Genomic DNA, 275,157 nt, shown 5'->3' with positions numbered 1-275,157 from the left:
AGCAGTTCACACATTGTCAACTATCTTTCTGACTAAACGAAGATAAAAAGTGAAAAACTGTCTGATTCCTGCATCATGAATGTAAATCTTTTTGGTTTTTATGACAGTAAACTGAATATATTTGGGTTTGACATTTTATAAATCAAAAAACGAAATGAATTACTGGAGAAAACAATCAACAGATTAATGGACAAAGAAAATGTGTTTTCCAACATATATGGCTGAATTACTCCAACATTACAAGATACATACAATTTAAATTAAATTTTATTTATAGAACGCCAATTACAGGTCAAATTGTCACAAGACGCTTTATTATATTTTTTGTCATTTAAAATATAACAAAATAAGAAATTTAAACCTCTTGACTAATCCAGTTTATTATTTGGTTTTTAAGAGACTAATCGACAACAGGGGCGATTCTAGGATCAGAGGTTTAGGGGTGCTGAGCACCCAGAGGTGCCCAGCCAGGTAAGATAAATTTCTTCATTGTTTTGTATGTTTTAATGCAGTTTCACTCCCACATTTGTGAAAGAAAAGCATAACACTTTTTGAAAAGGTCTGTGACTAAACCATCCAATCTGATAAAGTTGATTTAAATGCGGAATCACCGCAAAGGAGGAATGCACTGGAATCTTAAAAGAAACATATCGTAGTCCTAATTTCTGGGAAAAGACGACTCACTTAGATACAGCAGCTCCTCAACATACACATAAACAGCATGTATGTTTCTGGAGTAAACCAGCCCCCTGGACCGAGGACTTATTTTTTGACTTTTATTTGAAATGTGATGCACAGCATTTCTTTCCCTGGTCTGCACGCTCTCATCTCCCAGAGTCTCTCCTTGTTTTTCTTTGTCATCTTAACAGTTACTGTTTTGCCTGCCACTATTCTCTGTTTGTTTTCTTACATGGTTCTTCCTGACTTTGCACTCTCTCCTCTCCTTCCCCTTTTTCATCTCTTCCTCTTTGGACTGACAGTCATACACAAATAGATTGTATTCAGCTGTAGGAAAAATTATATAAATATGAAAAAGTACCAATAAGAATACAAATAAATAACGTCCTCTCTCTCTCTTTGTAATGTCAATCTAAAGGCAAATAACCAAATGTAACCGGCGCCAGAGCTAGGGGTCTCGGGGCCAGTCCATAAGATACACCAAAGTCTGAGCCTGGTGGATCTGTGAATCAATGAGAGCAGACGAAGAATATACGTTCTTCATGAGGACAGCGCCATTTTATTTTTTGACCACATTAACATCTTTTTCTCAGTTAATCCATCAATTCAATTAATCTCCACAATAACAAAAATATATCTGGCTCTGTATAAAATATCATGAAAAATAAATTCCAACATTCCATCACATAAACTCAGAGATGTAAAAGTTGTACATGAACTGTAACTGTGGTGAATAGAAAACAATCTAAATTGCAGTGCATTATGTACACACTAAACTGTGTTTGATAGGCACAGACCACAAAAAAATAAATGTTTCATGACATCAGTAGCGTCAGTCACGGTCACGTAATACGATACACTACACCCTAAAATCACGTTCTGCCATGGACCGGACTATCAACTGGAACCATTCACGGCTATACACATCTTTATCACAAAACCTGGACAACAACACTACACTATATTAACCATGTCAGCATTTATGGATACATGTGAGTGTTTAACCGAGTTTTTAATCATACCTGTGAATCAATGAGAGCAGACGAAGAATATACGTTCTTCATGAGGACAGCGCCATTTTATTTTGACGCTACGGGCCTCAGGAAGTTGCTCTGGGTTGACCCACAGAAGCGCTCAAGCGCCATCTACTGGATTGGCAGCGGTCATTACACCAAATAAACTGTCATCCTTTCTCACTAATTCAGTTCTTTCTACTGGAAAGGAAAATGAAAAATATTTTAAAAATAGGGGGGGGGGGGGGGGGGGGTGACTGTTTCATGTTAAAACACAGGAAACCATAACACTTTCTGTTTTATATTAAAACTTAATAAATCTGTAACTTGCATTTGTTTTGTATCAAAACATTTTTATTTTGTTTATTTGACTATATTTTCAGTCCCTTACACTCTCCCCTGCTTCAAGAGATGTCTCCGGACATCTAGAACTAAACTAGTGACAAAGAAAAATAAATAAATAAAAGATATGTCAACAGTCTCGCATGTCAAAGTCTCAAAGTCGGTCAGTCAATCATGTCTCACGTCCATTGTCTAACATGTCCAAACTGGTTGGGGGGGATAGTAACATGTCCCTGGCATAACTGAGTATGGGGGAAACAGGGTAAGACACACATGCAAACATCCCATTCGCACCAGGTAGCCATGGTCGGTAAGTAGGCTGGCCCAACTGTTCATATGTAAATACATCACGAGGTCTGGTGGCACGAGCAGACCATCTTAAGGGCAGCTCTTCCACACCTGCTGACTCTGTGCTCAGTTCGGTTGCCTGAACCTCCTCCGTACCCCCATCAGCCCCAGCATCATCTTGCTGTACTGGTTCCACCACCAAGGGCACCTCAGCTGCCGGTGGTGCATGCATCAAGTTTGGCACCTCAGCCTGGTCATTTTGTTGCTGGGTGAGGTTCAGACTCATGGGCTGATATTCGGGTGCTACAGCTCTCAACTGATTGCGTGTCTCCAGTTGACGTGGTTGGAGTTCGACTGGTCGTCTGCCATACACAGGCAAGCGTCGAAGGCTGTATGAAAATTCCTCCTCCTCATCGTCATCTGAATCACTGATCCCCTGTTCAGCTGACTCTGTGTGAGTTTGATGGTTTCTCTGTCTGGTTGGCTTCTTTTGTGTGTGACAGTCTCTGTTTTCATGTTCCAATGGTAGGTCATTCACAGGTAAAAGAAGGTTACGATGCAATACCCGGAGTGTTCGGTCACCTGTCTCTGCTTGAACCCTGTACACAGGCCCATCTCCCAATCTCTCAACAACACGGTGGATTTTGTTTTCCCAGTATGCTCGAAGTTTTCCTGGGCCACCACGCTCAGATAGGTTTCTGATAAGAACGTGGTCACCTGGCTGCAGCACGATCCCTTTGACACCTCGGTCATATTGTTTTTTCCCTTCAGGGAACTATTTTTGCTGTTGTCTGAGGCAATCCGGTATGCCTCCTGCATCCGCGATGCCCATTTCCTCACATACTCCTGCCGGATCTGTGCATGCTGCTCAGGTTCAAGGTCAAACACCAAATCAATTGGCAAACGTGGTGCTCTGCCGAAGAGGAGGTAGAAGGGTGAATAGCCCGTTGCCTCATGTCTGGTGACATTATCGGCATGGACTATGTGCAGAAGGTGTTCTTTCCAGTCAGCCTTCTTCTCCTCATGGAGGGTGCGGAGCATCTGGAGAAGTGTCCTGTTCAGACGCTCAACAGGGTTACCCTGCGGGTGATAGGGAGTTGTTCGAGAATGGCTGATCCCAGCCAGCTCTTGAAGGCGTTGGAATAAGCTGTTCTCAAATTCCCTGCCCTGATCATGGTGGAGTTTTTGAGGGTACCCAAAGCGTGGAATAAAGTCAGAGAAAATTTTCTCAGCTGCTGTTTTACCGGACTTGTTCTTAGTTGGATAGGCTTGTGCAAAACGAGTAAAGTGGTCGACCAGAACTAAAATATATTCGTACCCTCCTCTACTCGGTTCGAGATGTAAGTAATCAACAGCGATGAGTTCAAAAGGATTACTAGTCGTAATCGAGCCCATTGGTGCTTTCTCTGGGATGACAGGTCGTTTCTGTTTAATGCACGAACACCGGCGAATGACATAGTCTTCAATTTCACGTAGCATAAATGGCCAATAAAACCTCTGCCGTGCCAGGTGAATGACTTTGTCTGCCCCAACATGACCCATGTCATCGTGCAGCTGTTTGAGGACAGTTGCCTTGAGTGTACTTGGGAGAACAAGTTGTTTATATTGCCCAGTCTGCCTGTATAAAATGTCCCTGTCCAAAGTGAGTCTGCCCCACTCATGGACCAGTCTCCGTGTTTCTGTTCCCATTTTTCTTTTGTCCCTATCATTAGGTTTCCACCCTTTTTGTTTTAGTGTTATCACCTCACAGATGGACTTATCAGCTCCCTGGGCTGATCTGATGTCCTCTGGAGTGAACATGGGTGTACATAAGGAAGGTGAGTTGTCACCTGTACTTAGCTGCAATGCTGCTACCCAAGGCCCGTCTCTCTCTCTCCTTGCCTTGTCCCCCTGCCAAATGGCAGACACAACATCTGGGGACATGACCTCGGTGTACTCCTGCATGTGATCATGGAGCTTCACAGGGTACCGTGACAAGGTGTCAGCATCGACATTCGCTTTCCCTGGCCTATACTTCACACTGAAATGAAAATCAGCTAACTCACCGACCCAACGATGCCCCACTGCGTTCAATTTGGCTGTGCTTAAAACATAAGTCAGGGGGTTATTGTCTGTGTAAACAGTGAATGTTCTCGCGTAGTAAAGGTAATCCCTGAACTTATCGCAGATTGCCCATTTCAATGCAAGGAACTCAAGCTTGCTGGAATGTAGGTGGTAATTTTTCTCGGCTGGCGTGAGTGTCCTTGACCCATAAGCAATAACACGCAACTGTAGCGGTACTACGTTATGATTTATTGCTCTCGTTATTAATAATTGGGGCACCACCCTAGATTTCTAGGGAAAAATTTAATATTAATAAAAAAATTAATATTCATAAAAATTTTGATCAATCTCATATCAAAAAGTCTTGAATCCTCGTTTAAATTGACCACATTCTACACAAAGAAACACAAGACTGTAATTTGGTCTAAAATGAGGTATTTATTAACTATTCTATGAAAATAATTACAAGTGAACTATATACAATGTAGATATGGTGTGTGTGTGTGTGCTCTTGTCTGTAACTCTGTGTCACAGTGTCATCAGGAGCTGCGATTGGCAGGGGCTGGCGGACCTGTGCATAGATTACAGAGCATTTAAAGTCAATTATGGGTTCAAAGCGGTTGAGAAGGTCCTTCCCCATAAGGAAAGGAGTGTTGTCCAGAGATGACACATACACCGGATGGATCAGTGTCATATGTCCTATCTGAAGCATCAATTCAGCCCTAGTGGACAACGTGACCGTCGTCTGTGCATATGGCTGGATGTTTAAGTCACAGAACTGACAATCAGACTTTCTACCTGTCCTGTGCAGTCTGTGCTGTAGTTCCTGGAAAAGAGGGAGGGACATTATTGTGATGTCGGCTCCAGTGTCCAGAAGTGCGTCCTGATCCAGGACACCTTCAATGTTTATCGGTAGGAGAAATTGTCGGCCTGTTCCTCCTTTTTCAGTGAGGTGGCTCAGGAATGTCATCGGACCAGTGAATGCATTGGTCTCAAAAATTTCATCATCAGAGTCTGGTTGGACTTCTGAGAGCGCACTGAGGGGTTCTCGGTCATCACCCCCCTGTTGGGAATCTAGCGTGTCAGTCTCAGGGTCTGAGTCAAAGTCAGGTTCATCAGCTTCCCAGTTTGACATATGTTCTGTGTCATCTGGTTGGCTGGCAGGGTTGTCATATTCATGGTTGGAGTATTCAGTCATGCATTGTTGTAGGTCTGAGTGCATTGCATTTTCATGAGGTCCCAAGTAGAATTCTTCTCCAGCCGTGGTTGAGGGACTGAAGGAATCCGTGGAGGAAGACACAGACGTTACAGAGTCACGCTCTGACTTCTCTCGTGTTTTCTGGACCTCTTGGAGCAGCTGTTTAAGGTTCTTTACGTCTTCTTGGGAAATGTGAGGGATGTCAGACTCACTTGTGCCACTGACGTGGTTCTGTCTGGGTCTGCTTTTCTCATCATTCCTATGCGAGTAGTTGTCATGGAAGGCACCACGACTGTGATGTCTGTCCCAACGGTTCGACCGTCCCCTTCGTGGGTGACCTGGGGGCCGAGTTTGGTTAGGAACAGGTTTCATGTGGTCCTGGCGTCCGCCAGTCCAAGGTGGTTTGACAGGTTTGTGGGCCTGCCTAGGTCCTTGAGGTGAGGACTGTTTCGGTGTTGAGTCAGGCCGCTTAGCTTGTGGTGGATGAGTAATCCGACCATGTGAATTGTGGCCTGAAGTTCTTTCAAGCTCCATCAGTGAGGGAGGGCTGTCAAGACGCAGAACAGTGTTATGTTTTGCTGATCTGGACTGACTCTGTCTCTGTTTAAAGAAGCCTTTTGCAGCCAGCTCACGTAGCTGTCGGCTGTCTAAGGAGCGTGGGCAAGCCGACACTCCAAGGTGGTAGCTAGTAGTAGGATGCAGGTGTTCGACAAAGAGAGATTTGAATTGCAAATCTTCCTCCATTCCTGGTTTATTTTGGGATCCAAAGTAGGCTAGACGTAGCCTGTGGTAATATTGATGGGGATTCTCTGATCGTCCCTGTTTGACACGAAGGGCAGGTATCAGGCCAGTGTCTGGCATGAGGTCGCGGTATTCCTCTTTCAGGGCCTGACACAGCTTTTCAAAATCAGTTCTGACATTGAGAGGTTGGCGGTCGATAAAGCTGCTGACATCACGACTGGATGTCATCTTTACCAGACAAATCTTGTCATCTACTGAGGCGAGTGGACGCCTCTTCAAAAAGAAGTTGACGTCAGACACGTAGGTGAGGATGTCATAGTTGGAGTCATTAAAATTTGGTTCAAAACGCTTTATGTGTCTAGCTATGCTGTCTAAATCACGGACTGTGGAACCCTGGGGTAACGGTTTCCTCTGAGCTGCTGGAGGAGATGGGGTGTATCTCCCCGGTTCTGTGAGTTCAGCTTCAAGTTCAGCTAGCTCTTTTGGTTCGATCTTTTGAATTTCTAGTGGTTCTGCAGCTCTGACTTCAGCGTCCTGCAACTGTCGTTCGAGGTTTGCCACATAGCTGCTGTTGTCTTTGATTTGAGATTTTAAGTCATTGTTTTCAAACACAGCTTTCTTTAGAAGGTGTTTGGTTTCTGTATAGTCCTTCTTGGACTGTTCCAGCTCTGTCTCTACAGTTTGAAGCTGGGTTTTTTGGTTGGAAATTGCTTCTTGCAATCGGTCATTTTCTTTCTTTAATTGATGTATTTCTTGGTTTGATTCAGCATTTTTGTTTTGAAGTTGAGTGATTTGGGCTTCCGATTCAGCAACACGTGTCTGGGCTTCTACCCTAGCTTGGTGTTCTTGCTCTATCTGGGTTTTAGTAGTTTGGTTCTGCTTTTTTAATAGTTCATTTTCCTGATTGCGGGCTTTTAGAGTTTTTGTTGTTCTCTCTAAGAGTTGAAAAGTGTTTTGAAGTTGTGCTGACATCACAGCAGCCATTTTCCCTAAGATTCTTGACAAAAAATTTTTTTGTTTGTGTGTTTTTGAGATCGCTTCCGTCAGGAGCTCTGTCATTTTGGATTCAAGGGTAGAAGGACCAACATTTTGGATTTTTCTTACATATCCAGGTAACATCTCTTCAGACAAGCCACTTAAAGCGTCATCTAAGCTCATCAGGGGGTCACTGAGGTCAGACGCATCTGGGGCCATGTCTTTTAATGAGAGCAAATGGACAAATGTTACAAACAAATTTACAACGAAACAATTTTAGCACAAGTTGGGCAGGAAAAGTTCTGTTTTTGGAATCGGAACAACCATAACAACAAGTGAGATTATTCAAATGCAGTTAGATGTTCTCAAAAAGAAGAGTTTAAATAATTTGGTCAACAGCCTGGATTTATTTACATTTGTTTTTGTAAGATTAATTGTTTCAGTGTTCAAGTTTAGAAGCTCAATTACCTTAGGTAAAGAAGAACTAATTCAGCATTGGTTAGTTAAAGGCATTCAGTTGTGGAAAACCATTTAACTATGAAAAAGTTTCAAAATAAACATTAAATTGCAAGCTTGATTATGCCCATTAAATGTTTACTTAAAATGTGCTCAACTGATTAGTTGATGCAAAAACAACTCACTTAACTTGTGTTTAAGTGATGAGTCAGAATCTGTGAAAATTGCTTAGGTTCAGAATCTGAACTGAAAATCAAAAAGTGGATTAAAATTCAATAGTGGGTTAAAATCAATTGAATAAGTGCATGAAATGTTTAATAATAGCTCTTAACTACAATAGTTCAGTTTTACATTCAAAAATAAGTCATGCTTTTCGATTAAAATGCGTTTCAATGGCTTACATGTATTAGAAATTGCAGAGTTTCTGCTTTAAGAGTAATACTTCAAAACAGCCACAAGATGGTGCCACTGGGCTTGTTCTTAATTTGGTGGTTGAGGACCGGAACGGCTAATGCTAGTTAGCTTTAGCTGCTAATGCTAGATAGCTCGGCGGCTAATTGTGCCTTATTTAATAAAATTAGGTCGCTGTGGATCTTAGCAAACAGCAAACGAAGGTTATATTTAACCAAGCAATGAATGTGTGTTGGGCACGAGACAAATGCTAAATTACCTCAAGCTGCCGAAGCAGAGTTAGCAAGTTCGGTTAGCTACTCCGAACGCTAACTGGGAGGCTTTTGAACAAACTATGCGTTCCGGACGTTTCATCGGTAAGGCATAGCACTGTTCATGAATTTCAGGCCTTATTTTTAATTGTTTTAGTCGACAAATAAACGGTATCCAGATGGATAAAAACTTTTCAAACAACTCAAAGAGCTCAGGCTAGTTTAGTTAGCAACACAGGGACTGACTGCAGCTTCAGCTGACGTCATGGATCAACAGCGCTCACGGCAAAACAGACTAATAAAACACAAGTGCGTCCACTAATGTTATCAATCCGACGTGATATAAAAACAAAACAGCGTTTCAAGCAGTAAATTACTTACACAATTTGATTAAAGGAAGACATATGCTCACACAGCAGATAAAGAACCAGTGTATGTGAATGAATGGCAGAGGGAGGCTTCAGCTCCCGGTGATTGAATAATAGTGTTTCTTTGTGCAAAAAAGGTTTTTAATCGGCCTCGGACGGGGAACCAATATATGTAGCAGTACTACGTTATGATTTATTGCTCTCGTTATCAATAATTGGGGCACCACCCTAGATTTCTAGGGAAAAATTTAATATTAATAAAAAATTAATATTCATAAAAATTTTGATCAATCTCATATCAAAAAGTCTTGAATCCTCGTTTAAATTGACCACATTCTACACAAAGAAACACAAGACTGTAACTTGGTCTAAAATGAGGTATTTATTAACTATTCTATGAAAATAATGACAAGTGAACTATGTACAATGTAGATGTGTGTGTGTGTGCGTGCAGGACTACATGTGTGCGTGGAATGTGGGAGTGTGTGTGTGGTGTGAGAGAGAAGGAAATATGGTGAGGATTAGCTAGAGCTAACCTGACGAGGTAATCGGTAATTTGGATTAAGAATTCTAATGATTTGTAAGAGAATAAATTGATTAAATTAATTAATTGACCAAGCGGTTAGTACATCACCCATAGAATGGAATCAGAGCAAACTCAGCTGGAGTTATTGAAGTGAACCGTCATGGGGCAGGACATCCAGGCGGCCCAAACGACGACGCACCGTTCCGAACCCGCAGGTCCAGACCGTGTGCTGCGAATCTGAAGGCCTCGCAAGTCCCAGCCCCATGACGGTTCACTTCAATAACTCCAGCTGAGTTTGCTCTGATTCCATTCTATGGGTGATGTACTAACCGCTTGGTCAATTAATTAATTTAATCAATTTATTCTCTTACAAATCATTAGAATTCATAATCCAAATTACCGATTACCTCGTCAGGTTAGCTCTGGCTAATCCTCACCATATTCAGTTGTGTGAAAGTGAAATGTGTAGATTAATACATATGTTCATATGATGTGAATCATTTCATTCATAACTATATGTTTATGTTTATGACATTAAAAATATGTATCACAGTGAAAATATAACAACAAGTCAGAGATTTGGTAACAGGTAAATACAATGGTCATCATTCAACCTAAATGGAGAGGAAATTCAGAGATTAATAAGGGAATTCATTCCAAAATCATAGTATCCTGGGGAAGAAATGATTAACATCACAAATTAATAAATCGACTTCTATCAGACATGCAAATATGATCTTCAAATATGTCATAGATGAAACACTGTGAGTAACTGTGGTAAATCTGGAAAAACCAAATGCATATAGAAATATTAATTTGGCAAGTGTTTTTGTTTAAGTTCAGTTCCAGTCTCTTTGTTTCAGTCAAAGAGAGGGAGAGGGTGACTCCAGCCTTCTGCCATAAAGTTTTACGACTTGTTATCTGATCTGTGGAATGCAGAGACGTCTCTGGCTGAGGGTCTCCTGAAGCTGAAAAGGGATTTTAGCATGAAAGTTCATTAAACAAACATCCATAGCATATAATTGAAAGTCATTGTCTTTTAAAAAGAAGAAGTTATTCCAGGGGTTTAAATGTTCACAGGAGCTCCATCCTTCTGTGAATGAAAACCTACAGAAATACAAATGTCTCAATCCTCCTATAGAGATGGGTGTTGGTCAGTGCTGAAGAGAGAGACAGCTTATCTGAGTTTTGATCAGCTCAGGAATTCCAGGGCCTTTGCAGTCTTGCTACACAACTTACTCCCCTGCTCCTGATAAAGCACAGCCCCCCAGCCCGATCTCACGAGGATTCGTGAAACTGTCACGTAAGTTTTAGTTTCGGTTTCGTGCGCACCAACACGATTTCGTCATGTTTTTCGTGCCGCTCACCACGAAATGCGCACCAATGTATTTTAAACGGCGGACTTTTCGTGCCACTCAGAACGTATTTCAAAAGAATGTGTATATTATATTTTTAATGTAAAACCGTGGCGAATCCAACGCTATATTTTGCATGACATCGTCCCTAAACATAACCCTAACCATAACCCTAACCATAACCTAACCATAACCTAACCATAAGCCGGTGGTACACTTACCAATTTGCATAGGAATTTCAAGAATGTCCGGCGGCCGGCGGCCGCAAACGCAATCACACAAGCAGTATACGCCGATGGACAGCTTAGATCGTCATGAATCCGCCGGTATAAACCACTTTCAGATGTGATTACCACAGCGAAAAACATTTCGTGGTGAGCGGCACGAAAAACATGACGAAATCGTGTTGGTGCGCACGAAACCGAAACTAAAACTTACGTGACAGTTTCATGAATCCCCGTGAGACCGGGTTGAGCCCCCAGGCCGTCTTTTGAGGCGTCAGTGTGTAATACAAATGGCAAATTAGGATAGAAGTTGAGCAGGATCAAACCATTTTGAGGCAAGATGGGGGGAGGGGGTGCTGTATTTTTGTTGTTAAAACATTACGTATCAACCAAGTACTGTATGTTTGTTTTTTGTTTTTTACACTTTTCTGGTTTGTTAAAAGAAGGACATGCGATACCAAAAATAAAGATAAAAATCTTTTAAATTTTAGGGGTGCTGGGATTCAATTTGGGGGTGCTTCAGCACCCCCACAAATGGGCTAGAAACGCCTATGATCGACAATTAAAATAACTTTCTCCACTAAAACTAATAAACATGAGGTCAAATAGAAGGAACAGTTTTAAATACTGTAGTCCTAGTACGACGACAAGAATAAAATTTCTCAACAAAAACTAAATCTGCTGGTGGATTTCATTAAAGTCCTAATAAATGATAATAAAGTGTGGTAGTAAAGGTTTGTGGTGCTAAAAATCTCAAAGTAAAGATATCAAGTTGAACATCTGGATGGAGGTTGATAAAAGTTGACCTCCCTTCATTTCTCTGGAGCCGACTCCATGGATTTTAGAGATGCTGGTTAAAGACCTGCTCTTCTAGTCGTCTTCCTTCAAGTTGCTGTAAAAAGTCACTCCATCCTTGCTGAGTTCAACACCTCTTCATGATGACTTGTTCTGCCTCCGACCTCGTGGAAACTCCAGAAACTCTGGAAAACCCGTCGAGACTCAAAGAACTCGTGGAGACTCGAAGAACTCATCGGGTGGGGGAAGGTGAGGTGGGCGGTGGGAAAGTAGAGGGGGGAGGCTGTCACCCACCTCCCTGCCTACTCTCCGCCCTGACTCCACCCAGACTCCACCTTGGTTCTGCCCATGTGGTCACTTGGAAAGTATGATGACAAAGGGACGACGAAATTATGTTGTTTCACTGGATCTGTGGCGGTACTTGGAGGCCGCTCGTCCGCACACGGGGGCCAATCGCGTCGCCCAAATCATCTTTTCCCGACCACTCCCGTCACCCGGCCTTTCTTTTGAAAACCACTCGCGTCGCCTGTTCAGTCTTTTCCGGACAAATCAGAGCCCCCCGATCATCTTTCACCACCCGCGCTAATCTGATGCCCGGAATCATATTTTGCCCCCCTCTGATAGAACGATCGCATCGACCAATCGCGCGCTGGCATTCAAATCCCCTCTCCCCGCCGCAAGTTCTGTGTTTACGTTCGAGTAAACAGACGGAGAAATACAAGGCGGCTGAAGGCGGAAAAAAACCCCAAAGCAACAGTCCTACAGAAGCCTACAGTTTCTTATGAAACTGTAGGCTGCAGAGGTAATACATTAGCCTCATTTGACCATTGCTGCATATCACACATTTTTGATTGCTTGATATTTTGCCTTGTAGCACTGTGCCTCCTGTCCAGCCTGCACCAACACTGCCTCCTGTCCAGCCTGCACCGAGTGTGTCTCACGTCCAGCCTGCACCAACACTGCCTCCTGTCCAGCCTGCACCGAGTGTGTCTCACGTCCAGCCTGCACCAACACTGCCTCTTGTCCAGCCTCCATCTGATTTGTCCACTCTCCAGGCTGCACCTTCAGTGTCTTTCCAACCTCCATCTCCTGTGCCTGCAGTCCCGTCAACACCAGCATCCTCTTTGCAGCAAGTTGTAAGTGACTATTCACTCATATCTCATTTTAGAACAGTGGATCTATCTATGAATAGCACAGACACAAATGAAATACACTGCAAGTGCGTTTATGTGTTGTAATTAAACCTTAAACAGACACAAGGAGACTGTGTTTCTGCAGTGAATCTTAAACATTTTTATTTTTCCAGGCTGTTGATCAACACAACATCCCAGGAATGGACCGTGTGGATGAATTGGCAGAGTACCTGGTAGAGCTGCGGATGCAGACTGGCCTCACTCTCAACAACCAGCAGGCCAGCACCATTGTGGGTCTTTGGCAAAGTCTGGAACAGTTTGACAAGGACAGAATTGTGTATGCTGCTCGACATCAGGACAGATTGCTGACAGGCCGCTTTAGGTCACCCAAAAAGAAGGGAGTTTTCACTCCTGGTGTTGAGAGCACAAAAAGGTGTGTTCTGGGCTCAAGTGGCTCGCCTGCTCAGTGGCTTAACTGCTGTCGTCTCAGTGAGACTATATTTGTGAGACTGTGTAACATACGCCCAAGTCCCAAAAAAATGGGACAGCAGAGCATATCTCGGTGGTCTCTTATTCTACGGGATTACAAAAAAATCAGGCAGCTGATCTTGGCTAATGGAATTGTAATGCAGGACACCACTCTTCAACTGGTTGAGGTAAACCAGACCACCCTCATCCAGTGGCACAATCAACGGCTGAAGGGGCAGGAGGTCTCTGTTCTATTGCAAGGATTGCAGCTGCCTGAAGCTCGGCCTGTGGCAGGTGAACCACTGCTACCTGCAAAGAAACAATCTGCATTTCCTTTGCAACATCACCACCACCTTCATACATATAACATGCCACCCAACACAGCTGGACAGGCAAAAACTCGGTTTCGACAAATTGAGCCATCTACACCCCCCGCTCACTCTCAACTCTTGACACACGTGTCACATTCGTCAGTGCAGCTTCCAGGTACATCTGGTCTGTTAGGTACAAGATCAAGCCTCAGACCTATTTGCCCACAACCAGCAGCGCCACAGCTGTTTTGTTCTCCCAGTTACGTGCATTTTGTGACACAGCCCAGTCCTCTCCCTGGTCCAAGTACCTCAAGCACTACTGTTGCCCAACCTGCCAGTGACACAGGTGCAAAACGTAAATATAATGGAACGGTCACATCCAATACTTGTGGGAAGTGCAGACAGTTTCGCACACAAGAGACTGGCCATAGTCAGTATAAGGGCAAAATATATTGCCCAAATACTGAGACTGTAAGCAAGGAACAGTGGTTGAACATGATGAGGCAGAAAATAAAGCCACTGAACCTCTAAACATTCTGTTGTTGTTGTTTGCCTCTGAGGATTGTTGCTGTGAAGGAAAGGAAGAATACTTCAGGATTTGTAAAGGTATAGTTAATTAAACCTTCACAAATCCTTAAGTTTTCTTCCTTTTTTTCCTTTAATAATGTGCATATGTTAATGCTTCTTTTGAGTGTTAGCAGTTTTATTTATCAGAATGTATCATTATTGTAAGTTTTTGTAACATTTTTTGTTGTTGTTTTATTTATTGTAAAATAGTTGTAAAATATGTCCAGTTATGTGAAATTTCAGTGACATCTAGTTTCAAATACATCTAGTTGCTTACACTGGTGTCATCTCTCTTCTTTGTTGAAACTTTAATGGCATTAAATGTCATAATGTCAACAACAAATGTAAATCTGACTGCATAATACAGATAGCATTTGGATGACTTTAGGTACATCACAACAATTAAATCACTTACATTTTTTATTATAGTTCTACATTGTTAGTTGTAGTTGTAAGAATAAGCAAGTTATGAGTGTTTAAGTCATTGAGAGAACTTGGAATTCAACACCTAAACACAAATTGCAATTATTATCCATATGGTTCTGAGCGGGATTCGAACTCATGCCAGGGTTTTTTTTCCCCCTTTTTTTCTTCCCCCTTCTTCCCCCTTCTTCCCCATCTTATACGGACAATAGTTCCCCAGCTTTAGCTCAGTGAGTTAAGGGTGTGCCTGTAAAGCTGCAGGTTGCCAGTTCAAGACCAGATCTTTCTTAGATTTTTTGAAAATCCTGCCAAAGAAAAAGGCCAGTGGTAGGTCTTGAACCTGCTACTTTGCACTTGGTAGTTTCTCTTCTTACCCTCTGAGCTACTTGCTCAGATACTAGTTGTTTGTCTTTTTGCACATTTATCAGCTATTTTTTGTCTTCTTTTTTTTTAGCTCAAGTCTCGTCTCGACCGTTTTTCTCAGGAGGTTGGACTTCAGCCTTTGTGCTGGAGGGTTGAACCCTCAGTTCCAAGACTTTCCAAAGCCTCGAGACCTCCTGAGTCCTCAGGACCTGAGCTTTCACACAGTCTGAGGGCTGAAATTTTCCAAGTCCCACAGTAGTTCTCTGTTAGATTTAACTTTCAGACAGTCCAAGGACTGATATCTTCTTCTCTGTTAGTTTGAACTTTCTGGTTAACAGAAGCCTTAAAACTTGTGACGATGAGTCTTGATTTCACATTTAGACCATTGATCTGAGTTCTTTTCAGACCTTCACCTGTGGGTTTTTTAGAAATCCTGAACAAACTTCGATTCTCTTCACTGAACAGTAAAGTTTGTGGAGAGCAGAAGGTAACATTAGTTTGATCGATGCCTTCAACTACTAGTAGACTTTATCTGGAAAGCAGTTTTCTGATATGAGCTCTTAGTAAATCTGTCCACAATTAAACCGAGAACATAGAAAGAGGAAAAGTTTGAAGAAACAACTTGATGTTTTCATTTCAGACTAGAAACCTCTTTGAGACCTTTATCTGTTTTTGATCATTGTATTGTCTCTTCTGTTTGATTTGATCTTCTAAAATCTGACTGGTGTCTTTTAAAGTGTTTTGTCTTCAGTTTGAGTCTTCTTAAATGTTAAGTTTTGCTCTTTTTTCACATTTTATTCTTTTCTAATGTCTGATTTTGAAATGTTTTGTCTTTTTATTGTTTAATTGTTTTTTCAAATGTATCAGCTTGTTTGAAAAATTCCTTTTCTTTCCTAATGTTTAATTTTTTGATTGTCTAAGGTTTTTTTTTAATGTTTCACCACCTTTTAATGTTTAATTTTCTTTTTAAATGCTTCATTGTATTTTCTGTTTAATTCCTATTTAAACTTTTGTCTTTAAGATTTAATTTTCTAATTAAACATTTATTTCTTTTAAATAAATGCTTTGTCTTTTTAAAGGTTTAATGATCCAATTAAATATTTAGTCTGTTTAATAGAATTCAATTGTATTTATTGTTTAATTTCTTTTTAAGTCTTATTGCTTTAAATGTTTTTTTTCCTTTGATTTAATTGCTTTTTTTTACGTAGTTCATTTCTTTAATCTTTTTTCTGTCAAGATTTTAACCCCAACCTTAAAAATGAAACAAACCCTTAAATCACAATAAAAATACTTCTGTTGTCACAATCATGAGTTAGTCAGTTATTCAGTTTATCAATTCAACTTTATTTGTTCAGCACCTTTCACACAGATGACAAAACTAAACAAGCAAAGAGAAAAAACTATGCTTTAACTAAGATTAAAACTCAACATTAAAAAAAATTTAACATGGTAATAAAATTTGTTGTGATCAGATTGAAGTTTGTGAAGATGGCTTTAAGCAGTACGATGTCGTCACTGCTCTGGACATGGACGCCATGATGAGTACGACCAACGCGTGGCTGGAGAACCCGGTGAAGTTTGAGAAGTCTCATGGCGTTAATAACACCCTGGACACAGAGATGGTCCCGTAGTCCGACCACAGGGAGGAGGAGGAGATTCACATCCTCATTGTGGAGGGCTTCCTCTCTACACCTACAGGCCTTTGATGGGCATGCTAAACCAACGTTACTTTAATTCTATCCCATATGAAGAATGCAAAAAGAAACATATAGCTATACAGACATATTGCTATGGCACTAATTCAGGTTTGACATTATGATGTTCCAGACATTTGCATTAATACATTTTCTCAGACTGGACCACTTTGAATTTTATTGAACACCCCTGCTCTACTGGATTGCAACTGTTTTTTTTCCAACTTGTCAACAAGTTTGTATCGGTCTCTGGGGATGTTTTTAGAATTTCGTTCTGAAAATCCGACCTCTCTGTCAGTTTTTTGTCATTAAAAAATTAGTGCTTTTTTCAGTTAACCAATAATGTTGTGGGCCAGTCTGGGTCAAAAATGCCGGAGCTGATTTTTTGCCCCAGTCCACCCCTGCGTGTAGCATGTTTAACACCCCTGATTTATGACATAATAACTGTGTCAAAAACATGTAAATAATCTCTCTACTTCTAGTTATGCTTGTTCTGTTTCCATAAAAGTGCAGGACTTTATATTTCTGCGAAAAATGAGCCGACAGTGAGTAAAACCATGACAGCAGAAGGGGTTAATAATGGCTGCACTGCATCCACACTTTTGGATCGTTGTTTACTAGTGCGGCTCCACATACAGATGCGCTTTATAGAGGGAAGTATAAAATAAATCTGAGGTTTTTTATCGCTGCTGTAATGAACGGCTGCTGTAAGCTTTAAATAAAACGGACCGAGGATTATGTCCTTCGTCGTGGAGCAGTGGGGGCTGGATTGTTCGAGGTGATCTCAGCAACTTCACAGTTTTAGACACTTTAATGCAAATGTGGGAGAACAACGACGACATACATTCAGAGGATCTAGCGGCTGCAGCGGTCCACGATCTGAATGCATTTCAGAACCCCTCACAGTGACAGATCTAGTGGGACGTAAAGAAAAAAACAGCTGGGTAAATAATGCTTTCAGGCCATTTGCATAGGCCTCATTTTACCTTAAGACAGGGATGTCAAACATGAGGCCCGCAAGCCAAAACCGGGCTCCAAAAGATCCAATCCGGCCTACGGGATGACTTTGTAAAATGTAAAAATTACAGAGAAGACATTAACTACAAATTGTCAATCTGTAAAACTATAAATTTCAAATAATTTCTAGATCACGGGAAGTTGTTTTGACCATATAGTAAAATATCAGATTGCGAATTCTGTCATTTTGTATCTCGTTTTTGTCGTTTTGTGTTTCTTTTTGTCTCGCTCGTGTTTTTTCTCTCATTTTTGCCATTTTGTGTTTTGCTTTATTCATTGTTTTTGTTGCGTTGTTTCACATTTTTCTCATTTTTTGTCTCATTTGACCTTTTATTGGCACTTTGTAAGATTTTTGTCTAATTTTTTTGTCTCTTTTTTTATTTCATGACATTTGTCTTGTTTTTTATCATTTTGTTTCTCATTTTTGTCATTTTGTGTTTCCTTTTTGTCTCGCTTGTGATTTTTGTCTCACTTTTGTCATTTTTGGTCTGTGTCATTTGTGTAATTCTTTGGTCTTGTTTTTGTCGCTTTGTAACTTTTGCCTAATTTTTTGTCTCTGTATATTGTTTTGTGTCGTTTATCTAAGTTTTTGTCATTTTGCGTCTCATTTTTGTAATATTTTTTCTAGTTTTTTGTCTGACTTTTGTCATTTTGATCATAAAGTAACATACTCTATCATTCAGTTCCAGATAGCTGTGACTAAATACTTTGTGTCTTTGTAGACAATCTGTGATCTGTAAGTTGTAATGTGTAAATGATAAACTGAGGCATAATGTTGCTGAAATTAAATTTATTTTTCTTAATAAATTTGAGTTTATTCATAATGTTTTGTAAAAAGATAATTCCTTTAATGTGAGTATTTTCAGAATTGCATAAAAACAGGAAAATTTGGAGTTATGGTTATTTATAGGTCATTATGCTGTGATTTTACTGGTCTGATCCAGTTGACATCAAATTGGGCGAAACGTGGCCACTGAACTGAAGTGAGTTTGATACTCCTGCTTGAAAAATTGCTGCTCAAGAAACCCAGAATTGCCTACACTGGGCACATTTTTCAATTTATTTTCACCAAATCTGTCACTATAAATTCCCTGATTACCTTAAAATTTGGAAAACTATCACCACAGGCATGACTAGCTATTAATAAAAGCTGTTTCCCTCCCTGTTTGTCCAACTTTCACTTTAAAAATCAGCTCCAGAGTTCGAGCATGAGGTCAACTCTGCTGCTGTCGCCGCCATTAGTGACCAGGAGGAGATAAGTGCTGCTTTTTCGGCGCTCTCGGCTCGCTGTGTTTTTTTCTCCTCCAGATAAAAGACTGCAGTATTTAGCATTAAGTGGACCGCTGGCATCCCTCTGCTCAGCTCAATACCTGCTTGTCAGAGGCAGCAGGAAGCGCCGCACTTTCCCTTTTATCCTGATCTAAGGTCTTTTTAAACCAGTGGTGAGGATGAAAGGGGGCCGGTGTGTTTTCAGAAGGAGTCGATGTAAGCAGCTCAATACGCGACAAAAAGACTGATATGAACACACAAAGAAAAGGTGAAAAAATGAATAATTTAATGAACCTGCAAGTAAATGATTGAAGGTAGATTGTGAGAAATTACTGTTCAATTTGAATTGTCTTTTTGTTTTCGTTGTTTTGCTAAATTCCAGAACAAATCTGGTAAAATCAGGCAAGAAAAGGCATTAAAAGTAAGTTAAAAGTATTCATTTACAAACAATCTGTATTTTTACAAATGGTAATTTGTTCTGTTACACATTTTCCAACAAAACTACACTTTATTAAAAATTAATTAAAAACATCCAATTAATTTAAGGACAACTGTTGTTATTTAAAAGAAAAAATATGTGCATTAAGTACAGAAAACAGGTAAATAGTTTTTTTTAAAATCGGCATTTTAAACAAATTCCATGCCTTATTTTATATATATATATATATATATATATATATATATATATACACACACACACACATACATACATACACACGTGGACAAAATTGTTGGTACCCCTCAGTTAAAGAAGGAAAAACCCACAATTCTCACTGAAATCACTTGAAACTCACAAAAGTAACAATAAATAAAAATTTATTGAAAATTAAATAATCAAAAACAGCCATCACTTTTGAATTGTTGATTAACATAATTATTTAAAAAAACAAACTAATGAAACAGGCCTGGACAAAAATGATGGTACCTCTATAAAAGATTGAAAACTATTTGACCAGAGTGACATGATTAACTCAGGTGTGTCATTTAATTGACATCACAGGTGTTTCCAAACTCATAATCAGTCAGTCTGCCTATTTAAAGGGAGACAAGTAGTCACCCTGCTGTTTGGTGAAAAGGTGTGTACCACACTGAACATGGACAACAGAAAGCGAAGGAGAGAATTGTCCCAGGACATCCGAAAAAAAATTATAGACAAACATCTTAAAGGTAAAGGCTATAAGACCATCTCTAAACAGCTTGAAGTTCCTGTGACAACAGTGGCTCATATTATTCAGAAGTTCAAGACCCACGGGACAGTAGCCAACCTCCCTGGACGTGGCCGCAAGAGGAAAATTGATGACAAATTGAAGAGACGGATCGTTGGAATTGTATCCAAAGAGCCCAGAGCAACCTCCAAAGAAATTAAAGGTGAACTCCAAGGCCAAGGTACATCAGTGTCAGATCGCACCATTCGTCGTTGTTTGAGCCAAAGTGGACTTCATGGGAGACGACCAAGGAGGACACCACTGCTGAAAAAAACTCATAAAAAAGAGAGACTGGAATTTGCAAAAATGCATGTTGACAAGCCACAAAGCTTCTGGGAGAATGTCCTTTGGACAGATGAGACCAAACTGGAGCTTTTTGGTAAGGCACATCAACTCTATGTTCATAGACTCAAAAACCAAGCATACGAAGAAAAGAACACTGTCCCTACGGTGAAACATGGAGGAGGCTCAGTAATGTTTTGGGGCTGCTTTGCTGCATCTGGCACAGGGTGTCTTGAAAGTGTGCAAGGTACGATGAAATCTGAAGACTATCAAGGCATTCTGGAGAGAAATGTGCTGCCTAGTGTCAGAAAGCTTGGTCTCAGTCGCAGGTCATGGGTCTTCCAACAGGACAACGATCCAAAACACACAGCCAAAAACACCCAAGAATGGCTGAGAGAAAAGCGTTGGACTATTCTAAAGTGGCCTTCTATGAGCCCAGATCTGAATCCCATTGAACATATGTGGAAGGAGCTGAAACATGCCATTTGGAGAAGACACCCATCAAACCTGAGACAACTGGAGCTGTTTGCTCATGAGGAGTGGGCCAAAATACCTGTTGACAGCTGCAGAACGCTCATTGACAAATACAGAAATCGTTTAATTGCAGTGATTGCCTCAAAAGGTTGTGCAACAAAATATTAAGTTATGGGTACCATCATTTTTGTCCAGCCCTATTTCATTAGTTTGTTTTTTTAAATAATTATGTTAATCAACAATTCAAAAGTGATGGCTGATTTTGATTATTTAATTTTCAATAAATTTTTATTTATTGTTACTTTTGTGAGTTTCAAGTGATTTCAGTGAGAATTGTGGGTTTTTCCTTCTTTAACTGAGGGGTACCAACAATTTTGTCCACGTGTGTACAGCACCCTCCATAATTATTGGCACCCCTGGTTAAGATGTGTTCTTTAGTTTCTAATAAATTCAGTTTTTTCTAAATAATATAGGACCACAATGAAAAAAGAGGAAAATCCAACCTTTAATTCGAATGCATTTTTTCAGTGGAGGAAAAAATCACACATTAAAATATAATTCTTTTACATCAAATCATGTGTGCTGCAATTATGAGCACCCCTGATGTTAATACTTTGTACAACCCCCTTTGCCAACAAAACAGCACCTAATCTTCTACTATAATACAGTACATTTTTGTAGAATTTTCAGTGTGAGAGTATGCTTCTGTAATAAAAATAAATTTATTTTAAGGCTTTCAACACATCTTAACCAGGAGTGCCAATAATTATGGAGGACACTGTGTACGTGTGTGTGTGTGTGTGTGTGTGTGTGTGTGTGTGTGTGTGTGTGTGTGTGTGTGTGTGTGTGTGTGTGTGTGTGTGTGTGTGTGTGTGTGTGTGTGTGTGTGTGTGTAAATGTAAATTGATTTGTTCACAATGTTAAATTCAAATGAGCCAAAATATAATTATTTTACTTTTACTTCTGTAAATATATTTACAATATAGGATCATTTTTAGTCATGGTTCCATCATTTTAGGACATTTTTTGACTTATGTTCATATTTCTGGGACAATTTTCCACTTATGTTCGTATTTTTAGGACATTTTTCTAATTCTGTTCATATGTTCAGGACTTTTTAAATCCATATTAATACTTTATAGGACATTTTTCTACTTATATCAATATTTTTAGGACACTTCTTTATTTATGTTACTATTTTTAGCACATTTGTTCTACTTATATTCTACTTATATTCTACTTATGTTCTTATCTTTACGACATATTTCTACTTGAGTTCTTATTTTTCAGACTTTTTCTACTTATGTTCACATTTTTGGGACACTTTCACCTTTTGGTTTTATTCTCTCTCTGTATCTGTGTCGCTGGGGAAACATATTTCTGGGATTTGTAATCTAATAAACACTTTGACTTCAGCATCAAGGATTTTCAGGACACATGAATAATATGGAGAATAAACCAGGAGCAGACTTGTCATTAGAATCGACCGCGGTGCTGCTTCCTCCTGATATGATGCTTTTTATCGCTCATCGATACCAAACCTCTATTCATTAATGGTCGGTTTATAAGAGGAGGTCATAAAGCTTCACAGACGCTCTCCCGACACCACCATGAATTAACATCTATTAATGCATCACTGGAGAATCGCTGTGCGACGCTCTGAACTCCTGTGTGGCCAATTCATGTCACCGTGACAAATGAAGTCTGAATACTAATAGACGTGTTTGTCGTAATCATCTGTGCTTCTTTATAATCATAGTTTAATTAGGCTCGTTGTTTACAACTCCAATCACTGAACCATTGTTTCTTCTTTAACCATTCTCAGACTAACACACAATAATGGATTCTTCAACTTTTTAATGCCCACGTTACAATAAAAATAGCAAAATTACTAGAATTACTGATTATTTGTGTGCTTAACAAAAAGACCACTTTTATTCTTTATTTTCAGCAAATCCTTAAAAAAATTCCTCTTCTAAGTATTTTTGGTGCTATCTGGTTGTTATAAATTGATATGTACTGCATCAACATTTAAAAACAATAAAATCTAGCTCAGTCTAAAAAAAGAAATAAATTATTGACCGACGTCCCGTCCACAGCTTTATCTTTTAGTCACACCTACTGATCGACAGCCTATTAATAACAAGGATAAATGTTGTGAAGTTGTTTTTTTAAATTATTATTATTAAGCCTATAGATCATAACTAAACAAAGACATTTTAACAAAGTCTTGGGTTGGAGTTTCTGTTATTACTCCACCAAGGAACATTGCAGAGTTATGTAATGATCAGCGTCTGTCTGTCTGTCTGTCTGTCTGTCTGTCTGTCTGTCTGTCTGTCTGTTGGCAGCATTACTCAAAAACAGACAAACAGATTTGGATGAAATTTTCAGGGAAGGTCAGAAATGACACAAGGACCAACTGATTAGATTTTGGCAGTGATGCAGCTCATAGTCTGGATCAATGGATTTGTTAAAGATTTCTGTATCATTGCGAGATAGCAGCACGACATCACTGTAACTATGACAACAAGTGAACACTACATCAGCTGCCTGTTGATGATCACATGATTTCAATCCTATTACAAATTCAACATGAATTTATCAGGACCGTCAGAAATGATGAAAGGAACTACTGATTAAATTGTGGGGGTGTTTCTGAGTCCCATGAATTCCCACCGCCTGCTAGATATTTAGGTCACGTGATTCATTATCTGTACACAACTTAAACATGCATAACATGTCTGTGCTCAGCACAAAGTCATTTAGTTTGTGGGTACATCTATATTAAATGGCCACATTATATGTTGCCATGATTTCTGATCATCAATAACTAATAAACAATGCTGCATTTCTGAGAATGAACAACTTTGGTGCACTCCTGTGCTCTCTGATAGCTTTTCTAGTTTTGACACCAAGATTTTCATTTTCACTGATCACGCTGTCAGTCATCCGGAGTCGTTTGAAATTATATTTTCAGATGACAAATAGTGGACTTGTAGACACAAAAAAAATGAAAATCTGGTAGCAAGGATGCCAAAAAAATACATCAAACTAATGGATAAATACTGTAACATTCAGAAAATGTAAAAAAAAAAAAAAGCTTAAAAAATTACCGAAATTTCTGAAAATGAATGATTTTTCTAAACAGATTCAAATACAGTAAAACTGTTTTTTTTACATACAGTAAAATAGAAAATAAATAACCATTTGTAGAAATATAGACTTTTTATGTGGACATTTGAAGTCATGTTTCTACTTACATTTTAAATTTTAGAACATTTTTCTACTTACGTTGATAATTTTAGGATATTTTCAGGACATTTTTCTACTTATGTTTATTTTTTTAGGACACTTTTTTCTATTATTCATGATGAAAAGGAAATTATTTCTGTAATTTTACTAGTTACTAAAATCTGCAAAATATCTGTAAATTGTGTATGAAGTTACAGTTAAAAACTATTGAAAAGAACTTGTAGAATTTTACATATTGAAGGTAATTTGGCTGTTTTTGCACTTGAATATTCTTCATTAAACATTAAAAAGACAAAAGAAATTACAAACAAAAGACATGCCAAATTAAAGCTAGAAAATGAATTTAAAACAGAAAATAACTTTACAGCTTTGACTTACAGCATCCAGCAGCCACATCTGACTAATAACTGTGTGATTCAAGTGAGCAGCTCCAGCTTCTTTTTTCACTAAAAGAAAACCTTTTAGAAATGTTGGTGAGTAATCAGTGTGTTCACCTTTTTAAAACCTGAGTCAGTGAAGCAGAGCGACAGAGAATAAATACAAGACAAAAAGTTTCCTCGGCAGGAAACCGAAGACCTCGACCCTCCTGTGGTTTCTGATCAGCTGATGCAGCGTCGCTCCTTCACTCTTTACCCTGAGAGGAAGAACTAACAACAGAGGCTCTGTGTGACCGGTTTGGTTTTAATGTGGGAGGAGGAGGACAGCAGCCTGCTCTGTAAGCCTGCATCACTCGACCTCACACTGAATTACTCGCTGCCATCAGGCAGTAATGACATAAAGATGGAGGTCTGACGGAGCATCAATCAGCTGACCCTGAGTCCACAACCAGAGAAAGAAGCCGGACGGATGAGTTCAGACCATCAGAACAATCAGTTTTATCAGCCAACAAGCCCTGAAAATGACACTGGGACGAACATAAAACTGCACCTGTGTGTTTTTGGAGAAAGAAGTGATTGATTTTACTAATTTCATTTTGAGCTCTTTCCAAAATAAATGCCGCACTTGTGTCTCAAATGTAGGTCTTGAACTTGCCAGATTATACATTTCATTTGCTCTCCTTTGAGCTGGACAGAGTCTCTGTGAACAAAATGAAAGGTTCAAAGAAAAGATTTGGAATGAAGTGGATCTGAACCCTCAAAGGGCGCTTTAAAGGCAGATTTTAAGGACATTTTTCTACTTCAGTTCATATTTTTAGAACACTTTTCTACTCACATTCATATTTTAGGACATTTTTCTACTTATGTTAATAGTTTCTGACTTTTGTTTTTACCTATGTTTATATTTTAGGATATTTTTCTACTCATGCTAATATTTTTAGGACAGTTTTCTACTTAGGTTTATATTTTTGGACTATTTTCTACTTTAGACTTTAAATGGAAACGGCTGTAAGTAAAGCAATATCCCATCTGGGATCAATAAAGTTTTTCTGGTTCTTATTCTTGTACTACATGTGTAGAAAGGTTCGTATTTTAGAACATTTTTAAATGCAGAAAAGGAAGTGATGTGGATCTGAATCTTCAAAGTGAGTTTTAAAGACAGATTATCGGTTTAAAAATCACCAAAATTGCACTATTTCTCACAGCCAGAAACTCTGAATGTTCACACTATCAACTTTTCAACTGGTCTTGTGACATTCAGTTGTTATAAAAAATAAACAAATATATGCTGGCAAATTTCATGAAAATCACTTGACTCTGCGTGTGTTATTTGGAATTTGTACAAAGTATGTTCAGCTGTGAATGAATGAAACGAGGAGATTTCATTCGTGTGACTTTTTCATTTTTAAAAATGCCCAAAACAAACCAGTTATTGTAACCAGATTCTGTAACAAAATGTTTTTTGTCATAGTTGAGAAGTTACAGCCCGATCTCACGAGGATTCGTGAAACTGTCACGTAAGTTTTAGTTTCGGTTTCGTGTGCACCAACACGATTTCGTCATGTTTTTCGTGCCGCTCACCACGAAATGCACACCAATGTATTTTAAACGGCGGACTTTTCGTGCCACTCAGAACGTATTTCAAAAGAATGTGTATATTATATTTTTAATGTAAAACCGCGGCGAATCCAACGCTATATTTTGCATGACATCGTCCCTAAACATAACCCTAATCATAATCCTAACCATAACCTAACCATAACCTAACCATAAGCCGGTGGTACACTTACCAATTTGCATAGGAATTTCAAGAATGTCCGGCGGCCGGCGGCCGCAAACGCGATCACACAAGCAGTATACGCCGATGGACAGCTTAGATCGTCATGAATCCGCCGGTATAAACCACTTTCAGATGTGATTACCACAGCGAAAAACATTTCGTGGTGAGCGGCACGAAAAGCATGACGAAATCGTGTTGGTGCGCACGAAACCGAAACTAAAACTTACGTGACAGTTTCACGAATCCCCGTGAGACCGGGTTGGAAGTTACTAGTGACTCAGCTGTGACCAACAGTCAAGTGAGAAAAAGCGCAAGGACTTAGGAAAGAACTGGGCTGAACTGCAGGCAGTGTTTAAATAGGTATAGTATGGGGGGGGGGGGGGGGGGGAGTAATAGAAAATATATACAAGGTATATCCATTTATTTTTCTAATACACCTAAGGCCTTTGGGCACTTCAGAAAATACTGCCCAGGTTTTTTCATTTCTTTAAAATGATAGTTAAATTCCACCACATTTTTCTCTCTTAATAGGGGTTATGACATTATAACCTTTGTGTACTTCTCTGTTATTCTAGTCATGGTTGTGCTGTTTCTACAAATGTTCTGGACTTTATTTTATAGCAGAAAAACCTGACCACAGTGAATAAAAATATGAGAAGTTTAGTTATCAAGCGAGGTGAAGTGACTGAGCTCATCCCATTCTGCCTTGTGGGCGAAACAAATTAGTGTAGCACTGGATTACAACCGTCAGCTGAGCAGCTAGCCCCAATGTTTTCTAAATCTCTGTCCACTTATTTGCAGGTTATCATGGTAATATTAGCCTGACAGGTAACTCACGGCTCACTAATTTGTCTGTGAATCTTACACGACATCTTGCATTGTCTGTGAATGCTCCACAGAATATAACATGCTACCTTCACGTATAAACAGGATGAAATGGACACGATTCACTGAGTTTGTGTGTTTCCACACATGTGATGATGGGGGAGCAGTGTCGGAAACATATGAGGCTGTTTGTCTCAATTTATTTGCAGAGTATAATGACTAATAAACAGATGCTGAGGGTTCACTCAAACATTACCACGTGAAGCAGTGCACTGTTAAAAAATCCAAAAAATCTTGCAACAATCTTACAGCAAGGGAGTAAACTGTAAAAACAGTAAAATAAACTGCAAATAAGTGCAATATATTGAATGATATCTTATTTAAATTCAACAAAACAGGCATTACAGACATGCATTGTAAAAAACATAAATTATATTCAGTATATTTACGACAGATTGTTTTGACCTTATGTAGACATTATTTATACCTTTAGTCTTTCTTCTATTTTTTACAATCATGTAACTTTTTTTTGCTAGATTTTATCCATAGTTTAACAAAACAGGGAAAACCTGTAAAATAATAGTTCAAGAAGTCTTTTTTTTTAACCCTCATAGACCTTTTTTTGATCAGCATATTTTACAGTACAGGATTTGAACCATAGAAGGAAATCCCATAAAACATTTCATGAAGTTTTTTTTTATTATTATTTTTTGCCCTCATAGACCCTTTTTTTTTTTATCAGTAAACTTAACTATATTTTTGGACATTTTTCTATTAATGTTCATATTTTTCAGGACATTTCAAACTATCCTAAAATTATGACCATGGCTAAACAAATCTCCTAAAAATATAAACGTGAGTTAAAAAAAAATCCTAAAGTATGAAGAAAACTGTCCTAAAAATAAGATCATGAAAAGAAAAATGTCCAAAAATATGAACATAATTTCCTAAAAATGATCAGCTCCTGTTTTATTCTGCATATTATTCATGTGTCCTAAAAATCCTTGATGCTGAATTCAAGGTGTTTATTAGATTACAAATCCCTGAAATATGTTTCCCCTGCGACACACAGATACAGGGAGAGAATAAAACTACACTGAAGGTGAAAGTGAAACGAATCGGGATTTGTGCCTCGTGGGACACAGATTGTGACCAGAAAATGTTCGTTTAGCAGCTGCTGGTTGGTTCTGACTTTCACGTCCAGGTGACATTTCCTGCAAGTCAACTTAGGACTATTTTTCACTGTCACAAGCTGCAGTGTCAGGTCACACAACATGTTAGGAATGTCGCTTCAAACGTATAAAAAAGAACGCTGAAAAGGGCAAAATATGAACACGCGAAGACTACAAGAACTTATTTTATGATAGCACAACGACCAGAATAATCAACATTATCAGGAGTTCATCTGATAGAATCCTGGAGCTGAGTAATTCTCTGTATTAGATAATATAAAACTATATTTATTTGAAATTTTGACTGAAGAAAGGACTTTAAAACGTATTGCTAATAAACTGTACATCGAAAAACTGACATATTGCAGCATCAACAGATTAAAACCTACATTTAAAAATGTTCTGTAATATTATTTACTGCATAAACAAGAATCAGAATCAGAAATACTTTTTTGATCCCAGCTGGGAAATTCCTTTCTTTACAGCTGTTTCCATTTAAAGTCATTGAAATTTAAGCAGAAGAAAAAACATAAATGTAAGTAGAAAAATGTCCTAAAATATAAACATGAGTAGAAAAACGTCCTAAAAATATAAACATAAGTAGAAAAATGTCCTAAAAATATAAACATAAGTAGAAAAATGTCCTAAAAATATAAACATAAGGAGAAAAATGTCCTAAAATATGAACATCAGCAGAAAAGTGTCCTAAGAATATAAACTTAAGCCAAAAAATTGCTAAAAATGTGAATTCATATAGAAAAACATCTTAAATATATGAACATCCTTCTTGTCTCTATACACCATTTTATCCTCATTTATTCATCCTCATCAGTTAACCTCAGCATATTTTTGGACTGTGGGAGGAAGCCGGAGCGCCCGGAGAAAACCCACGTATGCACAGGGAGAACATGCAAACTCCATGCAGAAAGATCCCAGGCCGGGATTTGAACCGGGGATCTTCTCACTGCAAGGCAAAAGTGCTAACCACTACCCCACTGTGCAGAACATCAGTAGAAAAATATCCTATAATATTAACATAAGTAGAAAATTGTCCTAAAAATATGAAAATAAGAAGAGCGTTTTTTTAAAATGTGGAATTGTTCAGGTGTAAAGTTGTAAATTTCACTCCTAATTATGTCTTCTAGCATATTAAAAAAAAAGGCAAAAAACACTTTATCTTCACTCATGAAGGTGTTAACAGTTTGAAAAATAGAGATAAAATGAAAGACATCTTCACAGTGTGATCAAATATGATTTCCCATTTCCCTCCAGGGAGACATTTATAGTTTTGAGCTTTTTGGAAAATGTAAAAAAAAAAAAAAAGAAAAAAAAAAAGGTTCTCTTCCTGACTGAGGAGTCAATTACCGGCTACAATGACAGAAGCTCTTTGTGATGTGATATGAAGCAGCTGCTGTCAATCCTTTATACCTGCAGCCAGGGGATGCTCAGCCTTCATGACACGGACCGTCGCTGCTCCACCATCACAAAAAAAGAACTTTAATGACTCTTAATAGGCCGATCGCTGCATGAGAGACGCTGCTGCTCTCAAAAATCCAATTCCCCTCATTGAGCGGACGGATTATTTGATAGCTGTCTTCTCGGCTCTGTTCTGAAGCCGCGGGGGTTTAATTCCACGGCTCTGTAATGCATTTCTGTGACACTATTAGTTTTATTCTACAGCAGGAGGCCACTGAGCATGTGCAGCTCGAATCTGCTGCAAAAGAGACACACATTTATGGACAAAGAAATCACACAGGTGGTTTTTTATTGTCTCTTTTTATTGCTACAGACTAAAACAGATTAAAAATATTCACTGACTTTGAGATAAAAACACAAAATTATCAGCAAATCTTGGCTCCTGAGAAGCCGAAGCTTTAAAGGTTTGGCATTTTCAGTGAATCAATACCTGAAATTATTATTCCATTATGAAAAATGTTTATTTAATTATTGATTAAGTTCCCAGTAGAGACAGAGCCTTCATCACACAACTCTGTCACCATAAAACGATGTTCCTTTGCAACTTAAATGCATTTTCAGCTACATTTTGAGGGAAACATTTCATTTCTTCAAGGTATAATTAAGAATTCAGTTTAGCTGCAAAGGATGATAAATTTGAGGAATCTGGGCTGCACCACAGCAACGCAAAATATTTCCATTTGTTTAGCTCTGCAACTTAAATTATGTCATAAAATATGAGCATAACTAGAAAAGAGTTTCCTAAAAATATGATCATAAGAAGCAAAGTGTCCTAAAACTATGAGCGCAAGTTGAAAAATGTCCTAAAAATAAGAACATAAGTCAAAAAATGTTCAAAAATATGAATGGAAATAGAAAAATATGTCCTAAATGTAAGTAAGTAAATAGAATCATGTCCAAAAAATATGAACGTAAGCAGACAAATGTCCTAAAAGCATGAATATAAGCAGACAAATGTCCAAAAATATGAATGGAAATAGAAGAATATGTGCTAAAATTAAGAACATAAGTAGAAAAACTGTCCAAAAATGTAAACATAAGCAGAAAAATTTTCAAAAAATAGGAGCATAAATAGAAAAATGTCCAAAAATATGAACGAAAGTAGAAAAATATGTCCTAAAAAGAAGTAAGTCAGGAGAAAAATGTCCAGAAAATTAGAACATCAGCAGTAAAGTGTCCTAAGAATATAAACGTAAGACTGTGTGCATCTTAAATTAATAGATTTTACAATTTTACTTAAAAAACAAGAAAGGTGAAGTTGATTTGTAATAGGATCGCAGTCATGTGATCGTCAGCAGACAGCTGACATAGTGTTCACTTGTTGTCATGGTTACAGTGATGCCATGCTGCTATCTCGCAATGATACAGAAATCCTAAACAAATCTGTAGATTCAGACTATAAGTCACATCACTGCCAAAATCTAATCACTTGGTCCTTGTGTCAATTCTGACCTTCCTCTTGCCCCCTACCATGAGTCTGCTTTTGAGTAATGTTGCTAACAGACAGACAGACAGACGGACAAAGAGACGCCAATGGTCACATAATTCTGCTGTTTGTTGGTGAAGTAATAAAAACACTCTTTGTGAGCAGTGACTCAGTCATCTTTTCTTTCTTCTGCAACAACTCTGGTGGCATTTATGTCCATTTTCTAACTTCACACATTCTTGAACAAGCGCTGCCACCACTTCCTGTCTGTTCCGTATTAGCGCTGGATGGAGTTCGGCTAATGGACGAGCTGAGCGACGACGAGAAAGCACATCCAAATGTCAGACTCATTTTCTGACATTTGATGATGATGCGCGCATCAGACAATTTTCCCATCAGCCCGCTTCTGTCTCACATTAATGTTTTATTCATAGTCTGCAGATGTCCTCGGTGTCAGCCGTTATCAAAGCACTTCAAACCACACGTTGGGACACAAACCGCCGCCCTTCTTTAGCCTCTTTAACACACTTTTCTGTAACTCTTGGAAATCTTACATGAAGGTGGTTTTAATGAACTTTTTCCCCAGCGCTAAGGTGTTTTATACGATTTCTTTACAGCAGATGTGAAGAGGGACAAACAGAAATGAAGCTCCAGGTCAGAAACAGCCGCTGAGCTTCTGTTTAGAGGATAAAACAGCAGCATCGGAGGGTTTCTTGGTAAGTTAAAGGGGGATTTCTGCAGTTCATCTCTTGATGGAGCTCAATAACTTCCAAAAAATATATACTACAAATATATGTTCGATAAAGAACAGCAGAGCTCTAATTTGAATAATTCCTTATATTACTTCATGTAAAATATAGAACTGTTTTCATCTGTATTTCACCACGAGAATTAACTAGAAAGGGGCTGTGAGGATTTACAGTCTTGGAAATTTAAGCAGAAGAAGAAACATAAATGTAAGAAAAAAAATGTCCTGAAATATAAACACAAGTCCAAATATGTCCTAAAATGTGAATGTGAGCAAAAAAATGTCCAAATATATGAATGTAAGTGGAAAAATGTCCTAAAAATATTAGCGCACATAGAAAAATGTTCTAAAATATGAACATATGTATAGAAACGTCCTAAAAATATCAATGTGAGTAAAAAAAATCCAAATATATGAATATAAGCAGAAAAATGTCCTAAAACTGTGAACATAAGCAGAAAAATGTCCTAAAATATGAACGTACGCAGAAAAATGTCCTAAAAATATGACAATGAGTAGAAAAATGTCCTAAAATAATAATGTAAGCAGAAAACAAAGAATATAAGCAGAAAAATGTCCTGAAAGGAAGAATGGAAGTTGAAAAATGTCCAAAACATAAAAATGAAGAAGACAAGAGAAAAATGCCATTTTAGCCGAAACTCCAGACTTATTTGTTATTTTTAAAAATATTTTCAAATATTATTTTCTCCTAGTTTTTATTTTATTTTATTTATTTATTTATTTAGATTTGGTCTTATCACAAGTACATTTACACAACAGTTGCATGTTTTAGTTTTTTCATGGATTATTTGAAATTTTTTGGGTGGGACGTAAAATGCCCCAAAATGACGCATTTTTCCATTTTGGTGAGAATCCCAAAAGGTTTCTCGAGGTTCTCCAGCTTCTAAGAGTGTAAAAACTGGAACTGGACTGTTCCTGCACCTTACAGGTTATTTACACTCATTTAAATGTTCATTATTAAGTTTATTTAATAATAATTAAGGTGATTGATCCTTTAATCATTCCAGGACAAGAGATACAGACACTAGAAAGGAGAAGTTCCCTGATATGTAAATGAGGATAAGAATAATTAGCTGCTTGAGAAAAAAGAAAAGAAAAGAAAAACTCCACATCCAATTTTGTCTTCCTTAAAAAAAAACTCTCTTATATCCACACACTTCCAGTCTACCAGCAGATTCCATCGATGAGAACTTCTATAAGCGGTGCGCGATGACGCACAGAGACCATCTAAAATGCACATCTGCTAAGTAGAATAGCAGCTTGAATAACACACAAAACCTCCGATATTTGTGTTATTCATGGGCAACCTGTAGGCACCTCGAAATCTGATGGCAGATTCAAGCTTCAGATTCACTTTAAAGACCAGAAACACAAAGTTTCTGCGCATCCAAAACTCACCCGTCCAAGTGTCTCCAAAGTCCAGCTTCAGTTTAATCCAACAAATCCGCCTGCTGTTCTCTCCCAAAGCAGTACGGAATATTTCATTTAATTATGAGGAAAAACTGTCAAAAAGAGCAGGAACCAGCAGAAGAAGTCACCACAGAAAGATCCACCATGACTGGCTCCGTCCAGCATGCGCCTGTCTGCGGCCTCAGGTGGGCTTGATCTGGGTCACTGAGCCTCCTGGTGGGGTGGAGACTGCTGAGCTCCACAACTGCGAGTTCAAAGACAGCAAAACAAATTAATTAAATGTTGATTTATGGCCACATATGTTGGTCCATCCATCCATTCTCTATATACCTTTATCCTCACTAGGGTCGCGGGGGGTGCCGGAGCCTATCCCAGCTGACTCGGGCGAAGGCAGGGGACAATGTGTTCAAAGTGTTAAAATCTGAAATTATTGTATATATATTTGAATTTTTAAAAAAATCAGTTGGCCGTAAATGATAAAAATAGTTGAATAAATAATGTTTCACTGACACTATTTCAACATTTAATGGCATGTAGACAAACTTATCAGATGATCGTTGAAAAAGTATTGAATCAGTGTACATTATGGTTGAAAATTCTAAATTTTTTCAAATTCAGTCAGTGTCGGCCAGCAATGTAGATTCTACATTTCAGTTCTGATTTGATTTTCTCTATTTTTTTGGATGTTTTTTTTTGGACAAATGGTAAATAGTTTGGACTTAGTTTTCCTAAATTAACATTTAATACTATTTTGACTACTTACTATTGTGTCTCACAGATAGATTCTTCTAATATGAAAAAAACAAATCAAGGCCTCAGTGTATAGCAACACACACAAGAAAAATTACAACAAATATTTATGGTAATAAAAGGAGTGAAAAATAAAATTATGAATTGAAAATATAATAAAGGAATATTAGTCTGACTTGAAAGTACAAATAATTAATAAATTACTGTGCAGATTTTGTCTTTTCTTGTTGTGATTTTGCAGTATTTGTCCATTGTAACTCCTCCAAATAAAGATAAAAAGCTGAGTGTATCGTTATCTTTTCTTCTGGTTGGGTGACTTTAGGTCACCAGCTTTAACTCAGGTCTTATCAGGTTCACTCCAGATGACTTTAAACTCTTCTGTAATCCTTCATGTCACCAAACAACATGAAAACAGTCTGGGTGATTCAACAGTTTTAAATTTTAATTTTTGTACGACAGATTAGAGTCAAAACAAATCCTCAGTTTTGTCTTAAAATTTGAAAAATACAAAAAAAAAGTAAGATGCTAAAGTTAGCATGCCTTCCTCACTGTATACAGTTGTAATCCAGCAGCAAATGGCTGCAAAATGCCCTTAATTTAGTGGTTGTAAGTTCACGGCTATACACAGCATCAGAACCTGAAATCTTGATTATGCTTCATTGCAGATGTCGTGTAGACATGCTTAAGGTAGCATACCTTCCTTGTCGTATACAGTTGTAATCCAGCACTTAATTTGAAAAGTCTTCCTATGACATTGACGTTGTGTAGAAACGCACATCTGTGAGGCGCTGTGGCTTAGTTGGTCAAAGTGCCTGTCTAGTAAACAGGAGGTCCTGGATTCAAATCCCAGCAGTGCCTTCGGGTTACCATTTAACGTCTGTCAGATTAATAGAGTAATTGTAATATGACCATCATTTGTTGGTGTGGTTTTGAGTCCGTTGAAAGCAATCCAATCTATGCTAAAGTTAGCATGCCTTCCTTTTGTACACAGTTGTAATCCAGCACTTAATTTGCCAAATGGCCTTAATTTGGGGGTTGTAAGCACAACAATGTTTAAAAACGCTATCAGAGCCTGAAGCCTTGATTATACTATGTTGTAGACGTCGTGGAGACATGAACCACTATAAGGAGCTGTGGCTTAGCTGGTAAAAGCTCGGTAATTTAACAGTTTTTAATTATAACTTTTGTACCATAGATTATTCGAAATTTATCCAAAAAATTGGTTTTGTCTTATATTGAAAAACACAAAGAAAATACAAGATGCAAAAGTTAGCATAATTTCCTTGTTGTATACAGTTATAATCCAGCACTTAATTAGCTAAATGAAGCCTTGATTATATGATGTTGTAGACATTGTGTAAAACAAGACCCTGATGAGGCGCTGTGGCTTAGCTGGTCAAAGTTCCTGTCTAGTAAACAGGAGATCCTGGGTTCAAATCCCAGCAGTGCCTTGGTGTTACTCTCCACTTGGCTAAGCAACTTCCCCTCTGAAATCAGCAGAGTAATTCTGATGTTAATGCCATATGTTAGTGTACTTTTGCGTCTATTGCATGCAACCCAATCCATGCTTAAGTTCGCGTACCTTCCTTATTGTATACAGTTGCAATCCAACACTTACTTTGCAAAATCTTCCTGTGACATTGACATTGTGTAGAGATGTACAGCTGTGAGGTGCTGTGGCTTAGCTGGTAAAAGCTGGGTATGCAGTTGTAATCCAGCACTTGATTGGCTATAGTGTCTTAATTTGGGGGTTGCAAGTTCACGTCGATACACGTTATCAGTGCCTGAAGTCTTGATTAAAAGGTGTTGTAGGCATTGTGTAGAGAGGGACCCCAATGAGGCGCTGTGGCTTAGCTGGTCAAAGCGCCTGTCTTGTAAACAGGAGATCCTGGGTTCAAATCCCAGTAGTGCCTTTGTGTTACCATTCACTTGTCTAAAGCAGCCTCCATTCTTAGATCAAGGGACACCATATGTTGGTGTTCATTTGGTTCCATTGCAAGCATTCCAGTCCCTGCTAAAGTTAGCATTCCTTCCTTACCGTATAGAGTTGTAATCCAGGAGTGAATTTGCAAAATCTCCTCAGTTTGGGGTTGCAAGTTTATGTCTACACATGTTATCAGAGAATGAAGCCTTGATTACACTACGCTGTAGACGTCGGGTCTGTTTCACGAAGCAGGTTCAAGAAACTCTGAGTTTGATCCTCAACTCTGAGTTGATCTAATCTGAAATAGAAAACTCTGAGTTTTCAGTTTCACAACGGCTGATTTGAGTTGGTTTAATCAACTCGGAGTAGCATGTACCATAACTCTGAAAAGACAGCATCAATGGAACCCCGATTCAACGAGTCACCATGGCAATGGGAAAGCGAAAAGCTGCGTTTTTGAACTGGAAATTTTTAACGCGCTCATATGGCGAGTTTGAACACGTTTTTAGAAAGAAGTGCAACACCGCTGCAGCAAAAAAGAGAGGGAGACGGCATTGAGAACATTGCTGCCCGGGTCAATGCGTAAGTTTAAATGTAGTCCTTTGCAATCGTAATAATAATACATGGAAAACTGTCTGAATTAAGTTATTTCATTTAGGAGAAATCCCGTGGGGGAGAAGCGCACGTGGCAGCAGCTTAAGATGAAATATAAAAACATTGTTCAAACAGGTAAGACCTCGGCATTATCTCATGGAGGTACTTCATGTTGATCATGTTTTACATTGTAAAGTAGCCTAAATATTAAGTGGCTGTTTGACTGTGCAGTTGTTTTATCCACATAGCCTAAATGTCAGCATCCATATCATGTTCTGTTAAATAATTAAGCCTATTTAAACTAACATAGACTTCTGTTCAGCCAACAGAAAGAAAGCAGATGCCTGTAAAACAGGTGGTATAACATGAGGCGCTGTGGCTTAGCTGGTCAAAGCACCTGTCTAGTAAACAGGAGATCCTGGGTTCAAATCCCAGCAGTGCCTTTGTGTTACCATCCACTTGTCTAAAGCAACTCCCACTCTTAGATCAAGGGACACCATATGTTGGTGTTTGTTTGGTTCCATTGCAAGCATTCCAATCTAAGCTAAAGTTAGCATTCCTTCCTTACCGTATACACTTGTAATCCAGCACTCAATTCACAAAATCTCTGGCTTCCTCCCACAGTCCATGAATATGCTAAGGTTAATTGATTACTCTAAATTGCCCGTGATTGTCTGTCTGTATATGTAGCCCTGTGACAGACTGGTGACCTGTCCAGGGTGTCCCCTGCCTTCGCCCGAGTCAGCTGAGATAGGCTCCAGCACCCCCTGTGACCCTAGTGAGAATAAAGCGGTGTATAGAGAATGAATGAATGGATGGAAATTCACATCTACGCACATTATCAGCAGCTGACGTGTTGATAAAAAGACGTTGTAGACATTGTGAAGAAAGAGACCCCAACGAGGCACTGTGGCTTAGCTGGTCAAAGTGCCTGTCTAGTAAACAGGAGATCCTGGGTTCAAATCCCAGCAGTGCCTTGGTGTTACCCTCCACTTGGCTAAGCAACTTCCCCTCTGAGATCAGCAGAGTAATTCTGATGTTAATGCCATATGTTAGTGTACTTTTGAGTCTATTGCATGCAACCCAATCCATGCTTAAGTTATCATACCTTCCTTATCGTACACAGTTGCAATCCAACACTTAATTTGGAAAGTCTTCCTGTGACATTGACGTTGTGTAGAGATGCACAGCTGTGAGGCACTGTGGCTTAGTTGGTCAAAGTGCCTGTTCAGTAAACAGGAGATCCTGGGTTCAAATCCCAGCAGTTCCTTATGGTTACCATTTAACTTCTGTCAGATCAATATGACCATGATTTGTTGCTGTGTTTTTGAGTCCATTGCAAGCAATCCAATCTACGCTAAAGTTAGCATGCCTTCCTTATTGTATACAGTTGTAGTCCATCACTTAATTTGCAAAATGGCCTTAATTTGGGGGTTGTTAGCTCAACAACGTCTAAACACACTATCAGAGCCTGAAGCCTTGATTATACTGCATTGTAGATGTCGTGTAGACATGAACCACTATGAGGCGCTGTGGCTTAGCTAGTAAAAGCTGGGTATGCAGTTGTAATCCAGCACTTGATTAGCTATAGTGCCTTAATTTGGGGGTTGCAAGTTCACGTCTATACACGTTATCAGTGCCTGAAATCTTGATTAAAAGATGTTGTAGACATTGTGTAGAAAGAGACCCCTATGAGGCGCTGTGGCTTAGCTGGTCAAAGCATCTGTCTCGTAAACAGGAGATCCTGGGTTCAAATCCCAGCGGCGCCTTGGTATTTCCATCCACTTGGCTAAGCAACTTCCCTTCTGAGATCAGCAGAGTAATTCTGACATTAATGTCATATGTTTGTGTACTTCTGAGTCTATTGCATGCAACCCAATCCATGCTTAAGTTATCATACCTTCCTTATCATATACAGTTGTGATCCAACACTTCATTTGCAAAATCTCCATGTGACATTGCTGTTGTGTAGAGATGTACAGTTGTGAACGCCTGTCTTGTAAATAAGAGGTTCTGGGTTCAAATCCCAGCAGTGCCTTAGGGCTACCATTTAACTTTTGTCAGAGCAATAGAGTAATTGTAATATGACCATTATTTGTTGGTGTGATTTTGAGTCCACTGAAAGCAATCCAATCTATGCCAAAGTTGGCATGCCTTTCTTTTTGTATACAGTATTAATCGAGCACTTAATTTGCAAAATGGCCTTAATTTGGGGGTTGTTAGCTCAACAACGTCTGAACACGCTGTCAGAGCCTGAAGCCTTGATTATGCTACGTTGTAGATGTCGTGTAGACATGAACCATACCTCAGTGGGTAGAGTGGCCATCTCACAACCGGTTGCGGTTCGATCCCCCGGCCAGTCTTGCTCATGTCGAGGTGTTCCTGAGCAAGACACCTAACCCCTAATTGCTCCTGATGGGTCGTGGTTAGCAACCCATGCGTGGCAGCTCCTGCCATCTGTGTGTGAATGGGTGAATGTGATGTATCATGTAAAGCGCTTTGGATAAAAGCGCTATATAAATACAACCATTTACGATGAAGCGCTGTGGCTTAGCTAGTAAAAGCTGGGTATGCAGTTGTTATCCAGCACTTGATTAGCTATAGTACCTTAATTTGGGGGTTGCAAGTTCACGTCTATACACATTATCAGTGCCTGAAGTCTTGATAATGTGTATAGGCTTTGTAGACATGGGGTAGAAAGAGAGGCTCTATGGCTTAACTGGTCAAAGTGCCTGTTAAGTAAGCAATAGATCGTGGGTTCAAATCCCAGCAGCGCCTTAGGATTTCCATCAACTTGTCTAAAGCAACTTCCACTCTTAGATCGAGGGACACAGTATGTTGGTGTTAGCACTCCTTCCTTACTCTATACAGTTGTAATCTAACACTTAACTAGAAAGATCTCCTCAGTTTGGGGTTGCAAGTTTACGTCTACACATGTTATCAGAGAATGATATGCTGTAGACATGAGCCACTATGAGGAGGTGTGGCTTAGCTGGTAAAACCTGGGTGACTTAACAGCTTTTAATTACAACTTTTGTACCATAGATTATTCAAAATTTATCCCAAAAATTGGGAGGTTGGCGTCAGTTTTGTCTTAGAATTTGGAAAACAAAGAAAATACAAGATTCTAAAGTTAGCATATCTTCCTTGTTGTATACATTAGTAATCCAGCACTTAATTAGCTAAATAAAGCCTTGATTATATGACGTCATAGACATTGTGTAGAAAGAGACCCCGATGAGGCGCTGTGGCTTAGCTGGTCAAAGTGCCTGTCTAGTAAACACAAGATCCTGATATGATATGACCATCATTTGTTGTACTTTTGAGTCCATTGCAAGCAATCCAATCTATGCTAAAGTTAGCATGACTTCTTTATTTTATACAGTTGTAATCCAGCACTTAATTTGCAAAATAGCCTAAATTTGGGGGTTATTAAGTCATGTCTAAAAACACGATATTATTATTATTATATACTATATATATATACATACATATATATATATATATATATATATATATATATATATATATATATATATATATTTATATTTATATTATTTGTAGATGCTGTGTAGATTTTGTGTAGACATTGGCCACTATGAGGCGCTGTGGCTTAGATGGTAAAAGTGCCTGTCTTGTAAACAGGAGATCCTGGGCTCAAATCCCAGCAGTGCCTTAGCGTTACCGTCCACTTCCATCCATCCATTTTCCTCCGCTTATCCGGGGCCGGGTCGCGGAGGCAGCAGGTGAAGCAGGTCGTTCCAGACGTCCCTCCCCCCAGCAATGCTTTCCAGCTCTTCCTGGGGGATCCCGAGGCGTTCCCAGGCCAGACGAGATATGTAATCCCTCCAGCGAATTCTGGGTCTACCCCGGGGTCTCCTCCCAGACGGACGTGCTCGGAAAACCTCCAAAGGAAGTCTCCCTGGAGGCATCCATATCAGATGGCCAAACCACCTCAACTGGCTCCTTTCGATGCGAAGGAGCAGCGGCTCTACTCCGAGCTCCCTCCGGATGTCTGAGCTCCTCACCCTATCTCTAAGGCTGAGCCCAGCCACCCTACGGAGGAAGCTCATTTCGGCCGCTTGTATCCGCGATCTTGTTCTTTTGGTCACTACCCAAAGCTCATGACCATAGGTGAGGGTTGGAACGTAGATGGACTGGTAAATCGAGAGCTTCGCTTTACGGCTCAGCTCCCTCTTCATCACGACGATTCGGTACAATGCCTGCATTACTGCTGACGCTGCACCAATCCGCCTGTCCATCTCCCGCTCCATTTTCCCATCACTCGTGAACAAGATCCCGAGATACTTAAACTCCTTCGCTTGGGGAAGCAACTCCCCCCCAACCCGGAGGGAGCAATCCACCGGTTTCCGGCAGAGAACCATGGCCTCGGACTTGGAGGTGCTGATCCACATCCCTGCCACTTCACACTTGGCTGCAAACCGCTCCAGTGCGTGCCGGAGGTCATGGTCTGAGGACGCCAACAAAACCACATCATCCGAAAAAAAAAACAAAAAACAAAAAAAAAAAAAAACCCACATCATCCGCAAAAAGCAGAGATGGGATCCCGAGGCCCCCAAACCGAAAACCCTCCCCACCATGACTGCGCCTTGAAATCCTGTCCATGAAAACCACAAACAGGACTGGAGACAAGGGGCAGCCCTGGCGGAATCCAACACCCACCGGAAACGTGTCTGACTTAGTGCCGAGTATGCGGACACAGCTCTCACTTTGGTCATACAGGGACCAAATGGCTCGTAGCAACGAGCCCGCGACCCCATACTCCCGCAGTGCACCCCACAAAGAGCCTCAGGGGACACGGTCATAGGCCTTCTCCAGATCCACAAAACACATGTAGACTGGCAGGTCATACTCCCATGACCCCCTCAGCAGCTCCGCAAGGGTAAAGAGCTGGTCCGCTGTTCCACGACCGGGACGGAATCCGCATTGCTCCTCCTGAATCTGAGGTTCGACTATCGGTCGGATCCTCCCTTCCAGCACCCGAGAGTAAACTTTCCCGGGGAGGCTGAGAAGTGTGATACCACGGTAGTTGTCACACACTCTCCGGTCCCCCTTTATGAAAATAGGGACCACCACCCCGGTCTGCCACTCCACAGGTACTGTACCCGATGCCCACGCGACATTGTATAGACGTGTCAACCAAGACAGTCCAACAATGTCCAGAGCCTTCAGCATCTCAGGGCGAATCTCGTCCACACCTGGCGCCTTGCCACCGAGGAGCTTCTTAACTACCTCGGCGACCTCTGCCACGGATATGGACGAAGATCCCCCCGAGTCTTCAGGCTCTGCCTCCTCCATGGAGGACGTGTTTACCGGGTTCACTTGTTCGAACCAAATGACGCCACAAACAGTCCAGGTGATTTAATAGTTTTTAATTATAACTTTTGTACAATAGATTTTACATTTTCACAAGCTAAGAAGTTAATGATGCCAGATAGCCAAGGAAGTCTGCATCTTCAGAAACAGCAGATGAGATGGTGAAGGACAGAAAAACGTTTTTTTAACTTTTCAAAATTGAATTCCTGTTCTGAACTTTGCAAAGAACCACCTCGATAAACTTTGCTCTCGTAATTTAGGGACCTGTGAAGATATGAACGCTGGGATTCAAAAATAAAACGATCAAACTAACTTTTAAGACACAATTCCGAGAAATGTTGTCAGCAACTCGTAACATTCGTTACGTAGCAGTCGTAACTCATAACATTTCTCTTTAAATTTCCATCCAAACTGCTCACATTCAATCTGTGGCAAGTTTACCCACGTCTGGTCAAACAAAAACAAAAAAAAGCCTCTAAAGGCGTGGCACAGAATATATTCCTCTCTAAATGTTGATTCACTTTCTTTTTCATGCAATGCATTTTCTTTCTTGCTCAACTTCTACCCATCATCGCCATAACTATTTCAGCAGGAAAAAAAATAATTACACATCAAATGCTCTTAGAAAAATCTGTTTCAGGTCTGTCTCATTCACTTCAACTCATCAAAACAGCAAAACTTAATAAAAGATAGAAAAATAAGTGTAAATCTTAGCCAAAAAAAATCAATACTATATTTAAGCGTTAATGAGTCTATGGTACAAAACAATATGGAAATACAGTCGTTTTTTTAAACCACAATAGGAGAGTTACATTGATATCCTCTGACTCAGATGCAATAATATTCCATAATCATGTACATACTCGGAGAAATATACATTTAAGTTGTTATAAAAAACAATATTCTGCCTTATTCAATGTACTCTATGTTGTATCTGAATGTCAAAATAGCTCACAATGCTCTGAAATAGAATATCATCAGACATTTATTTGTCCAATTCATAGTTTCAGCCAAGTACATACAGTGCATATACCATGTTTATGCTTGGTAAATAACATTTAAGTTCTACTATACATTACTTGTGTTTTGAGAAGCTACATAAACCCAAGCAGCGAGTCGTAAAATGCTCCCATCAGCGTCCACAATGGCTAAAAAGGAATTTGCTGAACATGCCACGGTGATGTATGTAAACGTCCTGATCGAGCTGCAGGGAAAAGTCTGTCAAAATTAAAAGCTTGGGTTGGCCATGGGGGAGGATTCGTGTGAAACCATATGCCTCTGTGTGAAAAGCTGATGGAAACAGATGCTCTCCTACTTCTGAGAGTGTGATTGCGATGCCGTGGTTCTGTTTATTTTTTATTTATTTTCCCAGCAGTCCTCGAGAGCAGACATACAAAATGCTTTAATGGTTTACACATAAATGAAATGAAATAAAAAGAAAGATGAAAGCTGACCGTTTGCTAAACTTACGCCCCGAGCAGCTAATTTGAGCTTTAAGCACAGCGGGTCTGTCAAGCTTTGGAGTGCGTTCAGCATGTTGGAGAGGCGAGGCTGTGTCAACATGAATCCAAAAAGTTGGAAGGGTGGCGCTAGTTTTGTCTTATAATTTGAAGATTACAAGATGCTAAGGTTAGCATGCCTTCCTTACTGTATACAGTTGTAATCTAGCAGTTAGCAAAATCGCCTTCGTTTTAGGGTTGCAAGTTCACATCTGTACATGCTATCACAACCAGAAGCCTTGATTATGCTCCGTTGTAGACGTCGTATAGACACATACAGCGATGAGGCGCTGTGGCCTAGCTGGTCAAAGTGCCTGTCTCGTAAACAGGAGATCTTGGGTCCAAGGCCCAGCAGTCCCTTTGCGTTACCATCCACTTGTCTAAAGCAATTTCAGATCAATAGAATGATTGTGATATGGCCACCATATGTTTGTGTACTTCTGAGTCCACTGCGAGCAATCCAATATATGGTAAAGTTAGCATACCTTCCTTATTGAATACAGCTGTAATCCAGCACTTAATTAGCAAAATGGCCTTAATTTGGGAGTCACAAGGTCACATCAGAGCTTGAAGCCTTGATTATACTACGTTGTAGATGTTGTGTAGACATAGGCCACTGCAAGGCGCTGTGGCTTAGACAGTAAAATTGGCTGTCTTGTAAACCAATGATCCTGGGTTCAAATTCCAGCAGTGCCTGAATGCCATCATCTACTTCTTTAAAAGCAACTTCTCATTTGGACACTGTATGTTGGTGTACTTTTGAGTCCATTGCAAGCAATCCAATCTGACCTATAAATGCAAACTAGGTTGTATCCAAATATTCTGCCTATGTGCTACTGCAAAACATGCACATTGTTGCCCTAGTGATGTAGTAGCTTATCCAGTTTTAGGCAAATATCCTGTGGTGGCATCTGCACGGACCAAAGCAGTCTAGAAGAACTAACGAAATTTGTGTCACATGGACCCTGGAGGTCTTTTGTGGATCTTTGTGGACAGTGAAAGAAAAACACTAGACTTACACTACTTTCTAGTCTGCTTGGATTTGGTAGGCCATGCATCCAGGCTACTGCTGAGCATTTACACTTGTCCTTATGGTGTAGTTTCTGTGTGGATCGTCCACTCAGACGCAAATTTTGGGGTGCACAAAATTTAGAAAGTCTCACGGAACCTCATGTACTCAAAAGTAAAAACTCTGGCCTTACCCTAACTACTTTCTTCTTTGTTTAGAGTCAGCTAAGAGCTTCTATACTCCAGACATCCACATATACACACTGTTGCAGACTATATACACTAATGTCGTTGTAGCGTAGCTTGTTGCTGTGCAGGATGTCTGGTTGGACACAAATTTTGGACTGCGTACGGACTTTCATGAACTTCAAGAACTGACAAAATCTACATCAGAAGGTCCTTATGGTTAGCAAAGTTTTAGCAGATCTGTCATGCTCTTGATTAGTTTGAGGTTTTAAACCCAAAATATGTTGACAAAACTGATTATTTAGTGTTATTTGTTCCATGTCAGGGAGTAAGCAAGGATTCATATGGGACCATGTGAAATACATTTTGTCTTCTACTCAAGTATACAAGAGTCTGAAATTTGTGTCAGCACTATTACAATACAAAAGCACAGCAGTTTGCATGCACAGATTATGTAGATCTACAGAGCATGAATGGAGCAAATGAAGCAGTGGACAGAAACTCAAACCAACTGAAACTCAAAATTAGTATAATATAGATTGCAGTATCTCCAGCTGTTCATATACGGATCTGCAGGGAAGTATTATCAAGGTTGTAGTCCTTAACCTTCAAAATCCTTCCTCTTCCTCCTCACATTTGCCTTGCACATAGTGGCATCACAACAAAATAACATCCTTTCTGTCCTTGGCTTGTACATGGATGCTGACTGCTTTCCTACCAACCACAGAACAGGCTTCAGCAGAGCTTTTATTGTGAGGTGTTACAAAGTTTTTGCATTATTTAAAGTTTGTTTATTAGTGTATTCCTTTTGTTTAGCTAGTTAGCTAAAATGTACAAGGGACAGCTAATATTATAGCTGACAAAACTGACCACCACCAGCTAAAATTGCTTTAAATTCTATTATTCTTCAAGGTAAACTGTGCATGCTGTGCTAGAATACAAAACTCAACATCTGCAGCGAGGCGGTTTAGCAAGCGGTTGGTTCAAATTTTCCTTCTTCCTCCCCACCAAAGCTTCAAGAGTTTCACAATTGAGGGAATAAGTCGTGACACAGAACCGACAGAAGAGGATGCTTTGGATCAATGGAGGCTGAGTCAAAGCCGAATGCACTTGACAACAATAAGCCCGTGATTTTCCTCAGCTCTTGTTTTTGTGGGCTCAATGCAGCGAAGTACATAAACCAAACAAAAAAAGAAAAACAAGATCATTCAGGTGAAACTTCAGCAGCTTCTCTGTTACCTCATCCAAAAAAATAAACACTAAAACATGGCTGGGACAATTACACGTATGTACAATCACTAATGAGCGGAGTGGATTCAGCCATCTGCAGCAGCGAACTGTCCTGTGATCTGTGAGCAGCACTCCGTTAGCTGAACCGAGGTGGGAGGAAAAGCGAGCAGAAACCCTGCTGCTGTGTGTGTTTCACTGTGTTTTTTTGTCTGAATGTGTATAAATGTGCAGTATGTGTTTGTGGGACTTTGCTTGTGTGCTTTTGCCAGCGGCAATGTGTGTTCAGTACGAGCTACAGGAAAGACAGTTTGGGCGCAGATGTTCTGACTACTCAGATGTTTTTGGTGTTCGTCCTGAAAGAAAGGGAAAAAAAAAGGTAGGGTGGACCTTTCATTCAGCTCATATGAATGTAAAATACCAGATCACGTCATTATCAAGCCACACACACCACAGAGGAGACTGAATAACACCTAAAAGGCTGCCCAAGTGATAGGATGTAGCAGTTACTGAACAGACTGTGACTTTTAAGCGAAAGATCCCACCTATAGCCTCAACACACAAACAGACGTGGGTGGAAACTGATTTGACAACTCTGAAAACTGATGCTAATTTACATTGCGGTTCCAAGAGCCACCAGCTGTGGTTTACTGGAATGTAGTCCTAGAGTATTTTCTCATTTCTGCCCAAGTGAGCAGAATAAATAGACGCTGCAAATCCCTTTATTTGTATTTTTTTTCAACTAGCCCAACGTGAACACACAGCCAAAAACTGAGTTAACATGTATAGTAGATCACCGTTTTAGCACACAGCTGCAATGCTAAAAAAACAAAAAAGACAATAAAACAACAAAGCTTCTCAGAAAATCCATAAAAAAATCGAAGTAGGAATCAAAAGAGAGAATGAATCCAGGGAGAAAATAAAAGTACAACAGGTATTACTGAAAAGAAAGGATATAATTTCTTGTTTTGCTTTTTCTTTTGTACAAATGTGTGTTTGTCAGTCCGTTTGTAGTTTGTTGCTGCGAGGCGGCTACAAGTCCCCTGGCAGGCTGCAGTACCACAGCCAGAGCAGCGGGGGCAGCAGCGAGGCCAGGCCTGCAGGCCGTCTGGAGGCAGCCCAGTTTCTCAGGATGGCATTGGACGTACTTGGACCGTCTATCTGAGGGTCCTAAAAGGCAGATAAAACAGAGACAGCTTTATGTAGCTACAAAAAACACTCCAAAACAGTAACTTAACTTCAGGACAACAGACTCCTGGACATCCCACACACTCAAACGTTGGTGTATTAGTATTTTACACCGCAAGTAGTTGTCTGACAACAAGAAGTTATAAGTTAACTCAGAGGAAACTCATCTGAGCTGCTACTAATGCAAATAGTTAACTGAACAGTCTGTTTTTCAGACCAGTTCTTTCAGTATTGCATACATGCTAACACATGCTAATATGGTAACGTACTAATACTACTGGCGGAATAAAAATGATCTCTAGATGGTGATGCTTACTTTTTACCTAAAAATAGCTTTATTCTTTTTTGCATCATTACATTGTTGAATATGCTAGCATGTTTGCAAGATGTAATTTATGCAGGAAGAACATGGGAAAAAAGTTTTCTTTGCTGATTTCTTATTTCAAACAAGTCCAAGGACACATAAACAAGCGATTCTTCAACCTGATCATTAACGCAACACTATGTAAAGTCACCATGTAACAGTGATAAATTCCATGCATTTTTTCATTCTTGCTCTTTAGGGTAATGGGTTGTTATTGTTCGAGCACATAGCTTCTTTACAACAGAATAAACACCGTGAAACAAAACAAGTATTTTGGAAAGAACAATGAGAAGATGGAGAGCAGGGTCATAGACAAGAAATCACAAGTTAGTGAGTGTCCACAAGTTGCATCATGTAGAGCTGCACATCTGCAACGGATGGTTAATGAGGTTTACGATGTTTATGAACTATTGGCCCACTTTTCCTGAAGGGCTCGGTGAAGCTGGTGGACATTTTAGGGGACTGCATCTATGCTGGGCCTGTCGGATGGCTATTAGATCATCTTGTGTCACTATGTCATTTGAATAAGGTTTTTTAAGGTGGCCTTTTGTAGTGTGGTCAAAGTAGTGTCTGTAAACAGGTCAGATTATCTGATCATCATTGTCTTTGACCTGAGTAGGGTGTGGAATAACTCAGCGGCCAAGAACCAGTAGCATTTTTGGTCCAAACTGAAACAACAGAACCATTTTAAACTTTTTCTCTTCGTAAGAAAAGAAGGGACCATTCACATGCTGCACAGTTCCATCCATCCAATATCTATACACCGCTTAATCCTCATTACGGTTGTGGGGTGCTGGAGTCTATCTCAGCTGACAAGGGGAGAAGTCAGAGGAAACCCTCGCCAGTCTATCACAGGGCTGCATATAGAGACAAGCAATCACACTAATATTCATATCTACAGGCAATTTAGAATAATCCATTAACCTCAGCATATTTTTGGACCGGGAGGAAGCCGGAGAACCCGGAGAAAACCCCTGCATGCACAGGGAGAACATGGGATCTTCTAGCTGCAAGGTGAAAGTGCTAACGACCAAGCCACTGATGCTACACAGTTATACTTATTAATATCTAGCAGTCATTTGAAACAGAAGAGTCAAACATCTTCTATCTAAAGATTAAGGATAGTTTCCCTGAAATCAAAGTCACATTGTTGCAGAAATGATGACAAGTTTTAACATGAATGGGACTTTCTCACCACTCACATAAACACTAGAAAACCAGTGTAAGGTTCTGGTCTAAGTACTTTCCAGCATGTGGACAGGAGGAGCGATCAAGCTGGCGATTAGTGGAAAACTCAGTCTGCCACCTGAGCCACAGTCTGCTTCTAACCGAGTCACTAGTAAGTTCAACATATTCCAAACTGGTGTACAGGGAAAAATCTGAAAACCTGAGTGTAAAGCATTACGTTCAAGATCAGCTTCACTGAAAACTGTGTGTGTTCAGAAACACCTGTTCTGCATCTCCAGATTGTGACATTAGCCACTTTGATAAATCAGCTGTGGCAGCTTCCTCTGGATCCGATCCACAGCGCAGTCTGGGATCTTTATTCAGGACAGCTTGATAAATGATGATCAACGTAAACAACAATAACGTAAAATGCTGCCAAGCTCTTCAAGCGAAGTATCGGTGTCACTTTTCCTCAGGTGTTTAGGGGTATTTATGTATGCACTACACTGCAGAAAGCTGTTTTATTTTGCCAAACCACAGTGATTTGCACTTTATTCCTCCGTGTGACACCTGAAGTTAGGCTGTTTAATTTCACCCATAAAAAACATTCAATATATTCATCTGGTATGACACAGAAAAACATCAAAAGGTTGTTTTATAGCTAAAATGCCACAGTGGGAAGATGAAAAGTACATTTGTGTGTGTGTTAGAATTTGCATGTGCCACCATGTGTAAATGTGTGTATATAGAGCTCTACTGCCGTTCGTTGGTTTGCTAATAAAGCTCCAAGCTAACGGCTGGGTCATCTCCCCCAGACCTGGCCCTGCCTCTATTAAATGTCAGTCCAGTGCATAACAGTGCCTTATTATTGTACAATGACATTTACAGTGAACTTTAAAAGCCACCAGATAAGCAACGATCCCATTTCAGGCTCAAAGGAACTACAAAGAACAGGAGTTTACAAAGAAGGCAGGAGGGATCGCCGTGGCAATCGCTGGCAGAAGGAGGTCACAGACTTCCAACAGCGAGGTCGGATTAGACTTTGTGATGACTTGATAACTCCAGCGATTGCCTCGTGGTCTTAAATCAAATTGTTTTTAGAGATAAAACGGTGAAACGGTTTGAGATTTCATCTCCCAGCACAAGTTGTGTGAAAGTTTTTACAGGCTGCGATATATTTTTTCAAATTAAAGACAAATCTTTGATGGCACTTTTGACCTATAAAACCAATATATCATTTCATACTTCAATAATCAGCTTCTAAAGACTGACGATAAACAAGTTGCTGCTCTGGTTATTATTGCACCTTTATTTTCTGCAAAACCACGCTTGAAGACTGAGTTAGCATCAAGATTTGCCTGCCTTACAGATGACATTTTTAGTGCAAAACGAGTGCAACAAATAGCTAAAAAGATGTGAAAGTTTCACTCTGAATACCTCTTAAAAGAAAGTTTTGTAGGGAACCATAAAAAGAAAATGAAAATAATGGTTTACAAGGCAGTAAAATGGTGGATTACATTCCTTGGCACGTGTGTTCTGCCTAACTTTAAACCACTTGTTCTAATTAAATAGACCCCTCTGTCTCACTCATTGTCATGTAGTTATAGAATAGACTAGAATACAACAGAATAAGAAATACTTTACTGATCCCCAAGAGAAAATGTGTTGCAAACGTAAATGCAGTTGCTCCAAAATTGGCAGGAAGTTCAGTTAGAAGTAGAGTTCTGTTTTGCAGTTTAACATGAGCAACAACATCTGGAGCTCAAAACCAACCGACCGACCGATCAAACAAACAAGCAAACAATAAACATCAAAGTGCATCAAACTGTTCCAAAATGGAGTTAACTCCAATAGATCCCCATTTCAAAGTTAAAATGTCCAACTTTCCAACAGTTATTACCATTCTGGTACAAAAAAAGCACTATTTTTATACAACTTACCTGTTTAAATTGCATAAAGGCTCAAAATTATGCATAATTAAGGGTATGGCAGCTTTAAACGACAACTTGGTACCGTCTTATGATAGTCACAACCCGGTCTCCATAGAATTCCCAAAATTCAACTCCTGTTACCTTAACTTTTGTTTTCAGTCAGTCTTTGGTTGGGTTTAGGTGGCAAAATTACTTGGTTCGGTTGATGAAAATGGGTTAAAAAAACAACTTTTTCACTCATTTTTTCACACCCAAATCTTGAAAAAATAACTGACAATGAACTTACCACGCAAAGGACACCATCAACGCTCGAGTTTGACTTCAACTTCTGAGCCTGCAAGAGAAAGACAAAAAGAAAAAAAAGATTCATATTTGTAGTCCTACTTTTGTGAATGCAAACAGATTGCACTGAAAATTAATAAAGATTTACCACGTTGTGCCTCAACACACTGAAACTAAAGCGGACAGGGAGAATCAGCAGTAATTAATTTGCTGTGATCAACAATCGATGGAACATTCTGCACAATAATTAGATGGAAAATGATCGATATGTTTACACGACATCAGTGTTCAAACATTGTGACTAAAACCTCCAATAACTATCACATCCAGTCTGCGCCTTCATGACAGCCTGGTGCTGATCTTTAGAGCAGATTGGAAACTAAAGCTGAATTGGAAAAACATACAATAACCTTGGAGAGTTTACCCTGAGAGCCTGTTAAACTTTTAAAGCCTCCGATATTTACACTCAGAAGAAGGAGGCTGAGCACAGGGGGACAGTCAAACCCAGACTCTGATTTCATCTCAGATTTATCATTCAGAAGCTGTCACACCCTCAAACACACTGTCTTTGATTCCCTCTCACACACTTACAAACACACTTTCAACGTGGGTAAATGAAGGTTAGAGGCTGTAACTGTGACTGCTTCTCTGGGTTTTTAATAGAGGAATATTGAAATCATAGCCGACAAAACAAGCTTTTCGTCAATGTCTTTCAGAATGATCCCTACAACAGTTAAAGAAAACCGTGTACATGAATGTTTAGCTGCAACACAGAAGACAGGAAACTAACTCAGGAGATGAGACTTGGGTGAAACTAATCATAGAGTGCATTATGATGAGGTAAAATGAACTCAGAACTCTGTAAGGATGCAGAAATAACCAACCCAATCTATCCGTTTATTATCAGAAGACAACTGTGTGCGTACTCTGGTTTAAAGCATTATATAATGGAAAATAAGACTTTCTCAGTGCAGCACATTAACAGTCCTTACCGTGTCCTCTGTGTCTGGTTCTTCAGGTAAATTTCTAAACAGATCGGAAGTGATTATCACTTTTGCTGATTGCAAACCCACCGTGAGTTGATTTGCTGCTTCTCAGTGCAGACCTTGCAATCAGCATGTGAGCATCTCATATTTTTGTTGTGTATTTGCTGAATTAATCATCTGATTATGGGTTTGGAGCTTTGTGAAGCAGCTTTTTTGGCCACAGATAGGACAGTTTAATCCCCTTTGCTTCTAATGACCTGCACGCTAAATCTGTGTGTTCAGGATGCATGCTGTACGTAAATGTAAGCCCAGTTTTGGGTTCTGGGTGTAAAAGTGTGTGTGTGTCGGTGTGTGTGTAGAGGCTGTAGGTTTGACAGAATAATAAATGGCTCCAGTGTACAGTATAGTGAATTCAGAGCAAAAATAGGGATGTAAAAAGTGTAGCGAGCATGGTAGTACAGAAAGAGAGAACCTGTATTCTGTTATTACACCTTTGCTTCAGTGCTACAGTGAAAAAAAGTGAAAAAAAGCCAAAGCTTGGGTGGAATGATGTCTATAAATCATGATGTATTTGCTGGCCTCTGCATAAAGACCCGAACACGAACAAGCCAAAGCATCCCAAGCGTGGTCGAGGAAAAATGTAAGTACAGAAACACAATGGGTAAACACAACCTGCAGTCTGGTTGTTTCATGATGAGGCCCCATCTGTGTTTAGACGCATTAAGAGTTTTAACCGTTTTCACATGTCATCACTATAAACTTTTACAGCTCGACGCTCGAGTCTGAAATCCCGAAGGCACCGAGTTATAAGGCGAAACATTTGGAAATTAGAATTATATGAATGTGAATCTCAGATGGAAAGAGGCGCCCATCTGCCACTGCATTGCTATAATTGTTGCAATTTGACTTGAAACAAACATAAAAATCCCCAACTTAAGTCTGCAATAATTACTGTAAATATCAGTTATTGTTTTTCTAAAGATTTCTTTATACAGTCAGGATTTAACTCAGGAAATAGGTAAGAGCATTCCATTGGATAATTACTGCAGTGATGAATATGTTTCAGCTGCAACAACTTCTTTAACCCTAGCTGATGCAGTGAGGAGCTTCTCATTTCTGAAACAACCATGTTGAAAGACATATCCTGTGGTCGTGGAAAGGATGTTAATCTGTTTCACAAGAATCAAGTTATTGGCCTCCATCAAGTAAAGAAAACAACGAAGGAGATTTCTGAAACTGCTAAAATCAGGTTAAAAACCGTCCAACCCATTATTAAAACCTGAAGGATAGTGGTAAACCCTCATCTTCGAAGAACAAACGTGGTCGGAAAACACTCAGATGATCAGATGTAGGAAATCAACAGTAGAACTCACGGCTATGTTTAATCATGAAAGTAAGAGCATCTCCACACACACAATGCGAAGAGAACTCAAGTGATTGGGACTAAACAGCTGTAGCTCTAAGAAAACCACTGATCAGTGAAGCTAATCAGAAAAAAAGCTTCAATTTGTGAGGTAGCATAAAGATTGGACTCTGGAGCAATGGAAGAAGGTCATGTGGTCTGATGAATCCAGATTTACCCTGTTCCACAGTGATGGGAGCATCAGAGTAAGAAGAGAGTCAGATGAAGTGATGAACTCATCATATCTAGTGTCGATCAGCCTGTGGGGGTTAGGGTTATGATCTGGGATTGATCAGGTTCAGCAACGTTATGTTCACAAAGAATGAGGTCAGCTGACTACCTGAATATACTGAATGAGCAGGTCTTTACATCAGTGGAGTTTTTCTTCCCTGATGGCATTCTGCATGTTCCAAGACGACGATGCCAGGATTGATGGGGCTCGCATTGAGAATGAGTGGATCAGGAGCATGAGATGTCATTTTCACACATGCAATGAGAATCTTTGGGATGTTCTGGAGAAGACTTTGTGCAGCAGTCCGAGTCTCCCATCATCAAGATCTTGGCAGAAAATTAATGCAATTCTGGACAGAAATAATTGCCATAATATAGGAGAAGCTTATTGAAATGATGCCACGGTCAATCGTTCTCAGAGCTGAAGGCGGTCCAATGAAATATTAGAGTGTGCCACATCTTTTTGGACGGGTAGTGCATATTACATTAAACATTTTCATTTAAACCTAAAAACTGCAGCTACTTAACCACATTTTCTTACTTTCTTCTTCTCTTTTTACAAATAAATCTGTGATTTCTACTTCTGTCCCAACACAACAAAGGTTAACAGAATTATATTGATAAAATTCATCCATTTTCATTGGGACGACAGTGGACAGCAGCTCACATCAAAATTGTTGACGGTGTGCTTTTGAGGATTATTGTGATTATTTTTGGAATAACACAAAGCTGCTGAATTTTTAATGTCTTTGCATACATACTGTATACATATATAAATTTGTCAACTGACCTCCACTGTAATGACGGACACAATATCATATATATATATATATATATATATATATATATATATATATATATATATATATATATAATTAATGGCAAATCAAACCAAAAAATATCTGCAATAATTTGTGTTAACTGACCCTTTAAATTACATCCTGCACTTGAGATTGCATTTCCATGAAAACTATATAAACCTCTTACACACACTGTAATCCTGCGATATTAAACAACCGCGATGCTCATTGAAATTCAGAAAGATTTGGATGTCAACGAATTCAAATACATATTCCTGCCTTGTGTCCATGTGTTTTGGATTTGCCTAATACCTGCCTGTTTTGAAAAGTCACATTAGCATGTGGTGCATTTCCATATTTGTCCAGGGCACTTTCTGCCTGCTTTGGAGTCAACTATATTCATAAGAAGAGGCTGATGGAGCCTTGGGGTTTGGAAACCGTGAGTGGATGTATATGCATGTGTGTGTGATTTATCTGCGGTGGTTTTGCTGTGAGACTTTCTGTGTGATTAAAGAGGAACACAGTAATTCTAGTGTTTGAATTTCCTAAAGAGAAAGAGGAGCTTCTTCACTCCCACATATTCTCATCACATACAGACCCACAGTGAAGAAAAACTATAGAAATGAAACCAGTATAGAAAGGTTAGATATTCCATCTCCAATCAACAACGGTTTGACCATTTGATTTGCTTGAAATGTTATCATAGACTTTTATTGTTATATTACATGATTTTTATGATAAAAATGGTATCTGTGAAATTTTATATTTATCTATCAAATATCTGAGATATTTTTCATTAAAAAGCTCCAAATTCCTGAAAAGCTGAATCTCACTACAGCAGCTGAGGAGCTTCTCCTGGCTACTCCCTCCGAGTTTTGTCTCTGCTCTTTGATTCTTTTCTTTCCAGCTGAGGTAAACGCACCTCGGCGAATCGTGCTGGACTGTGATTGGCTGGAAGTGTGGAGGTTCTGAGCCACTGGTTAATGGTTATTATTCTGCATGTGTGTGTGAAGGAGAGAGAGATCAATGAGTGGAGTGGAGTGAGTCTTCTGACAGGCCTGTCCCCCGAGTGTGTCATTACAACACCACAGTGTTGTGTGATGCTCACACACACACACACAGTTACGTGCACACTCTTATATGCACACCCCAGTATACCAAGGAACACACAGACACACACCAGAAAAGTGGTTAAACACAACAACTCTCTCATTAACTTGTATTTGACGTGCTATCAGAGCAGTGCCAACAGCACACACGCATCAGTACACCACCAAAGCTCATTATCAGTGCAGACTCTGTGTGTGTGTGAGTGTGTGCATGTATGAGTGCGCATGCATTTGTGTGTATTTGAGTGTGCAGGCTTGAGTGTGTAATTGCATCTATCTCCGGTATCTGTCTGTGGGAACTAAACTTGCAGGACTGAATCACTGCATATACGCAGGTTTGTCTACAAATACAGAACTACTCCAGTAGTGATGCTGCACTTCCATCCATCCATGCGTCCATTATCTGTACACCGCTTAATCCTCATTAGGGTCGAGGTGGGGGTTGGAATCCATCCCAGCTGACTTAGGGTGGCAGGTGACATCCTAGACAGGTCATCAGTCTATTGCAGGGCTACATATACAGACAAGCAATTCACACCTACGGACAATTTAGAGTTACCAGTTAACCTGAGCATGTTTTTCGACTGTGAGAGGAAGCTGAAGAACCCAGAGAGAACATGTAAATTCCATGCAGAAAGATCCCAGGAAGGCTGGGATGCGAACCAAGGATCTTCTAGCTGCAAGGCGAAAGTGCTAACCACCAAGCTAGTGTGCAGCCGAGGCTGTACTACTGAGCCTTTTTACTCACTGTTGGCTCATTTTTCACTGCAATATCAAGTCCTGCATCTCTATTGAAACAGTGCAACCAATACTAGATACAGATAAAACTTAAAGATGTTCTATGTAAGCTTTAATGCCATAAATCATGAATTTCTTCAATTATTACTCCACCAAGGAAAGCAGCTGAGTTATGTAACGATTGGCGTACGTTTGTCTATTCACAAAATTATTGAAAAATGGTCTAATGGATTTAGAGGAAACTTTCAGGGAAGGTCAGAAATTACACAAGGACCAAGAGATTAGATTTTGGCAGTGATGCGGCTTACAGTCTGGATCAACGGATCTGTTAAAGATTTCTGTGCCATTGTGAGATAGCCGCACGGCGTCACTGTAACTATGACAACAAGTGAACACTACATCTGCTGACTGCTGACGATCACATGATTGCGATCCTACTACAAATCCACCGCTGCGGACTTATCTGTCAGAAATGATACAAGGAACACTTGATTAAATTGTGGGGGTGTTTCCGAGTCCCATCAATGCATGCCACGTAATTTAGTATCAGTAAAGAACAAGCATTACTCATGCCTGTGCTCAGAGCATGGTCATTTTTTAATTAAAGATTTCATCTGCCAGGAATGATACAATGACTGAGCAGCCTTGGTGAACACTCTCTAAGTGTTTGTTCGTCTTGTAGTAATTAAAAAATACCTGTATTGAACATCTACTACTGGTGAGTCATAAAAGGCTTTATGGTGGCATCAGTGAGTGCAGGATTTGGTGCAAATGGTTTATTTTTGGCAAATTGTACAACAAAACACGTAGAATGAAGTGAATTTGATGAAAAAACATGTTTTTCAGGTTGGGTTTGGTTAAGATTCTTGATAGAACAGCATGTCACAGATCATTCTCTCTGTTTTTCCAGTCTCTAGCTCTGATAAATGGTGTAATTTTAGAGACAGCTTTCAAACCTGCCAGCGAGTTTACTCACCGTGGACTCATTTTTCACTGAAATATAAACTCCTGCACCTCTATGGAAACAGCACAACCATAACTAGAAGTAGAGGGAACTCAGAAATGTCTGCTGTGCAGTATAAGGCAGTTATGATGCCACAAATCATAAAATAGGACAACAAAAGTTGAATTTCTCTGACAAAAACACAAAACCTACTGGAATAAATGGTGGCTGTACATACAATAGATACTGTTTCTTTCTGTGCTTATTTCCACCTGCCTTTTGTCAACACTGCCTGCAGTTCAGCCAAATAATCTCTGAATATTTGTCACATGACTGTTGGCCGTAGCTCACTCATCAATGGCAGTGAGAAATGCAGAATTTTAGTCTTTCCACAGAATCTGGTTAATGACTTTATGTATGGCAAATTTTTAAATGAGACGTGTTATTTGCATGAAATATGATGTTTTTAAGCTTAGGTTTAGTGCCGCTTTTCAACATGAAACGCCAGTCACAGATGAATAGTTCAAGGACTGTGGGAAAATTGAATACAAAACTTTTTTTTCTGTTGTGAAAGTTACTAGCTTTGAGAGTTGGTGTAATTTTGGTAATTCTTTCAAAGACAACATGCTTCACAGTAATAGCGGCAGGTTTTGGTGTTCAAAGGGCTGAATTCTAAAGTAAATAACATAATCTATGTCCAAAATGTAACCAAAAGCATGTGTGAATCATTGAAATGCCAACATTTGCAGCCTGGTATCATTTCCAAATTGACATGGGTTAACAAGAACAAACTGATGTCAGTGATCTGTTTTATTCAAAAGAATGCAGCTGTGAAAAGCTAAAAACTACCAGAGATACATTGATTTATGTGTAAAGAAGAAATAAAAGTGGTTGGATGAATAACAGCAGCTATTAAATTGGTAGAAAATGCTAAACACATCATTCTCTTGATGCCATTGGTGTTTTTCTGGTCTCAGTCAGGTGCTCACTTTATTATGATTACTGTGACTCCAACTTTAAATCCGCATTAATGAGTTTTTTTTTTTAGACTGACACAGAAACAACTTTTAATGAGAATGGAGTCACTGAAAATGACACACTCAGAGAATTATGAGATTTCCTTCAGCTCTACTGATCATATAACAGTCTTTCAGTTCATTGTTTCAGTTTTACAACTCACAATTTCACTGCTGCGATTCACTGTTGCTGCACTAATTAACCCACATTTTAGTAAAAGCAGCAGTAAAAGCTGTGATAAAACAGAAAATAGCAGAAGGACAGTTAGAGAGTGGCTGCTAAACAGATAAAATGCCAAATATTTTCTTCAGAAAATGATAAAAAGCAGAAAGAGTCAATATTGGAGTTAGATTTATCAGGTGACCAGAAACAAGATTGTTATTCCACCAAGGAATGCGGTGGAGTTATGTGACGACTGGCGTTGGTTTGTCTTGTCTGTCCGTCTGTCTGTTAGCAGCATTACTCAAAAACAGACAAACGGATTCGGATGAAATTTTCAGGGAAGGTCAGAAATGGCACAAGAACCAACTGATTAGATTTTGGCAGTGATGCAGTGTATAGTGTGGATCCATGGATCTGTTAAATATTTCTGTATCATTGCGACATAGCAGCACGGCATCACTGTAACTATGACAACAAGTGAACATTACATCAGCTGCCTGATGATGATGACATGATTGCGATCCTACTATAAATCGACTGCTGTGGACTTATCGGGATTTATCCATCGGAAATGATACAAGGAACAACTGATTAAATTGTGGGGGTGTTTCTGAGTCCCATCAATTCCTGCCACCCGCTACATATTTAGGTCACATGATTCGGTGTCCGTACATAACGTACACATGCATAACACACGCCTGTGCTCAGCACAAGGTCATTCTGTTTGCTGAATTTGAGAAATAAAATACTGCATTTCTGACAATGACAAATAGGAGAATGAACAGCCTGAGCGGTGTACCGCGCTCTCTGAGGGCTTTTCTTGTTTGTTGCTTTCTATTTGCTAGATGTGAATTGGAAACATTTTTTCCAATAAGTGAATGTCTGACACACATTTCCATCAAAGTTGACCTCTTCTCCTGCTGAAACCAACCACCAGTCAATAACATTTCTGAGCAGTTTGCATTAAAAAAAACACCTTTTAGATGTTTACAAGTTTAAATATTTGCAGACTGGTTGAAGCTGCAGCAAAGACAAAACACTGTGTTAAGCTCTTAAGAGAAGAAAAAACAGTCAGAAACTCTACATCACAATGTGCTGCAACAATATGGAGCATCATAAACACACAGCACATAAACATAAAAAGTGATGTTTATAGTTCACATTTGTGTTTGCAAAGAGACATGGTGAAGGAGGATCCCTGTTTGAGTCTGTGGGAGGATTTTCCGTAAGCATCCGTAAACAATAACTTTGGTGGTTTTTACAACGCTGCATCGGTTGCTGCAGTATTATTACATGTGAAATGGCTCTGGGAGCCCCTGTCATCGCTCTGCCAGTAATGACAGTATTATCCTCACTTCCTCCCTGACCCAGGAGGAGCCCATCACCGGTGTTCAGGATTGCTGCGAGTGATCCCCCTGTTTCATCAGCCACGTAACTGTTGTTCCTGTAGAGCAGGAGTGGCTGCTCCAACCGAGAAACACACTTCCACAGCCTTATTGTGCACAGTGGGGCATGCAGTGTTCAGGTACATGGTTTTATACATGAGTGTGTCGGTGGCTGGAATGATGCACTGGGCAATCCAGAGCAGGACGAATACAGAAAAATAACAGGTGGAGAATAAATGATCGTATTAACTAATGATTTGATGCTGTAACGCTGCAAAAGATGAGATTAAATGAGCATTTTCATGTACCAATATGACAAAGAGAAGAGAAGAGCAATATCTGGAACTACACTACCGTTCAAAAAATTTGGGGTAAGAATTTTTTTTTTAATGAAGATAATATCAGATTAATCAGAAATCCAGTCTAGACATTGTTAATGTGGTAAATGAGAATTCTAGCTGGAAACAGCTGATTTTTAATGGAATATCTCCATAGAAGTACAGAGGAACATTTCCAGCAACCATCACTCCTGTGTTCTAATGCTACATCGTGTTAGCTAATGCTGTTGAAAGGCTCATTGATGATTAGAAAACTCTTGTGCAGTTATGTCAGCAAGTGAATTAAAGTTTGAGTTTTCATGGAAAACATGAAATAGTTTGAGTGACCCCAAACTTTTTAACGGTAGTGAATGAAAAAGACACTACAACTTCTTAATTACGAGCAGTAATATAATTTTATTTACTTCGTTAATCCTCTGAATTCCAAGCATTTTTTCCTCCTGACACATTTTTCCTTCCTGTGGGCTCATTTTTTACTGTGATAAAAGTCATACTCGTCTATGGCAGCAGCTCAAGATGAAACGCGAACTGAAACTAAAATGGCATTATAGTAAATCAAAATCATAAATCAATAATAAAGAGAAGAATAAACAGTTGAATTCCTTTGAATTTTTACAAAAAAGTAGAAAACCTTGATTTATGTGTACAAAATCTTTTCAAATGATGTGAACACTAAAAGCCAAAAATGGTGACTCACAATACTATAGAAAATTAACTACTTACATTTTTAATTTGTTGTGTTACTTGTCTCCTGCAGTTCAGAGTAGTTCATCATTAGAGTCCCTGAAAAGTTTTGTAATGTGACTGAATGTCATAGCTAAGTTCCTGCTGTGGAGTGCAATTTTTTTTTTGCTTGTTTTCCAGAATCTTATCAGAGTAAACAGTTTATTTTAAGTGATTTTTTTTTTAACATGAGGCATGTGGAATGAAGACATTTTAATGAAGCTTAGATCTGGTTATATTTTCTGATGGAATTGCATGTCCCAGGTGAGTAATGAAAAGACCATCTGGTAGTTAAAAACCTGATGACTTCTGCTGTTTTTACAGTTTCTGGCTCTAGAAAATGGGGACAGTTTGCCGATTTTTCAAAAGGCAACATAGCTTTCCAACCAAACGAAGGTACAAATCACGCTCACACACCACAGATATCCTTTAGTCCACATACACTAGCATTGTTATCATCCCACTGGAGTTGTGTTTCTGTCTACCTGATAAATCTAAGCCCAACATTTACAATCCTTTCTCCTCTGCATTCTCTCTCTCTTTTCATCGATCCAATTAGTTGAAGTTAGATCGTGATAGATGATAATAGATGGTTCATACAACCACCTGCCAAGTATGTTTTGGAAAGTGCATGCCCTTCTTCAAAACATTTTTCAAAAGGCAACTTGTCAGATGGTTTTGTGTAGCAAACACAGACTGCATATAGGATGACACCACCTATCGGCTTCTAGACACTTTAAGGCTCCAGTTTGGAATTTGTCACTCATCGTCCCTGAAACAAGGCCTGATAAGCCAGGGGTGGATCTGATTGAGGATAGACCACACAGAGGCAACTATACTATGTAATATACCTCATTTTATCATTTATTTTTCTCTAAATACAACTGGAATTTACTAAATGAACTCCACGTTATATTGAAGAAGACTCAAAACCAGCAGTTGAGTCCATAAACTCATTAGGAAAATGTTTACTGAGGTAACAAAACAAGTGAGAAATAGGGCAATTTCTCTTAGACTTCTCTAGAATCTGATTTCATTTTGCAAACTTGAGTCGCCCCCTGCTGGATGTAAGAGAAAATGTGAATTTTAGTCACTTTTAACCATATTAGCTACTCCGAAATGGTAGTTTGCTGTAAATGTTGTCCAAGCCTTTATGCTTTAATGCAGCTACAGGGTCCATGTACAGCTGAAGGACCAAAACGGGCTGAAATAAGGCTTTAAGCTGCAGAGGTCTGTCTTAATTCTGTGCATTTTTGTATTTAATTCACTGCTTTAACTTGATATATTTGGTACTGTGACAGTTCTAGATAAATAAATGAAGCCTGTCTGAGAATTAAAAGAGATACGAAGCGAACCAGACGATGACGAGGAAATATAGCATTCACTAAACTCACAAACAGACCGGGAGTAAGATAGCAGCAGCAGACGAACAGACACTGCGGATATTTGTTTAGTGGGACTGACAGAAAAGGGATGGAAAAATCCGAAGTTCAGATAAAAAACTAGAGGTAACTTTGCACCATCTCTAGAAACTTTCTGTTAACTAAAAGAGATTGGATTCACAACCGTCTTGAAGCACTCACCTGTAGGCTGCCACAGAAGTGGTAGATGCCAGGATCTGTGTTGATGTGGTTGTCGATAGTGTTGGAGTTGCGTTCGCGGTTTCTTTGGTAGGGCGTGGTGGTGGAGGTGGTGGTCTGGACGGGCGACAACGGCTGCCAAACCCCCACGTCCGTCCCGTTCCCGAAGGCCTGGATGGCATTACCTGTGGAGGGAAAACCTACGCGTTATTATCGCGGAATGACTTTCAGAATAATTAAGCTAATCCTCTCACGAAGCTTATTTACTTAAGAGTGCTTTTCTGATCTTAATGGCTCCACGCGCTTCTCTTGATGAGTCAGAGTTTGAGGAGAGCTGGTGAAGCATTAGTTTCTCCCACCAGGGTCAGTTTTATCATCGAGTCGAGTCTCCTCATGAATCACATGCTTGTTAGTCCCCAAGTTAAAATAAAATCTGTATATTGCACCAGCCTCAACCACAATTAAAGGAGAGTTAGACGGTACTTAGGTTTTGTTATCACGTCCCTCCATTATAAATTCACTACACCGTCAAAAACCTGAGTGCTGATGTGGCTATTTACCATTAGAGTCCATTAGCGGCCCTATTAATAGCCTTCTATAGCTTTGATGTAAAACACACACACTCATACACACACACACACACATCAGAGGAAAGCTGAGCTTTACAGAGCTGCTGTTTGAACGTAATGATATTCTTTCCTCCAACCAACACTGAATTATGACCCTGATGCTGAGCTAAAGCAGCGGAGAGCTGATTTGCATAACATCTCTTTAACCCCCCTGAAATATTCATACATACATGTGCAAAGACACATGGTAAGTCCTACATACAAGATGTGCGCCACATACGGGATTCACAGTGTCAGATGAGGTCACTGGTTTTTACTGCATTCTTTGAGAAAGTCTATGTAAAATACATGTAAAAAAAATACAGCTGTACACTGAAATAGCAGGAGATAGTTAAAAAGCAAAGTGCTATTTGACATATACGGTAAAAGCAATCGAACAAAATGTGCAAACACAAGCGGTAACTTTATGTGTCTTTCATGCAGTTTATCATTTTTCATTCGCACAGTAACCCATCGATCTGTTCTCTCCTTTCTCCTCTGTGCAGACTCACTTTAGACACCTCATACTATTAAGTTATAAGGATTCTTTTAGCTTTTATGTGTAATTTGAACCCAGCCTGAATAGCTATTCTGTCTCTGAATGATGTTGGCACCGGCCAGATTGGTTCTGCTTTGTGCTTCTGGAGGTTAAATAAAATCTTTTAAGAAATATTGAATCACTGAATACTTGCTACATTAACCGTCTGAACTCCAAAAACCCATTGGTGGGTGTGAAAGGCACGTTATCTTTAAAAAAAAAAATCGCCTCAATTACACATTTATCAGAACCAGAAATTGTAAAAAGTAAAAGAATTGTTGGTTTTTGAACTTTCTGACAGTCCTCAAATGATCCATCCGTCATGTGCAATTACATCACGAACATAACGTAAATTGTGGGTTTCGTTAAAGTCACTTCATTCTACACAATTCAATCAATAATGGACCCAAAATAAAGCATTTGCTTGAACCAAAAGCGAAAAGACAAAAATTCTGCAGTGCCTGGCACAACCAAAGAGCCTTTAGTTGCTTATCTGCGATCAAAAGTCACATGTGAGAGAATCAGGGACTTTTTGGCTGAACTGTAGGCAGTGTTTACGTAGAACAGACATGAAAAGAGTGTGGAAACTAATTAAATGTGATTACTAAAGTATTTATAATGTGTGGAGCTGCATTAGTAACACCTGCATACAACTGGAAAAATGTTGTACATGTTGATTCAAGGTTTTTGCATTTTTCGTATCATAAATAATCAAAGACATTCAATTTCATTTTTTTCTAACTGTGTCATACAGCATGGGAGACTTTGTAATGCAGTGAAAAATGATCTCAATCTGAGTAAAAATGTGGCAGGAGCAAATAATGCCCAGAAACGACTTGTGGTTCAGAAGGTTAAATAATCATCACAGCAGGTTTTAGGACAGGGGTCGCCAAGTAGATGTGGCTTCGGGCCAAAATGTTTGTAAACAATCGAACAGCGGGCCAACCTGCGGGGGGGGGGCGATACCGCTTCTACAGCTGATCGCTGCTGCTTGGGACACACGTCTCAATTCTGATCACAGATGTATTAAAAATGACTCCCGACACACACACGTTTTGCACACACTGTTGCTCAGTGAAATCTGGCTACAACCGTGTCCGACCAGTAGCGCGAACGCGGAAATGCCCGACAGCAGCCGACCACGCGTGTTTCTGTTGCGGTGACGGACTGGCTTGGCTCCGTGCCAAATCAAATTTTCAAAATCATCTGGTGGGCCAGATATTATTGCTGACGGGCCAGTTTTGGCCCGCGGGCCGCCAGTTGCCGACCACTGTTTTAGGATGTTTTTAAGCTTCCAGGTTTGCTGGGCAGGTGTTAAGTTTGGAGCAGATGGTGGTAGACACAGCTGTTGTTAGCATTTTGGTGACGGTTGAGAGGCAGGACGTGAAGGATGAAGAGAAGATGTCACGGCATTTATAGCTGTTTGTGGACATGAAATATCAGACCATCCTTAACCAGATGGAGCTGGTTTTGGTTTGATGATAGAGTGGTTGCTCATCTCTTCCATGTGCCTGGATTTTGTCATCCTGAAGCAAACAAATTTGCTGACTCACACCCAAACCTCTGCAGTGTGGCATCTTTAATCCCTAAATTGCAGAGCCAAAGGAGAGGCTGCAGGACCTCCAGATGTTCAAAACGGTGAAGGATGATTGATAGAAGGTATTTCTCCTGCTCCTGATGGTGTTTCCTGAAAACAGCATGGCAGAGTCCTATAATTTCTGCAGAGTTCCTCAACAACTTAACTTCTGGATGCATCTGATTGTCTCTGAGAATGTTGATTTTGAGTACTGGAAGTTCTTCTACAACAGATCTAGAATCCTATCAAGGACAAGACACCTGGGTATTAGCGGGCAAGGAAAGTGATTAAATTGTCGAACTGAATTGAATTATATTTGACTTCAGAGCTCCTGAACACAGGCATTTATTATCCTTCCTCCTGACTTCTGATTAAACCCACCATGACCTCGAAAGAACCTTTGAGTTAGTTCCACTCGGCACATTTAATAAACGTGACTATTAATCATGAATTAAGAAAAGCCGGAAACTCTTTTGCTTCATCTCCTCTGCCGAATTGACCTCAGGACATCAGACAAACAGACGTATCATAATAGCTTCCATTTATGTAGATTATGTAGAGCTGTAAAGGTCAGAACTGTGGCACGAGTACCTTGATTAGAAGATGAAAATCTCTCCAGTAACTGGATTTTATGATGACTAAAAACAGAGGGATATGTTTCAATTTTATTTATTACAAGTCAGGTAGATAAATTCATGTACTAATGCTTAAATAGGTAAACTTTCCGTTTTGACAATAACAATGCTTAATTTCATGGCATCGACTTGTTTAACATTTTACAAGCGCAGGGAAAACAGTACAGACAGCTGTGGAAATGTGCTGTCAAAATATTGCATTCATTTCTGAGATGCATTATTCAGCAGAAAATTTTTGTCAATATACTGCAGCCCTGATGCGTGCGACTTTGCTCATAAGCGAGCGTGTGCATATTTAATTTTTGGCTTGTGTATGTGTGTGTGTGTCTGTGTGTGTGTGTGTGTGTGTGTGTGTGTGTGTGTGTGTGTGTGGCTCGCAGCTTTGTGTCGAGACAGCAGAAGGCTGATGAGCGTATTGTAAGTGTTGATGGGCTCTTTTCTATCTCTTCTGTCTCCTCACCTAAGGCCTAATCACATCAAACTCACGACACAATGACAGTGCAGGAAAAAAAAAAGTTTCTATCTAGACTGAGCCACGGGATGCCAGAAGTGCATGTGTGCTGAACTGATTCTGAGCTGTAATATATTGGAAATGTTTTTGCCTGGTGCTTGTCTGACACTTCTTTTCCGAGTTTGTTTGGAGATTAAAATCATACCATAACTACATTGTCTTGTGTCTTCTCTAAAGCTTGTACACTTATAAATCCAATTAAAAGGTTGTTACGAGGTATAGTCCCTGTGGATCAAGTTTTTCAGAGATGCTCTGTTGGATTGGTATTTGGGAGGTTTGGAGGCCAAGTTACCACCTCAGGCTCTTGGTTGTGTTCCTTGAGCCTTTCCTGAGCAGTTCTTGCAAAGTAAGATGTTGCATTATCTGGCTAGGAGAGGTCTGCTTGGTCTGCAGTAATCTAACATCCACATAAATGCAAGAAAACGAGGTTTCCAAACAGAATATTGCACTGTAATGTCATTAAAACGTAATTGGGTTTAATGTTTTGGTTGATCGGTAGATATTCATACACTATGGGGCCAAAAGTCAGTGGACACCTATTTTGACTGACATTCTTGTTCTTTTACATACATCTTAAAAAATCAACTTAAAAATTACGGGTTTAGAAGCAGAGTGGTTTAACCCACAAATGTTGTGTTTTCAAGAATGGTCTAGCATTCAAAGCAACACTGTAACACTATATTTGAGTTGTGAGTTAGACCACTAACATCTACTTCAACTTCAACTTTATTATTATCCCGTGGGAAATTTGTTTTTCAGCAGCAGGCAATACAAGATAAACCATAAACCATAAGACATAAAACATAAGACATACAGAAATTAAGAAAATGGGGAAAATCCTGAGCACAAGTGAAAAAGGACAACACTCAAGCCACAAAATGCCAAACTCTGATCAGGCAAAACCCATAAAGTGCATTCAGTCGAAGTGCTGTGCAATAGATAAATAAACAGTAATGATGAACATACAGGGTAAAGCAAATATAAAGAGATGCAATAAATAATAAAAGATTACAGTCTTAAAATCAACAATCAGTTCTATCCACAAGTGCAAAAAGCAGACACAAGAAAGAAACTGGTCAGGCCAATGAATTGAGGTTTTCAATGGCAACTGGGATAAAAGAAGTTCTGGCTCTCCTCGTTTTGGTTCTAGGCATTCTGTAACGTTGGCCAGAAGGAAGAAGATCAAATTCAGCAAACAGGGGGTGATCAGGGCAGTTCAGAATTTGTTGGGCCCTGCTGACGATACGTCTGCTGTAGATATCCTGCAGCTGAGATTGCTGCACTCCGATCACCTTGCTCGCTATTTTGACCAGATTCACAAGTCTGTTTTTACTAGACAAAGCAAGACAACCGAACCAAGCAACCATGCAGTACGTAAGAACACTTTCTATAAAACACTGATAAAAAAGAGACATGAGAACCTTACACACCTTGAATGTGTTCATCTTTCTCAAGAAATAAAGTCTCTGCTGGACCTTCTTACAAACAGCATCAGTGTTAGGCTCAAATCGAAGTAGATTATCAATAATTGTTCCCAGATATTTATATTGAGAAACAATCTCAACATCCTTGTCATTAACGACAGTATAACTGACACTGGGCTGTGACTTTCTAAAGTCAATAATCATGTCTTTAGTTTTGGACACATTGATCTGCAGGTGAAACTCTTTGCACCAAGTAATGAAATCATCAATTACAGGACCATGTTCAGACTCATCCTTATCCAAGAGACTCACGATCACTGTATCATCAGCAAATTTAAGAAAATGCCTATTCATGTGCATGCTCCTGCAGTCATTAGTGTACAAGATAAAAAGCAACGGTGAGAGAACACAGCCTTGTGGGGAGCCTGTAGAGGAGTACAGTTTAGGGGATAAAACGCCATTCACCCTGACACACTGAGACCTGTCAGTCAAGAAGTCTAATATCCAGCCAACAAGGTTAAAATTCAGGTTAAAAAGAGAAAGAAGTTTCTCTGCCAGTAAGTGTGGCTGGATAGTATTAAAAGCTGAGGAAAGTCAATGAACAAGAGCCTCGCATGAGTCTTAGAGGCCTCCAGATGCTGAACTATAAGATTCAACAATGTCAGTGTTGCATCTTCAGCTCCTCTGCCTGTCCTATAGGCGAACTGAAGAGGGTCCAGCTGACCTTCCACCTGCCTCAGGATCTCAGTTTTAACAAGCTTTTCAAAAGTTTTCATCACCAGTGAGGTGAGAGCCACTGGTCGAAAATCATTTAATATCTTTGGATTCGTGCATTTTGCAACAGGAACAACAGTAGCATGTTTCCATATTTTCAGGACTCTCTGCACTAGAAGGGACTGGGTGAAGATGAAGTGAAAGATTTCACTCAGCTGCGAGGCACATGACTTCAGCACCCGGCCACTAATGATATCAGGACCACAGCTTTTGCCAACCTTAGTCTGACTAAAAAGCTTTTCAATCAGATGAACATCAACATCAATATTCAGATCAGAGGTACACTGGACAGTTTTAGAAATATTACTGGTTTCTCCTGAGTCATCACAGTTAAATCTCAAGTAAAAGCTATTTAGTTCCTTTGCAAGCTCGACATCAGAAGAGAAGCCAGCCAATGTTACAGTGTTTATCTTTTTACATTGACCTGTCATTAATTTCATACCATCCCAGGCAGATTTTAGGTCAGCCTGGTGGAATCTTTCCTCAATTTTATCTTTATAATTTGTTTTAGCCTGGGAGATTTTTGAGCGAATATCACTCCTAATTTTAACATATGCAGTTTCATCTCCACTTCTGAAAATACGCTTTTTCTCCTTCAGCAGATTCTTCAATTCCTTGGTGATCCATGGCTTGTTATTGGGATATGAGATTATTGTTCTTTTTGGGATCACATTGTCAACACAGAAAGAAATATAACAGCACACTACATCAGTCAGTTCATCCACGTCCCTTGATGTTTCCTGGAAAACTGACCAATCTGTGCAGTAAAAGCATCCCTGAAGAGCCAGAGTGCTATCCTCACTCCACACCTGGACTTCACGTGCCTGCACCCTGTCCCTTTGCAGCAAGGTCCTGTAAGAGGGTAGCAGATGCACCACGTTGTGATCAGAGGATCCAAGGGGGGGGACCAGCGACAGACTTATAGCCCCCCTTAATAGAGCCATAACACCGGTCCAATATCCTGTCACCACGAGTGGGACAAGTGACGTACTGGCTGAAGTTGCTGAGTGACTTTTTACAGTTAACATGATTAAAGTCACCCAGAAAGAAGCACGGGCATCAGGTGATATTGACTGTAGTCATTGAGCCACTGAAAAAATGACATCATTTGCTGCTTTAGCATCGGCTCTGGGATGAATATAAACCACTGTAAAGAAAATCTGAGGAAATTCACGTGGCAAATAGAACGGCCTGAAAGATAGAGACAGGAGCTCAATGTCCGGTAGACAGATTTGTTCACGCACAGTGACATTTTTACACCATCTCGGGTTCATATACACACAGACACCCCCACCATGGTGTTTCCCCGTCGTCAGTGGGTCACGGTCCAGGCGGATCGGGACCCCAAATCCATCAATATTCAAGACAGAGTCCGAATCAGAGTCCGATAACCATGTTTCAGTAAAAGCCAAAACACACACATCCCTGAATTCGCGCATAGAGGAGACGCAGGCTTGCAGTTCATCAGTCTTATTTTTAAGGGACTGGACATTTGCCAAGACAATGGACGGCAAGGGAAGACGTTTATTCTTAGTTAATTTCCTTATCCGCTGGCGTACGCCTCCCTTTCTTCCCCTTTCTTGCGTGTCCTCGCTTCAGGTTTGCAAGTTCGGTTAAAAGCCCCATTAGGAATAAAAACATCATACTCGCCCATCTCCGAAAGTAGACCGGTTTGTTGATCCAGTAGTAAGTTGTGTGACTGGAATCCAAGAAGAAAGTCCCGGGTGTATTGAATCCTGTTTGTTTGCTGGTTAACAAACAATTCCATGGCGAGGTTCAGCGTGGCTGACAGGAGCAGTAGAAAAAATACCTGCATTCTCACTTGAGCTCGAGACACATTACCGATAAAAACAGTTCAAGACAAAGACACGCTCAGAAAGGCAATGTTAGTAAAAGAAAAAAAAAAAAAAGTTAAAGGTTAAAAGCAAAGTTTGAACACTAATGCTGCTGCTGAAAGGTCGCCACACGAGCAGCGCCCTCTACCACCAAAACCCTAACCACCTCAAATGATAGAGATGGTAGCTTTAAAATGGAACTGCAACTTATCTTTCCGGCACTAATGCCAAAAAATGATTTATTATGAGCTTTTATCAACAGTGTCTGTCTCTTTGTCTTGTTAAATTGAGTCAAATATGTCAACTTGCTGCTTCTCTTTGCCCTAAAAGATGATAAAATGAACAACTTTAGACTGTTGATTAACTCAGCTTCAGAAAACTGATGAAAAGGTCTGAAACAAGGAATGAGGAGGCACATTCATCAATCATCACAGCTGTGATAATGAACTGTCAACATACTTCCATCCACATGTCACATCCATCTGTATGCTGATGACACCATCATCTAGTTCCTCTGTCCACACTGCCCTGTCCTGCACTACAGATTAGCTTCAATAACATTCAGTACTTTTCCAGTCTTCTTCTGACACTAAACATAAGCAAAATAAAATGTATGGTCTTCAACAGAAACCTCCCATAAACTAAATATCCAGTCAAAGTTCTCTCATAGATTGGCTCTGAGATTCAATTTGTGTCCTGCTACAAGTATCTGGGAAAGTGGCTTGATGGTTCACTCTCATTTGAAACACATATCACCACTCTCCTCTCCAAAGTTAAATCCAGAATCAGCTTTCCCTATCGTGACAAATCTTCACTCAAGCACTTCAAATTCCTTCTTCTTAAAATGACACTGGTGTTTGCTTGCCTACTTTGCACAACGGCAAATTGTCTCATAATGTTAAGTGGAGCTCTAACCTTAAACAAAATAGTGAAGATATTTCATAGTGACTGTAAATATTATCAACAGACCAACTTAGATGAACACTAGTGCAAACCCTGACTTCAACATCCAGCAGTTTCATAAGGAAGCGTCTTCATTCAAAGTAATATTTATTCCATTTTTTATGGTTTCACCTCTCTCTCTCCCCACAGATTAAACTTGAAGAAGCACTACTTTAAGGGCAGAGAACTAATCCAGAGCTTATTTGCATAATAAACCCAAAGACACAGAGCCTCTGGCTTTCCTCAACAGGTTCAGTGCAGAGTAAATAGCACCTCTGCTACTGTTTACTCAGGATACATAAAACAATCCACAGCCTTTGCAGACTGAACAAACAAGATATACTATTCAGTGGGTTGTATTCCCAAACCACACAGACATATACTTATTTACTCACACTTGTACTTCTGTATATGCGAGATCTGTTAAGATTCTAACCTGAACCCCACGATGAACTCCTTCAGTTTATCGTAACCTCAACCTGACTCACCGAACTGCTGAGTTATAAGCTGTCATTTTCTTATGCAGCATTCTCTTTTCTTTCCACTATCTGAGAGTAACCATTTTTAAAGTCCCCTTCACTACAGGAAACAACAGCCTCCAAGCAGAAACCCACATTCTGAAAAAGGCGAGTGTTGTCATCATCATGCAGTGAGACGGCCTCTTCAGTTCTTTGGAGAGCACTTTCCTCGATGAATGCAAATACTAATAAAACAATCCCTGAGTTAACATTTTGAAGGGGCACTGTTGCTGCATCCTGGGCTCAGCGTTGTCCAAGATATGTTAGGTTGATTTAAAGAAATACAACCAGCCAGGTGCAGTCAGACTGTGGACTTGGAGACTAAACCAAACAAGGCATTTCAACTTGCCACTTATTGTTACCAAACCTCCAAAGCATCTTTACACAAACTGCTGGGGCTTGAACACCCGTTGTAATGGCGTCTTGCTAGCTAAAGCCCGGAATTCACAATAACTGAGAAAACAGAATGGGCTTGGAAATTTTACCTCTCCGAATTCCAAGCACTTTCTTGACATTTTTACTCACTGCAAGTGCATTTTCCACTGCAATACGAAGTCCTGCACCTCTATGGAAAAACAGCCTAACACCTGAAACATGACTTTTTTGCACTAGAGCAAAATTATAATGTCATAAATCTTTAAAAAAAAATGACAAAAAAGAAAAAAAGGAGGGAAATAAAGAATCTATACATACAATCTTTTCCCACATGTGCTACCAATACTGGATAACAAAAAGGCCACACTAAATACTATAGATATTTTATGACTTACATTTTTGTGCAAACATAGTCTGCAGTTCACCTGAAAATACACATTTTATTTTGTCACGACTATTGGTTGAAGCTAACAGCTTTACAGCTGAACTGAAGAGTGTAGAATTTTATGTTATCTACAGAATTTGGTGCAAACTATTCATTTGTTGGCCAATTTTTAAATGAGAGATGTCGAATAACGGGATTTTGATGAGATATCACGAATTTATATTTTTTCCCTACAAAATGGCATGGGGCAGATTAGTGGTTCAAGGACAGCCGAAAAGTTGGAAATGTGATGAACCTTACTGGTTTTACTGTTTCTTGTTTTAATAAATGGTGTAACTTGGGGTATTTTTAAAAAGGAAAACAGCATGTTTTTTTAAAATTCTGCCAGCACGTTTGGGCAGTTTTGAGAAATTTTAACTCATGGCTACAAATGACAATCACACTCACATGTACAGACAATTTAGAGTTACCAATTAACCTCAGCTTGTTTGTTGACTGTGGGAGGAAGCCAGAGTACCTGGAGAAAACCCACGCATGCACAGGGAGAACATACAAACTCCATGCAAAAAGATCCCTTGAAGGTGGGGATGCGAACTGGGGATCTTTAAGCTGCAAGGTGAAAGTGCTAACCAAGTATCCACTGTGCAGCCCATCACAAATCAGTGTTGATAAAAATTGTCAATGTTAATGAGAAAATCTGTAATTCCTTGTGGATCAAGTGATCGGACGTCCAGATTTCGGGTCAGCACCTGCCTTGTTGACATCAGTGACAATCTAATAACCAACAACCACAATCCAAAAATGTTATCTCTAAAATAACACAAAGTCCTCCCTACCTGCAAACAGAGGGAAAAATCCTCAGTTTCAAGGTGAGAACACAGACATTTTTTAAAGCCCTAAACCAAACATTCACTTAACCTTCACCAATGCAAACTCTCGAACAAACATGATATCATCTTCCCGCTGCAGCACATTGGTGTCGGCAGAGCGAGCGCGCCTCTCACAGATGTCTACATTACCACTTTATCTCACTTTACATGTACCAGGTTTGTTGTAATACTAGAATTATGTTGGATGGTGTGACCTTTGCATATGCAGGAAATGGGGAAGCATCACACTGGAAAAGCTTTGAATACATTAAAGCTCCGGTGTCTTCCGGAGAATATTAAAGCGCCGCATCCAAACCCGGGGCTGGGTCACGGCATAACTCTGAAAAATTACAGGACGGGAATGAAAAAAGATAACATACTAGATATTCTCAAGGCTTCTGCCAAGTTTAAAGATAGAATGCACGCAGTGAAACAACCACTGTTTGTTTTTAAGAAGCCACAAAGGTTGGAAACTCCTGGATTAAGTGCAGATAAATTCAAATATGTGTCTGCTTCACATGTAAATTCTCTCTCCACTGTAAAGAACAAAAGATCTAAAGTACAGCATAAGAACACAAAGTCCTGTCTCTTTTTCCATATTCTCCCTTTCTGTTGGTTCTCTCTTTCTGGTAGTTTCTCTCTAGTTATGACCCTGTGTCAGGATCTCCAGAGTTGTCAGTTCCAGTTACTGCTGAGCAAGCTTAATGAGAGCAGAAAGGGGGAGGGCATGAAAGGAGGGAGACGGGACGAGCAGAAAGAAGCGAGATGAAGCGCGATCGGCCAGCGAAGGAGCGAGAGGGAAAGGGTTGTAATGGGACGGAGAGAAAATAAAGAATTGAGACTAATAATGGGAAGTCAGAGGAGACACATGTTCGTCCATTTTGCACTTCACTCGACTCCCCAACGACGGTGAATAAAAAGCAAATAACAGACGTATAGAGAGGGCTTGGTTTAACCCACATTAGCCTCCTTTGATCTTGCAAATCTCACACCGACACTTGAACAAACAAAAAAAAGTCATGCAAACGCGAACTTGTCCGCAGTGAAGATGGGTATGTTGAGGCGCCGAGTGCAGCAGCCCTTATTATCTACAGCAGACCAACCTCGTTAACCCTGACTGGTAAAAAGACAACAGAGCGGAGAAAACACGGGGAGGGAGGGGAAAAAAGATAATAGAAGAGGAGAAGACAAATGAGAGAGTGAAAGATAGAAGAGTCGGGAAAATGAGGCTGCATCTTGTTGCTGTTTTCTCATCTGCTAACTGTCATTCTGACAGAGGAAAATCAAACAGCCCACTTTGCTCCTGCAGAGCCGAACCACCAGCAGCAACTCATTCGCCCGATTGTGACTAAAGCTCATTATCCTCAGCGTGCACGGTCTTCTACACACACACACACACACACACACACACACACACACACACACACACACACACACACACACACACACACACACACACACACCTGTTCACACACACACACACACACACACACACTGACCAATCGACTGCTTGACACAGGTGTCGTGCGGTTCATTGGTTCATCAATCGAATACCGAACAGATTCATTAACAAAGCAACTGTACACATTGACGACTGAAACTAGAGAGAGGTCAGTGTGTCACTCTCACCAACTTTCACTTAAATGTAACTTTAATCGGCTAAAGCTCATATTTTACAGTGTTTTAAATGACAATTTGAACTAAATTTGAAAGGGTTTGCTGATTGTGATGAACCTACAGAATATAATCATCAAAATACGTGGCTTTTCTCAGGTTGATGGAGCTTTACAGTGAGTTTTAAGCTCATTTTGCTCTGTGAATTTACTGTTTTGGTTCACTGTCGCTTCTCATGTGACATATTTTTTGGCAGGAAGAAAAATGCTTGACAAACCCACTAAACACTACCTGCTCAGGAACAAACAGCAAACAGACCGAGTTAGCAACTAGCTAGTGAGCACAGTGTAGCACTGCAAAGCATTTAGCAGCTAAAGAGCCACAAATTTCCCTCAAGTGATGGAGGAGACCGAAAGCAGAGCTAAAACTGGTGTTCAGAGACATGACTCCAAGTGAATGATAATGTTACCTTGAGTGTTTGCTACTAAGTTTGTCATATCAACTTACTAGGTATGTCAATATTGTGTTCACAGCATTTTTCTGCTGCCTGAAAATGTGCAGGTTTAACTGTCTGAACCCCAAAACCATCAGCAGGGTTAAAAGACTTTTAAAAAAAGTTGGATTTGAAGTTTTCCAGTGGCACTTGAACTACTCATCTGTGACTTGCAGCTCTGACAGAAAACGGAACGAAATCGGAGCTTAGAATCATATTTAATCAAAATGATTTTGTTTTAGTTTTTTAAAAAAAATGCCAAAATGACCACATTTGCTTTATTAAACTTGAGAAAAACAACAAAAAATCTGAACTCTTTTGTTCTTTTCTATCAGCTTTTGTCTACGTAACATGACTCACGAGTTTCTTTCATTGTTTTGTTTTGGTAAACCCACTTTAATACTTTATGAATTTTAGGCATGAAATCTAAATGGTAAGGTTTAAGAAAGAAAAAAAATGGTTTGAGTAAAAATACTAACAGTAAAATTCATTTTTACTATTTTTTTGTCCCTGCTAGCATTGGTTTATGCTATAAAAATACTTGATAAGCTTAGGAATCAAAGCTACTTAGTTAGGTCTCAAAAACGATCAATGCTTGGAGAAAAATATACCGGTGAAAACGCTAAAACCAAAGCTCTGGTTTTCAATGTTGCTACGAAAAGAAGCCCGTTCGTCCATCTCACAAATTTGCAGCCATTTTTGTCAGTCAAGCATTTTGTGCTGTCGATCCTTGTAGCGATTACACATTTTTTGAAGAGATTATGCTACGGGTCTTTCTTACAAATCAAATTTAAGGAAGTCAAAAGTGGCTAAAACCTCTGCAGAACTATTCTTGCACCAGACACAGCTCAAAAAGACTCACCACCCTGTTCTTATTAAGCTGCAAAAACAGAAAGATGGAATGGAAAGCGGTGTTTTTACAGCTTCTTTTCCTCACAGATGACCTTTAACGTATATGTAGCAGAGACCACATTAACTAGACAGCAGGAGAGTTTCATTTTGGCCTTTCAAAAAGTTATTATTCGAATTTACACAATTAAAAATGAGCTGATATCCTGCTGGGTGATTTCATTTTAACCAACGAACCAAAGAGCAAGGAGAGATTCAAAGAGAAGTTTGTTCTGGGCAATTTATCAACCTCTAACCCATAGTTTTACTCACAACACTCACATACTTTGCAATTTGGTTTGAGAAAACAGAAACAAGTGTGTAAAAAAAGATAATTCTTTGGTAGCCACACAGATTCTGTGAGAATTTCAGTGTAAGAAGTACCAGTAAATCTCAGGTTTGTTAACCTACTAACCAGAATTCACGATTACATATTTTCATTCAGCTCCGGCGTCCTTGAACAAAATACTCTCCGTTTGACCCTCTTGTCTGACCTCCACACGAGAATCAATGAAGAATCGCATTACATTTAAACTGTGTTGGGGAGGAAAGCAGCACCTGACTGACATCGACTGTACTATCAAAACAGAAGGACAAGAATCAGCTCCAATTACACAGAAACACGTGATCAATCCGACTCTTCTCTCTGCGGCTCGGTTGGAATTCCTGCAATTTATTCATCTCGGCTGTAAATTGGTGTGTTTATATGGAGCAGAGCGAGAGGAAGAGTGTGTTTGAGGGGGTTTTGTTAATTAAAGTCATTGTGTAAAGAGGGTTGGAGGAAAAAAAAGCTGCTTTCTGTCAAAGATCTGGAGCTCTGCTTCGGCTTTTACACACAGAAACACACACACATTCAGACACTGTGGCGCAATATGACCGGCTTCTCTACAATGCAGCGGGGTAACAATGCGAAGACAGCAATGGGATATATTTGGTAGGAAGGAGAGACTGAGAGAAGAGGAAAGAGGGGATAGAAGAGCAAAACGGGGAAAAAAGAGCAGCAGTAAAAATAGACAGTAAGAGTACAGAGGAGAGGAGAAGAGTCAAAAAGAATAGAAGTTGGAATATAAAAAAACAACCGGTCAGAGCGAACACTTACGGAGGCAGGTGTTCTCTGTGAAAAACTCGGTGAACTTGTCACACTCGTCCTTGTTGTTGCCGCTGTTGCTGCAGTCGCAATAAGGAGAAACGCTGATTTTGGGGGAACGCAGGTAGTTGGGCGTCATCACCGTACCTGCAGCAGGTGGACAGAAGTTTTGTTTCATTAGTTAGCAAGAAATATGATGCATAAACAAGGCTCCTTCGTCAGACGTGGAAATATCAAATAAAGGAACTCTTTAAGAGTAGTCCTCCTGTGTTGAATGATAAATGTGTAATAATACATGAATCATTCCAGACATTTTACGTCCCAAACATCCAATTTCAAATAATCCACGTACAAAATACTAAAACATGCAGTTGTTGTGTAAATTTACTTGTACTGAGACCAAATCTAAAAAAAAAACTATGAGAAAAGAATGTTTGAAAATGTTTTTAAAAATACCAAATAAGTCTGACGTTCCCCCTAAAATATCATTTTTCAAATTGCACCTCAAATAAAACACTTAAAATGGCATTTAAATCTCCATTTTTTGATATTATTTTTTCATTGATGTCTCTTGTAATTACGGGATCATTTTTTAATCAACATAATATAATAGAAGAAGAAGAATTCACTGGAATTAACATCATTAAACCGTTTTCTTTTTTAAAGAAATGGTTAGAACAAAGGGATGCCATTGCTTCTATTTTTTCATATTTTCATAACATTGTCAGCATTGGTTGAATGTCTCACTCTACCTCATATTATCAGGATAAGACAAATTATTTTTTCTTGACTGTTTTCCATCAGTCAGTTTGTCCTCTTGGTCAGCAGTAACAGCTAGCTAAATATCTAGCTTCTACTGCTGAGAAAACGCTAACATTAGCATGTATTAGGATCCCTGATACTGTGATTAGAGTAGGGTTAGCAAACAACAAATAAAACATGGAATAAAAATGGTACCATTGGTGGGTAAGTTGAGCCAGTCAAGCCTTTGATAGTTTATTCCCTATCATTGATGAATATGGAGTAGAAAGGTGTGAAGGAGAAGGTTTATTTTCAAAAATTTTGCAGCCCAAATGTCCTCCAATTCTGGAATGACCCACATTTAAATCATTATTGCATTTATTTCAAGCCATCTTATTTCTGTGCAGAGGAGGGACACGGTGAGGGGGATTTTCTGCAGGAAGCAGAATGCAGAGAAGCCGGAGTGAAGAATAGGCTTTCTCTCTGTAAGGGAAAGTAAATAGCTTCAGTCAGTGATTTCTCACTCCCCCAATGGATTGTTCCCTGGCGCTGGCTGCGATCCAAAGCAGGCCTTTTTGTTTTGCAGTAGGCAGAATGAATTGGCGCTGTGTGGACGGTGTGTGCATGTGTGGTCTGGTTTGGTGACTTGCAAAGGTAAAACTCGTGACAGTTCACAGATCTGGAGAGAACATTGAGATCTAAGAGGACACTTGCTGGGGTTAGAACAGGACATAGAGTACAATAAATATAACTTTCTCTTCATGTCAAACTGTTGTTCATGTTTTCTTTTGGGTTCGTCCGACAGTTTAACCCTCCGAACCCTAAAATGCATCGGCAGGTTTTAAAGGCATGCTATCTCTGAGAAATTGCCAAAATTGCACCATTGACCAGAACACACAGAAAACACACAGAATCGTTGAATTCTGAACACTCTGGCGGTCCTGTCCATCTGTGATGTGTCATTCAGCTGGAAAACAATTCAGTCCAACCTAAAAAATCATGACACTTCATCGAAATCACTTTATTTCACGTCATTTAAAAAATTTACCAAAAATTAAGTCTTCGCACTAACCAGTTTCTGTCAAAAAACAAGAATTCAGCGCTCTTCGGCACAGTCATGATGCAATTAGTGACTTTGCTGCAATTAACAGTCAAAAATTTAAGGATTTATCAGCTGAACTGCAGACAGTGTTACATAGAGCAGATGGGAAACAAGTATGGAAACAAATTAAACATGTAAATCGTTAAATATTTATAGTATGTAAGACCGCCATTTATTTCCAGTATTGGTAACACATGTGGGAACCTAAACAAATGTTGCACACATTGCGTCCACATTCTTCCATCTTGGCAAAATCAATAATCTAAGAAATTTCAATGACTTATGACATTATAACTTGGCCATACTGCAAAAAAAGAAAAAAAAAATTCTGAGTTCTCTTTCTGTCTAGTCATGGTTGCACTCATTCAACAGAGGTTCAAAATGAGCCCACAGTGAGTAAAGATATGACAGGAGCAAGGAACAAACAGAAACTCCATGAGGTTCAGAGGTTTAGAGCAGGGATGTCAAACTTATTTTAGTTCAGAAGCCACATTCAGTCCAATTTCATCTCAAGTGTTCCAGACCAGTAAAATTACAGCATAATAACCTACAAATAACCACAACTCCAATTTTTCCTTTGTGTTAGTGCAAAACAGTACATTTTGAAAATGTTCACATTTATGGAATCATCTTTTTTTACAAAACATCATGAACAATCTGAAATTTCTTCAGAAAAGTAAATGTAATTTCAACAACATTATGTTTCAGTTTATCATTTAAACATTACAACTTAGAGATCACAGCGTTTCAACAAAGGCACAAAATATTTAGTCACAGGTATCTGGAATTGAATGATACAGTATTTTACTTCATGATCAAAACTACAGACAAAAGACAAAAATAGACAAAAAACAAGACAAAACATTACGAAAATGAGATGCACAATGACAAAAAGTTAGACAAACGACACAAAATAAAAGAAAAAAACAAAAAATGCAACAAAAAATTAGAAAAATGAGAAACAAAATGACAAAAAATAGACTAACAACACAAATGAGACAAAAAAACACAGAACCACAAAATCGATACACAAAACAGTGAATAAAGCAAAACAAAAAATGACAAAAACAAGACAAAAAACACAAGCGAGAGAAAAAGGAAACATGGAAGGATAAAAATGAGAAACAAAACAACAAAAGCATAAGACAGATGACAAAAGTCAGACAAAAGACAAAACAAAAAAAGGGACAAAATATTACAAAGATGAGACAAAATGACAAAAGACTAATGAGCAATATAGTATTTTACTGTACGATCAAAACAACTTATGGTCTAGAAAATGTATAGTTTTACAAATTTACAATTTGCAGTTAATGTCTTCTCTGTAATTTTTAGACTTTACAGAGCCATCGTCTGGAGTGGACCCTCTGGTGGGCCGGTTTTGGCCCGCGGGCTGAATGTTTGATACCCCTGATCTAGACGCATGAGCAGTCAGAAGCACATATCTCCAGTTTACTCAATCTTAATTGGAAAAATAAACGAAGTCAAATGCTCAAATTATGGTGTGTTTTGCAGCTGACATCCTTCTTATGCTTCCAAATTTCAGCACTTGCTTAGTGCTAATTTATCATAAGAACTGAAGCAAATCAGCAAGAATAAGTTTAAAGATTTCATCAGGAATGATCCACAGAGACCTGAAGTGAAGCTGAACAACAATCAAGTGAACACGTGAACTCACCGATCAGACCCGAGTAGGAGAGCAGACAGTCGGCGTAGTTTTCCTTCAGACAGCCTGACAGCGAACGAGGCTCCGGCTGGCAGTTGACAAAGAAGTCAGCGAGTCGTGACCTAAAACACACACAGATCCAAAACTATTTCAGTGATTATGGCTCCAGTACATATTAGAGGAGAAATTCAGATGGCCAATGTGACTGTAATTGTGCGTGGTCCAGATTAGTGTACGGAGGGAAGTCATTTCTCTCAATTCAATTAGCTTTTCTTAATGTCTGCCTTCAGTGGAAGAAGATGGCCAGCAGACGTAGCAGCGGCTGCTTTATATCCTGGAATGGACGAGGCTAAAGGCAATTCCGCTCTGATTCATCTTCTGCGTTTGCCGATGTTTGTTTACACTTTTGTCTCAGGTGCAGTGGCATGTGAAATTGAAATGGAGTATTGGATTCCCAAGAAATTCACCATTTGAAGTGAGATTAAGTGTGATATACCGACTCTCTGACACGAAGCAAAACAGTTCAATGTCACATGTAGGCTTTTAAGGTTCTTGATGCTACAATTTCAGTTGTTATTCCTTTTATTCGGAGTGTTAAGACATTTTACAAGGTGGGAACACAAAAAGCCAACAAGATCATGGATGTAAACAAAATTTGTGGAAGTCATGATATGTCTTGTATTTGGTAGAGAAACCAAAATTGAGAGGATGTCAGTTACGACTCCTTGTTCCAAAATACAGCAACAGTGAAGGCAAACTGCCAAGACTAGTTACTTTGATAAAAATCAACAAAATTACACCATTTGTCAGAGCCAGAAACCGTAAAAACAGAAAACAATTATGTATGATGTGTAGTTCTGCTGTAAAATTCACCAAATCTAAATATAAAATTGTCACATTTTAGCAAAGTCACTTTATTATACATGGATTCTTTTAAGAAATAGCAAAAAAATAGAAAGGTTAGAAGCCATCTGGGACTGACATTGCAATCAACAATGCTTTGGTTGAACTGGTCTGAACTGAAGGCAGTGTTTACATAAAGTAGATAGAAGAGAAGTATGGAAGTGGTCAAATATAGTGTGTAGAACCACCAGTCTGATTCCCAGTCTTGGCTACACCTTTGTTCACTTGTAAAAATATTCTAAGAAATAATCTAAATAATCTAAGAAATTCTGCTTTTACCCCCTTTCTTCGGATTTATGGCATTGAGACTTTGTTATGCTAAACAAAAGACATTTCTGAGTTCTCTCTACTTCTATGGTTACGCCGTTTCCATAGAGGTGGAGGACTTTACATTGCCGTAAAAAAAAAAGAGCTCAAAGTGAGGAAAATGTGACTGGAAAAAAAAAGAAAGAAAAGCCCACGATTTTGGTAAAGATTAGAGCAAATCTGTGGTCAATAAAAACTTTTAAACCCTTCATTAAAGTCCAATATGGCAGTTGCATCAATAAGCTTGACGTAAAAAGTTGTCTCAGCTTAGGACTTCCCATAGTGCTATCAGATACAAAAATTATTTGTTTCAAGATAATGGTTTAGCAGCTACTAGGCATCACCCTCAAGCGATCAAATGTCCTATGTTTTGTGTCTCCTTAAACTGAAGTCTTGAGTCTATGTACCAAGTTTGCGTTTGATAAATTCAAGTGTTGCTGAGTAATGACCTTTGCTGTTTGGAAACATTGATTTTGATGGACTATGACAGATTTCAAACATCTATCTGATAATTTTTTTGAGGCTCAGTCTGCTGATCATCTCTGGAAATTGTTATCATTACTTTGAACTCGCATCGATGTGACTCCAACGGCACCTCATTTTTGAAAGCAGGCATATAGTTCAAATGCACAAACGCACCTCCGACTTTGACCAACTTCCTGGCACTAAAGAGTTTGAGGCGCCAACATGAAACTTGGCGATAAGGATCAGGGAGCTGTCGCCAATCAGCGTGACAAATTTCAAAAGTTTTTATCATGAAGTTCTGGAGGAAGGAGATGAAGAAGATAGAAACATTTTATGCGCCGATGAGACTCACAGCTTGGCCTCCAGATTCGGATTCGTATTTACACTGAATATTTCTTCTCAAAACAAAAGCACGTGTTTGTATTGAGGCTTACCAAACCAGTCAAATGTATTTCTTTAATTAAAAAAACATGAAAATCCTGCTTTGTTTACACCTGCCTTTCTTTGGAATAAATACTTTCACATGCACACTCACACACATGCACTCCCAGTGTGATCTATCTAATCACACCAATCTGGTGCATAGCAGAGAGTTACGTAGTGAGAGTTGTCAACAGCAGCCAGTATGCTACACCTGACATATGGTGAGGGAGCTGCTGGAAATGCATGGCTTTAATCTATCTGTGCTAACTGACAAATGGACTGGGAGGAAGCGGCGCTGCACTGAGGCCTGTTGTTCAGCCCCCGAGCGTATGTCTGACGGATAGAGAGCAAAAAGAAGGAAAAAAGTGGAAGCGGAGGACGGTAACTTGTAGTATGAATTTACAGCAGTGTCATGCCGCTCGCTGTTAAGTAGAGACGGAGGTTGAGGCGAGAGGGAGGGAGACCCGAGACCACGAGCCAAATGGAGCTCATTTATGATGCCTAATGCTTCCCATTTAATCCCAGAGACCCGCAGGACTGCTGGCTGCAGCCTCTGGAGACTCACACATGCTCACTGTGCAGAGAGGCTGGTGTCAGATGTCCGTCACTGAGCCACTCTTTTCCTGCTCTTAATGCAGGAACCCGACAGCGTCACTGCACTGAATGTGTGGGTGTGATTCAGAGGTTTGAGGTGTGAAGGTAGATCATTTGTTTCTGCTGATGCTGGTGACTACACAGACAACTACACAATGTAAAGACTTGTCTGTGAGGCGCATGAGTGTGCCAGAACTTGTGACATTTTGGAACTAAAAAGCCTGTCCACACAATGAAAAGGGCTATATTTCAGGGTACTTATGCTTAAATTTAAAGCTAAGTGCCTTTTAGACATTAGACCTTCTCGTAAATCTGACAGCATCTAAATGTAGCAGCTTTACGTTTAAATGAACACTCTGGTTGCTTTTCTGCAAAGGTTCAATAATCAAAAAATCTAAAGGTTTTCTCTTTTTTTAAAAATGATTTAAGGCATCATAACTGTGTCATACTGAACAGAAGACATTTCTGAGTTGTCTCCACTACTAGTCATGGTTGTTCTGTTTCCATAGAGCAACTTTATACTGCAGTGATAAGGAGCCAATGCAATGAAATATGCGAGAGCAGGAAGAAACACCAAGAAACTGCAGGCCTCTCGTGTTTTAAGATCTAAATTTTCTGCAAAATTTGTCTTTCAGCATGTGGTTCGGTGGTGGAAGTTTGTTGTTTTCTGCAGTGAAAGATATTCTGCCAAAAGTAACATGAAGAAGCAAAAATAATGCAGGAAATTTAAATTGCACTCTTGTTTAGCAGCTATTCACATCACAGTGAGGAGACTTCGATCACATTTAGAGATATAAAGCTTGTCCACACAATGTAAGTAATTAGATTTAATTTCCAGTGAAGCTCCTTTCAGACATACACCGCTTTACATTAATCTGAAGGCATCTGAACACATCAGCTTTATGACTGAATGAGTACTTTGGTCACATTACATGATCAAAACTGTAGTCTTTTTTTCTATTTTATCAAGATTTATGGCATTTTACCTGTGCCATACAGCACAGAAGTAATTTCTGAGTTCTCAGCACTTCTAGTTATGGTTGTTCTGTTTCCACAGAGGTGCAGGACTTTCTATTGCAGTGGAAAATTAACCCACAGTGAATAAAAAATGTGAAAGGAGCAAAAAAATTCTTGAAACTGCTTGAAGTTCAGAGGATTAAAATGGATAATTTATTTAAAAAGAACCAAGCTGACCTGTCTTCACCACGTTTTGATTCTAATTTTTTGCAAAATTTGTTGTTTTCAATGTGCAGGTTGCTGCTTTGTTGATTGATATTGTTTCCTGTAGTGAAGGGCGCTCTAAAAACAGCAGATAGCAGAAAAAAGTGGCGATTCACAGTGTTTTTTGTGAATAATTTCCTTGCTAGTAGCTTGTATGAAATTCTTTGAAGAAACATAGTCAATGCTTACGTCTTGCTACTGAGTTTCCTTCGCATTGTTTGATTAAAACAGCTCCAGTAATAAGTGTGAAGCAGCGACACCAGGAGACTGACAGCTGCCATTTTGAGTTTTCCAATGAATGCTGACAAGCTGTAATCGTGAGAAGTGCTGGTCTGGGAAACAAATGTGATACAGCAGAACAGATGAGCATCCGATCATGATGATGTGTTTTGACGTGCATCTCAGTCATAAATCCCATCATCTCTGGTTGCAATTCAACCAGGAACCTTTGTTAGACGTCATTCTGAGCTGCCTAAGTTTAAGATGAACTTGGAATATAATGTACATGTGGATTCCAGATTTTTTTTTAAAAATTATTAAGAAATAATCTAAGAATTTCCACTTTGTTCCCCTTTCTTAGGACTTATGGCATTACAACTTTGTTATGCTGACCAAGACATTTCTGAGTTCTCTCTATTTCTATGGTTAGGCCATTTCCATAGAGGTGCAAGATTTTATATTGCAGTAAAAAATGAGCTGACAGTGAGGAAAAATGTGACTGGATCAAAAATTTTAAAAAAGCCCAGAAACTGCTTAGTTAGGCACTTGTTGTTTGGTTGCTTCAGCACCAGTTATGATTGGCTGTAATGTACAAATGGTTTCAATAATCTAAAACCCTTCAGTTAAATTTTAGGAGGCTTCCTCTGAAGATCATCTGTGCCGATTTTGGTCAAGATTAGAGCAAATTTGCAGTCAATAAAAACTTTTAAACCCTTCACTGAAATCCAATATGACCGTCACATCAATAAGTTTGACATAAGCAGTTGATGTGTCTCAGTCTTAGGACTTTCCACAGCATTACCAGATACAAAAATTATTTGTTTCAAGGTAATGTATTAGCAGTTACTAGGCATCACCGTGGTGGTCAAATGTCCTATGTTTTATGTCTCCTCAAACTGAGGTCTTGAGTCTATGTACCAAGTTTGGGTTTGATAAATTCAAATGTTGCTGAATAATGACCTTTGCTGTTTGGAAGCTTCACTGCTGATTTTCATGAACTATGACGGATAACGCTAACATTTTTGAGGCTTGTCCTTCTGATCATTTCCTGCCACCTCCTCAGTTTTGACTGTCTAATAAAGCTTGAAGAAAACAAACCTGCAGATGTAGTTGGTCTTGCAGGAGGCCTGCAGTTCCAGACAGTTGGGTTTTTGCTTTTCTTCATACGAGCAGACGGGAACGATGGTCTGACGCCGGCGTTCGGAGCACGCCGTCTGGTCACTGAGCGGACACGAGCAGAATAACATGCCGTAGCTGTGCTTTGGAGGAACCTGTGATTCAAAAGAAACAACAACACAACATTAACTGTACATGGAGTCAGCCTCATTTTTAATCTTAATTTGGTTTTTGTTTTTGAGCCACATGTTGCACTTTCTGGCCTTTTAGACACATGCTAGGAAGGTTTTTGTTGATGAGATCTGAGCTAACTATTTGCTAATTTACCAGAGTGGCTATTGCTGCTAATGCTAACTACTGTGTCTCCTGTGTTGCTTCTAACAAAACAATCTTGTTGCAGCTTATTTAATGTGAGCTGGAGAGCTGAAAAAGTAAATTCAAAGTTCTACTAACTCATTGATTTTGCATTGTCACTCGGGAAAAACAAATCACAGAAAATGGCCAAAAATTTACCACAAATTTGAAGATTTTCATGAGAGAATTAAAAGGAAATCATGCTAAAGAGCATAAAATGTTTCTTTTGGGTTTTTCATCTTGCTTGAATACAACAATAGCATCAATAAAATCAGATTTTAAAGCTGAATTACATTGCAGAGCTGTAACAAACGCCAGTCAGGCGACAAAAGAAGAACGTAATCATAGTTTTATCTCAAACACAAAGAAAACTCAAAATTTAAGGCTGTTGGCAGTGAGAATTCTCTGTTATGAAAAAAAAGAAAATTATAAGTCACAGTTGGATTAACAATGACAAGCATTCTTTGTAGTTTTCTATTTATTCGTATTGTTGCTCAGCTGAAGCCGTGCAAGTAAAGTTATTCCGAAGAGGCATCATGGGAGTTGGGTTGTAATTACAATGCTTCACATCATTTTTTACAATATGGAACAGACAGCAGAAAACATCTTTTGTGTTTGATGACTGAATCAATGTCAAAGCTTGGCGCTGGGAAAGCACACCCCGAACAAAAAGGCCCGCATGATTATTTATTGTGATTTTTGACAACCCCTCTAACTTATTCACTTCAAAATCATTCTCCCTTTAGAAGCAGGTCCTTTGTGGTGGACATTCAGCTTTTATCAGATATCAGTCGTGTGGAAAACCTCCAGCGTGTGAGCGTCGCAGCGTTGCTTTCTCTCCTTTTTTCTTTTTTTTGTCAGAAGTGCCTTGCCTTGTCAAAGAACTGCCGCAGGGCCTTGTGGCATTTCCTCTTGTTGCAGACTTCAGCGGTGGAGACTCGGCTGGTGCAGGGGCTGATGTAGGCCGAGCGGTACTTCTTACACGTGTCGTTCAGGTTGCAGGCCTTGGCGGCGTTGAGGCAGTTGTTCTCTCTGGCGACTGCAGGCTCACCTGAAAAGGGAGAACAGGAGGGAAGGGGGAATAAAGAGAAGAAAAGGTGACAATCATGCAGATGTAATCAAGACTGTGACGCTGGTGATTTGGTGCTTTATCAAAAAGAGAATGAGAGCGAGCAAGAGACCCTGAGATAAACTCACAAAGAGAGCATATCTCTGCACAATTTGGATTTTATAACAAAGCAAATAAGAATGTTCTGCAGCAAAAAAACACCATTACAGTCCAAAATCACACAAAATTTACAAAAAAAGGCCTTGTGTGATAGCATCGTTTTTAAGGTAGTGATTCTTTTTGAAGGTACAACCATCATTTTATTAGACCTCTGAGACATAACAACAGAATCAAAAATGTGAAAGTTTGTTCTCAACACAGAATTATCGTCACAAGGTCAACTTGCAAGTTTGTTCTTAAAAATTTCAGCCACATCTTCTGGCCTTCCTCAGCAGATGGAGTTTGCTTGGTTTCCATAGAGATGAATACTAAGAGGCAATCCTGTCTCCCAAAGAATTACTTTACAACTAAACTGTATTGTCAGTTTCATTTTCAAAGGAAGGTATTTTCTGCACGATTGTGTTTCACATCAACATAGCATAGTCATTTATGTTCTTGCTTCATTGTCGCTTCTTTTCCAAACAATCATACAGTACCTGTCAAAAGTTTGGAAACACCTAGTTTTTTATGATTTTTGAGAGACATATGCATGATTCCATTGTTTATCTGCAACAAACTAGGTTATTTAACAGTATTAAGACTTATTTTGATCAAATAAATATATAAATTTACAGATATTGGTACAAAATCTTAAGAAACAGTTAAACTTTATTTTCATTGAAAAATCCTCCCTTAACAGCTATAACAGCTTTGCACACTCTTGACATCCGAACAGTTAGTTTTTCCAAATATTCAGCTGAAATACTTTGCCATGCCTCTAGTAAAACCTGCCAAAGGTGTTCTTGGGAAGTTGGACATTTCTTTCTGACCTTACGGTCCAGTTCGTCCCAGAGCAGTTCAATCGGATTTAGGTCTGGTGACTGGGCAGGCCATTCCATGATAGATAACACTCCAGCTGACTGTTTGCTCTCTAAATAACGCCTACAGAGCTTGGATGTGTGCTTGGGGTCATTGTCTTGTTGCATGGTGAAGTTGGTTCCAATTAGCCGCAGTCCAGATGGAATTGCATGGCGTTGAAGTATGGAATGGTAGCCATGTTGGTTCAATATTCCTTTCACCCGGAATAAGTCTCCAACCATCCCTGCTCCAAAACAGCCCCAAACCATTACGTTTCCACCTCCATGTTTGACTGTAGGTGTGAGGCAGTCTGGTAACATTTTCTCTCCTGTTCTGCGTCTCACATACGTTCTTCTCTTAGAACCAAAAATCTCAAATTTGGACTCGTCTGTCCACAGAACTTTCTTCCAGTCATTCACTGTCCAATTCTTGTGTGCTTTCGCCCACTTTAGTCGCTTTGCTTTATTAGCAGCCTTAAGGAGTGGTTTCTTGCAGGAAATTCTGCCCATCAGCCCTGCATCTCTGAGCCTCCTCGCAACAGTTGACGTTGACACTGGTACATCACGTGTATCATTGAGCTCTGCTGTAAGCTGAGGACTAGTTAAGTGTCTGTTACGAAGGCTGGACACCCTGAGATACTTGTCCTCTTGTGGAGTGGTACATTTTGGCCTTCCACTCCTTTTTCTGTCTTTGTTGGACCCAGTACTGTTTTTTCTCTGCAGGCAGTAGTAAACGCCTTTTAATGAAATCTTCAATTTCTTGGCTATAGCTCGCAAGGAATAGCCTTCATTTCTCAAAACAACTACAGACTGGCGTTTTTCAATAGAGATTTGCTTCTTTCCTGCCATTTTTGAAACTACTAACACTAAACAAGATGTGTCACTGCCTTTTATACTACCCTGTTTCAATGCTCAAAGACCAAACAGTTTTCCATGCATCAATGCACTAAATAATGGTCGATAAGGCATTTAACCTACATGCATATAATGAGTTAGTATGTGCTCAAAACCTGTTGTACACAGAAACATATGAAGTGGATCAAAATACAACTGCATGTATTTCATCCAAAACCTATTGTTAATGACTGAGGTGACAGTTTGATGAAAATTGACCTTTTTGTACCAATATCTGTACATTTATATATTTATTTGATCAAAATAAATCTTAATACTGTTAAATAACTTAGTTTGTTGCAGATAAACAATAGAATCATGCATATGTCTCTCAAAAATCATAAAAAACTAGGTGTTTCCAAACTTTTGACAGGTACTGTATATTAGATGATTCATTACCCTGTAAACCTTTAGCATGTAATGAAAGAGTTGTATTTTAACTCAAATCATGACATTTCCCTTAACTAAACCACACTAGACTAGTTTCCAGGGTGAAAATCGTACCCCTCCATCCTCGCCTGCTACTTGCATATGTGGACCTTGTAGCCTTTTCCTACCAGATTGCAGGTTTGTTTCAAAATTAAACAATTCCTTTCAATGCAGATTAGATGGAACATGATTTTAAGGAGACGTGGTTGCAAGAGATGCGGCTAAAAGCTTCAGAAAAATCAATGAAGAAGACCTTGTGAGCACATTTTTTTTGTCCAAATGAATGCAAGTTCCTTGAGCTCAGTCACCAAATATTAATGGAAACTATTTATTCGTGAACTTTTTTTTACAGTCCAAAGGCAACTCTTCACAGGAATCTGCAAAGAGTTGCTTTCGGACTGTAAAAAACACGATAACCCAAATTTGTGGCCAACTCTTCTCAAAGAAACGTGTTTACTTTCATGTGTTTATACAAAAATGCGTGATCTTTTTAACGGTGAAATATCTGCATTATTTTAAAAACTCCAATATTACTGGGGCTCTACACAGCACCTACCAATTATATTGTTGCAAAATAAAAGCAATAGAGCAGTGTAATCATGTTATTCTAAAACTAGCAACACATCTCCATCTGTATGTGTGTCAGCTGATATGAATTCTTGTTTTTGTGTCATTTCTGCATCTGTGCAACTGTACACGTGTGCGTATGTTTATGCAAACTCAACACAAGACCGCACTAATTCTTAGCTTGTACCAAACAGCGCCTCTCATAGCTAACCTGCCATATATTTCTATGTTCATACAGTATCAGTGCAGACTTCCTGTAGCTGACCACTTTGCTTATTTGTCAGTCTGCACTAATTGCCAGCGTTGCCCTCGATCCCCCATTAATTAACATTTTCCTCGACTTTTCCCCCCATTCTTGATTTTTTTTCGGTAAAAATGGAGCGAAAAACTGCATTTTTTTCTACCTAATGAGCATCAATTAAAACGGGTGAAGCTCCACGTGACAAACATACAGAAACAGTGCAGGCAGCAGGGAGTGTGCGAGTCGACAAACCGGTCGGCTGGAGCGCCACGTTGCGAAGATGCAAACTGTGTTAATGAGATTCAACACATCAAGGCGACGGGAGGAGAGGGAAGAGGGAGGCAGATTAAAAGGGACGTGGAGACAAGAAGGGGGGTTCGAGTTGATGGTCCGGTGATAAATTAATTGGCGACAGGGTGGATGCTGTTTGCTCTACGAGAGAGGAGGAGATCTTTAAGATGAATGCCTTCCTACACTTCCAGCAGCCTCTGAGGAAAGCCGGCGCTGACTCATGCAATGAAATTCGTCCCACTGCTTCACTGTTTACCTTCCACATGCCCCTCTTCCCTTTACTTGCCCCCTCTATCGTCTCTGTTTGTCCTGCCTCCTTTGGTCCACACCTCCATTTATCAGCCTCATTTGGCGCTAAAACTTCTGCGTTCATTCAAAACTGCTAAAAACAATCTTACGTAACTATTCTGCTACATGGTATTCACATATTTGTCTTATTTAATGGTTTTAAATGGTTGAAATCTAAACCAAGTGGACATATTTCCTGTTACATTACATATATTATTTTATTTATTACATAAAATAGACACATTTTGAGTAGGAAAACTATTTAAGTGTACAAAACATCAGAAGTGGAGAAAAAACATGCACATTTTTGATATACTCTGCCTGAATCTTGATTTCTGTGTATATTATTATATTTACCCAGCTGGCCCACTGATTTTAAGGCATGCAGTAACAGAAAAAAACAAACAAACTGCAGCTTATATGGTGTGTTTTTCAATGGTTTAAGACACCAAAGCATTGTTCTTCTTGAAAGTTTAGCTGGAAGATTAGAGACTGGATGTCTAATTAAGCCTTTTGTTGAAGCTCCTGCATGTTAATTTACTGATTTTGCACTGAAATAAAAGTGGCCATTGGAGCAGGAAACTTCTGAAGCTGAGAAGTTAAGCCACTTATATTGCTGTAATAACTGCATCTGAGCATTAAACATATTTATGTATTTTGAAATGACGGGTTCATGGCAGCATTAAAGAGGTTTAGAGTAGGCATGTTTGTTTTAGAGCAGGTATAGAAGCACTCAGACATGCACTAGCAACACAATTTCAGGTATTAGTATGTGAAAATGGAGTATTTTTGACAAGAAAAATGAAATGTTTCTATTTCCCTCTACCAGCCAACAGCTGAGCATCCTAAACTACTATTACTAGTAGTAATAAAACTACTAGTGTTTGTGACTCCTTTAGTACTATTTACCTTGTTTGAAAGAACTTCATTAAAAAGCCAGTTAGAAACTGGCAGATTTTATTTTTGTGCAAAATTTTACAAAATAAGTAAAAAAAAAAGTATTTGTTCTCTCTTGAAATCCATAACTAGTTTTTGCAAGTGTTCTGGTGAAAATGACAAACATTAAAGCGTTGAAATTGACTGTTTTCATGTGTCAGTTATCTCAGTTTTGCTTTGATAACATACTCTCTCATCCAGGCTAACATCAGTTCAACACACACAGCGACAAGAAGCCTTTACAATAAATGATTGACAGTCTCAGATCTGAGCTCTTCTGCTCCCCGACTGCCATCGGTCTTCTGATTATCAAACTGTAAAAATATGGCACCTGTTCTGACAGCATCAAAATATTCCCCCAAACCAGATTTTTTTTTGAACATCTGAGGCAAGAAATAGGTCATGTAATCGCTAAATGAGGCTTTGTTTCATATCTATTAAACCGTGTTTAATTGTGTGTTGATGGGGTTTCAAGTTACAGAGAGATATGTCATCATCTAAACACACTTAACAACACATGAACTCACCTGATGTAGTCTAGTTTAGTGAGGCTTATTTCATCTGCCACATAAAGAAAGTGATCCATGTTTGGTGCATTGGGGTGTTTGATCGCCTCTAAATATCAGCGGCTATCAATAAAACCTATACAAATGCATCTGATTTAAGTCTGACTGCTATTCTCTTTGACATAGTCTTCTTGTACAGTGATGCTCTGCTCCTAGCACTCCTGCAATGCTTGAAAAGTTCCCTAGAAGCTTCATTTGACCATTTGCAGAAGCACCTTTGGTGATTTCGCCATGGACCTAAAACTTGCAGAGACAGAAGGCATCAAATTCTGTCAAATTGACCCAATCTCAATATTATGAAAAAGACACCAAATATCAGTCTTAGGTGGAAGAATTGTCAGTCTCCAAGATTCAAGACTGCACAGCAGGTCAGCAGCACAACACAGAGCAAGCTTGTTGTTTTCTTCAACATTTTTGGAGTTTGAGCGCCATGAATTTTACCCCCTTGACCAGACTCTTCATGCCTACTTCTACAGTAACATTCTGAGGCTTTTGATAGGGAACATTTGGGGTATAAATTGAAACTGTTGGAAAAATGTGAGATTTTTGGCCACACCAACACTGTCATCACCTCCCACCTGCACAACTGGCCAAATTTGGTTCTCTGTGACATCTTCCCTTTAACCAAAAATAAAATTCAAGTCGAGGGATCACTGTTTTGACACGGTGGAGGAGGTCCTTGACATGTTTCTAAATGTGACAGGAGCACTGGGAGCAGTGCCTCGATGCACATGGAGACCACCTCAGAAGGAATAGTGGGCAAATTTAAATCAGTTTTTGGTTTTAATAGGTGCGGTCTCACAACATATTGATCGCACCTTGCACGTTCTGCAGCATGAGAACAGCCCCAAACGTACAGCCAGAGTCTTATAGTTAATAAAGGTATCTTCAGTCGAAGCATTCAACAGACGGTGTTGCCAACACAGAACCTTGACCTAAACATCCTAAAGCAAGAAAGGGCAAGCTGTGAAATATACATCAGTTTTTGCTTTTTAAAGGTACAGTCTCGCAACTTATTGATCACACTCAGCAGCATAACAACAACCCTAAACATACAGCCAGAGCTATGAAGAACAACCCTTGCCCACATAGAACCTTGAACTAAACTCATCCTTGAGCTAGTCTGGGATTCATTTGAGGAGACAGAAGACCTGTTAGCATCTCTTAAATGAGAATCTTGGTGAAAAAGTCAGCAATGGTGCTCTGAGGACACTTCAGTATCACTACAGAGTGGGAGTGTGTGAAATGTGGGAGTCGGGTTGCGATGCTTTTAGGGCATTTCTGAACAAATCTGCACAGATATCTGCGGGTGTTGCATTAGCGCCACATACACTCAAACATGCGTGCAGTATATCGTCTATACCCTACTGTGCCCCCAGTGTCAGCAAATTCATCTGCTGAACTCCCCCTGCACTCCTGGCAGATGGCATTGTGTCTCCAAAACACAGCAGTACACAGACATGCATTAGCAGCCTCCCTGCGAGCTCCAACAGGGCCCACACAGGGTTGGGGCCGGGGCCATCTGGAGGCCTGGTAGGGGGAACCAGGCCCCCCCCAGCGGCTCATGTTTCCGATTCAGCCTCAAATTGATTATCGTGTCGCCTGTTTCCTCCCGTCCCCACTGCCACCCAATGCACCACCCCCGCCTAATTTCAATTACCATGGGACACCGCGGGGTCGGATCCTGACCTCGCCCACCTCTGTGCCCCCCTACGCCACCGCTACTCAAGTTCCCATCTTCTTTCCTTTCTTTCCCCTCTCAGTCTGGATCTCCCTCTCCTCTTTCATGCCTTTTATCCAAGCGGTTCTGGATGAATTCCAATCATTACCCTTCCCTTCCTCTTTCTCCATCATCATCATCCATCTCTAAACTTCTCTCTAGCGGCTCCCATCTCTCTTGTTTTTCCAGTGCCTCTCCGCCCCTCTGCCATCTGTCCTTTATTTTCCTTTCAAGCAAAGTCATTTAATGGCCTTCAGTGGCCTTTTGATGCCTCTTTCAAATTCCCATCATCTGTAAATAGTATGATGATAGAACGTGGCAGATCTGACAACCTTCCCTTACTACCATAGCTTCTTTTTTCAACATCATTCTGAGGGTTTTATACCTTTGCAAAGCAGAAGTTGTCTTGAACGTCCGAGTTGGAGTTGTCACTTTCACTATGTCCGATGTGAGCATGCTAACATCCTTGCCATTGTTGCTGTCCTTGTTAAAGCTGTTTTAAATATAACATCACCCTTTTTTCCCAGCAGTGTTTGTCATTGTCGTTGTTACACCACTCTGACAGAACATATTACTGTGCTTCATGCGGCCGTCCGGGGGTCACTGAGGGGAAACAGTTGACAGGTGTGTTTGTTTCCACTGCTCGTAGCTCTGCAGCAGTGGAAACAGTGGCTCCATGCTATGCCACCAGGCGACTGGCTATAATTCACAACCTCTTTGTTTGCTAAATACAGTAAATGTGGCAGGGATTTGACCTGGTGGCGTGGGATTACAGAACAAACATGCTGACACGCAGGGCCGACCAGAATTCACATACAGTCTGAGAAACACGGCATTAACCCAAATGAACATTTAGCAGTCAGCTGTGGTTAACTCTTACACTTCCAGTCGCTACTGTCAAAACTGCAAAATAGGTCCAAGAAATCACAGAATACTGGAACATTCGGAAACTATAAAAACTGGAGGATGAAAAGAGGAATTTAATATTCTATTGAGATCTTCAGGAGCAGTGAAATAGTAAAACCCTTTAATTTTATGGTCACACATTGTACAATAAGAAATTCAATTGAATTTGATGCAGATACTGTGTAAGGCTTTGTTCTGTTCATTGATTTACAGTCAACATGTACATTAACACTATATTTCTGTACTTATACTAAATATCATATCTAATCTAACAAAACTGGGGAAAATCTGCAAAAATAACAGTTCAATTCTTGATATACAGTTTTCCTACAAATAATAATTATTAATAGTTTTGTCATTTTTATGATTAACTAGTATATTGAACTTTTATTACTTCTTTTTACTACTTATTATTAACTCATGTCTGTTTTATTAACAGGAAAATCGGTAAAACAACAATAAATTGTTCAAGAATTAAAGTTGAAACCATCACAAACTTTCCTTTTTTTACAGTGCAGAAAATTTACAAAATGAGTCAATCAAAGAACTCTTTTTTTTTTTTTTTTTTTTAACATTTTTACTGATTAATCATTTATGTTCATGATTATGGAAAAGCGTTCCAGTTTTATCTTCTCATTGTATGAGTTAATTTCATACCACCGTTTTAGATTTCTGAGAAATCTTCTTGAATTCTGGGAAATTTTCATTCTAATTTTACACATGAATATCTAATAAAAACGCAACCAGTAGTCTACAAAGACAACAGGAAGGAAGAAAAATGGGTTTACCAAATATGTGTGCAATATCAAAGTTCTGATCCAATGTTGTGCCGAGTACGAGTACTTTCAATAAGCATTATCTAATTTTTCGGTAAAATTTAGCAGCAAAAGAGACATTTGTTCGACAGATTTCTTTGCTCCTGTTACAAATATATGCTTTTTATTCTTTTTAGGGGTATAATATGAATTAATCTGCCAACAGAGAACTAATCATTCATTTGATTCATATTTAATCTCCAGTTTAAGTCAGTCTCGAGCATTGGAATTTATCATCTTCGTGCCTTCGTACGTTTTGATTACTCATTGAATTATTTTCCTCGCACCTCGTTGCCACTTTGAGAAATTCCAACACCGTCAGATTCGATAGAAAAATCTAACATAATAAACGAGGCCTGAGGTCTTTTCTCTGTGAATCTGCTCTCTGCCTGCTCTCTGTTGATTATCAGTGCTGAGTTACGCTGCCATCTGCTTTAATGGGCTCCACGCTTCAAAGTGCAACACAAGCAGAAAAGGAGACAGTGGAGTGGTGAAGAAAGAGCCTCAAGGTTTACTCATCTTTCTTGGCCTCTGCCTATTTTTCTTTTCTTTCCAAACTATGTACCTCATTCTTCCTTCCAATGCTTTTCTGATTCTCTGCCGGCTTTCTCCTCTTTGCCTTCCTCTCTCTTTCTGTGTGGTTAATAATCTCCCTCCTCTTCCAAACACTGTCCCAGTGCAATAAAGCCACATGGCACTTGGTGCAGCAAATACCATAACTCACAGTTCCTAGTAATTGATCCCCATAGTGCAACAGTCTCTTTCTCTTTTTCCCATTCCTTCCCACACTTCCATCTATATCTCCTCCGTCTCCATCACCTCCCGTCATCGCTACCAACACTTTCCCTCCAATTCCATTGAATTTATTGAGCTTTATTGGCACACAGTCCAATAAAATCTGCCAAAGACAATTATTTGTGTCTCCCATTAGCTGCTTTCTGTTCTCAGTCTCCCGACATCACATCCCATTGCAGTGTTATACTTCTCCCCGCGCCAACAAATCCCCTCACCTCATTTCATCCATCCTGCTTTCGCTAACATTACAAGCCAGGTCTCGACAGGAGCGCTCACCTGAATACATAACGTGCTTTCGGTACCTCATCAGCTCTTCCAATTTCATACATGGAACTTATTTTCTTGCCTGAAATTTCAGCTTTGGTCCAAATTGCTCAACCTCAAACCTGGGATTATGAGTGCTGGAACTGATGGGGGAGTAGAAATACAACCCTTCGGCAAAAGCTGTGTGCCGGCAAAAAAGTTTCCCTCCTCTCAGCTTTATGTTGGCCCTGTATCCCATCCAAACTTATTCCCTTTTGAGCCCCTCCGGTCTACTTTGTAATATCAACAAGCTATTAGAGGCATGCCTCTCATCGGTGAGTGCTTGCCTTCAACACCTCTGGAGGTAGATGTTCCCTCGCATGGCTTGAATCCCAGCTGAGTTTCTCTCCTTTGATTCTCAGACTCTGAATCTGTCCCGGCTATAAAACCAAATGCTATGAGGTGAATGCTAAAATGTTCAGTTAGACGGTATTTTTAAACATGCTACCCTCCCATAACTCATGAACAGTTTTGTATCACTTGCATGACTGTGTGGCTCCTGAAATTGTCTACAGAAATAGACTTCTATATTATAAATACGTTAGCACGAGCATGATAAGCTGCTCAAGAGTGAGTTAGCATGCTAACTTACTAGCAAACAAGTTTTAAGTCAATGCAACAATCATGATCATACACATAATGTTTATTATATTCAAGGCTCAAAAAACATTCGTTCTTTCTGAGCGCTTAGTAACTCCTGACACATTTTTCTTCACTGTGAGCTCATTTTCACTGCAATATAAAGTCCTGCACCACTAAGCAAACAGCAGAACTATGAGTAGAAGTAGAGATATGTCAAGAAAGTTTTCTGGACAGTATGACAACAACAATAGGCAAAAGTTGGGTTTCTTACCAATATTAGGGGGAAAATGGCAAAATGGTGAATATATATACTATGGATATTTTATGATTTACATTTTAATTTATTTCCATACTTGTCTCCTATCTTATTTTTGAAAACACAGCCTGCAGTTCAGTCAAGTTCAGGGGAAAAGTTGCTGAGCTTTTGTCATGTACACCACCATTCAGAAGTTTGAGGTCACTTAAAAATGTATATATATTTTTAAAGAAAAACAGTAATAAACAGTAATAAAATATACATTACCATTCAAAAGTTTGGGATCACTTTGAAATGTGCTTATTTTTGAAAGAAAAGTGTTCTTTTTTTCAAAGAAGATAACATTAAATTAATCAGAAATGCAGGATAGACATTGTTAATGTGACTATTCTAGCTGGAAATGGCTGATTTTTAATGGAATCTCTAGACAGGAGTACAGAGGAACATTTCCAGCAACCATCACTCCTGTGTTCTAATCCTACATTGTGTTAGCTAACGGTGTTGAAAGGCTCATTGATGATTAGAAAATCCTTGTGCAGTTATGTTAGCATGTGAATAACAAAGTCTGAGTTTCCATGGAAAACATGAAATTTTCTGGGTGATCCCAAACTTTTGAACAGTAGTGTAAGTGTTGGTTTCAATAGATTCATGTTTTTATAGAATCTAGTTGGAGCAAACAGTTTATTTTGCACATTTTTTTGTCATGTATGATAATTTTAAGCTTAGATGTTCTTCTGTTTCTCGACTGAATGACAGGTGACAGATGGGCCAGTTCAAGGACCATTAGAAAGTTTAATATTTAACAGTTCTCTCAGTTTTAAATTTTAAGTTTTTTGTAATACTTGCTGTAATTTTGAAACTTTCAAAGATGCATTTTAAACAAAATTTCTTCTAGCAATGTTGTTACAAAATTACAGATTTTTTGTCACATGATTGTTGGTTGTAGATCAGTCACTAATAGTGTCACTGTTGCAAAGAAGAATGCAGTTTTTTTTAAAACTGAATTTAGTTTCAAACACTTCAGTTTGACAAATGTTTGAGATGTGTAGCATAAGGAGATTTTGACAAAATATCATTATTTTCGGCTTAGATCTGGCAATGTTTCCCAACTGAACATCAGAGATGGGCAGTTCACAGACCATCGGAAAGTTAAAAGTTGGAAGATTCCTTCAGTTTTACAGTTTCTGGTTCGGATACATGGTGTAGTTCCTGCAGTTTTCAAAGATAGCATGCATTTTAAACCCGACTTGTCACAAAGTTACTGAATTTTTGACACAACTGAGTTACTAATAGCTTCACAGTTGTAGTTTTTGTGAATGCTCTACTTTTGACATATTTCAGTGGAACATGGAAAATAAAGATATTTTGATGAGTATTATGATTTTAACCTTAGATTTGGTTAGGTTTTCTGTGCGATCATGTGATTAGGGCAAAAACAATGAAAAATATGATGATTTTTTCTGTATTTTCACTGTCTGACTCTGATAAATGATGTAATACTGGTGCGTTTTTAAAAAGACAACATGCCTCTCAACCTGCCAGCAGGTTTTGGGTTTCAGAGGGTTAATTATCTCACTGGCTAGTGGGGATTCTGTGGGGATTCGTAGGAAACATTGCAATGTCAACTGGCATTCGTTTTTTTCAGTCCTGCTGTGATGCAGCAGCAGAAACTTGACAGCGAAGAGCCAATAAGACAGTCATGTTGTTGGGACAGAAGCCTGACAAGCTCAGAGTTCATGTGTGCTGCGTTTGAGCAAGACGGACTGTAGCGCATTCAGCAGACCAAAACTGAGAGAGAGTACAACTTGAGAAAGCTAGAGGAGAGTGGGAGGGAAGCGTCTTGGCTCTCCACAGTGATGAATCTCCAGCGAGGCCCGTTTCATAACCCGTCTGCCAGCGTGGAGATCAGCCGGTAAGAGCAGGCCCTGTGGGGCTGCAGCAGAAATGTACAGTATGGCTCTTTAATAATCTTCACAAACACATTCCAGTACTGTATCGTACAGCGCACCACCCCCACACTGCTTCTTGGCCGTCCAAGCCTCGGCCCCTGCACTCCATCTGCACTCCCACATCCTCCGACTCAGAGTCTGGGACCTCAAGTAACCTGAAGCAACATTTGTTGCGCTGCATTAATTAAGGAAGTAATCTAGAGTAGTACGTACAAGGGATAGGAAAAGGAAATCTATTTTTGAGTTACAACCTTCTTTATTTGACACTATATGAACTGCCAAAAGCAGTCAATATCAATTAACATATTGCATCTGTATTCTTTTTAGTATGCTGAAAGTGCTGCACGGAAACATCCACATCTTTTCTTTGTGAGTTTAGATCTGGACTAACATATTAAAGGCTGTTCTCATGGACTATGTACACTGCCATTCAAAAGTTTGGGGTCACCCAGACAATTTCATGTTTTCCATGGAAACTTACAATTTATGCTTGTGCTCACATCATTGCACAAGGGTTTTCTGATCATCAATTATCCTTTCAACGCGATTAGCTAACACAATGTAGCATTAGAACACAGGAGTGATGGTTGCTGGAAATGTTCCTCTGTACCCCTATGGAGATATTCCATTAAAATCAGCTGTTTCCAACTAGAATAGTCATTTACTACAATAACAATGTCTAGACTGTATTTCTGATTAATTTAATGTTATCTTCACTGAAAAAAAATGCTTTTCTTTCAAAAATAAGGATATTTTTAAGTGACCTCAAACTTTTGAATGGTAGTGTATATTTGTTGTCATTTTGAATTAACACCAGATATTCCATTGCAGCATTAAAAGATTACAGTACTGAAAGAATAACGATCCAAACCTGAACTATCTACATCAGTACCATTATAGATTTCACTATTTACTACTTTCTACAGCAGGAACTTGGAGCTGCCCTGAGGAATGATCTCTGATTGGCCTTTTCCACCAACCCGCAACAGCGTCAACTCAGAATTCTCCAGAACTAATACGTAGTTCCTGGATGTAACTAAACTTGTATGAATATGTAGAAAATCAACAATGTAAGGTTTTTTGTTCGTCTGTATGATGAATTTCACATTGAAGAAGAAGATGTTAGAGAGGTGAAGGCTGCTACTCAATGAGGACATCGAGAAGGCAGAAAATTGGCGATTGTTGTGCTATTCGAGTTTGACCAATCAACATCTTTCTTCTCTGAGTTTAACAAACATTTTTCAGGGCCGATTAGAAGTTCCTACCCTGGAGAGGACACCTTCTTTTCACCCTTTTCCTGTAAATAAACGAGTATCTGTAGGTAGTTGCCCTGTTTCCAGCTCAATATTACTACGTAGATTCAGCCTTCAAATGCATGTCACTGGCAGTAGCTTCTTCTTCCTTTTTTTTTTTTTTTTTTACATTTTCATTAAAGTACTATCATTTCATTGATTATTGAGGCTGAATTAACCAAAATGCACTTATCAAGCATGTGAAGCTTCCTTTCTTCTGGATTCAAAACAGAGGAAATAGTTGAGTTTTTTCAGTGAATCAGCATCAGGATTCAAGAGTTGTTGTTTACCACATGTTCATACAGTATGTGCAGTGAAGTTACTGTTCCTCAAGGCTAAGGGCATTCTTAAAAAACAAAAAAAACAACGTCAGAATGTCATAAATAATGAGGATGCTGAGAATTTGATGCACACTTGGTGTTGGAAGGCTTTACAATCCAATGAAAGCTGGACGTTTTGGACAGACATTCAGTGTTTTGGACCATCCGACGATGTGGTTGATGTGGTTTTAGGCTGACCAATGGATCAGTTGTTGGTTGCTGCTGAGTCACTAATAGCATTACAGTTACAAAGAGGGCTGCAGAATTTGGAGTTTTCCTGAACTCCGTTGTTGTGAACACTGAGATGTGTAGGACAAAGAGATTTTGATGGAATGTCACGACTTTAGGTAAAAGTTTCATAATGGAGGGTCAAGGATGGGCAGTTCAAGGACCACTGGAAAGTTCAAAATTGGATGAGTAAGTGTTACAGTTTCTGATTCTGACACATGGAGTAATATTTGAATTTTTTTTGCATTTTTTTTGAGTGACAGTCAATTTTTTGGAGCCTCCAACGATGTGGCTTTGGGCTGACCAATGGCACAGTTGATTGGTCGCTGCTGAGTTACTAAAATCGTCATGTTGCAAAGAGGATTGTAGAATTTTTAGTTGTTTTTTATTTACAGAATTTTCGTTATTGCAAACACTTCATTTTTGACAAATACTTAACTGAGATGTAGAATGAAGAGTTTTCAGAATAGAATAGAATAGAATAGTATATTAGATAAACTTTATTGTCCCACTAGGGAAATTTGTCTTGGGCAAAAGCGCTGCAGTCACATCAACAACAACAAAAAAAGACAACATACAACACAGAAGCAGGAAGTACAGCATTTAGAAGAACACTGGCTTGCGGGATACCCATTCCCATTGAACAACACAAATAAAACGCAGTGCAGGTACATCAGTCCTGCAGTAGCCGGTAGCAGGTACCGAACGTCATGATTTTAGGTAAAAGTTTCACGATGAGGGTCAAAGATAGGCAGTTCAAGGACCATGAGAAAATTAAAAATTGAACGTGTCTTCCAGTTTTACAGTTTCTGATTCTGATACATGAAGTAACGTTTGCACATCTTTTTTTGTCAAAATTTTTTTTGGAGTGACAGTCAGTGTGTTGGATCCTCTAATGATGTGGTTTTGGGCTGGCCAGTGCCTCAGTTGTTTGTTTTTTTTTTGGGTTCAGTGCTCAATTTGGTTCAGTCAGTCCACATTTTGCAGTTTGCACACATCTGCTTTTAATTGGAACGAAAGTGAAACCCTTACATTGTCAAATCCTTCCTCTCTTACGCCCCTGCTATACAGCCTCTAAACAACCTGTGAGTGAGATCACCGCTGCTACTGGCCACAACTTTACACCTCCATCACAAACACAACTTCTAACCATTTTATTCTCAACGCTCCAGATCCAAACCGCTATCTTGATGTCAGGCTTTGTGGCTTTTAGCTCTCAGTACCTCAGAGCACATGAATCATCTTGCTGGCTTACCCCAGCTGCCACACTCATATCTAGACAAAACCCTGAGTGGCCATTTCCTGCTGTTTAATATATCCAGCCATTCTGTTGGCACCAACCTCCTGCACCGGTCCCCAACTCAAATCGCCCGTCCCTGCTCCCCAGCCTCCAATATCTCCCAGCCCTTCTGCCGGTACCGTCCCCGGGATGCGCTCCCTGTCTGAACATCAAACAGTTCGCTGTGGAGATGGATGCGGACATCTAACAACTGGAGGACCTGTTTACTCCCACGCGAGCACGAGTTGCGACACAAGTGCATGAATGTATGCAGCACCTCACCTCCGACTCTGTCAGACTGATTTACAATAGTGGCAGCGATGTGCCAATGAGTTTGTTTCACAGCCGGGAGTGGAGTGGAGCTGAGGGGGGAGTTATTGTTGTTCATAATTAGTCCTGCCGGTGCCCTCTCAGGTGTACATGTGAGTGAGGAGAGATGGAAAGAGATAGCAATGGGAAGAAGCAGCTAATTGGAGAAACAGAGAGCAGATAAAGTTACTGCTGGGACTGTGCTGAAAGTCCAAAAAAACTATTATTTTAAACATCAACCCAGATCCTCAACAGCCCAGATTTGCTTCAAACTTCTCTTATTTTTCACCACTCAACTTTTCGATGGTCTTTGAACTACTCATCTGTGACAAGCTGCTCCAACACCTAGCTAAATTTATGCTTAAAATTGATTTATTTAAAAAAAATCAATCACAAAAGAGAGGAGACAGTTAACTGCTGAGACAAAAAAAACTGAGAAAAGACAAAGAAAGAGGACAATTTCTGTGTCTAAAAACTAATTCATTAAAACATCACTTTACACACCATCAATCCGCATAGACAACAGCACAGATTTGCTCCAAACTTCCTTATTTTTGACCACTCAACTTTTCAATGGTCTTTAAACTACTCATCTGTGACAAGCTGCTCCAACACCTAACTAAATTTAAGCTTAAAATTGATTTATTAAGAAAAAACAAAAGACAATCTGCATTAACCACAATTTGCAAAAACAAGGAAATTCTGCATTGTCCAGAGTAAATGTAGAGTTTTTAGTGACTCAGATGTGACCAACAGTCACATGTAAAAAATTCCAAGATTTCCCAGCTGAACTGCAGAATGTGTACAAAACAAATTGAAAATGTAAATAGCAAAACATCAATAGCAAGTAGAGTATTGACACAACCGGGCAAAAAATGTTAATTCCAGTTGTTTAAAATTTTTGTAAAATAAATAATCAAAGAACTGATAGAAAGAGAAAGCAGAGGGAAGAAGCAGCAGATAGACAAAAAAGAGGCAATAGTTAACTGCTGAAATAAAAAAGAATTGAGAAAAGAGAGAAAGAGGATGATTTTTCTGTCTACAAAACGAATTCATTAAAACACCACTTTACTCCCCATCAATCCACATCAACACCACCACGGCTTTGCTTCCAACCTTCCTTCATTTCGACCACTAAAAGTCTGTGCAGCTTTCCCTTTATGACAGAGGAAGGTGATGGCTGCTGAAAGCAATCTGACGGTCCAGGACTTTCCGATCGATATTGAGGGACGGCGGCGCACTCAGCCAGCGCAGCACTCCGAGAGAAAAGCGAGAGAGACTGTCACTGTCCAGACTGGATGAATACATCAGCGGGGTTACCAGCAGCACATCTGACTACTAACCGCACACTTGTTTTAATCTTCCAGCCCGACAGAAGTAACTCAACCTGAATGAGGACTGCAGGGTGTCCCTAAAGTCTGGACACATAGGAAATCTCATTAACTATATTTTTTTGCCTCCACAGAATAAATGTGGCTTTGTCAAAAGAAGAAAGAGTTGAAGTGGTACTTCTCAGTCGACGTGTTGGATGGACAAAGATAGCAGATGAATTTAATCCACGTCATCCAAGGAGGATTCCACTTGGCTTTTCCACGGTGGCGAAAGTGGGTAAAAAGTTTAAAAAAACAGGCAGTGTCATGGCCAAACCCCGATCTGAACGACCAAATGTATCAGTCGAAACTAAAGAATTGGTCATGACTAACCCTTGGGTTAGTTACCCCTAATCCTAACCCTATCGAAAGACAGGGTTAGGATTAAAAATAGGAAGTGATTTTTTGGGGCTAGCATGAATTTTTCACTGGGAAGTCCACTCAGAAGTACCAGTTCAACTCTTCCTTCTTTTGACAAAGCCATATTTAATCTGTGTAGGTAAAAAAAAATAGTTAATGAGATTTCCTATGTGTCCAGATGTTTGGGACACCTTTTAGGTAATATTTTTTTGTGTCCAGGGAGATATTTAAGACCCAAACAGATGATGTACTTTAAATAAATGTACCTAACTGGGAGGACAGCTACTTAAATACATTAAGTAAGCAAATGGGTCTTTTAAATATTCATCCTGACTTCGTGCCCTGGAACTCTGCAGGTATGTAATTAAAAACGTATTTTAGTATGCGATTAATCACGGATCACTCATGTGTCAAGGATTATGTTTAACAAAGAATGATCCAGTGTTCTGATCCTTCTTGAGCAAACCTCAAACTGATGTTGCCCTGAGGAGACTTTCCAGGGTTTCTTGACAAGTTGCATGTAGTTGTTGCATTATTTTTTAATCTGTCCAACTGTCAGTCATCTTTTCTAGCTTTTGTCATGCCTCTTCTGCAGATAGAATCTGATTGTGGTTTGCAAAGATGCTGCAATTTTGAACACTTTGGGATAATCGATGTAGTGTGCAATTTTGTCTCTTCTGAACATTAACTGAACCCCAAAACCTGCCGCCCAGTTTGGAAGCCATTGTGTCTAAAAGAATAAAACAACCACAACAAAACAACTGAAATGACATCAATTTTTCAAGTCAGAAATTGTCAAATCACAAGAATCATCTCATTTTTAACTTTTCAATGATCTTTGAACTACTCGTTATGACACGCTGTTCAAAGATTCACCCAAACCTAAGCTTAAAATTGATGATTTTTAAAAAAAACAAACAAACATCAAAATACACCATTTGCATTAACCAGATTCTGCAAAAAACTAAAAATTATGTGTTTCTTGGTGTCAATGCAGAACTATTGAAGGTGTAGCTGTGACAAAAAGTCATATTATAACAATTCATAGATTTTTCAGCTGAACTGGGTTGAACTGCAGGTTGTGTTTAACAGAGCAGATACGAGAAAAGCATGAATACATATTAGCAAGGCTCCAGACTGTGACTAAAGCCCCGTCCACACGAAGACGAAACGAGGTCTAAACACGTAAGTTTCTTGCTGAATCTGCGTATCATACACATGAAGACGGCATTTTGGGGGTCTGTAAACGATAATTTTTGAAACCAGGTTCCAGAGTGGAAAGATTTTGAAACGGCGTCTACGCAGCTCCGTGCGTACGGGCGATCCGCTGCTTTTCAGAAACGCTTGCGTCATAGTTTCGTATCTTCATTGACACGCATGCGCCACACGCGGCCACGACAACAACAATGGCGACGTACAGTGTAGCAAATGTGCTGATGAAGCTCTCTGTTTACAACTTTTGCCACAAGTGCGCATGCCCACAGTTTTTTTCTTCTGTTTGCGCGTGTTTCCGTCGTATCGTTACAGCGCCCCTAGAGGTCTGACATGTGTTTTACAGCGTTTCCATGCGTATCGAGTGCATTCATATAGACGCATAGATTTTCTGAGATGCCTTCGTCTTTACGGCGATCGTTTTTGAAACTGTTCAGCGTTTCGTCTTCGTGTGGACGGGGCCTAAATGGTCGCATTTTGCGACCAAAATTTGAGCGAGTGCGAGTAAATTTTTCATCTACTCGCGCACGTCCGACCAGTAAATTTGCCGATTTCTTTTTAAATTATTATTGAATATTTTTTTGTTACTGACAAACATCTGCTCCACGCTTCCGCCCAGTAAACAGTAATGCGCAAATGAGCTATTTGCCAACCAACATTAACTCCAAAAGAAGAAGACAGGAGTAGAACACCAAAGAAGAAGAAGGTGGCATGGGGGCCAATGTGTGTGAGAGCGAGGGGTGAATGACGGTGAAGCTCCTGATTTTTCACAAAGCATTTATTTACGTTCAGCCTTATTTTGAACACAAATCCACCTTCCTTTCCTTCCCTCCTTTCCTGTCCTCATTCCAGCTGCTTTTAAGTTTAAACACATCCTTTGCTAGACAGCAACAGCATTGAACCGTTTTCTTTCAACTTGACATGAATTTTTGGACTTTTCAGCAGCGTCTTTGTCATGTCAAGAAACCTCGTCTTAGAGAAACACTTCCTGTGCTGCTGGAATGGTTACAAATACATAGCATTAAAAATATGCCTTCAAAATAAAAGCCTGGAGAGAAAGGTTATTTTAACACTAGCAAAACAAAGGCTTGCAAAAAGTGATGAATTGATCAGCAGACCTTTATAAGAGTAATTTACACATGATTTGGTATAAATACATAACGTGCACATGCATAACACATGCCTGTGCTCAGAACAAAGTCATTTTTATTAAAGTTTTCATCTGTCGGAAATTATACATCAACTGAGCAGCCTTGGTGGAGTACTGTGCTCTCTGAGTGATATTCTTGTTATATTGTGTCAACTGTTGCACAGTGAAATGTGAATTGAAAACATAGTTTCTGCATTTACTGTGCAAGTATTTATCAGTAATACAGTGCAAATGAGAGGAAATGTGAATATTTACTTTGCAAGTCGATTTTGGTGTGCGCCCATAAATTTTCTGTTTGTGCTACTAAAATTTTAAGCTAGGGGCCACTGTGCTCCTCGGAAAAAAAAAGTTAGTCTGGAGCCCTGATTAGTAATGTCAATAGTTAAATATCTATTGTGTGCAGAGTCACCATGTTTTTTTCCACTATTAAGCAACACTTGTAGGAACTTGGAAAAAATGTTGTACATGTTGTTTCCAGTTTTTTAAAAATTTTTTGTAAGATAAAAATTAACTTTTGTCATTTCTTTTTGATGATTTATGACATTTTAACTGTGTCATACTGCACAGAAGACATTTTTGAGTTTTCTCCACTTCCAGATATGGTTGTTCTGTTTTCATAGAGGTATAGAACTTTATATTAGAATAAAAAATGAGCTCACAGTCAGCATAAATGTCACAAGAGCAAACAAAAAAAGAACATAGAAAATGTTTGAAGTTCAGAAGGTTAAGGTTGAATTGATTTTTACTCTTCAAAAGCCAAAATATACAACAAGGTAAACTGATGAACAACGATATGAGAATCAAGAACTGAGAAACACAAATGGAATATGTGGAGGCAATAAAATACTGCAAAAAAGTGGGTATGTGAGTACTTTTAACCTTCAAACTTTTACAGGTTTTGATGCCTGCCGCCACTGTGACTAAAAAAGATCCTTCCTGTGAAGTGAACCCAGTTTAATGGAGGCAGGATAACAAATGAGGAGAAAGGACTTGCATTAACTGCACCAAATCACCTGTTACATGATGTTCTCCAAACTCTGCTTCACCTTTCTCCTCTCTGTCTCTTTGTGCTGCCCTTAGATCCAGTTTACCTCTAAATCTCGTACATTTTACATCAAGGTAGGAGCAGGTGGATAAAATCATTTACTGTGGATGCAAATAAATATGATGATAGATGACAGTATTTTAGCGAAACATACAGAGATAGAAGATGTTAGGTGCTTCCTCACAAAGATTACAGAAAACGGCAATATTGCCATAAAGTAGAAGAAGCTTTGCTCATCCACCAGCGGACCAATACAGAAGTTCCCATTTGGAAGCTGGAACCCTGCAAACTTAATCCAAAAGTTATGTAGATAGTTGTATATAATCAGGGTTGAACAAGACAAGATTTGGGGAATTTGCAGATTTGCAGTAGTGAATGGGATACGTGCAAAAAACAGTGGGTAGCTTAGTCAAATTTAAAGTCAAATAAATTGGACATGATTGATTTGCATGTAGGTATTGCACATGTTCTTGTATGTGTAGAAAAAATGTAGACACTACCGTTTAAATGTTTGTGGTCACCCAGACAATTTCATGTTTTCCATGAAAACTCATACTTCTATGCATATGTTAACATAACTGAACAAGGTTTTTCTAGTCATCAATGAGCCTTTCAACAGCATTAGCTAACACAATGTAGCATTAGAACACAGGAGTGATGGTTGCTGGAAATGTTCCTCTGTACCCCTATGGAGATATTCCATTAAAAATCAGCCGTTTCCAGCTAGAATAGTCATTTACCACATTAACAATGTCTAGACTGCATTTATGATTCATTTAATGTTATCTTCATTGGAAAAAAGAATACTTTTCTTTCAAAAATAAGGACATTTCTAAGTGATCCCAAACTTTTGAATGGTAATGTATATTTTATTTAATTGAAGAGAATATTCACAATGCACAGATTTGAATACCTTATAAATATCTTAGAACAATCTTTGAATAGTTTCACATAGAGATGGTCGAATAGAGTTCTTGAAAATCTTGGAGTGCCACTTTGCACCCAAAAGCTATAAAGTGAATTTTCTGGATTTCATAAGGCTACTGTATAATCTGGTCATCACTGGTTAGACAGAATCATATTAAATCAACACAATATCAGAATAATCTACTTAAAGTTAAGCATATAAATACCGGTTTAATAGTATTTTGTAATATAAAGTCCTTTATTCTTCTAAATTGATGCCTTTTAATGGCTTATCTCAAATCTTCCCTCCACTTGACACAGTGTTTCTCATTATGCATCTTTAAGGTAAGATGTGAGAAACCACTGGCCAGATAAATGTTTACCATACTGGCAGAAAAGGCATAAAGATCAGCCTCTGCTCTCACTCTTATTTCCCAACAATACATTAAGATTTGGCAAGAAAGTTTTTTTGGAATATCACTATGATCACCAGGACAGAGAGATAAAAAGTCCATCAGATCAATGAGCTGGTTAATGAAGTGACTTTGTTGTTGTTGTTGAGGAGCTGTTCCCAGGATTTACTACCTACATAGACACCGAGTCTATCTATCACGTGTGTTTTGATGTATGGATTAATAAACAAGAGGAAAAATGAAAATGCTGTCTGGGAGCATCGCTACTTCTAACGTGGTTTGTCTCCAGGGATGAAGACACGGACACATCCTGTCACTGTCCAACACATCAATCCTCTGATATGCCTTATATGTTTATTTCTCTTTGTTTTTTCTCACATATGCAGGAGCATCCCCGGCTGTCGCCCACCCTCTTGTAATTGGCTATGGAGTTGGCCGGTGGAAACCGCTCTCAGATACAGGAAGGGCTTTTTGATGGATGATCTTCATTTTCTAAGCTGTGTCTCGGACACTTTAGGTGCATATGACCCACTTCTTTTGGGCTATATGTTTTTAATTTAACATCCAGACGCGTCAAAGTCGGCCTCGAAGATGGATGAGAACTTCTCTACCTCTGCTGGCAGGTTGGAAGCGGAAAAAAAACGAGGTGGGAGGGGGTGGGGGGTCGAGAGAAAGATGGAGAGCGTATGAAAGCAGCCTTATAAGGTAAAAAAAAGGGGAAAAGGGAAGCGAGTGCCGCAGACGGCGTCCAGACTGCTGACAAAGGAGGACGAGATGAGAGGGAAGGAGGGAGAAAGAAAAGGCCAAGAGGGAGAGTTGGGAAGAAGGGAAACAGAGAGACAAAAGGAAAAAAGTGGCGTTTGGGGAAGAAAAGCGTAGTGGGAGAACAATGTGATGGTAAAAGTAGAAACAAAGACGGAAAGACAAGGGAGAGGAAGAACACCTGGACTTCTCTCAGAGTGAATCTTAGCTTTAACAAAAGGTTTTTTAATAAAAGAGGAGGGTGACTGTCAAATTTATTTTCAAACACAAGTAAGAAATTAAAGCTGCAAGCAGCATTGGGCGGGACCTCGCCCCGCCCCCCCGCGCGGTCAGCAAGCAAGTGCCGTCCGTGACCGAAGATGGAAACCAGAGGAGTTCCTCTGCCGGAATATTGTTCGGTTTCGGAGGAGATAATGTTTAAAGGGTTTTCGTATTTCAGGTTATAGCGCCCCCTAGATTGAAGATAGCTCAAAACCATCGACAGGTTTTCTTAGAGCTCGAGCAGATGAACGCGTGAGTGGTGGTTGCATGTCTCTACGACATTCCTGTGCGAAGAGCTGAGGCCATTTGTGATTTTTGCAGTATTTGTGTCCCTAGGTGGCGCCATAGAGTTTTTCCAGAATTTGTTTTCAGAATATTGAAATTTTCAACAGACCGGACCTGTGTACCAAATTTCAGCAAAATACACACACGTTTAGGGGGCGAATTTGAAGTGAAACATGGTTTCAGGTGAAGACAAACTTTGACAGCTTATAAAAAAACTGGACAAGTTACTGTGTTTCTTTTGATAACTTTTGCTTGGATGGATATTCACTATAATCTGTGCAAATATGAAGCCAAAATATTGTATGGTTTCGGAGGAGATAATGTTTAAAGGGTTTTCATATTATCAAAAATTGTGGAATCTTGGCTATTTCTTAAAGACAGCATGCTTTTCAAACAGGCTGACAGTCATTTTTTCTTGTACTTCAGACAGAGTTAATAGAAACTTCCAAAGACTAGTGTACATTCATCTAAAAACATCGTCGAAGCCAGGATATGGAGTGCGTATACATCATGTTTGTCAATTACTCTGCAGGAAAGCCAGTGCAGACTTTTATTTCATCTATGATTTCAAGCACAATCTTAAAACAGAAACTAACTTTGAAAAATAAATGCAGTAATGGCAGTAAACACAACACTAACATGATGTGATATACGAATGAAATAGAGGTAATTGAATATCAGTTTGCATGAACAACAATAAAATGCACCATATCTATCGGACTGAAGCTTGAGCGCCGTCATGTGACCACCTGGTGGCCTACTAGTGCACACACCCACCAAGGGCGATATTCAGATGCGATGCGCTTCCATGCACGAAAGCATGGCCGTAGCCGGTAGATGTGTCGGACCAATATTTACTGGCTTTTAATACAAAAACAGTTCAGTGAAAAGTATTTCTGAAAGCATTTCAGACGAGAAATATGCTGCTGAATCTGTCCTCGTTTTAGTTCAACAATGGCCAGTTTAGACGTTTAACGCAAGTTTGCGATGTGCTGGACCTTTGTTCGCCACACCAAATTTCAAAAATTAGAAGTTAAGTCTACAATCTGTGAATGTAGTAAAGAGATGAAAAATGCACAGATACATATAAATGAAACATAAACATTTCTAAGTTTACACGTATGTCTAATCATCGATTCAGTCGTCAACCAAAATTTATTTGAATTGTAAAACTTTCCGTATTGTGTCAAATATTGCTATTTGACAAAAAATGTGATTAATCACGATTAACTAATAATAAAGCCTTTAATTAATTTGATTATTTTTTTAATCGTGTCCCAAAACTAATGCTAATACTAACTGAATGTTCGAGCACAGACATTAGTTTCTCAAATGTTAAGTGTGCTGCAGTTTTAATTTATGTTGTTCAACTTCCAGTGTTGATATAATTGGAATTATTTGCTTTTTTCTTCCTTTTTTTAACTTGTTGAATGAATTCAGACTGAATTAAAAAGCTAATTTAAAGACATTTTCATGCTCAAGGAATTAATTTTGTGACAGATCTTTGCTTAATCATTCAAGCAAAACTTTGAGCACTATTTTCTAGATAATACTGTCTGCTGTCACCATTTCCAACTGAAATAAAATTCTCTTCAAGCATCAAAAATTGAGACATGTGATGCTTTCTGTGACTGAATTACGAATCCCAACATTTTGGCTGTTCTACAAAGCTGCACGTGGATTTGTGACTCATGCGCTGGCGGCCAGCGCTAACATTTCCTCCACAGTGATCATCGGTGCCTCGTAATGCCGGTAACAGCACTGGTTCTGCTGGGTGCACTGGGGATGGGGGGATAGAGGAGGGTGTGTGATGAGGTCATGATTAAATGAGATTAGTTAATGATTACTTTATGACTTGACAGGCGACCCCAGGCTCGTTTACTGACCAATGACTTCCCCTGCACGCTCATTATTTGCCAACATGAGAACAACGGGTCAGTGTGCTCAGACTCGGTCTAATTACGTTGAATGTGGATGCTGTCTCGTTTCAAACAGAGAGTTACCAGGAAAAAAAAATCTTACATCAGAGCCAGTTCTGTCAATATCAGGTCTGAAAAAGCTGCATTCCTGTGCTTCGTCTCTCTGTTTGCCGACCTATATGTTTGACTTGTTGTCTCCCTGCATCTATCACTGTCCGTGTTCTGTTCAATAACTCCATCCTGCACCTTTCAATAAAATAAAACCAAATAGAAAGCACTCAGAGGAAATAAACAGTGGCCTCCAGTGTCTTGGCGATCCATTTGGCCTCGCTGTGGCAGCTAAAACACAGCGCCTCCGGTTATTTTATAAGGCTGCCCGCTGAGTGAGTCAGGATCTGTGAGCTTTTTCTATCCATCACAACAAGGTGAGCGTGAAATTGACAGATAGTGAAGAAGAAAAGCCTCTGCGAAGATGTGTTGAGTGTGCATTACTCCGCACTCAGGCCATGCTGATACACTTATTTGGCCTTTTCTCGAAATTGCCGCAGGACGTCTAGACATCTACAATTATGATTTTTACTTGTCTTTAAAAACATTTTGTTGTCTTCTGGTTTCTGGAGCGTGGGAGTTTGCTGCTTATCTGCCTTGACCTCCTGAAGTAAAGTTTTAAGACAGACAAACAAACTTTTGTTGGTTTATTCCTCAATTATTGCTGAACTGCAGTGAAAAAGTGAAATATTTTCCAATCAAGTCAAGTCAAAATTGAACAGAGTCAGCTGGATTGAAGCACATTGTCCGACGTTTCCCATGATTCTCCTGTGTCACTTAAACCGTTCTCATCTTTCATGTCATGTTTATGTAATATCAGTTACTGTAGTGACAACATTTTACCCATACAAGGTATAATTACAACCAGGAAGGTAACACACACTGGACTTGACATGGATGGTTCACCTCGGTCAAAGGTTAAATTAAATAAATATTTTAATGACTATAACAGTATTCCAACCCTCACATAACCAACTCTGCAGTACAACTGGCAGCTAGATATTATATATGTACGTTTCAAATTATAGCCCTAATAAGAAGGCAATAACATGAAAACATTAAATTCTCTGAACAAATGTAGCCAATGCTTGTGTCTTCTGTTCAGTTTTGTGTTTATGAATTAAAACATGTTGGCTGGATTTTCCAGTCGATTTAACCCCCAAATCTGCTTAAAACAACAAAATGACACCATTTATCAGAGCCAGAAACTGTAAAAACACAACAAATCATTGGATTTTTAACTTTGCAACAGTCTTTGAACTATTCATTCTCCAGTGATTTGGAAAATTGACCAAATTTGACTTTAAAATTTGTGAAAGTTTATCAATATCACTTTATTTTTATCTTTAAAAATTCACCAAAAACAATCTGTTTTTGCAAAACAGATTTGCTGCTGCTTTTTCCTGCTGAAAAAAAAACCAAGAAAATAGAAAATTTGAGATTTTGATTGAACTGCAGGCTGTGTACAAAGAGCAGTCCTTCAATATATTAAATTTAAAAAAAAAGAAAGCCTAATCTTTATTCCACATGTCATAGTCTGGAATTTATCAAAAATAAAGCATTTGCACCAAACAGACTCTGTAAAAAATTAAAAATTCTGCCCTTTGTGGTGCAACAGTATAACTATTAATGAACCAGCTACAACCAACAGTCATATGACATAAATTCAGGGATTTTCAGTGAACTGCAGACAATGTATAAAGAGCAGTCCTTGAATAAATAATGCTTGTCATTCAAATTCTGTCAGATAAACAGGTCAGATTGAAGCTTAAAATCCTGATATTTAATCTAAATCACTTTATTCTACATGTCCTATTTAAAAATTAATCAAAAATAAAGCATTTGGACAAACCAGATTCTGTAAAAACTAAAAATTTCTGTGCTTTTTGGTGCAGCTGTGAAGCTGTTAGTGACTCAGCTGCAACCAACAATGACATGAGCAGAATTCTGTGACTTTTTGGCTGACCTGCAGGCAGTGTTTATACAGAGAGTTGTACATGTTGTTTCCAGGATTCCATACAATCCCTTTTTCCAAACTAGTGTTCACATTGTGCTTTTATCCCCTGAAATATAAGCCAGTTGTTAAAATATTTACCTGTCGTATTTCCTGACTCAAAGACATTTATATTTTGTCCAGATTCTAACACCTCGGGATGGTTCAGCTTCCTCAGAAATCTGTTTTGACTGACAGCTAGATTTAGCTGCTGCAGTCCACATTAGCAAAGGTTTGTTGATCCTCTTTGCTAAATCCCGTTCGTTATCTAAATCCACTGTGTGTTTTCTTTATGAATGAAAAGGAATGGAGATGTGTGTGTTTACAGCGGAATGTAAATTTGCAAAATGCGTGTGTATACAGCATCTGTGTTCAGTAAATGGCATGTTTTCCCACCTGTGTGTAGCTGCAGCCACTTAAATATGCACATTTACCTGTGTGTGTGTGTGTGTGTGTGTGTGTGTGTGTGTGTGTGTGTGTGTGTGTGTGTGTGTGTGTGTGTGTGTGTGCGCACAGTTCTGTCTAGATGGCTGCCTGTGGTTTATGGATATTCATTACAGAACCATTACAGCAGAGGTTACACGGGACAGGGGGATGTTTTATCTGCTAATGCATAAAACACAATTACACACACACAAATACACAATCACACAAACACACACACACACACACACATGTCCATATCTCTTGACATCTCAGAAATGAAAGCATCTATCATCCCGCGTGGCGGATCGACCCGAGCGCCTGCGACGCCGCGCAGTGAGATGATGAGAAACAAATCACCCAAACACATTCCTATCTGCTACTTCCCGGACAATTGAATCACTGGAAATTTACGGCAGCAAATCACCGCCTCACAGACGCCGCCGTCCGTACAGACAACTCACTTGTAATTGAGCTTTATTAAAACAGGAGCGTGTCGATGGCAGAGAGGTGCCTGTCGCCGAGTTTCGCAAACTTTCGCTGCCATTTCACTCGGTTTCACCCCCCGCACTCCTCCCCCGATCAATGGCATCGATCGGCATGGCTGATTCCATCATGTGACAGTAACTGCAGGCAGATGCTCTGCCTGAGGCGCTGTCAGCTGCAGCAATGGGTGTTTGTATTTACCACTTAAACGTGTTGAAAATACAGCATAGTAAAAGCCTGGTGTGATGGAAATCATCTGGAAACTGGACAGTCGTTATTGGAATATCAATATGATCAGATATTGAGTTTAAATCAGATCATAAGTGGAAATTCATTTAAAAAAAGGAAAGATACATTTTAAGGGGAGCACAAAAATGTGTCAGGGGATAAATAATGTAAAAATGTGAGTCTTAAATGCTCATCCAAAGGTCCAAACTTTGCCACAGATGGCAAAAAACAGCCTTGACATGGATGTTAGTTAGAGCCCAAACAAGCAGAGCACATTAATTATGGGTACACAGACACAGTTTTCTTGAAAAGTAGGTCTTTCAAATAAAAAATAATCCCATTCCTGCTGAACTGCGGGTGTTATTTCGTACACCGCTTCTCTCTTTGTTTGGGGAAACTTCTTACAAATGAGGCTGAGAGTTGTTTGAGGGATGCTGGAGAACAGGAAGAGCTCCCTGTGAGCTTGTGGTCATGTTCAGGAGATAAACACAGGACATTAGCTTCAGGCTGGATGAGCCTCAGGGGCAACATGAACTAATCTGCTCTAATAGACGGCACACATTCACTCATTACAGCGCTGGTCACTTTATGCAAAGACGCCGGCCTCGAGTTAAAAGAAAGGATTAGAAGAAGGGAAGAAAGAAACGAAGGACGGTTAATGTTAACCCTTGGCAAGGCCACTGGATTAAAACCACTACTAATGACTCTGTGAATAATTATCTTTACAAAACTTTCAGAAAACTCAACCTTGACAGCAACTTACCACTGACATCTTAAATGTGAATCTCCCGTCAGGTAAAAATCACAGTGAGTGCAACCCCATTGCAGGCCCTTATTTTCAGTTTTTATGTATTTTAAGACATTGGAAGCCAGAAAAATGTAAATTAATCATTGCGGCTTTTGAATATAAATAAAGGGGAGATGTGATTTGCCTATTTGGGGACATAAAATCAGTTCAATGTGGTGTTCTTCCTCGTTGAAAATTGGAGAAAACAAAACAAAACGAAGAGATGAAAACAGATAATTTCTGCTGTGATGGCTAAGAAAGAAATATGGTTTGAATAAGTGATGTGGTAGAAAGAAAAAAAGAAAGAAAGAAAGAAAAAAGAAAGAAAGAAAGAAAGAAAGAAAGAAAGAAGAAAGAAAGAATTACACCAACCATCAAAAAACAGAAAAGAAAGACAGAAGGAAAGAAAGAATAAACAAATGAACAATCAAACCAATAAAGAAAGAAAGAAAGAAAGAAAGCAAGAAAGAAAGAATTATACCAATGAAAGACAGAAAGACAGAAAAATTTAAAGAAAGAAAAAAGAAATGAATAATTAAATCATCAAAAGAAAGAAAAGAAAGAAAGAAGGAAGGAAAGAATAAACAAATGAACAATCAAACAAATGAATAAAGAACAAACAAATGAACAAACCAACAATCGAACAAGTGAAATAAAGAAAAAATAAAAAATGAATAAACAATCTAACCAACAAACAAAAGAAACCAAAGAATAAATGACAAACAAGCAAATGAAAGGAAGACAGAATAACTGAATGAACAATCAAAAAAGTGAAAGAAAGAAAGAAAGAAAGAAAGAAAGAAAGAAAGAAAGAAAGAAAGAAAGAAAGAAAGAAAGAAAGACTTAGCATTCAGAGACCTGAACTTGCAAAGAATCACAAAAGAGTACCATAGAAAACAAGAAATGCATCATTTTAAGAGGCCAAAAAGCCTGGAACTTCCTTACATCTGTCTTTGTTTTATTTTGAAAGTGAACTCACTTCAGCAGACAGCTGCTCAGGCTGAGACATCGTCCTCCTCCTCAAAATGAACTCAGTGACAACATGAATGAGACAGACTGACTCAGAGAAAGATGGGGAGACAGTGACGGACAGAAACAGATGGAATCAGAAGAGGAAATAAAACAGCAGAGGTCTTCAGGGTTTCTCCTGCAGGACAAACACTTCTGATTTGTACTTCTAGAGCTGAGAGGCTGCTGGAGCAACTGAAGTATATTTAAATAGTATTCTGCTTTCCAACAGCTCTGTTCAACAAACCCATCAGCACCTGAGATCTGCTTCACCGGTCAAACCATGTCTGTGGCTTGTAGTGTTTAGTAAAAATGAAAGGAATTTTCAATAGCCTTTAAATTAATCATGTATCACAAGCAGTTCCCTCAGAAATAAATAATCAAATCAAAGCATAATATTGTGATATTTCAAATAAATCACATTAGTGTGTACTGGAAACTTAATTCTGTACAAAACAAAAAATTCTACATTTCTTTGTGCAACTGTGAAGTTATTACTGTCTCAGCCGTGACCAACAGTTGTGCGACAAAACTTCAGAAACTTTCCAGCTAAACTGAGGTGAACTTCAGGCAGTGTTTACCCAAAGCATGTAGGAGCTGCATTCCAGGTATCATTTTTTAGTTTTGTAAAATAAACAATCAAACAAATTAAACTTGTTTTACTTATGACATTAGAACTTTGTCGTACTACAGAGAAAACATTCTGAAGTTTAATCAGAATTCCACTGGCAAGTTTGAAATCATGTGATGTTTCGTTAAAAACTGTCAAAATTAAATAATTTTTCAGATCCAGAAACAGCAAAAACAGAAAGAAATGCTGGATTTTCAACAGACTCTGCATTAATTTGAAAAATATGCAGGAAATGCTAGCTTAAAGTCACACTATATTATCAAAATCACTTTATTCTACAAGTCTCTTTAAAAAATGCCAAAAATAAAGTGCTAGCTCAAATCAGACCCAGTAAAAACACAAAAAATCTACAATTCTACAATTCTACAATTTCATTTAGCAGACGCTTTTGTCCAAAGCGACGTACAACACAAGCAAGAATTCAGACATAAGGAAAAACCTGTAGTAAGTGCAAAAAGTGCGATTGGTCAAAGGTGTTGCCATCAAGTTGCAGAAAAAAAAAAAAAAATCTGCCTTCCTTGGTGCAACCTAGAAGCCACTAGTGACAGTTGCAGGACAAAAATTCAGGAACTTTCCAGCTCAACTGGGCTGAACTGTTATGTTTTGTAAAAATTGCCAAAATTACACCATTTTTCTAGCCTAGCCGCGCTAGACAACCCACGGCAACGAATTTGATTCTCTGCCAGGGTGGGTCTAGTTACCCTCCATAAGGCTCGAGGCTGGATTCTCCTAAAACTGGCCGGACCAATCACCATGAAGTGTAGAGTCAGAAGGCGGGCGTAACGAAGTGACGACAGAGGCGCGACGATTCTGACAGAAACAACCGGCGCACAATAAACACTTATCTTTCGACTCGGCTTTGGCCACAGCCAAAGAAAGATTTGAAGCTAAAATTCAACTTGAAAGATAAACAAAGGACGGCACTTAAGTGTTTCACTGAGAAGAAAGACGTATTTGGACTTATGCCGACGGGATATGGCAAATCCTTAATATACCAGTTGGCTCCGCTGGTTGGGAAGCTAATGAGACTTAGCCACAATCCGCCGGCGCTCTAGGAACTACATCAGCCTATTCGTTGCGCTGATTGGTTGTATACCTACCCAATTGCTGCAGAGTGATTTGAAAGACAACCTTTTAGCCCGCCTCCCTCCCTGTCAAGCGGCCCTAGACCCTTGTTCCTTCAGAATTCAGAACATGGGTCTAGCGCGGCTAGGCTACCATTTTTCAGAACCAGAAACCGTAAGAAACAGAAGGAAATGTTGGATTTTCAACACTCTTTCCATTAATCTGAAAAATATGTCGCAAATATTTGCTTAAAGTCAGGCTGTTTCATCAAAATCACTTTATTCTACGTGTTGCATATAGAAATGTGTTCAAACTAAAAACAAATCTGCCTTCCTTGATGCAACCATGAAAACATTCGTGACCAACAGTTGCATGACAAAATTCAGGAACTTTCTAGCTCAACTGGGCTGAACTGCAAGCAGTGTTTAAGCATGCAGGAGCTGCACATAATAATTTCAGGTTTCATTTTTTAGACCCAGAAACATCGAAAACAGAAAGAAATGTTGGATTTCAACAGTTGTGGAATCAATCTGACAAATATGCAGCAAATGATAGCTTAAAGTCATGCTATATTATCACAAACACTTCATTCTAAATGTCATATAAAAATGGCAAAAATTAAGTGATGGCTTGAATAAAATTTGGTAAAAAAAAAAAAAAAGTAAGTATTTTGCTAATCTAGTACTCCTTGATGCCATTGTACCGCCATCAGCTGAACTGGGTTGAACTGCAGGCAGTGTTTAACAGAGAAGATAGAAGAAAAGCAAGACAACAAATTTAAAATATCAATAGTTAAATATCTACAGCGTGACCCAAAAATTTGGAAACAAATGAGAAGTCTATAATCCAAATAATATAATGTTATTTCAATAAATCAGTACCACAGATATATTCAGAAGAGTAATAGATTAGTGTAAAACAAACATTTCGACATGTCCATGTTTGTTTCTTATACAAAGTTGTGAGCGTTTCCACCAACTGGTTACACTGGTATCTTCTGGAACGTATCTTCATTCATGCTTATGAAGGTTCCTCAAACTGGCCAGTAAATGTTGCCTCATAGTACTTTTGGATGTTTAAAAAAATTTAAACTGTCAACCATCTAGAGTTTTGAAATCTGACACCGATGGCCTGCATTTTGAAGTTATGCTCCAGCACACCTGGACCTTATGGTTCTATTCATTTTCTTCAGAGTTATTGCACTCTGCAAATACTATGCTTTTATGTTATTTTATTATGCCATAACAAAAATGAGTAAAATAAGAGTGAATTCATGCACCCCCAACTCAAATAGACACTGCAGTTAAACTTTGTTTCCAAACTTTTGGGTCACCCTGTATTGTGTGCAGAGTTGCTGTGCTTTTTTCCCCACTATTAAGCAACAGTAGGCACTACAAAAAAAAGTTGTACATGTTGAATCCAGGGGCTGCACAGTGACGTAGTGGTTAGCACTTTCGCCTTGCAGCAAGAAGATCCCTGGTTCAAATGGAGTTTGCATGTTCTCCCTGTGCATGTGTGGGTTTTCTCCGGGTACTCCGGCTTCCTTCTACAGTCCAAAAACATGCTGAGGTTAATTGGTTACTCTAAATTCGTAGGTGTGGATGTGAGTGTGATTGTTTGTCTGTATATGTAGCCCTGCGACACACTGGTGACCTGTCCAGGATGTCCCCTGCCTTCACCCGAGTCTGCTGAGATAGACTCCAGCACCCCCTACGACCCTAATGAGGATAAAGCGGTGTATAGGGAATGGATGGATGTTGTATCCAGTTTTTTTCATTTTTTGTAAGATAAACAAAAATTAACTTTTTCCTTTTCTTTTGATGATTTATGGCATTTTTACTGTGTCATACTGTCCAGAAGACATTTTTGAGTTTTCTCCACTTCCAGACATGGTTGTTCTGTTTTCATAGAGGTACAGGACTTTATATTAGAATAAAAAATGAGCTCACAGTCAGCATGAATGTCACAAGAGCAAACAAAATAAACCATATAGAAAATGTGTGAATTCTTGTGCTTTTTGACACTATTAGTAAGCGTTGTAGGAACTTGAAAAAAAAGTTGTACACGTTTCCATTTTTTTCAATTTTTGTGAAATAAATAATCAACAAAATGTAACTTTTGTCTTTCCATTTTGATGATTCATGGAATTTTAACTGTGTCATACTGTCCAGAAGACATTTCTGAGTTCTCTCTCCTTCTTCATGGTTGTTCTGCTTCCACAGAGGTGCAGGACTTTATGTTGCAGAGAAAAATGAGCCCACGGTGAGTAAAAATGTGTCAGGATGAGCAAACGCTCTGGTTTACAAGGTTAAAAGCAGTTTTACATTTCCGAGGGTGACTGTGCTGCAGCACATGTGTATTCTAAGTGGAAGGTCCGGTGCTCTGGCACTGATTGACCGCGTTTCCCCTGGAAGGAAACAGCGTCTGAGCATCTCCAGTCGGCTGATAAACCTGCAGCGGCCTGATTACCTGCCCACTAGATTCACTCGCTCAACAAATCCCGCTGAGGCCGAGGCCACGCTGCAGATTTGTATTCATCAACGCACACTTTGCCCGGACTCAATCTCGGCGGTGCGCGCTAATCAGGACCTTCAGAACAGCACGGGAGACTATTAAGCAGGACTCAACACAGCCGAGCCCACTCCATTTCCGAAAGCACGCCTGGAGAGGTACCGATGGAGCCATCACCTCTGCCGGTTGTTAATTCACTCTTTTTCACGCTGTCGCTCCTTGTCTCCCTGTAAGTCTCTCTTTCTGTTTGTCTTCCTGTCTCTCTCTCTCCCTCTAGCTAACGGATTCTCGACGGTTCGCTGCTGCCAGCCTCGACTCTCACCAACCTTCCCTCCAATATTTTCTCCACTTCCTCCCTCTCCTGCCTGTATGCTGATGAGAGCAACTGTACCGAGCGCTGTGGCTGTATTAATCAGGGACACATGGAGCCAATCCAGAGGCTCCAGGCCCATTACTGAAACAATTAATAATTGATCAAGTTATTCAGACTCACACACACTCACACACACACACACACACACACACTAGAGATAAACTGCCAAACTTTGTCAGCACTGCAGCAGTCATTAAGTCAGCAGCTGGCAGGTGTAGAGCTGATGTAAGTGACAAGAAAACTGACAAAAAGTTCACTAAAATGACTCGACATGACCAAGTATTCACTGTACGAACAGTCAAAGCTGTACAAACAAAGAAAAAAAAGGCCAGATAAGATTTCCTGCTCTTATACAATGGGAAAAATATTAAGTAAAATCCATTGAACGAAGCAAAAACCATTCATGCTACCTCCATCATCCAAATGTACTTTAAATACACAGAATAATATACCCTTTGATAGCATACAAGTCTGCACAAAATCTATGAAATCTGGCAGAACTGTACAAAAAGAATCAGTTCAAAAACTGTGGAATATCATAACAATAAAAACAGTAAAATCGGTAAAAAATAAAAACTACAAAAACAACGAAAAGAATAAGAATTGTAGTTGATTTAAATACAAGGAACAGTATAATTTTATGGTCACACACTATAAGAGGAAAATAATATTCTAAAAAAATACAAATAAATTCAGATTTCGATGATGATACGGGCATTATCTGTTTTTTTAACATATTTTAATAACATGGAGAAAATTGTAAAATAAGAGTTGAAAAACAATTTATCATTTTTAGCACATAACAAATGTAATTTCTTTCAACTAATGGTTAAAAATCTGTAAAATAATTATATTTTATCTTACTTAGTTACAGTAAATGGTGTCTTTTTATGCTCATATATTGCAAAAGAATGAATTGCTACAAAAAAATCTGCATAGATTTTTGAAGTGAACATTATTTACAGTTTTGGCCTTTTCAAGTCAACACGTACATTTTCTCTGATTCAAAGACATATGATCAATAATTTAACAAAACTGGGAAAAACTGTAAAATATTATTTAAAATAAAAATAATTTACCATTTATCAGTACTGAACAAACATAATTTTTCTTTTAAATAATGATTAAAAAAAACCTGTACAATAATAAAATTTTATCTGATTTAAACACAGTAAACTGTGTAATTTTATAGTCACAAATTGTAAAAGAACAAATTTCTATAAAATACTAAATATATATATATAGATTTATGATGTGAATATTATGTACAGTTTGGGCTTTTTAAAAGTTAACATCTTTTGTGATTATAAGATATTATAAATTTTTAAAAAATGCAAAAATCTGTAAAAAAAATAGTTTAAAAACACATTTACTATTTCTCAATATGTAATACACATAATTTTTTCTTTCAAATGTCCAGAGGTAAGGTAAATATCTGCAAACAATTATGAGATTTCCAGCTGATTCAAATGCAAAACTGTGTAATTTAATGGTGACATATTGTAAATGAATGAATTATTTTTTGTAAAAAAAAAAAAAAAATTCACCTATTTTTCACTCGGGTCAATGTGTAAATGAATATTTTTCCCCTCACTGATTCTGCTATTATCTTACATCATCTGCAATTTAACAGAACTGGAAAGATCTGTTCATTTTTAGTAAATCGATAATATTAAAACCTGTTTAAAAAAGAGGCCTGACAGGCTGTTTTACACGTCAGATTACAGAATTAGTCATGTGAAAAACTAGTAAGCCTGAAAAAGAGTCCAGTTCTTCTTCTTCTGGAGAAGCTTTGAAAATAAGCCGACCGACAGCACTTGAATAACTTGGGCTGGAGGACAAGTTTTTAATAGAAATCCTGAGTTTCATACTGCTTGAATGAAACACTGGAAATTGTTCTTAAAGCTTCACTGATAACAGGAAACAGTAAAGTCTTGGCTGCTTCATTTTGACCAGTCTCTCTCTAACCAAATGGATATTTAATATTAAGGCACTGACTTTTATTATCAATAAATCACAATCACTTCATGCTAATACACACGTGGACAAAATTGTTGGTACCCCTCAGTTAAAGAAGGAAAAACCCACAATTCTCACTGAAATCACTTGAAACTCACAAAAGTAACAATAAATAAAAATTTATTGAAAATTAAATAATCAAAAACAGCCATTACTTTTGAATTGTTGATTAACATAATTATTTAAAAAAACAAACTAATGAAACAGGCCTGGACAAAAATGATGGTACCTCTATAAAAGATTGAAAACTATTTGACCAGAGTGACATGATTAACTCAGGTGTGTCATTTAATTGACATCACAGGTGTTTCCAAACTCATAATCAGTCAGTCTGCCTATTTAAAGGGAGACAAGTAGTCACCCTGCTGTTTGGTGAAAAGGTGTGTACCACACTGAACATGGACAACAGAAAGCGAAGGAGAGAATTGTCCCAGGACATCCGAAAAAAAATTATAGACAAACATCTTAAAGGTAAAGGCTATAAGACCATCTCTAAACAGCTTGAAGTTCCTGTGACAACAGTGGCTCATATTATTCAGAAGTTCAAGACCCACGGGACAGTAGCCAACCTCCCTGGACGTGGCCGCAAGAGGAAAATTGATGACAAATTGAAGAGACGGATCGTTGGAATTGTATCCAAAGAGCCCAGAGCAACCTCCAAAGAATTTAAAGGTGAACTCCAAGGCCAAGGTACATCAGTGTCAGATCGCACCATTCGTCGTTGTTTGAGCCAAAGTGGACTTCATGGGAGACGACCAAGGAGGACACCACTGCTGAAAAAAACTCATAAAAAAGCCAGACTGGAATTTGCAAAAATGCATGTTGACAAGCTACAAAGCTTCTGGGAGAATGTCCTTTGGACAGATGAGACCAAACTGGAGCTTTTTGGTAAGGCACATCAACTCTATGTTCATAGACTCAAAAACCAAGCATACGAAGAAAAGAACACTGTCCCTACGGTGAAACATGGAGGAGGCTCAGTAATGTTTTGGGGCTGCTTTGCTGCATCTGGCACAGGGTGTCTTGAAAGTGTGCAAGGTACGATGAAATCTGAAGACTATCAAGGCATTCTGCAGAGAAATGTGCTGCCTAGTGTCAGAAAGCTTGGTCTCAGTCGCAGGTCATGGGTCTTCCAACAGGACAACGATCCAAAACACACAGCCAAAAACACCCAAGAATGGCTGAGAGAAAAGCGTTGGACTATTCTAAAGTGGCCTTCTATGAGCCCAGATCTGAATCCCATTGAACATATGTGGAAGGAGCTGAAACATGCCATTTGGAGAAGACACCCATCAAACCTGAGACAACTGGAGCTGTTTGCTCATGAGGAGTGGGCCAAAATACCTGTTGACAGCTGCAGAATGCTCATTGACAAATACAGAAATCGTTTAATTGCAGTGATTGCCTCAAAAGGTTGTGCAACAAAATATTAAGTTATGGGTACCATCATTTTTGTCCAGCCCTATTTCATTAGTTTGTTTTTTTGAATAATTATGTTAATCAACAATTCAAAAGTGATGGCTGATTTTGATTATTTAATTTTCAATAAATTTTTATTTATTGTTACTTTTGTGAGTTTCAAGTGATTTCAGTGAGAATTGTGGGTTTTTCCTTCTTTAACTGAGGGGTACCAACAATTTTGTCCATGTGTGTATGAACGTTACGTAAAAGTTTATGCAACAAAAACACTGGTTGATGTCAGGCAGGTAACTTTTAAAACTGAGTGAAAAATAAATCCTGAAACAATTAAAACTTTGCTCACAGCAGATTTTATTTTGTTTTTCTGCATGACTTAGCAGAGAAAGCAGATGTACAGTCGACGCTCGCCCACCAGCGCTGACACAACATCCTCCCTGCATTATCTCACCGAGGAGTTACAGCCTTTTGTGGTTCCGTCTTCTGCATTCACGGAGAGTTTTTCTCACTTTTCTTGCCCATTTTTCATTTGCATTTTAAAAAAACCTCCAGGAGGCCAGACTGAATGGAGACGATGAGAAGAGGCTGGTCAGGTTCAGATGTGAGGAGCTTCATAAACCCTCAGTGGGAGGAGATAAAAAGTTTCATATTCAACTGACCAGCTTCAAATGTTTACATGTTAACAGACTTAAATCTCCACATGTGACTTCTAAAGTCATAATTCAAGACAACCGCATGAGGGAGAAGCTCAGTACAGATAGAATCCTGCAGCAGAAAGTCAGGGAGCTCAGCTGTTCCTCTGCAATCGTGTATGTTTAATTACTTAATATCTGATGGCAAGTTTTGATTACACGTAAAGAAAAGAAGCAGTTCCAGGTAAAATGTTATTGTTTTTCAAAATGATTTTAGTTTTTTTAATATGCAAATTTAAAAACTGAAGTTACTCCAGTGTTCAGTTGGTAGTGCAGGCAACTCGAAAAGTTATCAAGTGAATTTCATAAAGACACCACGACCTGAATTTAGGTTAAATTTGAGATTTACAGTTAAATAAAAATGAGGCTTTCTTTAAATACATGAAAATGCCTTATGTAAAGTAACAACAAAAATTTGTAACCGTAAATCAAATTTCCATTTTATTTTCACAAATATTTTCTTTTCATTTCAGAGATTATACTGCTAATATATTTCTAAAATTAGACACAGTTCAAAAAGCATTGCATCTGTAATTTTTACTCCGCCAAGGATGACAACTGGCGTACATTTGTCCGTCTGTGAATCTGTCTGTTAAACAGACTATTGGATTTGGACGTAATTTTCAGGGAAGGTCGGAAATGACACAAGGACCAAGTAATGCAGCTTATAGTCAGGATCCATGGATTTACTGAAGATTTCTGTATCATTGGGAGATAGCAGCACTGTGTCACTAACTATGACAACAAGTGAACACTATATGAGTTGCCTGCTGACGATCACATGATTGTGATCCTACTACAAATCCATCACTGTGGATTTATCAGGACTTGTCAGTCGAATATGATAAAAGGAAAAACTGACTAAATTGTGAGAGTGATTCTGAGTCCGATCAATTCCCGCCGCCCGCTACATGTTTAGGTCACCCAATTCGGTATCCGTACATAATGTACACATGCATAACACACGCCTGTGCTCAGTGCAAGGTCATTTTGTTTGTGGGTACATCTATATTAAATTATCCCATTCTATGTTGCTGTGATTTCTGATCATCAGTAAACTAATGAAAAACTGTTGGGGTGGCCGTCTTGTTCAATCCTGGGCCTGGAGAGCTCATGTCAAGGTGTCCCTGACAAAACCCGAACCCCTGACTGCTCCTGGTTAGCATGGTTAGTGCCTTGCGTGGAAGCTTCCCCCATCAGTATGTGATCGCAATTTTGTTGTACATTGTATAATGACAATAAAGACATTATTATTCTTCGTCTTCAAAAAAAATTGCTGCATTTCTGACAATGCCATATGGAGGAATGAACATCCTTGGTGGAGGACTGCAAGCTCTGAGTGCTTTTCTAGTTAGTTTAAAGTTATCTTGGGAGTTATTACATAGAATTGTTTGTTAAATGAGAGACATCTTGTAAAATTACAGATTTTTTCACAACAAAAATGCATCAGTGGAGAATACTTCTAAGTTTTGGTAATCTGTCAAAATACAGTTTTTATCATTATATATACATGACTTATCATCTATCATTAAATAAACATTATTTTTACATGTCAATATCCTTAATTTAACATAAAAAGAATGCATGATCAAAGTGTAATTAAGGTTAGAATATTAATATTAATTATGGATAAATAATTATATGAGGTAGTCATTTTCCAGTAGTGCTTTGTTGCCCCATCTGCCAAAATACTACATTCTTGCTTCATTTGTTTTGTTTTACTTAGATGTTTTAGTGTTAAAGTGATGGTAAGTTTGACTAAAGAACTTTAAGTAATCCATACAGTAAAAAAACAGTAAGACATGCCGCTCTCCACTTTGATGCCTTTTCGTGGTTCAACAGGTAGAAAGTGGTTCAGACTCGGTCAGGATTAGACTCTTCACAGCTGAAAGCTTTCACATTTACACTAGTTTCTCCCAAAACACTTTAAATCTGAGTGTTTCTGACTTCATACAGCCTCTGAGGGTCTAAAACTCTTCTGAAGCTTGACACCTTCGCTGCAGCCTGTTCTCAGCTCCGACATAAATTGCACGACAAAAACGTAAAGAGACTTTTTGTGAATGCGTGAGTGGATGTTTATTGAGTGTGATGAGAGGAGCAGCTTTGATCAGTGAGTCCATTCAGAGGCTGAGAGCTCTTAAAGGTTGAAGGCACAAAACCTGAAACTGCTTTGTTTTCTGTAGAAGTGGATCTAATAAACTGCACCTTTTTCTATTAACTATTAGCCCTAATTTGAAATAGAAATGTTGCATAACTGGGAGACAAACTAATCTATTTGTCCTTGTTTTTTTTTTTGTTTTTTTTAATTAAATTATAATTTGAAGCAGTGTTATTAATTTGAGTATCATTTAGTCAAGCATAAAGACATTTTGCCTATGAAGTGGTCAGAAATAACAGAAAAATACACAGATTTTTGTCAAATATAGCAAACGGAAACTGGAATAAAGTCTGACAAGCAAAATACAAGTAAGTTTAACCTAATTATAGAGAAATAAACCCCCCAAAATTGTACATTTCTCTGGTGAGGGATGAATAAAGTTTTTCTCGTCTTATCTTAAAAGGTTAAAATGAGTAAAAAAACAGTGTAAAATTAACTAACCCTCCATGGATATGCCTCCCCACACCATCACTGACTCGCCACCAAACCGGTCATGCTGAACAATGTTACAGACAGCATAACGTTCTCCACGGCTTCTCCAGACCCTTTCATGTCTGTCACATGTGCTCAGGGTGAACCTGCTCTCATCTGTGAAAAGCACAGGGCTCCAGCGGTGGACCTGCCAATTCCTGTGTTCTATGGCAAATGCTAATCAAGCTCCGTGGTGTCAGGCAGTGAGCACAGGACCCACTAGAGGACATTGGACCCTCAGACCTTCCTCATGAAGTCTGTTTCTGATTGTTTGGTCAGAGACATTCACACCAGTGGCCTGCTAGAGGCCATTTTGTAGAGCTATTGCAGTGCTCATCCTGTTCCTCCTTGCACAAAGGAGCAGATAGCTGTCCTGCTGATCGGTTGAGGACCTTCTGCAGCCCTCTCCAGCTCTCCTCGAGTAACTGCCTGTCTCCTGGAACCTCCTCCATGCTCTTGAGACTGTGCTGAGCAACACAGCAAACCTTCTGGTTATGGCACGTATTGATGTTTCATCCTGCAGGAGTTGGACTGTCTGTGGAACCTCTGTAGGGTCCAGGTATCGCCTCATGCTACCAGAAATGACAGTGACCCTAGCCAAATGCAAAACTAGTGAAAAACAGTCAGAAAACACAAGAAGGGAATAAAATGTCAGTGGCCTTCATGAGTAAAACCAATCCTGTTTTGAGGGGTGTCTCATTGTTACCCCTCTAGTGCATCTGTTGTTAATTTCATGAACACCAAAGCAGCTGAAGCTGACTAACCCCCCCCCCCCCCCCCTTTTATTTACTTGACCAGATCAGTATCCCACATGTCTCACTGATTTGATGCAATACTTAGATTAAAAAGTGTTCCTTTAATTTTTTTGATCACTGTATATATGCTTGATTTTTTTTTCCGGAATCCTGCTGACAGACTAACAAACAGCAGGGAAAACGTATCTATGTGTGAATAACCCAGGGTTGTGTCTGGTTGTCTTAATGCTTCATATTTGTTTACAAGACCAGCTCTTTTCTAGACTACAGAGTTATTACCAACAGTTTTAATGGTCAAACATACTTTAAACCTCTGAACCCCAAAACCTGCTGCGGTGTCTTAAATTCATCTTATCTTCAAACAAATGACCAATATCATGACATTTATTTCAGCTTGAAAGTGTAAAACCAGAGAGAATTGTTGGATTTTTTAAAACTTTGACCTACACATCCAAGACGTGCTGTGCTGTTGGAAAACTTAACCAAAACTTAGCTTAGAATCAGGATATTTCATCAACATCATTTTATTCTACACGTCTAATGTAAAAGTTAGCCAAAAGTAAATCATTTGCATTAACTAGATTCTGTAAAAAACTAAAAAATTCTTCTGTTTTTGGCACAGCTGGCAAAGCAGATATTGAATAAATATGGGAACAAGTACACAAAACTAAAATATCTACAGTATGTAGAGTCACATATTGATTCGCAAAATTGGTATGTCCTACACTACTCCACTTCCCATCGCACCATACTGCTTGTTTCTTAGTGTCTTTGTCTTTTTTTGTGTTTCTACTAAGCCTTGCATGTTTGCACCGGAGTCAAAACAAACTTCACTTCACCATTTCAATCCCGCCTATGTCCTGTACATGTGGCAGAACTTACAATAAAGTTGACTTTGACTTGTGTGCACTTGGAAAAAATGCTTTACATGTTGATTCCATTTTTTTCCATTTCTTGTACAATTCAATCAAAGAAATGTAACTTTCTTTTGTTTCTTTTTTTTTAAGATTTCTGATATTCTAACTGTGTCATTCTGCACAAAACACATTTGAGTTCTCTCTCTTTCTAGTCATAGTTATGCTGTTTCAAAAGAAGCACAAGACTTGATATTGGAGTGAAAAATGAGCACAAAATAAAGAAAATGTGACAGGGCCAAAAAGACAAAGATAAACCAAATGGGGTTCAAAGGGTTAATTAAGCCCAGGTTGGAGTACAGAGGAGGGGGAAAGTATCAAAAGAACAGAAGAAAATAAAAGAAGAAAAATGATTAAGCACCGTCACCTGTATAACTTATAAACTCTGCTCATTGGTTCCTTGTTAGAGTAAAAAAATCCCTCCTGTCTATTAAGCAGACTAGTGTTATGATGTAGGAGGACAAAGAGCAGCTGTGACACTCTGCAGGTCTGACTGACTGCGACCGGCCGGACAGCGTCAAGCCGTTTGTCCTTATCTGTTTGAAAGAACATGATGCAGTGAGCGCAGACGCACACGCTGGAAGCCCGACTTGTAAATCTTTGCTATCTCATTCATCAGCGGTGGAGGCAGAACCTGATCTTCTGACAGTGTTTGTATAACAACGGCTCACCGATCCCGAGCAGCTCCGCGAAGATGGAGGAGAGATCGCACCACCGTGACCTCTGACCTCCCACAAACACTCCAGATTACACCGATTTCCACCACCATAAGCATCTTTTTCTATCAACTGCAAGAATCCATTCTCCATGCGCCAAGGTAAATACATCTTTGGACTTGTACCTTTTGTTGATCGGAGCAGTTTGACCGCTTTTGCTGCTATTCTTCAGCTTCAGAAAAAGCATACAAGTCACCAAAATACAAAAACCACCAGAGGAGAGCCAGTTCTGACCAGCTTCTCTCTCTAAGGAAAGACGCATTCATGCTGGATTTTCTTTTAAATCTCAATTTAAAAAGACACATTTGACTTTAAACCTCTGAGCAACAAACATTTTGCGTACTTTTTCTGCTCCTGTCACATTTTTCCTCACCGTGGGCTCATTTTTAATTGAACAGAAAAATCATGTCTAGAACTAGAGAGAACCACGACACGGTAAATATGCCATAAATCATAAAAAAGCACTATGGATATTTCACTCATTTGCTTCTAAACTTAAATATCTCCTAATTTCTCTCTGCAGTTCAGTCAAATTCAACCAAAAAGTCCCAGATTTTTTTAGAATTTCACTGTTGGTTGCAGCTTAGTCATCCATAATTTCTCAATTGTACCAAGAAATGCAGAATTGTTCTTCATTTTTACATCTGATTCAAGTAAATGGCTTATTTTTGGCCAATTTTTAATCAGGAATGCAGAAAAACATTATTTTGATGAAATATCACAATTTAATGCTAAAATCTGGTTCAATTTCCCAACTGTACGCCACAGATGATTAATTTAAGACCCACTGAAAAGGTGGAAATCTAACAATTCTTTTTGTTTTAACAGGTTGTAGCTGATAAAAGCTACGGTTTTGGCAATTCTGTTGTCCACGAGTGGGTTTTGGAGTGCAGAGGGTCAGAAAGTCACTAAAAAAGATAAATCTCCCACTTGTTTTTATTCAACTGATCATAGATGGGAACTATTTATTGCTTTGTTTTGTCTTTATTATTTTCTCGTTTTATGTGATTGAGTAATTCTCTGTTTGTTCCTGGTGAACAAAGTGACTTGGGGAAATTAAAGATGACTAGTGTGCCTTAATGGAAGTGATTTAAACCAAAGCTACTTCACTGGAGTCCTCACATATGGGGACAGTGACAAATATTTGAGAATCAGAGTAGTCAGAACTAAATGGATTATAAGTGCATTACAAACATCCACCCTGTTTAGTTCTTAATAGGCCTTGGAGAAGCAAGACAACTTCCCTAATCCCTCCTCATTCCTAGACACTGCTAACTCACTGCATGTTTACTTTTCCTTGTAATCTGAATTATCAGTGGATCATCTGCAGACGTTTACACCCAAACCCTCCATCTTCTGGACACAGTCCAGACGTCAGATTCTCTTCACCTCGGTGAAAAAAGCACGGATGTTCCCGGGTTGTAAAGATGATGGAGAAGATAAACAACATGGGGGGAACCAGAGAGCCGGCAGCAGAGAGCACAGTCCCCTGTTGTTTTGCTTGAGCAGCCATTCATCAGGTGGTGGAGTTGTTGGGCAATCTATTTCTCTATCCTTTCAGACACGTTGCTGAGATATGGCCTAGCAGACCTGTGGGCAAAGGAAATGGGCTGTCTTTCTTTTTTCCCCCTCGGGGGAACTGGATTTATTTCCTTTAGAGGGAGTCTCACAGAGGATCCTACCAAACTTTTGCTAGAACAGAACTGGATAAACCGAACCACCGCTGCTTGAACCCACTGTTTTATTTCTACTCAGCAAAGGGAAGAAAGTCAGTGAGTACAGAAACAACAAGGCCTGGACATAAAAAAAGACCATCATCACCTGAAAAACCACTAAATCAGGCATTGGTCAGATGCCTAAAACTACTAATGCATGACCATGAGAGTTCCTGAGGATGACCTTTAGCAGCCATGTGTGTAATTATTGTTGTCTTTAAGTACCAAAGACAGATGTAGTGTGAGGTCATACAACCATAAAGGGTCTTAGGGACACCACTTGTTTAACAGTGAAGGCCATAATTTGTATTCTATCTCCTGCATGCACTTAATCATTCTTTAACCATGCTGAAACCAAAGAGCTAGCTTAACCAGCGTCTTCATGTAGAGGTAGCAGCTGAGGGAAATCGCGTATGAATAAGTTTTAGAGGATTTTTGCAATGGCCACCATGCAAAAGATCCATAGGAATGGTCCAAAAATTCAACTGTTTTAAATCCAATCAAATTCAACCAAATATCTTAGCTAGCATGCTAAGAGCTCTATGAGGGATTGTTGCATAAATAACGGTGACAACCAGTTACTGTCCTTTTGGCATTTTGGAGCTGAACCTTCAGTCTGAACCTCGACAGGCTTTCTGAAACAAAATAAATCATTTCAGAAGGAAAAGAAAAGCACAATTTGTGCACCTAAACACACTATTTTACAAAGACAGAACACACATGAAGCTGAAAATGTTCAACTGCTAAAAGTCATCTACTCACAGGAGATGTTGGATGTAATAACAGCACCTTGTGCAAATCTACGTGTTAAACAATGACTTTAGCTGATTTAACGTTTCTGTCTCCAAAAATTACATTCCTACACAACTAAACTGCACTCTCATTTATGTTTTTAATGAACTGAATATTCTTACAATGAATTGAAACTTTGACATAACAGGAAAGAAACAGATTCACGTCCCATGTGGTGCCACTATTCATACATCTTGGTTCCATTTTTCATTCGCTGTTCACTTCAATTTAGGCATCAAAATTGATGCATGCATAACCATGCATCAAAAACTGCATGGTTATGTTAAGGACAATAGCATGGTTTTAGTTAAAATATGACCTTTTGACAACACGTTTGAACCTTCTTACTCTATTTTCTGGGTTACCAGGTTTGGGAGTCCCACCTAATTTAATACATGACTGATTGGTGGACAATAAAGTAATAAAATTATTAGCAAACAAATGTGACGCACTACAAACAAGAAAAGCACTCAGAGAACACAGTACTCCACCATGGCTGCTCAGTCATCGTATTATTTCAGACGGATGAAATCTTGAAAAGAATTGTGCAAAAAATCACAACACTATAGTATGTGGACATTAAATATAGATGTACCCACAAACAAAATGACCTTTCGCTGAGCACAGGTGTGTGTTATACACGTGTACGTTATGTATGGATATCGAATTGCATCACCTAAATATGTAGCGGGCGGCAGGAACCAATGGGAATTGGAAACACCACCACAATTTAATCAATAGTTCCTTGTATCATTTCTGACAGATAAGTCCCAATAAGTCCTCAGCGGTGGATTTCTAGTAGGATCGCAATCATGTGATTGTCAACAGGCAGCTGATTCAGTGTTCACTTGTTATAGTTGTAGTGATGCTGTGCTGGGCTGCACAGTGGTGTAGTGGTTAGGGGTCAATTGATGACTCTAAATTGCCCGTAGGTTTGAATGTGAGTGTGATTGTTCGTCTGTATATGTAGCACTGTGACAGACTGGCGACCTGTCCAGGGTGTCCCCTGACTTCGCCCGAGTCAGCTGGAATAGGCTCCAGCACCCCCCGCGACCCTAGTGAGGATAAAGCGGTATAGGATGGATGGATGACGCTGTACTGCTATCTCGGAATGATACAGAAATCTTTAGCAAATCCGTGGATCCAAGACTATAAGCCACGTCACTGCCAAAATCTAATCACTTGGTCCTTGAGTCATTTCTGACCTTCCCTGAAAATTTCATCCAAATTCATTTTTGAATAATGTTGCTAACAGTCAGACAAACATACACGGATTGACAACATGTGGAAAATACGTTTCCCACAAAACCTGATTCTGAATGCAGTTTAGCTGTATAAATTTCTTAACATTATAAATCAAAGACAAACTTGTGCAGATAGAGAAGCATGTTCTAGACTTTGTTGTCTTTGATCAACAACTGCAACTGAGATGAGAAAAAGAGCTACAGACTGGACTGAAAACATCAAGACTCGATGTTGATGCGTGAAGGGGAAGGTTTCATCAGAACCAACGGTTTAGACGAAATGTGACAAGGAGTGCCGCTCTCGAACGTTGCTAAAACACCTGACTTATCGCCGCACTCCTGCAACGCTGGGCAACACTTAAATAATACGTCTCCCCAGACCATTTGTAAAGCCAGAGCCGCTCTTGTTCCTCATACATAACACTCCCTGACGTGGTCTCCGGCTGTGAAATATGATTTCAATCTGTCCAAATGGTTGAACTGTACCTGCTCTCCCTCCTTTCTCCTCATTTCTATACTTTGCTTCGGAGACAAACGGCGGTGTCGAGGGGGTTTGGTGGCGGAAGCGGAAGAAAAAGGGGCAGCGGCTGATGGTTTCACGATCACCTGCTGGGTTTTTGATGTGTCTGAGTGGCCATGTGAACACGACGGCTGCGGGGAACAATGGAGGCGCTCTCCTGTGAACTCTGGTGCAGAAGGAAGCCGACTGGAGGTGGCTATTAAAGAACAGGTGAGGGTTTTCTTTTTTCGTCCACAAGTGGCCCACAGTGAAAAACTGAGCAAAGCACTGGAAGAGCAGGCACAAATAGGAGAATACAGACAGAAATACACAACAATAAAAAGCTATTCCGCTTCCTTGTGGTCAGAATAAAACGCAAAGCGGATTCATTGTGGCTCTGGATGAGAAAATAGCATCTATCATAGCCTCTTCTCTTCAAGCTGTTTATGCAAGAATGCTAATCAAACTTACCTTTTATTATCGAGGTTGTCTCTAATAATCACTCTTAGAGGGGGGAAAAATGTTTGAGAAAGAAACAGCTTTATTTATTCAATTAAAAGAGACAATGTCGGAGCAGAGAATTAATTCTCTTTTAACCGCTGCCAGCACAATATGGCTCAACCGACATCCATATTAAAGACCCCAGTGCATTAATTAAAATGTGAAGCAACCGGTGCACTCGGCTGCAATTTGAGCACACAAAAGAATTCATTCATTTGGCCTAAAATAATCATTAAAACGCTGCATATCCTGCGCCCTAACTCAGCGCTGAGTTTTCTTGTTATTTATTCATTGAATGTCTATTAACCTGAAGGCATTCCACAGAGAGAGTAATTTATTATTCAATAAGGTTGATATTGAGGTGCCGACACTCAGAAACAATATTTATTCGAGACAAATGTGAAATAAATCTGCGGTTAAAGGGCTGAGAGACGGCGGCGGAGACAGAGAAGGAGAGAGAAGTTTGCGAACATTTGGAAATAAAAGTTGGATTTATGGTGTCGTACAGTAAATCTGTTGTTGTCTGTCCAGCACGGCAGCAAACATTACTAACAATAATGTGATTTTCAGCCTTCGGGCTAAAACTGACAAGCGCAGTTTCACAAGTTATTGACCGTCTAGTTTGGACTTAGTTTGACCTTGAAAGACACAAAAAGATGTAGGTCGAACAGATGCCCATGTTCACACACATGCACATGCACTACTGTAGTAAACACCCATCCCCCTCTCTGAAGATCAGCTTTCATTTGGTGGACCTCATTTAGTGCAAGCTTTTCCGCCTTCAGCAGTCTAAGCGACTACTTTACTGTGTTTTTTCACCTAATCGCAATATATTATCCACTTGTGCACATGTCACAAACATATTTTAGGAAGACAAATCCACATATTTTGAAAAAAACTTACTCTAACTTCCCTCGCTGCAACCTCAGTCCTCTGATGAAGTATGACGTACAGCAGGGAAACAGCAACGTTCTTTCTACAAATTACTATAACCTTGATCTAATCTAACAATGACAACATTGCATTATGTTTGCAGGAGAGCTTTTTCCTCTCTAAAATGTGTTTTTGTTCACTCAGAAGCACTTAACATGCCCAGAAAATATCCAGTAATTGTGGAGAAATCCCGAGCAAAATAAATAAATGATGACTGTCTGTCAAAAGACACTAAAGTCACAGCAACAGGTCTTGCACTCGGAAGCTTTGTGTCAACAGAAGCACTGACTATAAACAGAAAAGAGTTACTGTGCTATGAGTTTCACATCATGCCTTATAATTAATGTTATATTACACTCTTCACCTTTGTGAAATAAAACAACCTTATCCACACCTCCATCGTTCCTGCTGCACTAAGTTTGCCTTCATTTCATTATAACTGTAATTTATATTTTGTTTGTCCTCGATCAAAGTAAGACAGAGAGAACACCAGAAAATACTGAGCTGTAATTATTGTTCCGTTAACTTTTCCATGTGACCATATAGTATACACGTCAGCTCCTTTAATAACCTGCTAATGCTAAAATGTTGAGAAAAAAATGAACTTCTACTTTTTCATCATATATACTTGACATGAAAACTACAGTGAAAGGTGTTGGTCACACGATAACCAAAAAAAAAAAAAAAGCTGTAAAAACAAGATTTTAGCAGCTGAATGCCACAAAAAAGCGTAAAATAAAGGAAAACTATCAACTCATAATTTATTTTTTCCCATTTAAAAACAATATGCGTGTATTTTGTATTCTGAAGTACAATAAAGGTTTTTTTTTACATTAAACAAAATGACAAAATTAACTAAATTTTTGATAATATATAAATATTTATTTTTTAAAAATCAACATTTTCTTTCTTGAAAACTTGTAATTCAAAATATACATTATTATTATTATTTCATAAACAAATCTATGTAAAAATACAGAATCTGTATTTATTTTTCTGGTAATTGTCATTAGTTGTAACTTCAGAAAATAATTTCAAGAATTAAACTTAACTATTTGAAATCTTTCAAAAATATTTGTGAAGTTATGCTAAATTTGTAAACTGTCTATTTTAAAAAACAGGTTTCCGTTTGTTTTTTCCCTCACAATTTTACGCTAGACATGTAAATCCATTTTGGTACTTTCATTGGTATTTTCACATATTTAAAAAATAAATTCAGTAATACAATAATAAAAACAACGGGTAAAATTTGATAAAATTGTAGATTTTTTTTATTACAGTCAATGCAATAATGCTGGTATGATGTTAATATGAATATCAATAAACTTTTTCAGTCTGATTTTGGCCATCCATTTATGCCTGTGTTATAGTCATAAATCAGTTTTCTCAAACACTAAAGCCTCACATTTTCAGAAATACGAATATTAACCATTGTGTAAAGAAACTCCCTATCCTGCATCTAATTTTTTGTTTTTAAAAGCTCATTCATATATCATAACAGGAAATGTGTATCTTCTAAGCTACAGCAGAGTCTGAAGGGTCATGTCTGGTACGTTTATACCAGCTGAAAGGGCTTAAATGAAAGTTTTTCTCTGGGGTAAAGGACCACTCTAAGCACAGAGTAAAACGTGGACCTCAGCACCGACTATAAGTAAAGTGCAATCCTTATCATTTTTGATAGTTTCCTGCAGACAAATGCAAGTCATCCCACCCAAGTGCACTCCAAGTGGCCTGTTGTAAAAGAAAAAAAAAGAAAGAAGAAGAGCCTCTCAGTCTCCATTATTTCCTTGGCCGCCCTCCAGTGTGTGGATATGTTTCGGCATTTAGCGAGGGAAGATAAAACAAGCACACACCAAACTGTTTCCGTCAAATTTCCATCATGCTGTATGATAGCTGCAGGTGTAGAACACAGCCAGTATGTTTCTCTCTGGAAATCTTTCTGTTTAATTTCCCAGGCCGCCTGCCGCCCGCCTGCCATCCTGAGAGGATATGTTAAATGTGCTTGGCCTGGGGATGTTTGATTTCTCTCTGCTGTGCTCCCTTCCATCTGACAGATTGGAATAATAAGGAGAGCTAATTGGAGAGGCTGCTCGTATGCAGATTAGATGTGATTTTTTAAGAAGCATCCACCTCTTTCCTTCTCTCTCTCTCTCTCTCCCTATGTATATATATATTCCTCTCCGTCTCAGTTGTGATTACACGCATGCCGTTTCCTGAGTTTGAGGAAGTGCATGTATCTACGACAGCAGATATACTGCAGCAAAGTGTGTGTACGTCTGGCTGTGTGTGTGTGCGCTCTTATATATGTCCGGGGCACTGCCCTGACTCTCTCCAGCCAGCTGATAACAGCATATTGGGACACATTTCCAATTCCTACTGCTTAGCATTACGATGCCTCTTAATCCAGGGAAAATCAATGCCTAATAACCTATGAAAAGATACAATTGCTGTTTTACCATTGCCAGAGGCCTCGCTTGCGTCCCCTGAGCATTACACTATAAATATGCCTGCATTAGCACTTAGAAAAGAAACACAACAGAAATTTCAGCTGATACTGAAGACTCAAGCTAAGTGCTAAGCTAAGCTAAAGGTGTACGAAAGCTTTTTGTAAACTGCTGGTAGCTAATCAGCTGCAGGAGTGTATCTGTTAATGCTATACTGTAAAAAGAAAAGAAAAAAAGACAGTTTTTAAGCTATTTTAAACTGCAAGTGGAAAATGTATTAATTTCTTTGGGAACTCCAAAAAATAAATAAAAATAAATAAATAAATATCTGCATTTTTCTAAATGCTAATTTGTTCTTTTACAGCCGTAAAACTATTTTTCTGTTGTATTTAAATCAGCAAAATTATTATTATTTTATGGATATGTGCCATTAGCTGTGGATATTTGAAAGAAAAAATATGTATTAAAACATTTTATTATTAATATTTATGGAGTTATTTTACAGATTTTCCGAATTTAGGGAAATCACAAAAAATATCTAATAAAATGTCTGAAAAAAAATATTTAAAAAAATTGTCAACACTGACCAAAATGTCCATCAAAAATATGTATTTTTGTAAATGGTAAATCATTTTTTCACAGGCTTAAAATTATAGTTTTTTGTACTGTATTTAAGCAAAGTTATTGTTATTTTACACATATTGACATTGACTTTAACTTTACAGTATTTATAAAATGTATTTAAATCTGTAAAATATTGGAATAATACATACATTTGCTGTTGTTTTAAAGAAAAATATGTTTATTAAGGATTAATAAATTCTGAAACTCTTGTTTTGTGAACTTTATCTAGTAAAATCAAAGAAAAAAAATAATGTTCACACTGACAGTAAAATAACAGGCCAAAACTGAGCACAATGGCCAGGTCAAAAATCTGTTTTTAAAAAATGGTAATGGGTCCTTTTATAACATTTGATAGTAAAATTACACTATTTTTTAAAGTATTTTTCACTCCACATTTTTTTAAAAAAAGATATATGCTCTTAATTTCACCATTTAACCAGCTTTTGAAAGTAACATTATTTCACCTTTTATATGGTTTATTTTATTAATTTTAATAGTTTTTCACTGAATCTTTCTGCAAGATTTTCACTATTTTCTCCAGTGTACTCCTTAAAGACTGAGTCTGCGTTTCATTCTTTGAAATACATCCTAACATCTGCTCTGCTTAAATATTAGTGCACTTCAAAAATTATTCAACTCGACTGCTACAGAAGTACCACACCAGTAGTCTTCATTCAAGCAGGACCAAAGACTGTACAGTTATTTCAAACGGTGCCTTTTCCTCTCTCATTTCTTTTTAGATGAATCTTCAAACCCCTGTGTGAGCTCTTGATGTTTGCTGCAGTTTTAGATTTTTTTCTTTTTTTCTGTACAGGCTGTGAAACAATGTCACAGCCAGTAGAAGACGAACCAAAGCAGATTACGTTGTTTTAGCACACTTTTCACTGCAGCTTTAACTTCTGCTGTGTCTCTAACTGGTGTTAAGAAAAACGTAGCTGCTCGTGAAGATTTGTCCTCTGAATGTCGCCTCGTACGTTTCCTCCTGCTCCGATGAAAGTGTGTTTGGTTTTAGGAACACAGCGAGCTCGCTGACAGTTAAACCTACTGAATTCATTATTTAGCTCGTCTGCTTTGCCTTTAAGGGGAGATAACGTCCTATATTTTACCTTCAAAGTGCACTTTTGCTTTTGTTGTACCATGCTATTACTTTAAAGTAGCGGATGAATAAATATGGGGTACTTTGGAGTTCTGGGAAGAAATTTATACAAGACTCAAGTTTTAGTCTTTGCTAAAGAGCTCAGCTAAGAATGAGCATTTACATATGAGACTTTTTGGTGTTTTGTTGCTGAAAAGGGACACAGAAACGACCCAAAATAAGTTGAAATAATAACTGAGACACCTCCATATGCAGTAGTAAATATTTTTTGGAGTAAAACTGGAAGACAAATACTTACCATTTACCATTTTGTAATTTTCTTTTTAAAAGACCCAACATAAATGGGATTCCGTTATACAATCTGCATTTTGTTTTCTCATTTCATTAAACTTATAATTTGTTTTTCTTGTGGTTGTCCACTAAATTGCATCTATATTACATTTTCAGAAGGCGTTATGAGGGCATTAAAGTGTCTATATTCATTCACAGCACTAAAGAAAATCCCAAAAAAGCAAATATTCAGATTTAATAAAATGGAAATTGGGGATTTTTTGTTATTTTTTCTGGTTTTAAATCAAATAAAATGTCATCAGAATTGTTGCAGGTCCATTTTTCTATTAAGAAAATAACAACGTAAGCTTGTTTTAAGGGGAAAAACTGAGCCAGTCCTTGTCTAAACATTGACATGCTACTTTCTGTAACTGTGCAAATAAATCTGAGTAGCAAAGATACATACAGGGTTATGTTTTACCCCTAAAAAGGCACAAAACGTCTGACTTTGACACAGTAGATAGCTATTTGTTTGCCATTTCGTATCAAATAATGATCATTTTTGGCTTCTTTTCACCATGATTTTAACCTAACAGCAACAAATTCATATTTGTGCCTAAAACTAGCTGTGCTTCAACCATTTGGATAATTAGAAAACAGCTGGTTTTGTCATTTAGGCTGCAGAAAACTGCTATTTTCTTTGACTTCTTGCCAGATATAAAACCTGACTCTTGCATTAACCTGCAGTTCCGTGTTCACAATCTTATAATTTCCTTCCTTCCTCATCATGGCTTAAGTGCAGCACCTGTCAGACAGCGCCTCTCTGTATATTTGTGTTGCGTTCCTGCTGCAGTTTATCTGGTCTTTTGGAGAGATAGCGGTGAGATTGTCGCCGGTGATGCTGAGCAGGAACGTCCCGTCCTCGCCGCATGTAAACAGCTTCAGATGAATGCGGCGGCTTAGCAGGCAGAGCGGCTGGAAGGATGAATGACTGCGGAGCTTAGCTATGGCCTCCATCAACATACCTACATACACACACACATCACATAGAGCGCCGTACATCACACGCATCACAAATAACCGCCACCATTCCTGTGACCGGAGCGCTTCATCTCCAGGGATTTTGCTCAGTTCTGCCCTCATCAATGCGTACAGACGCCCGGAGCTCGTCGCTAGCAACCTTGCTATGAAATCCATCAGCTCTGCCTCTGCCTCCAGAGGAAGATGTGGGGGTATTTCCCCATTTCATACCCCCATACACAGGGTGACAAGACCCAACAGGCCCACATGAACATAAGCAGAGTGAACTAACACACAACCTTCAAAAGATTTGTCAATCAATTACTCGTTCTGCAAAATCAATAAGAATTTGCAGGGCTCTTTCTGGCAATTTATGTTTTCCTACTTCTTATAGAGTATTAATTCAGAAGGAAAATAATGATTAGCTGCAGCAAGTCGGAACTATGAGTGAATCGCATGCATATGTAGTGTTCTGCGGAGCAGCGTCCATCCTAGCCTCCTTCCTAAAGCATCTTCTTAATCACGTTCATAACTTGTGCCTGGCAAGTGCACTTCTGCCTGGCCTTGACAACTTCAATAGCTCTTTGGAAAAATCAATGCTCAGATAGGACTGAATCAGAGCCTCAGGGTGAAAGAGAGGGATATGGGCTAAGTAGTAGTTTTGAAAGAAAAGCTGGTGAGGAGAGGAGAGCAGGGGAGGAGACGAATTAAGATGTTAGGAGAGTGAAAGAGGAAAAGAGAAAAACAGAAAATAGAACAGCAGAAAACAGAAGTACTGGAGAGATACAGGCTTTATAATGCCAGATTTGTAGTCTTTCACTATAAATGCATCTATTTGATTTATATTTTAAAGTAAAACTAAGAGTGACTGTTAAATCACAGCACATCAGAACTGTTATAAAGAGTTTAGTGATCTGCATCACACTTTTGTGTACACAAAGGTAAAGGAAATTAGCATGATAAGAGCTAAAGGCTACATATTTATCCAGAAATTCCACCCGTCACAAATTTAAATGTCTGTCTAGGAAGTTTGAGGGGCATTAAAGATCATGCATGGCTTCACTTTGTTTCAGTACAGAATGGTATTCATCGACTTTGCATGTTGATGGATAGTTGTGTTAATCAGCTCACCCTAGTTATGTTGACATTAAGACAGAATATATTAATTCAGTCATTCGTACTTTTCCCTGCAGGTTGTCTGATATCGCTTCTAAACTGGGCAAAGGCTAAACTCTTCACGCTGTAACATCTGCTTTTTAAAATACAGTACAGATGTTCCTTGAAAGCCTCACATGCAGGCTACGCTACATGCTAGCTGTGCACGGAGAAGCCTCTAGTCTCCACTGATTTACTGCAGCATAGCAGCTCAGACAAGCATGTGACCAAAAACCACTGTGAAAAGAGTAAAGTAAGATGTTCAAATGTTGGTTGTACCCAAATTAAAACCAATAATTTGGATTATTGTTTTATTTTTTGCAGTACTGCGTTAGCCACTGTGGTTGTATGTAGTACTTCTCCAAGTCAGGATCTCTCCTTATACACCAGCCTCCTCCTCTCTTCCTTTAGTTCTTGATTTGATTTAATATGGATTTATTCTGAAATCAAGCATTTGTAAGAGATCCAGAACTGCTTCAGTCATGCACTTTTCAAAGAAGAGTCCCACCAATGCAAGGTGGAAGAAATACCACAGAACATACAAAAACTGACTATTTGTGTCCTGTGATTCAGAAGATAGGTGGCTCAATCTATGGAAAATAATCAGTATCATCCACCTGACCCCCTTAGAATCAGCTCATATTTATGTACAGCATTATTAGTATTTTTAATGAAGCAATGCAAGATTTGACTTTATGCTATGCAAATTTTCCAAGGCCACTGAAGTAAATATACTTTCATTTTGGTCAGTTTTTTAATTTAATTTAATTTTTTTTTTTTTAGCATACTTGAGCTCTCAAGTACAGGAGATAGACAAGTGGCATTTTCAGGGCTGAAAAATACATTTAAACTTTGCTAAAAACTGCAACTAAATCAATTTTACATTCACTCCAGGTGTCACGATCTCGAACCAAAATCTCGCACAGTGCCATGCAGAGTCTTGAAAATTTTTGATCAAGGGTTGTATTTAGTTTCTGAAGTGGTCGTGGCTCCTTTACTGGTTCAGTTTGCATTAGATTTGGTAAAAAGGAAGGCAGCTCGTCTTAGATTGTGGCATATTCTGTGAAAAACGTGGAGTTAAAGGATCTTGCACTGAAAGACCCATATTCGTTGTGGGTAGAGCTCAGTTGCATAGTTTTAAAGTTCCTCCATGTGGATAAACCCTAACACTACCCAGCCTCTACAACACAGGGAGATTACCAGAAAGGGACTTCTGACCAGAATTTGGAGAAGGATTTCTGTCCTTCCCATTTTTACCAACAGAAATATTAGTTCAGAGTACTCCTCATGTCCGACGTGTTCTGACAACAAAAGTGACAAAAGCTCTGCTCTGACCCCGAATGATCTTGTACGACAGGCGAGCGCAAAGACGAGGAAATAGGAGCTGAGGGGAGAGGTGGAGGGGATTTATTTCTACTTAACGATAAGAGCCATGTGCAGCAAGTTCAGGAGGAGATATGGGAAGATGGGGATGTAATTCAGGAGAGAGCCAAAGGACGTGAAGTATTTCTTGAGGAGATGACAGTTCAGATACAAGCAGGAGATAGCGGGAGGCTTGGTTGTCCAGATCAAACTGGGAGAGTTGTTTTGGTACTGGGTAGGGATGATAATCGAGAACCGGTTCCTCGATGCCATCGATAAGAAATGGATCGATTTCCCGGAATCGAATGCCGTTTTCAGAACCGGTTCCCGTTATCGATGCCTTGACGTCACTTTCACTACCCTTACTGCTTTCACTTCATCCTGCCGTCGCAATTTCTGTCGGCGAGTTTCCCAAGTAACAACCTCCAAACCACAACTCTAAAAATGACTTACACTCTGCCACACTTCACATACATACCTGTGCTACATCTGCGATTCCCCTTTTTCTCTGCTGGAGACCACAGTCAGCTGAACGCCATCCTCATTTCCATTTCAGAGCTAGCATGATATGGCTAGCTTCCACGCACGACCGTTAACACACGTTACTAATACATTAAAACGTTGGACCCAGAGAGCTGGTGGGCAAATACAGACCTATGGACATTTACTGCTGCCCGTATGTCATTCTTTTAAAAAAATAATGAATAAAAAACGTTCTGTCTCTCCAAACTGAACTCTGTCACTAGCCTCGTTGCGAGAATGGGGCGGTAATGCACCAAAGTGATGGATGCCAATCATCATTGTGACAGATCACCTGTCCGTGGGTCCACTCAGTGCAATAACCACGGCAGTTTGTCAATGCAACACGGATTTTATTTAACACAAACCACCAGCATACATGCACAGTTCTCCTTGCCCGGCGCTTCACCGGACCTCGTCTGGTAAACAGTCTCAACGTCCACCCGACTCTCCGCCGGTTCTCATCTGGTAAATACTCTCAGTGTGAGCCCGCCTCTCCACAGGATCTCGTCCGGTAAGCTGCCTGCTCCACCGGACCTCGTCCTGTCCGCTGTCCTCCGCCCGTGCGTTCCCCCGTCCTCTCTGTCCGCGTGCCTTTTATCCTCTGCTCCAGCCTGCTGCTGCAGAGAGAATCAGGTCAGTCTGATCGCTAACACCTGCGTCAATTAACCTGACGCTGCTCCCACGCACTCTCCTCCACACCTCTCTCCCCTGCAGCTGAGCTCTCCCATGCCCATCGCCACAGTCATAACACCAATGAAGAAGAAGCGTCGCGAGACCTGCCGTATTCAGTTGCGTGGGTGCAGCTGTCGCGAGATTAGAGCCCACAGCGGGAACAATCCATGGAGCGGAAGAAGCGATCGCGGGCATGGCTTCACTTTTTCAAGAGAAACGAGGAAAAGGCTGAATGTAATCACTGTGACGCTGCATTGATAAGAGAATCGATAAGGAATCGAATCGATAAGTGGCATCAATAATGGCATTGACATCGATAATTTCTTATCAATTATCACCCCTGTACTGGGGTACCATACTGGAGAAGAAAAAGAAGAAAGTATGACAGGCAGCAGAAGTCCAAACACTTTCTTTAAACGATCAGCGTTTAAATGGCAAATTAAGTGAATATTTGGGCCTGGAGACTAAAGACAGTGTCAACTAAACAGGTAAGATTAAGGCTGAAAGTATAATTCTCACACCGGAAACATCTTACTGCCAGAATGTGCTGACGCGATAATGTCAGCATTTTCAGATATGAATGACATTAGTCTTCAGGATATGTGAGTGGGATGAAGCTGTGCTCTACAGGAAGAAGGACAAATGCTACTCTTGGCAGGATTTCACCACAGCATCAAAGAGTGATTAATGACATGGAATTCACTATCGGTGGGAAAGAGAGAAACACCATTTTCATGTAGGAATTTTTCTCGTAGAACCTAATGATTAGTTATTAATCAATGTCATTGCCTATCAGCAATAAAAAAAAAAAGTACTGGCAAGCTGAATCCTGCGATAGAGCAGCTGTCACTTACTAGGTGGTCACACACACTGTCCACGACAAGAATTGCACTACTTTATAACGTGAGATGACACCTCAGTAAGCTAGAAAATGTAACTAGAAAACCCACAAGACTTTTCAAAGGATTGCAGATTGAAATATGATGAAGCACAAATTAAATCAAGGTAGTATCTGGTGTAAAAAAAAAAAAAAAAAAAAAAAACTCGCGACAGCAAAATTTAAATGACTACATTTCAATGTAAAGGGTAAGTATTTAAATACACAATAAATTAAATAATTTGTTCTTTATATTTGATTGTGGATGTAAAATGTCATCACGGCATCATTTTATCCTATCAGACATTTGTGTGAAATGTTTTCAGAATTAGCATATGGATTAGGGATGTTAATGATCAACCTTTAATCAATTAATGAACGTTGATAAGACACTAGACATGCATGATAGAACATGTAATATTGATTAGATATAGAAGATCATCTTATCTAGTACTGTAGCTCCGTGTTGCCAAGCAGGGAGCATTGTGGGAATTTAACTAGCAATGGGCACCATGAGAAAGCCTCATGTGATGCTTAATGCCGGCTGGCCAGATTTGGCGATACTGGGCAAGCTGAAGTGCGACTGGGACGATTTATGTCATGTGATCTCATTTATAACAACTACATCAGTGACAAGGAATGATGTCTACCGAGTTCAAATTTCTGTTTTACTGATTAATTGACTGTTGATTGCAAAGGCTGCCAATTATCAGTCAGGAAAACGGTTCAAAATTTGCATCTCTTGTATGAGAGGGAAGGTAACGTAGTAGTTACTGAAGCCGTGCTAGGAGGATGGGTGTATTGTACAATGTAGAGCTGGTCAGTTATGTACTATGGTGCAAAGATGACGGCAATGAGTTGGGCGAGTTCTTCTCTTTGTCCTCTCTGGTCCAGACGCTGCCGTTCTTGAGTTATGGCCAGAAACATGTTTTGTGAAGATGCAGTGGCCTTTACCTTTGACAAACAAATTTGAATCAGTTTATCTGCAAGTTCAAGCAAACGTCTTGTGCCAAATTAGAAAAAAATTCAGGCATTCAAGAGATATCACACTCACAAGAATGGAAAGAACGGTTGCAGAACCCAACAACATAATGCCTTCAGCCTCAGCATGGTGGTACAAAACAAATTACTGAATTGCTGCTGTAGGATTCATAATAATATAATTTATGCGGTTTGATTAAAGCCCATTAACAAGCAAGCTAAATGTAACATGAATTATCAGCTTTTTCCAAGTCTTACAATGAACTGTTCAGTTCAACTTGAAGCTTGACATGGTACAGTCTATGCAAAATGAGCTTCAATTTGCTGTGAAGACCATGCAATATGGTTTAAAGCGCTGCAACAAGCACGTTAAGTGGACTTTAAGTGGATATTGCTTTATGAGCAAAGTCAAGAATGAAATGTTAAACTCAGTGAGTAAAGTAGCTGAGAGGTCAAAACTATTCAACCAAAATTCACCAAGCTAACTTAAAAGTCTTCTGACATCACCAAAGTGTTGCTTGTTTGGCATTTAGCTTTGCAGGCAACCAGCACATAGAGTACTTGTGAAACTTTCACACTAAAAATATCAAAGTGCCTCTGCGTATTTTGAGGCTAATGTTAAAAAACTATGAGTCACCTGAACAAGACAGAAGGACGGCAGCATGTCTCAGACAACTTCAATCCTCAGAGGAGTAGGAGAAAGCCAAAAAGAACATATTACCAAAGCATGTGCAGGGCCAAGAATCACTAAAAGGCAATCAAATCAGCTTTGAACTAATGCCTGCCTCTTCCATGCCAAACTGACGGTTTCATAATCGAGAGACTTGAGGGGCGACTCTTTTTGTCTGAGACTTTCACAGTCGTAAGGTCTCAATTTGCACAGCTAGACTGCTGCTATAATCTGGTGCAGATTTCCAGCTGCTAATAACAAAGAGATGTTAATCACACTTTGGATAAAACTAGTCAGTGGTTATATTCTAATCTACACCATTGTATTTTCCTCGACTTATCGTGTATGCTTATGCCTCTAGATATAAAAATGTTGATCTGGTGTGATTTCTTCAGATAAGGTAGCTTTTATCTTTCCTTAAACACAATGCTGGTTCTTAGAAAAGCCATTAAACTGTAATTCTCTGTGACTCACGGTGACTCAAGCACTGAGTCAAATAATTGCAGCAGATGAAATTATGTAACTATCAGCAGTGTACCTTCATATCACAGAGGCTGCTATGTTTATTGTCTGGCAGATCCATGAGCAAGCTTCCTGCGTCACAGTCAAATCATTCCTACAGTCCAGAACACTTAGTTCCAACTTGTTTTAGAGCGCCACATCCTTCTGTTCCACCGAAATGCGTATGCTAATGAAATCTGGAGCTTAGACATGTTACCATGGCAAACACATCCCAGATGTGATCCTTCTCTATCCTTAAAAGAAGACAGAGACACCCACATGGAAATGGCTGTGAAGTACATAACCTGACAGGAGAAGACAAATAGCACTAAACAAACACTGCATTAGAGCGTCTCTTTACCTGTGAGCAGCAGATATTACATGTACAGATGATTCCTGCCACAGAGCCTGTGGGGACAACACAGTAATTTCAACCGAAATTGACATTTAACTTGAGGAGTGTGCATGACGGCGAGCGTGAGGGCCCGTGTGCACATTCACGTCTATGAATCCATGTTAGCGTGTTCCGAGTGTTCAAATCTATCTCTTACATTGCATGTAAATGTGCCGCGCTCCGTCCGTCAGTCAGGCGGCTGATTAGATCGAAGTGTCAGCGCCTAAACAGATTACACCGGCAAGAGGCAAGCAAGCAAAGCAATAACACACTTCCAGTCGCAATCTGTTGCTTTTAACTTCATTTCACAGACAGACTCCTCTCACTTTCAATATCTGCACCAGCATCACAATTCGGCTAAAAAGCAACAAGAGCTTTTATTGGATCAATCGTGCTACCACGGCTCACTCCCTCTGTCTCTCGCTGGGATACATTCTGAAAAATCTTTAACAAAAGACAGAATCTGTATGTTTTTCCTTTAAAGAAAAAAAATGCATCCTGTTGAATTTTAAATTCCATTTATCAGCGCTGTAGTAAATCTTGTCTTTCTCTGGACTATTATCATCTGACTGACATGTTGCAGACAGGTCAGGTAGCTCAAATCAGTCAGCTTGAAAGGCAATCAACAAGAACACAAGGAAAGGTCCGTAGAGGTCATTCAAATAATCAAATGCAGTTTGCAGTCTGCCCAGAGAGAGTCTGGGCTGTCCAGTGGCTTGGTGGTTAGCACTTCACATCCCGGCCTTCCTGGGATCTTTCTGCATGGAGTTTGCATGTTCTCCCTGTGCATGCGTGGGTTTTCTCCGGGTACTCCGGCTTCCTCCCACAGTCCAAAAACATGCTTAGGTTAATTGGGGACTCCAAACTGTCCATAGGTGTGAATGTGAGTGTGATTGTTTGTCTGTATATGTAGCCCTGCAATAGACTGGTGACCTGTCCAGGTGTCCCCTGCCTTCGCCCCAAGTCAGCTGGGATAGACCCCAGTCTCCCCGCGACCCTAATAAGGAGTATAGATAAGCAGTGTATAGATAATGGATAATGGAGTTTTAACCTTGTTGGAACTGGAAAATAAAAAACAAACCAAGAATTGCAAAAACAACTTTTTAACCATGCTGGTGGGTTTTGGCATTCAGAGAATTAACTTAAGGCATCCAGAGTACTTAAAGGCATGTATCCCAAGGATTTAAAGAGCATGAATTGGCCCTTGGACCTAAACGGTTGTGAACATTCAATTGTGTTTCAATGGCAGCCAACAGCTCATTTTCTCAGGTCTTTCTCTTGTCATTTGTGGCATCATATCATTTTAAGGTGGTCTTTTACACTGGTCAAAGGAGCGTCTTGCTATCGTATCATTATAGTGTAAAGCTACTTCTGACCATGCTCTGGATTAACTCAGGGATCCAGAATTTTCCACCATTTGAACAGCATACAACCTTTCTCTCTTTTTTTTTTTTTTGCACAGCTGGCTAAATTTAACTCTTTTTCATCCAGAAAAATAGACTTTTAAGTGTTTCTCTAAGTCCACTTGCATGCTTTGTTTGTGCTTTTGGTCAGTGTAGTTTGAAAAGGCCACATAAGGATGTGAGCCAATGAGCTAGCTTTATATATTTAGATTTATTTTCCCTCCTTTCCACATATTTTTCTTTACAGACACCAAACAAAAAAAGAAAAACGAGAGAGCAGAACTTTACATATCTGTCTGATAAGCTAGATGTCATGAGAATGTTTGATTATGTCGTTATCAATTCAAAAACTTCTTATCACATCTCCTCATCAGTGCGCCAACTTTGCAATCAGCTGCATTTATGCAACGCTGACATTTTATATCTTCGCCGTTTCGGGGTTTTCTTTTGTGCACGTTGAGAAATGTGCACAAAGCATGCATGACTCACTTTGTGGTGTCAAAGCCTCCCTGCAGAGAGCTTCTCTAATTGGCTTTCCTCTCTGCAAGACCAATCAAAATGGCTGGTAATTGGAGCAGCGGGTGGGGGGAGTGGGAGGTCACGCTGGACACCGCCTCACTCCATCCCGTTGCTCTCTGACTCGCTCACTCTTTTCTTCTCTCTCTGGCTCTCAGTGTGCATTTACAACCTTCATTTGGCTACGGCCACATCAGAGTAATGTCCACACGGCGTCTGCCAAGTCTCTGCTTCCTCCACAACAATGAGCTCGGTCGGCTTCTAGTTTCGCTCCGGTGTGATGCTGCAGAGGAGTTCCTGTTTTAACATGCACACCCATCTGTAGGCTCTGACAGGTTTGGATTGTGTTTTCATGACAGCAATGTCAATAAAATCTAAAAAAAAAAAAAAAAATTCCAAACAGCATGACCTCTGCAGACCACTTTTCCTTGATGACTGTCGTGTTTGCTTTTCTCCTTACAGGTTTGTGACCCATGAAACAAATGTTGACAGCTGAACACATAAACAGAAGCACACCTAAGAGTCGCATTATGATCCGAATCTGTGCATAAAAAAAGAACATGATCGCATTTGAATCGTTCAAAAACTATCAAAAAAACTCATAACGGCGAATTAAATCAACTTTTTGATAACAGAACATGAATCTGGCTTTGAGCTGAAGCCACATCGCTGCCACACTGGTGCAGTTACATTTAGCTCTGGCAACAAAATTCAGAGCCATAATTTATTTCAACACCTCCCATTCCACATAACATACAACGTAAAAGTCAATCCCTATAACTTGCAGCTGTTGCTTGTTTTTGGTGGATATCACTTTTCATTAATCATAAAATGGTGTCCAGTTTGCACTTTTTAACAGGATAGCAACAGTTGGGGGTTTGTTAGATGACTTTTGCAACTTCAATTGTATGTTATCCTTCAAACAGAAGATAAGGTCTTTACGTACAGATCCCATCATGCTCTCCTTCACGTGTCCTTGAGGATACATGCGTGTGTTCGTATGAATCAGTCGTACAATTTGAAAGGCAGGAAGAATTAATTGCTCTTCTGAGACTTCACGCTGGCTATTTGCAATTACTTTCACCTACGTCTGGACGCTACATAAACTGATATATGATCTTTGCTGTAGACAATAAGATTAGCTGCAGTCTCAACGAGGCCCGGCTCGGTCTGGCCGAGTCACATCTGTTCTCCACGTCCTGATTTATGGTTTAGAAATTAAGGATTTCCATGCTAAGCCCGGAAAGACACACCAGGGAGAGTTTCAGCCTCTTGTTGCCTCAATAGAACGGATTCAGCTTCATCAACGGGTCTCTTATTACAGATGACTCAGGAAAGCTGAGCAGAAACAAGCAGTTAGTAAACTGACATATACATCTAACTGGATGGAAAATGAAAACATTTTCCCCTTAAATCAACTTAAACAAGATATTTAGGCTTCATATATGTGGCTTCCTGGAAAACATACATCTTCTCTACCCGGTTTGCATATTATGAATCAACATGGGCCCCGCTAACACCTATTTGACAACCAAATCCCCATATTCATTACCCTCCGGGAGCCTAATGGTAATAAGAAATAGTTTCAGACCTCCCTTAGACTTATTCAATTCTTTGTGTAAATACACCGTAGGCCAGGGAGCGGAGCGCCGGCAAGCCTAGCATAACTGGCAGTTTGAGCACATAATCCCAACTACAACATGGCACAAAGCAGAGAGGAGGAGAGAGGGGGATTGAGGGGAAAAGAGAGAGAGAAAAAAAGGGATAAAATAAGGAAGGCGTGACTGCAGAGGTGAGAAGAAAGGAGCAAGAAAGAATAAGGAGATAATTTAGAGCTGAAGAGAAGCAAAACACAAAATGGAAAAGGTGTGTAACTGATCTGCAAAGACAAACAGAAAGACAAATTTGCTCAAGCTTTAAAATAGAAGCACATCTAAGGTTTTAAGTTTGTCAACATGTCTCCACTGTGATGAGTCTGTGATGCTTGCCTGCATGTTTGGCCGCTCTACATTCATGAAACAGATGAAATACAATCAACACAGAGACACTATACAACTATATGAACCTGCAGTATCTCCACAGTCTATACCTTTTTTGTTTTTATGAATTACTTACTGATAACATGAACAGGGAGGCTGATAAAACATTCTATAAGTGTGCTGTATATTACCTCCCAAAGGCTTTGAATGCAGCGTATTCTAAATAGAAAAACGCCAAAACCATAATGACTTCTGAACATGCAGAACATTCATCATCTTTACAGCATAAGTCACGGCTGCAGGGCAAATGGTGAAGAAGAAATACGCTGAATTTCCTTAGAATAAAAGATCTCAAATACTACTGATGATCCAAATATTATCAATGACCCCTTTAAGCAGCTCATCCTTCTTCCTGTAATTTTCAAAATTAAAGCCGGCAGCCTGAATTTGTCATAAACTGAGTTGTAAAACTACTTAGTGCAATACTGGAAAAAGCCATCTAGTTTAAAATTCACTTGTTTTTCACCTTTAAAGACAATACTTTGAAGCACATGCTGCTTCCAAGAGCAGCAACACTAAAATACTGTGTAATAAACCCGCATTGCAAATATGTTGTATGTTTTTATGTTTTTAACCGCATCACAGCTCTCCATAACCTCCAGTTTTTTTTTAATTACTCACTCATGCACACACAAGTGCTCTACATACTGGTTATGGTTACATGGAGTTTTTTTTTATCCGGAATTAACTCATGCGGAATTAAAGTTTTGTGCTTCGAGTTTACATAGAATTATTAGTTCCGAATTAAGGTTTACATGGACCGCACGTTTTTTCCCCCTTCCTTAATTCCGCTGTAACGTTTGGGCGTTGGAAAGGATTCTGATTGGACAGGGAGTGGACGTGACGTATCCTTGTTTACTGGAAGAAAACAAACTCCATTTGCCGCGGCATTTCTGTTCCCCAACAACACGGAGGAACAACTAATAGGCACGCTTTTCGCTTTGCTTTTTATTGTCGTTTTGAACGGCAACTCGACAAAGGTCGCAGAAAGTGTAGGTCGCTATGTCATTGCTGAATGACTGGAATTAACTAAAGTGGAATTAACTGTATACATGAATCGAACGTACACAGGAATTAGTTTATTCAGAATTAACATCGGAATTAACCACATAGTTTATTTGGAATTAAGTTAATTCGTAATTGACTTTTTAATTCGGAATTAAGTGTTTACAAGGAGATTTTAAAGTGGAATTAACTTGTATTCCGAATTAAAGAGGAATAAAAGATCCCATGTAAATGTACTGACTATTTACTGAACCCTTTAAATGCAAGATATCCATCCATCCATTCTCTATACACCGCTTTATCCTCACTAGGGTCGTGTGGGGTGCTGGAGTCTATCCCAGCTGATTCGGGCGAAGGCAGGGGACACCCTGGACAGGTCACCAGTCTGTCACAGGGCTACATATACAGACAGACAATCACTCTCACATTCACACCTACGGGTAATTTAGAGTAATCAATTAACCTCAGCAAATGCAAGATATGCCAAATAGGAAAAAAAAAAAAAACATGTCTCAGATTTTGGGACAAAGTCTTAAATTTAGAAGAACTGAACCTCCTCAGCATGCAGAAGACAAACATTCATCACCTTTACTATATCAGACATGGCTGCAGTCCGGCAGTGAAAATGATGAAGAATATGTATAGGTGAATTTCCTTAGAATAAAAGATGTGGAGCGTAACTGACAATCACACCATTATCAATGGCTCATCTAATTGTATTATATTATATATAACATTGCGACATCTCGTCTTTAATTTACAAGATTAAAGCCAGCAGCTTTAATTTGTCTGAAGCTGAGTTATTAAACAGTGTAATGTAAAAAATTGCCTGAAGAGCATGGAAAGTGTATATACCCCCTTTTTTAGATTTCAAATCCACTTGTTCTACCTCTTTAAAGACATTACTTTCATGCACATATGCTGCTTTCAGGAGCTGCAACACTAAAACATTATAATAAAACTGCAATGCAAATATGTTTGTGAGAACATATTCAAACTTTGGACAGTATCACAGCTTTCTATACCTCTTACTCATTCGTAGCATGGACAAGAAGGTTGACACAGCATGGCCTGAGTGCACTATAGATTATCTGCACTTTAAAATACAACATAAAACCTCATAAAGAAATAGAAAAACATCATCTCGGAGGTCTTAAACAGAAATGTCTGAACATTCAGAAGACAAACGCTCAACACCTTCACAGTACATGGCTGCAGACCAGCAGTGCAAATGAAAAGGTGAAAAGGAAATGTAGGTGTATTATCCTCAGAATAAAAGATTAGTGATGATAAAAATCATACCATAATCAATGACCAACCTAAAAATCTCAATTTAATGTCTTTATTCCCCTAATTTGCAAGATTAAGCAGCTGGCAGATTTAATTTGTCTCAAACTGAGTTATTAAAGTACTTAGCACAATAAAAGAACGCCTGAGCGTGGACAATGCATCTACTCCATTTTCTTCTTTTAAGGTTGAAATCCACTTCTATCCCCTAAAGATACCACTTTCATGCGCATTTTGCTGTAATCTGGGAAGTTTAAGAGCCTTGAAAGTTATAAAATTAAAGAGTTCTGTTCCCTCGTGAATGTGAAGCAAAATTGCAAAAATGACCTCAGGCTCCATTGGGATCAAATTTGCTCTTGACCAACAAATGAACTGGTGCATTAATGCATACTTCCACATTCATTGAGTCGCTGCACGAGCGGTTACAACTCCCACTCCTCTGATTTCCATAACTGCGCCACAAGCCTAAGGAAAGGTGCACTTCACATGCCATAAAGCTTAGATGCAAGCCAAACCAAACGGCTTTACCTCAATGGTAATATTAGCGGGGAAAAAAAAGAAAGCTGCTTGACCAGCCGAATGAGCACTTCACTGTTTAATTCATTGGTAATATGCACACGGGCAGCTAATTCTGTCTGAAAGTATATCAGGCAAACAGCTGCAGATGAATTAACTTATCGTATCAGCGCTTGGTTATTCCGGAGCATAAATCTCTAGTCAGGAAAACAAGTTCAACATCTTAAGATGGAGTGTGGTTGAGTGTAGGAATACATTACTTTGAGTTCCCCACTTGTAAATGAAATTGGTTTCCTTGCCAGTCGTAAGCGCATTTGCACTGAGTACATTTCAACCTTCACTTCCCCAAGTTAAGATGCAGGAGCACCAGCGCTTTGCATGTAAATCTCTCAAGTTTAAGCACACAGCCTACGCTCGCTGGCTTGCTCTGTCTGTCCCTTTTCTTTAACACACACACACACACACACACATCGCACAAAGCTGCACAGCAAATCCTACTCTGACTTTAACTCTCTAAAACTCTACAACTTGAATTTCCCATGAAATACACTGTAGGGCAATTCCAAAACGAGTCACTGGCAAAGATGCCAATTTGCACACAAGTGAACACACACACACACACACACACACACACACACATACATACGTATATATACACTCATTAGCTCAACTGCATCAAGTTTCTGGCAAGTAGACACACACACACCTACACGCACAAATCAGCATTCACCCGTCATCTAAAGTAAATGCAGCACCAAATTGAACTTTAATGTTTTCTTCCATCCTGTCTATCACGCAAAATCAGGTAAAAAAAAAAAGCAGCCAGGTGCTTTTCTAGATAAGATATTTATATTACAGTTATTAGAGAACTTAGGTAAAAGACCCAAAAGGCAACACTTGCACTGTCGGTTGTTGATGAAATCCAAAAATGACAGAAAATCTTCCAATTGTCTTCAATTCTATAGTAAAAGCAACATAAGCCTAAAATAGACATAAACCCTAAAGATATCTTGTTAAAATTACGCTAAACAAATACTGTTTGAAATTCTGCGTCCTTACTTGGTCGTTTCCCATAATAATTTCTGACCACTGAATAAAACGTACTCTTTAACATGCTGTTTGTTAACGTAATGTGGTTCTTTCAAAACCTCACCATTGCATAAAAGCCATAATTTACAAACTTGGCCTGTGACTACGTCCGGTGTAAATCGACTACTGCCTTGAAAATGCTTCGCATATGAACCGAATCAGGTCTGGCGGCAGAAAAACCTGCGTTTGATTTGCGTTACAAGACCACACGCAGCCCAGCACAGCCAAGGAAAGCACATTGTGTTATGACATTCGCATGTCAACGTACAGCCAGGTCTTGAGATCCAAACCAAACCAGAAAATTACTGCAAACAGCACAAGCAGCACAACTGAAGTGTTGTGCAGCTGAACAACCACACAGTGGGTCCAAATGTCCAATATTTACATCATTATCTCCGCCAATTTTCCCCCACTCACAAAGCTCAATCTGCCCTTCGGCGATCTGGCACAAGAGTTCTGCTGCCGTCATGTGTTTCTCGATAAGTAAAAACACTTGATTTGTGATTTTATGTTTTTTTTTTTTTTGCAGCTTTTGAAACTCGTAAGAGCTCTTAAGTCTCGCAGCTTTGTGTTGTTTTCAGGAGGGCTGAAACTAAGCTCAACTCAGAGTGTGTTTGTTAGCTGATAGACACAATTCACTGGTGTTTTGACTGACATTAAGGAGAACCATCAGTAACCAAATGTGAATTCAATGACTGCTCCCAGAAACATTTAGCACATGTTCTTTCCCTTTTCTAAGTCAGTACCAGAGCACTGGGATTGGATTTTAGTCTGATTAAAGTCACAAAAATACAGCAGGATGCTACTTTAGGCTGCCAGAAAACTAATACTAGCCAATCTAAGCCATTTAATTTCATATTAAGCACTCAGATGAAAAAAAAAAGTCTTTACTAGCTTTTGAATATTAAAACTTGGGATTAGACACAACTGAACTTGTCTCAAATGACCTTAGTCTTGTCCTAATCCTAGACAACACAATTTAAATCAGATCCGAGTCTATTGTGGCGAAAGTGGCAAAAAAAAAACCCTAACAAAACACAACAAAAAAAACAAAACACAAAGCATCGTTGAAGCTGCCAGTATAAACACTAAATTAGCTTGTTTCCTTGATGTTACACGTTATTATATCACAGAGTGATGCACATAATAATGAAGTAATAAAATAACAATAACACAATAACATGATTAAATTCAGGTTAAACCGAATACCCTCCTGGTCCTTCAAAATGGGTAATAATTATTGATATCCACTGACATTAAATAGAAAAAAATAATAAAAAATACGCTGTGGTAAACCTATTACAGATCATAGTGTAATATTAAAAATGCACCTTTACTGATGTAACAAATAAATGAACAAATAAATTAAAAAAATATATAAAAGTATGTTGATTTGTGGTCCGAACCTCAAACGAAAACATTGCCTCATTAAAATTAATTACACAGGAGAACCTTCTGTGAAGCAGAACAAAAAATAAATAAATAAAAACAATTTAAAAATGGTATAAACTCAATTATGCTCCAGCACAATAACTGGTCGAAAAGTGGTAGTAGTAATGGTGTTTGTGAAACGCAACCTTTTTTGCGATTAACGTGAGATCGAAGACGTTGACAATGACCACTTTGTGTTTCATTGCTCATTATATACATTACCATTCAAAAGTTTGAGGTCACTTACAAATGTCCATATTTTTGAAAAGAAAAACAGAAGTGTTTTTTCAGTGAACATAACATTAAATTAATGAGAAATACAGTCTAGACATTAATGTGGTAAATGACTATTCTAGTTGGAAACGGCTGATTTTAATGGAATATCTCCATAGGGGTACAGAGGAACATTTCCAGCAACCATCACTCCTGTGTTCTAATGCTACATTGTGTTAGCTAATGCTGTTGAAAGACTCATTGATGATTAGAAAACTCTTGTGCAATTATGGTAGTACTTGAATAAAAGTGTGAGTTTCCATGTAAAACATGAAATTGTCTGGGTGACCCCAAACTGTTGAACGGTAGTGTATATATAATGATTTCAGAGCAACTTGTTTTAACAAACCAGCATGGTTGTATGTAATGAGTCCTACTCTTCTCTGACACAGTACATTTGGTGTCTCATACTCTTAAAACACCAACACTGGTGTGTTTAGCTCTGCTCAGTAGCTACAACAGCATCACTTCTCGCCAAAAAGTTACCACTTCTTTGCCAAGTCCTCCAGCTTGCCCTCAACAGTCACGACAGCTCTGCAGCATCACGTCAAACCGGCCGCCAGCGTCGCAGCTACCGCCGGTTTTACCACTGAGTCGCTGTATACTGGTACCAGTGGGAAGGAAATGCTCCTGCTCGTTTTTCAGTCCGACAAATGGAGCGGGAGATGGGGTTCTGGAGGGAACGTACGCATGTGAGTGTGTCTACATCAGTGATTTAAACGGATCTACTCCACGGGCACCAGGGCAGAGTATTGTGAATCACCCATCAGGACACCTGGCTCTGCACAAACACAAACACACAACCATGATGCGCATTAGCACGTTTGGCTGTGCAGCACCTCTCGCTGGTCCAATTGCACGCCACGTCCCTTTCACCTCTCCCTCCCTCTGGTCGGACGGCGATAAGTACCCCGCACTCAGCCAATGCGAAGCTGTGAATAATGGATGAAGTACAAGTTGTGAGCGACCACAGCAGAGCGCTCGCATGATGGACGCGACAAGAGGCACGGCGGGCGACAGCAGGCATCTTCTTCTGCCTTTCTTCTCCGCATCTTCTCCTCTCTGCTATCTCTGTCGGCCACTTTCTTCATCTCCATTTCTATCATAACATATCAGCGGGTTCATACTCCACTTTTTTATCTTAAAATAACATGATTCAGACTTCTGAAAAACTCAGCGAGTCGTCCTGTCTGACAGCCTCGAGTGATTTGACCCCGGGTCGGCTGGCTTCACTGTTTACTGTCTCGTCTGACCTTAAAACCACTCACACCACGTCTCAATCCATGAATAATAGCAGCATCAACACACACACACACACACATCACTCTCCGTTCCCTTTAGGTGGTACGGTCATGCCGGCTCTAATTCTCATAATGTTACATGTTATTTCCAGCTCTCCTGGAATGCTGTTTGCCATTATGGTTGCTTTTCGCGGACATGTGCTCGAAGTACACGTGTTTGTGTCAGCGTAGCTTCGAATTCGAGTGTGAACGGAGAGCGGCGGCCGGTCGGTGTGACATTTCACGAGGAGTTTGTGGCTCGGCGCCAGTAACCCTGTGGGGGCAGCGGCGGGTATCTCGCCGCCGCCTGGTTAGTCGAATTTCCTTCAGGGCTCAAAACGCGCTCAGTGACCTGTACCGCTCTGCTGGAACAAATAACATAGGAGGAGGTGAGCTAGAAAGCGGAGGAAATGGCGTTCAGTAAATACAGATTTATAATGTCAAAAAACTGACCTGGCCCTCTTTTGTGCATTTGTCTGATGAAGTTTTGGGGTTTGTTGGTTTTTTTAAGCCTCGTTAAATATTTAAATTCTTATTTATATTCTTGTAGCTCAGGAATCTGCCTAATTCATTGTTTTTGCTGGTCTTACAACAGTTTAACCTTGCAGAAACAGAATTAAATGTCATTTTCACTGCATTATTCAAGTGTAGGAATCGACCGATACGGATTTTTTAGGGCTGATACTGATATTTGAAAGTGATTTAAATTAAATTTAGTGTTTTAACATCATGTGATAGCAGAGAACTTGCCATTCATAACTGGACTTCTTCATTAATAAGGGGGACTGTCACTGAGTATGTAAAATAGAAATAGGAGTGATTAAATGATCTCTTCCGTAAATGTGGGATCCACTGAGATTGATTTGTGTCCTGCTGTTCTTCTCTATTTTCTTAATATTTCACTCTTCTATCACTTTTATTGTCCACCAAAGTTCAGATCTTAAAGCATTATGAATCATCATTTTCCAAACTTTGTTTCAGGTTAGTCTGTGGCTGCCTTCTGACTTAGCCGCTAGCTGTTAGCGTGGCTTTAGCTACTGTGAGAGAAGCTAAATTCCTGGTCTGTGTTTCTTGTTCTGTTTTTTTGCAGTATCTGCTTTGAGACATTTCGGACTACTTTTATGAGTAATAAACTTAAAAACTTGTGGGTACACTACCAACTAGAAAAGCACTCAGAGAGTGCAGACCTCTGCCAAGGATAGAGAGGAAAACAGAAAACCCATGCAGTAAAGGATCATGAGCTAGAATTGAAGGTCTGAGCCTTGATTTAACAGCTTCTCTCTCACATGAGGTGAGTTAGTGGCAAATACGATCCTATCATGCACCATCTCGTCACTATTAGCATAGCCGCATTGCTTCACAAGTAGCTTTAGCTCAGTAACGAAATGCTCAAAAGACTACCCTTCGCCTTGCAGTCTATTATTGAACTTGAACCTTGCAAAAATCGTGTTAGTTTTAGGCATGAGGTACTCTTCAAAGCATCCGTAATAAGTGTCTAGCTTATTAGCTTCATCTGCGGTCAATGTCCAAGTCTTAAAAATATCGCGGCGTCTTTTTCCAACCCACAAAAGCAAGTAGCTGCATTGGGTCGCTTCCTCCTTTCCCTTTAGCGGTCCAGAAAACATGAGCTTTACGTCCTGCACAAATCTCCGCCATGCGTCGGGAAGGTTTGCCGAATCCCAATCTATCTGCGGTTTAGGCACTCCCGATGGATCCATCAGTAACTCCTTTCTTTAGAAGTGTACAGTCCAATGAGTCTCTGACACCATGTAATGTTGTGGTTTGCATGAAATAAGACGACTTATTGAAGATTCTATCTGAGCTTTATTTGCTGCTCTGCCGCTCACATTGACCTTCATTATAACTGAGGTAAACAACACATCCCAGCATGCATTGCTACTCCCACTTGAACTCTGGTGAGTGATAAGGGACAAAATACTAGTACACATTGGGAATAGAGTGCCTGTATAACCAGAGTGGCGACAACTGGGGATTTGACGCGCAGCGCGAGGTGCACATTCACGAAAACTAGTTATTTCTGGATTGCTTACTGATTTCAAGACATATTTTGGACAAAATATTTTACTGGCTTGTTTTGTCTGGATGTCCAAGGTTGGATTATGGCCATTTTTTGTGGAATATTTTCATCTGTGACTGGTTCTGAGCCTTCAAAGGTGAGTTGTGCTGTTTATGTTATTTGCTGTTTGTTGGACAAACGTGTTTATATTACCCGCTGTGGTAATCACATCTGAAAGTGGTTTATACCGGCGGATTCATGAGAATCTAAGCTTTCCATGGGTGTATAATGTTTCTATCATCGAGTTTGCAGCTTCGGTCAATTTAGCAAAATACGTTTGTACATACGGCCGCTGAAGTTTAACGGGGTAACCCGTATTTCATGCATCTCCATGCATGAAAATGCTCAAATTCAAAATAACCACATCTGCCTAAAATCACATCAAACTTTTCTATCTGTCATTCACCCATACATCATAACATGAAAGTACATACATGGGACTAACCTGGCACAAAAACCATGATGAAGTCGGTTTCCATCCCACTCTCCGGACTTTATTTTCCCACAGTTTCCTTCTTTCAGGATCACTGGGAAACCGAAACATGTGGGATCCCTTCTCTGACTGATTTGTGCACCCAAAGGCACAACAGCCCGTTATTTTTCTGGTATTTAGAGAGCAAAAAAAGACCTAGAATTACACTCTGCGGTGTAAACAACGTTAAAAGGAAAACCCGGCGTTCATGAATTGGAAACAAAATGGCGCCTATACATCACGTGACCAAAATTTTTTGGACCTGTCATGTCGCCACTCTGGTTATACAGGCACTCTAATTGGGAATACAACACATACTAAAAAAACATAGTAAAAAAACAGAATCCAGGATCCTTTCCAGATTGCCACCAAATTTAAATCAGCTCTTCCTCTTACCATACTCTACATCCCCTCAAAATTTCATCTGAATCTGCCCAGGCGTTTTTGAGTTATCTTGCTAACAGACAGACACACAAACGCCGGGTGTCACATAACCTCCTTGGCGGAGGTAATTATCTCTCCGTCAAGGAGCGTACCAGAATTATATGATGATCAGCGTTGATTTGACTGTTTATCTGTCCGTTGGCAACATTTCTTAAAAAACAATCCTTAAAACGGATTTGGATGAAATTTTCAGGGAAGGTCAGAAATGACACAATGACTAATTGATTTGATTTTGGCAGTAATGGAGCTTATAGCCTGGATCCACTGATTTGTTAAAGAGTTCACTCGTTGGAAATGATACCACTGAGCAGCCTTGGTCGAGTACTGCGCTCTGAGTGCTTTTCTAGGTCACACTGGTAAAATGCAATGTTCTACAGGAAGATATTAGGTTTTGATTTTCATTATGAGATTAATTTGACATGTATGGTCGCAATAATGTCCCGCTACATCACAAAAGTTGATCAAGAACAACTTGAGGAATGTGACCAAGAGCCCAAAAGTGTTGTCTGAGTGTCAAAATTCCCCAGATCCCAATCCGAGTGAGCATCTGCCTGATCAACAGAAGTCCCACCTTGCAACCTATAGAACCCTAAGGATCTGTTGGCAATGCAATGGACACCAGCAAACCCCCTCAGAAGTTCTGTGCAAATAGTCCAATGGTTTATAGCTGTTTTAGGGGACCTACAAAATACTGTTGTGGTTTGAATGCAGTATCAAAAAGCCTCAACTTATGATTTTGGTTTTTTTTTCTTTATTTTTCACTGTCACGACAATCACATGACATAATTTGATTCATTAAAGATTTGTTTTGCACGTATCCAGTAGAGATATCACCAAACGGCACCTTTTGACAGAAGTAAAGTATTAATGTGCATGTCAAGACAATGCAACAGAGAAAAGCAATGTTTCACATTATTTCCCAACTACCATCATTTTTCCAACATGAAAAACAAAAGACAAATCCATATTCCAAGTGTTAAACATTACACTCTCAGTCACAATCCTGAAACCAGAACAGATTATATCACAAAGGGCTTATCTTGGTGATTTTTTTCAGAACCTAAAAGCTGTATAATAAAGTGATTTTGAGGTAATATCACAACTTTAAGCTTAGATTTTTGCTAATTTTCCAGCTTTAAGATCACACCACAGACAAGGACTGTTGGAAAGTGGGAAATCCAAAGATTATTTCTGTTTTTACAGTTCCTACATGATAAAATAGCATTATTTGAATAAAAAAAAATGAAACTTGTTAAAAAAAACTAAAATGTTACTATTTTAGGCTTAGATTTTGTTAATTTCCATGTTGTAAAGTCACATAACAAATTAGTTGTTCAAGTATTAACATAAAGAAGTGAAAAATCCAATGATGATTTCCATTTTACACTTTGTAGATAATAAAGTTGTCATTTTGAACAGTGTTTTTCACTAATACATGGAGAATAAGGTGATTTTGATGAAATATCAAAATTGTAAGCATGGGTATAGTTAATTTTCAAGGTTTTAATGTCATATCATTGATGAATAGTTCAAAGACTGTTGTAAAGTGGAAAATTCAAGGTTTTAGACGATACAATCATGTCAATAAAAAAAAGAAAACATGCCCTTCATAACCGTAGATGGCTTTTTTTGTCGTTTTATTGTAGGTCAGACGGTGCAAATATTTATTGTACTGTTTATATTTGATCCCTAAATAATATCATTGAATGAAAATAACCACTCTCTAACTCGATGTAAGCGTTTACTGTCTCCTCCGTGGGAACAGATCTGTCACTTTCATGAATTATGTATAAACTACTTGAGAATAGTTCCATTGTTTTCCTACTTTGACTCACAGCCCATGATAAATGCTGCATGCATCCACACCACGAGACTGAATATTCGACTGTCACTGTTTGAATGACGCTCGCTGACCTTTACATTACAGCAGCTGTTTGGTGAACTGAAGCATGTCGTGCATTTTTCTCTTTCATCTGCATCCTCCTCCTTATTTTATGCTGATTATTATCCCTACGAGGCGACACAGGGTTCCTCTGAAAACTGCTAACTTTGCTAACATTTAACATCGTTTCAGAGAAAAACAATATATTTACCTCAGAGCTCTGTTTCTAATTAATCATAAGTATTTTATATTAAGGCAGTGAGAATTGTGCAAAGTCTCTAAGAATGGAATGAGAGGATAAACGCTCTGGGCGTGGCCCTCCGTAAGCTCCTCTGACTAAGAATGCTGATTTAAAATAAGCTCTCTCTTTCAGACAGTCATGACTCATTTGGTTCTGGAGGAGATTTTAGGCTTTCTCATTTAATGATAATGGCTCATCCATACGACAGCGTGCCGGTGGCCAAATCTCCTGAGCTGACAATGCTACAAGATGATGACAGTGAGTGGTAGAAAGAATCAGGAGCAACTTTATTGGTTTCCCTACCATGGAAATTGTGGTCAAAGGTGCGCTAACACTGTTTTCTTTCCCATTTTGGGGACTAAATTTAAGACGATGTGTGAATATCGCTCCAGTTTGGACAGTGGAATGAATTATTCAAGTCACATAATCAAGACACAACCTATTACTGGTTAAAAAAAAGAAAAAAGTTTGCTTCATACATTTAATTTGATCTAAATTGAACTGACAGTCAAAGTAAAAAAGTTGTTTAAATTCCTTGAGAAACTGACATATCAAGTAAAGCTTATTGCCTGTCATTTAAATGCAGATAAGTAAAAAAAAAAAGTAGTATTTGCTTCTGAAATTAGTAGAAATCCCCAAAATTGAAAAAATATACTGAAGTACACTTGTTAATTAGGTATTTGTTCAAGCAGAACCCTTAAAAGCTGCAATATCATACTCTACAGTGACTTTACTGATCACTACACTCAACTTTTCTGTTTTTCTTTCTTCTTTCGATTTCATTTTGGGTGTTATCTCAAACTCAACCTCTTCTTTTGATTCCCCCTAATTGAAACTGCTTCATATTGTTTTACTGAAGACTTTTCTTGGCTTAAGAAAACACTTTGGCCTGCCAGATTTAGTTTTTTTTTTGGAAGTTTAAAAGAAATAAAACTAAGAAATAAAAAAGAAATTGCAAAAGTCGTACGACTTGGCTGTGTCCATGTTACAAATAAACATGCCATTTGATTTGTTTGGTAGAAGGTTGTGTCTGAAATGACACTTTTGAGGTCCGATGACGAGATTCATCCTGGTATCACAGCCGGTCTGACATCCTCTTTTATGATCGTCTTTGATGTTTGATGGCAGGACTGTCGGTCTCCGGTGGAAAACACGCCCAGCTGGGTTTTCTGTGGCAGTATTTATCTTTAATCTGTTTTGTTTAATGACTACACTGATGCCATTGTTTTGGAAATTATTTTTCATCCATCAATCTAGTGTTTTTGAGCCAAAAGACGCAAACATAAAGCCTCCACAAAAAGTTATGAAGCCGATGATTTGCCATTTGCTCACAGAGGGTCAGTTTACACCATCTGGCAGCTCTTTCTTTCTTTCTTTGAGGCTAGAAAACTAAAAGAACAAGGGGAAATCTGATCTCGGATGATTGTCTAGTATGTCTCTGTTTCACTGTTAACTTGCTTCTCATAAAGGTGTTTAAAAGGCAGTTCATGAAGCCCATTTGTTTTGCTCTTTTTCACATCCCCACTGCAGTGCCGTAAACAACAGTTACTACCTGAGACGATGAATCTTATTGAAATGACAATTTTGGAGAAACAGTATTTACAGTTAAGCCCTCGGGAGCATCCAAATTCCTGCCAGAGAACAGAGGGATTGAAGTTTTTAATTAATCTGAACGTCGGTGTCCCCGAGGACACACATAACCGTAGACACCCTCCCACTTGTGCACACACCCACACAATGCAGCAGGAATATTTCGGGGGTGACGGGAGGAGAGTGGAGGAGCGACATTATCAGCCTTTTGCCTAAATGTCTCTCTGAGACACTATGTCAAAATAAAAGTGTCTGAGGAATGGGACGGAGCATTTGGGCCCATTGGAAAGTACTACAGAGCTGCACTACACAGTGAAGGACCATGCATTCACAGTTCCATCATCCTAATCACCAGCTCCACTTTACTCCTCCACTACAAGTGGCTGGATAAAGACCAAGAGAGTGTTTGTACAAATGTAATGCAGCAGCTTCCTTTTCAGAATGTCTTTATGTCACTGCAACAGCGTGCATCTCTATTTTAGTAAAGGCCCGATTATTGCTGCAGAACTAGCAGTTTAGCCCTGTGTTCTTCGCAATTGTAAGGCACAACTGCTGGACTTTTACATCCCTGTTTAGATATATGCTACCGTTCAAAAGTTTGGGATCACTTAGAAATGCTCCTATTTTTGAAAGAAAAGCTGGGTTTTTTTTTCAATGAAGGTAACATTAAATTAACCAGAAATACAGTCTGGACATGGCTAATATATTAAATGACTATTCTACCTGGAAACGGCATCAGTGTACAAAGGAACATTTCCAGCAACCATCACTGCTGTGTTCTAATGCTACATTGTGTTAGCTAATGGAGTTGAAAGGCTCATTGATGATTAGAAAACCTTGTGCAATTATGTTAGACCATGAAAAAAGGTGCAAATTTTCATGGAAAACATGATATTGCCCGGGTGACCCCAAACTTTTGAATGGTAGTGTAAACTTTTAGCTTTTATTTGACCTTCTCAAGGTCAAACCCCAGTGGAAGGTCCGAAAAGCATGCCATCTTTATAAAAACAACTGCCAAAACTACAGCATATATCAGAGCCTGAAACTGTACAAAGGAAGAACTGAAGAAGTCCGGTCAGGAAATCTAATCAAATCTATGTCTAAATTTTGTGGTATTTCATCGAAATCATTTGATTCTGCATGTCAGGTAAAAAATCCCAAAAATAAACCATTTGCACCAACCAGATTGAACTAAAAATTGAATAAATTCTGCACTCTTTGACGCAACCATGACGCCAAGACTGAGTCAGCTGTGAACAACAATCACATGACAAAAATTTAGAGTGATTTCCAGCTGAACAGCAGGCTGTGTTTGCACAAAGCAGAGAGGAGACAAATTAAACAAAATAAACATGTGAGTTGATTGCTTTTATTCTCAATTTTTGCAGAACAAATACTCAAAGACATTCAACCACGCTTTCTTTCTCATATTATATTGTATGACTTTATAACTATGTCACACTGCACAGAATACATTTCTGGCCATGGTTGTTCTGTTTCCGTTCTGTTATGTACGGACAATGAATCGTGTGACCTAAATACCCGGGCAGCAGAAATTGATGGGACTTGGAAACACCCCCACAATTTAATCAATTGCTCCTTGTATCATCCCGAATGGAAAAGTCGTGATAAGTCCACAGCGTTGAATTTGTATTAGAATCACAATCATGTGATCGTCAGCATGCAGCTGACGTAGTGTTCACTTGTTGTCTGTCACAGTGACGCCGTGCCATTATCTCGCAATGATATAGAAATCTTTAGCAAATCCATGGATCCAGAGTATAAACCAAATCACTGCCAAAATATAATCACTTGGTCCTTGTGTCATTTTTGACCTTCCCTGAAAATTTCATCCAAATCTGTTGGTCTATTTTTGAGTAATGTTGCGAACAGACAGACAGACAGACAGACAGACAGACGGACGGACAAACGGATGCTAGTTGTCACATAACTCCGTCAGGTTCCTTAGTGGATTCAATATTCCTTGCATGTCTCGACATACAATACTTGGCCAATAAAGTTGTGTTTTTGTAATTCATTGTGCTCTGGGACTGAAAAAGAAATTGATTTTGGCAAGTAATTATGGCAGTAATATTATATTTATAAAAAATCTAATGAAATGTGATTATGTTCTTGTTTCAATCAATTACCAGGATGTAAATCATTCAAAATGTACACTTTCTCACATAGCAAAGGTTCAGGCTGGCGATGCTGCAGTTACGTAACAAATTCAAAAAGCATCAGGCTATCTGATGCTCTTTATTCTCTTCTTGTCCTTAGAGCACAATGGAAACATGAAAGGACAAAATACAGCAAATTATGAGGGTTTTTTTCCTCCTACAGGAGAAGCCGAAACAGATACCAAATCAGTGTTTATTAAAACACCGCCTCAGAAATCTTCTCTTAATCAAGCACGTGCATCAAAGCAGGTGGACTGAGAAGCTACCAGTGAAATCATGAGAGAAAAAACTGGGGGAGAGTAGATGAGTGTAGCCCCTCAGGTTCTCGTCAGAACACACAATTCAGCATGATTCAACCTCACAGCCCCCTTGATGCAATCCTCCCTTCAGCAAGACTCGCAGCAGAAAACCAGAGATTGTGCATTTCTGATGTGCATCCACACATACATGTGACGTACATGTGTTTGTCAGTAATAAACGCATCTGCAGTCCGGCCTGGCAATCTATTAGCCGCCACGTGTCCGTAAGTACATTTTACCCTAAAAGGCAACGACTCGCAAAATAACGACCAAATTCATTCACAAACACGAGTTAACTTTCCAGCGGGCTGGTATGCAAAATGAAATATTTCCCTCACGCCATCACAGCCCGCAATAAGCTGTTTTTGGCCATTAAACTAATGTAGCAGTCACAGACATTGACTGCCCTCTAAAATGGAAATTCGTAAGCCAAAATGGCACAGTGGGAATATCAAAATATGACATATTCTCTGCTTCCTTCAGCCCTCCCCACCGCCGAACGTCTCCTGCCACCTCCCCGCTCCGGCTGACCATCCCTTCTCCTGAGGTTTTTCAACACAGAAGCACATCTGCTGTGGAGATTCTTCTGAAGGACACGTCAACCCTTCCTGACACGGCTGACTAAGCAGACAGACGGATGGACGGACGGACGGACGGACTGACACTGCTCTCAGACGGCCCCAAAGGAACAAGAATCTAGAACTGACTTTAACAAATCCAAGGAAAATTGAACATGTGTCTTAGAAGCTTCAACTCCATTTCACCGTTATTTTAAATATTAATATAAAGGAGAAGACTGCCAACAATTTTGGTTTTGGTTCAGTTCAGATGCGGTTTGGATCATCAGTGGTCAGGATGTAACATTAACCAGCGACAGGAAACCACTTAAACATGTGGTTTTGCGGTAATAAACAGACAGATGGTATTTGATAGCTCATGTTTGGAAAGTAAAAGCATTAACAAAATAAGCCGGGGGCAAACATCAAACATCTCAAGATTAATTTCACCTATTTCTGCATGTCTGGTAAACTAATCAGAACACAGAAAGTCTGAAATTATAAGAAGCAGACACATTGTTAAAAAAGAGGAGAAAATTTATCAAACGGTGAAAAGGTTACTGTAAAAATCCATTAAAGAAACCTTTGAATACAGAGGGTCCTCGGTTTATGACGTCCTCTACCTATGGTGCTTTGCTGTTACGTCAGAACTGGTTTCAGGCGTCCTCGGTTTATGACATACGGCATTTTGTTGTTACGTTGGATCTGGTTACATGGAACTAGCGGACACATGCGTCATCATGCGGTGCTATGAGATAGCTTTGTGTACATCCGTTGGTTGTACGCCACCTTGGACTGTGCTACTTCACTTCATTATGGTTTCCAAGCATAAGCCAGATTCTTCTGTCAGTGCTTCGAAGAAAAGGAAAGCCATCTCCATGGAAGTGAAATTACAACAGTGCGAAACACAGATGAGCATCAGCTAGTTACAAAGGGACATTACCAGATCAAGTTCAAAAAACAGTGCAACGTTTTCTGTTATCTTCTTGTAAAATTACTCTTACATGCATGAAAGTCGTTGTTATTCATGACTTTTCCAAAGAACTGATCAACATCGTGCAACGGCTTGGCTTACATTTTTAATGGAGCTCTGACTTACGGCGAAAATTGACTTACGTCGCGCCGTAGGAATGGAACTCTGACGCAAGGACTCCGTGTCATGTAATTTTTTAAAAATGATGAAAATAAAGCTAAGGATCTGTAAAATAATTCTATTTTCAGCTGATCTAAAAACAATAAAACAGCAGAATTGTATTGTCCCATGTTGTAACAGAATGAATTAGTATTTATAAAAATGTAGCTTCATGTGGGCGTCATGTCCAGTTTTAGGGTTTTTTTGTTTGTTTGTTTGTTTTGGTTTTTTGTTTTCTTCTTTTTGTGGTTAACGTGAATTAATCTGAAATACATTTGAAACAAAAATCTCTAATAAAAGTTATACGTTGGCCTGTTCTTGTAGGGTTAAATGTGTGTGATCTGATTTATTTTGTTGGTAATTTTACTAGATATCATCTGTAATTTAACAACACAGTCAGTACCATGGTATTTGTACTATTTTCCTGTACTTAATATAACCATAGTTTCTTTCAAATATCTGAAAAATAATGGTATTTTGGCTGGATTTAAATATAGTTAAAACAATAAAAAGTCACCATTGAACACTGTAAAATAACAAAGTAAATTTCTCATTTGTTTTTTCTGGTCAACAGGCAAATAGTACTTTTTTGTGATTTTATTAGATGTTTTCTGGAATTTAACTAAACAAGCAGCAAGTTCATGCATTTCACATTTTTGGTCTGTTTGGTTTGTTTGTTTTATTTGTTTGTTTGTTTGTATTTTTGGGGGGTTAACATGTGCATGAACAGATTTTTTATTTACTTTTTGAAGTTTTGCTAGTCATCTGCAATTTCACAAAACACATTAAAACTGTAAAATAACAGCAAATTGTTCCATTTTTTAACATTTTTTTTCTATTTTTCTTTTTTCACAGTGTGGATAATGTTTGCAATGTCTTCTTAAATTAGCAACGTCACGAAATATAAATCATCAACTAACTCTCTGTAAGCACTGTGCAGTATTTATGCCAGCATACAAAATTACAGAATTTTTTATTCCACTGTCTGGCTTGACTTTTACCAAAGAAAATCAGCTGCAGGTGATCGGACCAGAATAAGTTCACCTACAGATACCGACAGCAATCTGACATGGATTATGTGTGTCTGTCTCAATAAAACAGTCAAGCATGCTTCATTACCCAGTATGGCCCAATTGGGATGAGCTCTCCTGTTTCTACTGGGATCCTGCAGTTCCGTGGAGGAGGGGCTGCCTCTGCCCAGAGAGGGCTCTCTGCCCTGGGATACCCTGCCCTGGGCGCCCCCCCTGACTGGAGCCGAAGTGGCAGAGCTGCTCCAAGGTTCCCCACCCTCTGCAAGAGATGCGCTTCATTCAGGACCACCAACCAAACATCCATCAGGGGTCATCGGGGGTTCACAAAGGTCACAGGGAAGTCAGAAAAAGGTAAATGCTCACAGGTCAAAGGGGAAAAAAAAGGTGAAACAAGAACCGGAAAGAGAGCATTCAGATCATTCTGCTGATGGGCAAAAGTCGCATTCTGGGTGTTTTGTAGGAAGGTGGCAGAAGGAGCACAGAGGAGCAAGGTGTCTCATGATCCTGAGGAAAAATTCGAGGACAGTTCAGTGTCAGAGTGAGGAAAGAGGAGTTGTAGCGCTACTGAGGGAGTATAGTTCTTATCTGCAGCAGACATAGTGAGGAGAAGCTCTTACATGAAGGAAATCACAACAGGTTCAGGAGATGTTTTACCTGCTCAGTGCAACTTGCAAACAAACGAGCCCAGCCACAACCGGAGAAAAATTTGGGTGGTGTTTACCTAAATTACAAACTGACAAGCTGTGGTGAAAGATCACTGTTAGCGCACTTATGTGTGAAGAGAGTGTACACACAACGGCATCGATTGGACAGTCACGCCAGCTTCGCATGAAACCAGCCGAGAATAGAAGCATCTGAGGCTGCCTGGCAAATTGGGGGCACGCAGTTATAGATTTTTAGTTAGGAGGACGGCTGTGGATGAAACAAATGCAAATTTATGTATCAATGCCCTCATTTAACATCTCTGAGAGCAGAGACTGGCACAGAACAAGAGCTCAGCTGGGTGCTGTTTGTGTGTTCGCGGGTGCCAGCGGGTGCATGCATTCTTGAACATGTGTGGGTGCGCAGTCGGGGTTGTGTGTGTCTGTTTAAGGCCATGTTTGCTTTTCAGGGATGCTGCTGTTCCATGATCAAAAGCAGAGGCACAAAGGGAGACGGCGGAGAGGAAAGGGGCAGAGCTATTATTCTCCAAAGAGAGCCGTTTGTTAGTTAGAGACGCTGCTTTAATCAGACGTGCTGTGGCTGTTGACAAACATGATCGCAGGGGACGGAGTGTAAATTCCGATTCCGATCGACCGGCAGGGAGATGCAAAATGCACCGAGCAGGAAAAGAAAATTAGTGCTGCAAGTTCTGCAAAAATCATAACAGATTCCCTGGGAAAGCCAGTCTTATAGTACAATAATAACAGATCCAGAGAAGATGAGCATGATTACCACAACCACAAGGCCACAGGGTTTTTCAAGGCTCAGAACGAGCCTTTGGGGGGCGACTATGTATGACAGAAAGCATGACTGGTCCACGTACAGTAAATGGAATGAGTCTGTGTAATCTAATTTAACAGAAAACTATGCATTTCTGACTATATGAAGAATAAAAATGCCTGTAATGCTGAAGAAATGAAACCTCATTTAATAAAACTGGTTGGAAATGTGTCATTTTTAATCTGAATTCTTATAATTCTGATGATTTTTCTTTGGGTAAAACCTCTCGGGGACCAAAACTTCTTCTATGCAAGACAAACCTCATCAGAGAGTTCATGATTCTGCAATTTAAAGGTACACAAATGCACAAAAACACTACTTCAGTTTAACAACAATCACAGATTCCACAATTCTGCAAATTAAAGGCACACAAATGCAGAAAAACACTACTTCAGCTTCATGATCACAATGTGTTCTTTGAACCAGATTATTAAATACACATCACATGCTCAACTTCTCTCTTCACAAAGACAAACAGAGAAGAAAATTGTCAGTTATTGCATGCACAGCTTACATCACTTCTGTTAACATAACAGGGTGAAAGCTGCCTGTGAAATCTGTCTGGATTTAAAGAATATCTGCAGGACAAGACTTGTACAAAAAAGGTCAAACTGGCAGAGAACGAGATGTCTCAACAATTCTTTGCAAGGGAAGAAGCCTAACTTTCCAAATCCACTTCTGTAAAGAATGAAACAGTATAGCTGAGCGCCGTTCGGTTTGCTTTGGTTTGGAGTATGAAATTCTATTAAGACACAGCGGCTGGAGCTGAGGGAAGTTAATCCTGCGAGTTGACTGTGTGCAGCTGAAGGCTTAGAGCGGCAGCTTAACACAAGGCCGCGGCTTTGACGCACCTGTCGGTGGTCAGTCATGCTTCAGCCAGCCGAGCAAAACACAGAGCCATTAAAACACGTTACTGACCGCACTGTATTAAAACTATCTTCTATTCATCCCTGATTCAAATGGAGTTAAAATGTGTTTGAGTAAAGTATGAAGGGTGTGAAAGCGGAGGCAGGCTAACTGTCTGAACACAAAAGCCTAGAGCATGTAATTAAAAAAAAACTACACAACATAAAGAGCCACAAACTGTAAACAACAAACAAAAGAATCATCAGATGTTTAACTTTCCCACAGTCCTTAAACTGATCATGTGTGATGTGGACTTTTGTCGGGACAAACAAACTCTAAGGTTAAAATCATAATATTTCATCCAAATCACTTTAATTTTCATGTCTCATTTTTAAAAAATAACCATTTTCACTAAATCCTGTGAAAAACAATCAATTCTGTGCTTTGTTTGCACAACAGAATCGCCACAAGTAACTGAGCTGCATGCTAAAGTCACATGACAAAAAAATCAAGAACTTTTCTGCTGAACAGCATGGAACAAATACAAAACAGAAGTAATAAAATGGTAAAGTAGCAAAGTAAAGTCACTGTTTTTTCCAGCGTTGGTAACACTTGTAAGCACTCATATCAATGCATGGTTCAATGCATGAATAATAATAATCTAATAATGACTAAAATATACAGTTTTGTAGTATAACAGCTTTTTACTTCCATACTTTTACTTGATTATATTTGCAATACAGGACTTTTGCAGTATGTTTTTAGTACTTTTTCTTAAGTAAAGGATCTGAGCTGTGACAAACCACCACAAGCAGAACAGTCGCTGAAAGTCTGTGTTGCGTTCACTGTCACAGAAGAAAAAGAGTTCCTGCTCATGTAATGTCACTGCAGCGTGCACCTGCATTCTGCATGTGCGATATCAAACGCTAATTAAATAGATGAATCTTAGCAGTAGACACACAGAGCTGGATAATATTTGGCACTTTACTTCAATTACTTTCAAGTTCTGTCCTGGGAAGCGTTTTATAGCGACATGTGCTAAATTAATGTGACTGTTAGGAAACAATCTGACACTTTTTGCCATTCAGATGCAAACTGAGCAGCTCAACAACAGCCGAGAAGGTTAACTAAGTAATAACAAGACATTTTATTAAGAGAAATGCATTAGGAGACACACGTTTATTTGGATTGCACAGACAGATGGCACTGAAAGTACAGTAGGCGTTCAGAGTACAGTGCTTATCGGAAACTAGCGCATGTAAATTTTGTTTATCAACATAAAAGCAGACTCAGAATTAAAATATCTTGATAAATCTTGGAATGTGGAACCAATTCCCAGTGCTCAACCCTATTCACCCTGCATAAAAGGATCTGCTATTTTCTAACCCTTGCACAGTCCTAACTGCAGTCCATTCCTTGCTTGTACCTGCTGCATGTGCACACATATTCGTGTATAAGTATCTGTGTAGGTGTCTGCAGCTGTGTATGTGAAAAGTTAATTGTCCGTATTTGCATGCAGTATAAAGCAGCGGCAGGAGGCAGACCTGGCACATGCTCCCTCCTGCTGATTTGAGCTGTCAGCCACATTTATTAACTATGATGAATCACCCCTCCACTTCACATCCAATCAAAGACCTCTCAGAGGGACTCAAATCTGGTCACCTTTAACTAAATGATTTTTCTTGGCCCATGGTGCGACAGCCAGTGATTGGACTGGCAACCTGATGATATGGCTGCTGTTAGAATTATTCTGCCAATGGCCCACAGCTGGATCACTCATTTTTGAAACAGTGTGGTGAATTAAGTGGCCAACTGACATGTAACTGCATGGGGAAGAAAGATTATAAAAGGCCTGGCTGGAGTGAGGAAATATAAAAATAAAGACAGCCAGCGAGACATGAAATACAAAAGTGTTCTCCTGACCTTGCCGTAAGGATTTGGATTAAATCAGAACTAGGTGTATAATATAGTGCACTTTACAATGCAAGCTGACAGCTACCACTGAATCAGAATAATCTTTCTTCCACAACGCGGATGGATTGTCCTTAATTCTCGCCTTTCCTCCCAAACCTCCAACAATCCATCTATATTTAACTAAACGCATACATGCCACTGCACACTTTATGCTGAAACAATCAACTGTACGGATGTGAGACAAGGTCAGTGCAAACACGAATCCCCAACAGGCCGAGTCCTTCCCTCAGTGAGGAACTGTACACCTCGAACCTCGTTGAAGGATAAAGCTTTTGATCCGGGCCTGAACGGAAGCGCTCGGGCAGCAAAGAAGGAGGGAACAGCGCAAAAAAAGAGAGCAATCAATAGATTCTTGTAGACACAGCCTCAAGTTTCCAATCTAACACAGCACCGTATTGATTAGACTTCAAGGCACAGCGACAGTAATGTCTGCAGTGGATTTGGGAGTGTTTAACAAAACAAACTACTGCGCAGGAGATCCAACAATAACACCTATGGGGACAAATTTTTCTCATGCATTGCAAATAATGACATACTGTAGATGAGTTCTCGTGTGATGACAGTGTAAGGATGTGTTCCAGAAACATAATGTGTCAATGTGCTACAGACACCACAGAAAATAAAGCTGTGGGTAAAATAAAGACAAATAGAGACACAAGTTAGCTGCATCCAGCTGCACTTTCTCAGTTTCTCAACTTAGCTGAACCCAAGCTTCAGTGTAATAAATGCACAAGCTAGAATGCTAGCAATTAGCATGCACAAGCTAATGTTTAGCAGAACAGCATCTACAACTGAATTTAACAGTTTTTTGATGAAAACATGCCTCAAAAGCTAAAAAAAAAACAAAAACACCTGCTAGCCACCAAAGAGGGAGACAGAGGAATCCCCCAAGGTCATCACAAGGTCATCACAACCAGCAGTGGATGTTTATACCAAACATTATGGAGATTCTCCACTGTGGATTAAAATGCAAATTAGATTCTTCCAGTTACTCAACTACTTTTTCTGAGGTGTTAACATGAAGCATCAGGAGATTGACTACCTTACAGACATTGTTACACTTAGCATCACAACAACCTGCTGACAGATGTTAAATGTTCTGTTAGTATTTGTTTTTATCAACCTTATAAATTTACATAGAAAAGGGTCTCTGGGAATACATGCCAAAGTCCTAACAGTGGCAGCGTTCTGGAGTAAAGATGGTGAAGGACAGAGTTAGGAATTAACAGCTATGTTATCAAGGACGTGTCCAGCTCAGAGTAAATGTGCGGAGATAAAATGATATTTGATTAGCTGTCGACTATTAAATTAATTGCAAACTATTGTGATAGTCAATTAAGCAGTTTGAGTGATTGTTCTAACAAAAGAAGGTCAAAATTATCCAATCCCAGCTTCTAAAACAGGATATTCACTGATTTGAAGTGAGTATATTTGGGTTGTGGGCAAAACAGGGCATTTCAGGATGTCAGCTTGGCTTTTGGGAAACACTGACAGACACTTTTATTTACAATGTTCTGACATCATACAGACCAACCAGCAAATCAAGACAAATCCAGTAGATCGAGAAATAGTCCGCTGATTTATTAGCAATGGAAATCATCTCTACTTGCAGCCCTAATGACTACAGATTTGAAAACTGAGGCCAAAACAGCAGGTGAAGATTGAATTACGAACTGGTTTTACTATACAGGAAGAAGGAAGCAGAAAGCCCTGTGCATCAAACTTTCAGGAAATGATAAAGAAAGTACACGGTAACTTTGGACACAGTCTTGCATAAAATTGTCTGGCTTCACTTTATTATCTTTCTACTACAGGGAGGAAAAAAAATTCTGTATTGTTTGTATTTCTTTAAACCAATCTCATTTATTTTGAGCAGCACTAAGCCCAGGATGCAGCAACGGTGCCTCAGTGCATTTGCATTCATGGATTCGAGCACTGTCACTTAAATGGGTAAATCACCAAAAGAACTGAGCATTACATCACATTTAATCAAAGCTAATATCTTTTCCCAATGCCAGCCTTGACACAAGTATGGAAGTCGTCCAACCAAGCCCTCTCCTTGACCATGAGTCCAGTATGAACAAACAATTACATTACACCACTTCTGAAGGCTGCTGACTGACATGCAAGACTTGCAGGAAAAGAAAGACACCTCTTTCAGTAGCTTGAGTAATATCAGCTCCAGGGAACTGAGTCATTTACCTCACAAGGTGAAGGAGCAGTTTTCTGGGAAATGATGCAAAGGGGGTTATAAGAATGCTGATGATGTCAGACGTGTGTGACCGTGACACCAAAACTAAACCAGGAACCTCATGACTTCATCACCCGCACTGATTATTCCTAGAAAAACACCATCACAATCAATCTGGCATCGTATGAGGCTTAATCAGTGATGCGCAGATCAGGCTATTTCCCCTGCAACATGAATCTATTCATTTTCTGTTTGTTTCACAGCTGTTTGAAATACGACTGATGTGACACATTTTACTGTTAAACTCCACTGCGAGGCCAGAAATAATAACAGTGAGCGGGAAAATAGCACTTTGTTTTTACTCAGTCCTTGAAAATGCACTTTTTTTGTGGCTGTCAACACCAAAACATCTATAAACATTAGTGGAATTTATCCAATGTGGGGGAAGTCTGTGTGGGTTTTAACAATCTATAATGTCTAACCTAATCTCTTTAATGACCGGGGAATCAGGTGCAAATCCCAAATCAGCGAGTTGGATTTGTGCATCACAAGGCTAAAAAAGCAGTAAATCTGAAACACTGTCCAGAGAACCTCCCAGCAACAAATACATTTGACTGAATAAGCATGAAGCAGAAGGAAAATAAAAGAAAAAAAAGACCAAATGTGCTCAGTCAACCAACAAATAAAAAGTAAAGTTAAGAAAACAGACGGAATATTCTCTCTCTCTCTCCAAAAGATACAGCACAATAAATTATGTTTCTACCTCTGTAACTCCTCTGCATTCCCTCCCCGACTCTATCTTGCGTTCGCACACACACAAACACACACACACACACACACACACACACACACACACACACAAGACGCAAGCGTGCACACAAAACACAAGCCAGGGAAAGAGATAGCGGCAGACACTCTTATCTCTAAACATTGGCAGCTCATAATGAGAGTGACTTCCTCTGCAGCCAGTGGTTGAGCGGTGCCGACAGCCTCTCAGCACAGGCCTGACACACACGCTGCCTTTAGCTTGACAGCCGGGCCACGCACTTACAGATGTTTTCACACCCGCAACGCTCACACACACACACACACACACACACACATATGCAGACACCGTCGCAACTACGCTTCAAGGTTGACTTCAGCAAGTAGGAGGGGAGGAGGACGAGATGTGTTTGAAGTTTTGACACATGGAAGAGACACAGTATTGAGCTTTGGTGTATTGGGGCTTATGAGTGGTGAGTGGGTGATGCACACAGAGAAGCTGCCGCAACAGCCAACTAGGAGGAGGACGGAGCTTAAGGAGAGAGTTTAAGCCAAACCGACGAGGAATAAATTCATTACAAGCCAGAGAACACAGTCTCTGATTACCGCGAAGCTGCCTGTGGAAAATTTGGAACATGCACCGGGTTGGAGATAAATAGCTCCGACACTTTGGCTGAATTTAAGGAACGCTTCCTGATGCCCTTGACATGTAAGGACGGGGTTTAGGAAACTTTTAAATTTCTGTCATCCTGTGCAGTAATTCTTAAAAAGAAAACTGCCCTGTTCACTGGAAAGTTTTGAAGCACAGACGCGGTTGAAGATAAGTGCAGGAAATGCTATATTATCACTTCAGACCTGACAAACAACTGGAGAAGGTCAGTCCGCAGGCCAGAGTGGAAACGATAGTTGTACAAAACTCATCTTTATTCATAGGTGGCACCTCCTGGAATCTGTGATGTTCTTATCACCCACTTCCACTCTGTCATTTAACCACAGCAGCTGCATCCATGTAAAGTCACTTCTGGCTGCTGGCCAGACTGTCGATTACACTCTGTGTCACTTTTTGCCCCATGCTACATTCCTCCCCACCTCTCATTGTAACTGAGCTACATGACAATTGCCTCACACAATAATAAAACAGTCTTATCTGCAAACAGTGCAATCACGCTCTGTAATCTCTGTGGCGATGGGCCAAAGTGTTATGAAAGTAGCTCAGATTTCCAATTTTCCCAGATGCAGAAACGAGGCTTTGGCACTCTTTAGCAATTAACACTGAGTGGTCAAGATGGTGACGGAGCTGGTCACTTAATACATTTACAGATACCAAAAGACTCAAAAAACAAGATGAAGCAGAAATAAGAGAAGAAGAAGCAGCAGATGACGAGCAGCGCTTTAAAAACAGACACAAAAGCTACCTGGGACAGCGAGTGCTCATGAATATCGTGATACAAAACTACGCAGGCTGTGTATTCATCCATTTCCAAGGCCCCTTTGATTTTCCGGCAGCCTGGGCCAAATGGCGTGGCAGTAATTCCGAGTCCACTTGAATCTCAGAATAATGCTCTCTGTTTCTGTGTTGCTGCCTCCTGCATGGACCACTGACTCATAAACATGGGCAACTGGTGAAGAGAAAAGGCAGCCATTTCATCTCTACTCTGCTCTCTCATTCCTCTAAGCTTACAAGAGCTCATGCAATGCAAATGTAATAGAAAATTATATTTTTTTTTCTGCTCTGTGTGGCATCTACTTTTTTGCTTGCTGATTTACAAAGAGTCTCTCAAGCAGCAAAAGAAAATCAGTGCAGATTGAGCCTTTAAACCTTATGCAAACATACCTCTGTATGTCAGCCTATGCCATGCATGTTCAGTGCAAAGAAAACCAGCAAACGTTTTAGACTAAAAAGGCAGCAGCGGTGTCGGTGGATCCACAGGCAGCAGAAGAACTCACGAGCCCTTTAATAAACTGAAACAGACATCAAAACAGGTAGAGCTGCTAAAGAGAGACACAGAGAGGAAGATAAAGGGACTTAACATGGGGATATTTCGACGGGAAAGGAAACGGAGGAGCGCAACCAGCAGGCTGAATTAAAAATGCTGTTGAACTCATACAAAAACACAGGTGCACACGCTCTGTAAAATCCTCACATAAAGTCAGTCTTGTTCACTGCCATCACAAGCGATGTGTTAAATGAGTTTTAAATATTTCAAATGTGCAGTTTCACATTCACAGGTTCCAGATTTAGAGCTTTAATCACTTTGTCACAAGATTGAAGGTTTGATGGAGCTGGCAACCTTTAAGAAGACTCAAAATATGTCTGTAAACCAACACAAAAACAGAAAAATCCAAAGTTTTCTTTAGCTGTTGGATGTTTCGTTCAATAAAGGGGGAGTGGCCGCCTATACACTACCTTTCAAAAGTTTGGGGTCACTTAGAAATGTCCTTGTTTTTGAAAGAAAAGCATTTTTTTTCACTGAAGATAACAATAAATTTATCAGAAATCCAGTCTAGACATCGTTAATGTGGTAAATGACTATTCTAGCTGGAAACGGCTGATTTTTAATGGAATATCTCCATAGGGGTACAGAGGAACATTTCCAGTAACCATCACTCCTGTGTTCTAATGCTACATTGTGTTAGCTAATGGTGTTTGAAGGCTCATTGATGATTAGAAAACCATTGGGCAGTTATGTTAGCACATGAATAAAAGTGTGAGCTTTCATGGAAAACATGAAATTGTCTGAATGACCCCAAACTTTTGAACGGTAGCGTATGAGATGTATTTCTAGCAACTTCTGAGCAGCAAAGATATGCTGATCAGGAGGTAATACGGACCAAAAAGACGCATTGCATTTTTATTGCTTTTGAAGTTTATTGAGCCAAAACAAACCCAAATCCCTTTAAGGTGCTGCAGTGTCCAGTATTCCAAGTCTAAAAGCACTACCATAATGACTGCAGCTCTATAGAAACAGCAGTTGCTCATTTATTGGAGCAGAGAAGTGAGTTGCTTTCACTACACTGTGACTCACTGGACTCCCTAGAGGTGAAGGCAGTCTGCCCCAGGTAAAGATCTGAAAATAATTAGCTAAATTAAGCCAGTGGCACTGCTGCGTGTTGTGTGCACGTCTACCAGCTTGAAATAAAAAATGTGTTTGATCATTTAAGCTTAATCTTATGTACAGTGTTTTATACATCTCATATTAAGTGGGTGTTTTATGATTTCAATCACATTTTAAAAGCTTGATAATGATGAGGAAGGGCAAAAGTGTAGAGATGAATAGAATCATGTGTGAGATATGCCTATTTTTGCCTATCTTACCTTGACTCTGCTGACGTTGCCTCCTGTTTCAATCTTAATCCCCTTTAACCCTCTGAACACAAAGTAGTTTCTGGCTTTTTTTTTTTTTTTTTTTGCATGTGACATTTTTTCTCACTGTTGTTTCATTTTTTTCAAGCTCTGAATTTATTGCTTTGTACAGAATCTGATTAGAGCAAATGCTTTATTTTTGGTTAATTTTTAAGTCAGACATGTAGAATTTCATGACGGGATCATTTAGGGCCACACATGATTACACCGAGAAGAGTCAAAAAGTTAAAACTCTTACATTTCTGTTTTTTAGTGTTTACTCTAATAAATTGTGATTTTTTATACCATTTTTTGAAAGATAACATGTCTTTTAAACCTGCCACTGGGTTTTGTGGTTCAGAGGATTCAGCACGCTTTAGTAATGTTTCTGTAAATGAGCACACTCGGTGCATATGTCCACTCTAGTTGCGTGTTTGCTGTATTTGTGTGGCCGAGGCGACACCCTGCATGTCTCCATGATGAAGTCAGCCTTAGGTCCAGGGGCGTGTCACTGGGAACAGGTGTTCAGGCGCTGCAGTGTGTGTCTGAGCGTCTGTGCATCTGTGCACTGTATGTATTGGTGTCACTAAAGATTAGTGGCTTCGTTCAGAGACAAGGGGTCGATTATGGAATTACAGGATCACGGAGGCTGCCTATTGTTCCTATATCCTGGGATCACTGAGTTGAACTGCCTAACCGTGACACACATGAAGCGTGTTCAGAGAGCCTCCTGAAACAGGGGCTCACCACAGATCACTGACTTCAATCAGAAGTGCCTGACAAACCGGTGTCATGAAACATGAGGGCTGTGTGCAAAAACAAAATGCTTTAACTGACTAATCTGAACCACCAAAGACAATATTAGCATTATCTTTTATTATCTTTTAGCATGAAAAAGAGGACGTTAGAAAGTGTGCAGATGATAGGAGAAAGAAAACAGAAAATGTACAGACATCTATGTGAGAAATGCAATCAAGCTGGGTATTGTGCTGCACTATAATATCTTCTAATATAAAGTTCTGCAGGAAACAAGACCTACATTTACATAATTTAAAACCGACAATCCCTAGAGGATACTTTTCATATTCATCGCCTCTCAAAGTATGTGTGTTTTTGTGTCGTTTTTGCACTCTGCTCAGTTCAGTGTGCTGCACAGTAGAAGTGAAATCTAACAGACTGTCTGAGTGTCCAAAAACAAGCTGCAAGCTCTCATCATTTCTGCCTCGATCTTTCTCCTGTCACCTTGCCCTTTAATTTCCACAGACAGACCAGAAGAGGCAGAGCGATCTCATGCTTTCAGTGTCTGTGTTCCCTGTCCTCTCGGCCTCACCCTGCTATTCTCTGATTAACCCTCACCCCTGGAGCCTTCCCGTATCACCCCTGCGTCCTTTAACGCCTGCTCTGTGATATTCCTCTAATGTTCACTTGCTGGATCCTTTACACATTATCCTCGTGCTCAGCCTTTTCCGTGATAATCACCAATGCACTTGCACATTTACTCCCTGTGAAAAAGTTGACCTCTCCATAAAAGCAGTTTAATGGTGAACTGATCTGATGTTAGATAAAGAGAGAGATGCAAAGCTATCCGTGAACATAGACTGGTGTGACTTTCACTGAAAGGACTAGTCTACCGGTCACAAGAGGTCCAAAGATAAATCTGAAGAACTATTGCAAGTTACACAAAATTCTGTTTATTTTTTCTTACTTTTCTCAAATATTTGACTTTGTAGTTCAACACTGAGGCTTTTCCCTCCTTAACTTATAAAAGTCTGTTGAACTTACCCATTTTTAAAGCTAAAATGTGGGATCACATGCAGATGCTGCTTCATTTTAAAGGACAACAGGACAAAAATGATGGGAACCACTCACACAAAAGAGTGAACAGAAAATTGCCTGTTTAAAGCTAAAGTTAACTGTTTGCTGGTCCCAGCTCCTTAAATAAAGACAGATATGCAAACTAACACAAAACTATGCTATTTCTTTTACTTTTCTCAAATATTTAACAATATTTCTTGTTAAATATTGAACATTTTTTCTGCTTAGCCTATAAAATGTCTCAAATAAAACTATTTGCAAATTAAAATGAGGCCCCCCTTCATTTTAAGAGATATAAAACCTAAAACGTCAACAGAAAACGTGTTGTTTGAGGCTAAAATGACCACTGTTTGTGTCAGAACTTCTTAAATACATGCAAATATGTCAGTGAAGACAAAGGTGTAGCTGTACTATCACTGGTCCCAAAGAGTCTGAGGATAAACTTGACTTTCTGACTTTTCTCAATTATTGACTATACGGTGAAATACTGAACACTTCTACCTTGTATTTTCTAAAATAGCTGACTTTGTAATTAAACACTTTCCGCTGTCCCTCCCTAACTTATAAAATTCTATCAAATTTAACCATTTTCTAAGCTAAATTGTGGGATCAAATGGAGTTATTGCTTCATTTTAAGGAACAACGGGACAAAAACTATGAGAACCACTAAGTTAGAGAACAGAAAGTTAGTTAATTAAAGCTAAACTGTTTGCTGGTCCCAATTCCTCAAGTAAAGAGAGATATGCAAAGCAACACAAAATGTTGTGTTTTTTCCCCTTTTCTCGGATATCTAAAAATATTTCTGGTTAAATACTGAACACATTTCTCTCCTTAGCAGAGTCAGTTGTTAAATTAAGCCATTTGCAAACTAAAATAAGGGCTCCTCTTTATTTTAAGGGCTAAAAGCCTAAAATATCAAAAAACAATTAGTTGTTTGAGGCTGAAACGAGCAGTGTTTGCTCATCACAACTTCTCAAATACAGGCAAATCTGTCAATGCACGTAAAGTTGTATCTGAACTATCGCTGGTCCCAAAGGGTCTGAAGATAAATCTGACTTTCAGACTTTTCTCAGTTATTTGACTATACAGTTTCACACTGAACACGTCTTCCTTTTATGTTCTAAAATGGTTGACTTAGTTAAATACTTAGCACTGCCCCTCCCTAACTTACAAAATTCTATCAAATTTAACCATTTTCAAAGCTAAAATGTGGGATCACATGAAGATGTTGCTTCATCTGAGGGGACAACAGGCCAAAATGATGGGAACCACTAAATGAGTCAACAGAAAATCAGCAGAAACTGTTTACTCGGCCCAACTTCTCAAATACAGTCACGCAAGTTTGTCCGTGAACATAAAGGTGCACATTTTCTGTATATTTTCACTGTACAGAGTACTTGATTAGTCCAGTGGTTCTAAAGTGTCTGAAGATAAATTTGTAAGGGTGGCAGGATGATTGAAATAAAGAAAAAGCAAAGAATTACTGTAAGTTCTACAAAATTCCATTATGTTTTTCTTTCCTTAGGTATTTAACTTTATTTCTGGTAAAATACTAAACATTTTTACATACATTATTGAATTTCCCTTCGGGATTAATAAAGTTATTGCATTGTATTGCATTTTTCCCTCTTTAGCTCATTAAAACATGTCAAATCAAACCATCTGCAAAGCTAAAACGAGTGACCGTATAAAAATGTTGATTCATATTAAGGTAGTTAACACTACCCAAGTCAGCAAAAAATCAGTCGTTTGAAGAAAAAGCTCACTTCTCAAACATGACGCCATAACGTCTGATCTCTTCCAGACAGAGATATATATGCAAAGCTGTCAATCAACGTAAGGAGGCATTTGGACATCAAATGTGGAGAGGCTGCCATCAGTACAAGAACGACACCATAAATCTGTCTGTTCCCACTCTTGGAAGCCTCAGCTCTGACTGTCGAGGGATGGCACCGGCCTGCGACGTGAACTATGATCCTGAGCTGCACATGATTCACGGTCTGCGACTGTCTCGTCCTCGCTGCGACTGGTTGGCACATTAAAACCCAGAAACATATGGTGTTTCTCCTCTGAAAGTACACTTCTCTTTCTTGTAGGAGAAATCAGCAGACTTCAGAAACAAAGCTGGCTCCTCTGTTAGTGTTTCTTCACAGGCAAATTGGTCATCAAGTGCAACATTTTTGTTTCCACCCACATTGTGTTGAAGAAGCGCTGGTTTAGGGCAACTCAGCCTATTGTGAGATTAAAGACTGACAGAGCAAACAGAGACAAAAGGCTCCTCTATATTAAAAAGGGGTCAAAACATGAGCCTTGTTCTTGGAGGATGTGGAGGCAGAAGATGCCTTTTTGATTTGACATGCCGCTCATCACCTGCAGTGCAATAATGAAAATGTAAGCAGCTACATGATTGCACCACATCTATACGTCAGGCTCTCTTATACCCACAGTAACACTCTCAGAGCACCTGAGCAGCCGTGAAGAAGGGAATAACATCGCCATCTAGAGGCTCAAGTCGGAGCTTCCCCCTCGTCAAACACAGCTCTGAACACAAAAGTGCTTGTCATGCTCTCCCACGTTACTCACACTCTTTTCAACAAGTGGATTCAAAGAGCCACAACAGGGAGCTGTCCGACAAAACCACAGCAAAGTACACGAGGAACAAGAGAGGGCCCCCTCCCACTTCAGCATCCGAAAGCATTTATCCACTGCTTGATGAGACTCAGAACTATAGCTCCCCATGCAAGGTCACTTCCAGCCGGCATGCAATATCGCTGGGGTGAGAACGAGGGGGGAGAGAGACAGATAGTGGAGAGAGTGGGGGAGGATATATACTTGACACACAGATAACCTGAGATGAGAGCATGCACAGTGTGGTGCTTGACTGTATCTCAATGGAGAGGAGAGCAGCGGAAAAAATAAATATTAAGGACTGGAGTGGAAGCCTCCGCAGAGATTTCTTTCTCATTAATCTTACCTATGATGGGAGCCAGGCGGAAAATGTCAGATAGACGGCTGTTGACTGGTTCATATGGAGAATCCTCCAGGAAATCATTACCTGGTGAGGGAGATAAATACGTGTTAGAGATGGATAGATGGATAGATTTGTTTTTAACCCCTTCCTGCTTTGTTTATCATCCTTCGCCCCTCACTCTGGCCTGCATGTGACACGGGTTATTTGGGTCAGTCAATATCCACGCTGCCACACAGCCACACGCTTGATTAGGCAGGTTGGTCAGCTGTGTTGCGCAACTGGAAGTCGACTCGGTGGCCACGGAGCTGGATGCAGTTTAGGGAGCTAAAAGGCCCCCCTGCTATGATCAACACTTTAAGATGGCACAGCCAGCGCTGAGGGGCTTCGCGCTCTATTACCTCCAAGGAAAGTGATTTAGGAGGTCAAAAAGTGTCTCGGCTCGGCAGGACCGTGGCTGTGAACCAAGTCGGGAGGCCAAATTTGAATGAAAGCTGAGTGATTGCGCGTGATCGCTTTGTCTGTGTGCTACTTTTCAAGTTTTTTTCCTGTTTGTTTGGCAAGGATGGGGAGGGTCATGGAGCTGGATGGAGAGGGGAAGGAGGGTCAGGAGTGATTGTGGCTGAGTGGGAGGAGCTGGAGCTACTAATCATCTTTACAGGATAGATTAGAAAACCTTTGGAGGATGTTGCATTTACTGTAGCTGCAGGGAATTCTGTAAATCTGGCAAACAAAAAATACCCTAAAGGGCTTTGTGTGGGGGGTTGTGGTGTCCCCCAAATCCTGTACACAAAAACAACTTACACAGGGTCAATACATGGCTGAGGGGGTGTATAAAGAAAAGTTCCAGCAGAAGCCAACCTTGTAATGTCTGATAGATCCCCCAGTAAATGCGGAGGCAGTTCTTCTCCTTCTTCATGCCCCTTTTACACCGGCAGTTGTACAGCGGACTCTGCTTGAGCGCGTCCATGGCGCTCCGGCACTCGTCCTTCGCCTCCAGGCCGGCCACCATGCTGAAGTTGCTCTCCTTGCCGCCGGCCACGCACTGCCTCATGGTGCGGTACTTGGTGCTGCACGCCTGCTCCTTCAGACACTGCTCGCTGGCCCTCACACAGTCCAGCCGGGTGGCTCCGGCGCGCAGGTTCTCCTCTGCGTAACACAACACATCTGGAAACACAAGTGGCACCCACAATAACACCAATAATAATGACAGTGATAATAAAAGTCTGAAAAAGCATGCCTCTTTTCCGTTTCTCGGAGTTTTTTTTGCTCACTTCTGAAAGCTTAAGCACTTTGCAAGCTGCTTTCAGGGATTAAAATATTACAGAGCTTTAATATTCGAGCCGGTGACAGCATGGAAACACATCTAGGTCGCTGCTAAAGGATCCATATGGGCTGGATTTCATTTAACTGAACGCAGATTCATGGTAGATTCATGCAGTTAGTTTTCTAGCAGCGGAGTAAAAATCTGCTTTCACTATTAGAAGAGGCAGCCCGGGGTTGACTTTTGGGTTTTGGAGCACTTTGGACAGCTGCACCGTCCAGGCGCCTCCACTCCAGACTGTGGCTGAGCAGCGGCTGCCTCTGCCGGGCTTCCCCTCCTTATTATTAATAGAGCTCAGATCTCACCATTAAACATTAAATGCACCTATGGGATGGATTTGATCAAACGCCGCTGGTGCGAATCAAGTTAAACTTACCAAAAAGAGGCAGAAGAACATACAACACTGCGAGGATCATCGTTCTCCTCTGCGTGTGCAATACCAAAAAAAAAAAAACCCTTGTTGGAACGGAATTGGCGAACTAAAAGCGACTTAACAGTAGTTTAATTCCCAGAGTACTTCCACTGTATTGAAATCCATTGAAAAGGTGCAGCAGTGTGCGCTCCGCTTGTACACAACAGATCCAGCTCATGCGAGGAATAATTTCCCTTCCAACACGCAAGAAGAAGAAGAAAAAAGTGTCCAGTCCCGATTCTTGCACAGTTTCTCTCACTCTCCGGGGTGTCTAAATAAAAAAATAGGAGCTTCTTTCTGTATTTCCCCCCCGTTGCGGGTGGTCCTCTCACCGCCAGGAGACGAAGACACGGAGATCAGAGCAGCGGTGGAGGCGAAACGGGCGAGTGTCCTCCAACAACTCCAGCCAGTGGGATGCTTGCGTCTGTGCGTCTGAGCGCACACAGCCAACTGGAGTCCCACTGCTGTCTAGCGCATTCAGCAGGAGGAGAGTGCCAGCTTCTCCCCCTGCGCTATAAAGTACAGTAATCTTATCATAAATTTACAATGATAGACCTTCCCGTCACTGCGAACTCACTCCCCTTTAATGGCAATATTACAACCGCAGCGCGCAAAGTGAGTAATTAGCACTTGGCGCACCGATGAAGCCCACTTTTACGCAGAATTTTTTACTTTTGGTAAACTTTTCTGCTCACATAGCTGCTAATAGAGTGTTAAAAAAGTGGCACAGACACTTAATTTCAAACAAAAAAAGGCATATTATTGAAATTTAAAAGACTGTGAAATGAAATCTCTTGACGTGTGTGGGCTGCTTCCACATTTGCTGACAGGCAGAGAGGCCAAAGAGCATGACTCCTGCGCGTTTTTTATGACATGAGTAATAGAGCAACAGGTGGAGCAGCTTATAAGGCAATTTGTTAGATCTGAACTGTAGTGAAGAGACAAAATGAATGGATATATTTCAGCATGATGTTTCAAGCATGTGTGTGGCTCCTCCCAGTTTGCTATGTGTAAGAAATGGCAAATGCAGAAAAAAAAAATGCAACAGCAGCAGCCAACTCTGAAAAGAGAGGAGGCTGTTGTGTGTTTGTTCATGGCACATTGTTAGAGGTATAAAACACAGCGTTTACTAAATATGCCGTGCTGGGAAAGAGCAGCAGACACAGAGATGAGCTGAATCTGTGAGACTGTCGCCATCTGTTGGTGATGTTAAAGTAAAGGTCACTGTTAGAAGTAATGATGTGACAGCACTATACTTCAAGTTGCATGTGATCAATTTGCTGCCAAATGAGTGGAAATGTAACAAACAGATCATGATTATAGCAGCAGGGATGGTGCATCCTGCCACTGCTTCCTATATGTCTCATTGATTGCCTATATGGTCTATTCAGATGCTAATCCACTTGGCTAAATACATGGGACCAGACTATGTCAATGAGGCTCTCTCTGCATTAAAAACTAGGATGAATCAATCAAGGATGCTGGCGCCCACCGCAGTAAATCAGCCGCTTGCGCGTACATGGAGTAGAAGGCTCATTCAGAGATGGGATGAGGGAGTAGCTTATTTGAACGTCAGTGAATAATCCCTTATTGAAAAGGAAGTCATGAGGTACAGATGAATCAATCCTGCAGGGGACAGTCGCTTTTAAAAACGACTTTGCTAAATAGACGAGTCACAGGCTGGCCCAGCGTCCACTGCTGATTCTAAAAGGAACATGACTGGAAAAGAGACAGAAAAATGGGTACAAATGAGCGACAGGCCGCGATGTGGGATAATTGTCTGCTTACAATTTGATGACTTTGCTGTTCTAAAGTCTCCAAAGGGAACCTTGCCAGTCAGGGGAAGGCTCAGTCTCGGGTGATTTATGGAAAGCCTCAATCAATACGTGATATTAATTTTGCAAATGAATGTCAGAATGATGTAGTCTTCGGGTCATTTAGCGTTTCACACTGTAATGTGCTTCATGGCACCGGATCAGAAGCTTTTTCCTGTCCCAGAAGTGAAACGGGAAAATTGGTCAAACTCAGGAATTGTGTGACAAATGTAGGCAGTGGGTCTCCGTGGATTACTTTTGAGAGAGCTGACTGTGCCGATACAGCACTTCATAACGCTCAACACTCGAGCGAGAGCAGGGCTGATGAATGCCGGAGCACTGCAGGTGACTACAGTTAGCCAACACTTCGTTAAGTTATCATCAGAAGGCCACAGGACTGGGAAACGTCAATTTAATAACATAAGATTCATTACAGCTCATATGGTGGTTTGATTCTATCTGACATTTGCATAAGGTTCAGTTACATGAACCAGTTAGCGAGCACCTAACTAGTGGGGAGTGTGGATCAGAATGTGTAGTTTTTACAACATACTGAAAAAAAAAAGATTTTTTAGATGACAAATGATGAAGTTTTGGACATTCAAGTTCCCAGCTATGACCCTAACTGTTTGTTAATGCCTTTTTCTCATCATCTGTGGTGTTGTTTCGACCGAAAAAATTTGGAATTTTAAGGTGGCCTTTTGAAGTTTGTGGTTACATTGTCTGATCCCTTTAATGTCACATTTGACAAGGTTCAGTCAACAAAGCTTGAATAACTTTTAGTGTACCTTTCAGAGGCTAAATTTAACCCTTTTTTTTTCAATCATAACAATAAAAATACAATGTTAACTTCTTTTAACTGCATTATCTCTTACCTTATTCAAAAATCTAAAAATAAGAAAAGTAGTAAAAAGAGAAGTTTAACTTTTCCTTTTAATCAGAAAAGAAGACCATTTACATGCCGCATGTGTATTTTTGCTCAGTGGTCTGTCTGAGATATTGAAATATGATTTGATAGCACTCATTTCTTGAGTTCTTTTGTTGAATGTCTATTATATCAAACTGTGCTTTTATCTTGTCTGAGGTTTCAGATCTGATGTCTTCTTTCTGTCTCACATTTCTGTCTGACGAATAAAACATGTTCTATTGTTTTCTTGTGTCTGAGTTATGTTTACTTTATTTTGAGTCCAGTGTGTCAGAATCTACATCTTGATATTAATATCTCAGCTCACCTGCTTTGTGTAACCACTGTCCTGTCCTCTCTTCCCTTGTTTGTTTTGCCTCTTTTCTTTCAGTTTCTACTTAATAAAGCTCTTTATTATTGTCCTGCTGAGGCCAAATCAATGTGATTATTTGCTGCGGCTTCCTTCGCAGTCCTATCTGTTATTTCCTTTTCTTTTGATGCCAATATGTGCTGGTAGCCAGAAAGATATTACTGTTAGATCCATCATTTGGATTCTTTGTCGTGTTTGTTGTATTTCTATCAAGATGTCTGTTCTGCTATCAGAGTGACTGAACTGTAAACTGGTCAGGGATGAGCCTGAACAAATGATTGCTCTCAATGGTTTTGTATTCTCTGTCCACTGTGCTGCTAACAATACTGCAAGCATTTCTCCTGTGAAACTGATAATCCCTCACTGACCCTTTTTCCTACTTTAAGATGAAACTCAGGAAAAATAAGTCCTGTTTTAATAACTAGACTCTTTAATACATCCTGAATGTTACTGCGGTGCCTATAAATGTTTTTTTTAAAAATCATTCATTATCCCTGCTGTGACTTGTAACACCTGTTTGTTGTTGTTGTTTTTAATGCACATACTGGTGTTTGCTGTGAAACCCTAAAACACTGTGTCAAATTGATCATATGTGAAAACCTACTTTATTGTTGTTGTTGTTTTCTAACAGTGTACTGTGGCATCAATAAGTATACAAGGTTGTGCAGCTGGTAGTATTACTGTTGTACTAATATTGACAAGAGTTACTTAAATTCTGCTGCTTTTTGTTGATACTGACAGTGACTGTGTGCCTAGCTAACCAACGCTACATCCGGAACATGAACAGCTAGCTTGCCGCCTTGATTAGCCTCTTATTTTTCGGTAATTCTTACAGAAATACCGAACAAAACTGCCCCACAGACTTTTCTACGCTCTCAAAGTAGCATAAATATGAAATTAATCATACCAACCTGTGACGATGCATGATGGGGCGGAGCCATAAAGTCCGGTTAATATTGACAGCTATCTCACAGGCGTAGCTAGCAAATCGGTGCTAACTAGCTACGGTAGTATTAATTAATTTAATTAGCTGTTGAGCCCAAATGAGTTTAGACACACTTTTTCAACAAATCCTTCTAACAGAGCAACAGCTAGCTGAACAGACTCAGAAATTCAAAGATGGTATGATTTTTTGTTTGTCATTTCTCTGCTACACTTCTCTGCATTAACTAACAGCTAGACCTGGAGGTAGTATGCTAGCTTGCTATTCTTGAGGCTAAAGAGGGATTTTTACATGCTAGTTCATTTTTGACAGGCTGCTCAGAGTGTCATCCAGAATTCTTTAGATTTTAACCTCATAATTCCACAATTTTCAAGTTGCTTTGGAGTGACATTAAAATAAGGTGTTGTTAACTGTGCTCAAAATAAATAAGTGTTTTCTTTCTATGTGTGCTGAATAGCTAGACCAGTAATTGCATGCTTTGAAATTATTATAATTTATGATGATTAACAGGCATAATCATGTAAAGGTGTGCCTTGTGACAAACACACTGAGCTAGATCACAGTTGTAAGTGTTATCTGCCAGCTGCAATGAAATAGGTTCATCTTAAAGGCTATTAATGCAGATGTCATTTGTTAAAAATGTTTATTCAATAGTTATTTGGGTGATCAACCCTTTAAGTAGGCTGGAAGAAGTGAGGTGCCAGTGAGGAGAAAAAATTCATCTATTAAGTCCCATAAGAGAGTACCTCGAATAAAACAGCTAATAACAATCAGACTGAATCTGCTGTCTGATTGAAAAACACTAAAAGCTCTGTCCATGATTAGCCTCTTTCTTCACCTCCTCTCTCACCTGCACCTTATTGCCTTCACTCTTTTTCCTTTTTAAAATAAACTCCTATGCCAACAGCCTTCAAGTTTGCCTTAGTGAATTCGGATGCCAGCAATAACAAATTGTGTCTTTTGAGTTGTCATTGAAAATTTACAAATGTCAAGCAGTGTGAAGTAGAAATGCTTGAAAAACACAGGAAACCAAAACACAGGATTCTTGTGTTTGTGATCAGTTATTCTGGAGGGCTTTGGTGCTCAAAAAGAAAGCTAAAGGCTTTATTTTTTTCATTATTCTCATTTTGGAGATCCAGGACTATTCATAAAATATTTGGGGCTGGTTACGGAAAGTTTACTGGCTAATAACTTCTCTTTTTTTCAGTTAAAATAGCCATCATCAGATGCAATGAGAAGATCAAGAGTGCCACTGAAAAGTATGAAAAGACCAATGAGGGGCTTGATCAGAAGGTGAGGCTCCATTAGTTAGTCATTTCCTCTTTATTTGTTACTAATGTTTAAATTACAAATACATTTTTTCACTAAAAGTAGAAGCCATGACAATGTTTAAATCATGATTAACTATGGATAGATGACAATGAAAGTGACATATAGATTCAAAAGTTTGGGGTCACTCAGGCAATTTGGAAGAAGACGAATGTCTTCATTGTCATTATACAGAGTACAACAAAATTGCTGCCACATACTGATGGGGGAAGCTGCCACGCAAGGCGCTAACCACAGCTCAGCAGGAGCAGTTAGAGGTTCGGTGTCTTGCTCAGGGGCACCTCGACATGAGCTCTCCAGACCAAGGATCAAACTGGCGACCCTCCGGTTGCAAGACAGCCACTCTACCCATTGAGCCATGCCGCATGTTTACCATGAAACCTCCCACTTTTATTCATGTGCTAACATAATTGCACAAGGGTTTTCTACTCATTAATTAGCCTTTCAACACCACTAGCTAACACAATGTAGCATTAGAACACAGGAGAGATGGCTGCTGGAAATGTTCCTCTGTACCCCTATGGAGATATTCCATTAAAAATCAGTCGCTTCCAGCTAGAATAGTCATTTACCACATTAACAATGTGTAGGCTGTATTTCTGATTATTTTATTGTTATCTTCATTGAAAAAACTGCTTTTCTTTCAAAAATAGAAACATTTCTAAGTGACCCCAAACTTTTGAACAGAAGTGTTTATCTGGGCAGGCTTCTTGTATTTTCGTATCGGAATGGCACCTGAAGTTCAAACTTATTTATCGTACGTCTTGATGGTTCCAATCAGTTTTTACCAAATATTCACTGACCAGCTGTAATTGATTTTGGTTGGTAATGGAACACTTCCACCGGTTTCCTCACATTGCACAGTGAGCCAGTGTAAATACCTGCCTGTTTGATGGCGCAGGTGATTTATGGTCGAGTAGCTTGATGTTTGCACAGCCTGGTGTTCATTTCCATGGTGTCATATCATTTAAAGTGACTTTGAACTATGCCTGTAGATAAGTGTTCTTCTTGACATCTTGCACCAGGAATAGTGCCATCGTATAGACGGTACTGGTTAATATTTTACAACAGTGAAAGTAAATATATATTATTGTACTAATCACCTAATAGGATACCTTAATAAAACTGAGCAATACTTTGTTTAAAAACCTGAAGAGATAACAAATACAATGAGAAGTGTTTTACCTTGTGGCAATGTATAAGTGGCAGTGACACACGAGCTAAAGCAGTGCGTATTGGCATATTGATGAGCTGATCTGCTTTATGATTTGGAACACTTAATCTCTACCGTTCGTTTCATCAGTGATCGATTGCGAGTGCCACTGTGAAATCAATGGCTAATTTCCACCGGATAACATTAGTGAAACCTTTTAGCATGTGTGAGATATGATGTCAAACCTCGTTGACCTTTCAGAATTATTGCCAACTTCTGCCTGCGCTTGTTAAAGTGGACATCCGATGAAAAGAGCAAATTACTTATTAGAAAAAGGCGCTGAATCCGAGGCCATGTCCGTCTGAGTATCATCTGTATGAGGCCGCATGACAGGAATATAATTTCTGCCCCTGTGGGATGGAATATTGAAATTGTTTACATCACACAGAAATGCAGGGTGTGTTTACTGCCCAGCGTGTTTACAGCTCTCATGATGTACCGTCTCACAGTTTATGAGAGCTGTCTTAAGATAATTACAGTGTTTAGAAAACTTGGAAGCCGATTGTGCTCACTGAAAACGTTCTGCGCTTCCCCGCTGCCGCACCAGAAACAATCAACTCGCTCCCTCCCTGACAGCTCAACGAAGAGACTAAGAACTGTACAGAAAGTCAAGCCTGAGGCAGAACTTTACCTTCCTATATAATTTGGCAGTTTTCTTCCTGTAGGGGTTCGGTGTATAATTACAGAGCAACAAGGAGAAGTAAATGAGAAAAGTTTGAAAGTTAGTGACACAGGTACACTAAAAATGTACTGATTTTAAAAAGCAGTCAAAGAAACAGGCAACTGTTGTTTGTTTGTATCTTGTACAGTATACAGGACATACTGGATGGGCCCAGTTGTTCTCATCAAAACTTTCATCTTCCCTATTTTTTTTCCTACATGTCTCTCACATGTTAAGTATCCCTCTCTGTACGTCTGTCTGTCAGAGTGTGTCTTGAATTATCGGCATCTGTTCGCACTGTAGGTTCAGCAGTTGTCTGTGATGAAGCTGCAGCACAATCTGACAAGAAAACGTGAAGAGCAGCTGTTGAAGCAAATCGAGGAGCTGCTCTATCAGAAAAGCCACCACGAGGAAAGTCTGGTGGGTTGAAGCCTAAATCAATATTTACATCTCAGGTTATTCTGGCCATGTGGTCTATAGATCATGAATGAAAAACGATATACTACCATTCAAACGTCAGGGTCATCCAGACAATTTCATGTTTTCCATGAAAACTCACATTTTTATTAATGTGTTAACATAATTGCACAAAGGTTTTCTAATCCTTTCAGCACCATTAGCTAACACAATGTAGCATTAGAACACAGGAGTGATGGTTGCTGGAAATGTTCCTCTGTACCCCTATGGAGATATTCCATTAAAAGTCACCTGTTTCCAGCTAGAATAGTCATTTACCACATTAACAATGTGTAGACAGTATTTGTGATTATTAATGAAATTCTTAACTGAAAAAAGGCTTTTCTTTTTACAATAAGGACATTTTTAATGACCCCAAACCTTTGAACGGTGTTGTACATCTCAGGTTGTTCTAGCCATGTGGTCTATAGATTATACTGGTCTGTATAATGAAAAACTACACATCCTATCATCCCAGAACCCAAAGTGATGTCTTTAAATTGCTTGTTGATCCTAAAGGGTTTAAATTTACATAAAACAGAAAAGACCAGATGCTCTTTGCAGATACAAAAACCAGTGAATGCTTGACATTTTTACATAAGAAATGACTTTCTATCTCCAGCCATTTTGACTCAAAGTGATGAGATGAGTGAATCAGCAGCTTAGGGATCATTCAACTTATTAAGTCAAGCTTATAAGAAACTGAACTAGCACACAAGCAGACTTTTCCGGATGCATTTTTACATTTAAAACTCACCAGAGACTCTTGTTTTTTTGTAGTGTGAGAAAACAGGCTGAAGTTTGCTGTGCATGTTTGTTAAATTAAGTTCTGATTGTTTCTTTTCATGTTACTCAAAATTCTAACCATGATGAAGGTTACTACCGAATTCCCCCTGAATATGTTTGTATAATAGACTCATTTATCTGACTGTAACTGGGAGCAGCCACACATATTGTCCCTGTACTGGTCAAAAATGGTTACCTGCTCAGATTGCAGTGTTCACAATAAATATCATTTATCATTCAGTCTACAATGTAATAAACTACTAAAAGTTTCAACTGTACGTCCTAACATCCCAAACCCCAAGATGATGTTCTCAAATTGCTTGTTTGAGGTCCTGAAAGTATTAAATTTAGACTGATGTAAAACAGAAAAGATCAGATGCTGTTTGTAGAAGCAAAAACCAGTGAATGCTTATTTTTTTTCATAATAAATGACTTTCATACAGTATTCTGTCAGTAAATATATTGTGTTAGCTCCTGGGCATTTCTTTAAAAGGCTGTCATAATTGTCAAGAAGTATTTTGTAGCTGATGCCAGAAAGGGTGTTAGAGTTTGAACCAGGCGTGAACTAACCGTGACGTCACCCGTTGGTTTCAACGCCGAGAAAATGAAGCCCGGATTTTGCTACTTCCTGGTCGCCGTTTTGGATTTTTTGGAGCCAGTGACGTAAAAAGCGTCATCAAACAGGCTGGACCGGAGAGCAACTCGGGGCAGGACCAGTCAATGGGACTGTCAATCAAGTATAGCCACGCCCCCTGGCTCTGCCAACTTTAATGATTTATTTAAAATTCAGTATTGATTTATTTTAAGATCGGCCACCTGATCTCTCATTTTGACCATGAAAACTAACGGGAAAAGAATCCTGAGCTGTAGAAAGTCAGTCTATCACATTTTATTTTTTCCAAAAATGAATTGGGGTCTATGGAGAAAAAGCTTTTTGGAGCCAACCCTAGCGGACGGCGTGATATTGCAAGTTTTTGACACTTCCGGGTGGGCTTCAATTTTGGAGCCAGATGCTACGTCCATCTTTATATACAGTCTATGGTTTGAACACAGCCCATGGAAACTTGTCCTGGAATTTTGTGTTCATTTAAAAACATAAACGCATGAAAAAACACAAAAAAGACCTCATGTAAGGTGGAAAATAATGCCAAAAGTGAAACCCTTTACTCAAAGATCCAGATATCTTTTTCTTATCTTCAGTAGCCATAGTAGTAGAAGCTTTACAAGCAGCTGTATTGGTATTATTGAAGGGCAATGATCCTTCTTTGCATAGCAGGCCAAGATAAAGAGAGAGTCTAAAGAAGAAGAGGAAAACTTCCTTCAAGAGATCTCAAGGTTCAACAGAGACTTCAGTCTTCGGGGGAACAGAGAGACAGTGTTCGAGAGCCAAACGCACACTGAGCTCGTGGACCTGGAGAGGGAGGTGGAATCGTTATACAAAGGTCATAAAACACTTTATTGTTCTGTTGTCACAGCAGACAGAGGTTATGTAATACAGATGTGACTGCTCTTTTCAGGGTCATTGTAATTTCTTCCTGTATTATACAGTAGAAGCAGGTACAATATGTAGCAGTAAATAGATTAATCATGACGTTTATATTTGTCAGTTTGATTTCAGGAAGAATGTGATGTAAATTCATAAATCTGAACTCACTGATTAGATTCTTTACAAACTGAATAGTTGTACTTTGTCATTGTGTCGTTAGTGCAAGAATGTTGTACAGAGACGAGAAAAACAGAAGCTGCAAGGGAACATTTTATTGAGTTGGAAACTAAAATCCTTAGTGCTTTAAAATCTGTCTAGACTAATAGAACTCAAAGAAATGCACGCAAGAAGTTAAAACTGAGGTGATCATTCGATTTGGGTTTGAAAGTTTCAGGTTCAGATGCTCTGATGTTTCCTGACTCTGCGCCAAGGTACCTGCTTAATGTACAAAGAGATGAAATAATGAAAGACGTTCCACACATAGTTTAACCCTTTGATGCATAAATGGGTCCAAAACGATTGAATGAGGTTGTTTTCTTACAATGTCTTTATATTAAAAAATTTTCATCATTTCATGTTCCAGATATCCCTCAAAAAGCACGTTTTTGATATCATTCCATTTAATTTTTTATGTTACCTTTTATACTTTTAAAGAAATTGGGATATTTATATCATTACCACAAGCTCTTCATCACTGATAATATACAAGAGGTGATGCAGTGCACAGACTTGGGGGGACGGAAAGCAGCAACAGCTGGAGGAAAAGACTGGAAAAATGTCAACAAAGTGGAGGATGACATTCTTCTATTGATGTTCTGTGTAATAGTATTCTTTTTCAATGATCAAAATGTTCAAAATCAGGTATAAAGTGAGAAATAAATGTATTCCAAAGATGAAATCATGCTTGTGTGGACAAAAATATAATAAAAATGGCTATAAATTATTAGTCTCACCCAAAATGACAAAATGGCATAAAAACAAATTGATTCTCATCATTTTTGATGCACTTATGAAAGAGTGTAGGGTCCGATCACTCATGCATCTAAGCGTTAAATCTAGTTCTGGATTAAACTGAATAGAATCTGTTTAATCCAGGAATTGGCTTCTTTACAATCATCACAAACTAACCTGCAGAGTTTTTATAAATATAAAGCTGCTTATTTTTATTATTATATTAAAACTATGCAGCTCTTACTCATAATAGACGTTATTCTGCGATTATTGTAGAAAAATTTCATTGGATTATATTATAGAATACAGCATGTTGCATTTTAATGTACAGTGATTTCAACTTTTTCATTAGATTGAATGAATTCCAGCGCCGATTATCATCAGTGTCTTCACATTATGTATTACGCCTCAGCTCAAAGGAACAGCATTCTCTGTGTGTACACTTAAAAGTGAATTCCAAAAAATGCCCACAGTGCACCTTTTCTGTTGTTGCAATATAAAGTTCAGCACTTCTGGTACTTATAATTCAATCGTTGCTGGAGCCGAAGTGAAATCTGCTCTTCCTTCAATCAGAGATGGAGTCGATGAGCCGCAGGAACAGTCGCTTGAGCTGCATAGAGGAGGAGAAACGAGTGCTTCTACTTGAACTAAAGGGGCTGGATGACATGCAGAAAGGTGAGCAACAAAAGTTCAGATAATGTGGCTATGCAAAACTTTGACTGCAGGCAGGCTTCTTCTTTTTACAACACTCTAAACATGCTTTAGAAGCCCCTTTATTGGTTTCACATACATTCAGGCAGCCTGTAGGAGAGGCTCAACTTTTAAAAATTCAACCATGCTGCCAAGATGGTTGAATCTTGAGCCCAGATGTTGAATATAAACATATTGGATTCTGGCTTCATGTCTAGTTTGGAATGCAGGTCACTGATGATGCTGAAAAAAGAAAATGTAAATCTGTGTTAAAGGTGTTTGTTTTTGCACATACAGTATACCAAATGAATTCTAAAGAAACAGGTTTGACCATGTTTGGAATTAAAAACAGCCGTAGATGTCTAAACTGATGTGGATGTGAGGCTGCTAGAAGATAAAATACTGTCCAGGATTTTCCGAGCTTTATTGTAGTGGTGGTTTTATTGTATCATCCAGACCTCGGGCTTCTGTGCAAACGTCTCAACAGTGCTCATGCAGTTCACGTCTGTCTTGTTTGAGAGGATCCATTTTCTGTTTGATTTATTCCTCTTGACTTGCAGACTTGGATTGGCAGCTGAGTGAAGCCAAAGCAGTGACAGAATCTCTGAGATCGGAGAGCCTGTTTGTCAGTCAGAAACCTCTAACTGACAGCACCTGTCTGCGGTGAGTAGCAGACAACCGAGTGGATGCAGGCGGAGGTTTATTCTTTCGGACGCATGGACACAGTATACAGATTTACTCGTAATTACATCATGTCACAGAGCATAATCCTTATGAGACCACGGTCGCCGCCGCTGGGAAATAAAAGCAAATGCAACACAAAAGGAGAGAATAGAACCAAACAAAATGTAAACACAGCAGTGGGCTGTTCAGCAGTTCATTAATGTGGTTATTTCGTAGAGCTTCCCAGTGTTTTAAATACTACTCGCCGAGCAGCTGTGATGTTTAATTAGTTGAGGATTTTGTGTCTTGTGAAGGCTGTCAGAGGGCCTGTTGTTGCACAAAAACACAGCAGCCATCCTCTGCGGTTTTCCTTCACTATAACTGATAAAAATCCATCTCAGTTGTAGCTCTAATTGCTGCAGTCATTCGTACAATGTTAGAAAAAGCACCGAGGAGAGAAACACTACACAGCCTGCGTATTAAAGGTGTTATTTACAAAGAGTAGGTCTGAATAATACAGTGAGAAGTGCTGAATAGACCAGCAAGCCCAGCTCTTTGTGTTTTTCTCTTTTTATCCTCCTGGCTGGAGTCCAAGTGTGGAAGTGTAAATAACAGAGCATTAAGACCGTTTGGCTTAATTAAGGCTTTGATCTGCAGCGTATTTCATTTAGTCAACAAGTGGAGGAAGAAAAGAGACGGAGGCTAATGTGATTGATACAAGGAGGGCTGTAAAGCAAAATGAATGAAGGGCATTTACGCTGAATGCTTATCCAGCGATTCGCCAACAAATAAATACAGTTTTGGGTTTTAGTGGAATCATACATCATGCTTTAACTGGGAAATGGTAAAGTAAGCATTTATGGAGAAACTCTAACATCCTTCCCCACGCTTACATGTGCGTGTGTCACACAGTGAAGCAGCAGAAAATGGATGACACTCTTTGAAGGAGTTTGCTCTGTAATAATCCATCTTCTCTAAACCTCAGAGGCACTTTAAAACTTTAAAAATATGATTGTTAATAGTTCCTCACAGGAAACCTTTGCCATGTTTTTTCTCTGATTGTAGCATTTACTTGGACACATTTTATTGTTTTATTTAAGCTTCTGCTCCAAATGTGTTTTGTCAAACCTGTTTGTCTTCAGTAGTTTTCTTAATATGAGTATATGGGTTTTGCTAATTTCTAGTTAATTGAACTTGAAATATCAATTCATTAGACATTTCATCACATTTTAGAACTTACAGTTATTTAGCACTGTATATTTCCATATTATCAAATTTTGTAATTACCTCACTATAAATCTTCAGTGCGTTTTAGTGCTTCTGTGAATCGTTGATTATGGTTCTAACAAAGTAATATCTTACAAAGGATCAGAAAAGTATTATCTATCTTGAGCCATTTTTGCTGAAAATGATTAGCTGAATGAAAAAAGGGTGAGTTCACTCAACTTGTTAAATCAAGCTTAAAAGAAACATAACTTGCATATGACCAAACTTCCAAGGATGCACTTTTAGGGTTGAAACTCCTCAGAGACTCTTGTTTGTTTGTTTTTTGTTTGTTTGTTTGTTTTTTTACTTTGAAAGATAACAGACCTGGTAGGAACTTGCTGTGTGTCTGTCTTAAATTAAGTTCTGTTTTTTTCCAGAACAAAGTTGTTCTTTCCATGACTAAAAGTTGGTACTGAATTCACCCTTATACTTGTATAACAGATTTCATTTGTCTTACAGTAACTGGGAGTAGCTTCTCAAATTTCTCTTTGTAATGCTCAAAAATTGCAAAAATAGCTATGATTTTAAGCTACAACTGCAAATTTAGAAAATTTAAAAAGGAAAGCAAGTCTGTCTGTAAATATTATCGATGTCAATAGTTGATTTAACTTAATATTCTGAGTTTATTGTGCCCCCAAGGAACCTGATATCGGGTTAGGATTAGGGTTGGGGTTAGGGTTAGGGTTTAACTACCCATACCACACTAACCCTAACCCTAACCCTCCATATGGAGTTTTGTGATGATTGGTGTATGCTTGTCTGTCTGTTAGCCACGTTTCTCAAAAACGGACTCTTGGATTTGGATAAAATTTCCAGGGAAGGTCAGAAATGACACAGGGACCAAGTGATTCAATTTTGGTAGTGATGCAGCTTATAGTCTGGATTTCTTAAAGACTTGCGAGATAGCGGCATCACTGTAACTTTGACAAGTGAACACTACATCAGCTGCCTGCTGACTATCACGCTATGTGGTTCCAAAGGGGAGAACTAAGCGGTACAGAGACAGTTTTGTGCCTGCAGCTGTTGCACACTTGAACAAAAGGGGGATGGGGTCTGAATAGTAACCTCATCACCTTTTGAGGCCTTCGTAGGCCTCCATGTATCATGACTTTTTATGAAGACTGTAGATACAGTGCACCAGGTAGACGATGTTTGTGTCTGTGTTTTTAGTGTTTTTATTGTTACCTCCGCCAGGAGGTTATGTAATCACCGGAGTTTGTTTGTCTGTCTGTCCGTCTGTGTGTGTGTGTGTGTGTGTGTGTGTGTGTGTGTGTGTGTGTGTGTGTGTGTGTGTGTGTGTTTGTCTGTTAACAGCATAACTCAAAAAGTCATGGACGGATTTTCACCAAATTTTTACAGGATGTCCGGAAGAGCAAGAGTAAGAATCGATTAGATTTTGGAGGTGATCCGAATCACCGTCTGGATCCAGGAATTTTTTGAAGGTCGAAAGACAATTGAGAGATGGCCTGGCAGCCATCTCTCAATTGCTGTTAACAGCTGTTAACAGACAAACAGACACACACACACACACACACACACACACACAGAGACGGACAGACAGACAAACGGCATGGCGGAGGTATGCGCTCTCCGAGTGCTTTTCTAGTTTATTCTTGTGGTTGTTTGGGATTGCTGCTTTCCCTTTTGCAAACAAATGTACCCACGGGTATGATTAAAGAAACCTTGAACCTTGAACCTTGAACATGATTGTGATCCTACTACAAATCCACCGCTGAGGACTTATCGGGACTTATCCATCGGAAATGATGCAAGGAACAGTTGATTAAATGGTGGAGGTTTTTCGGTGTCCCAATAATTCTCACCGCCTGCTACGTATTTATGTCACGTGATTCAGTATCCGTACATAATGTACACATGCATAACACACCTGTGCTCAGCACAAGGTCATTTTGTTTGTGGGTACATCTGTATTAATTTGACACTTTCTATATTGCTGTGATTTCCAATCATCAATAACTAATAAACAAATGCTGCATTTCTGACAGTGCCATGTGTGCAATGAACAGCTTTGACAGAGTGCTGTGCACACTGAATGTTTTTCTAGTTTGTATTTTCAAGGCAGCAGAAAAACTTATATTTTTTTAGGCAGACTGAACATAAAATGATTGACAGTGTGCACACTACATGGTATTCCAGAAAGAACCCTTATTCCTCATGGGTTTTTTTTTCATATCAGATCTGATTCGGTCTTTCCTTGTCCCAGTCACAAACACTGCCATCAGTATCTGCATCGTCATGATGGCATCTTTTTTGCTGTCTGTCCCCATAAGACATGGATGAGGTTGTATCATCGCTCTGCAGTCTCTCAGTGTAAAATAAAAAGAGTCACATGTTCATCTGCCATCTATTCTGGAACTTATCAGGTCCTTTTAAGCTCCAAGGCTCCTACAGTATATCAGCATCAGGCAGCACATCGCTCCAGTTCTGGCTCATTTGCACCGGCTATCAGTGAAATGCAGAATTGATTTAGAAATTTTTACCATTTGTTTGTAAAAGCACTTAATGGTTGAGCTCCACAAAACATTACTGGTGTGTTAAATCCATATTCTGCCCTGAGGTCAGGCAGGTCGTCATCATGATTGCTCCTCTCAGTCATCCACTCACCACCTCCAAACTGAAGGCTTTTTCATTTCTTGCAAAGTGTCACAGTATCTAAATCCTGTCCTGTATTAGCAAATTAATAAAGACTGACCTTTTTACTCATCCATGTAGTTCAATTTAGTCAGACAAACCTGTTATTTTGCACAATTTCATCTTCTTTTCCTTTTGCTATCCATCTGCTTTTTTCAAATTGTTTTCATTTTGTTTTTTTCAGTATGTTGAAGCTTTGCAACCTTTTTCCTGTTTTTTTTCTTCCATGCTTTATTTTTTTACACTCCAGTTTTTCATCTTGCACTTAATTTTGATTACTAAGTCTGGTAGATTTCCCTTTGAATGGGAAGCACTTTGGATCAGCTTTTGTTGCTTTTAAATGTGTTTTGTACGTAAAGGAGACTCCTTTCGATATACTGCAGGCTTCTGGTTTAGACATTGCCAGAAAAGACTTGTTAGTATTTCTGCTAGATAATATTTTACGCTCTATAGTGTGGTTGCATAATTTGTTTAATTCTGGTTTGCATAGTGTTCCAATGTAAATAATTGCTAATTAGCAAAACCTATAATGGTAAGCCTATTTCTGTGAAGTCCTGTGAGACATGGGTTTAAATCTGTTGACTGTAAGGGGCCATAGAATATTATTTTACATTGTTTTCATCTTTGTCAGGCTAGTCAGTGAACCTTTGTGAACAGTTTCTGCATTTGTTATGCATCTGTGTTCCTTTATTCAGATTTTCTTTAGTCACTCATCAAATCTGCTGCAGTACCGGATATTGCATAATTGCAAGTAATAATATTACTTAATTATATTCTTTCACTATAAATCTACATATTTAGAAGCTGCACCTTTGCCACTGATGGAAAATCTGTCTTTTTAAATAGAAAGCACTTATTTTGAGAAATGTAGCACAATAAAATATCAAAACACTAAAATCTAAAAGTCTACAGACACTCAACACATTAATTATCTCCTTATATTTAAGTTTCCTAAAAGAAAACAATGCAAACACATCTATGTGGAATATGAATTAAACATGGAATATGAATTGCGGATCTCCTCCACTGATACATGAACAGTTGACGAGCGCTGATTCACCTTGTTTCCACACAAAGAGACTTCTTTTATTTAATTAAAGACTGGAGATCAATAGTGTTCCAGGAAGGAAGGGTCATTGTTGTTGCTGTGTTGCTGATGCCACTACTTTGGATAATGTCTTCTCTACAATACTATGGATGTGAGGCGATTGACGGATCCCCAGACTTACCTAGACGATGGATTTTATTGGCGCTTTCTGTTTGTCAATCAAATTTTAAATGCACATTTATTACTGTACCTCCTTTAAAAGCAAAATGTTGTCACCGTTATTAGGATAAAATGTCATAATCCTCGCATTCAGTTTAATCTGTTTCTTATTTATATTTCCCTATCCTCTGGTCTTGTGCCTGCACTGCCTTAAATCAAGTGTGTGTGTACCGTGTCCTGTTCATCCATCAACCTCATTAAACATACTAGGTCCTTCATTACCCCTGGGCTTATTAGCTTCAGGAAGTGCTGAGGATGCGGCTTCAGCAGGGAGGGCCTCCCTCGCAGTCTTTCTTATGATCATCCATTCTGAACCGAAACCATCAATCCTGTCTTCGGGCCGCCGCAGCGTCTCTTAAAACGCATATTTAACTCTCTGCTTATTGATTGTTGGAAATTGAATGCGTGTCAATTTGAATGAGTGCTACAGTCATTTAAAAAGTGTTCAGTGTGCAAAACGGGCCGGCTGCCGGTGCAGATTGTTCACTGTCACACAATAGAGAGACACCTGGAATATTCACTCAGCGAGCCTTGGATTGAGTGCATTCTGATGTGTGGAGGGTTTTCTTCACTGACATATTACTGTTGAATCATTTGTGAGGGCTCATTTAAAGATTGTTCTGCAGGAATCTAAAAAAAAAAAAAAATCCTGCAGAGACCACCCATATCCAAAAATGCCAAATGAGTGCATTTTCCTCCAGAAAGGCATTTTAATTGCCACATACTTCACAAGAAAAGCACTCAGAGAGCACAGTGTTCCACCAAGACTGCTTAGTGTTTGTATGAGGGAGGAAATATTTTTTAAAAATTTGTGGCCTGCAGTGGTCGATTTGTTGTAGGATCGCAATCATGTCATCGTCAGCAGGCAGCTGACGTAGTGTTCACTTGTAGTCATGGTTACAGTGATACAGAAGTCTTTAACAAATCTGTGGATCCAAACTAAAAGCCACATCACTGCTAAAATCTAATCATTTTGTCCTTGTGTCATTTCTGAACTTCTCTGTAAATTCCATCCAAATCCGTTAGTCCGTTTTTAAGTAATGAAGTAACTACATGGATATATCTTAAAATTGCCAATGCAGAATGAGGTGGATGGTCAGATTTACAGCCATGGCCATAAGTTTGGACACAGCATGACTTCCTATGTCTGTTTTGATGTCTGTTACAGAACATAGCTAATATTTTTTGACAGCACCAGTTTAATTAGTCAACAAATCAACAAGGGATATAATATTATCAATAAATTCCAACAATTGGAACAACTTTGTTCCCAAAACATAATATTAGAAGAAAATAACCAAAAAATGCAGTACTTTCACAACCGAATTAGGTAAGAATAACAAAATGACACCAAACTCTTTTGATGTTTTTTTTAAAATATGAAACTTAATATAGTTCTCAGGAGTTGTGTACTGTATTGTAAGTGACAATTTTGTGGTATTTTCTAAGATTCACAAGCGTCATGGTAACTGTGTCCAAACTTATGGCCATGGCTGTATGTAGAATTATGTCGTCCAGTTGTATCACCATTCTGGTGTAGTGGCATCATATTCCACTTTGACGGCTCTTTTTCAACTTGTGCCTTTCCCGGATCGTGTTTTCAAAACCGTCTTTAGTACCTGAATTAACTGGCATCATGTTTTTGGCGAGGTGAAAACATCACAGCATTGATTTCTCTCTGCTGTTTGGAACCGTTATCACGCGGTGTAACACTGGCAAAAGCATCATCTATCTCCCAGTGATACAGAAATCTTCAATGAATCTGTGGATCCAAACTACAAGCTGCATGACTTGGTCCTTGTGTCATTTCTGATCTTCCCCAAAAATTTCATCCAAATCCATTTTTGAGGAACGTGGCAAACAGACAGACAGACAGACAAACCAACACCGATCATCACATAACTCTGCTGCATTCCTTGACAGAGTAATTATCGGTAGCATAACTACAAATTTTTAAGTTTATTACTCATTAAAATAGTTCAGTGTGCAAAACAGGCCAGTTGCCAGTGCAGATTGTTCTTTGTCACACAATAGAGACACCTGGAATATTCAGCCAGTGAACTCGGGATTGAGTGCTTTCTGATGTGTGGAGGGTTTTCTTAACTGACATATTACTGTTAAATCATTTGTGAGGGCTCATTTAAAGATTGTTCTGCAGAAATCTAATAAAAACCCACAGAGGCCACCCATATCCAAAAATGCCAAATGAGTGTTTTGCGACAAGAAACATTACTCTGGCTTTAAAAATCTGATTTGTAAGTTCCACGGAGAAGTGTGAAGTTTGAAACACCACCGTCGGTTCTCAGACTGTGAGAAATGCAATTGCGGTCGGGCGGCTTTATTGTTTCATTAACTTCCAATAAAAGGAGAAAAGAGGTAGCTCGTCTTCGATTCACGTGGAGCTCAGGATAGATCCTTCACGCTCCCGCCGTAACCGTTCAATCACAGCCGAGGCAGCGCGGAGCGTCGATCAAAGTCCGATGGGTTTTCCAGATACAAAATAAACCAAGTAACACAATTGTATTTTTATGAAATCATAGTGTAACATTTAGTTTGCTGCCATATGAGCAGACAGAAGAAGAAGCTGATTGTTAAGGGGTAATAGTTGTCATAAATGTAATATTCCTGCCTACTTTTATTACTCCACCAAGGAATGCTACAGAGTTATGTGACAATCGACACTGGTTTGTCTATCCGTTTGTGTGTCTGTCTGTTCGCAACATTCCTCAGAAACAGACGGATTTGGATGAAATTTTCAGGGAAGGTCAGAAATTACACAAGGACCAAGTGATTAGATTTTGGCAGTGATGCAGCTTATAGTCTGGATCCACAGATTTGTTAAAGATTTCTGTATCATTGCAAGATAGTGGAACGGCATCACTGTAACCATGACAACAAGTGAACACTACATCAGCTGCCTGTTGATGATCACATGATTGAGATCCTACTACAAATCCACCACTGTGGACTTATTGGGACTTATCCATCGGAAATGATACAAGAAACAATTGATTAAATTGTAGGAGTGTTTCCCATTAATTCCCACCGCCCTACATATTTTGATAGCATAATTCGGTATCTGTACATAACATACACATGCATAACACACATCTGTGCTCAACACAAGGTCATTTTGTTTGAGGATGGATCAATATTCAATGGCCACATTCTATATTGCAGTAATTTCTGATCATCAATGACTAATAAACAAATGCTGCATTTCTACAAAAAAATGTTGCATTTCTGACAATGCCATATTTAGTGGTATATTGAGTGGTTTTCTAGTGTGTATTTTTAATCTGCTCGATCATCTTTATCTTTGCATAATGTATATTAAATTATCTTGTGTGTGCTGCTTATCAGTCAGTTATTTATTGTTATTTATAGCTCCCCCTGCTGTTGGGTTTGTGTAAAAATTTAGGGAGCGGATCAGTGGCTGTGTCCGAAATGGCATACTAACGTACTACTCATACTAAGTGTGACGTCAAAATAAGTATGTAGTGCGTTCACATTAGATAGTATGAATAGATTGAGTATGTGAGAAATACCCGGATGTATACTATTTCCAGAAAATTTTTAAGTATGTGCGGTGACCACACTAGTCATACTCAACCGCCCCATAATGCTTTGCGAGCTACCTACCGAAATCGAAGCCTCCGCGGGATCTGTGGCCGGACCGGGGCGATTTTTGTTTTATTTTATGTGGTTAAGTAGTCATCCTAATCACCCCACAGGTTTGACCAACGTTTTAAATTTGTCAGATGCCTCACGACGTGCTACTGAATGCTAGCAGCTAGTTGCAGCAGCTCGCTTTGCATACAGAACAAGTAGCAGCTACCTCCAGTAGCCTGCAGCTACAATTGAAACGATTCGCATAATCTGGCTAATAACTGCATGAGGAGTGCCGGCTTGAAATTGCCACATTAATTATGCGACTGTTTGTTAGCGTAAGATTGACCTGAAGCCAGCCGAGATATTTGATAGCCGTACTTCCGTTTTTTGTCGTCGGAGATTTGAAATGCATTATGGGAAACGTAGTAGTATACTGCAGTGTGAACGGTCGGCATTCTAATCATACTTATAGTACGGAGTATACAGTATATACTCATTGAGTATATAGTATGTAGTACGTTAGTATGCCATTAGTATGCCCATGGCTGTGTCCGAAATGGCATAGTAACGTACTACATACTACAGTACATACTCAATGAGTATATACTGTACGTACTATAAGTATGATTAGAATGCCAACCGTTCACACTGTAGTATACTACTACGTTTCCCATAATGCATTTCAAACCTCCGACGACAAAAAACGGAAGTACACCAGGCTAATATCTTGGCTTGACACTTACCTGAATGCCGGCTTCAGGTTGATTTTTACGGTTGACAATATTAAATAGTTTCAACAAAATAATTTCCACAACAAAACAACGTTGACTGCCAACAGACACAGAAGACAAGCCATTTGTCACCTCCGGCATTTGATTAATTTGTACTTACAGTTTGGTTTCCTTGTTGAGGTAAGTCCATTTTTGTTAAGTTTTGTCATTCACAATTCATATTTTCTATGATGCCATAGCTATGACACATAACCACTTTTTAATATTATAGCAAAGTTTAATCATTTATTAATAATTTCATATAGTTGTAATAAATACTTTAAATAGTATCATTCAAAACAAGTAGTTAAAAACATACACAAATACCAATAAATAGTTTTTAAAAATACACAAATACCAATAAATAGTTCAATAAATAATTAAAAACAACTCATTTTTGAGGGCATGTTTTCTATATTACAGGTTGGTGTGAGAGGTCCATACAGCAGAATAAACCCCCATGTTCACCTGCTGTCTCTTTACTTTGAGGGAGGTGACCTCAGGAAGGGCTTTTGGTGTCCTGAAGACCAGGTGGCGATCCATCTTTCTGAAGGCCCTGGAGGTGAAGGTGGACTCATCGTTGCCTGCCTTTTCCTCCACAACCTCTGCATCAGAAATGGAGACATTTTAGAGCCAGAGGTTGTGGAGGAAGATAATGATGATGGAGTGGACTTTGAGGTTCCTGTGCCAGTCCAGCAATCTGGTGATGGTCTCAGAATCCGTCTTGCCGCTGCAGTGTCTGCCCCACAACACCCCGCCTATGAACTGCAAGAACATGATTATTGTTAATATAGTTAAACGCAACTCTGTTCAACACATGTAAAGAGTTTTCTCACATTCTAAATTTCTCACATTCTTTGTAAATAGTTTGCTTATTTCTACATTTTTTTCCTTTTTTTGCTCATGTGTAATCGTAACTGTAAACTCATAATTGGAAACTATACCTACATTGAGATGCTGTATATAATATTAAAAAAATGAACCAAACAGAAGATTTGATAAACATTTTTTTTAATAAACAGAACCAAAAGAACATGAACTATAAAAATGAACTATAAGTGAACAAGACATTATTTCTTTAAAAACAATTCTAAAATGCCCAACAAACATTCCTCCCTTGCTCTGCTTTCCGTCTCTCTTGCCTCTCTCTCTCTCCTCTCCTCCCTGGCCCGACTCTCCATCCATTCTCCCCGCTCTTTCTCTTCTCTCTCTTCTGCTCGTCTTCTGTTCTCTCTCTGCTCTGCTCTCCTCTCTCGTTCCTCCTCTCTCTCCTCTGCTCTCCTTTCTCTTTCCTCCTCTCGCTCCTCCATGTCCCTCAAAAACTCCAGCATGTTAGCCTCTCTCCGTCTCTTCCTTCTGTCACCTTCCGGAGGAGAGACAGCTGCTGCCACAGGTTCTGCCATGGCTGAGATGAGGACTGGTGGGGCTATACTGGGCCTTTGCCCCTTCACCTCATCCACGGCCTGATACCATTTCCACGAGGCAGCAGTTGTCTCTCCTCCTTCTGTGCTGACCCCTGTCCTCGGTGCCTTCAGTTCCTACCTCACAGCACAGAGGTTATTTGTTAATTATCATAGGGGATATACTGTGGATAACTGAATGACTATGGCCAAGTGTTTTTAACTAACCTTGTATTTTTGTTTTAAGTTTTCCCTTTTTTTTTTTACCGACCCTGCCTCCACCTTTCCCTCAAGGTTGTGGTCCTTGATGAACATTCTACGCGACAGGATTGAAATAGGAAAACAGACTTTGTTACAATAAATTCTTTGCATTTATTAATGAGTAAAGTCAACTATCTCTGAAGAGAAGATTGTGACCTTACACTGTCCAAAAGCCTTATCTCAATGTTCTGTGAATTATTTTACAACAGAGTGGGGAAAAAAACACATGCACACAATGTATGACACGAGTTTATTACTTACTCGAAACCTTTTTGGGCTGCGTTACGACGCCCTGTAAACATGTCCTCGTTTCCAGCGTGCCACATAGCCCTATAAGGTGCAGTCAATTCCTCATTTTCAGTACAAAAAAATCAATAATATTTTATTTGTAAATAAAAATATGATGAGAAATACAGGGAATATTGGACGCGCATCGCGAGGTGCATTTCCTCGAAAACGACCTATTCTTGGATCATATACCGACTTCAAGACATGTTGTGGACAAAATATTTTACTGGCTTGTTTCGTCTGGATGTCCAAGGTTGGATTATGGCCGTTTTTTGTGGAATATTTTCATCTGTGTGTAATAATGAACCCGGAAATATGAGTCGCGCTGTGTACGTTGAAGCTGTGTATAGAGAACGGATGGATGGATATTCGTTGTTTGTCGGACAAATGTGTTTATATTACCCGCTGTGGTAATCACATCTGAAAGTGGTTTATACCGGCGGATTCATGAGAATCTAAGCTTTCCATCGGTGTATAGTGTTTGTATAATCGTGTTTGCAGTTTCAGACATTTAAGGAAATGCTTATGCAGATCTCAAAGTGTTCCACGGGCGGAACACTGAAGCGCAACGGGTTAATGAGGCGATCTGTGTCCTCATGTGTCCCTGAGAAAAATAACAGTCATGTCCAACATTATAAGCATTAGTTGCATTGTTAGGTGGTATAAGAAATTGCTTCTATTTGATCATCATAACAGTCTGCTCAAGTGGTAAAGCCACCCACATAATATTTAAGAGTTCTTTGCAGATCCTGTCCGGGAAATGTGCTCGGCGACTGACCATAATATAAACAGCTTTTACGAGGACAACAGTTGAGGGAACTTCGTGAGATCAGGACGAGCAAACAGTCGCATAATTAATGTGGCAATTTCAAGCCGGCACTCCTCATGCAGTTATTAGCCAGATTATGCGAATCGTTTCAGTTGTAGCTGCAGGCTACTGGAGGTAGCTGCTACTTGTTCTGTATGCAAAGCGAGCTGCTGCAACTAGCTGCTAGCATTCAGTAGCACGTTGTGAGGCATCTGACAAATTTAAGACGGTCAGAAAACGCCTATTTCTCAAATCTGTGGGGTGATTAGGATGACTACTTAATCACATAACATAAAATAAAAACACTGGGTACTTACATTTATATCGCCCCGGTCCGGCCACAGATCCCGCGGAGGCTTCGATTTCGGTGGGTAGCTCGCATAGCATTATGGGGCGGTTGAGTATGACTACTGTGGTCACCGCGCACACTTAAATATTTTCCGGAAATAGTATACATCCGGGTATTTCTCGCGTACTCAGTCTTTTCATACTATGTAATGTGAACGCACTACATACTTACTTTGACGTCACACTTAGTATGAGTAGTACGTTAGTATGCCATTTCGGACACAGCCCATGTGCATCCCTTGAGATGTCTTCCAGCCATGTATCATCGGACATCATCCTTACGTTCAGCACTATGAAAGCATTGTTGGTATGTCGAAAATATTCTTTGAGGTTATCGTTGTTATTCTATGTGTATATTTTTGGTAAAGGAAACATATTTTCACAGATTGTTGTACATAGTAAATTCATGTTAGTCACATGTTCTATTTAGCTCAAACAATAGGTATACATTGTAGGAATGATAATGATGCTTATCTGTTTCTGTATTTCAGTTTTACCCTACTGCCAGTTGCTACGTTAAACAAAGTCAACTTGGAGCCCTTGGTCAAGTGTGGTAATTGGAGATGGAGTTTATCTGCCTGTCAATTCATGCAAGGCGTATGAAGAGGCCAGGACATTGTGTATTAAATACAGATAAAATAGTCACTTTTGTATCTAATATATGTTAATATTGTTAGATTTAGGTATCGACTGATGCCAATTAGTTGTACTGAAGAAAGGCAGATAACTGATATTTGGAACTGATATACATTAAATTTAATATTTTAGCAGCAGCAGAGCAGTTGTCATTTATAACTAGGCTGCTTTATTCATAAGGGTGACTATAACTGAATATTTGAAATATAAATGGTTGTGATTAAATTATCTCCTCTGTTCATGTTGAATCAACTGAGATCGAGCAGTTTGTTTGCTGCAATTCCGTCTGCTGTTCTCTATTTTCTTAATATTTCACCGTTCTGTCACTTTAATTATCCACTTAGTTCCAGATCTTATATTAATCGTTGTATTCCCAACTCATTCAGGTCAATCTGTGACTTCCTTCTAACTGACTAGCCATTGGCATAGCTCTGTGGGAGAAGCTAATTTCCTGGTTTCTTGTTCAGTTTCTGCTGCTTGAGAGAAAACAGGGAGAGGAGGCTGCGTTAGACCTGAAGTAGAGCATTTGATTTATGAATAACCTGTCAATAAGTTACCAATTTGTGCCAAATACCAATAGCCTGACTGATAATTGGTTTATCCCCAATTAAATTTCATGAAGCAGATTATTGCTTAAGAGCTGGTTGAATCCTCACAGATATAATAACATTTCCTTTCTTGCCTTGACGTTATGCAAATATAAAAATGACACATCTAAAGCCCTACTGTGTGTTGCAGCTGTTTATTTTCTCAGAACAAAAACTTTATGAAGCCATCGCAGACGTCACAATCTGCAGTTACAACTGTGATAATCTGAAGTGTTTATGAGTGTATTTGTGTATGTTCAGTGCAAACAGCAGGCTGGAGGAAAGATAAGCCGAATACCAGGGCTGGATTTCCCATCAGTGAATTTGTATGCAGCGCAGTAACCAGGTTGTAACCGGAGTAAGATGTGTGCTCAACATTATCGAAGCTAAACCGAAAACATTGTTTCAGTCGATGCATCTGTCACTGCTCGTCTTTTTTCCTGCAGCCACGTACTTGAAAGCGACCAAGCAGCCTTTGAGAATGTTCCAATTGGATGATTTCAGTGTGAGAGAAATTTTTACACTTGATTCATCACTGTCAGTTCATTCTGTGCTTAGTAATTTGTCCCTTGGGGCCTTCTATGCATCTTTACCTCCATGCAGCAAAGCCCTCAGCGGCATCAACCAGCACACAATCACAGGGAGCAGCTTGTGAAAGCAGCACAAGAGTCTGGTGAACATTTTTGATTGTGCCATTTAACCTACGGGTTGCGCGTTCTACATTAACACGGCAGGATTATTCCTCAGTCTGTCCAGGTACTTTTATCAGGTGCAACAGTTGCTTCAGTCTGGCTGCTCTACAGGTGTTCCACAAAGGCTGCATAATGATGCAAGGAGTGGAAAGAAGACTGTTTAAAGGGATAGTTTGCTTTCTTTGAAGTGAGTTTGCATTATTATTAGACAGTGAATTGCCTGCAGTAGGTATGGGTCGGCACGCCCCAAGTTTGCAGAAAGGGTAACCAGCGTTCACTCAAAAAACTAATGTTTTCACTCAAAAAGCATAAATTGCATCAATGTTTTTTGAGTTATGACAGCTTCTAATGAAACTATATTCAACCACCAAACTACAATGCCCGCCAAAAAAAGAAAAAATTGCACATCCTAATATTTCACTGGACCACCTTTAGCTCGGGGCATCTTTTAAATAAGCTTCTGCAATGTCACAGCATTTGTTTCTGTCCATTCTCTATACACCGCTTTATCCTCACTAGGGTCACTGGACCCTATCCCAGCTGACTTAGGGCGAAGGCAGGGGACACCCTGGACAGGTCACCAGTCTATCACAGAGCTACATGTACAGACACACAATCACACTCACATTCACATCTACGGGCAATTTAGAGTAACCAATTGACCTCAGCATGTTTTTGGACTGTGGAAGGAAGCCGGAGTACCTGGAGAAAACCCACGCATGCACAGGGAGAACATGCAAACTCCATGCAGGCCCAGGCCAGGATTTGAACTGGGGATCTTCTTGCTGCAAGGCGAAAGTGCTAACCACTACTCCACTGTACAGCCTGTTTCTATCCAGAATTGCATTAATTTTCTTCCAAGATCTTACAATGATGATGGGAGACTAGGACCGCTGCGCAAAGTCTTCTCCAGCACATCCCAAAGATTGTCAGTGGGGCTGAGACCTGGATTCTGTGGAGGACAATCCATGTGTGACAATAATGTCTCATGCTCCCTGATCCACTCATTCTCAATGTGAGCCTCATGAATCCTGGCATCGTCGTTTTGGAACATGTCCATGCCATCAGAGAAGAAAAACTCCACTGATGTAAAGACCTGGTCATTCAGTATATTCGGGTAGTCAGCTGACCTCATTCTTTGTGAACATAATGTTGTTGAACCTGACCAACCCCAGATCATAACTCTAAACCCCACAGGCTGGTAGTTCCTAGCCATGATGAGTGCATCACTTCGTCCACCTCTCTTCTTAACCTGATGCTCCTATCAGTCTGGAACAGGGTAAATCTGGTCTCATCAAACCATGACCTTCTTCGATTGAGTCCAATCTTTATGCTACCTAGCAAATTGAAGCCTTTTTTGTGATTAGCCTCACTGATCAGTGATTTTCTTAGAGCTGCAGCTGTTTAATCCCAATCCCTGTGCATGTGGAAATACTCTTACTTTCACTATTAAACATAGTCGTGAGTTCTACTGTTGATTTCTTATATGATTTTGCCAAACGTTTAAGAGATCTCCGACCACAATCATCTAAGACTTTGTTCCGACCACATTTCTTCCATGAAAATTAGGATTCCCCCACTATCCTACCAGGTTTGTAACCCGATTTTAGTAGTTTCAGAAATCTCCTCAGTTGTTTTCTTTGCTTGATCCAGGCCAATAATTTGACACTTCTGAAACAGATTAACATCCTTTCCATGACCACAGGACATGTCTTCAGACATGGTTGTTTAAGAAATGAGAAGCTCCTCACTGCATCAGCTAGGGTTAAAGAAGTTGTTGCAGCTGAAACGTATTCATCCCTGCAGTAATCGTCCAATGGAAGGCTCTTACCTATTTGCTTGGTTAAATTCAGGTGGCAACTGTGTTTTTTTGGACAGGCAGTGTACTTTTTGCTGCGGACCCCAACTACAGCAACTTGTAACTTAGTTTTTGGCCCAGTCCACCTGTCTGGTTCTTTGAACTTCTACTGTAGATAATAAACTTACTATAGAAAACTAATGAATAAAATCCCATTCAAAAGATGCAAAACTCTCTTTTTAAAGTCAGATGATCACTAAACATCACTTTATGGTCTTTTTTTTGGTAGCTCGCAATGCAAATCATCCTTTTTCCAGATAATAACAGTCAAACAATTTGTGTAAATTTGTCCTGCTGTGGGACGTGTGGTCAAAACTGTAAATATCATATGTATATACACTATAACCCTCGGTATGTCCAGTAATGAAGTTGTTATTATGCATATAAACTCTGGAATTTCTGTTCTACATTTTTCTTTCTTTGAACTGAATATATCACACCACTTATATGAATTCAGACTTAAACTCTTATATGAATCTTGCTGGAATATTTTCATTCTGTGCCTCCACATCTTAAAAAACTGGTGTGAAAATTAGTTTTATTTGTAGTAATAAAACACAACAGGAAAGTAAAATGAAATACAGTGATGCAAACACAATAACAGGCTTTATTATTTTTTGAGGAACCAGGTTTAAACTTTATATCTGCACCCCAAAAAATGCTGAAGCTTCTCTTTACAAATTGCTCTTTCATAAGTTTTCTGCCTCCACTGTTTCAGTTACTGAGTTTCATTTGTTTACCAGGCTCAGAAAAGAGCTGGAGACGCACAAAGAGGGAGAACTGGAGCGTCTGCGAGAAGCTCTCAGCTCAGAAATCCAGCTCCTGCAGGCTGTAAGTCGCTCCGTTATAAACAACTCTAATAAAACAGGCTTTCATATTCTGAAAAAAAAAAAAAGCTCTGAATGCAGCACATCAGTATTCATTTTCCAAACATCACCACTGAAAAAGGAGGTTCACAACTCATTCGTATTCTTCGCCATTCTCTGCTGATGTCTTTGTAGGCTTTCATTCAGGTTTTCTTTCATTTGTAGAAGCTGGACGGCGGCCAGGAAAGTGAGCGGCATTAGCAGTGACACGACGATGACAGACGAAGGTGACCTCTGTTCACCGTTTGCCTCTGATGTTAAAAAAAACAAATATGCAGATGAATAGACGGAAAGAAGAAGGAGAGGGAAGACAGGAAGGAATAAACACGGCAAGAATATAAGCCAAACTTGTTAAAATATTTATTCAAATATGAACCTAGCTTTATGTTAGGATTAGTTGATGTTTAATTTTTACTTTGTGTCGAAGTTTCATCCTGTGTGTTTCCAAAAACATAAACTGTTAGCCTTTACACTCAGGTGCACTTTGACTGGAAAAGCTTAAAAAAAAGACAAGTATAAGAACTTGTAGTTACTTTTTTTTGCAATTGTTTTATTTGTCTGCAGCCGTTTCAATGATATTTAGTATTTATTTAAATATAATCCATGTGCACACTCACAAACTCATGAAGAAGAACACATAAAAGGGATTTTATACTGCCCTCTAGTGTACAAACAGTACCACTGCTGTAATCTGTTGCATGGAGCTGCATGTTAGCATATTTTGCACAGAAAATTACCACTTTATACCTGAAAATGACCTTTTTCATTTTTTTATAATCAACCACTGGCAATGAATTTAGTATTTTCAGGTAAAAGTGTGAAACCTACAGCTCCTCTGTGTTGAGAAATCGACACTAGATGACCAAAAATAGGTGAATTCAAAACAGTTGTGTGTGATTCATGTAATTCCAAATCCATGGTCACTGATATGATCTTTTACAGTAGATTTTTATCAAATATTTAGACTGTGGCTGCAGAGATTTGCTCCCATGTAGCTGAAAACAAGACCGAGCTGTTACATCTCAGCAGGTAATGTAATTATAAAAGGAAAAGGGGATTATACCACAAAGAATACAGGTCTGGTGGGTGTTGCTTTCTCAAAAAAAAGAAAAAAAAGAAAGAGGGCTATCAGAGGTACAAAACATACTAAGACAACATAAAGAAAAAAACAAGGAAACTCCTTAGCCAAACATAAGGTGGCAACATCCACAACCAACCAAAAGTAATCAACAAACTGGTGTGCAGAAATAACCAAATTCGATGAACACATATTAGCTCAAAGCTGTGAGTAACTGTCTCTTGTGTGATTCCAAAACTGTGGCCACTGATATGCTACTTTAAAGTATATTTCCGCTAAATGTTTGGACAGATTCAGGTCCAAATATCAGCAGCAGATTCAGGTCATTGCTTTTCAGAGACCAGTTTTGTTCTTTCATACCAAAACTGAATATTTTTTCTTTATGATTTTGCTGCTGTTGCCACAAAGTTGAAAGCACAGGATTGCCGACATAAGTTTGTAGTTTTTTTCTCCCTGGAGTTTGATTTAAAATGACAGGAAGTGGTGAACCATGATCTAAAGTACATAAAAGTGCTTATCGAGTGGTGTTAGAGATGATTAAGACACTTAAAAGTTAATAAAAATCTTCATTAGAGGCTTATGAATCAAAATCAAATCCAAAAAACACCTTAAAACTGTAAAAAAAAAAAAAAAAGTCAACAACAAAGAAAATGTAATTCATGGAAGGTGAAAGAAGAATGGAAAGTGAGGGAAAACTGCATAAAATGAAGAGGAATGGCATAAATTATATTGGATATAATGGAAAATGCTCAGGTCAGTTTCATGAAGGATACATGTATATGTATTTTCTGGGCGTAATCACTTTTTCTGGGGGTTTTCTCTTGAACTAATATTGCTGTTTGCACATTTTGTCTTGTAAATTTGTTGACATTTCCTTTATTTATTAGATTGCACAACAAGAGTAACCACAGTAATTATTTCAGTGTTAACAAGTGGCAGGCAGATGTTTTTTTCTAAAGATCCATGGCAGCGTTTTTGTGTATTTTAGCCAGTTTAATACAGTTTTCATTTAGTTTTCATGACTGTAGAATGCTGTCATGTTTTAACTGCTGGAGAAATTGTGGATTTTTCAAGGAAAATCACTAATACACATTCTGGTCTTGCACATTATTAATTCCTTATTGACAGAAAGTTCATAAGAAGTATGTTGTTTGGATGTTCCACTTAAGCTACAGACCTTTTGTGCCATATGGCTGCCTCTGATATTAGTTATCTCTTACAGATTGTAAGTGTAGCCAGCAAGAAAACCAACACTCAAACCAGAAGTACTTACAGTAGAAGGTTAGATTGACGTTACTTATGATACTTTTAAGATGGAATACGTTGATTTTATGTCTCTAGGTGCAGCAGAACAAGTTGTTGACAAGATGCAGTCATCATTTGTTGAATTGTTTGTGAATTTTCCATCAGTTGAGCAGATTGATTTGAGCATTAGAAAGACACACTTAAATCTTTAGGTTCAGTTAAGTGCAGAGTTCTATTTTGTGATGTTTTTGGTACTTCTTAATCTTTATCAGAACTCCACTTCAATTTTTTATCTCCTTATCCAATCATTTTAAATATAAAAATACATTTGAAAAAAGAAAAAATACTAAAAATATGCAGAATACATGGAAGTATAGATGTCAAGAGTGGGTTACCAGGTAGAAACATTATATTTACTCTGCTGCCATCTACTGGTAGATGTGCGAGTCTACCTCAGTTAATCCCTCAGTCCACAGACGGTTGTTTCGGTAATTGATGATTAGACGGTCTGTGGGCCGATACCAGAGGGTCGTTTTGCGGGTCATTCTCTCCCTGATTAGAGTGATTCCTAATGGAATGATGTGGAATGTCAATGCCTACCTAATGAGATCCTGCAATCTCGTTTTGACTTTCTAACCTTGACCTCAGCAGGCAAAAAAAAAAAAAAAAATGCAACCAGACAGAGCAGCAGACGAAGCGGTCTGTTTGGCCAAGTGGTTAACCTCATTTTAACCGCTGCTCCCGTCCAGATCTTTGCCATCAGGAATATAAATAGTGACTGACTGTTAGTAGGAGGAGGTAGGACAGGAAGCAGTGGAGAAACTTGGAGATGCATCAGTGCTTTTGTTAATGAGAATGCAGGGATGAAGCCACTTTATCTGCTCATCCATCTACTTTATTCTGGTGGCAACAAGCTAAGCAGGGATTCCCAGATGTCTTTTGCCCCAGCAAAGTTTTTGAGTTCCTCCTGGGGGTCCTGGGGTGGTCCTAGGTCAGATGAGATATATATGACTATTTTCTTCTGGTGGCAACAACCAAAGCAGGGATTTCTGGATGTCCTTTGCACCAGCAAAGCTTTTAAGCTCCTCCTTGGGCATCGTGAGGTGTTTTTAGGTCAGATGAGCTATTTAATACTTCTGCTTTGGCGTTTCCTCCCAGCTGCCTGTTAAACTACCAAAAGCATGCAGGAGGCATCCTCAGATCCCTTCATTCTCCAACCTGTATACATTTAGTGGTTGCTACATTTACAAAATGTTGTTTTTGTAGTTTAGGTTGACTTAATTTCCCACCAATAATATAATAAATTCCAAAAGATGGTGAAAAAGGTTGCAATTGAATTTATTTCTGGAATTATTAACCACTAAATTACACCAAAGTGAGTTAAAATTTTAGTTTCTTGTAACTTTAGAGATCTGAAAGTGAAATCAGTCATTATAGAAGGGATAAATAGATGCTTTGTAGAGGAGATAATGACTTAATTCCAGTCTCCACATTCTCAGATTTGAGCTGCATTCATGATTAGTATATGAAGGTTTGCCGATGTCAAATAGTCGAGTGCATAAGGGCTCTGACACAGACTTTTTGACATATCTGCAGATTTTCCTGACTTTTGTGCCCATAGTTAGAAATCACTAACATACAAACCATTGTCCTGCCCTCAAACTGTGTACAAACCAAGGCTAGATGCAAGAAATCAACCAGGAAATGTATCTGTAGGTGACAGTATCTGGCTGCTCGCTGTCGTACTTAATTAATTTGTTAAATTGCTGAAATGTACAAATACTCAGAGTGATCAACTGAATACTTTTTTTTTCCAAACTCAGACGTGTTGCTTCCCGGCAATGTGAGCTGTCATAAAAGTGTGTCTCATTCCTCCTTTATATTTTATTTCAAACGCTCACAAACTCAAACACTGCAGCTGTTGTGAGGGTTTAGTGCTTCAGCCTTCAACTGAAGATTGAAAATGGACTAAAAAGGGCTACAAGGGATAGAAAATCTTTTGACAAACATCAGAGAAGAGCATAGCCTTTCCTTTCAGTCTGCAGGTTGAACTTTGAATTTGTTTCTCCAGAAAAAAAAGTAGAAAAGATGCAGAATTAGCAATGATTTATCATGTCTGATACACCAAAAAGTGTGACTGCAATGGTGCTATGTGAAGCAAAATGGAATGAAAAATCGTTATTGTTGAATTTATAAAACACAAAACTCTTTGCTGGGTTGTTGGCAGATTTAATATCACATGTAATATGAAGAATAACAGAGTCTGTTCAGATTCTCACAGGAGAAACACACATTTAACAGCTTTTATAGTGAACAGAAATGACTTTTATTGGATAGTATATATATTTATTTTCTGTACCATGTAAGAAATGTTGATTTTAACTTTTCAAAGATAAAAATACCTGTAGAAATGAGAATATGTTGTTTTAGGTGACCATTTTTCTTCATGCAATCCACACACAAGCAAGTTAAACTAGTTAAAAGCTACTCCACTAACTATAAAATTATTAGTCCAGTATTGAAAGCGCATGTAATAGAATGAAAATAACACGATTACTTACATAAGTGCCTACTTCCTAAAAAAATGGTTCAAGAATACATTTATTGAACCTTTCCCAATGCAACATGACTAAGTTATAGAGCACAGCATTCTTGACATGTTTGATGCATTTTTCTACATGTTTTTCTTTTCCATCCCAGTTATCCACATACAAGACAGGCTTCCTGCACCTCTCCGTCTATGTGTTGATTCTTCAGCTCTGCGGTAAAAGCCTCCATGATTCTCTCTGACAGTTGGCTGCTGCTTTTGGTCACCAGACAGTCCTGATCTTTGGGAAAATACGCCGTCGTCGCTCCTGAAACCTGAATAAGTGCTTCTGGAAACAAAGTTACACAAGTTTAGTCACATTTCTGAACAGAAAATGCCTTAAACAGACAGTTTGACACATAGAAATGTAATAAAAGTGAATTTCACAGAGAAGATACAAATTGCAATCTTTGAAGGTTACTTGATTTCAAATAGTTAATAAATGCAACTGCAGGTTATTGGAGAACGGATGTCCTCACCGTTGCACACAGCCAGCTTGCTTCCTCCTATGTACAGACTTTGCCATTTATATCCTGTCTGCTCGCTGCATTCCTCAAACACGCGGCTCCTCCTCAGAAAACCAAAATCGTATCCCTGTAAGAGAAAACTGAAGTCATATTCCACATCCAGCTTTTATTCTGGCGCAGAATTGTACAGAAAAACATACAAAATACATGTAAAGTTGTGTGCAATGCATACGTGGTTGCACAGAGGTTTGCAGTAGCGCTTGTTGCCAACGGTGACGCATGCCAGCCCTCCATTACTTGGCACTTCAGCCTCCTGGCATTGTGTTGGCTTGGCAACTTGGCATTCTATAAATCGATGAATATTTAATCAGCACGGATCATAAAACATTTAAACTGTAAGTTGTCCATTCTGAGTGCATTGTATTGTTTCTGTTGTCGTCCCTCATCTGAGAAAATGTCCTTTAATCAGTAAATATCAGCCTCACACCAAAAGCCACTTTCCAATTACACTCTGAAAACCACAACATTTCATCTTAATCAATGATGAGGGCCTTCAGCAGGTAGTAAACCTCCAATTTGAAACAGCCACTCATTTGCAAATGAGTTCATTTAGTTCAGGGTTAGACTCCAAGTGCCTTGAGAAATGGGATCATTTTCGGTGAGCCCCGACAGCCTCCTCGAGGGCTCTGATTGTGTGGAAATGACCATCATAGTCGCTGCAGCGTACTTGAGTCTGAATATGATCCCCAAGTTTCCGCGATGACTATAAAAACGAAGTTTCTGCATCATTAAAGTAGAGTCTAGGCTGATTTTTAATTAAATGAATCATCTGTGTTAATGAATCAGGGTTAAAATAGTCTCTCCACCTTCTCTGATGTCCGTAGCTTGTGAAATTTAGCAGTTTAAGGCGTTTTAGCGACCCTGAACCTGAATAATTTGAAGCCGACTGAATATCAGATCAGGTCATGTACCTGTCGTGTAACTGAAAAATAACTAGACTTTCCATTTTAAGACATTATCGTGGCTGAAAACTGGCCTTTAGTTTGGCCCAACACACCCAAAAACATAGAAATTACAACAAACTGATCACATAAACTACAAACACAGAAATATAGCCCTTAGCCTGCATTTTCATTGCAATGTGCTGTTGCAAAAAGGCTAAACTGGTTCTCACATAGTGGCTTGGTGGTTAGCACCATAGACATAATAAAGAGTAGACGCCGCTCGGGGTGCTGCGCAGCGAGAAATACGGCCGCCATCTTGGTCCGGTCACCCGCTCCACTCACCGCTGTTTGACAGCGCATTTAATCCATCTTAACTCTGAATATTAAAATGATTTTCACGCATTTTTATTTTTATTTTTTTCTGCAAACGTCATACATGTAGCTATGATACAGGACAAATGGTTCGGCATATTTTAATATTCATAGTGGGAATAATAGATAATAATAATAATAGGTAATAGAATATTCTGATCTTAAGCTCGACTGTAGACAGGTATTTTGCAAACACTGTAAACACACACACTAATATATGTTTGAGAAGCAGATAATGGCAGTAAAGTCAATTATTTTAATAATTTGAAGAGACAATATATGATTACGCTATATACACATATATAAACAAAATACTCTAATCTATATACTATAATCTATTATTCCCACTATGAATATCAAAATACGCCGAACCATTTGTCCTGTATCATCGCTACATGTATGACGTTTGCAGCAAAAAAATAAAAATAAAAAAACGCGTGAAAATCAGTTTAATATTCAGAGTTAAGATGGATTAAATGCGCTGTCAAACAGCGCTGAGTGGAGCGGCTGACCGGACCAAGATGGCGGCCCCACCGCTCGTCAGCCCCAGTAGGCAGTAGCGGTCGATGCGGCGTCTACTCTTTATTATGTCTATGGTTAGCACTGTCGCCTTGCAGCTAGAAGATGCTGAGTTCACGTCCCGGGATCTTTCTGTGTGGAATTTGAATGTTTTCCCAGATGTATGCGGGGGGGTTCTCCAGCTTCCTCCCACAGTCCAAAAACATACTCATATCAGGTTAACTGGTAACTAAATTGTCCGTAGGTGTGAATGTAGTTGTTTCTGTCTATGTGTAGCCATGTGATAACTGGTGACCTGTCCAGGGGGTCCCATGCCTTCACCCTAAGTCAGCTGGGATAGACTTCAGTCCCTCTGCTAAACTAAAGAGGATTAAATGGTTTATCGATAATAGATGGATGGTTCTCACATAGATGCAGTACAGAGAAGTCACACAACCAAACATGTCTGCTGCTCCACCTTTCAGCTGGTGTTTGTGCAGAGCATCCGTCAGATTCTTCATGTAGATCAGCAGTGAAGCCGTCTGCTGACTCGTCCAGTCAGACGGAGGAGTTTCACCGCACTCTGCTGCCACCTGTTGGTTAATGTCAGACACAACAGTCACATTATTCCTACCTGAAGTTGTGACATTTGGAAAGAACACTGCAAATAAAACAAATGTAACCCTCTGGCTGCCACATTTTTCCTCAAACTGGGCTAATTTTTCACTGCAATATACCTCTATGGAAACAGAACAACTGTGAGTAGAAGTACAGAGAACTCAGAATGACACAGTCATTGTGCCATAAAACGCAAAAAAAAAAAAAAAAACTTCATTTTTTTTTGGTTTTAGAAATTGACAAAATCCTAAAATTAACATGTAGACTGGAAAGAAAAAAGGTTTCTCAACATACTATAAATATCTTGTAAGTTGCATTTTTTTATTGTGTCCACACTTGTGTCATATTCTCTCTAGTGTAAATGGTTTATTATTGGTGATTTTTGGATTTTAAAAACAAGCTGAATAAAATGATTATAATAAACTATCATCATTGTAAAATTTGCCAAAACACTGGAATCAACATCTAATTTTTGATTTATTATAAATATTTTTTACACACAGATATCACTGATACTAAGAGTAATTATTTTTTATTTATTTACATACTTGTCTCATAAAGACAGCCTGCAGTTAAATCAGAACATTTTTTGCCATGTGACTGTTGCAACAAAAAAGGTGGAGACTTTTATTTTTTTCCAGATGTTTATTTTGAAATAAAATGTAGAATTTTGTGATTTTGATTTTGATTTGTTTCCATAATTGTCTCATATAAACACAGCCTACAGTTCAGCCAAAAACAGAATTTTTGATGGTTTCACAGTTGGACAAAAAATGGAGAATTTTGTGTTTTTTAGAAATGAAGAAAACACGTAGAATGCACTGATTTTGATGAAATATCTACATAGATATTAAACCATTTGCATTTTTAATTTGTTTCCACATCTGGCTTTTAAACACAGCCTGCAGTTCAACCAAAAACTGAATATTTGTCCAGTGATTCGTCTTCATACCTGAGTGAATAATGGCTTCACGGTTGCACAAAAGGTTGGAGAATTTTGTTTTTTTTCACAGACGCTAGATATTTGCAATGAAACATGTAGAATCAAGTGATTTTGATGAAGTGCAACAAGTTTAAAATGTTGAACTATTCTTTAAGTTTTTGCAGATTTTTGTCCTGATAAATGGTGTTTGTTTGTTTGTTTATTAAGAACCCCATTAGCCTCTGACACAGCTCAGAGGCTATTCTTCCTGAGGTCATTTCTCATATATGGTGTAATTTGGGTCATTTTTTTTTCAAAAAGAAAACATGCTTTTAAAATTTTATGGTGGGTTTTGGGGTTCAGAGGTATAACATATTAGTCAAAAATTGTTGTTTTTTTTTAGAGTAAACAGATTTTTTTGTTTATATGTCTGGTAAAACAAACTCAGATTACCTTTAGATCAGCTGACAGACGGTCAAAGACTTGAATTTTTGAGCTGCAGTTGTTGGGTATAGTTTCCTGAGCTGCCGAGCAGGACAAAACTGCAACATACGAACAAACACAAACACACTGAATGTAATATTATTCTCCATGTCTTCTTCCTGCCACACAGTGAAAACTCTGCACGCTCCGTCTCTACCTGCGATTGTCTCCATTTCATAAAAGCCTCATATAAGCGTGAGATTACCTGTGAGGGAGCAGAGCCAGGTCAGAGTTGCCCTCAACGCCATGGCCGCTGCGATTTCTCTGCCCCAGAATTGGAGGCAGAAAGCTGTGACAGGGGAATTTATTGACTCAGGCTGTGGGAGCAAAGTTTACCCAACTGGCAAATATTGTCAGTCTGAGGCTGAGATTGGAGGGACTGCCGGGCATTTCCGAAATTTCACAAAAAAGCTCCAAGCCTGTGATGTAACTTTGGACTGGCTTTGGCTCTGCTGACTCGGATGACATTCTGTGCCAGTTTCTTGCAAGTCAAATAAGAAAGCTTTTTAAAGAAATTTCTCTTCCCTTGTGTGCATGTCCCTCCTCTGGTCTGATGGGGGAGCTGGCAGCACGCTCTCCCAGCTGTGATTGGGTTCTTCTTCTAACACTTCTTAGCGGTGAGCCAAATGTCGGCATGAGATTAACACACATGCACCGACTCGACACAACAGCCCATCAGACACACCGGGTGACTCAGTGTCAGTCAGTAAGTTGTGCCACGAAGGATGACTGTGTAAATAATTCACTGTGGATGTTATTCATTATGGATGTCTGACGATCTGGGAGCAAATGAATTATTGAAGCTTAGGGAGAGTGATTGAGCTCATTAACACGGAGAATCGGCTTTTATGTTTGATTTGAGGAACAAAGATTAGTCCTCAGAATGGACCTCGAGAGCTGTTATCGTCTTACAAGCGTGTCCTCTACATGATTCCATTCTGTGGCCCTTTTTTTTCTCCTTTCCCTTCTTTCTTTTGTCCATTCGCTGCCTGGAAATCCTCATAAAATATTCTCACAATAACAAATTCATCAAAGCTTAAATCCATAAACTTGTACGTTCTGCAGAGCTGTGGAAGTTTCTGTGGGAGCTTTGTGTGTTTTTTAGTGGTGGGGCATGATTAAACCAAATAATTAGAGGGTTTGTAATGAATTAATCTTGATTAATCACATTTTTATTAGATTTTTATCAAGTTATTCAAATCTAATGAATTTTGGTTGAGGACTGAATCAATGAATAGACATATACACCAACTTAAACTACAAAATCTATATTTACCTGTGCGTTTTTCTTCTGTCTGCTATATTCACAGATTACTGCAAACTCAAAATGTAATTATGTAATGTATAATTACACTTTGAGTTTGCATTTGAGTTTCTATTCAACATTTTAAGGCTTTTAATGAACTTAAAAACATTATTTCAACTAAGTTTTAAGGAACCCTGACCACAAAAATGGCAAACACAACATCTTTGGCAAAGTAAACGGACCAACAAATTAAAAAGTGCCATTTTTACCATCAAAATGGTAAACAACAAGACAAAAACAGTTGAAATATAGGCCACAGTAGTTTGACGTTAATGTTAGCTCAACGCGTTTTGCACTGAGGTAATAAGAAAACTCTATGTTGCACAATTTGCACACAACCACGCTTTTATCCACGCTGCCATCGGGAAGATTTTAAAAGAAAAACTTTCCGCCCAACAAGCCAAGCAATGTATCCTCGTCCTCCATCACTGTCAGTGCGTCCTGTGCTTCTGCTATGCAGCTGGCAAACAGCAGCACAGCAGATGCACAGGACATCACTGCCACCTACTGGACTGGAGTGTTCATCAGCGTTACCGGAAACTGAGAAAGGCTCGATCAACTGTGCTATTTTTTTAAACATGCTATTTTTTCTATAATTAATTACTCGAAATTGATGTGTTAAAGTCCCAGCCCGAGTTTATTTATAAAGTGTGAGAAACATAGTAATTTTGATGATTTTTTTTGTGAAAAAGGCATCCAGAATAAAACCCTTCAATCTAAAACTTTTAAGCCCCATGAAATCTCCAGATATTATAGTGAGAGTACAGTTGACTAATTTTCTTTTGTTTAAAATAACTTTAATATTAAAGTTATTTAACTGTATTTAGTAATACTGACTTATTTCATTGTTGCAAATGGAGTCTTTATATTTTTAGTTTGCCCTTTCAATATCCTGCTTTTTGTAAACACTTGTTTTAAATCTTTCTGAGACCCAAAACCATCTGGCAGGTCAGAAAAGCATGCTGTCTAAAAGAATTTAAAAAATAATAATAACATAAAAATATACAAATTACAAAAATGACTTAATGTATTAGAGAGAAAGTGTAAGGATTGAAAATCAGTGCAGTTCCATCAGGAAAATTAATCAAATGTAAGTGTAAAATTGTGACAGTTTGTCAAAATTACTTTATTCCACTTGTCTCATTTAAAAAATCTCCAAAAATTATTAGTCCATACCAAACTAATTCTGTAAAAAAAAAAAAAAAACATTCTACACTTCTCAGCACAACCGTAAAGGCGGGAGTGGCTCAGCTGTGATTAATCCTCAGATTTGTCCTCCATAAATGTGAGGATTTTCTGATAAACCAGGATTAACTGTAGGCTGTGTTTGCAAAGTTTACATAAGAAGATTCCTGGCACTCTCATGTTTGTGTTATTGTTGTGCACAACAACAAAAAAATAAAGTGATTTTATAATGTTTTATTTTTCTGCAAAATATATGAAGAATAGCTTAATAAAATATCTTGTGTCTGATATCTTGAAGGTGAATGGTCACATTCAACGTTTGGACACACTTTCTCATTCAAATGGATGAGAAAGTGTGTCCAAACTTTTGACTGGTAGTGTATGTAGGATTATGTCGTCCATTTGTTCCACAGATCTGTTGTAGCTGCATCATATTCCACTTTGACTGCTCTTTTCAACTTGTGCCTTTCCGAGATCATGTTTTTAAAACCGTCTTTCGTGCGTAAGTTAACTGGCATCATGTCTTTGGTGAATTAGTGATTTCTCTCTGCTGTTTGGAGCCGTTATCAAACAGTGTAGCACTGGGAAAAACATCTGAAATATGATTTTTGCTTTGAATGGCATCAGATCTGGCTTTGCACTTATCACATAAAGTTTTCTGGTCAAACAAATCGGTTATGTTTCCTTGTTCAGTCCAAGACCCCGCAGACAGGACACCTGTGTTTGGTCAATATTGTCTTTTCTGTAATCCAAATACACTGCCTGTCCAAAAAAAGTCGCCACATGTTAACTAAGCAAATAGGTAAAAGCCTTCCATTGGATAATTACTGCAATGATGAATATGTTTCAGCTGCAACAACTCATTTAACCCTAGCTGATGCAGTGAGGAGCTTTTCATTTCTGAAACAACCATGTCTGAAGACATATCTGTGGTCGTAGAAAGGATGTTAATCTGTTTCAGAAGTGTCAAATTATTGGTCTGCATCAAGCAAAGAAAACAATCAAGGAGATTTGTGAAAACTACTAGAATCAAGTTAAGAACCTTACAATGCATCAGTAAAACCTGAAGGATCGTGGTGAACCATCATCTTCAAGGAACAAATGTGGTCGGTCATGTGGTCTGATGAGTCCAGATTTACCCTGTTCCAAAGTGATGAGGGCATCACTGTAAGAAGAGAGGGAATGAAGTGATGAACTCATCATGGCTAGTATCTACCAACCTGTGGGGGTTAGAGTTATGATCTGGGATTGATCAGGTTCAACAATGTTATGTTCACAAAGAATGAGGTCAGCTGACTACCTGAATGTACTGAATGAGCAGGTCTTTACATCAGTGGAGTTTTTCTTCTCTGATGGCATGGACATGTTCCAAGATGACAATGCCAGGATTCATGGGGCTCACATTGAGAATGAGTGGATCAGGGAGCATGAGACGTCATTTTCACACATGGATTGACCTCAATAGAGCCCAGAACTCAGCCCCACGGAGAATATTTGGGATGTGCTGGAGAAGACTTTGTGCAGCGGTCCAACTCTCCCATCATCAATATAAGATCTTGGTAGAAAATTCATGCAACTCCTAAATGCAGTGACATTGCAGAAGCGTATCGAAGGCGAATGTGTGCCGTTCTCAAAGCTAGAGGCAGTCCAACAAGATATTGGAGTGTGCAACTTTTTTTTTTTTGATGGGCAGTGTATTTCCATATAAATCATGTTTGCTTTGTTTTTGCAACCAAATCTTAATTTGGTGTTTTTTTCCCCTGTTCCTTGCTCATATTCTTGTGCATATGTGAATTCTGTATGCCTGACATGAACATCATGTAGTCTAATGTAAGGGTTCTTGAATACACTGAGTTTTTTTTTTTTTTTTTAAACTTTATTTAAAGGAGACCATCTGTGCTTATAGATTGAAAATGGAACATGGTAATTTTCTTTTTGTATCAAGCTGCAGTGACTGTGACACGATGAGTTTGAGCTAATTGAATTTATTTCACACTGTAACTAATTCACACAATACAATTCAGATGATGAAACAACACAACACACACACCTAGTTTGTTTATCTTACCAAAAGAATCACATAATTCAATTCAAATTCAATTTAAAGGAACCACTTTGTCAGAGCAGTTGTATAAACAAATAAATTGTTTATCCAATAAAAAAAGGCTTAATGCCATGTCTATGATGAATGGAATGTGCCATATCCAGATGCAGATGGCTCTATTCCAGCTGAGAGACAACATAATATACTCTCACAGACTTTAGAGAACAAGTACCTATTAAACAATTAAGTCTACAAATAAACAAGCAATGCAATTTGCTCTATGAGTTGTCTGGTTAAAATAATGCAAGATTGAACCATCTAAAAGAATCAAGATTAGCACCATTAAAAATCATTAATTAACACTTTGTGTCATACGTTTGTTCCCTGAGAAGAAAGTGTCTCTTCTGAGAGAGAATGTGCACTGTTATACACTCCGAAAAGACTCTAAAATTCATCCTGACACTGTTGATGTAGAGTAAAACACAGTAGAACAACCAGAGGATACACCAAACAAAGTCCAATTTAGGATTAGCAACTAAACTCTTCAGTTACACATCTTTTGATCCGAGCTTTGAACTCTTTTATGGAAACAAACTCATGAAGCTCAAGTGTTTCTGAAGGTCTTTCCAGAACAATTGAACAAAATAGAAGCAGATTCTTTTACCAAGTTCAGAACAATTCCTGTGTTTCCTGTAGAGCAGCCAATTAGATGAGAGAAAAGTACAGCAGCTCTTGTAAGTGACAGAAAAAGGAGAGTCTCCTTGGGTTTAACGAAGGCCAAGAAACAAGATTAGGAAGTCCTGGATGGTTAGTTGGATACAATCCATCGAGAGCTTTTGTTGCTGGTTTCTGCAATGTTGTTATTGTTTATTCACACAAACAAGATGTCACCTGTCAGAAGAACTCATCATGAGCCAGTTAAAGCGTCTGAACACACAAAAGATGCAGTTTCAGATTCAAACGGTGGGTTCTTTCTCCTTGACACCGGGACTCACAGATCCAAACGCTCGACTGCAAAAGTGATGATGAATGGCGTGTATGATAGCGACACGCTCCCCCTCGCTGTCTAACCTTTCTCAAATACTCGTGACATTCTCCCTGCCGCGCTTCCCCGTCCGCCTCCCTCACAGGCATTGTGCTGAATTAGCCAGCCGTGGAAAAGCGGCTACTGTGTTGTCAAATGATTCACACGGATGAGCCGCGAGAAAAACCAAAGCGCTCTGAGCTAATTGGTATTCAAGGAGGCGCCGCGCTACCTGTTTCAAAGGCTTTCTTTTTTTTCCTGTCAGAGAGGATTGCCGAGCCTCCAGGGGAAGTTGGGATGCAGTTGCAGCTGATGAATAGCTAATAACGTCTATTAGCTCATTTAATTACCTCTTTGCTTTTAAGCACAAGGCTGATTTATTTTCTTAGCACTCGGAAGCTGCGGCGGATCATTTCGGAGGCGTGGCACGCGGCCCTGGAAGAGATTTTGGTAGATTAAATGTGCAAAGCGAGAGGGTTTAACACGGATATGCTTGTAAAGATACAACCAAATTGATCTTTTCTGACTAAACAAAAAGCAAAGGGAGAGAGACAGGGGCAGTTGAAAGCAGCCCTGATGTCTCCAGCTGTGCCGTATCAGACATTTGGATCTCGGCAGGAGGCTCCAGAAAAAGAGGCTTTCTTCTTGCTGTCTCATGTAACCTCCTGCAGTAATTAACAAACTATTAGAGCCCCAGAAATGTCTGAAAAAAATGGCGCTTGACTGACAGCTCCGGTCCATCGCTCTTCACCCTTCCTCCTCCCTCCTCCTCCCCTCGCTGTTGTTTCATGTACACAAATTAGCCGAACATCAGCGAAAGGCAAAGGGAAGCGTGCAACAGGAAGGAACGTCTCTTTTTTTTTCCCAATGAAAGCTCCGTCTTCGCCTCCTAAACGGATCCCGCAGAGCGAGCCGGTGCAGCGAGTTCATACAGCTACTTAGTCACCCAGTCAGTCAGTCAAACCAACATGCAGATTGTTCGACACCTCCAGGAACGGCGAGAACATCCCCGTGCCGAAGCAGCAGCCCAGAACACACACCAGATGGGGGAAACTATTAATTTTTCAAATATTTATAAGATGCAAATGTGAATAAAAAATGATGGCGCTGTCCCCGAACACCTGTTCCCCCCACTGGCTCAGCAAGCTCTTGTTTACCACCTGTCTCTCCTTCCTGAACACCTTGTGAGCTTGCCTCGTGTCTCACCGCTTCATGTTTACTCTTTGCCTTTCTGTCTGTATTCTTGTCTTTCCCCCCCCCGCCCACGTGCTGTATTTATCTCACTGCTCCGTGCTTCTTTGCATAAGTCCTGTTTTCTTCCTTGCAGGCTCCACTAATATCAAAGGTTATGACCTAAATGTCTGTTAGCATGCTAATGACAGCTTGTTTACTGACAGCAGACCTGCTTGGCTGTCACCTGATCTTTCATCCACACACGAGGAGCTGCTAACTATGTTATGCAGTCATAATTATGCAGGAAATTGTGTTGCCTTAACATATATTGTAATATAAAATAGCTGTAGCATAAACTGCTAACAATATGCTCAACCACTTGAACTAAAATGGCCGCTGGGATGTTTTAAGAATGACCCAAATTGCACCATTTTTCTGTAAAAGCAGAAACTTTCCAACAGTCATTGAAGTAATCATGTTTTCTCCTTCTAGCCATGGTTGTTCTCTTTCCATAGAGCTACAGGACTTTATATTGCAGCAAAAAATAGGCCCACAGTTTGTGAAAATGTGACAGTAACAGAAAATTCGCAGCAACTGCTGCTCTGAGTTCAGAGGGTTACGCATCGAAAACCAATCCCAGGTGCATTTGACCTGGGATTGTCACTGTCCAAAGTGACACAAAATTGGCCCCAAATTTCTCAAATTTATCAAAAATAATTCAAAAATTGTCAAGAACTTGTTCCAAATCTGTTTAGAACAGCTTAAAAACTGTTAAAAGTGACACAAAATGGTCCCAAATTTGGGAAAATCTCTGAAATAACTCAAAATTGTCAAAAACCTGTTCTGGATCTGTACAAAACAAGTTCAAAATGGTCAAAAATAGTTTTTCCTTGAAATCCATCAAAATGTAACAGAAAGGTTGCATAGTTGGTCCTACTAGAGTGGAAACATTATATATTTTTTATTATTTTTAAATTAAAAGCAGGCATTAACTTCTTTCTCCTTCTTGCCATAGTTGTTCATCTCCACATTTACTGTAGTGTAGAATAGCTGCTGCATAAACTGCCAACAATATGTTCGACCATTTGAACCAAAATGGCCGCTGGTATGTTTAAAAAACGACCCAAATTACACCATTTTTCTGTAAAAGCAGAAACTTTCCAGCAATTATTGAAGTAATTATGTGCGAGGTCGTGTTCCTTAACAACAAATTAACCAAATTTAAGCTTAAAATCATGACATCAAAATCACTTTATTCTATATGCCTCATTTTAAAAATTTGCCAAAAGTAAATCAATTGAAGCAACCAAATTATCTGAAAAGCAAGCACTGATGAACAGTTTATCTTGTATTTGGTAAAACAAACATTTGTCAACATAACAGACCACTGGCATTAAACAATTTTACTTATTTAACTCTCCAGCCTGCAGGTTTGACAGGTATGTTTTATATATATATATTTAGAAAAGCCAAGATAACACCATATATCAACTGTAAAAACAGAGAATATTCAAGTTGTCAACTTTACTGTAGATGCTCTGTGATGTACCTTTTTGTGTTAGTAAACATAAGCTAAAAATGCTGATATTTCACCAAAATCTACTACTCTGCATGCCTTATTTTTCAAAATGGTGCAAAAAATGTATCAATAAAATAAAAAGTTAAAAAACTGCACTTCCAAAGTCAACCGAGAATCCATAAGTTACTCGGTTGTGAAAAATGTTCAGGTTGAACTGCAGACAGCCTCCCAGAGAGGAGATGGATAGCAAATAAAACATACTGACTCAATAAAATAAATGTTTCATGACTGAAAAACGCTGTACAGAGCAGTAAGGTGTTGGAAGATGCATTCAACAGGGTGAAACATCTGTATAAAGCTGATGTGCAGAGCAGCGTGAATTAGTTGGTAGAGGTTGTTCAGATATAAATAGCTACTAGTATCTATCTATATCATGTAGAGCCACTGTTTTCCCAGTCAAACGTGGGCTACTCAGTTGGAAAAATGTTGTCTTTTTTATAATTTATGTCTGACTGTGACTGCCATATTGCACAGAAGACATTTCTGAGTTCTCTCTCCTTCTAGTCATGGTTGTTCTGTTTCACTCATTCATTGACATTATGTCACTCCATTTGATTTTTAACCCTCTCAATCTCAAAACCCACCACTGGATTTTCAAAATTATACCATTTATCAACCAGAAACTGTAAAAACAACAACTCTCTGGAGATTCTTCACTAAATCATGTGTTGTTCAGTTGGGAGAATTAACCAAACTTATGCTTTAAACTGTTTTCAATGGAAATCACGGTATTCCGCATGTCTTGTTTCAGAATTAGCAAAAAAAAATAACCATTAATAGTAACCAGATTCTGTAAAATACGAAAAATTCTGCTGTTGTCGGCTCAAATATGAAGCCATTAGTGACGCCTCTGCAACTAACAGTCACATGAGAAAAATTCAAGACATATCAGGCTGAACTGCAGGCTGTGTTTGCACTGAGCAAATAACAGGTGACCTTTTTGTTTTCAATAAACACCATTTTAACTGAATCTTCCTGCACAGCAGACATTTTTTAAGTTCTCTCTACTTCTCGCCATGGTTCTTCTGTTTCCATAGAGCTGCAGATCTTTATGCTGCAGAGAAAAATGAGCCCACAGGGAGTAAAAATGTGACGTTAGCACAAAATTCCCAGAAACTGCTGCTCGGGTTACGCATCAAAAAGCAATTCCAGATTCATTTTCCTGGGATTGCCATTGTCCGAAGTGACATAAAATTGGTCCAAAATTGCTCTACTGTGTCTAAAATAACTTGTTAAAAGCTTGTTCCAAATCTGTACAATGCAACTGAAAAATTGTCCAAAACAACATAAAACGGTCCCAAATTGCCAAAATTTGTCTAACATAACTGAAAAATTGTCAAACTCGTGTTCCAAATCTGTTCAAAACAACTTAAAAACTGTTCAAAACAACTTAAAACTGTCCAAAGTGACATACAATCGTCCCAAGATTCAGTTATTTCTTCATACATATGGCAGGGCAAGAGACCTTGAATTAGTAGGGCCCTGCTTCAGAGACCAAGGAGAGATGGCGGTATGGGGCTCCCTGATTTCCACCACTACTACTGGGCTGCTAATATTCGCTGTATCTCTTTTTGGACTTGCTTTTATTTCCAGCCGGACGGTCCAGATTGGACATCTCTGGAGCTAAATCTGTGCCGATACCTCTCCCTTCCTGCACTTTTAGGTGCACCACTTGACTGCACGTTACCAAAATCACTAGATAGCCTTCGAGTGTGGATTCAATTTAGGAGATTGTTTGGATACCAACATTTTTCCTTTTTGAGTCCAATTGCCGACAACCATTTTTTTTTACCCCCTCTCGATCCGATTCCACTTTTCAGAGTCGGCACGAGAAGGGTATCAAATTGTTTGCAAGTATGTTTCAGGATGGCTGTTTTGTTTCTTTTAATCAATTGACAGAGAAATATAATATACCCAAAACACATTTCTTTCGATATCTGCAGGTTAGGCAGTACGTTCGTGCAAACTTGCCGGACTTTCCCACAGAGCCTGTCACTAACCCAATTAATACCTTCTTATCCTTCGATCCATCATCCAGAGGTGCCCTGTCCAAGCTTTATAGTATCATTACAATGCAGAAACACACTCCAATAGACAAAATTAAGGCAGCCTGGGAACAGGACCTTGGCCACATTCCCGATGATCAATGGGACTCTATTCTCTCATCAATACATAAATCCTCAATTTGTGCTAGATTCTGCTTACTCCAATTTAAGGTGGTTCACAGAGCTCACATGTCCAAGGCTAAACTGTCTAACATTTATCCTGATATAGCTCCCACCTGTGACAAATGCAATTATTGTGATGCCACCTTATTACAGATGTACTGGCTATGTCCTAAACTGCAGAAATTTCGGCATGATGTATTCAATACTCTATCTACAATACTAAAGAAGAATCTAGGCCTTAGCCCGACTCTTGCCTTGTTTGGTGTTGCTGATGGAGATAACCATCACCTAGCTCCTGCAGAACACCGTATGCTTACCTTTGCCTTGCTTTTGGCCAGAAGGGTAATCTTGCAGAACTGGAAAGGTGCTGCCCTGCCCACACTCATCCAGTGGCGTCAGGATATTATGTCCTATCTTAAACTTGAGAGGTTTTGTTATTCTCTTCATGGCTCAACAAAGAAATTCTATGAGACATGGGAACCTTTCTTAACTTACTTTCATAACACCCAATGTAAGTTATGATTTAACTAATCTGGAATGGAATGGAATCCTTGGAATGGAACAAGATATGACTCTGTGTGGTGCACTGCGATACATTTTTTTTTTAAAATTGTGCCTTATCTACTGATTTACCAGCATTTTCCTCTCATTATTTCTCTTTTATTTTATTTATTTATTTATTTATCATTGGAGGTAAGAGGGTGGGAAGGGATGGGAGGATGGGAAGGGCTCCTGATCAACATCAGGTGTGACTGCTGTTGTCACAGAGGTTTGCCTACCCTATTTGATCTACATATAAGTACACCATCTGTGGAAATGTCAAGTATTGCTGCCCAACCCTGGATTTTCTAGGTTTTGTTACTGTTATTGAGTTTGTGTTATATGTGTTTATAATATAAAAGAGCAATAAAAAATATCTGGAATGTAAAATCGTCCCAGATTGCCAAAATTTGTCTAAACTAACTCAAAAATTGTGAAAAACTTGTTCCAAATCTGTTCGAAACAAGTTAGAAATGGTCAAAAAAATGACTTGGTTTGTCCAAAATGCCCCACATTTGTCCAAAAATAACTCGAAATCCATCAAAAAGGTTGGATAGTTGGTCCTCCTAGAGTGGAAATATTAATTTAAGATTTTAAACTAAAAGCCAGCATAAAGTGCTCTCTCCTTCTAGCCAAGGTTGTTCTGTTTCCATAGAGCTGCAAGACTTCATACTGCAGAGAAAAATGAGCCCACAGTTAGCAAAAATGTGACGGTAGCACAAAATTCCCAGAAACTGCTGCTTGGAGTTCAGAGGGTTACGCATCAAAAAGCAATCCCAGGTGCATTTGACACGAAAATTCTGCCTGCAAGTTATTTTAAAGAAGCAAAAGTGTCGCAGGTGAACATCTAGAAATAGTATTTTGTGTCATGTGCCAAAGATTCCCTTGAAGCAGGAAGAACATAAAAGGAATGTGGCTGTATCATCCGGAGGGGATCTGTGTCAGAGGTGTGGACACGCTCTGCAGCTCGGCGACAGAAAGAGCAGGAGTTCGTTGTTCGTGTCTTTAAAGGGTTAGTGCTGCTGCCAAAAGCTGACAGGAGTGCCAAAAGTCTTGTGCCACTTTCTTTTTTTTTTTATCCTTTTAAGAACAAAAACACCTGCATGAAAGCTTTTTGAACGGAGGCTTTGTTAGCAATCAATGCAGCGTTTACTGAAAGATCGCTGACCTTTTCCTTTTAATAACTTCTGTGCTTTGCAGGCAGGAGTCAAAATAAGAAAACACTCTTGATATGCTTGGTGGTTCTTTCACTCTTTGTTGTATTATCAGATTAAGAACCTGCCGCGCAGTCTGTTTTCACAAACACCCCTCAAGGCTGCAATTATTATGATATTACCGATAATTTGAGAAGCTGTTTATAAAAAGACACAGCAAGAGGCAATAAAGATGCAAGATGTGAACCCATTTAAGGACCAGCCAAGTGATTAAAAATCTTAGAGTCTTTTTAAAGTCAGCCAAAACCTGCAGCATGTTTTTAGTTTTTCAACTCTCTGAATAAGAAACCTCCTACTGGATTCATCATGCCTCCAGAGTTTGACTTCATGGGAAACAAATGCAGACTGTTAAAGCAGAAAAATAAACAGATCCAACTTCACGACAGTCATTGAACTGATCATGCACTGTTCCATGAGTACAATTACCCAAATGTAAGCTTAAAATTATAATATTTCAGAAAAATTGCCTCACTCTAAGTGTCTAATTCAAAAAATTTGCCAAAAATAAATCAAATGAACCAATCAAATTATGTAAAAAAACTAAAAAGTTCTGCAATCTTTTGTGCAAATAATGAGCCATTATTGACTGAGCTAAATGAGAAGACGTGACAAATAAATTCAGGGACAGTTTGGATGAATTGCAAGCTGCGTTTTCAAAGACACACATGGAAACAGATTACAAATGCATATCTGTGTAGGTTCTCATTCTTCCAGGTCATGGTTATCCAAAGTAGTTTAAATCAATCCACTGGACTTAAGAAAGTTCCTTGAAGACGTTTCACCTCTCATGCAAGAGGCTTCTTCAGTTCTGGTGGTGGTTGGTGTTACCTCAGCTTTTAAGCCTCTGTGAGGTGTGTCCAGGGCTATTATTATTCCAACAACCATTACTAAGACCCGTCTGACTACTCAACGATGGTTGTTGGGAGAATCAGTGGGGGTCGTTGAAATGCACAGACGTCACTGAGCCCTCATGTGCTAATGGTGGTCATTAGCATGAGTCATTCTGCTGAGTAGTTTTGAAAGGACTTGACTGTAAATTGATGAAAGATGATGTCGCAGACCACCACCCCCCTGTTCAGAGATGGCTGCAAAATGCATATATTCACCATATTTTTTCTATTGGTTGCAATCCTGCTTGTAATGAAATTATTATAACCAATAATTTCAGAAACTGTTTTACGAAAAGACACAAAAGCAAGAAGCAAAAAGCGATGCATTTAAGGAACAGCCAAGTGATGACAAAGCTTGAAGAGTCTTTTTCAAATCAGACAAAAACTGCACCATGTTTTTTGTTTTTCAGCTCTTAGAATAAGAAGCCTCCTGCTGGATTCAACATGCCTCCAGAGTTTGACTTCATTAATGACAAATGCAGACTGTTAAAGCAGAAAAAAATAATCAGGCCCCACTTTAAGACAATCATTGAACTAATCATGTGATGTCTCATCTGTAAAATTAACCAAATTTAAGCTTAAAATCATAGCAATTTGTCAAAATTGCCTCATTCTCAACGCCTCATTCAAAAATTTGCCAAAAAAAAAAAATCAAATGAACCAATCAAATTATATAAAAAACTAAAATATTCTGCATTCCTTTGTGCAACTAAAGAGCCATGATTGTCACGGCTCTAGGAATCTGGACCCGAGCAGAGAGTCACACAACCAGGGCTGGGTAGAATGAAACGGTTTTTATTGTGGGGAATGAGTAAGGGAGGTGGGTGAATCCCTGGCAGTCGAAGTCAGACGAAGGAGGAAAGCCGGCGGGGGGACAGACGCAGGACGAGTGGAGCCGGGAGTCTAGGGGAAAAAGAAGTGAGCTGAATGGTTTCTGAGGGTGTCCCAAGGAGACAGGGCAGGTGACAGCCCGGACAGCTGGAGTCTGGACAGAGCAGGGATACAGAGACGTTAAAACCTCCAATTTTGCAACATACCTTTGGAGCGACTAGAAAGTACTGACTGGTAAGTCAAGTTTGACGATCTGGCAGGGTGTGGAAGGTTCAGCCGGTCTTTATTGCAGCAGGTGTAATCTCAGCGATGAGTTTCAGCTGTCTGGGTCTCATGGGGAGGCTAATCACCTGAGTGGAGACAGCTGAGAGCCGCGCTCCACTCAGGTGCAGCGCTGGGGAGAGAGAGGGAGAGCAGAGCAACAGAGCAAAGTAGACAGCGGGAGACAGATAGGATAGGGTGTTTGATGCCAGATGGGAGGACAGGGGGTGAGAAGGGAGCTCTGACAGTTATTGACTTGGCTGAACAAAAAGACGTGACAAAAAAAATCGGGCACAGTGTGGATGAACTACAGCCTGTGTTTTCAGAGACATGTGGAAACATTTAAAAAAGTATATAATTACCTTGTTTTTCAAATATTGGTTCACATTTGATATATTACTAAAAAATCTGAGACTGAAGACACGAAAGCAAGAAGCAAAAAAAGCTGCATTTAAGAATCAGCCAAGTGATTAAAAAGCTTAGTCTTTTTAAATACAGCCAAAAACTGCAGCATGTGTTTGGTTTTCAGCTCTCAGGATAAGAAGCCTCCTTCTGGATTCAACGTGCTCCAGAGTTTGACTTCATTAATGACAAATACAGATTGTTAAAGCAGAAAAAATAGCCAGATTTCCAATTTATGACAGTCACTGAACTAATCATGTGGTGTTCCATGAGGACAATTAACCAAATTTAAGTTTAAAACTATAATATTTAATCAAAATTGCCTTACTCTGTATGTTTTATTTAAAAATTTGCCAAAAAATACGCCAATTGAACCAATCAAATTATGTAAAAAAAAAAAAAATCTGCAGTCTTTTATGCAACTAAGGAGCCACAATAGACTCAGCTGAACAAAAAGACATGAAGAAAAAAATCAGGGACGGTTTGGATGAATTGCAGGCTGTGTGTTCCAAAACTGTTTTAGAAAAAGACGTGAAAGCAAGAAGCAAAAAAAAAAAATAAAAAAATGCATTTAAGGAACAGCTAAGTCTGTGTAATAAAAATGTCTTTTTAAAGTCAACCAAAAACTGCAGCATGTTTTTGGTTTTCAGTTCTCGGGATAAGAAGCCTCCTGCTGGATTCAGCATGCCTCCAGAGTTTGACTTCATTGATGACAAATGCAGACTGGCCAAACCGTCTCCTGCTGGGGATATTTGGCACTGACTGCTGGAGTGTTTCTGCAGGACGTCGACTGGAAGATTGTCTCTGACGCGACGGGGAAGCAGCCTTTAAATTTTACAAGCCACCAAACATCTGTCTGCTGCAACCACGCAACCTTTAGCTTCAGCTCTGTGCTCTTTTGTTTTTCCTTTCCCACTCATTTCCCAGAGAGACTGATGCTGCTAATGGGTACTAGCACGGTAAAAGGCTTTTCAGATTAGCACTCCAAAAGCTGCTTTAGGATTCTTCCCGGTCCCAGCTGTGAGACCGCCTTCAGAAAGAAAGAGAAGAAAAACTTTGAAGGTTGAATTTAATGTTGTGTTAGCGTTAGCATGTTTATTTCCATACGAGGCCACGTGCACGTGTGTCTGCATTTGAATTATTGCTTTAATTTTCCCCTTTATGTGACCGTAAATGGACGCTTTTACATAAAGCCACTGAGGCCTCATAAAAGTGCCCGTGTTGAGATAGTGGATCTAGTTAAGTTCCTCCTCAGAGTGAGCCACAGATGAAAAAAAGAAATTCCTTCCACTCGTCTCCATCGGTTATATCCGTCTGATTCACGCTGTTGATGAACCGTCTAGGCTTTTTCTCTTCTTTTTTTTCCCACGCTGACCTGAAAGATCAAAAACACGAGTCAGATTATAACGTAGGTGGAGGCCAAACACCCACACTCATCCAAATACCCACTTTACTCAGCCCTGCAGAAATTAATTTGATTTCTTTTCCAGGCTGTTGTTAGAGAGAGAGAAAAGAGACTCAATCCAATACGATACATCATTTCTAATAAATCAGTTTCAGGGAGACATTGCTGCCCAACATTCATTAGCTTTTCTTCCCATGATTATAAAACCAGAAATTGGAGTGATTTGTAGGTGAACGTTTTTTAAATAACTCACCGCAGCAGTTATCTCGTGCTGATTTATTCATATAGCCTCATTTTGCCTTGTAAATGATCAAACTTTAATGGCCGAGAACAAAAGGCAACAGGTTTGCAGCACGTATAAACCTGCGGAGTGTCGATGTTTGCGTCCGTGGGGATCAGGACCACGAGTGTTTTCACCAATCATAGCATTTTAATTGCATGTGGGAAATGACATTAAGGTCACAATTGAGATCAGCATTAAATCTGCATGCTTTAGCACAGAGCATGAATAAATAACATTTGTTGTGGAAGCCACCGATATGATTTCCATGTTTAAGTGACACAGTTTATCCAATGCTTCCTGCTCCTACCATGACTGTGGAGTTTCAGTTAAACTCAGACATTTTTACAGTTTTGCGAGTGTAGGCACATCATTGTATTTTGCCTGTGTCCATATTATTCACCAAATCTCTCCACTTTTTACCAGTACCTTGGGGTTGCATTGGACTTCAACCTCAATTTTAAAAATTCCTTTAGATAGAGTTATTTTCGGGGCCTTTTTGCCTTTATTATAGTGTACAATGGAGAAAGAGAGACAGGGAAAGTGGTTAGAAACGTGGGGGAAAGACAGTAAATGACTATGGGTCGTAATCGAATCCATGACCGATCGCCCTTGTTTATGGGTGCCCTGACTCACAAAATTTGACACTAATTGGCCTTTCATTGCAACAGAAGCTGCTAAATCCGACCTCTACTCCATGATCCTTTCTCACATTGAATACTGCTTCACAACCTGGTCCTTTTCTAGTGTCACTGCTCTAAAACCTCCTGGACGGCTTTAAAGAAAAAGCCAACAAGGTGTTTGACAAAAAGCCACAGTCATTCCATCACTGTGCAATCTAAATGAAATATCAATTCCTAAGCCTTGAGAATTTAAAATCATTTAAAAGTGCTTGCTTAATATATCAGTCTATGAATGGGATGGTCTCACCGCCCCTGAGGGATTTTATCCAAAAGAGAAATGGTTTTACTAATACAAGGTACTAATACAAGGGGTGACTGTGAAGTAAAATTTAGAAAGTCCTCCTTTGCACAGAATGCCTTTTCTAGTAAAGGTTACACAAACTGGAATACTTTAATTAGAGCTATCAGAGCAAGATCCACCTTGGTCAGTTTTAAGAGGCAGTATAAGGCATGGCTGATGAACAAGCTTGTGAACATTGAGAAAATCAGGCATTTTAAAAACAGACACTTTAACTAAATGTACTTTATGACAGGCTCTTTTTATATTTCTTGTAACTCTGCATGTTTTTCTTTTATGTTTGGGACAACAGATGGAAATTAGCCTTGTGCTAAATCCTCCCAATTTACTGCAACCTTTGTGTAAACTTATGAGATTGTACGTTCATTACTATGCACTGTCCCAAAGAAATTAAACTTTTTCAGCTTTTTGCCATAAAATCTGCCATCTAGATACTTCAGCAGTGTTCCTTCCTCTTTTCTCTGCCATTATTGAAACACGGAAGAGTGACCGCGACCCTTCGACTCCATAAATGTTGTAAGAACTGGATACCAGATTACAAAACGCCTCATTCATTCAGATTTAAGTTGCTCAGTGGTGCTGAAATGAAGTTTTCTGAGCTCCATTCATGAGAAGCTTGAAATGTCCTCACGCTTCCACAGTTTTGGCACCACAGAGTGAACTCGTCAGCCAAGGCCAGCTGGCTTCCTGCACACATGAATGTGATGAAATACAGAAATAATATCATTTTATAAATGCATTTTTTATCAAATGGATCTAACTGTAAGAGTAGAAAGAGTCATTTCAGAGAGTTTTCTTGCTTCTGTACTGCAAAAGTTCAAATGACAGAATAAAATTCACTCCTATTAACAGTAAAACTGACACACTCCTACAAGATAAAATTCTTGCAAAATAAAACCTTTACAAAATAAAAAACCTCATGTTTAAATATGGGCAATGGGTTACAGAGGGAACATGAGTGTTTGACCACTTCATACAACTGGAAATATGTGTAAAAAAGCATGTTTAAAGTGCAAAACTGGTGCAAAAATTAAAGTAAACCAAATTTTAGTACCCCAATATATAGTACAGTACTGTGGCAGCCATTCGCGCTCTAAAATTTTGTCATTAATGTTTGTCATCTTCTTCCCCAGAATCTGTGAAAAGGCCAAAAATTAAATTCAATATTGAGAAAAAATCCATCACGAGACAGTCTCATTCAAATTAGATGCTCATGTTTTATGTCTGCTTGCCATTATTATCTGTTATTGAACTTTTTCAAAGAAAAATCACCCTCTTCTGCTACTTGACCAAGCAAATACAGGATTTCTTGTCATTTTTTTCATCAGTGTGTGATGAATTCACATGAACAGCTCATTTGCCTCTTTCTCCCTCTCAACAGTCCCCTGAAGTATCTCTCGGGTCTCTTACTTCTGTACTTTAACAATTCAATTCAGTCCTATTAACATTAACACTTGTACAACTCCTGAAATCTTCCTCCTACAAGAAACCCCCTACAAAACAAAAGACATTTAAAGAAGGTTACACAAGAAAATCTATAGATCTGCCTAAAAGTGAAGAAGAGTTTTGGTGCAAAATTAAAAAGTTCAGTGTAAAGAGAAGGTCTTGGTCCAACATTTCATTATTTTTTTTGTGTTATTTGCCAGAATCTATGAAAGCAGAGCTGAAAATTAGAACGAATATTGAACACATATCCATCAGGTGAGAATCACGTTCAATATAAAAGCCAATGCTTTAGCACATTTTTGAAACACCACCTGTCGCAACCCTGTTCTGCTAAGATAACTGAGCAAATACAGGATTTCTTGTCATTTTTTTTTCATCAGTGTGTGATTACATGCACGATTAGTTCCATGCAGCTCCTTTGCATGTCTTTTTTTTCTCAACAGTCCCCTCAAGTATTCCTCGGGTCTTCTGTGCTTTAGCAGTTTAAATTGCATGACACAATCAGTATCTACCAATAACAACGTTTGCAAAATCATCCTTCTACAAAATTTAACCTTACCAAAATAAAAGACATGCATTTAAACAAAAGCAGCAGGTTATAAAAGAAAAACGAGTGTTTGACTAGTCTGTACAACTATAGATATGTTTTTTATTGTTTTGTTTTTTAAAAAGCATGTCTAAAGTGCAAGATTTTTGCATCAGATATACGGAATTCTTTCCATGCATAGCTCCTTTGCATTTCCTTTTTCCTCTCAACAGTCCTCTGAAATATCTCTTGGGTCTCTTACTTCTATTATTTAGCAGTTCAAACAGCAAGACACAATTCAGTAATATTAATGCTAAAATTTGCACAGCTGCTGAAATCATCCTCCTACAAAATGAAATCCTTCATAAATAGTAGACGCATGCATTTAAGAAAAAGGACTGTTAAACTACTATGTACAGCTACAGATCTGTGTAAAAGTGAACCAGAGGGTTCGGTGCTGAATTAGAATGAATCAAAGATTAGTGCAAAGACAGCAAAGTTGTGAAAATTTGGTTCTTTTTTTCATGTTCTTGGCCAGAATCGATGAAAACTGAACCAGGGCTGAAAATTAGAATGAATGCTGTGCATAAATCCAACAGGAGACAATTCAAAATCATTCAGAATAAATGCAAATGCTGTACAATGTCTGCTAGCCATATCTGCTATTGAACTTTGAAAGAATAACTCTCCAAACTTCATCTGTTTCTGCTTAGATAACCAAGCAAATGCAGGATTTCTTGTCGATTTTGCATCAAATGTGATTAATTAGCTCAATGCACAGCTCCTTTGCACGTCCTTTTCCCTCTCAACAGTCTCCTCAAGTACCTCTCAGGTCTATTTTTACTGTCTTGCCCTCCAACGTTTCTCCCCTGTATCAGAGCTGCATTAGCATATGAGTCAGAGCACCAGAGGGCGACACATCCTCCGACGTTTATCTCCGTGCAGAGAAAGACGGCCGACTTCCACGTCAGGTGTTATTTACCTCAAAACCTGCTTGGCGAGTGTGTGTGGGTGTTTGTGTGTCTGTTTAACACCCCAGGACCCGAGCAGATGCTCCACCAAACACATCAGTGAGCGCTGCCCCGTCCTTTATTATTCTTAAATGTCACTCTTGTCTTTGTATTTCTCTGTACCAAAACCCCCGCAAATGTCACAGTCTCGGCCCAGTGTCTGCCCACTGCTACTCCTGTCATTGTTTGTGATTCCAAATTAATACTTAAAAATGCAGACAGGAAGAGGTCGATTGAATGTTTCAGCTGAGGCTGCTGGGAAACGGTGGATGAACCGAACGGCTGTTTAACCGCGTGGATGTGATGTGTGAAGCCGAAATGAGCAGACTTTTTCAAAGTGCGGTTTCTAAGCACAAGACTCCTGCACTAATCACTGTAGCACACAGCGTTGTGTACTCAAAGGGCATGTTGTGCATCAGTTATTAGGCTATAACCTCTGCAGGGAAAACGTGTCCAATGATTACAGCAGCTCCGGCACAGATGATTGCACCACCTGAAGCCTGGTGACTAATTGATTGATTGTTTTTGTGCAGCAGCAGCCGAGTTCAAGGTGCAGATTCTGTAACAGAGGGATGTGTTGGTTAGAAAGTACATTCAGGAAGTATGGTTTGTTGATTTGGAATGAAGTGAATCAAAATTTAATATCCAGAAACACACAGGAGTGGAGGTAGTAATTCTCATACAGATTCAAGCTCTAACTGAGCTTCACATAATTGGTTTTTGGGTTACAAGTCCAGTTTTTGATTGCATTTGTAGCATTGTTTCTTACTGCATTACTACTTTTGATGCTACATTATTAATCTACTTCTATTTATGAACAAATCATAAGCAAAACACCAAAAATTCTACAAAATATCTCAACTACGAATGGATAAGTTGCTCTGACAACCATAAAAAGTTATACAGCTGTCAGAAACAAAACTAGACCGAAAGGCTGCAAAAACAAAACAAAACAAAACAAAACAAAACTGCTGATTGACTGAAAGCAAACAGAATTTAAATTGAAACATAATAAACAAGGATAATAATAAACTCAGAGTACTCTGCCAAGGCCGCTCGGTCTTTGCATAGTTTCGAATAAGTCTCGATAAATCCACAGTGGTGGATTTGTAGTAGGATCTCAATCATGTGGTCATCAGCAGGCAGCTGACGTAGCGTTCACTTGTTGTCATAGTTAGAGTGATGCTGTGCCGTTATCTCGCAATGATACAGAAATCTTTAACAAATCCGTGGATCCAGACTGTAAGCTGTGATTTTGACAGTAATGCAGCTTCATCATCCATAAAGTCTGAGGCAAATTGGAGCATTTACAGGCCAGTTACGCATCATTTCCTGACAAATTGTTGAAATTTCGCCAGCCGCCATTTCCATGCCCTCAGACGTTTGCATAGCCTTTTGACAACTTTTAATCACTCATGCCTGATGTACATTCTGGCCAAATTTGAGCTCTGTCAGAGTTACCTTGTTTGAATTCATAGCTTTTGAAAATGTGCAAAAATTGGTCCAAAATTGTCCAAAATATGACACAGAATTCAAAATGGCTGACTTCCTGTTGTGTTTTAGGTATGGTACTCTTCCTCTTGTGATGGCGGTGTTGATTGCGTATTGTGTAAGCTGTATGGTGATCATGGTCAGATATCGCACTGTTTTATGGATTTAAAATGCTTGTTCTTTAAAGCTGATGTCAACCGGATAGCTGTTGAATGGCATGAATTAAGGGCAAGAGGAAATGCACATGAGCATAAGCCTGTTTGTTGTTTTTGGTTGTTGCTTTCAGGTATTCTTTCATTAAATGTGTATCTGGGGTGTGGACCCTAGAGAAGAAAGAGAGATTTCAGCACCACAGACAGCTCCACGTCCGAGTCGTCATTTTCTCCGTCCTTTTGTGTCTCGAACACAAACAAGGAATGTGTTGTGTTGTCATGAGACAAAGTTAATTGGGAGAGTCTGGGGGCTGCTCTTGAATCATTGTTTGCCTACACACTTAAATTGTCATTGGTGTGTCTGCCACAATTTGAAACTGCCTCCCTACCTAACCCTAGAGCTCACAGCATGTGCCTGATGTGTACCAGATTTCATAGCTGTAGGTGACACGTACTGGCCATAGCTCCTGTTTGAAATTTTCTAAGTGGCTCATTGCTCCTCGAACCCTCATGATTCTGGACTAATCTGCCATCTAGAGCCAATTTGGGTCAGAGTAATTGCTAAATATCATGGAAACCTATCGAGCACTTATTAATTGGAATTCTGAAAACTACAAGCTAAACGTACAGGGTGTCCATAAAGTCTCTTTACAGTTTTAAGAATTTATTACAAAGGCAGCTAATAAGATATCTTAACCACATTGGTTTTATTGTAATCAGTGTTTCTTAAAGTTTGAAATGACATTAAAATTGTGTGTTTCAGATATCCTGTTTGTGAAGGAGGTTCTGTTAAATGAGACCCTAAAAGAATGGCTACTCCTCAGACCGGGGATGGGCCAGATCCTTGGCCACCACGTTCACCAGATATCACTCCCTTGGACTTCTTTCTATAGGGTTATGTTAAAGATATCGCATATCAAACAAAGATACGGGACATTACTGACTTGAAGCAAAAGATTTCTGATGCCATTGTCACCACTGATAAAGCTATGCAACAGCAAACATGACAAGAAATCGAATACCATCTTGATGTGCTTCATGCAACTAATAGTACCCATATAAAGGTGTATTAAATGAGGTAGGAAAAACTTTCACAACCACTGATTACAACAAAAATAATCTGGTTAAGATATCTTATCATCTGTCTTTTTAATAAATTCTTAAATTTGTAAAGAGACTTTATGGACACCCCGTATGACTGCATGAATGCATCTGTTGTTTGTGACCATGATAAAGGGGAAAAACTGAGCTCCAACTGTGGTTAATTGTCTCCAGAGCATGAGCCCGAATGATAACGCTTTCCATCATTTTGGGTCGAAATAATTGCCAAATATAGTTTCAGATAACAAAAAAGTGAAAAACTTGAGCTCTAAAGATTATTCATTGTCTCCAAAGGACAAATGACCCATTGTTTTCCATTTAGCACCATTTTGGGTCAGAAAAATATCACAATACCATGGAAATCTAACCTATGGTCGTCTCTTATATTCATTTGTCGCCTTTGAGTCTTTTTAAAGGTTATATCAGATGTAATATTCACATAGTTTTAACTGCATCTGTCACAAAACCATAATGACAAATAAAATCTTGCTTATTTAATGCTCAGTTCTGAATTAAATAACATTCCGTGATCTATTTAAATGTGTGCCTTTTAGGCTATAAATGTGTCTCTGCTGGAAAAAAACGGAATGATTTAGGCAAAACACTGGTTTCTGGAGCAGTTTTAGGATTATTTTATGGCTTTGCTGCTGCATGGGACTTTATAGAGAAACAGTAAGATGAGCCTGAGAGATTTAAAGTTGTGGGACATAAATCATGAGCCGGTGTCAGACTCATTCACTATTTTATGGCTTCTTAGTGTGCCAGGCCACGTGGGACAGTTTTATTAGCTCGTGGGACCAGTTTGTGAAGAAGAAGACTTCCCCTGATACTTTTATTTAGCACAAAACTGATGAATTGTTCAGCGTTATTATTTTTTTCTTCCTTCAGTCTGAAATGCTGAGACAGGAGCTGCTTGGATTTTATTCAAAGGCTAATACTGATCCATTTTGGCCAGTATTTTAACTTAAAAAAAACAAAAGAACTCACAAATGGTCTCAAATGTTCATAATAATACTTAATTGTAGCAATTTCAGCAGCTCATTATGCAGACTGGAGATGATGGAGGAGAGAAAGGACGGCATTTGCATTCGGCTCTTTTCTTTTAGTCTTTTTTTTTACTGTAGTTTTCTTGCAAACCAGCACGTACAGGCTTTTTTCTCTCCCTGTTAGTATTTTTCAAACGTTGACACAAGACAAATGGACTAAGAAAGGGATTTGAGCAAGCCTGAAAACATTATAAAAATCCTCAGCACTTTTATTTTTGACCAATATTACAAATATTGCATGAGGTAAAGTGAGGTTTTTGAGCCAATGAAAATGCTTTCAAGAAGACTTCTGAAGGTGTCAAATCATCCAGATGCTCTCAGTCACATTTTAATTTAACTCACATTGCTACTTCAAAAAGCTCAAAGCAGAATCACTTCAGATTCTCCATAAATTGCTCTTAAGAACTCACTCATTGGTCCTCAGTCGTAAGTAGCTCAAATCACAGTCCGACATAAATAACGTTTCCCTCTGAGCAGTTCACAATTGAGAGTCAACAGTTTGAAGGTTATTGCAGTTAAATGATGCAGGAACTTTAATGAGTGCCGGTTAAAAGCTGCTTCCATGCTTTTAAAGGTGTGTTACACTTCAGAGCGGCTCGTTTTATGCGTCATTTAGTTCTGTTCAGGTCTGCAGACTGACTAGTTGGAGTTCAGCACAGAAGCCAAGAATAGAGAATCAATAATGATATTTAAAAAAGACACCTGGATTAACCATAGCTATAAATTTTACTTATATTTCCAATATTTTGGCAGCAAGGGTGCCATAAAAATACATTATTAAACAGTGGAATTATATGGGGAAAATTATGAAAATAGCAGCAAATATCTGTACAATAATGATATTTTTAGTTCATTTAAATACAGCAAAACTGTAATTTTACAGTCCCACTTTGCAAACACCAAATTAATGACTAGATTCAAACATTATGTACAGTTCTGACCTGTTGTTTTTGTATGTAAACATGTAACTTACTGCTGTTTTTCTGTGATTTAATCAGATATTTACTGTAATTTAACTGAACAGGGAAAATCTGTACATGTAAATAACATGAAGTAATTTCCATTTTTATATATTTAAAAACACCATTTTTATTTCAAATAAAAAAAATGCAAAAATTCTTGCTAGTATAAATGTATTTATTTATTAAACTGAGTTTTGCTATCAATCATTGTAAAATAACAAATTACCATTTCTTAAAATACTGATTGTTGATGTGGACATTATTTCCAGAATTAATATTTTTTTCATGATTTTATTCGATATTAAAAAATTTTAAATTCTTAATATACATGATTTTTCTTTCATATAACAGCAAATATTTGTAAAATATTTTTGCTCATTTAAATACAGTAAAAAATGAAGCCATTTAATAGACAAACATTGTTTAAAGAACACATTAGCATTTCTAACAATACAGATATTTATTTGTGAACATTATTCAGAGTTTTGGTCTGTTTTTTAATTATTTATATGCAAATTAATATTTTTTTCATTTTCATTTTATTAGGTATATTTTTAAAATTCTTGATGATTTTTCTTTCATATATATTTTGCTCATTTAAACAGTAAAAAAATAAGTCATTTAACAGTATTGTTAGCATTGTTAACAGAACAAATTAGCATTTATAACAATACAATTATCTGTGGACACTTTCACAGTATATTTTAATTTTTAACATGTAAAATTAATACTTTTTCTATCATTTTACTCGATTTTGTCTGTAATTTAATCAAACATCTGACACAAAACTCAAAGAGGTGTTTGCACATTTATGTTTGAGCTCTAAAATGACTGAAAGGTAACAAAAAGTGCAAATTTCAAGTGTGGTTAAAGGCAAAGTGTCTTTGGGTTCCCATCTGCTGCTACATGGGGATTCTAACTTTTATGGAACATGTTTGGGGTTCATGGGGTTCATGGTTAGACGTCAATATGGAGCATAATAAAGCGTCGGTCACATTTTGACCTGTTGAATCCTGGACTCCACAGACTTCTAAAGGTGCTCTGTGATATTAGGAACCGCGTTAGCAGCAGATCCTTTAAGTCCAGGAAGTTGTGAGCGTGGGCATCCATGGATCTGACACCATACACAGATCAGACTGAGGATTGGGGAATTTGAAAACCAATTCAACTCTTTTAGCTCTTTGTCATGTGCCTCAAACCACTCCTGAACAATGTTTGTGATGTTCAGGTAGTTGCTACATGGCAAAGTAAGACCCACCTGAATGTAGGACCCATCTTTTCCCATCAGAACATCAACCACGGTCCATTTCTGATGCTCACATGTCCATTATAGAAGCTTTCAGCACAAGTCAGCATCGTCAATCTGACCAGTCTGCAGCTTTTCCTTCCTTGGACCACTTTTGGTAACCACCAACACCTGCAGGAACACCACAGAACACCTGCTGCTCTGCTTTGACCCAGGTGTGTAGCCATCACAGTTTGTCACTCAGATCCCCATTTTTCCTGCTTCCAACGCCTCGGCTGACAGCTCACTTGCTGCCTAATATATCCTACCCACTGACAGCTGCCACTATAAGGAGATAATCAATGTGATTCACCTCATCTGTGGTTTTAATGATCTGACTGATCAGTTTAAAGCTAAACGTAGCCACCGTTAGTTCCTGATAGCAGCAGAACAAACACAGCTGTAACTGCAAAATACCTAAAGCATTGAGCAGCAGAAAGGTAGACCTTATTAGATTTTTTTAAAAGTTCAATCACACTTTACTGTCTCAAAGAACCTGCTATAAAATGTTTACATTCATGGGATACAACACTCTATGATGGATGAGGCTCCTTCTTATGCCGTTCAATCACAACCGTTTTGCAGGACTGACAGCTGAACGGCGATTTAATCTCATCCCAGCTTTCTATCTTGCAGGAACTGAGGTGCATGATTGCAGTTGTGATATGTGTTTATTGGTTTCTTCAAACCAATATTACAACTGAGTTACACTTTTACCGTGTAGCCGGTTGGTTTTTCACAAGCGGGCAGACGTATAAATCATCATAGCATGAAATATATCTAACATAGAGGAAGAAAAATGGTGGACATTTGATGAGAATCTGCTCTGCTTTCAGTGGTCAGGGCTCCTCTCGGCTCGGATTCAAATGGAACTCTAGAAACCTCAGACATATTTGAGGTTGGGATTTGATTAACCGCTGGTTTCGATGGTTTATATTTGGAGCTGAAGGAATTTCTGTTTAACTAAAAATAAGTGGCATCGACTCCCATCGTTGAATCATGTTGCAGATCCAGTGGTGAGCGTGTGATTGGCTCTCAGGTGGACCATCTGTCCAGAAAGACAGACAGCTGGCCAGATGGTGCAGCATATTTATTGGCCCTGGGGCTCCGCTGACAGACAGACCGAAAGGAGAAACTGGAGGCCATCCACGTCAGCCGTCTGCTAAATACACAGACACAAACAGACTCTCTCTGTCACAGATGTACGCAGAAAAATCCAGAATGGAGTGTGAATCTCTGACCACGCAGACGTCACTATGATCAAACAGAACACATGAAAAGAAGCGTGGAGTATCTATACAAAAACCACAACTGGAACTGTGATGAATAAACCCTGAGCTTACTTCCAGTGAGATGCACATAAAGTATTAAGCATCACTATGCGGGTCAGCACGCACGGGATCACTGGTGATTGTTGAGTTTCCTCTTCTTGGTTAATATCACTGAACAACTGGAGTTCATCACAAGGGCAACCTACAGCATTTCAGTCACTTCTTCAAAGTTTTTCACAACTTTTGGGAGCTTTCACACCTGGGGGGTATTCCACGAAGCTGGCTTAGGTCTAAGCCTGGCTTATTTCGGTCAACTTCGCTAACTTTAGTGAGAGTTTTGTTCCACCAACAAGGCTTAGGGCTAGCCTGGCTTGGTAACCATGGTAACTCAGCCAGAGCGACAAGCCTGGTCCGGGGCAGGCTAACAGTCAAGCTTACTTTAGCTCCATGTCAGAGAAGGTTCTGACGAGCTTCAGAAAGATGCCTGTGAACCGCATGTTACACATTAAATTCATCTTGATCTGTAATCAATGATGTTCTTGTTCGGTGACATACATTGAGACCTTTTTTAAATAACGCCAGAATAACCGTGAATCAAACTAGATCATATTACACTACACATTTTGTCATAGTGCACAACTGTGGCTCAGTGGTTAAAACATAGTTAAGTTGATTAAATGTGTTTTACTTTTCATTGCACCGTGGGTTCGAATCCACCAGCGGTAAATACTTGGAAATATCTGATTTTCTTTCTTCTTTCACCCTCAAAGTGCAGTCAACACGTAACAGGAATAGGCACAGATTGTCTTAAAATAAGCAGGACACAACAGCCACAGTTTTCCATAAAGAATACCTTCCTTTAACCAGCGGTCCAATCTGATCATGATGATAATCCAAAGGTGATGCCAAATGATGAGATAACTATTTTGTGTACAAGCTCATTTGTGTCTTCTCCCTTATTTAAATGTAGGCCACAGTAGCACTATCATCTCTAATAAAAATGACATCTCCTCTGTAGGCCTACATGTTTTTTTCTGCTTTTTCATTCAAAGTTTGAGTGTTTGATGAAACATCTCCACATGAAGTTGCCCCTTTTTTCCAAAGTATTCCTACTTTGGTTTTAGGTGTTACCTGCTGCTTTATTCATCTATGGTGGATATATATTTGTCAAATCAAGAACATGAATTAGGCCTACCAGAGTAAAAAGTGAAAACCACCATCACATTACACAAAACCAGGCTATGTTGTAGCCTCTTTTTCTCATACATATGTATATATATATATATATATATATATATATATATATGTTTATACACACATAAACGATGTCTTCAATGGGTTTTGAAAAGCTTTATTTCATCAAGATTGATCTCCTCTGGGCCACAGTAGTGTGACAAACTTCAGGGTGAGGAAAAAAAAAGTCATCAACCACTGCAGTTGTGGGTTATCCCTAATCAGTGTCAAAAACTTGCCCTCTGAAAATTAAATTTTCAGACATGTGTGCGTGTGTACGCTCAGACTAAGTGCTTCATTAAAAAGAAAATAAACACGCATTTAAACGGTCGGCAATGCTTTGCCAGGCAGCGTCTCGAGCTTTATTTATCGCAACCGTGTTGCCTTTTCTTGTGATAATCTCCCTGTAGTCCTCGTACAACTCCGTGAGAAGAGAAAGTCTCCGCTCTGTTTTTAGACATAATATCATCATTTCGACGATCGACACGTCGGAGCTTTTTATCTCCTCCGGACGCGCGCTCAGCCGCAGCTTGGATCAGCCTGGCTTGAATAAGCGTCTCTGAAAAACAGCTGAGCCTCGTTCGTGGAACTACTTGCAGCTGAGATTAAAGTTGCCGCTTATTCAAGCCACGCTTACCGGCGTAAGCCCAGCCTGTTTTAGCCAGCTTCGTGGAATACCCCCCTGGAGTGTTGTTCATGAAGTCATAACTGAGGAAGTAACTGATACACCGATGCGTTTTCTCCACCAGTTTAAGGTGTTCGAGGTGCTATCATATCAAACCAAAGATGCTGCAAAACAGTCCAGTGGTGAGAGGTAAATAAGTGTCTATGTCAGGTCCTCCAGCAGCTTGTTTAGGAGGCTACACTCAGTCTTCCACCAACCAATACCCACTGCTTGAAGCTGTGGTCTCAGGTTTAGCTCCAGCCAACCAGATTGCTAAGCAGTACATATTGCAGACTTCTTCCTGCTACGTCCTAGCTGTTAGTGACGGCTGCTCTTGTAGATGTAAGGACCACTTCATGCTGGAGATGGCCAGTATTTCAGGGTCCCGACCTGATCCTAGTCATTTAATATTTAGTATCTGCAGACACCAATTTTCCCTCTACAAGAGAAAAAAATGGAGAAAATCTTAAGTAACTGTTTTCAATCAGGAAAGTTGTAATTACTCTTTCATGTCTTCAGATTCAGAAAACTTTATTTGTCTTCCAGGGGGCAGTGAAATGGAACGTAGAGCAGGCAGTGCAACACTGAGGTAAGAAATTGAGTAGAAAAACAAATTTCATGCCGTCCGAAGACAACAAAAGAAACAGCTGATCAGTCAAGTTAGTAAAATGTGTGCTGTGCCCAATCTGATCTGAGTCATTTAATATTTAGTGTCTGCAGGTCCACAGCAAGACCATTTTACAGTGATACACACTTCAAGTGTTGTAGATTACCTAATTGTTCCACCAGGTGGAGCCTCCAACTGTTTAATATTGTGGAAATCAAAAGAGGCGAAAACTGGTATTATGGGAGCTACTAAAGGAGTGCCGAGACAGAGACTTCTATGAATCTTCTAGACTTTAGGCCAGTTAACAAGTGTTAAATGAAACTGAATAAAAATAGTATATAGGGGGTCATAGACTTATGTTGGAGTTCCTACGGCCCGATGTAAGTCGATTTTCGCTGGAAGTCAGAACTTCGGCGAAAATGTAAACAACGTGACGTGCATCACGATATCAATCAGTTCTTCGGAAAAGCCATGAATACTAATGACTTTCATGCATGTATAAATCATTTTACAAGAAGATAACAGAATATCTTGCACTGTTATTACAACTTGATCATGCTTGCGAGCCATAACAATGGATAAAAAGTCAGTGAATGTAGCACAATCCAAAATCCGTCTTATAGCACTGAGGATCTGCCCATAACCAGTTCTGATGCAACGACGAAATGCCGTGGGTCAAACACGTTGTAACCCGAGGACCCCCAGTACTAATCTTTCTTCTCTGCTGAACATCTGAAGTTTGAAAACAAATGTACTGGGTACAGCTTTGTGCTGATACCAGATGCTTGAAATCGTGAACTGAAACTGATCCTGGTGTTATAATTGGTTTCAGAATGTCACTATTTCATTTTGTTAGATGCAGATCTTGAAAGTAGGTATACACATCATGTTACCCCTAATACAAAAAACTAAAAAAACTCCTGTAGCTGTTTCGAGAAAGCTGTGACTTTGCACTTTTTTTTTTTTTTACATCAGACAGATGCTGGTTGCAGATGCAGCTGTCGCATCCTGTCAGCGATTATTCTTGAGGTGTGTCGAGCACAGTGGGTGGACACAGCATAAGATACCTGGAGAATTTAGGACTTCCCACTGTGTTTGGGGATGCTTTGATTAAAATTATGTACAAATCAAAGCACCTCCAAAGTCTGAGAGTAATTACTATGGGGGAAGGACGCAAGGAGGGACCTGATGTACACAATGAATGATACGCATGCATCTACATCTCGCATGTTTTTTTCTAGTGGAAATCGGAATCATTCACACCTGTTATGATCTTTTCTATGGTATCAATATAGTAGTAATATGTTAAAAAAAAAGTACAGCCGCACTTTGGAAAATGGGTTGAGTGGTGTGAAATATGCCCATTTATTTATTTTTCTGTCAGAAAATGGAAATGCACTGCAAATGACTACATTTCCTTTAATGTTAATCCTCGTCTCTTTGCAGTAAATAAAGTCTAGATCAAGCATCTGGACTTGTTTTTTTAAAGTAACACTGAATAATGTGACATAGCTATGGAGCGTCTGAGGACTGCAACACCAAACTAATTCGACAATCATAACTCCAGAGCTATTTCAAGTCCTTTGTTAGTAAAGTTTTGTTCCTCTGATGTTTAAGCTCCCTCTCTTCCAGCCCTCATCTCGAACTGCCCTCCTCTGTCGTCTGACCTGTGCTCAGTCTGCTTCGGTTTCTTTTACAGCTTCTGAGCTCCACTTCTACTTATCTTCCAAGTCATTTTCCTTTCAGTGATTTTGTAATCAGCTCCTCATCACGACTGTCTCCGGCTCACTCTTAATAGGTTTCCCTGTGGCTAATATCAGCCCCTTGTCTCTGTATGCCATTAGCCTCTTTAATGAAAGCGTGACCCCTATCTGCGGCCCTGCCTCCGTCTCTCTCTTGGCCCATCCATGGCTCGAGACATCACAACAGCGAGGTGATGGAAAATGTCACTTCTCGTCCTTATTCAATCTGATATTAGCTATTATGGCTCCTCTGGGGCTCACGCGGAGCTAATGTTGGACGTAGTTACTGCAGCAGGATCCAGTTGGTTGCTTGTGATGTTTTTCTGTTATATATTATATTGTATTTGCTGGTGCAATACATCATCCAGAGGCCAACAGGTTTTGATTGTATCGGTTGTTGCTGCTGGATGTGCGACAAGAAAGCAGCAATGTTTCAATATAAATGTCAAGCAAGTTTGAGGTGTCATTTACACTAACAGCTATGGAGTAAATAAACTAGGCTCGGTAGTGTTGCCAGAAGGTGGCGCTGGAGGCTACGTGGTTGTAGAGAACAGAGTACAAGAAGGCAGAAACGAAACCAAGGCTGCATCCAAGATCATCCACTCATTCTCTACTTCCTACTCCCTATCTACTACTTCTACAGCGTCGACCCGCTCTGGAGCGTATGCGTCAGAGTCGACAGCGTCGACCCACTCGGAGGCATAGGCTGAGGCGGCAGCGTTGACAGTGTCAACCCACTTGGAGGCGTAGGCTGAGGTGGCGGTGTCGACAGCATCGACTCGCTCTGGAGCTGCGACTGAGGAGGTGGCGTCGGCGACCCGCTCTGGAGCTGTGGCTGAGGAGGCGGTGTCGGCGACCTGCTCTGGAGCTGTGGGTCAGGAGGCGGCAGCGGCGACCTGCTCTGGGACTGCAGCTGGCGCGCCGTCGGCGATCCACTCGGAGACGTATGAGGCGGTGTCGGCTGTGGAAGCGATGCTCAGCGGTGGGACCTCCGCGACGCTGGGGAGCGGCGAGGTCTGCAGTCTCCCGAAATCTCACTTCCTTCTGGATGGTTTTTGGGAAGGTGGTTTGTCGGAGTACTGAAGGTCAGGCTTTGGGTAACTGTGGTTGAGTGGTGGTGTGAACCAAAAGTTATTCTGAGGTTTAGCCGACACAGGGGAAGATCGTCCATGCATGTCAGCTAACTCCAGGCTCACCACACCCATCTGAACTGTTCTTGGTGTGTTGTTAGCAGACTGAGAGCAGGTAAACCCCGAAGCAGGTAAATGTTTAACTGGCGGACTCACAGGTAAGTGGCTGGTTGGGTGTGTGAGGGGCTGGGGGAAATCCAAAAAATCCCAAGCAAACTGAGGGAGACTTTGAATGAACCATGGTTTCTGAGCGGCTTCACAGCGTGCCTTAGACAGGTAATCATTATTTAGCTGAGGGTCCATTGTCCCTTTCCATAAACCATAAAAATGAACGAGTTTTTTCAGCAAATCGTTATATTCCCTGATCCGAACTGGGTCCGGCGAGGAAACGGGGCTGGGGCCGACACCAAGGGCTCTATCTAACAAAAAGTCGCATAAGTCACCGGATGATATTGAAGTGGAGGAGGATTGGGGGCCACCTCTCCTGGGCCTGGAACCTTATCATTCTTTTGGGGGCGTCTTAAAAGCTAATCTGGTTCCCCAAAAAGGGGACTCTTTAGGATATGCATCCATAGTAAATTGTGGGGTGGCGGAACGGTCCAGAAAACCTGAATGACATCCAGCTGCTCGGGAAACAGCTGAATTAATCCTGCACAGATCTATGTCTGCTGGGTTCAATCTGGCTGGATCATTCTGTTCCGGTGGGAGGTTGGAGACAAGGGTGTCAGTTTGTTTTTAAAAGTGGGGGGGACGGAGACAACAGCACTTTGAGAAAATGTCGAAGAACGGCGGCAAAATGCCACAACCTGGACTCGAACTCACAACCACCACACCAAAGGCGGAGGCTCAACCTGTTGAGCTAAAGCTATCACTATATATGGGTACAAAGGTCTGTGGGCTGCTATAGTACTAATTCTCCCGGGCCGAAATTTTGCCCCTGTACGCCTCTGGTCGGAGCTTCCACTTGGCACGGGCGCAAATTTAGCATCTGCACGGTTTTTTTTAACCTCACGAAGGTGTGCTGCATGTCTGTGCAACTCTCGGCCGAGTGTGGATGGTGTGTTCATGAGCGTCGGAATTTTCTATACTGCTGAAAATAACTGGGTTTACAACAGCTTACATGTGAAGAATTTGAAGGTGTTGGAGACAAAATGACCCCTGACAAAAAGTGGGGGGGACCCGTCCCCACCGCCCCCACCGCCCCCCCCCTAAACTGACGCCTATGGTTGGAGAACCCAAGCGCAGACACAACAGACAGGCAACAGGTGTTAAAGGAAAAGGGATTTATTTAACCAAAATCAGAATTACTACGTAACAAGAACTGGACTGAGGAGGCAGAGCGAAAACCAAACAATAAAAAACAACAGAGCTAAGGGGAAGTACTCACAGGGGAACTAATACTGAGGGAGCAACCAGGCTGAGGTCCATCCAAAAAACTGAGTCCAAAAGGGGAAATCCTCAAAAGGGGGTAAGCAGAAAGGTCCATAAAACTGATGCAGTCCAAAGGTGGTAGGGAATGTGGGGAACGGATTCCAGGATGACATGTGAGTGAAACAATGATCCAGCGGAGACTGAGAGGGAGAACAGTGCTTATATAACTGAGGAGGGGAACAGGTGAGTGGAGTTGAGCTGATTGCCTGCAGCTGACGCCTAGTGCAGAGCGCGAGCAACCGGGAGAGAGAGACAGGAGGGGAAAACAACAGACAGAGGGAGCCAGAGGTACAAGACAAGTAGGGAGGTGAAATGGGGAGTGATGATGGGAAAAAGGAAAAAAGGAGGAAGAAGGGCAGGAGCTGGATTGGGATCATAACAAAGTGTAGCAGGATGAGTCCTGCCAGGCCAGTTTTGTGTCCTCTCAGGTAGTGCTGGGCTGTGGGCCAATCGGGACACGCCCACCCACTATAAAAGCTGAGGGGGGCCCCTGTACTTTCTCAAGACACACCCCTTCCGGTTGCTCTCCCTGCTCTGTCATCTGTGTTTATAACATTCAGCGTGTTACTTTGATGTTGTGTAGCCACGTATGTGCTACCAAAGGAAGCCGTAGTGGCTGGAGCGGCTCCTGACATGCTCTCCCTCTCCTCTGTGTGTGTGTGTGTGTGTGTGTGTGTGTGTGTGTGTGTGTGTGTGTGTGTGTGTGTGCGCCACGCTGCTGTGCAGAGTGGAGGTGCCGAGGACCCGCTGCTGCTTTGTGTACTGCTTTGCTTTGCTTTGATTCGCTTCGCCCTGCCGTGTATCTGTGTCCTGCTATACGGCTAACCGGGGCTAGCCACTGCTATCTCTCTGCCTCACCCGCCTGGTCTACCTCCTCCCGGTAGCAGCCGGGTTCAGACCAAGCCAGCTAAGAACTGGGTTATTTTAACTGTTTAGTTCCTTCTCTGTCTTTTTATCTGTACCCACAGTGGGGACACAGTTTTATTTGTTGGATATTATTTGGGTTTTGTTGTCTTTTTTATTTTGCTGTATGGCCTGTATTAGTTAATTGTCCAACTTGTATTGATTTGTTTCTTCTGTTGTTCTTATTTTGATCTTTATTTTTGTTTTTTTTGATGTTTGTATTCTTGGTTAAAATATGTCTCTTGATTTGATTATTAGTTCTTTTTGTTTCTTTTCTTATTCCTTTATTCTGTGTTCTCCGCTGATTCCCTTTTTGTGTTCCAGAGGCTGTGCACCTGTGGTCGGGACGTTGTGTCGGTAGGTGTTGTGGTATCCTCCCCGTGTGATGTGTGAACCCTGGGGGTTTTTCTTGGTTTAGTTCTGCACGTGTGTGTGATTTTCTTTATTCACTTGGTGATCTCTCCCTGGGCCCTGTTCCTCCCCTCCACTGACACACCGCCACATGGTAAGCAAACCTCTGACCCTTTGCACCCCTTCTCCCCTTGTTTTATCATGTTTTAATTGATTTTAATTAGTTATTTAAATAAAGTGTGATTATTTGTATGGGAGCAACATGTCTCTCACTTCGTGATATATGAACCTGTGTACCTCAAATGCACTTTTAAGAGGCAAAAACTTTCCTTGGGGCTCTCTCCCCAAGGTGGCTTTGTTGAGCTCAGCTTAAGAGTTACTGGGTAATTAGAGCCCCGGTTCTAAGCTGTCCCCATATTTTGCAGCCCTCTTAGCTGCTACTGCACTCGCCACAAAAGCAACAACCAAACGCCCAGAAAACCTCTTGTATTTTCAAGAAATGAAGATGAATGAACGCAGCGAACCTCCACACAAGCTGTGTTTAACGAGTTCTGTCTGAATGGAGAATTCTGTGATGCCGTCATCAAAGTCCAGGACGTTGCATTTCAAGTCCACAAGGTCAGATATTTGCTGTTTAATTCATCAGAAAAATTATTTTTATTGCTATAGTTAATGATGTAGAGTCTGAGAAGCAGTAAAGAGTTATGTTGACTTATGAAGCATTTCTGATAAAACATGTTTGTCACATCATGCTGTGTGAAGCAGAAGATATTAAAAATGGACATTAGCATGAAAAGAAGCTTTTTAGAAATATATTGAGGGCTGTTTCACACGTTTACCAACAGTGTAAGTCGTTACTGAAGCCGTTAGTGACAAACCTGTGACTAACATTCAAATTCAGGGAGTTTTGTCTGAAATAGACTGAACTGCAGGCTGTCCTTATGAAGAACAGAAATATTCGAATATTCAAATACCAAAATTAATATCCGGATACCGCCGTAGCGAACGAATATTCGGATATTTGGGTCCAACCCTGGACATAATAAGACTTGTCTTCTTTCTGCTCCCTTTCATGTTCGGTGACGGTTGTATTTACATGAAACTTTTTTTTAAAATATATTTTAGAAAAGAATGAAAATAAACAAACAAACAAGCAAACAAACAAACAACGTTGTTAGAATTGCTTTCATTTCTTTTGTATGTCTATCTGTCTTTTTGAACAGTATGCTTTGAAAAGTGTTATTTAAATAAATATTATTTATTCTTGATATTTGCCTACTAATGCTAGCATATTAGCAGTTAGCTCACTAGCTTTCTGAGAAAAACTAACCACGGAAATGAAATTCCTCGATGCATAAAAAGGCTGTTGTTAAGACAAGAACAACATGAATTTCCAAAAACAATCTCCTGGTTTGTCTAAAAATCACTCCAAGCAGTTTCTTGAGTAAAAGATTGTTTCAACATAAACTGATACCGACAGCTGAGGTTTGTCTAATAAAGACAAGCTAAACTCAGTTCATCTTCACTGTGTTGGTTTAGGGACTGAAATCTCAAAACCTGAACAAAGAAAACTTCAGCTTTTCTCACCACAGTGTTGTTCATGTCTGTAGATTTCATTACTGTATTTTCTTTGGGCCAAGAAGATGAATAGGCACCATCTTTGCACCCTGACACCATCCCAGCAGACAGTGTGAGAGGTAAGCAGACTAAGTGACCATTAAGTTTGGTTTAGAGTAGGAAAAAACAGTTTTCAGAAAATGTCCTTTAAAGATATGTACTAATAATTGAACTCTATAGACATAATTAGAAAAAATGTAGTACAATAAACACCTCAGTTTATATTTTGGTGGTTTTCTTTCAAATAATCTCATATAAGATGTGTTTCAGGAGAAGAAAATCACCTCAGTCTTCAAAAGAAAGCCCCCAGGTTCAATCCAACATACAAATTCCTCCTTAAAATTTATGCTTTGCAGTGAACATCGGCCCATTAGAGGGCATCTGTAAGCATTGGCAGGGTGGGAAGAGGAAGGCTTCTGATGCTGAGAGGGACCGAGCAGGAAGAAGATGAGGAACCAGGACCTGGTGGCAGAAGAAGACAAGGACGACGACAAGGACCAGAGAGGTCAGTTAGAGACGTAAAAATTAAGATTTCTGTCATCACAAAGCTCAGATCACATTTAACTTCTGTCTCTGACTGTTGCAGTAAAACAAAATATGTGTTTGTCTATTTAGCTCAATTTGAGGCCATTTACCAGGAGCAGTATCTTCTCGGTGAAGGAGGATGTGGATACGTGTTTGCCGGCTACCGAAAATCTGATGATTTGCCAGTAAGTGAAGAAATCCTTGCTATGTGGTTGTTCACAGGCTAAAGTGCTCATAAGACTTGTTATATGTGGTGAAACTAGACTTCTGTTTCCCCTGTTCCATGTACATGTGGAAGAAAATTCACTGTTTTCTGAGTGATGCTGTACATTTGTCTTGGTATCCAGGTATCCTTTTCAATGTCTAAAAGATGTTTCCTAAAATGAGCTGCATCTGTCTAAACGGATGTTTTAGCCATTTAAGTGTTGGTTTCCTCACCAAAACACTGAACTAACTCAAGCGTAAGAACATATATTCAATGGAAATCTGTTTTGCAAAGTTGGAGTTGGTTGTTTGAGTTGGAAGTTGGTTGCTTGTGGCGTGAATCAGTCCTTTTGTAGGAGAAACCTCATCGGCATCTTTGTTCCACCTCTCTCAGATCATCCTTAAACAGCTGATCGATGCTGCCATCCACCTGGAGGACATGAACATCTTCCACCGAGACATCATGATCGAAGATCGGGCCCTCAGGCAGCACTGCAGACAGGCGCAGCGACGCTGGAAGAAGGACAGGCTACATGTATCACTAGAGATACTGAGGGACAGTCTTGCTCAGTATCAGAGCACTGTGAAGGAGGCTAAATCATAATACCTGTTGGATATTGTCTCGACAAATGGACACTGCCCCCGTGTGTTGTTCAGAACAATTAATTCTGTTGTGAGCCCCCACACCAATCCTCTGTCTGACGCCACTGTTTCCACATGTGAGGACTTCTTGCGCTTTTGTGTGGACAAAGTGATGTCAGTGAGAGCTTTGAGCAGCGATAGCAGCAGCCCTGACCAGCCTGCTACGACCCCACTCTCTCCAATGTTTGACCACTTTGAGCCCATTTCCCTCTCATCCCTTACTGATATAGTTAAACACATGAAAACAACAAATTGCCCTTTGGATGTTTTCCCAGCTAAACTGCTTAAAGAGGTGTTTTCTACTGTTGGGCCTGTCCTGCTGGTTTTAATGAACACCTGTCTTAGCTCAGGATGTGTTCCGGTTTCTTTTAAACATGCTGTTGTGAGACCACTTCTTTAAAAAAACACATCTTGATGCTAATGTTTTATTTAATTTTAGACCTGTTTCTAACTTGCCTTTTACCTCTAAAGTCCTTGAGAAAATTGTTTTTATACAGTTGCAGGCATTTTTAGAAAACAATTTTATCTTGGAAAAATTTCAGTCTGGTTTCAGATCACAGCATAGCACAGAGTCTGCTCTTCTTAAAGTACACAATAACATACACACGTGGACAAAATTGTTGGTACCCCTCAGTTAAAGAAGGAAAAACCCACAATTCTCACTGAAATCACTTGAAACTCACAAAAGTAACAATAAATAAAAATTTATTGAAAATTAAATAATCAAAATCAGCCATAACTTTTGAATTGTTGATTAACATAATTATTTAAAAAAACAAACTAATGAAATAGGGCTGGACAAAAATGATGGTACCCATAACTTAATATTTTGTTGCACAACCTTTTGAGGCAATCACTGCAATTAAACAATTTCTGTATTTGTCAATGAGCGTTCTGCAGCTGTCAACAGGTATTTTGGCCCACTCCTCATGAGCAAACAGCTCCAGTTGTCTCAGGTTTGATGGGTGTCTTCTCCAAATGGCATGTTTCAGCTCCTTCCACATATGTTCAATGGGATTCAGATCTGGGCTCATAGAAGGCCACTTTAGAAGGCCACTTTAGAATAGTCCAACACTTTTCTCTCAGCCATTCTTGGGTGTTTTTGGCTGTGTGTTTTGGATCGTTGTCCTGTTGGAAGACCCATGACCTGCGACTGAGACCAAGCTTTCTGACACTCGGCAGCACATTTCTCTCCAGAATGCCTTGATAGTCTTCAGATTTCATCGTACCTTGCACACTTTCAAGACACCCTGTGCCAGATGCAGCAAAGCAGCCCCAAAACATTACTGAGCCTCCTCCATGTTTCACCGTAGGGACAGTGTTCTTTTCTTCGTATGCTTGGTTTTTGAGTCTATGAACATAGAGTTGATGTGCCTTACCAAAAAGCTCCAGTTTGGTCTCATCTGTCCAAAGGACATTCTCCCAGAAGCTTTGTGGCTTGTCAACATGCATTTTTGCAAATTCCAGTCTCGCTTTTTTATGAGTTTTTTTCAGCAGTGGTGTCCTCCTTGGTCGTCTCCCATGAAGTCCACTTTGGCTCAAACAACGACGAATGGTGCGATCTGACACTGATGTGCCTTGGCCTTGGAGTTCACCTTTAATTTCTTTGGAGGTTGCTCTGGGCTCTTTGGATACAATTCCAACGATCCGTCTCTTCAATTTGTCATCAATTTTCCTCTTGCGGCCACGTCCAGGGAGGTTGGCTACTGTCCCGTGGGTCTTGAACTTCTGAATAATATGAGCCACTGTTGTCACAGGAACTTCAAGCTGTTTAGAGATGGTCTTATAGCCTTTACCTTTAAGATGTTTGTCTATAATTTTTTTTCGGATGTCCTGGGACAATTCTCTCCTTCGCTTTCTGTTGTCCATGTTCAGTGTGGTACACACCTTTTCACCACACAGCAGGGTGACTACTTGTCTCCCTTTAAATAGGCAGACTGACTGATTATGAGTTTGGAAACACCTGTGATGTCAATTAAATGACACACCTGAGTTAATCATGTCACTCTGGTCAAATAGTTTTCAATCTTTTATAGAGGTACCATCATTTTTGTCCAGGCCTGTTTCATTAGTTTGTTTTTTGAAATAATTATGTTAATCAACAATTCAAAAGTAATGGCTGTTTTTGATTATTTAATTTTCAATAAATTTTTATTTATTGTTACTTTTGTGAGTTTCAAGTGATTTCAGTGAGAATTGTGGGTTTTTCCTTCTTTAACTGAGGGGTACCAACAATTTTGTCCACGTGTGTAGCTGTGTCTGTTGATGCCAAGCGTCCTGTTGTCCTGGTGCTGCTCGACTTAACGGCAGCATTTGATACAGTCGACCATTCTATTCTCTTGTCTCGCTTAAATAATTTTGTTGGCATCCGTGGTACTGCACTCAAGGGATTCGAGTCTTACCTGACCAACAGGACTTTTTCTGTAATGATTGGCGACCTGTCCTCCTCTGTTGCCTCTTTGTTTTGTGGAGTTCCCCAGGGCTCCATCTTGGGCCCTTTGCTTTTTTCCCTTTAGATGTTGCCACTAGGGTCAATTATAGCCAGGCATAATTTAACATTTCACTGTTAAGCCGATGATTTACAGTTGTATTTACCAGTGTTCCCTAACAAAAGTGGTGCCCTTCAGTCCCTCACGAACTCTATCAATGACATCAAGTCATGGCTGGGAAAAAATTTCCTCCATTTACACACGTGGACAAAATTGTTGGTACCCCTCAGTTAAAGAAGGAAAAACCCACAATTCTCACTGAAATCACTTGAAACTCACAAAAGTAACAATAAATAAAAATTTATTGAAAATTAAATAATCAAAAACAGCCATTACTTTTGAATTGTTGATTAACATAATTATTTCAAAAAACAAACTAATGAAACAGGCCTGGACAAAAATGATGGTACCTCTATAAAAGATTGAAAACTATTTGACCAGAGTGACATGATTAACTCAGGTGTGTCATTTAATTGACATCACAGGTGTTTCCAAACTCATAATCAGTCAGTCTGCCTATTTAAAGGGAGACAAGTAGTCACCCTGCTGTGTGGTGAAAAGGTGTGTACCACACTGAACATGGACAACAGAAAGCGAAGGAGAGAATTGTCCCAGGACATCCGAAAAAAAATTATAGACAAACATCTTAAAGGTAAAGGCTATAAGACCATCTCTAAACAGCTTGAAGTTCCTGTGACAACAGTGGCTCATATTATTCAGAAGTTCAAGACCCACGGGACAGTAGCCAACCTCCCTGGACGTGGCCGCAAGAGGAAAATTGATGACAAATTGAAGAGACGGATCGTTGGAATTGTATCCAAAGAGCCCAGAGCAACCTCCAAAGAAATTAAAGGTGAACTCCAAGGCACATCAGTGTCAGATCGCACCATTTGTCGTTGTTTGAGCCAAAGTGGACTTCATGGGAGACGACCAAGGAGGACACCACTGCTGAAAAAAACTCATAAAAAGTGAGACTGGAATTTGCAAAAATGCATGTTGACAAGCCACAAAGCTTCTGGGAGAATGTCCTTTGGACAGATGAGACCAAACTGGAGCTTTTTGGTAAGGCACATCAACTCTATGTTCATAGACTCAAAAACCAAGCATACGAAGAAAAGAACACTGTCCCTACGGTGAAACATGGAGGAGGCTCAGTAATGTTTTGGGGCTGCTTTGCTGCATCTGGCACAGGGTGTCTTGAAAGTGTGCAAGGTACGATGAAGTCTGAAGACTATCAAGGCATTCTGGAGAGAAATGTGCTGCCTAGTGTCAGAAAGCTTGGTCTCAGTCGCAGGTCATGGGTCTTCCAACAGGACAACGATCCAAAACACACAGCCAAAAACACCCAAGAATGGCTGAGAGAAAAGCGTTGGACTATTCTAAAGTGGCCTTCTATGAGCCCAGATCTGAATCCCATTGAACATATGTGGAAGGAGCTGAAACATGCCATTTGGAGAAGACACCCATCAAACCTGAGACAACTGGAGCTGTTTGCTCATGAGGAGTGGGCCAAAATACCTGTTGACAGCTGCAGAACGCTCATTGACAAATACAGAAATCGTTTAATTGCAGTGATTGCCTCAAAAGGTTGTGCAACAAAATATTAAGTTATGGGTACCATCATTTTTGTCCAGCCCTATTTCATTAGTTTGTTTTTTTAAATAATTATGTTAATCAACAATTCAAAAGTGATGGCTGATTTTGATTATTTAATTTTCAATAAATTTTTATTTATTGTTACCTTTGTGAGTTTCAAGTGATTTCAGTGAGAATTGTGGGTTTTTCCTTCTTTAACTGAGGGGTACCAACAATTTTGTCCACGTGTGTAAATGAGAACAAGACTGACTACATTATTTTTGGGGACAATGTTCTTGTATTTCCAGACTCTGTGTTTTCGAAGTTAAAAACATCTGTAAAGAACCTCGGTGTCATTTTTGACAACAGTTTTACTTTCACAAAACAGATTGGCAATGTAGTCAGAGCCAGTTTTTATCAGTTACATCTTTTATCTAAAGTAAAGCCTTTTTTAGGTTGCACCGACCTGGAAAGGACAATTCATGCTTTCATCAGCTCACGCATAGATTATTGCAATGCCCTTTATGTCGGTGTTTCCCAGTCTGCCCTGAGCCGCCTCCAGTTGATGCAAAATGCGGCAGCTCATTTCCTCACGAACACTCAAAAGGCGTCAACACATCACCCCACTCCTCTTCTACCTCTACTGGCTTCCAGTTTATTTTAGGATTGATTTTAAAATTTTACTTTTTGTTTTTAAAACCCTGAATGGTCTGGCGCCTATTTACTTAACGGAGCTTCTCTCTGTTCGAAACCCAAACAGGGAGTTAAGATCCTCTAACCAGCTGTTTCTGGAAGTCCCAAGGGCCAGGTATAAACACTGGGGGGATTGAGCCTTTTCAGTTGCTGGGCCAAGACTCTGAAACAAACTGCCCCCTGACATTCGCACCATCACTGACTTTGGCTTGTTTAAATCGCAGCTGAAAACATATCTTTTCAGACTGGCTTTTAATACAGAGTAATGTGGTGACATTTTATTTTATTTTATCTTACACTGTCTTTTTTTATCTGGTTATATCTGATTTTATTTTCCTGATACGCTCTGTTGTTGCTTTCTTTTAATCTGCTTTTATTTTTTATTTTAGTGTTTGTTTTTAGCTGGAAAGCACTTTGGTCACCATGAGTGTTATAAAGTGCTCTATAAATACATTTTTGATTTGATTGATTGATTTGATCGAAAATATCTTACTAGAGACCAGCTCTGGCATCCCACGTCTCCACCTGATTGACTTTGCTCTAAGCTGTGTTGTGAAGAAGAGATCCTGCTACCACTTCTTCTATGGTAAGACATCTGGTTACCAATCTGTGACTTTGAAGCTAACACTCTATGAACTTTAACTTTCATTTTAATCAAGTTGGAAACAACAAAAACATTATTTTCTTCTTCTGTGATTTGTAGGAACGCCTCAACATATCCCACCGGAGTGGTACAGCACACACACCTACACGGCTGGTCCCACCACGGTGTGGCAGATCGGAGCAGTGCTCTTCGACATGCTTCACAGACTCACCCAATTCGAGACCACAAGGTTCCTCGACAACGAGCAGATGATCAGCAGGAGCTTGTCCGAAGGTAAGAAAAACAAACTTGTCAGCAGACGTTCACCTGCTCGTTGACCAGATGTAGGAGTTCAACTTACTCTTCCTTTGTTTTATCTCCAGATTGCAAGGACTTCCTGCAAAAATGCCTCACTGAGAACCCCGAGCAGCGGCCGACGCTGAAGGAGTTCAGGTGTCACCCGTGGCTCTGATAAAATTACCAAACACCCAAAAACCTACAGATAAACCACCAAACACCCACAAACCTACACCTGCCACACAGCTAAAGCCTTGATTATAGCCGATTGTATTTATGTATTCTGTACAATATTGTTGTTGCAACGTTTTTTGCCAGGTGGACACAACTTTAATTTTTAAATCTATATTGTATTTTTATCTCTTCATTGATTTAAAAAAAAATACTAAAAAGTACAATACACTTAAAGCAGAAGTCTGACCAGTTAAGAAGTTAATATGTGTGATAACTCAATTTATCCTCCATATCACCATGAAAATTGTATTAGTTTAGATTATTTACTCTTTAATTTGTAATAAATTAGAACTTTTTCAAAAAGTCTGCCATGAAGTGCATGAATGCGTTTTCACAAAAGTAAAAAAAAAAAAAACACCTCATGCTAGCATACAAACTTTTCTAAAATGTTTAGAGATTAATTTTCCAAGTTCTAATCATTTCTCCTTGTGCTCATGTCTCTCCAGCTCCACGCTAATATATATATATATATATATATATATACACACACACATATGCACCACCTGACAATTACAGTTGTTAATGAGGAGCTATCAGAGCTGCATCATTACATCATTTATTTATGTTCCCACTGAATTGTGGTTGGGTCTCATTTATTCATTGAACCTTTTTTCTTTTTTTCCTGAGGTAAGTGTTGCTTAACGCCAACTCTCCGACAGCTCACCCACATATTCCATTTCACACTTGAACATGTCACACTGCTACAGTGAAAGACGCTGCAGCTTCTGTTTCACCATAACTTTATGAAAGTGTTGGCTCGAAATGAGACACTGAATACCAAACTTCTAAAAACAGATGAGCTCAGTGTGCAACATGTCTGGAAATGTGTAATGTTGATTCATTATAAACTACATCCACATTTTAATAGATCAAACTCTATGATATGGATAAAGCATATGTGGTTGATTAAAGTCCATTAACCCTCTGAACTATGGTATTTATGGATTTTTCACTGCAACATAAAGTCCTGTGACTCTGTGGAAACAGCACAACCATGGATACAAGTGTGGAGAACTTAAAAATGTCTTTTGAGCAATTTACAAACTTACATTGCTGTAAATGTAGTTGAGTTATTGGGTATATTTATTATTTATAACAGAGTAACTAATGACTTTTTGGTTACAACAAAAGGCACAGATTTTTTATTTTTATTTTATTTTTAGTTAACTTTTGTAATTTTTTTTCAGAATCAGCTCAGAGAAATCAATTTATATTTGGACATTTAAAAAAAAATTAGACATGAAGAACAAAGTGACTGATGAAATATCCCAATTTGAAGCCTTAGAAATTTACATAATTTGTTATTTTTATTTTACTATTAACCTTTGTGTGATAGTGTATATTCCATCAACCTTTGTTTATTGTATTGTTTATTGTACTCTGGCGAAATCGTTTCCTCCGGGATGAATAAAGTAGATCTTATCTTATATTAAATTTGGTTAGTTTTCTGATTTTTGGACAGTTGAAATTCTGATTTCACAGTTTTTCGCTGATAAATATGTTATTTTCAACAATTTGTTGAAAGATCACATGCCTTTCATACATATATCAACACAGCCTGAAGTTCAACCGGACAGTCCTTGATCATTTGTCATCTAGCTGTTGGTCATAACTAACTAATAACTTTTTGGTTACAACAACAACAAGCACCAAATTTTTAGTTTTTTGTAGAATCTGCTTAGAGAAATCGAATTATTTTTGGCTTTTTAAAAATGAAACATGCAGAATAAAGTGATTTTGATGGAACATACGAGTGTATATGTGGCATGCCACATTACAGACGGGTAGTCCAAGGCTCTTTGGAAAGTTGAAATTCAGATTTTACAGTTTCGTGCCAATAAATACATAGTTTTACACTTTTTTTTTTTTTTTTACAAGATAACATGCCTTTCAAACCTGCTGGCTACTTGGGGTGATAAT

General features: G+C 39.4%; 4 protein-coding genes, 2 long non-coding RNA genes and 8 other non-coding genes across 15 annotated transcripts; 12 read left to right on the top strand and 2 right to left on the bottom strand.

The window, feature by feature from the left end:
* Nucleotides 1–9,730: 9,730 nt before the first annotated feature.
* On the top strand, nucleotides 9,731–16,038 carry LOC110959137 (uncharacterized). The gene is made up of 2 exons (XM_022205912.2): nucleotides 9,731–12,800; nucleotides 12,971–16,038. The coding sequence occupies exon 2, from the start codon at nucleotides 12,998–13,000 to the stop codon at nucleotides 14,105–14,107; it is 1,110 nt and encodes a 369-aa protein (XP_022061604.2). The 5' UTR covers nucleotides 9,731–12,800; nucleotides 12,971–12,997; the 3' UTR covers nucleotides 14,108–16,038.
* Nucleotides 16,039–34,891: 18,853 nt separating this feature from the next.
* Nucleotides 34,892–34,965, top strand: trnat-agu (transfer RNA threonine (anticodon AGU)). The gene has a single exon. It is a non-coding gene; the product is annotated as a tRNA-Thr (tRNA).
* A 519-nt stretch (nucleotides 34,966–35,484) lies between these two features.
* Nucleotides 35,485–35,558, top strand: trnat-agu (transfer RNA threonine (anticodon AGU)). The gene has a single exon. It is a non-coding gene; the product is annotated as a tRNA-Thr (tRNA).
* Nucleotides 35,559–35,946: 388 nt separating this feature from the next.
* trnat-ugu (transfer RNA threonine (anticodon UGU)) lies at nucleotides 35,947–36,020 on the top strand. The gene has a single exon. It is a non-coding gene; the product is annotated as a tRNA-Thr (tRNA).
* Nucleotides 36,021–36,994: 974 nt separating this feature from the next.
* On the top strand, nucleotides 36,995–37,068 carry trnat-agu (transfer RNA threonine (anticodon AGU)). The gene has a single exon. It is a non-coding gene; the product is annotated as a tRNA-Thr (tRNA).
* A 460-nt stretch (nucleotides 37,069–37,528) lies between these two features.
* trnat-agu (transfer RNA threonine (anticodon AGU)) lies at nucleotides 37,529–37,602 on the top strand. The gene has a single exon. It is a non-coding gene; the product is annotated as a tRNA-Thr (tRNA).
* A 219-nt stretch (nucleotides 37,603–37,821) lies between these two features.
* trnat-agu (transfer RNA threonine (anticodon AGU)) lies at nucleotides 37,822–37,895 on the top strand. Its single transcript has one exon. It is a non-coding gene; the product is annotated as a tRNA-Thr (tRNA).
* A 425-nt stretch (nucleotides 37,896–38,320) lies between these two features.
* On the top strand, nucleotides 38,321–38,394 carry trnat-cgu (transfer RNA threonine (anticodon CGU)). Its single transcript has one exon. It is a non-coding gene; the product is annotated as a tRNA-Thr (tRNA).
* A 1,833-nt stretch (nucleotides 38,395–40,227) lies between these two features.
* trnat-ugu (transfer RNA threonine (anticodon UGU)) lies at nucleotides 40,228–40,301 on the top strand. Its single transcript has one exon. It is a non-coding gene; the product is annotated as a tRNA-Thr (tRNA).
* Nucleotides 40,302–42,003: 1,702 nt separating this feature from the next.
* Nucleotides 42,004–190,578, bottom strand: gfra1a (gdnf family receptor alpha 1a). 2 transcript variants are annotated; one of them, XM_051959753.1, is made up of 10 exons: nucleotides 189,918–190,578; nucleotides 189,079–189,366; nucleotides 188,224–188,304; nucleotides 87,283–87,461; nucleotides 86,039–86,211; nucleotides 80,822–80,931; nucleotides 77,313–77,447; nucleotides 62,232–62,413; nucleotides 50,819–50,866; nucleotides 42,004–47,052 (listed from the first exon to the last, which is right to left on the bottom strand). In XM_051959753.1, the coding sequence occupies exons 1-10, from the start codon at nucleotides 189,955–189,957 to the stop codon at nucleotides 46,915–46,917; spliced, it is 1,374 nt and encodes a 457-aa protein (XP_051815713.1). In that variant the 5' UTR covers nucleotides 189,958–190,578; the 3' UTR covers nucleotides 42,004–46,914. The 2 variants fall into 2 exon arrangements, with proteins under 2 accessions (XP_051815713.1, XP_022061601.2); XM_022205909.2 differs by having other exon boundaries at nucleotides 189,079–189,384; nucleotides 189,918–190,574.
* A 3,506-nt stretch (nucleotides 190,579–194,084) lies between these two features.
* Nucleotides 194,085–202,223, top strand: ccdc172 (coiled-coil domain containing 172). The gene is made up of 6 exons (XM_022205911.2): nucleotides 194,085–194,163; nucleotides 195,192–195,277; nucleotides 197,491–197,607; nucleotides 199,706–199,871; nucleotides 201,440–201,541; nucleotides 202,117–202,223. The coding sequence occupies exons 1-6, from the start codon at nucleotides 194,085–194,087 to the stop codon at nucleotides 202,221–202,223; spliced, it is 657 nt and encodes a 218-aa protein (XP_022061603.1).
* A 21,838-nt stretch (nucleotides 202,224–224,061) lies between these two features.
* si:ch1073-126c3.2 (uncharacterized protein LOC555816 homolog) lies at nucleotides 224,062–229,103 on the bottom strand. The gene is made up of 6 exons (XM_022211166.2): nucleotides 228,950–229,103; nucleotides 228,715–228,803; nucleotides 227,200–227,314; nucleotides 225,140–225,252; nucleotides 224,920–225,034; nucleotides 224,062–224,729 (listed from the first exon to the last, which is right to left on the bottom strand). The coding sequence occupies exons 1-6, from the start codon at nucleotides 228,990–228,992 to the stop codon at nucleotides 224,554–224,556; spliced, it is 651 nt and encodes a 216-aa protein (XP_022066858.1). The 5' UTR covers nucleotides 228,993–229,103; the 3' UTR covers nucleotides 224,062–224,553.
* Nucleotides 229,104–242,651: 13,548 nt separating this feature from the next.
* LOC127537480 (uncharacterized) lies at nucleotides 242,652–246,466 on the top strand. Its single transcript, XR_007947138.1, has 2 exons — nucleotides 242,652–242,932; nucleotides 244,012–246,466. It is a non-coding gene; the product is annotated as an uncharacterized LOC127537480 (long non-coding RNA).
* Nucleotides 246,467–270,799: 24,333 nt separating this feature from the next.
* On the top strand, nucleotides 270,800–274,848 carry LOC127537476 (uncharacterized). Its single transcript, XR_007947134.1, has 3 exons — nucleotides 270,800–272,709; nucleotides 272,827–273,000; nucleotides 273,090–274,848. It is a non-coding gene; the product is annotated as an uncharacterized LOC127537476 (long non-coding RNA).
* Nucleotides 274,849–275,157: the final 309 nt, after the last annotated feature.

This window comes from Acanthochromis polyacanthus, chromosome 15 (genome assembly GCF_021347895.1).
Source record: "Acanthochromis polyacanthus isolate Apoly-LR-REF ecotype Palm Island chromosome 15, KAUST_Apoly_ChrSc, whole genome shotgun sequence".
Lineage (NCBI taxonomy): Eukaryota > Metazoa > Chordata > Actinopteri > Pomacentridae > Acanthochromis > Acanthochromis polyacanthus.
Note: the sequence above shows the minus strand (reverse complement) of the source record. Positions and strands in the feature narration are given on the sequence as shown.

Excerpts from the sequence above, each read along its gene's own strand:
- LOC110959137 (XM_022205912.2), top strand. The coding sequence starts at position 12,998 with ATGGACCGTGTGGATGAATTGGCAGAGTACCTGGTAGAGCTGCGGATG.
- gfra1a (XM_022205909.2), bottom strand. The coding sequence starts at position 189,957 with ATGATCCTCGCAGTGTTGTATGTTCTTCTGCCTCTTTTTG. Across the intron at positions 189,385-189,917 it reads TGTTCTTCTGCCTCTTTTTG|ATGTGTTGTGTTACGCAGAG; the intron begins GTAAGTTTAACT and ends TTGTGTTTCCAG. Across the intron at positions 188,305-189,078 it reads GATCTATCAGACATTACAAG|GTAATGATTTCCTGGAGGAT; the intron begins GTTGGCTTCTGC and ends CTCCCTCACCAG.
- ccdc172 (XM_022205911.2), top strand. The coding sequence starts at position 194,085 with ATGAGTTTAGACACACTTTTTCAACAAATCCTTCTAACAGAGCAACAG. Across the intron at positions 195,278-197,490 it reads ATGAGGGGCTTGATCAGAAG|GTTCAGCAGTTGTCTGTGAT; the intron begins GTGAGGCTCCAT and ends TTCGCACTGTAG. Across the intron at positions 197,608-199,705 it reads GCCACCACGAGGAAAGTCTG|GCCAAGATAAAGAGAGAGTC; the intron begins GTGGGTTGAAGC and ends TTTGCATAGCAG.
- si:ch1073-126c3.2 (XM_022211166.2), bottom strand. The coding sequence starts at position 228,992 with ATGGCGTTGAGGGCAACTCTGACCTGGCTCTGCTCCCTCACAG. Across the intron at positions 225,253-227,199 it reads GCACAAACACCAGCTGAAAG|AATGCCAAGTTGCCAAGCCA; the intron begins GTGGAGCAGCAG and ends ATCGATTTATAG. Across the intron at positions 225,035-225,139 it reads GCAAACCTCTGTGCAACCAC|GGATACGATTTTGGTTTTCT; the intron begins GTATGCATTGCA and ends TTTCTCTTACAG.